At 43.3% G+C, this 288,358-nt stretch overlaps 1 protein-coding gene across 3 annotated transcripts; it reads right to left on the bottom strand.

Moving 5' to 3' along the window:
• Nucleotides 1-76,081: 76,081 nt before the first annotated feature.
• Nucleotides 76,082-197,010, bottom strand: SFSWAP (splicing factor SWAP). 3 transcript variants are annotated; one of them, XM_066603421.1, is made up of 19 exons: nucleotides 196,759-196,896; nucleotides 189,018-189,154; nucleotides 188,434-188,603; nucleotides 187,789-187,929; nucleotides 177,338-177,414; nucleotides 174,438-174,663; nucleotides 170,462-170,598; nucleotides 165,839-165,971; nucleotides 143,247-143,460; nucleotides 138,512-138,643; nucleotides 138,326-138,419; nucleotides 127,112-127,274; nucleotides 125,782-126,024; nucleotides 117,939-118,126; nucleotides 104,617-104,873; nucleotides 99,688-99,822; nucleotides 82,977-83,135; nucleotides 82,209-82,281; nucleotides 76,082-76,527 (listed from the first exon to the last, which is right to left on the bottom strand). In XM_066603421.1, the coding sequence occupies exons 2-19, from the start codon at nucleotides 189,071-189,073 to the stop codon at nucleotides 76,462-76,464; spliced, it is 2,664 nt and encodes an 887-aa protein (XP_066459518.1). In that variant the 5' UTR covers nucleotides 189,074-189,154; nucleotides 196,759-196,896; the 3' UTR covers nucleotides 76,082-76,461. The 3 variants fall into 3 exon arrangements, with proteins under 3 accessions (XP_066459518.1, XP_066459516.1, XP_066459517.1); XM_066603419.1 differs by lacking the exon at nucleotides 189,018-189,154 and having other exon boundaries at nucleotides 196,759-197,010; XM_066603420.1 differs by lacking the exon at nucleotides 196,759-196,896 and having other exon boundaries at nucleotides 189,018-190,196.
• Nucleotides 197,011-288,358: the final 91,348 nt, after the last annotated feature.

Raw genomic sequence — 288,358 nt, 5'->3', positions numbered from 1 at the left:
AGTGGAAAAAACATTTGGACAAATGTATTGCTTCACATGGAGAGGACTTGAAAGGAAACTGAAGTTGTAAAAATGTACAAATAAATAGATTATTTTTATTAAATGAATCCCAGTTTCTTTTAGGCATCCCCTTTCATATAATTGTGGGAAAAGATGCAGTATAACTGGTAATTTTTTTGCTCTAAATCCACGATTTTCTTTACTGAATAGTCCAGTGGGAGGTTTTAATCAGTAATTGGCTGCCTTGTCTATATGACTCTGCATAGAGAGATAGTTGTCAATCACAGAGTGGGATGCCCCATCTATCTGGACTGCTAAGCATAGACGAAAAAGCAAGGATTTACACTAAATTTTTTATCAATCTGCTTTGCCCCTCCTTCTGTCCAACCAACCACAAGAAATACACAAGCTAGGGTAGGCACGAAAGCCAAATAAAGTGTACCGGCTGCTCAATGGTTAACATGTACACAGAATACATTACTGTAGGAAAAGTCCATGCATGAAATACACATGGCACCCCAAAATATTCACAATAAAAAACAAAAAAACATGAAATAAATATTACCAAGATTTAATGAAACACACTTACTAACAATCTAAAAGTCTATCAAGCCCCAATAATTGGGAGCATGTTAATGATCAAAGACCACATACAAAATAAGTATAGGCCACATGTAACCCAGATTACAGAATATCTTTACTAGTAGAGATACAAACAGCAGCCTACACTATAAAGATCAGATACTGAAACCTTCAAGCCTTGCCCTCAGTATCAATGGTGTAAACAGGTCCAATCCCCATGTATTATACAAGTACCAGTATACATACAATGATTAAAAAGGTTAATCAGCATAAAAAAGACTATTTAAAAAAAAAAAAGTGCTAGTGCACAGTTCAATAAACATGATAATAAGTAAGAAGTAAAATAGTTACATCTAGATACCCATGGCCCAACATGTATCACCACCGATATGTATTAGAAAGGTTTTTGCTTACCCACTGCCTAGGTGTCTCCTCCTTTGGAAAGATTATGCATTGGCTTGGGATCTCTTTCAGACTGCTTCAACCGCTCTGTCCACTTGCGGTACACAGGTAAGTAGATGCAGAAAAATGCTGTTTTCACAGAGATATTGTCCACAAGTCTTTATTGAATAAAGTGCTACACAAAACCAGTCAGACGTCTACACAGGACGCGTTTCCACTCCGTGAGGAGTCTTGATCAATTCAAGACTCCTCACGGAGTGGAAACGCGTCCTGTGTAGACGTCTGACTGGTTTTGTGTAGCAATTCATTCAATAAAGACTTATGGACACTATCTCTGTGAAGACAGCATTTTTCTGCATCTACTTACATGTATCACCACTAGAGATGAGCGAACGTACTCGTCCGAGCTTGATACTCGTTCGAGTATTAGCGTGTTCGAGATGCTCGTTACTCGTGACGAGTACCACGCGATGTTCGAGTTACTTTCACTTTCATCTCTGAGACGTTAGCGCGCTTTTCTGGCCAATAGAAAGACAGGGAAGGCATTACAACTTCCCCCTGCGACGTTCAAGCCCTATACCACCCCCCTGCAGTGAGTGGCTGGCGAGATCAGGTGTCACCCGAGTATAAAAATCGGCCCCTCCCACCGGCTCGGCACAGATTTATTCTGACATAGAGGAGGGAAAGTGCTGTTGGTGCCGGAGCTGCTATAGGGAGAGTGTTAGGAGTATTTTAGGCTTCAAGAACCCCAACGGTCCTTCTTAGGGCCACATCTAACCGTGTGCAGTAGTGTGGAGGCTGCTTTTTGCAGTGTTGCACTTATTTTTTTTTTTGTATATTGGCCGTGCAGAGCATTGCGCCCTACAGTAATTATACATACTCCAGGGCCAGTAGTGGTGGTGAGGCAGGGACAGAAGACATATATTTATTGAATATAAGCAGTGGGCCTTTCCAAAAACATTTGGGAAAAAAAATCTATTTGGGCTGCCTGTGACTGTCCTCAGTGTACTGGGTCTGTGCTGGGTGTAGTTGTCCTCCTAATTCATACGCAGCCAGCTAAGTGTTACAGCAGGCTTGCGCAAAATTATTTCCTGGCTCTGTGTTGGCTGTTACATCACCGCTGTATTCCTGTCCACAGTGCAACAGTCTGCAGTTATTTTACATACTCCAGGGCCAGTAGCGGTGAGGCAGGGACAGAAGACCTATATTTATTGAATATAGGCAGTGGGCCTTTCCAAAAACATTTGGGGAAAAAAATCTATTTGGGCTGCCTGTGACTGTCCTCAGTGTACTGGGTCTGTGCTGGGTGTAGTTGTCCTCCTAATTCATACGCAGCCAGTGTTACAGCAGGCTTGCGCAAAATTATTTCCTGGTGTTCCGTAAGCGAAGTCAGCCTCCAACCACAGGCCAATAAGCGGCACATTTAATTACAGCGTTCTGTTTCTGCACTACTGGTAATACACCATGCTGAGGGGTACGGGTAGGCCTAGAGGACGTGGACGCGGCCGAGGACGCGGAGGCCCAAGTCAGGGTGTGGGCACAGGCCGAGCTCCTGATCCAGGTGTATCGCAGCCGACTGCTGCGGGATTAGGAGAGAGGCACGTTTCTGGCGTCCCCACATTCATCTCACAATTAATGGGTCCACGCGGTAGACCTTTATTAGAAAATGAGCAGTGTGAGCAGGTCCTGTCTTGGATGGCAGAAAGTGCATCCAGCAATCTATCGTCCACCCAGAGTTCTGCGCCGTCCACTGCTGCAACTCTGAATCCTCTGGCTGCTGCTCCTCCTTCCTCCCAGCCTTCTCACTCCATTACAATGACACATTCTGAGGAGCAGGCAAACTCCCAGGAACTGTTCCCGGGCCCCTGCCCAGAATGGGCAGCAAGGGTTCCGAATCCTCTCCCACTGGAGGAGTTTGTCGTGACCGATGCCCAACCTTCGGAAAGTTCCCGGGGTCCGGGGGATGAGTCTGGGGACTTCCGGCAACTGTCTCAAGACCTTTCAGTGGGTGAGGAGGACGATGACGATGAGACACAGTGGTCTATCAGTGAGGTAGTAGTAAGGGCAGTAAGTCCGAGGGAGGAGCGCACAGAGGATTCAGAGGAAGAGCAGCAGGACGATGAGGTGACTGACCCCACCTGGTTTGCTACGCCTACTGAGGACAGGTCTTCAGAGGGGGAGGCAAGGGCAGCAGCAAGGCAGGTTACAAGAGGCAGTGCTGTGTCCAGGGGTAGAGGCAGGGCCAGACCGAATAATCCACCAACTGTTTCCCAAAGCGCCCCCTCGCGCCATGCCACCCTGCAGAGGCCGAGGTGCTCAAAGGTCTGGCAGTTTTTCCCTGAGAGTGCAGACGACCGACGAACAATGGTGTGCAACCTTTGTCGCACCAAGATCTGCCGGGGAGCCACCACCACCAGCCTCACCACCACCAGCATGCGCAGACATATGATGGCCAAGCACCCCACAAGGTGGGACGAAGGCCGTTCACCGCCTCCGGTTTGCACCGCTGCCTCTCCCCCTGTGCCCCAACCTGCCACTGAGATCCAACCCCCCTCTCAGGACACAGGCACTACTGTCTCCTGGCCTGCACCCACACCCTCACCTCCGCTGTCCTCGGCCCCATCCACCAATGTCTGTCAGCGCACCGTCTAGCCGTCGCTAGCGCAAGTGTTGTAGCGCAAGCGCAAGTACACCGCCATGCACCCGCACGCTCAAGCGTTAAACGTGCACATAGTCAAATTTATCAGCCTGGAGATGCTGCCGTATAGGGTTGTGGAAACGGAGGCTTTCAAAAGTATGATGGCGGCGGCGGCCCCGCGTTACTCACTTCCCAGTCGCCACTACTTTTCCCGATGTGCCGTCCCAGCCCTGCACGACCACGTCTCCCGCAACATTGTACGCGCCCTCACCAATGCGGTTACTGCCAAGGTCCACTTAACAACAGACACGTGGACAAGCACAGGCGGGCAGGGCCACTATATCTCCCTGACGGCACATTGGGTGAATTTAGTGGAGGCTGTGACAGTCAATGCCTGGGACCGCTCAAGTCCTACCCACCCCCAGAATTGCGGGCCCCAGCTCGATGGTGGTATCTGCGACGGTGTATGCTTCCTCCACTAAACCACCCTCCTCCTCCTCCTCCGCAACCTCTGTCTCGCAATCAAGATGTGTCAGCAGCAGCACGTCGGCAGCAGTCGGTGTCGCGCGGCGTGGCAGCACAGCGGTGGGCAAGCGTCAGCAGGCCGTGCTGAAACTACTCAGCTTAGGAGAGAAGAGGCACACGGCCCACGAACTGCTGCAGGGTCTGACAGAGCAGACCGACTGCTGTCTTGCCCCGCTGAGCCTCCAACCGGGCATGGTCGTGTGTGACAACGGCCGTAACCTGGTGGCGGCTCTGCAGCTCGGCAGCCTCACGCATGTGCCATGCCTGGCCCACGTCTTTAATTTGGTGGTTCAGCGCTTTCTGAAAAGCTACCCACGCTTGTCAGACCTGCTCGGAAAGGTGCGCCGGCTCTGCGCACATTTCCGCAAGTCCCACACGGACGCTGCCACCCTGCGCACCCTGCAACATCGGTTTCATCTGCCAGTGCACCGACTGCTGTGCGACGTGCCCACACGGTGCAACTCTACGCTCCACATGTTGGCCAGGCTCTATGAGCAGCGTAGAGCTATAGTGGAATACCAACTTCAACATGGGCGGCGCAGTGGGTGTCAGCCTCCTCAATTCTTTACAGAAGAGTGGGCCTGGTTGGCAGACATCTGCCAGGTCCTTGGAAACTTTGAGGAGTCTACCCAGATGGTGAGCGGCGATGCTGCAATCATTAGCGTCACCATTCCTCTGCTATGCCTCTTGAGAAGTTCCCTGCAAAGCATAAAGGCAGACGCTTTGCGCTCGGAAACAGAGGCGGGGGAAGACAGTATGTCGCTGGATAGTCAGAGCACCCTCCTGTCTATATCTCAGCGCGTTGAGGAGGAGGAGGAGGAGGAGGAGCATGAGGAGGATGAGGAGGAGGGGGAAGAGACAGCTTGGGCCGCTGCTGAGGGTACACATGCTGCTTGCCTGTCATCCTTTCAGCGTGTATGGCCTGAGGAGGAGGAGGAGGAGGAGGATCCTGAAAGTGATCTTCCTAGTGAGGACAGCCATGTGTTGCGTACAGGTACCCTGGCACACATGGCTGACTTCATGTTAGGATGCCTTTCTCGTGACCCTCGCGTTACACGCATTCTGGCCACTACGGATTACTGGGTGTACACACTGCTCGACCCACGGTATAAGGAGAACCTTTCCACTCTCATACCCGAAGAGGAAAGGGGTTCGAGAGTGATGCTATACCACAGGACCCTGGCGGACAAACTGATGGTAAAATTCCCATCCGACAGCGCTAGTGGCCGAAGGCGCAGTTCCGAGGGCCAGGTAGCAGGGGAGGCGCAGAGATCAGGCAGCATGTACAGCACAGGCAGGGGAACACTCTCTAAGGCCTTTGACAGCTTTCTGGCTCCCCAGCAAGACTGTGTCACCGGTCCGCAGTCAAGGCTGAGTTGGCGGGAGCACTGTAAAAGGATGGTGAGGGAGTACGTAGCCGATCGCACGACCGTCCTCCGTGACGCCTCTGCCCCCTACAACTACTGGGTGTCGAAGCTGGACACGTGGCCTGAACTCGCGCTGTATGCCCTGGAGGTGCTTGCTTGTCTTGCGGCTAGCGTCTTGTCAGAGAGGGTGTTTAGTGCGGCTGGGGGAATCATCACAGATAAGCGTACCCGCCTGTCAACCGACAGTGCCGACAGGCTTACACTCATCAAGATGAACAAAGCCTGGATTTCCCCAGACTTCTCTTCTCCACCAGCAGACAGCAGCGATACCTAAGCAATATGTAGGCTGCACCCGCGGATGGAAGCATCGTTCTCTATCCTCATCAAAAACGGGGATCTTTTTGCTTCATCAATCTGTGTATAATATTCCTCCTCCTCCTCCTGCTCCTCCTCCTGAAACCTCACATAATCACGCCGAACGGGCAATTTTTCTTAGGCCCACAAGGCTCAGTCATATAATTTTTCTAAACAATTTTTATACGTTTCAATGCTCATTAAAGCGTTGAAACTTTCACCTCAACCAATTTTTATTTTAACTGGGCTGCCTCCAGGCCTAGTTACCAATTAAGCCACATTAACCAAAGCGATTAATGGGTTTCACCTGCCCTCTTGGTTGGGCATGGGCAATTTTTTTCAGGTACATTAGTACTGTTAGTACACCAGTTTTTGGGGGCCCTCACCTACAGTGTAATCAAATTAATTTTTAGCCCACCTGCGTTACAGCTGATGTTACATCAGCTGTGTTGGGCACTGCAATGGGATATCTTTATGTACCACCGGTGGGTTCCAGGGAGCCATCCATGCTGTGGGTCCACACGGAATTCCCATTGCGGAGTTGTACCTGCCTGTGACTATTTATAAAAAAACGCGGTCTGACTGGGGCATGCAGACACCTTGACAGAATGAATAGTGTGTGGCACATAGGTTCCCCATTGCTATGCCCATGTGTGCAGCTCCTGATGGCGGTGGCACAGGATTATATTTCTCATTGCTTCTGTACAGCATTGTGGGCTATCGCCCCGCCCCTTTTAAAGAGGGTCGCTGCCTAGCTGTGACAACCCTCTGCAGTGTGTGCCTGCGGTTCCTCCTCATGGCAGACGCACTTATAAATAGACATGAGTGTGGTATGGCATGAGGGCAGCTGAAGGCTGCGCAGGGACAGTTTGGTGTGCGCTGTGGACACTGGGTCGTGCAGGGGGGGGGGTTGGGCAGCATGTAACCCAGGAGAAGTGGTAGCGGAGTGTCATGCAGGCAGTGATTGTGCTTTGTTGGAGGTAGTGTGGTGCTTAGCTAAGGTATGCATTGCTAATGAGGGCTTTTCAGAAGTAAAAGTTGTTGGGGGGGGCCCACTCTTGCCGCTATTGTGGCTTAATAGTGGGACCTGGGAACTTGAGATGCAGCCCAACATGTAGCCCCTCGCCTGCCCTATCCGTTGCTGTGTCGTTCCCATCACTTTCTTGAATTGCCCCGATTTTCACAAATGGAAACCTTAGCGAGCATCGGCGATATACAAAAATGCTCGGGTCGCCCATTGACTTCAATGGGGTTCGTTACTCGAAACGAACCCTCGAGCATCGCGATAATTTCATCCCGAGTAACGAGCACCCGAGCATTTTTGTGCTCGCTCATCTCTAATCACCACCATTGGTAGCTTTCTCAATGCACACTGTGGTTGGAGCTAACTGCTTCCGCTCCATACCCTGTGTGTTGTGACACTGGGCAATCAACCTGAGCAATGAATCAACTACTGATGATCAATAGCATTTGCCTGGAAAAAAAAACCTTCAAATCATAACATGGAGATCAACTCCTTGAAAAAAATAATGCAGATATTTACCAGTAATACATTATTTAACAATTATTTTCTGGCACAGGATTTACACTGGGAAAATCTGTACCTTATAAAGAGTTCTACTATGCAGCTGGTAACTTTTCAAGGAATGCCATTTTCAGGAATAAATCTATAGAAGTTGTGACTGTTCCCTGATATTTACCCACTGTGAATCGCATAACTTAATGAAGAAGATATATATCATACAATTTTTATGCAGTTGCCCTTGCTGTGTGGTTGCACGCATCATGATTTTATCTATCAAAATGATACGTCCAAAACTTTATGCATGGCTTTGACATGCTGAAAAATATACAGACAGGTATTCACTCCCATTTCTGTTAACTATCCATTTATCACTTAGGGATTCACCCGGAATGAAAGTTGCATGCTGTCAGTACTGGTCCGTCTCTATAGAAATCGCCCTAGGCAGCTGTTTAATGATGGCGAATCCATCAGAGCACAGAGAGTTGTTCTTCCAGTTAAGTTGTGGCCAAGGAAAGTGGATGCTAAAACTCTCTATGGATTTGTCCTATCCCATTAAATAGCAAAGAGCAATACCGTAATGCACCATTGTGGCATTAGATGCGCTTTTCATATTTATACAATGTGTTGATGTATTTTGTAGCTCATTGCCACAGGCAGAGAGAACAGCATTACAAGGAGAATATGGCGGTTTTAATAGTCTACTCTTGTCACAGAACTTGCAGCAGGTTTTTTTGATGTATCATCTTAATCGACAAATAGAATGAATGTTACCATTGCTGATCCTCATTGCAAAGTTGTGGGTACAATACCAAGAAACCTTCTCTTTTTTTGTTTACTTCAAGGTCTTTTGTTTTTGTGCATTTCTCTACTTTTTCTCATTTTTTCTTTAGCTGTTTAGTTCTCGAATCTGCATCAATGATATGCTATTCTGAAATTACTTATGCACAAGTAATTTTCAGTAACCCCATCAGCAAGCCAAGTAGGGTCTTGAAATAGATTATATTAGAAGCATGCAGGCCGTGCTCTATCTTTACAAATCTATATCCGCTGACTCACTGTGATATATTTGCACAGATTCTTATTCATATTTATGTACATGTATAAATACACATACATAAAACATATTGGAGCAGCTCACACACTTCGTAGTTAAGAAAACAATGTAACCATGTAGATTCCATGAATCCATGTTTTTAGCCATGATACAATAGTTAAGATGCTATTTCAAATTTGCCCAACAGCACAAAAAATACATCTTAGGAGTTGTTTCCATGTAAACTAGAAATTGTTAAAAATGTTTGATTTAGTTAATGAAGATCACATGGATGAGACATTTACACTAGAATTCGCAATATACTGAAAGAGGAATTCTCATCTCAGCCCTTCATGGGCTCAAAATAATCTGAAAGCCATCTTTTGAGTGATAATCGTTGCGTCTAAATGCACAGACATCATGCAGTTTTTGTGCACGATTCGTTCCTCGCTCAATTTTAGTTTTCTAGAATTCAGCGATGAACTCTTATTAGTGGTGCAGGATGTTATCACAGTCGGCAGTGCTGATGAGATTCTTTTAGCTCATGTCTCGCTGGTAGTTCACAGCGGGGCGCGAGCTGTAAGCGCGGAGAATAATACAGCTGTTTGCTTATCCTGTCTAAGATGGGAATACTTGCATCTATGTGTACGTAGTGAATGGGTGTAACAGAAACAATGTACCAGCCAGATATACTGTTTTCATGACTCACTTCACCCCACTCAGCTGCTTCTATAATCTCAACCACACAGGATGTAGGGGGACCATTCTGGAAATAGGCGTGGGTCTCACATGTCTACAAAATAAAAAAATATATTTTTTAAACTGTGTAAATTTTTAATAAACTTTATTAACATTTATTCCGTTAATTATTTAAAGCCATGAGGGATGTCACAATATGATCTTTGATATACTCAGTATAGCAAAAAATTATTCTATGTATGTCTAAAACTGCAAAGCAATCTATTTAGGCGGCACTGAAGCATCAGCCTATCCTTAACTTCACATGAGCAAGTGCGATATGGGGCTGTGAATCCTGCCCCCATATTGCGCTCCCCACATGTGAAATTCCTGTGGATGTGAGGCGTTTTCATGGCATAATAGCTTCGTCTCACTTTGACGATGCAGGGATTCCCCGGCGCGGCTGTCACAGCCGCTGCAGAGGATCTCAGAGTTTCTCCCATTCCTTTCAATGAGGCAGATTCTGATGTTGCCAGCCCCATTGAAAACAATGGGTGCTGCGATGCAGGAGCACGCAGAAAGATAGAACATACCGCATAGCATGGCATCACGCTGCCATGCAAAAAACACTGCTTATGTGTATGACCCCATTCAAAAGAATGGGGTTCATATTTGTTTGAGATTTGTGCGTCTCAAAATGCATAAATCTCGCAAAATTTTGATGCTCGTGTTAAGCCGGCCTAACAGTCATACAGTTATGGCATGCCTGCAGGCCTTTCCTAGGCCTCTAGTTGCAATGGTTACCTATCGTCATCCCGCAATTGCATTTGTCGGGGGCTGATGGGGACAGAAGGAGCCCCCTCGCTCTATCTAATCACCTAGATACCATGATTGCTATTGACAGTGGCATCTAGATAGTTAAATGAAAGGGATCAGAGTCTTTCTGATCATCACAGAAAGAGCTCGGCTCTCAATCAACAGAAGGATCATGTGGCCACAGGGCACATGACATAAATGTCTGCCATAGAAGCTAATGATGTTTATTTATGTCATGGAGGCTTAATGAGTTAGAAATTGGTGGCATCTTTATATACACCTCCAGTTCTAACATGTTCTGTGCATCATAGTAAATTTGCTACTGCAAGCTTTGCACACCACATAGGCTTCTTCCCTCCTACCACCTTTGTGACCACGGCAGGCAATTCGCTGACCTCTCTTGACTTGTATTTGCACCACTTGCTACTGGTTTGAGTCCATCTATGGCATGGGGCCACTTTAATTTTCCAATCCACCCCTGACTGTGAATATGCTATAAAGGTCTCTTTCTACCCTCTTCAGGATTGCCTTTTGTGCTCCTCAGGGAGAGCAACTATACTATAAACTAAGTGAGGAGACTCAAATGGCCACGCATGCTCCTCTGGGTAATAGGCAAATAAGGGAGATGGAATAAATCCTCCACAGTGCCACCTATTGAAAGGCAGCATTCCTTCAAGCCAAAGTCAGACTTTTTATACAAGCCTTGTTACAATGACCGGGAAATAAAAGCAAAGCCAGATTCCATGTACATACAGCTGTTTCAGGGTTTTTGCCCCTCATCAGTACAGTTGGAGTCTGGCATTGCTAGTGAGAGGCCTGGGATGGCGGTCCTTTGGCTTGAAGAAATGCTGCCTTTCAATAGGCAGACCTCTCACTAGCAAAGCCAGACTCCTACTGACAGTGATGAAGGGCAAAAACCCTGAAACAGCTGTATGTACATGGAGTCTGGCTTTGCTTTTATTTCCCGGTCATTGTAATAAGGCTTGTATAAAAAGTCTGATTTTGGCTTGAAGGAATGCTGCCTTTCAATAGGTGGCACTGTGGAGGATTTATTCCATCTCCCTTATTTGCTTTTGTGCTCCTAGAATGATGTTAATGGGGCGCTCACTTCTAGGTAGAGTAGCAACAGTTCTGAATTTTCTCCATTAATAGATATTTGTGTAACCATGGATTGATGGATATTCAGGCCTTTAGAAATGCTTTTTTAGCCTTTTCTATCTGTATTATGTCTTTTGAAAGCTCTTTGGATTGAGGCATGGTTCACACTTGCCAGTCTTTCTTTAGAAGAACAGGTTTGTCAGTAATCAGCTTTTGTGTGCCTTTATTTAATAGTCAAAACACTTATGAGACCTACACTTTCAATCTTATGGTTGTAATGGAAACACCTTTTGCCAATTAGCTTTTGGAGAACTCATTAACACAGAGGTTCACTTACGTTTTCTTTGTGCACTGTGGCTGTTTACTCAATCTACTCCATAAAGACATGGAAAGTATTTCTGTTTGTGTTATTAATTTAGTCATATTGTGTTTGTCTACAGTTGGGATTTAGCTAACAATCAGACCACATTTTCCAGTATTAGTAATCAATATAGTAATCCAGGTAATTCCAAGTGGTTCACTTACTTCTCTTGCAACTGTATAAATCTGTCATCCCATTTATGGCTTCTAGAGATAACAACTATTTCTGCTGTGATTCTTTTGTGGATAGACTGTTGTTTGATTTAATTATTTTGTCTTAGTGGAGGAATAATGTTTGAATTTGAGCCAAAATGATCAACACTAAAAATAACCAGAATGCCTTCCAATTCAGGTAATGTTACAGCAATGGTAAATTTAGGAATTGACCTGGCTTATACTATTTAACTATGAGAACCCTATGTATGTTATTTTTATAGAGCCATACTGTATGTGCACTATAGAATCACCTTAAAAGGTCTTTTTATCCAATGAATTTACCATTTTCCACATGCTCTAGACTCCCAAACTTCATTGAATGGCTCTGATTGGTTCTCGAGCGCCACGGATCAGCCAATCACAACCACCGCTTCCTGGAGGCGGGAATTTTGAAGCTCCAAACCAGGAAGCCCTGAGGGTTAACTCCAAGCAAGTCTGCCGAAGCTTCAGGGGAGACGCATGGGGAGCTCACAGTGCCTGTTAGGTTATGCATTCTTTTTTTATGCAGCCAGGTCTTCTTTACGCGGGCTGTTGGTTTATAGGCTTATCATTTTATTTTATTTCTTTATCTTATTGTTTTTAACTTCTGCTGAGATTAAAAGGGACAAAGCCCAGAATAGCTGCTAGTACTCTGAGAATAGAGAGAAGAAGCATGATATAAGATAGTTTGGATAGAGCAAATGGTATCAAGGGCAACATTGGGGCAATGTCCCCTCTTAGATACAGATAGAATCTCAGATAGATAAGTAAGAAAATACAAGAGTAGTAGAAAAATCAAACTACTCAGATAAGAGAAATGATGACTTATTGGAGGACAGGGAGGATTGCACTTTCAGCAAAAAAGAGAAAAGAAACTTACCTTGTATTAAGTCATCGCATATCAAAAAGGAGAAATATTTCTTCTGTCTTAGTCACTGTACTGATGAGTCATACGATTACTAGGAGAAGTGTTTCTTTCTCTCTTCTGTCCTTTTCTTCATTCTCCTCTATGATTGCATTGAAGGGATCAGGAGACTACATACTTTTCTAGGTGATCATATTAATGATAACGTCAAGTGTCAGAAACGAAGAGATACAGCATTTCAGTGCATATATAGATCAGAGGTTTATTTGGGTCCCTGAAGTGCTTGCCTCGAGCGAAATGTGTTGGACCAATCAGGACAACTTTTTTACCTCTTAAACCACAGAGGGTGATACCAAGATTCAGCTGAGCTATTGCGTCCTATATAATCCTTCACCTAGACTAGGAAAGGGGGGTTTGTGATTAGAATTGTTCTATAAGTCCTTATCATATTTCACCTCTTTTTATAGTGGCTATTCGTCCTAGGGCTCCTTCCCACGGACGGATTTCCGCCGCGTAATACGCGGCGAAAATCCGTCACGTTGCCCGCAGCTATTAGGCTGTATTGAACCTAATAGCTCAATGCTCACGGAGCGGAATTCCATTGCGGAATTCCGCACTGTGAAATCACCCGTCCTCACCCGCGGCATGCTCTATTTGCGCGGGTGTACGAGCGGACGGCTTCCATTGCAGTCAGTGGAAACCCGTCCGTCACGCTATCTTCCGCTGTAGCACAGCGGAAGATAGCGTGAAACCGCTTCCCCACCCACCGCCAGGCGCGTCATGTGACGCTGTGGGCATGTTATATGACGCGCCTAGCGCATCACATGACGCTGTGGCGCATGCGCGCTGAAGCGTCATGCGGGACGGAAGACGCCAGATCCGCAGATAAGTATTGGGGTCTCTGGGGGGGGGGCGCCGTGACGGGCTCCGCCGCGGAATTCCGCGACAGAGCCCGTCACGGCCGTGTGCAGCCGGCCCTAGATAGGTATGAACTGAAATTCTAACTATATAGAAAATTGATGAGGTGTTTGTTTGTTTGTGACTTTCCCCACACATGTTTTTTATACAGTAAGTAATAATTTAAAGTAAGATTTTAATAGTCTAGTCAGTGAAAAGTTTTTTTTCGTGGTAGGACTTATATTTCAAGCCCCCCCGAAAGTCCTGGCAAAAGAGCGTTACAAAGTCGCTCGACTTTGGAGCACCATGTGCGACTTTCTAGCAACACCATTGAGATATCGCAGCAAGAAACCACAGCAATATTACACAGAGCACAGATGCGATGTCGCTGTCGCCCATGTGAAAGAGGCCTAAGGGAGATGGAACAATACCTCTGCAGCACTACCTATTGGAAGGCAGCATTCCTGCAAGTCAATGTTACACTCTTTATACAAGCCTTGTAACAATGACAGGGAATTGAAAGCCAAGCCTATCTGGTGTGAACACACTGCACTTTTGTACACTTCTATTTTATGATGCAATCCTTTGTCTGTAAGAAGCAGTGTTACTTCCGAGACAAACTAGAAGAAGACTGCCTTTGTGTCAGCGTTATCTCTTTACATGCACGTTTTCTGTAATAATTAATTTGGAACCGACAATGAAATTGGAGGAACCTAATTTGGATTCCACGACAGCACCAAAACTTTATCAACCCCTTCCTGACCACACAATGTAAAAATAAACTGTACGGTCATGGAAAGTGGATAAAACAGGCTCCAGAATCAAACCTGCTCCATACCGTGCAGTATTTAATGGTTTTTAACAGTCGACAGTGCGCACAAGTGGAGATAGCGCTGATCACGACCCTTAGCTATTTAGATGCCACTGTCTATGCTGACCGCAGCGTCTAAGCAGCTAGTCAAGGGGCCTAAGCAGCTGTCAGGGCTTAATAGGCAACATGTTAGTGTATTATATACTGCAATACATAAGTAATGCAGTATATGGTACAAGTGATCACAACTTCAAGTCTCCTATGGGTCACAAAAAAAACATAACAAAAGGTTTGATGCTGCAGTCAGTGCTGACTACAGCATGTAATCAACTAGCTGGGACTCTCCAGTGCCCTATTATTCCATGCAATGCTATCCTGGGCTGCCAATGGTTTTATTATAAAGGATCCCAGGGTTGCCGTGCTCAATGCCTATTAAACTGACTGTAGAAGGGCTTAATAGGCAATATGACAAAGGGTTATATACTGCTGTACATAAGTAATGCAGTATATGGTACAAGTGACCAAGTAATCACAAGTTCAAGTCCCCTTTTAGGACTAAAAAAAAATAAAAAAAAGGTTTGGTAGTATCTTTGAACAGCATATTTAGAGTATTGAACAGTGTTGGTTTGGAGAACCCAGGGCCCACTAGTAAAGTTAATTCTGGAGGCCCATTGTACAGCAACATGCAGATATTATATGATCTCCATTCACCAATTACCAGCCACTGCTTTCTCCATACAATTCAATGGAAAGGTGGCTGTGTTTGGATGCATTTGGTTTGTGCTTAATCTCACCTTTAAGATGCCTCCTTGTGGTCCTGAGGGTCTTCAGCTATCAAAGCATGCTGGGAGTTAGTTTCCTTTGGAGGCAAAAGAGATTACAGGAATGTGAAAATTAATGTAAATTAATTGCTTCATACGAGAGGTGGTGCACATACTTTTTTAAGTAGTAACCTGCTGCCTGGACCTCAAACTGTTTCTGCCTTGGGGACTTTCAGTAACCTACTACCTGGCTTTTGCCTTGGTCTGATGGCCCTCCCAACTCTATGAGCCAATAATATGTGCTAAGGTACTACCAGGCCGCAGGCAATAGCGAGAAGCTGCAATACATTTGGGAATGGGGCCTCCCATGGTGTCCTTTCAGAATGTGCTTTATTCTTTCTTCTCCAGGCATACTGCCGATCCATAGGTGTGAAAAGCTCCAGTTTTGTTTCATTAATCAACAGATTTTCCTAACTTATGTGGCTTATTTACATAGTTTTGAGCATATAGGAGCTGACTTTTCTTGTGCTTTTGGGCCAGCAGATGTGTGATTCTTGAAATTTGGAGAGCTTCAGCATTTAGTATCTGACTTATGGAAACCTCAGTGCTTGCTGCCATCAAATCTTGCTGCTGGTGTTTTGCAGTCACTTGAGAGTTTCTGTACACCTGCATCCTCAGGAATCTGGTGGCAGCTGATTATGATTTCCTCTTTCTGCTACATCCAGTTTGTGTAGCAAGTGTCCTTTTAACTTTGAACTTGTGAACTATGCTTCCAACTGTATCTCTAGGAACATTCAGTGCCTTTGTTATCTTTTTGCATCTTTTTCCTTATTTATGCAAGGCAGTGATCTCTTCTCTTAAGTTTTGGAACCACTCTCCTAACTTAGTCATATTTATAACCTGCATCCAACATCACAGTCAACAGTCCAAATACTTTTTATGTTGTATCTCAAGCACACCTGATGCAACTAATGAAGCCCTTGATTAGTTACATCAGGTGTGCTTGCGATAACCCCGGATTTGCAAATTTGCTCTTTTGTGAGGGATTCTATTTAGGGAGTTGAATAATTCTCAGACTGCAGGAGTCACTTAAAGAGGCAATTTTAAATTAATTGTATTGAACTATTTGCATTGTCCTTATTGTATTTATTTATTTTTGCAAACAGCTGAAAGTTTGTAAATTTTGCAAGGAAATCTGAATAATTTTGATTGTAACTGTACACTTTTCCACTAGTGGCAAAAAAATTGCATAAAGTCATTAAAAAGCCAAAATCGGTGTCTAAATTCAACTCAGCTTTGAATTAGTATGTTATTCATGTATGTGAAAATCATCAGAATAGTCCAGGAAGCATCTGGATTATTTCCTGGCAACACAATACATGTCAAACCTACATAATACTGACACATTTCACACAATTCATTCAACTGTGAGATAAAAATACACGAGCACCACACAAATGTGTCATAAAGCTGCAAATAGATTTTAAACCACTCGATTTTTCATGTTCATTATGGAATTGGAAAGAAAATTCACACTCTTCTGACTTTTTTAGGTCTGTCCCCTGGGTACAATCAGTATTGATTCACTTAAACTTCACCAGCAGCCCAGCATGTTAGTGAAAAGCCATGTTGGAGCCACTGTCCATTTCTCATGAGAGAATTGCATTATTAACAGGTCTTTCACTTATAATTATTATTCTACAAATGGCTCCCAATGTGTGTCAAAATGATTGCAGCAAATTTCTAGCTTTTAATACATTTTTACTTCCAAAATGGTGGACTTAATTTCTTAATATACCTTAATAGAAGTCAGAGTTCTGTTCTTCTGATAAAGAGATCCAAACCCTCTGCTTATTTTCACACAGCCATTGAGTTAAGTGGAATCTGTCAGCTCCTGTGAGCCCCATGTGAGCGTTCATAGAATGAAAGGACTACATAGCGCATGCACACGTAGTCCATCAGGTACACTCAGCAGAAACTTTGACAATATACAGTGTGGGGATGGCAGGGAGGGTGACTATAAGACTCACAAAGCTGAATTCAGCCTGTCAGCTTCAATGAGCCCATTAGTTTACCGCATGGGGCTAACAAGAGCTGACAGACTGCCTTTAAATTATAGAATTTTATTTGCCTGCAGTGACCACTAGGGGCAGTTTATGAGCTTGCTGAATACTGAGCTATCATTACATTCAATGGGAACTGTATACATCTGTAAACAGTAAGCTCTCCAAGAGCACCACTGAGAGACTGATACAATTTTCCAAATGCAAAGCTTTTCAATGGCGCTCAGCTTAGAATGTTGCATGAAAGTTTAAGAACATGATAAATCTCATAGCAAGTCCAAAGTGGTGCAGCCATTCTGTACAGAGCTGCAGTCCTTTTTCTGGAAATCACTATTGGTTCGAGTTCACAAATGCTATCAATGTGATCTTCTAGGAAAAAGTCAACAGATCATTTGGCTGGCGTCCCCCTTTAACCAGGTTGCTCAAGTTATAATAATATTGGACAGAGGGCAAGAAGTGGTAAAAAATAAACTCAGCTATACTCAACTCTCCAATACACTTCTGTCCTCCCCACCATTGTCTGTTTTCTTGACTGCAGCCATGATGTTCTGTAGACACATGTGACAGCTGCAGTGGCCTCAGCGGTATACGGTTCAAGGTCACTAAGGAGAGTGGTGGCTGCAAGGACCATGTATGCATACAGATGAGTCAACACTGCATTGTGTAAACAAAGACTGGCGTGGCGCATAGGATATCAGTGGAGCTGTACCTGCAGGGTTCGGGGCAGTAAGCATAGCTTAGTTTATTAATTTTTGAAATTCCCAGCTGTCTGTCTAATTTTACTATAACCCAGATAACCCCTTTAAGGCTGATTTCTGTAACATGCCCAATCAGGACAAAAAATGCAATTGGTTGATTTTTCTTAAGTCATAGAGTCAGAATTCAAAGGCTGGTAAATATTAGAATTATGTAACCATATCGAAACATTAATTGGTTCCCCAGTAATATCATAAAGAAATACTGCTCCTCAACCCTAACCTAATATATGTCTGCTCTTTAATGAATCTGCTTATATTTACTAGTCACCAACCTAATTTTCATATTACTATAAACTTTCTAAATCTGCATTAATAACTAAAGTATTCAATTTCTCAACTGTCCTACATCAGTGGGGCAGATTTACTAAACCTACCTAATAGTTAGTCAGAGTAAACTAGATTAGTCAGTCTTAAAATGTATCAGATCGATCGGAATGACTCATGCTAAATGATAAATATGGTGTATCTTTAGATACTTTTATTCAGTGTTGGACTAGAATGCCTGGGGACCACCAGTAAAATTCATTCTGGGAGCCCACTGTACAGCTGCATGCAAATATTAGCTGATCCCCATTTACAAATTCCTAGCTGCCACATTCTCTATACACGTCAATGGAAAGAGAAGGTAGGCCTATGGAGGGAGGAAACTGGTAAAACTGCCAGTGCACATAGATGTCATCTCAGCACCAGCCTATGTGTCTATATAAATAAACTACCCAGTTTATTATATGGATGCATAGGTGGCTGAAATGCTGCCTATTCATATGTATCACAGCGAGTGTATTGCGCCATACACCAATCTTGTGCAGGGAGTTGGGGTACTTGGGGTCAGGGGCCCACTTTTGGTTCAGAGATTCATCTGTTCCCCTGTGAGCCAATCCAAGCCCTCCTTTGTTTAACTTTATACCAGCTATTAGTTAACAACAGTTTTTGCACCAACATTTTGGCAATTTTTTCCCCACCATGTTGCATGTAGGCAATGTCACCTTTTCAGTTAAGCCACACCCGTTAATGCAAACCACACTCCTTAGTGCAACTTTCAAAGTGTCTAAAATTGTCTTAAACACATTAAATGTTGTGCAAAGCATGTAAATCAGTTTTTTTGAAAACTGGGGCCTTGTAGTATGGCATTTCAATGATTTGCACTGTTGCCTTGCAGAACTGGGGTCCTGGGTTCAAATTTGACCAAAAGTAACATCTGCACTGGGGTTGTCTTTTCTCTTTATGTTTGTGTAGGTTTCCTCCATGTACTGAAGTTTCCTCCCACAGCTTAAAAGAAAAATATTCTATTAGGCCAATATAGGTTGTGAGCCCCCATGGGGACAGGGCCCAGTGTATGACAACCTCTGTACACTGCTGTGGAATATGTATGCGCTATATAAATGAGTAAAACAAATAGCAAAGCTGCCTCAATGTGACATATTTAAACTGAAAAACAAATCAATCTAAGGCTCAGTTACAAAAGGATTATAGTTCTTGCTAGTGGCTTTATCGTCAAAGTTGTTAGTCAACTTTATGGTTGCACAGTGCTTAGAGGAAAGAATTAGTGAAAATAAAGCAATCTGTTCATCTAACATGGTCAGACATAGTGGTAGTATTTCTTGTAAGCAACGCTGGGAACGGTTCGGCAGGTTAAAATTATGCAGCCCTTTTCTGACATCAATAAATCTATTTTAAAAAATCAGTATTGATATTATTATTCGCCTAATTACCTTAAGCCAACTGGAGGACTGGAAGGTCTTGCTCTGAAGAATAAGGCCAGACTCACATAAGCGTATGCATATTTGCGCATGCATGAGCGCAAGATATGCATTATGATATTCTCTTTGCGCCCGCAAGGCATGTTCATTTGAGCAAACAAAGATACGCCGATTGAAATGGCTAATTAGTCTAATGAGTTTCATATGTGTTTTTTTTCCGGCTGAATTGCACAGCGTATCATGCATCTCCTAGCATATTGTGTGCACACTCCCCATTGACTTCTATTGGGACCTTTGGAAAATAGAGCATGCTGCATTATTTTGTGTAGCTAAAATGCACAGCATAAATATGAACAGCTATTGCATGCAAAAATATTTCTGTGTGAATGTAGCCTAGGAGAAGAATAGACTGTAAATAGAAACCCCTTTAACCCCTTCCCTCCCCATGACGTAAGGGTACGTCATGGGAGCCAGCTACTTCCCGCAAAATGACGTACCCTTACGTCATAGGAATAGCGTGAGATCATTCATGACTAATCTCACGCTATCCCGCAGCGGAAACGGCTGTCAGTCATAGCCGGCCTCCCGCTGCAGCAGCGGGGGTGCTTCGGAGATGCGCCCCCCGCTGTTAACTCCTTCCCTGCCGCGATCTATATAGATTGCGGCATGGGAAAGGTTGCCGGGCTCTCGCGATATAATCGCAAAGAGCCCGGCCTGTTGCAATGGCAACAGGACGCCAGATACTAGCGTCCTGTGTTGCCAATGCCTGGGATCGCTGTATAAACGATAAGGCATGGCAGGACAGAAGTTCTGCCATGCCTTATCACAGCGATCATCAGTGCTGTGCTTTAAAAAAAAAAAGTGAATAAAAATGTACAAAAAAGATAAATGTAAAACAAAAGTTAAAAAAACCTTTTTTTGTGCTTTTTCTCATATTAGCATAAAAAGTAAAAAAAACTTAAAATGGCACATATCTGGTATTGATGCGTCCGTAACGATGTGTACAAAAAGTTAAACATGCTTTTTATTTTGCACAACAAAAAGCGCAAAAAATAATGCTAAAAAACAGAGGCAAAATGCTAATTTTTAGCATTTTGCCTCCCAAAAATGTAATAAAAGTGACCAGAAAAGCCGAATATTCCCCAAAATGGTACCAATAAAAACTACAGCTCGTCTTGCAAAAAATAAGTCCTCACAGAGCTCCGTACATAGAAAAATAAAAAAGTTACAGGACTTTGAATGCAGTGATAAAGAAAAAAAAAAGATTTCCAAAAAAAGGGTTGTTATTGCAGAAAAGTGGAAAAACCTAAAAAAAAATAAGAATTTTGGTATTGTTGTAATCGTACCGGCCCGCAGAAAAAATGTATTGTGTCATTTATGCTGCATGATTAACGCTGTAAAAAAAAAAAATCTATGGCAGAATTGATGCGTTTTCTCTCCCTGTTATCATTAAAAAAATTATTTAAAAAAATTATAAAAGTTTTACAAAATGGTCCATGTGCCAAAAAATGGCATCATCAAAAACTACAGTTCGCCACGCAAAAAACAAGCCCTTATACGGCCGCATCGACACAAAAGTAAAAAAGTTATGGCTTTTGAAAAATGGAGATGAAAAATCGTTGCGTCCTTAAGCCCAAAATAGGCCATGTCCTTAAGGGGTTAAGAAGTTAATTATGTGTATTAAAGGGGCTTTCTAGGCTTGTATTGCCTTATTAGTCAGATGATATATTTGTTTACAAGAAAAGAGGTTTTAAATGTAGTCATTAAAAAAATCCTCCTTCTTGTGGCATCTACAGAACTGACCACTATAGCATATGCATACCCCCCGGCCCCCCAGCAGGTGCAATGTATGGAGACTAGAGATGAGCGAACGTACTCGTTACGAGTACTTACGCACCCGAGTACCGCTATTTTCGAGTACTGCAGTACTCGCGCGTAAAGATTTGGGGGGCGCCGTGGCGGCACGGGGGGTAGCAGTGGGGAGTGGGGGGGAGAGGGAGAGAGAGAGGGCTCCCCCCTGTTCCCCGCTGCTCCCCCCCCGCACCGCCGCGCCTCTCCCCGCCCCCCGGCGCCCCCCGAATCTTTACGCCCGAGTACTGAAGTACTCGAAAATGGCGGTACTCGGGTGCGTAAGTACTCGTTACGAGTACGTTCGCTCATCTCTAATGGAGTCCTATGCATTGTAAAAGACAGGTGTTCATGCAGTATCTGGGTCCTTCTTTGTCCAGATATGACACAGTTGCAGTGGGAAAACCCTTTCTGTGCCATATGCTGGTATTTTCTGCTTGGTGCAAGCTGGGAAGGAGGGGAAATGTAATAATAATAATCTTTATTTATATAGCGTCAACATACTCCGCTGCGCTTATGAGTACCACTACATTCTTCATATGCAGCTATGCTTTGCTCGGTAAATGCTGCAGGGAAAGAGGATAGATTTTTTTTTTAAATACTATACATTTAAAAGCTTTTTTCATTATTAATGAATTAGAAGGCTGGTGGACCCCTTTAAATAGTCTTGCCTCAGCACCTTGTTGCTTATTGGAGTGTGTGGGGCACCAGAGGGTAAGTAGATTAACCCCTTTCCCCTGCAGCCACTTTTGACCTTTCTGACCAGGGGTCATTTTTGAAATCTGACGTGTCACTTTAAGTGGTAATAACTTCAGGATGCTTTTACTTATACAAGTGATGAATGTTTTTGCATGATGCATTGTAATTCATGATAATGGTGAATATTGGTCGATATGTTTTGCGGTTATTGATTTCAAAAATTCTAAATTTACAGAAAAGTTTGAAAAATTTACAATTTTTAAACTTAGATTTTTTTCTGCTTGTACGACAGATCATACCATACAAAATAAATAACATTTATGTGCACTGTATGTTGGTACCATTTTCAAATCATCCCTTTATTTATTTTGGATGTCAGAAAGTGCATAATTATTGCAGCAAATTTTCGTATTTTTCATGAAAATATCTGAAATATATTTTTAATGCAACTAAGCAACAGAGTCTGAGAGGGGCGCATTATTGAAATGCAAGAAGCTGAATGGTCGTATCGATGAATTTCCCACTACCTGCGCCTTTCTCACCAGACTGTTAGGAAATATTTTGCGACCAGTGGATGAGTAAGGACGCGCACATACAAGGCAACTGAGCTCAGGACACTGTTGACAGACCACCAGTGGAGAGGATTGTCTGATTGTCCGACAAGTACGAGGGATTCCAACTGTTTTGTTGTCTACTCTCCAGAAACAGGTGGCACCATCTTTACAGGCTGCTATCTCTTCTTGGAATCATTTCCAAGCACTTGGCTGAAGGACATTTGGTCCCACAGCGCCCATTACGTGTACTCCCCTGACACCCACTGTTGCCTCCATTTGCAGTGGTGTCATGAACAACGAAACTGGACTGCTTTGTATTGGAACCTGGTTCCCTTCAGCCACAAATAAAGGTTTAGGTTGGGCACTGACAATGGCAGTGTTCATGTCTGGGGACCTATGAGTGAGCGCCTCAATCCTGCCTATACTGTGTAGCAGCACACTGCCACCATTACTGGTGTAATGGTTTGGGTGGGCATACGACAGTTGGTGACCCTTAGTAGTGGTACAAGGGACAATGACAGCTCACTGACATGTTCAGGACATCCTGCAGCCACATGTGTTCCTCTCATGGCGGCTTCCAAGAGGCATTTTCCAGCAGGTGAATGCTCGGCCACACACAGCAAGGAAGTCACAGGAATATCTCCACAACATTGTCACATATCAGTGGCTGGCCCGGTCGCCTGATTTGTGGCCTATAAAACATGTATGGGGAACCATCTGGGATGCAAAATTCGACAGTCTATAAGTTTGTACAATATAGAGGCCCAGTTACAGCAAATGTTGACCAATATGTCTCAGGATACCTTACAGACCCTGCATGCCTCCATGCCCACCTGTATCACATCTTGTATCTAAGATAGATGTGACCCAACAGGGTTCTAGAGCCTCCCTTCAAGTGCTCCGTTTTCCTAAATATATGATCCTTTAGTTATATTATAATCACTTAATTCTATCAACGTTACCATCACACATAGAAAGTTTCATTCGATTCCAACAACTCCTAAATGCTTGATTTTTTTTTTTACAATGAGTGGTATTAGACACCCCCACAAATAACACCATTTTAAAAAGTGCACCCCTCAAAGTTTTCAAAACGGCATTTACAAATTCTGCTAGATCTTTAGGTGTTTCATAGGAACTAAAGAAATATGGATGATAGATCTGAAAATTTCATTATTCTTGCAGATCTTAAATTTTATTAACTTTTTTCTGTAACACAACAAAAGTTATCAACAAAAGAAGTTATAAACAAAACTCAATATTTATTTCCTTGAATCTGCAGTTTTTAGAAATATTCCCGTGGTGGCCTTAGGCAACTCTCACATACAGTGTCGGCAAAACGCAGAAATTTACCGTCGTTTTCGGGTGCAGGTCTGCGAGGCCCCGCTGAAAATCAATGAGAGCATTATACCATTATTACTGTGGCACTCAAAATGCTGCAGTAATTGCAGTAAAAAGCGCATGTGTGGGAGTGCCCTTAGTGTGGAACGTGACTCAAACACGGACCTCAGAAATAAAGGAGTACTTTTATTGGGCCAATTTTTCATCAGAGAACCATAATTTTTTTTGTTTTCCCATCTATGATGTTGTGTGGGGTCTTGTTCTTTGCGTGATAAGCTGAAGCTTTCATTGGTACCCATTTTAAGAGTTAAACAACTTTTTTGATCCATTATTTTGCATTTGTAGGAGACGGAGTTATAAAAAAAACCCCTACAATTCTAGCATTGGTTGTCAGATTTTTTTTCTGTAATCGGTCACCATGAGGTATAAGTGATATGCTATCCTTTTTCTGTGGCTTGGTGCAGTTGCAGTGATATTACATTTACATAGCTTTTTTATTTTGCAATTTTCATAGAATTTTTTTCCTGCATAGCAATTATCAGAGACACATAACCTTTTTTATTTTTTCATCTGTGGAGCCACTTGATAGCTGTTTTTTAATAGGATGAGTTGACATTGGTGCCAGTGTACATTGGTACCATTTTGGGGTACATATGACTTTTTGATCATTCTTTATTGTATGTATTGGGAGCTGAAGTATACAAAAAACTGCAAGTTCTTTATTTTTTCCACATGCTATTGACCTTGTGGTATAAATGATATGTTATCATTATTTGGGTCATTACAATTCCAGTTATCCCAAATTTATTTATTAATATATATATATATATATATATATTTATTTTTTTATTTTTTTTTTTACAACTTTGGGACACTAAAAGCATTTTTCATAGAAAACATTTTTTTTGCATTGCCGTGTTCAGAGTCATAACTTTTTTTCATTTTTCCATCTATGGATTGATTTTTGCAGGACAAGTTGATGTATTTATTTGTACCATATCACTTTTTGATCACCTTTTATTGAATTTCTTCTGAGGCAGGATGATGAAAATACCTGAATTTGGCATATTTTTTTTTTTAAATGGTGTTCACTAGAGATGAGCGAGCACCCAAATGCTCGGGTCCTCATTATTCGAGTCGAGCTTTTCTTTTTTTAAATGGTGTTCACTAGAGATGAGCGAGCACCCAAATGCTCGGGTCCTCATTATTCGAGTCGAGCTTTTCGTAAAATTCGAGAGCTCTACTCGAGTAATGAACCCCATTGACTACAATGGGAGACTTGAGCCTTTTATATGTGGGCCGCCGGGTCCCGAGCTTTTTTTTTGGGGGGGGGGGGTTCGTGTGTTCTCTCTCTCTCAAAGAATTTGATATTGACGTGCACGCTGCTTTGCGGTGGGGAAGGAGACAAAACAGGCACGTCACAGCGGGGAGGAGCCAAAAACTGGGGCGGGGTGGAACACGCCGTGATGCTAGTTCGAGTAATGAGCACCATCGAGTATGCTAATACTCGAATGAGCATCAAGCTCGGCAGAGTACATTCGCTCAACTCTAGTGTTCACCAAATGGAAAAATAACATAATAATGATACGGTACCAATTGTTAAGAAAGCGTTGATACCAAATTTGTGGGTTGTTTTTAATTTGCATTTTATTTAAAAATACTGATTTTGGATTAATTTTTTCTGGGGAGGGGTTTACATGTGAAGACATTTTTATTATTTCTTTTTTTTTACCACATTTGTTCGTCCCACAGGGGGATCTGAAGATATAATCTTTTGATCACTTAGATAATACAATGCTCTATTTATGTAGCACAGGGTATTATCTGCATTGTTACGTTCATCACTGACAGTAAAGTCTATTATCGTCAGTGATGACAGTAATTCTCACAGGCCACTGTACATGGCAGACCTGGAGATCAGGATTTAACCTCGGCACCCCATGATCCGTTCAAGGAAGTGCCCATGGAGTGAAGGAAGGAGCCCTTCCCAAACCCTCTAAATGCCTGCATTGACAGTAGCATCTACATGGTTAAATCTCCAGGATTGGAGCCACCATACTGGTGGGTTCAGCAAGACTTTGGCAGTAAGTTACAGCCACGATTCCACTACATTTACTGGGGGTTCAGCTTCATTGCTGGCATGATATGGGAAGTACTGGCCTGCTGCACCATATATGTAGAATCCGTGTTGGAAAGGGGTTACGAAACAGAACGCAATTTGAAGTAAACACTGGGCAGCTGAATTAGCAGTACAGTCTCTTAAACTTGGCATGTGGTTTCAGAATGCTGCAACATAGTTTCAGTGCTCAGCAATGTTGACTCTAGGATTTGGCAATACTGCCTCCGCTTGTTAGCTCTTCCAAGATGAAGTGATAATATACATGCAGGCTGGCATAGCTCTTAGGACACATTTAACAGTAACAGTTTACAATGGTTTGCATTCAAAGTATTTTACTGGTGGATTCCTTCTCTCTCTCAGCAATACAGCAGTTCATGACCAGAACTCTCACAGCTTCAACAGTCCGAGTAACTTGGCACTCTGATCAGGACGTTCAGGGATTCTCTTGCAGCTCACCAAGGCTCCACCTTACCGCTTCCTCAGCAGCCTTCTCGCAATTCAGGCCACATCCAACATTCTTCCAACCCCTTGTGCATTCCACCACCATTTCCAACACACTCCACCTCATGTGTCACACCCTGTCTTTTCTACCAAAAACCCAGACACCGCCCTGTAGGCTTAGAAATGTCATACTGTTCTTCCATGAGATGACATATGCGGTCCAGGTTTGAACCCACTCACACAATGTCCATAAGGGCCATAACAGGGACTGTTACAATACTGAGCTGCATAATACACATTAGCAATGCACACTTAAGAACAGTAATTATGCATTATACATCAATCACTGCAGCATTTTCTCAATAAACATCAGCATTCGATGTCATATATACCAATAAACACTATCAGTTATAGAATTTTTTTCCATCCACATTAAGTTGACTTTTTCAACTCTGTTATAATTGCAAAAAGTTTGTGAAACTGCAGATGTTTAACTGGATTCTGCCTCCTGTGCTGCCTTAGATAGCTTTTTTTTATCAGTCATTTAATTCTGAGGTTACCTGATACCCTGTAGGCTTTAATAGCAGCCAGTGCTGAACAGACATCACAGATCACCTCAACATACAATAAATAGCAAATCAGTAATAGCTAGGCAAAGTGACTTGTTGGCACTCCCTGGCACATGAGGTACATGTCCTGCTGGCCTCTCTACATGTGCCCTTGACAATTAATGACTATGAAAGACTTTAAAGTCTTCATAGCTACTAATTACAATTGAATATGAAGGGCTGGAGACACATATGGTTTGAAAACCACTGATTAGAGACGGCTAGTCTTAGGTATCTTGTCAAAACGTTTAGTGCTTCTCCTTATTAAGAACAGTCTAATAATCGCCAAAACTCACAGGCTCAAAGATTGTGCTGTCTTTTTTTCTTATTTAAAGCGAGTGTGCTCAGGTCTGAAATCTAATTAGATAAATTCTAAGTATTTTTCAGCAGCATGAACACCTGAAGACACATATGCATCCCTTGTCCTGGTGAGAACATCTGTCTTGTGGGTTACTTCGAAGCCTTGTGAGTGTTTTTTTCTAACTCTTAATTGTTTTCCATTTCAGAGTACTAAGTAAAGCTCAAAATGACTAAATTACCAAAGCAAGTCTCATCAGTGGAATGTGTAAAAACACCTGTGATCTTTATATAGTGTGCTGAAAGTGTTTTGTTATAACCACAGTGAAGGAAGTACTTAACAGTAAATCAAATTGTATGTTTTGTCATTGTCTACATTCGCGCCTGCATACAGAATCCAATGAAAAGGAAAATTACGTTTACAACTTTTGCTGTTACCTTAAGAGAATGAGAGATCCCAGCAATATTTGAGTCTTTATGTTGGCTGTTTGTAAGTCACTGATGGTCAGAGATCGAACCTGGGACCTCCTGTATTCCAGTCGGCAGCTCTTCCTGCTGAGCCACCCAGCCATCTGGACAGCTCCTCTGCTTAAGCCTCATAATGATCCTGTGTTTTCTGATCTGTTTCCCTGTCCTGACCCCACCTCTGCTTCTGATGAGGCACGCTATAGAAGGCTGGCCCTGCAACTCCATCAGTGCGGGATGATTGTGCTCCACAGCCTTAGTCAAGCTCCACTACCAGCCTGCTCTTCTACAAACAACTAAGACCTCCTGTTATCTGACCTCTGGCATTCCTCCTGACAGTGCTACCTGCCTCCTCCCTTGTATAGTGAAGTGAGACCTCCAGTTATCGACCTCCGGCATTCCTCCTGACAATGCTACCCACTGCCTCTCTTGTACTGCGACCTGAGACCTGCCATTGCTGACTTCTGGCTCTTCCCTTACTACTCTCTAGATCTGTGGCTACCACACCTGCAGCTCCAACCTAGTGCCTGAAATGCTTACACTGGCAGGTAGCAGAAAGATTGATCATTGGAAGGCCAAATGTTAAGTGGCAGGAGCAAGGCAATCAGGTCAACAGCTCAGGTCACCAACATCAAATCCAACAAGTCACAGGAGCAGCAGACAGAACAGTCACCATTAGGTAAACTGGGTTATAAGGCATCAGAATCAGCAGCGTACATTCATAACTATGCTGACAAGCCAACACAACATGAAAGATTGCATAACTGACAGCTCTATAGCTGCAGTCACCAAGCAAAGGAAAGATCAAGTAGAGGGGTACTATCAAAGACACCAAATGGTGACATCTTTAAATAAGGCATCTCAGCTGTTTAATGAGTGCACAAGCCACAATGCTATGGTGCATGCACAAACCGGTGATCTTCTCAGCTGTGCTCACTGCTCATAAATCAAAGTACAGCGAATTCTGCTTGAACTAAAGAACGCCACTGGAATTCAGACTGTAAATTTCTTACAAAAACTGAGAGGAAACATATTCTACCATCACAGCTGCAAGGATAATCCTTAGGCTGCAACTTTTTATTGTTCCAACAGTAATTTCAAGTATCCAGTTATCTCAAGTGATTTCTTTCCGAATTCGTCTGTACACAACAAGAAAAAGACTTGCTCCCCTGGACAATAGTATATGCAATGTTTGTATTGTTAAGCTTGATTATCACTTGAGATCAGTAATACGATCAGTTATAAATTCAGTACAAATAAGAATGAGGATCTCTTCTTCTGACACCATTGACTTGATAAGAACATGCTTCTACGAACTTTGTCCTTTGCCACTGTGCTACTGACCTCAGTCTTTCTACGACTCAGGATGTTTATCTATATCATATTTTTACTTTCATTTTCAAAAGTCTTTTTGTGAAAGTATTTTAAAACACATGTCAGTAAACAATTTTGTCGCAATGCAAAAAATGTATTTTTTTTATTTTATGCAGCTAGGGCTTATTTTCCGGGTAGGGCTTATATTTCAAGTTCCCCTCTGAAAAATCCTCACACGTGGTGCTATAAATTCGCGGGACTTTGTAGTACTGATGTGATTTCGCTGCGATTTTCTCATGGCGATATAACGTCGCCCGTATGGAAGCGGCCTACAGCACAGGAGCTGTATAAAGAGAAAAAAAGTGAGACTTATTAGAAGCAATTGCATGCAGCGTGAGGGGTTATTGTGTCTGGTCTCCTCTGATTTGAGAGGTATATTCTGATGAGCTTATTTGTTCTTAAAGTCACCCAGTGAAGTTTGTGCAGCGCATGAAAATCTGCACAATACATACTGTATGGATATATCCTTACACACACATCTAGGTATAGGGCCTATTCACGCCTGCATTAGGGCTTTCCGGCATAGTTCCGTCATTCTGTTTCTGAGCAGCAAAACAAAATTAAACGTTTCCATTTTGCCCCATTGTTTTAAAAAAAGTGGATTGCTATCCGTTTGCTTCCATTCCATTAGTTTTCCGTTTTTTTACTGAAACAATTAGAGCAGTCAGCAGCAATCCTTTTTCTTGAACACCCATTAAAAGCAAAGGGGAAATAAAATGAAAACATTTAATTTGTTTTTTTTCTGCTCCAAAAACTAACCAGAGAGATGTATTTGTGCTAGAAAGCCCTATTGTAGGTGTACGCTGGCCCTACATGCACTTCACATACATACACAGTGCTATATACAGGCATACTTTTTTAGTTACATAGTCATATTATACATTTTATATATACACATACATACATATACAGGCACACATATACACATACTTACACTGAGTATTCAGGAGCATTCAGGCTTGAAGACGTGGCAGGTAACCAGCGGGCTCTTGATATGATAGGAGGCTCTGCTGCAAGGAACATCCATAACTGCTTACTCACCTTAGCTGTGACAGCCCACGAAGTCTGAGGGTGGTTTATGCGGCCATGGGCCCCTTGGTGGCCCAAAGAGAGCTGCTGAAACTGCCAATATTGCAGTCTGTCAGTGATCCTATGTGGTGCACTCCTCTTGGGAAGGAGTAGAGAAGAGGAGGCGGAGCAATCTAAAGCATATAACAGCATGCCGCAAAATTCCTGTTCCTCCTCCTTGGCCATTCTGTTGCCTGCCCAGCTTCCTGCTGTGCTTTTCATCAGCGGTACTGCCGGACTGCTCTATTCTGTGGATCAGCAGTGCTTTCTGAACAGCAATGGTGGTGAAGAAGGCAGGGGGCCCTGGGAAATTGCATGGTTCGCCCACCCCTCCAACGCTGGCCCTGCTCACCATTACATGGCTTTTATATTGAACATTTATATACTTTATCCCTAATTCTTATTTTTCCCCAACATTCCAGGCTGCCCGAGGTCTTTGGTTCCTATCAGGAAACTCTAGGGATTCTCTCACAGCCCACATGTTCAGACTGCACTCAACCTCTCACTAGGCCTCTAGGGTTTCTCCCTTGGCTACTGACTTGGTCAGATCTCATGCCTGCTTGCGCACTTCACCACCATGGCAACAGAACAATAACTTGTATGCCACACCAAAAATTGAAAAAGGAGCTTTGATTCATATGGCCATGTAATCACATAAATCAGCAGTTGCCTTTGATCCCTTTTAAATAAAGTTCTTAAGTCAGGACAGAAACATAGTTATTGTTTCTTCTAAACTGCAATAAATATTCCAGTCGAAAATGAGAAATCCGTCTAAACAAAATCCAATTAGGTGCTCTTACAACAGCATCAATAGCCAGGTAGGAAAGAACACAGGAAACACTACCAGGCTGTTTACCTCTAAAAAATGCACATTTTAAAGAGCTGCACACAAAGAGGCTATTGTTTTAAAAATAATTAAACCAATGACTTGTTTTCTCCTTCTGCCAATACATTCCACACTAGACCTGCGGAGAGATTGGCCTATAATGCCGATATAATGAGCTACTGTTTTTATATTTGTAGGAATATTCAATACTCCAATAAAGTTCACGGAATGAATTGTAGACGGCTGTAAGCTGTCATATCGTTAGAAGATGAGCACGGCTATAACCCAAACTAATTCTAGGTATACGGTCAACAATAAAAAGTAGCATCTTAATGAACTAGTAACTGAATGTCTTCTAGAGAATGAAGAGGTTGCAGTATGCTTCTGTAGTTGATCTTAAAATGTAAGAAAGAAGTAATTGCGTTTTTGGATTAATTCCAGAAATATATTTTTAAGACTTGTCAATACTTTTATGGAAATCAAAAAACTGGCAGTTGTTTTGCTGTAAAGATTTTCTGATGCGGATAGTTGATAGTCCTGTGCTGTTCAGGCAGGCAGAGGGGATGAAGTACATCCTGTACATTTATTTAATGGAATACGTACAATCTCAGTTTTTTACTTTTTTCTTTAAAATAAGATTTCAATTTTACATCCAACATTTATGTTTACATTTGTGTGTGCAATGTAACATGACGTCCTACGTTCTTATACTATGTACCTGTAGCTTCTATACTAGGTCTATTCTCCAACATTCTCAGTAGTTTACAAGTGAAATATAGGAGCAGTGTGCTTAGCCTTAGGCTGCATCCACACGGGCGACTTTATCGCTATGCGACGGTGCTACAAATCGCATGCTTTCCTACAGGTTCTTCCACACAAGCGATGTTTTGTAGCCTGCAACATTGGAGACTGGAAAATCATGGCTCGCTCTATACAGCCGCTATTTGCAATTTTTTGTAGCCCATGTTTCACTTACGAGCCTTCCCTTCTTTCGCATCGCATTGCACGAAAACACGTTTTTTGTGCGGTGCGATACAACTTTTAAAGTAGGAAATCCTAATGTAACAGCCATAAACTAAGCCGTAGCTACAGGAAAAAATAATAAAAAAGAATGCAAGCGCTGTTTGGCTTCGCGGCATCTTCTCCCTGGTCCTGGGCACTGGTTTTCATCATCTATTCTGGCTGAGGATTGAAAAATCCCCACCTTCTGGAAGCGCTGCCTCTGATTGGCTGAGTGATGTGACGCTCAGCCAATCAGAGCCAGCACTTGATGAATGGCTGTGATTGGTTCATCAAGTGCTGGCTCTGATTGGCTGAGCGTCACATCACTCAGCCAATCAGAGTCAGCGCTTCCAGGAAGCAGGGATTTTAGAATCCCTGGCCAGAAGAGATGATGAAGACCAGTGACGGAGACCAGGAAGAAGACGCAGCGGAGATGACAGCACTTCTAAGGTGATGTATCGTTTTTTTTAATTCTTTTTTCCTGCAGCTAGGGCTTAGTTTAGGGCTTGGATAGTAGGATTTCCTACTGTACAAGTTGTATCGCACCACACAAAAAACATGTTTTCATGCAATGCAATAGAAAGGAAGTGTCCATAGGGAAACATGGGCTACAAAAAATTGCAATTCGCGGCTGATGCGATATAGCATTTTCTTGTGCCGGTATCGTGTCGCCTGTGTGGATGCGGCCTTAGGCTAATTCTACATGGGCGAGTGCGTTTTTGCCGTGGGAAAATTGTGGCAAAATCGCTTCTTTGTTCACTGTCATTTATGAGCATCAGCGATGCTCTTTTTAGAGAATATCCTTGCATCACTACCATCTGCGATAAAATCACGTTTTTTTTAATTGCAAAAGTCAATGGTACTTTTTAATGTTAAAATCGCATTGAATCGCAATGCATGTTTGTTGTGTTGCAATGCGAAAAAACGTAGGCTCCATAGAGATAAAAAAAAAGGCAAAGATAGAGCATGCTGCAATTTTTTTATCCTCCAACATCGCATGAGTGAAAACATCGCTGCTGGGAATGAAGCCATTGTAAATCATTGGTTTCATAAGCTGCTTTTTCACTGACTAACGCAGCAGGCAAGAATCGCACAATTTTCTTTCCAGTGTAAAAGCACCCAAAGACCGGTGATCTTGCGTACCTTATTTTCCTGTGTTGCGGATGATGTAGGCGGTCACCATTGGTCATGCGCAATAAAAGTTTTTTTCCAATATCTGTATTTTCCTCGCCATCACTAAGCTTAGCGATGACGCGGGAACCCGCAGCCCAATACACAGTGTTAATTGCATATGGCTGCAGGTCGGATGGCCTCCATTGACTTCGATGGAAGCCATCGGCCCGGAGTCCTCAGCAAAATAGAACATGCCGTGATTTTTCCTCCTCTCGTGGAATGTGCAATTTGTATCCACAAGTGAGCGGAAGTACATGCTTTTCAATGCCTGCATTTTGCCGGTGGTCTTTTGCGCGGATGTCGATTGCGGATTCAGCAATTGAAATCTGCCTGTGTGAGCCCGGGCTATGGTAATACGCTGCGTTAAAATCGCATTTTACTAACATATGGGACTGCGTATCCCTGCACATTGTCGAGTTTTTACAAACAAATGCCTGCACATGTACAGCGTATTTTACATACGCTGTCCTGCACTGGCTTCCTTTTTTATGCATGGAACAAACACATTGAATATACACAAATGTGAGTGCTACAATGAAAATCAATGTACTTCCATGGACGCCATTTACCACGTACATTGGGCACTTAATACACAATGCAAATTCATTCGTGTCTGACCTAAGGCTGGGTGCTATGTTCTATAAATTAAAAATCTTGATTTCCTTTTTTAAATTGCTAGATGATTCACGATTTTAATCTCAATTTCCTTTTTTTAAATTATTTTTTGCTATATAATGTGCGCACAAACAAAAGTACGTGCATTTATCTAGTATGTTATATTAATAAGACACTGTTTGGTATGCAGCTTCCTTTATGTTAAAGAATGGGATTCATTAAAGTAATAGTATACACGATTCACAGTGTTATATAGTACAGTTGGATGTGATGGGAAAGCATGTAGCAGAAGGGTAAGGGGATGTTCACACACAGCATCAATGTTGTACATTTTTTGCACTGACATCCACAGCCTTTACAGTACACGGCATGGGGATCACATTTTAATGAATTTCATCCACATGCTGGGAAGACAATCCCTATGGAATCTGCAGCAGACTTGGTGCTGATTTCAGATCTGCATCATGCTAATTCATGCTGCCATTTTCATTGCAGATTTCACCTCCTTAAATAAGGAGTGGCAATATGCATCGAAATTTGTGTGGAAATAGACATATTGGAAATTACATATTGGAAATATACATATTACATATAGATTTTGGAAACAAGAATTCTATACGTTTCTCTAAGGGCTCTTTTTACATGAGCGCGTTCTGTGCGCATTAGCGGCACGTGAAAAGATCGCATCTAAATAGAACCAATGGTTTCCTATAGGAGCGTTCACACAAAGGAATTTTAGACGCGCAAAACGCTTGCACCTGCAAAAGATAGGACATGTGAGTGCTAACACACATGTCCACTCCGAGGTACATGCAAAGATAGGACATGTGCGTGCAAACACGCATGTCTGCTCCAAGGTGCATGCAAAGATAGGACATGTGAGTGCAAACACGCATGTCCGCTCCAAGGTGCGCGCAAAGATAGGACATGTCCTATCTTTGCTGCGTGCTTTCTGTACACACCTATAGGAGCCTTGAAAGCATGCAGCCTAGACATGGGATTGTGTGAACGGGCTTGCTTAAAGTAGCTTGAAGTAGCCCTTTCACGCAATCTTTTATAGCACTATAGCTGCAATCTTTTCTCGTGTGAAAGAGCCCTAAGAGGTCATTGTATTGTGTTCTAAGAAATCATCTAAAAAGTTTTTGACAACATTAACTACTAATTCCACAGATTCCCAGTTCTTATGCTAAAGGAGCCTTGTCACCTCTGAAGATGCATCATCTCGTCTCCAGATGGAGGAGTGCTCCTTTATCTTTTGATGGAATAACTTTTCATCATTTCTTGTAAGGGCCATTTCTAGACTAATATCCCCTCTTAGATTTCTCTTCTCAAAACTAAATACATGTAATTCTTTTATTCTTTCCTCATACCTAAAGCCCCATTTACACACAGATGAGCGCTTAAAATTCGTCAGAAACTTACAGTTTTGAGCAATCATTTTGCATTAGCTGCTAATGGGCTATTCAGCCCATTAGTAGCTAACTAGCTTCATTTGCATGTATTTCCAGAACAGAGGGTGGTCTGTTCTGTAAATACATCGCTACTGTTCTCCAGCGGGACAGCTGCTGAAAGAATGTTATCAGCGCTGCCTGTGGAGAACTCAGAATGCGATCCGTCTCATCAGTCCTGATGGATTTTAAGCTGAACTGAACTCAGTGATAGACGAAAAGTGCATGGTAAGAGCACAAGGGCGCACATTTACACGTAACATTTATTGCTCGAAAGACGGCTTTTGAGCGAATTCTGAGCAATAATCTTTGTGTGTAAAAGGAATGACATCACTGAATGGCTGTGATTGGTTCATCGAGCGCCGGCTGTGATTGACTGCCAGCGCTCAATGAGCCAATCACAGCACTCGCTTTGCGGGAGGCGGGGTATTCAAAGCCTCGTCGCCAGCAGAAGGCATCTGTGAGACGAGGAGGATGCCGCGCCACTGCCGGACACCATCGTGAGGCATCAGGACGCCACGGACCAGGTAAGTAAAAGGCCCCACCCCACGAAAATAAGACACTGTGCCTTTTTTGGGGCAAAAAACAAATATATAAGACAGTGTCTTATTTACGGGGAAATGCAGTATCTGTAGCAACATAATTCCACTGTGGGAGGTGGACCAATGGTTTTTATGGAGACTATAGGCCTGTGCTCTGAACCACAGCATCTCTCCCTCTTCTGACTGCATTCATACAATTTCATGATTCAGTGTCAAAACAGAATCGTGAGAACTCAAGTGGCAAATTAATCAAATCAAACCTTGTGAACTAAAGGACAATCTTTAATTTGAACAGCGGCACAAACACATTGTGCGGAGCTTGTGCATTTCAAACCCAAAAAGGGTTGTAAGTCATAATGAGTAATTAGTGAGACATCTGTTCCTATAAAACCCTAAGCTCCAACATAATGGCATAATTACTGCAAAAATGAAAAACAATAACAAGCTCAGTTTATCTAAGTGACATCAAAAGGCCCAGGCTACATGACAACACAAATTGTCCTTCAGCATGCAATTTTGGTGCACATTACATCATTTTATTGGGTTACACCATCTGTAAACTTGTGCAGCACAAGTTACTCATTTAGCATTCTTCCGAGTAGTTCCCACATCAACCGTAATGTCATATATGGAAACTGCAAAAATATGTAAGAGTTTTCGGCATGTGGTTTCTGGTGTTCAGTAATACAGTCACCACTTTAGTAGCTGAAATATAATATAACAACCATCGTCTGGCCATCCGTGTTACCCACCGTCAGAAGGACAAAGTTCTCTCAACAGCAAACAGTAACATTCAATGCCTGTTCAAAGTTTGAAAAGCTGGTAGCAATTTGTAGCTGAGGGGCCATTTCTTATAGGACTGAAGGAGAGAATAAAATGAGAGGTTCTGTATTCCCTGATGCACAATACAATGGCATCAACAGTGTCCCTAGTCTGTAATAGATAGGAACTCGGCATGTGCCAGAAAGGTCAGTACAAATGGCATTGCCGTGTGGATGGGGCCTTGCTACAGCTACACGCAACCCTTTTTCATGTTTGGTTTTCTGACTGAACAGAAACAAGTACCATTGGGAAAATGCAATCTGCTTTCAGCTTCCAAACTTTCCGTGCTCAGAGATACCCAGATTCTGGCTCAGAGGCAGCCACAAGCATGATAGTCCTCATTCCATGGATGGGCTCTGTCTAGCGGGAAGATTAGTTTCATAAGCAAATGAACATTGTTTAATAATTCAGAGCTGTTTCCCGCATGAGTTTGCACAGGAGAGTTCTGCTTCAGAGAATACACTAATGCAAAGGAAAAAAAATCTAAGATCCTAGCAGGTTTATTTCTGGTGGCTTTAGTACAAAAAAAAATCAACCGACCATATGATTACAGATGGCTGGAGTAGCGCACTCAGGTCACTGAAGAAAGTGCTGTTTACTAGAATAAACATTTTACTTCTGAAACAGCTGCTCGGCCGTAAACTCTTCTGTTCCACGGGGGAGAAAGAAAAATCCACAATTTTGGATTTCTAGAAATGTGTGACAAGACCTGTGGTGGTGTGGACTACACAGAAATCTAGCGAGAAGGGGAAGTTAGAGTTTATTCATATGGGTGTTTGCAAATTCCGACTGTATAAATCAGTTCAATTTTGGAAACAATTTTCTTGTGCACTTGTGATTTTTCTAAGAAATTTGTGTCTTTGGGGCATGTAAAAAAAAAAAGCAACTTGGTTCTTCTTAAAAAGACAAAATGTATACCTTCCATGGTTACCTGCATTAAAATCAGAAAAGCATTCAAATCATGCGAGTGCAATCCAGTTTTTAAACACAGCCATAGACTTGCATGGCAAATTTTCATCCAAAAATCTCCCCATTATAGCATATTGTAGACCTCTTAGGCCTCATGTCCACGGGCAAAAGAAGAATTAAAATCCGCAGCGGATTTTAACTCTTCTCCTGCCCGCGGATCCGCATCCCATAGGGATACATTGACCACCCGCGGGTGGATAAATATCCGCGGATGGTCAATAAAAGTGATTTTTTTAAAAATGGAGCATGAAAAAATCTGGACCATGCTCCATTTTCGTGCGGGTCTCCCGCGGCGACGGCTCCCGCAGGCTTCTATTGAAGCCTGTGGAAGCCGTCAGGATCCGCGGGAGACAAAAATCGGAATTTATTCACCCGCTCCGCTTCTTCCCTTCGCAGCGGCTCCATCTTCTCTCCGTCGCGGCCGGATCTTTTTTCTTCAGGATGGCGCATGCGCGGGGCACGTCACCAAGAAGATCCGGCCGCGACGCAGAGAAGATGACGCTGCGGCGAAGGGAAGATCCGGAGCAGACGAGAGGTAAGTTAATTCTTATTTTAAGCGCTCATGTCCACGGGGCAGGAGGGACCCGCTGCAGATTCTCCATGGAGAATCCGTAGCGGGCCTGATTTTCCCCGTGGCCATGAGGCCTAAAAGTGGAACTTGCCTATAGCAAATACCAGTTTCTGTTACCACAAGTTTGTCCAAGCTGTGAAAGCTACCTTGTGAACCTCTCATAGATCTGAAGCTCGTGTTGAGAGCAGTCACCAAGAACAGTGCCTAAGAACTCTATAGCCATTGCAGTCACCAAGCCCGTTTGCCTTTGAGTGAGATTAAGTTGAGTTGCAGCATTTCCAAGTTATTTCTATGGCTCCTAAATTTTTCCTGAATGTTACCCCATTGCCTACTTCAGTGGTTACTTACAGCTACATCAACATAGTTTTCTGAGTATTCATTGAAAAGGTTACTAAATAATGAGATTCGGAAATGTTTCAGCCGCAGTTCAGAGCATTCTGTAACTTTTTAAAAGCTGAAAGGTGGAAAATTTCTACCGTAGATATTAGAAATAAATCAACCGGTTGCCATAGAGCTGCAATATTCCTTTATATTCATTCAATGTTAAAATGTGACTTTTATCTTATTCAATAAATCGTGAACAGTAGAAGAAAACTAAAGAATATGGTCGCAAATGGGTGGGAATGACTAAATGATTGCATGTTCATTAGCAATGATGTGTGAACAATTATTTTTAGGCACGACAAACGAGACACGAACTAATTCTCGTTCATCATTCAATCGCTGGCCGATTCATTCAAATTTGCACAATCCAACGTTTTTTTGGATGATAATCATTCCATGAAAAAGGGCCCTAAGGCGAATGGTGGCATGGAGAATTCTTTATGAGCTATGATGTAGATGACCAATTGCACTATAGCTGGAAATCCAGTCTTCCATTTCACTTGATTGGCATAGAGACTAGCAGCGGCTATATATTTACTAATATACTGTGCAAATGCACAATATACTGTGCAATATCACTGGAGAAAGAACGCACCTAGAATAGCCATTTAAATTTGGGTGTGTTCTTCTGCCGTGTGCAAATGAATATGGCCTGCATGTGCAAAAAGTACTTTATAATGCACCGATACATGTGCAAATCTACCTCATTCATAGCGGAAATATGTTGCACATGCACGCGTGCGCATACGCTCATGAGATGGAGCCCTGTGTCACACAGACATATTTGTACATGAAAATTTTGCACGTGCAGCGGCCAGGGTCAAACCAAAACATGGTCTGTCCTGGCAGCATGCAAGGGTAAAAGGTCTTGGCAATGCCAGTAGAGTAATGATAGCTTAACTGTTCACGTGACGCCATGCCCCTTTTCCAGTAACAAGTTAACGAAACCAAATAAAGAGGCCACAGTCAAAGTGTAGTTCCAAAACCAGAAGCACATGGTTTTTACTGGATATTTCCAACTTTGATTTTCCAAGTACATTACTGCAACAGTCTCAAGTACAATACTACTGGCATTTTCTTTCACCGCCTTCCGACACACTTGCGTCAGACACTCACTCTTTTCCCGTGATACCGGCGTCATCAGTCTCAGTTATCTGATGGAAGGTTCTGGGGAGAACGCTCTGGACACGTAGAGAGACAAACACAAGCAGTCTTTGCTGGCTTTTTATGCCCTTACCTCTCTGACCTAGTGACATACATGGTGCAAAACACTAACGCCGGACTTGTCCTCCGATTTTCAGTAGCGGAGTCGATACTGTCCCTTAACTTTGTAGTTTAGCAGGGAAGTGTGCAGCATTCTCCGCCGACTCCTACTCCAAGAACTGATGCTCACTCCAAGCGCCTGGAGGGAATCCATCTCAAAGCTACATGAGATGAGTCCAGGCCTAACCCAGACAGCTGCGTCAGAGGCTCAGCCTTCTGCTCACAAGTCCTCCTTTCCTGACTACATCTCTCCTTCTACTCTACCAACTCCGCCCCCAACCGCTCAACCAATCACAACACACAGAGCACCTCGACTAACACAGAAACCAACAACCACATACACAAATGCACAAGACAGATCCATATGGGGTAGACAAGCACAGAACTAGAAGGTCCTTAACTCTGGGCCACTACAAGAGCACTGTCGCTTTAAGAGAGTTTATGACTAGTCGTTATGTGACGTTAAAGTACACAAAACATCCCATGGAGAATAAAAACGTTTTTTTCTGCTGATGTTAAGCAAGGTTATTTTGAGAAAAAAACATGCCGACTTTGCTTCTATCTGTCATCACTGCGCCATCACGTAACCAGCAACACGGGCAAATACTGTATATCATCATAATAACAAAAATAAAAACTACAGAAGCAAAGCCACACATGCCCAGACATGTAGAGAAAAGTTCCAGCTGGCCATAAGGATTACAATAATAGACACCACGGGTGCCACCCAAACACACTAAATAAGACGGCATGATCCAATGTGTAACACGGACAAGAGGAAGTATTTGCTGCAACTGTAATATCATTTTAAATAAGCTTATGATTATCCTGGGAACAAGGAGGCCACAAAAACCGTGTGGATTTAAATCACCATCTACATCAATAACTAGAACTGAGCCGGCTTTAATATTGGCAAATATGTGCGTGCGTGGACTTTGATGTAGATGCAGCCTAAGGTACTGCGCCTGTAACTTTACATCAGCATAGACGATCATCTAAGTTAATTCAAAACTAGAGATTTTTAATATTCTTTTTCATATACAGGACAAGTAAAAAGTCTCCTTACAGTCTGCATGTTTACTCCAATACAAATGTTACAGGATACATCTCAATTTAGGGTGTATTCACACGGGCGAGTGCCACGTTGTTCAGTGGAAATCTGACTGTTTTTCACACAAATGTGCATGCAAGATTCATGTGTTGTCTCTGCAATATGCGTGTAAAACATCTGATTTTCACATGCACTTTTAGCACATATTAAAATTACAAGATAGTCTAAAACTCCATACAGCGCCTACTAATGGTTTACACCAGGGTTTCTCATTTCCAGTCCTCACCGACCCCCAACAGGTCATGTTTTCAGGATTTCCTCAGTATTGCACAGGTGATGTAATTATTGTCGGTGCCTCAGACATTGCCACAGGTGTTCTTACTATAGGATATCCTGAAAACATGACCTGTGGGGGTCCATGAGGACTGGAGTTGAGAAACACTGGTTTACACCTGGTTCTTCATAATCGCTCCCTGCTGCTGATGTAGCCTCTGAAATATAGGCAACATGGAATTAAATTGATTTAAATAATTTTCTATATGACTGGATTTAGATAACACTGTTTTCGATTTAACGCATCTACCAATAATCACTGTTTATACATAGCATTAAAGGGAACCGGTTATATTATAAGTATAGTCTGATCTGCCAGTAACATGTAATAGACTGTAAGGAGAGAAGAGTGATACATAGTTCTGTGGAAAAAGATTCAGTATAACTTGCAATGTATTTATTTAAGCCACTGCTCATCCTGAGCTTAGGAGTCCAGGGGGCGGTTCTACTCAGTGATTGACAGTCACATAGAGAATTCTGTTAATCGTTGAATGAGATCGCTGGCACCCATTGCACTCTTAAGCCAAGAATGAGCAGGTGATTATGTCAATAAATTACAAGTTTTAATGAATCTTTTCCCATAAAACTATATATCAATCCACTCAGGTCCGACTTTTGTAGAACATACTACTGGTAGATTGAACAGCATGTTCAATGTGACAGGTTCACATTAATGATCAGAACCATCAGAGACAATGATTGTGAAAACCACTTTTTTTCCTGATACAATCTTTATCATAGAAGAATTTAGAGGGTAACACCAAATAGAGGAAAATGACAAGGCTTTATTTTGCTGCAATGGATTGAATTTGAATAAATACAGAGCTTGAATCATCCCCCTGATAATAAATTTCCAGAATGTCTGTCTGATTGAGGCAAAATCATTTTATGAAGAAGCTCTGACAAATAATGAGGTTATGCTGCAAAGAAAGTGTAAACTGGGGAAAGCTGACACACCGTGGATAACATGAGAGATAATTTGTATCTGATCATCTCTGTAATCTACTGCCATTAACTGCTTGTAAACCATTATAAAATGATAGATATTTTTCCTAGTCAGCAGACCAACAAATAAAGCCAGATTGTGACACACGAGTCATAAAACCAGCATCATCATTGTCATCTTGCGTCCGTTTATTTACAGAAAATATAATTAGAATTAGATTAGTTAATAACAGATTATGAAAAAGTGACAAATCTGTTGGGCATGTTTCATATGTTGTGTAGGGTTCCTGATAGAGATGAGCGAGCACCCAAATGCTCGGGTCCGCATTATTTGAATCAAGCTTTTCGTAAAATTTGAGAGCTCTACTCGAGTAACGAACCCCATTGACAACAATGGGAGACTCGAGCATTTTTGTATGTGGAACGCAGAGTCCCGAGTTTTTCTTTTTTTCCCCTTGGTTCGTCTCTCTCTCCCCCTCTCCCTCTTCCCCTTTCCCTTCCCCCTGCCAGACCAAAATGGGCAGGGGGAAGGGAAAGGGGGAGGGGCCAAAATGGGCACGTCACAGCGGGGAGTGGCCAAAAGCTGGGGCGGGGTCGAACGTGATTTGATGCTCATTCGAGTAACAAGCACCATCGAGTACGCTAATACTCGAACGAGCATCAAGCTCGCCAGAGTACGTTCGCTCAACTCTAGTTCCTGAGTTACTTAGTATAAAGCATTTCTTTATGTCACATGAGTATAGGCTTACAATATGCTTTTGCTTCAATTACATCCCATGTCTCTAGTACAAAGTACCATAGTAACATTGTTTAAGGCTGAAAATAGCATACCTCCATCCAGTTCTGCCCAACTTTGTATCATTGATCCAGAGGTAGGTAACCCCCCCCCCCCCTCTACACACACACACACACACACACACACACACACACACACACACACACACATCCCCATAAGGTAAAAAACAATTTTCCTCATTTCAGGAAAGAAATTTGTTCACCGACTCCAAATTTGGTGGTAAGAATAAATCCCTGTATCAATAACTCTTCTGAAGTATTCTAGAGACAATAAGGCCTTGCTCACACGGCACAATTTTAGCGCAGAATAGATGCGTGAAAAGATCGTGTCTAATAGAACCAATGGTTTCCTATAGAAATGTTCAGATGAAGGAATTTTAGATGTGCAAAAAAACTTGTACCTAACAAAGATAGGACATGCGTGTTCAATGCACGCAACTAAGGTCCGTGCTGGACCTGACGTATCTTTGGTGCGTGCTGCACAGGAGTTTTAATAGACTCTTATGGGAGCTGGATAACACGCACCACGCAGCTCCAGATCGTGTGAATGGGCAATTTCACTGCTACTTAGGCTCGAGACTTGATAGCTGGAAATCGCCCTTTCAGACAATTTATTGTGCAGTAAGCTGCGTTCTTTTCACGCGCCTATTCTGTACTAATATCAAGTTCACATGTGAACAAGGCCTAAATTGTAATGTTGCACTCAAGGAAGGCATCCAGCAGGGGCTGACTGGCATATTTTAGTTTGGGGGGCAAGTAGACAGCACTGGCCCATAAGTAGTGGTCCACCCTTAGAGCGTGTTCACAGAGTGGAATGTGCAGCAAAATCCACAATTATGCTGTCACTTTTTCACACAGATCCACGTGGCAATGCATCAGAAATTCTGTGTGTGGAATTAGCCCACCTACAAGGTTAAGATGATGAGGGATCCGCAGCTGTGGATCTATTCAGCGATTTTAGGGGCAGAATCCGTGTCAAATTTTGTTGTGTGAACATACCCCAAGTAAGAAAACGCACAGTGCAGCAGGACAAATGCAGCAAAAATGTAGCCACACAAGTTACTGGAAAAATTGCATGGCCATCAGGCGCCATAGGTTGGCGCAGTTTTCCTCTAGGTGGCCAGCCACACACCATGTTCTTCCCTGCTTTACCTCTCCAAATGGGATACCAGCATTGCTGCAGCAGTCCCCAAGTTGTTATACAAACAGTCCCAGGAACATGGCTGCTGATGCTGCACTAGGCCGAGGCATGGTAACTGATAGTCTGAACAGAAGCAGAGAGAAGAAACAGGCTGAAGTCAGGGGTGGCAGCACAAGTGTGTTAATGAGGTCCAAGCCGAAGTTCAGGGCAGGCAACAAGCAATAGCAGAGTCCGAAATACAGAGCCAAGGTCAGGGACCACAGAAGTCGGATTGGTCAATAAACAAGAAAGAGTCACAACCAGGAATACACAAACTGGAGCTTTGTCATAATGGCTAATGAAAACTATTGTTTAGGCATCTACCCCCTAGCAAGTGCAAGAATGGAATTGATGGGGGACAGGTTTAGGAAGCATGCTAGCTCTTTTAGAAGGGGTGGAGGAGCACAAGTGAGGCCTATAGGTAAACACCGGGAATGCAAAGATTAGGTCTGCAGCGTGTTACAGGTGGTGGTGTCCAACCACATCAAGCATTTCTTGAACCTCTTTTTGTCAGCAAAGTCCTGCGGGCAGACACCAGGGGTGCAGAGGTGCGATGTGCACCATGTGTCAGGTGGCAGCGTCTCACTGCAACCCCAGGAGCAGGTGAGTGGGGTGAGCAGCATTGAGGTGCTGGTTCCATAGTATCTGACAGGTAACAACATGGGCTTCTAATATAGAAGCCCTGATGCAGCTTTATGGGATGTTAGGGATGACGTCTCTGTCCGGTCTCCTATAGGCTGCAGTAGTCATGTGAGTAAACAACCCACATGACCACTGCCACCAAAGTAAACAAAAAGACCGGAGTAGCGGCAAGCAGCAGCAGGGAAACAGCGCTGCAGCAAGGGGAAACTACGGCATGTTTTTTTTCTTCATGTTTGTTCTCCCCACTGCCACACTGATTTTAACTTGGAAAACCCTTTTTAGTTTACCGTCTACTAACCCCCCCCCCCCCAGTCCTTTTCCATTTCAGTGTTCCCCAGAGGTTTCCCATGTAGAGTGTAATGATGACATGTATTTCCCCTGCTCGTGTGCATCACTTCACATTTATCAGTGTTAAACCTCATTTGCCACTTTTCTGCCCAAGTCTCCAACTGAGGCCTCCTGCAGACGGGCGGAAATTCCGTGGCAGGATGTCCTGCAGAATTTCCGCCCGTGCCCGCTGCCATAGGATTACATTACTTAATGCAATCCTATGCACACAGCTGTGATTTGTCCGTGGGAAAACACGCACGGAAAACAGATCGCGGCATGTTCTATTTCTGTGTGGGTCTCGCAGAGGCTCGCACAGAAACGTCTCTAGTGACGCACCGGCTCTACGCTACGCATGTGCCAGCTGGCACATAGAAGAGCCGAGGAGACGCCGGGAGCAGGTGAGCCACACTGGTCACTGGGTCGGATCCTGCTGCAAGAATTCTTGCAGTGGGATCTGACCCGGACGTCTGTAGTTGGCCTTATCCAGATCCGTTTACAACCACATTCTGTCTTCTCTTGTGTTAATAACGTTACATAATTTTGTATCATCTGCAAATATCGATATTTTACGGTACAATCCTACAAGGTCGTTATAACAGACCTCTGAAGGTCAATTCATCACTGATAAATCACACCTCCCATTATAACAATGAAGCAGAAATCATTTCAGGCTATAAGATTTCTAATTGAGGGGAAAGAAGGTTTCGGGGCTAAAGACATTTTCAGGACATTTTAAATTCATTCAGCAGAAAAGCGTTTCCACAAGTACCTGTCTTTCAGCTGATTTACCAAGACAGCGAACATATGTTTAGCCATTTAGCAATGCTGGTTCTGTAGCTCTACATTACGCACAACAGAATCACTGAAGAGCTGGTATGTGACGACCACTTCATGTTTGTATCAGGAAGTGCACAGCTGAGAATTTTTCCATGTTCTTCATTATAAGGCTACAATGTATACTGACAAACCTGTCACAACAAACATTGGATTCAGTCAGCCGGACAGGCTATGTGAACCCTCAGAATCTTATCCATGCTGATAAATGTCATAGCGCAGCTTTAATGAGGTGCATGTTAGTTTTACCACATCCCACTAACACCAGAGTAAAGAGTAATAGCATTACCCACAAACCAGAAGTAATGTGCTTTCTCCGCCGTGTACCTAATCAAAGTAACACATTGAATTGCCAACCACCTTGAGTATAGTAACTGTTATTAATATGCTGTTCTTTCACCACGGATGGAAGTGTAAATTAAAAATCGAGAATTCATTGAACACAGATTTTGCGAGCACTCTGTAAGCAATAAGCAATGCCTGCATCTCTTAGTATTATCTCAAGTAAAGCTTTTCTTTGGATGCACTTATATATAAAGAACTGCCCCAGACCAGAGCTGCCAATCCGGTCTGTATCATGTGACTGCCCCTGCTAATTACTGGCTGCAGGGCCAGCTCCAGGTTTATATGGGCCCTTGCACCGTAGAGTCTGAGTATGTCCCTTTGCAGTGTGTCATAACACGTGGCAGTAAATCTACAGCAGCGCATACAGTAGCCATAAAATAGTAGATACCAGCTCTACACAGGTGTTTTGCAAACTATATATGTGAAAACAGCACCATCGCATCCAGTGATCACATTTGACATACTCTCTGACTGGACTCCTTTTGTTTCTTTTTTCTTATGTATCCCGCCCAGACTGCCATGACAATTTCTCCTTGCCACAACTTGTCTGCAGAATTTGGCACACAAACATCTTTGGCTACTCACTTTTCCATCACCCCCTACATTATCTACACCTAACAAAGACCTCTAGGTCAGCCAACTGCAAGAGACAGGGTCTAAAAGGATTATAAAAGATAAGGCAAAAAAAAAATGTAAAAAAAAAACAGTTTAATAAAAACCTTAAAGAATATAAATACAAATTCTGCTCTATCAGTGTAAAAATAAAAATGTATGTTTTTTTTTTACTGTGTTTAGTGTGCAAAAGTAGTAAAATAGAAAAAAAAATTACAAATGTATTATTGCCGTAATTGTGCTGACCCAGATAATAACATTATCAAGATATTTATATCTTATAGTGGATACCATGAAAACAAAATCCAAAAAACAATGGTGGACCGCCCCCCCCCCCCCCAAAAAGTAAAATAACAAAAGTTATACAATGCTTTACATGTACTCCAAAATGATGCTATTGAAGAATACAATGTATCCCTGAGAAAAACAAGCCCTCATACATCTATGTCAATGGCAAAATAAAAAAAAGTAATGGCTCTTGGAATGTGATAACACATAGAAAATCTAATATTATTTTATCTCGAGAGTATTTTGCATCTTAAAGCTCCTTTTTATTAGCAGAGAAATTGAGTGTGTACATGGAAATATACAGCATAGCTCATTAATAGTAACGAAATGTTATGTTTCTGCAAAGGTCACTGTCAATGAAGTATGTGAATGACCAATGCAGTGCAAGCTACAGAGCTCATGGATCTCTCACACTATATGGCAATATGAATAAAGATTTGAAATATGGTATAAAGCTAAGAAAATAAAAATATAAAATCAATTAACCGCTTCAGAACCACCCACTGTAAATAGATGTCCAGAATTTTGTGCCATTTTGTAGAACTGATGCATATTCACATCCATTCTTCTGCTGCTGATTGTGTCCCCCACAGCAATCCCAACACACAAATCCCGATCCTATCAACAACCTGGTGATAATGGTGACATCATCAGGACCTTGTTGGTTTAGGGCCCAATCCTATGATCACCATGGCAATCAATTTTGGAGTGCACAGCAGGGGCGTTGTTACTACTGGAGATCCAGGGCTCCTTCACACTGTCTAGGGCGATATTGTGTCGTGAATCACAGCCAGATATCGCCCTCGGCATCCATGTGAAACTCGTGGATGCGAGGCGTTTTCACATGAAAACAGCTTTGCATCACTGCGGGGCTGAAGGGAATCCCCGCCCCCGCTGTCACAGCTGCGGCAGAGGATCATGGAGTTCACTAACTGGTTTCAATGGGGCCAGCACTGCTGCCGCTGGCCCCATTGAGGACAATGGATGATGTCGCAAAAAGATAGAACATGCGGCAATTTTTTTCCTGCGTAGCATCACAACCTGGTGCCATGCTGGAAAACATTGCTCATGTGTATGATCCCACTTAAAAGAATGGGTTTCATATTTGTGCAAGATTTGTGCTTCTTGCAACGCACAAATCTTGCATGATTTCCTCGTCAGTGGGAAGGAGCCCTTAGTGCAGTTCCACGAGTCTATGGGCAAGTGCTGTTCTCGATAGTACTGGCATCCGAAGGGCAACCCGACAGTTGATAACAATGGTCGAAAAGAGAGTCAGTGACACCATGCCATATCTTTCTCTAGCGCCGAAACTGCACAAAGTAAAAAAAACAAACATTATACTCATCTATCCCACTGAACAGCAAAGTATCTCCTTTCCTCCATGTAGTGTAGCCTGTCTGTTGCAGGAGGTGTGCTGTAGTGACATCATCACACCTCCTGTGAGGAGATGCTGTGCCAATTAGGGGAATAGGCGAGTATAATGTGTAATGTTTTGTTTTTTCTCTACTGCGCACAACGGGGGCTTTGTGATTACCTAAGGCAGCATTGTGACTATATAAGGGGGGACTCAAGGGGGACAATATTATTATATAAGGGGAAATTCAAGGGGGTCATTATTAATTTATAAGGAAGGGGGGATTAAAGGGCATTCTGACCATAAGGGAGCATTGTGAATATGTAAGTGGCATTGTAACTATATAAAGGGGCATTGTGTTTAGATAAGGGGGGGGGGGCAATAGTAATATATAAGGGGGGACTCCAGGTGGGGCATTGTTACTACATGAGACAGCATAATTACTATAACAGAAGGTATTTAAAGGGGTCATTACTACTTTATATGGGGCATTCAAGGAAGACAATATTAATATAGAGTGGTTCTCAAGGGGCTTATTATTGCTGTATAAAGGGACACTCACAACGGAATTATTAACTTAAAGAGGGCACTATTTCTATGAGACACACTGGAGGCAATATTACTTTCAAGAGGGCACTACTGTTGCATTATTACCATGTGAGAATACAAAGGGGATGCCAGTATTTTTTACTGTAACATCACATTGTGTGGAGTACCAAGAAGAGCACTATTACTATTGGGGTACAAAAGGTGACACTTTTACGGTGTGGTGCACTAATAACATCTATAGCACAATATGGGGCCTTATCTAATAATACTCACATTATTCCTTGAGAAAGCGAAGGGAGAAACATGCGTTGGAGGCACCAGATTACAGTTCTGCTATCATACATGCTGCTAGAGTACTTTTTGGCTAATATAATTTAATACTTTCTTTGGCAAGTTGTGTTAAACGTTATAAGCACTCTATTATTATTAGCATGAGAGGTCTTTCTACTAATTACTATCTGTCTCTTGGTAGCCATTTATTTGCCATCTGCACATTTTCAATATATGCTTACCTCTAGTCTGGATTTTATTATGGCTGTATACCTTCCTGGTCATTTTATAATAGTTTGCTAATATTGCCTTGTTATTTTCTAATGATTGGCTGGGCTGTGATTCTTGTTTAGGTGTAATTCTCATACAGAAAAGTTCCCATCCTGAGTGTGTTATGTTAGAATTATGGAGGTCGTGCATGTAATGATATGAGTTAATAAGCTGGCTGTTAAAAAATAAAGAGTTGTATGTATTGACTCTTGCTCTGCTTCCTGATTTGCTGAGATAAAAATCAAGGCTTCCTCTCCCATAGGGTACTAGGAGATGCTCGTTTAAACATTTATATAGTTAACTGAGCATCTGTAGAAGGACCTGATATTCAAGCATTAATTTTTCATCAGCTCTAGAATTTTTATATTTATACTTCTCAAAAAAGTTAAATGTAAGGTTTCCTGTGATTTATATTGGCATATCACATTATTTGCGCTGTCCAAATGGACCCTATGCATTTTTTCTGTTTCTATGTTTCTCTATAGTCTACGGAGGATTCTACAGCTGGGTAACAACCCCTAAGAGAGCTTTAAAGTGGCAATACTAGTCATCCTGCTCTCCCAGAAACAAGTGTAAGAAGTGTCTGAATGAAATTTTAAACAACTTGACAGAAGAGGACAATTCAAGGATTTTTTGGTTAGAGGAAAATACTCTTTAAGGTTCAGTGCACAAAAGATGTACTTTAAAAGACTGTTCCACAACCTGCATGCCCTTCAGCAGTATTTACATCATTATCTAGAAAATATTACAGAATTTCAAGTGCCGTAGATCTCAGATCCATAGAAAAATAAACTGGGAGACCCTGGCACCTGCTCATACAAGGCAGGAAATCTGACAGGCATTGCATCTGATTTATGAATGGAAATCTGTAGGCAAGTTTTCTTTATTATTTTCGGGTAACTTTTTAGAATAAGCTGACTTGTGTTTACATGAGGAATAACACTAGTTCTGGCCATTATATGACTTGCATCCTGCATTTTTGTTTACCAGTTTACTCCCTCTTAAAGGGGTTGTCCCGCGGCTACAAGTGGGTCTATACACTTCTGTATGGCCATATTAATGCACTTTGTAATGTACATTGTGCATTAATTATGAGCCATACAGAAGTTATAAAAAGTTTTTTACTTACCTGCTCCGTTGCTGGCGTCCTCGTTTCCATGGTGCCGACTAATTTTCGCCCTCCGATGGCCAAATTAGCCGCGCTTGCGCAGTCCGGGTCTTCTGCAGTCTTCTATGGAGCCGCTCGTGCAGAATGCAGGCTCCGTGTAGCTCCGCCCCGTCACGTGCCGATTCCAGCCAATCAGGAGGCTGGAATCGGCAATGGACCGCACAGAAGAGCTGCGGTCCACGGAGACAGAGGATCCCGGCGGCCATCTTCAGCGGTAAGTATTGAAGTCACCGGAGCGCGGGGATTAAGGTAAGCGCTCCGGTAAGCTTTTTTTACCTCCCTGCATCGGGGTTGTCTCGCGCCGACCGGGGGGGGGGGGGGGGGGGGTTGAAAAAAAAAAAAAACCCGTTTCGGCGCGGGACAACCCCTTTAAGCTTCCATCTCTAATTCTCAGTGTTCCGAGCTGGTGGGTGGAGGCTAGCTGGTGTGATAGCTCCTGTACGCAGCACAGATATCATCTTTAGCCCACTCCGCATAAGTAACAGCATCATGAAGGATATTAAAGAGCTGTATTGAGCAGTGTAGCTCTGATTTCAAGAGTTATGAAACAGTATATCACTTATTAGCTACAGCAGCATCTCTATGAATCGCTCTGCTTCTGCATCTCTCACTCTTTCCATACATGTCTATGAACAGCATGAGACAGCAGCAAGCAAAAACACACCACCCCACACTTGCTTTTCTCTGTCTTGTTGTTCCTGTTAGAGACGGATTTCACCTGAAAACAGGCAGTGGACAGAAAATTAGAAGAAAAAGAGACTAGCACTTTACAGCCATTTAAAAGCAGATGAATGTAATTTTAGGTAAAGAGATTTCCACTCTTTCTAGTTATCACATAAGCACAATTTTGTAGCAACGTTTTCATTGTTTGCAAAATTTTCAGCAATCATCATTAGTTGTAGATTTCTGCCACCGTTTTTACAGCCAAAAAACAAGTATGCGTTGGATGTCGCCGTCTGAACATACCCTTAAGCTGGTTTCACATGGGCGTTGGCAATTTTGCCACGGTAAAATTGCATTTTTGTTCTCATGCTTTTTTTTTTTTTAGAATAATCTCGCAGTGCATTGCTGCTGCCCACAATAACGCACAATTTTTTTTATCGCAAAAGATAATGGGACTTTCTAATCGTAAAATCACATCGCAACTTTGTTAATAAAATAAAAAGGCTCCAAAGGGAAACATGGGTGATTAAAAAATAAATAAATCGCACATCGCAGAAAGATAGAGCATGCTATGATTTTTTCTTTTGTTCTCTCAACAGCGCATCAGGGAAAACATTGCATTGCATGGGAAGGAAACCATTGAAAATCATTGATTTCATAATCTGCCCTTTTACTGACTCTCGCATCATGCAAAAATTGTGTGATTTTCTCCCCTGTGCGAAACCACCCTTACCTTGGCACTGTTTTTGCTTAGCTGCATATTTTTATGGTGAAATCCATGGCAGATTCTGCTGTCTCAACATACCCTTACTGTAGTTTATACTTAGGTTCGTAATCCAGCACATCGCGAACGTATACACTACCGTTCAAAAGTTTGGGGTCACCCAAACAATTTTGTGTTTTCCATGAAAAGTCACACTTATTCACCACCATGCGTTGTGAAATGAATAGAAAATAGAGTCAAGACATTGACAAGGTTAGAAATAATGATTTGTATTTGAAATAACATTGTTTTTACATCAAACTTTGCTTTCGTCAAAGAATCCTCCTTTTGCAGCAATTACAGCATTGCACACCTTTGACATTCTAGCTGTTAATTGGTTGAGGTAAGCTTGTGAAATTGCACCCCACGCTTCTAGAAGCATCTCCCACAAGTTGGATTGGTTGGATGGGCACTTCTGGCGTACCATACGGTCAAGCTGCTCCCACAACAGCTCAATGGGGTTCAGATCTGGTGACTGCGCTGGCCACTCCATTACCGATAGAATACCAGCTGCCTGCTTCTGCTGTAAATAGTTCTTGCACAATTTGGAGGTGTGTTTAGGGTCATTGTCCTGTTGTAGGATGAAATTGGTTCCAATCAAGCGCTGTCCACTGGGTATGGCATGGCGTTGCAAAATGGAGTGATAGCCTTCCTTATTCAGAATCCCTTTTACCCTGTACAAATCTCCCACCTTACCAGCACCAAAGCAACCCCAGACCATCACATTACCTCCACCATGCTTAACAGATGGCGTCAGGCATTCTTCCAGCATCTTTTCATTTGTTCTGCGTCTCACAAACGTTCTTCTTTGTGATCCAAACACCTCAAACTTGGATTCATCCGTCCACAACACCTTTTTCCAGTCTTCCTCTGTCCAATGTCTGTGTTCTTTTGCCCATCTTAATCTTTTTCTTTTATTGGCCAGTCTCAGATATGGCTTTTTCTTTGCCACTCTGCCCTGAAGCCCAAAATCCCGCAGCCGCCTCTTCACTGTAGATGTTGACACTGGTGTTTTGCGGGTACTATTTAATGAAGATGCCAGTTGGGTACCTGTGAGGCGTCTGTTTCTCAAACTAGAGACTCTAATGTGCTTATCTTCTTGCTTAGTTGTGCAACGCGGCCTCCCACTTCTTTTTCTACTCTGGTTAGAGCCTGTTTGTGCTGTCCTCTGAAGGGAGTAGTACACACCGTTGTAGGAAATCTTCAATTTTTTTAGCAATTTCTCGCATGGAATAGCCTTCATTTCTAAGAACAAGAATAGACTGTCGAGTTTCAGATGAAAGTTCTCTTTTTCTGGCCATTTTGAGCGTTTAATTGACCCCACAAATGTGATGCTCCAGAAACTCAATCTGCTCACAGGAAGGTCAGTTTTGTAGCTTCTGTAACGAGCTAGACTGTTTTCAGATGTGTGAACATGATTGCACAAGGGTTTTCTAATCATCAATTAGCCTTCTGAGCCAATGAGCAAACACATTGTACCATTAGAACACTGGAGTGATAGTTGCTGGAAATGGGCCTCTATTCACCTTTGTAGATATTGCACAAAAAAACAGGCATTTGCAGCTAGAATAGTCATTTACCACATTAGCAATGTATAGAGTGCATTTGTTTAAAGTTAGGACTAGTTTAAAGTTATCTTCATTGAAAAGTACAGTGCTTTTCCTTCAAAAATAAGGACATTTCAATGTGACCCCAAACTTTTGAACGGTAGTGTATGTTTTATGTCCATTCTCCTTTACATGGAGAGAAGATATCATGTGACAACCTCTTATTAGCATCTAGGAAAAAGAATGCATATTAATGGATGTCCTGCCTAGAACAGAATATGCTTAGTTATTCAAGAGCAGCACCCAAAATAATTCTTTTACTTTAGGCTACAAGGTTCATTCACAAAGAATACGTAGATCTGTGTCAGTGGAGCACAGGTGATTATTCTTTTTTTTCATATAGTCAGCTGACCTCAGATTTGGGTTCAAAGAACTTTTTAGATCAGTTTCACATGGCCAACAAAATCTCACAATTTTTTTCAGGATGCGACAATGCTAGAAAGCCCATGCTTTCCAATGGGTTCATTCACATTAGCGATGTTTTGTAGCCAGCTACATTGAGAGAAAAAAAATTGTGGGTTGCTAAACATTATTTGCGAGGTTTTATAACCTGTGTTTCCCTATAGAGCCTTCTTTTCTGTTGCATCGCATGATACGAAAATGCGGTTTTCGTGCGGTGCAATGCAACTTTTATAGTAGGAAATCCTACTGTAAAATCCCCTAAAATAAGCCATAGCTGCACTAAAAAAAATACATCACCCAACAGCCGCTGTCAGGTTTGCCCCATTTCTTCTCATAGGTCCCTGGCACTTGTTTGAAGTATTCTGTCAACGCTTCTGGAATTGGAGGTTCAAAATCCCCGGCTCCAGGGAGTGCTGGCAGTGATTGGTTCTTGAGCGCCGCAGCTCAGCCAATCACAGCTAGCAGTTGACAAACCAATCATAGCCTTTCAATGGGTGTGATTGGTTCATCGAGCACTTGCTCTGATTGGCAGAGTTCCGATGCTTGAGAAGCAATCAGAGGCAGCGTTTCCTAAAAGAGGGGGTTTTTCAAACTCCTGACCAGGAAGCTCTGCCAGAGGACTTCGGAGAAGTGCTGGAGATGCAGAGGAGATGTGCGGCGGAGCTGGACAGTGCCTCTTAGGTGATGCATTTTTTTTCATGCAGATAGGGCTTATTTTCAGGGGGCAGGCTTATATTTCACCCCCCCCCCCCCCAAAAAAAAAAAATCCCGGCAAAAAAATGATACAATATCGTACATTGCACAGCATACCAATGCGATATTGCTGTTACCCATGTGAAAGAGGCTTTAAGGAGAGTTCTCACAATATGGTCAAGTTGCATTCATTGCCACAGTTTTCTAAAATTGTGGCAAAAATGCTGGTGTTGAGCTGTGATTTTAACAAACTACAGGAAAAACCGCACTGTGGACACAAGTTGAGAACCCAGCCTTAGGATATAACAATTGCCTGTTTTGCTTCTGCTATTTTTTTATTTCATGCAGTTTTCTACATGAATATCAGTTGGAAAAATCTCAACATAAACTGCATAGAAAAAGCAGTAAGTGGTATTGCAATATGGCTTACCCTAAAGACATTGGAGACAACTGCTTCAGTAACTCCTTACATCCTATACATTTGTGTCTTGGGTCTCAAGTATTTCCTACATAGTACCCCAAATGAGGATAGGTCATCAATAGTATTTTGCATCGAAAACCCCTTTAACCCCCTTAAGTGACAAGCCTATTTTTTGCCTTAAGAACCAAGCAATTATCATGGTCACATTGCAAGAGCCATAACTCATTAACAAAGTTATTATGCGGGCTTGTTTCTTTTTGATGGGGGTGGGAGGGGTCGGTGGGACAAGTAGTTGTATTTTTTAGGCCACTACACATATACCGTATATACCGGCGTATAAGACGACTTTTGAACCCCGAAAAATCTGCTCTGCAGTCGGGGGTCGTCTTATGCGCCGGTAATACAAAAAAAAAAAAGTGTAAAAAAAAAAAATTTTATTACTCACCTCCCACGGCGTCCTGTCGCGCTCCGGCAGGATGTCGCTCGCTCCGGCAGGCTGTCGCTCGCTCCTCGTCCCCGCCGCAGCATAGCTTTCTGAATGCGGGGCTTGAAATCCCCGCTTCCAGAAAGCTAATACACACGCCGGCAGCCATGACAGCATTGAATGGCTGTGATTGGCTAAAGCACACGTGGCTTCAGCCAATCACACTATTCAATGACATCATTGAATGGCTGTGATTGGCTGAAGGCGCACGTGTTAGCAATCACACCCATTCAATGATGTCATTGAATAGTGTGATTGGCTGAAGCCACGTGTGCTTTAGCCAATCACAGCCATTCAATGATGTCATGGCTGCCGGCGTGTGTATTAGCTTTCTGGAAGCGGGGATTTCAAGCCCCACATTCAGAAAGCTATGCTGCGGCGGGGACGAGGAGCGAGCGACAGCCTGCCGGAGCGAGCGACATCCTGCCGGAGCGCGACAGAACGCCGTGGGAGGTGAGTAATAACATTTTTTTTTTTTCTCCACTGAATACCGGCGTATAAGGTGACAGTTGGGGGGTCGTCTTATACGCCCCGTCGCCTTATACGCCGGTATATACGGTAATGTGTTTTAGAACTTTTAGTACATTTTTGGTGGGGGATGGGGGAGGCCTTGGGAAAGATTAAATCTCCACTAGAAATTTCACTGTTTTTGGATTATGCTTTTATGGCATTCACCATTCAATAAAAATAACATGATCATTTTCTTATCGGCATCAGCACAATACTGGGAAACAAAGTATGTTTTTATTGAGCAAAAGTAGTCAAAATTAAAAACATGATTTTGAAGAACAATTGAATCTGAATCAACATATTCTAACATTCGTATTTTTTCAACAGGCTTGTTTTTTTTTGGAAAGCATTGTAGTTTTTGCTATTGATTGTGGCATGTAATGGGTTAAACTGACAGATTCTAAAGTTTCTCCTTTCTTGGTGGAGCAGGAGCCTGGCTGTCAGTATTCGGTCAAGCGATCACCTTAAAAAAATGTGCAGGCTTAAAGCCCAGCAGTGAGGTCAGTAAAAAGGCATATTGATGTCACAAAAGGGTTAATAGGCTTCTGGCACTGCAACTGTACTATCAATCTGTTAATTAACATAAGATGGGTGGGAAGTGGTTAAGTTTGGAGATGAGCGAGTATACTCGCTAAGGCACTTTACTCGAGCGAGTAGTGCCTTAGCCGAGTATCTCCCTGCTCATCTCTATAGATTCGGGGGCCGGCGCGGGTGACAGGTGAGTTGCGGCGGGGAGTGGGGGGAAGAGAGGATGAGAGAGATCTCCCCTCCGTTCCTCCCCCCTTTCCGCCCCCCGCCGGCCCCCGAATCTTTAGAGGCGAACGGGGAGATACTCAGCTAAGGCGCTACTCGCTCGAGTAACGTGCCTTAGCGAGTATACTTGCTCATCTCTAGTTAAGTTATACATTTATTGTACACCGAAGTGGTATCACAACTTGTCCAGAAAAAATCTAACTCTCATATGGTTCTTGTAAAGACATAATGGCAAAATAGAGAATAAAATGTTCTGGGTCCTAAAGGCCCAATATAAGCATCATCCTTACAAGGTTAAAACTAAATTTGAATTGCTGATAGTGGTGAATTTAAAGTATGAAATGGAAAAACTAACAATAGCTTTATTACATAACATTTTTCTCAGCGCACCCATTGTTCACTATGTCAGATTGAAAGACAAGGTTACTCTGTGAAGAGGTCCGACTAGGTGTGCGTCAGCAGAAGCCTTTAAAAATCAAAAGTGATTTATTTCGATGATTATTATAAGCCTTGCTATGTCGTACTGATACTTTGTTTCTTTACTTGAGAATCACACTGACAAAAAAAGCAACCCATTTAACCCCATTGAGTATCAATGTACAAAGCATTAGGTGGAAATTAATTTTATCTCAGGCTTTTGTAGCTGAAGAGTCCTTAAATAAAGTCATCAATGGTGGAGCAAAAGTGTGTGCAAGCCCCTTCACCTGAGGGGGCCTAAGGACCCCTATGTCACATGGGACACCAGTATTGTAAGTAAGATATAATAGGTGTGTTGTTGAGCTTCAAGTAACACCTCTTAGTATTGAGGGATTCAAAATAAACTATGCACACAATACTTTCGCTCTACAATTTCTTTTTTAGGGCGCATTCAGACGACCGTATATCGGCCGGGTATTCACGCCGGCCGATATACGGCGTCTCACTCTGCAGGGGGAGGAGGCTGAAAGAGCCGGGAGCAGTGCTCTGAGCTGCCGCCCGCTCTCTGCCTCCTTTCCGCCCCTCTGCACTATCTGCAATGAGAGGCGGGACGGGGAGGCGGACTGCCCCCGTCCCGCCTCTCCCCATTGAAAATAGTGCAGAGGGGTGGAGAGGAGGCAGAGAGCGGGCGGGAGCTCAGAGCACTGCTCCCGACTCTTTCAGCCTCCTCCCCCTGTAGAGAGACACCGTATATCGGCCGGCGTGAATACCTGGCCGATATACGGTCGTCTGAATGCACCCTAAGTCTGTTGTTCCCTGAAAAAAATTGTTTATAGCTTATGCCCCATTTAGACAGGACTCAAAGGTGCTGACAGGTTCCCTTTAAATAAGTGTAAACACAAAAAAGTTTATGATTATGGGCTGCAGTAAAAATATTTTTCATGAAACAACCCCTTTAAGCTGAAATACCTGGTAATATACAGTGATACTTTGCACCCATTGACTCTGGTAAAAAATACACATTGCCCCATCTCCTTTATCTATTTAGACTCCATACTGAGTTTTGGTTTCATCTCATAGGCTAGGCAGGATCAGTATTTGCTGAGTTTCTATCAGTGCTTCTCAGGCATTTTCTTCTGGGGTCTCACCAGCCAGAACATGGTGATGCCTGGTCTTCGCCAATTTAAAAAAAACCCAATAAAAACAAAAAAAAACAACTTTGATTTATTTTAAAGACCTGACTGTTTGACTTGAGCCAAGTAGAACATTAATCAAATCTGTCAAAACTGCTTCCGCGGCTGCTCTTTCAGCAAGGAGAACAAACTTCGTTTGAGAAGCTCTGCACTGTATGGCTTGCATTGCTACCTACAGGCATAGGCACATGTTAGTCTTGTCAGAGGAGCCTTGGGTTCACTAGAGGAAATTATTCTGAAGATCCACCTATCTATACCGTACAGGTGTATGTCACATTTTAACCCCTTGGTGACATCCAATGTATGTTCACATCAAATGTGCGTAGGTCGAGCCATACACCATGCCTGCAAAAATAGAGTTTATAACAATAGTAAATAGTGATCAAAAGATAGCAAATTTAAGGACAAAAAAAATTGAAAAATGTTAGTTACAATAAATAAATATTAAAAGTTAAACACCTTTTCCCATAATTGTAATAACAAAAAAATTTAAAAAAAATAAATAAACTGCACTGGTAAAAGTCAATTTGTTAAAATAATGCATTATTTATAATGTACAGTGAATGCCATAAAAATTTTTTAGAAAAAACACAACACCTGAATTTTTTGGTCTGACTATCTGCAAGGAAGAAAAAATTATGAAAATAGATTAAAAAGTCATGTATACCCCAAAATGGTACCATTAGAAACCAGAGGTCGTCACGCAAGAAAAAGAAGTCTTCACCCAGCTTTATCAACTGAAAAATAAAAACCTTATGTTGTTCAGAGATGGTGACAGAAATTTTATTTAAAGCTATTTAATTTAAGCACAGTGAAATAAAAACTATATAAAATCTGGTGTGATCGTACTGACCTATATAAATCAAGTTGTCACTTTTGCTGGGAGTGTGTACACCGTAAGGCCTTGGTCAGGCGAGCATGTTTTTTTGAGCGCAAAAAAAAAAAAATTTGGGTCCATTAGAACCATTGGTTTCCTATGAAGTGTACAGATGTCCGTTTTTTAGATGCCTAAAATACTCGCACCTGCAAAAGATAGGACATGCATGCCTAGAATGCGCACCTCTAAGGTCTGTGCTATGCGTAAAGACAATGTGTGCCGTTACAGAGGTGACAGGGGATAAGGGGACTCCCGGAGGGTTCCGTTAACACCCGCAGGGAGTCCCCTCTTCACTGAATACTGTGACAGCACTGTCACAGTGTTCAGTGATGACGGGACTGCAGCAGGGACGAAAAAATCCCGTCCCAGCTGTCACAGAGGACCGCGATGCTATCCCATTGCTTTCAATGGAGCCGGCACTGCTGCTGCCCCATTGAAAGCAATGGGATGAAGGCAACCACTGCAGAGATGATTTTCAGGGAAAGGCTTGAAATATAAGCCCTACCCTGAAAATCATCCCGATCTGTAGAAAAAAAAATTAAAAATAAAAGTTAACTCACCTAGAGGCGCTGTCCGGCTTTTCTCCCCATCAGTCTTCTTCTGTATTCTGGTGGCCGGGGATTGAAAAATCCCCGCCTCCAGAAAGCACTGCCTCTGATTGGCTGAGCGCTGTGACCAATCAGAGGCAACGCTCAGCTGTCATTCAATGACTGAGTACTATCTCTGATTAAAAGCAATGGGATAGCATTACAGTCCTCTGCTGTCACAGTGTTCAGCGATGAGGGCACTCCCCACAGGGATTAACAAACCCTTGGGGAGTCCCCTCATCTCTGTGGGGACTAGGGGGTTAACAGCCAGATATTTAAAAGGTGCTTCTGGCCAGATGCACCCTTTAAATGCCCTGCTTAAAGCAGCGGAGAATCTATTCCCAGAGCAGGAGTTTCCATTAACTCCTGCTCCCATAGGAGTCAATGGAAACTCCTGCAAAATGCGCACCTATGTCCTATCTTTTTTAGGTGTGCGCTTGTTCTTCAAATTCCGTGCATTTGAATATTTCTATAGGAATCCATTGGTTCTTTTAGAAGCGTGTATTATGCGCGCGCAATACACACGCTTGTCTGAACCGGGCTTTTAAAAGCAGATATAACTTCCAAAAACATGGCAAAATTGTATTTTTTCAATTTCACTCCACTTAGAAAGTTTTTTCAGTACATTATATGGTATGCTATATAGTACTATTAGGCTGGTTTCACACAGGCGATAAAATCACGTGATTTTCACACGATGGAAGAGTAAAAATGCAGAATTATGAAACAAATGCTTTTCAATAGTTTCATTTATGCAAAAATCGCAGCATGTCCTATCTTTCTGCACTTCCCGATTTTTTTTTTAAATCGCCCACGTTTCCCAATGGAGACTCATTTTTATCGTACTGCAACGCCCGAACGTGTGTTTTTCATGCAATGCGTTTTTAACATTAGAACGTCCTATTGACTGTTGTGCTAAAAAATATAAATAAATAAATAAAAAATGCAGCAAAATCGTGCAAGAAATTCGTAAGCAGCAGCGATGTCTTTGCAAGGAAAAGCAGCGCTAACACTCAGAAATCGTGGGAACAAAGACACAATCTTGCTGCAATTTTCTTGCTGCGATAGCGCGATCCCCCATGTAAGACTACCCTCAAAAATGCAACTTGTCCTGCAAGATCCAAGCACCCTGACAGCTAAGGCCTCATGTCCATGGGCGGGTCGGATTCCGCATGCGGAAGCCTGCAGCGGAATCCAACCCTGCCTGTGGCAGAGGACACTGCGGGTGTTCTACTTACCCATCCGGGTCTACAATTCCTTCACTGCGGATGTGTGTAGAAGCAGCATCGGCGCGCCGCTGCACATGCGCAATGGAGTTTTTTGTTTTTTTAAACTCCTGCTTTCCCATGGAATCCATGACATGGGAATCCATGTGGGATCTACACTGAAATGGAGCATGCTGCGATCTTTTTTCCAGACCAGGTGATCTGCAAATCAAATCCGCATGCTTTATTTCACTTGGGGATGCGCATGTATTCCTATAAGCAGCTTGATTTGCGGATCTTCCGTGCAGTTAACCTGCACGGATTCCGCAAGTCACATCCAGCCGTGGACATTGGTTCTTAGTCAATATAAAAACAAAAAAGGTATTATGCTTTTTTAATAACCTAGGGAGGAAAAAGCAAGAATGGTGAAACAAGAAAATAGCCGTGTCCTCAAGGGGTTAATCTAATCAATTTTACTGTAGACAAAAACAGGTCAATATAATCAATGATAAATTTGTGAAATATTGACAAAAATGAAGAATTCCAGCAGCATGTAGATAATATCTATTATCTACATGACAGAGTGCAGTCCACCAGCAGGATCCCTGTCTGAAGCTTATTTCTAGTTCTTGAGACAAGAGAGATACAGATTACATGTGGAGGATTTTGTGTAAATTACTTCTGAATATATAGTCATTTGGAGCCAATATTCCTTCATCGGTTACTGAAAGAAGAAAAATATTGTACTGTGGAGCATAAAAAATGTATCCTTGTGCTTTGATAATGTTCACATTACATTATGGTTTATGGACGATGAAGGCTCAAAATACGTATGTAGTGTTAGTAATGGAGTGCTATACTGTACTAGGCCTTGAAAGTACAGGAATGCAATGTTCTCTTTCTATAGCTTGAAAAAACAAACAAATAGCTAAGCAGTAACAGGGTCTTCTTAGGACAGTCTTTGACAGCATATTGCTAGGATATGCTATTAATGTCTGATCAGCTATTGGAACTATCACTAGAAATGTCCTGTGCTACTTTGTAACCTGCCAGCTCTACTTAGCATTCTATGGATACATTGACTATAAGGGCTGAACAATGAGCCTATAGAGAAAGCAGAACAGAGCAGTCATGTTCTTCTAGCAAAACGAAGTATAACGTTTAGCACGCTGACAGTATTTTTTTTCCTGCTGCGGAAAACCGCGGTAGAATTCTGCATGTGAGCATTGGCAGGCAGAAAGCTATTAGGTTCAACAGAACCTAATAGCTGCAGAATTCAGGCATGGGAAACGCGGTAGAAATTCGTCTGTGGGTATTCACGCTTAGGCCTGGCTCACACAGATTTGGCTGCAGAATCCTGTGGCCGAATCCATGCGTGCCTGCAGAAATAGACATTAAAAGGCAGCTTCTTACCTCTCTGGTTGCAGTGCGGGTCTCCTCCGTCGTGGCCGAATCTTCTTTCTTCAGCACGGTAGATGCGTCCGGGCACGCGGGGCGACGTTCCCAGCGCATGCGCATTGTCTTTCTTCTTTTTTTTTTTTAATTCCATGGTTTCCCACGGCATGTCTGCGTGCTGCGGATGGGACGGCTTCCATTGACTTCAGTGAATGCAGTCCTTGCGGGATCCGAAGGACGATAGAGCATGCTGTTATTTCGACCTGCACGCCGGGGAAAAATAAATAAATAAAAGTCACATCCGCATGCTAAGAAAGCGGCTATGCAGGTGCCCATGCATCCCTATGGGCGGCTTGATTTGCGTATCCCCTGCGCGGGTTCCGCAAATCAAATCTGCCCGTGTGAGCTAGGCCTTAGGTTAATCAGACCTTATTTCCTCCACAATAGGAATATAAATCATATGTGGATGTCAAAGTGTAGCATGCTCACATTCACCATGGAAGCCAAATTATACTTAATGATACTTGCACGAGTACGGAAACATTGTGCTTGTAATCACAAGACCCGGCAACAAACAGTTAGAAGGGTTTAAAAGTTCAACACATCAATGCAAATGTTTGTTTTAATGAGTATTTGCTAATTTTCGGTCTACGGATCTGTGCTCTGGTATTCTTTCTTTAATATAAATGAAGTCTTGGATAGTGAAAGCCATTATGCCAGGTCAGCTTTAATGATGTTTTTTTTAATTGCTGATCGAGTTGGCAGGGAATGTTGTGCCGGTCTGTTAGGTATCTGCTGCCGTTTTTCCCACTGTGCTGACTCTGCACCTTCATGGTCATTAACTAAACACTGGGCTCCTGGAAAGGCTGCTTTAGCTCAGTGTGTTAACAGTAGATTGACAGCAGCCAAACAAACCTGAATGGTTGTAGTCAAATACCTTGCTGTTGTATACAGCCATATGAGCACGATCTATATCCTCTAAACCAGGGACTTGGTTAAAACAGGTTGTCAATTTTGTCTTTTGTTTAATAACAATCATTGTTTATTTTGGGCAATTTCCTATTCTGAAGAAATTATATCAACACTGCCTCTCGCACTAACGTCTAATGGAGGAGTACATTATTTTGTCATGAGCATCAATGTTTGTGTCAGCCAACAAATTTTTACAGAAAATTACAGGCCGATTAGGAATTAATGTTACGTTATAGAAGCGGAGATCATTCATGGATTGTTTTACAGAAGTACTCACCTCTTATATTATTTCAGTCATTGTGATATTTAAACACAATGCTGCCACGTGTGCAAATATTGGCAAAAATGTGTTTAAGATGGATTGTAGATTTCTTTACGGTGATCTGTGGGCATTTCTATTCGTTTCCAAAAGTATAGAAGAAACAGGTCTAGACTTATTGTTATTACAGCACATGTTTTTTTACGGCTGGAAAAAAGAACTCAGGATTCATTTTTCCTTTTCTTCACTTCGCACTTTTCACTGCATGTTGGCATAGCCTGCACCACTATTCTTGGCAACACAAATACCAGAACTTCAACAGAAACAACAGATTATAAGTCAATGGGAACTTTTTGAAGATGTTTTGGCTCCTTTATGAATGGAAGAACAAAAAAGGATGGCTGAATTCACTTACCAAAAATAATAGTAGGACACAGATAGGAAGGCATGATACACAACCTCCCAGTGAAGCAGAAAGCCCAAATGCTAGATGGAAAAAAAAATATATCAAAAAATAGAGAACGCCTCAGGGTTCTTCAAGCAGTCATCAACCAAACAGATCCCATCCTCTAATCAAGGGGAGGGCTGCAGACACAGAGGGGTTTTCTAAAAAGAAAAACTCCCCAGACAAAGAAATGAAAGTTGACCATCAATAAGAGGTTCTGCGCTCCTGCCACTTACTCTGAAGGAGGGGGGTGTGGCTGACAGAAGCCCCCTCCTAGAAGTGTCGACTCCAAAAGACACAATGGTGGTCAAGTCCTTGCCGTTGGTGATTAGCTCATAAAGATCCAATCACTCCTAAGCAGCCATACAATGGATACGGTTTTATCACACAGCCGATGCCATTTAGCACATGAGAACATACTCTTATATGCCTGATTTGTGGTCCCAAGGAGATGGCAAATTGATGTGCAAGATACCGTAGTAATCAGGTATGAGTTGTATGTTAAGTGCTCTGCCCAACTATAAAGGACAGAAAAGCACCCACTTTCTTCTCCATTAGGGAACAGTGGTAACTTTCCTATCTCTAAAAGTCGTGTTATATATGTATAGTTTTATGGAATTTTTTTCCCTTAGTCAGTGGTCCGCGTTTGCTAAAAACAAGTGCTTGCCCAGCCTTCGCGAAATATGCTGTGGTGCCAGAGACGGGAGTACCACCACAAAACGTCACTGGCATGCACTCACACTCTTGCCAGCTCAGCCTCTCCTCCATATATATGGATTTTTACTGAATTACCACTATTCTATCAATTCTGACGCTTAACACTTTGTCAATAAATTAAAATATTCACCAATCTAGTAATGCATCATGCATGTATAAAAGCAACTTTTGAAGAGAAATGTCATTTGTCTTGCATATAGTTTCTTGTACGCATGCTGTACATTTCCTTTGAACTGCTATGCGATTTGACAGACCATTTAACCCCTTGAGTGGCACGCCCGGAAAAGTTCCGTGACGAGCTCCACTGCTCATAGCAACATAGCCCGGAAGATTTCCGGGCTATGTATCACTATGGGAGCTGCAGAGCACAATGCCACAAGCTGTGACAGTGTGCTCTGCCTGCACAGTCCCACAGAGAACAAAGCAAGGGCTTTGAAAAACCAGCAGAAGATATTGCCGACATGTCGGCAATGTCCTGCTTTGTTTACAGGTTGCCATAGAGACCATCGGCTTGTCAGAAGCAAGCCGATGGTCTCTGTGGCAGGGAGAGCTGGTTGTTAGCTGTCAGAGGACAGCTAGGTACCTGCTCTTACAGCAGAGATCAGAGAAAACCTCCGATCTCTGCTGTGTTAACCCTTTACATGCTGCAGTCTATGTGACTGCAGCATGTAAAGGGCTGTCACCATCGGACCCTGGAATGTGATCAGGGGTCCTGATGGGTCCCTGTGGAAGTCCCCTAAAGGGACAAAAAAAAATAAAAAAATTTTAAAAAATTAAAAAAAAAAAAAAAAAGTAAAAAAATTAAAAAAATTAAAAAAACACTTGTCTCCCTTTACTTTGTAAAAAATCAAAAATAAAATCACACATGTGGTATCCATGTGCGTCGTAATGACCCAGAGAAGGAAGTTAATACATTATTTAACCCCTTAATGACATGGCCCCTTTTTTCTTTTTTCCCCATTTCTTTTTTTCCTCCCCCCTGTTTAAAAAATCACAACTTGTCCCGCAAAAAACAAGCCCTTATATGGCCATGTCAATGGAAAAATGAAAAAGTTATGGCTCTTGAGACGCAACTGCAAAACTAGTTGAAATTCAATGATTAGACCATTTTAAAAAACCTGCCCTGGTGGGCACGACAGGGTGGTAGGAAACCCGCCACTCAAGGGGTTAATGGAGTCAAGGGTATTTGATGCCTCCCCACCCCCAATATCATGCCTTGTCCAATACCATGTCTAGCCCACACCTTCTATGAATGTACATCTTACGTGTGAAGCTTGTTGTAAAGTATTGGGGCAGATAATGGTGGTTCTTTATTACATTTCACATATTTGTCACTCAATACATTGGTTATAATAGAGGTTTTTTGGAAGGTAGCAGGAAAATGGTTCAAGCATGATGTTTTCAATCTAGATACTTGAATGTCAATGTTTGTTTTAAAATTTTCAATATGGTCCACAAAACGTACTGTTTTTGATAACCCAAAAGTACATATCCAGACACTGTCCTAATAGGAAACTGCACATGAAGAGAGTTGATGAAGTAAGAACTGTAGTTCTATCTATCTAATGGCCTTGCTGGTACTGTGCATGAATACAGCTTATATTAAGATATTATTCAGTTATCATTTTGGGGATACAGACGGTAAATAAGACTATATTTGGAAATCCTAACAACTCTCAAGGCTAGCTTTTATATACACAACGTGGGATTATGGTACTCTACCCACAACCAAATAATACTGCTATGAGGATGCACCAATTAACATGCCAAATACGTGGCTTGCCACAGTGCTCAGCCAACATGTACACATGCCGCTGTGCCATCTACAAGAGAAGTCCATCCACCCAACAGATAGCAATGGCTGAGCAAGTTGTGCCATCACTCAGCCACAGGTAACACTCAGGTATCGGGACACACCTGTAGACCGTGGTAGCGATACTTCTGATCACTGCTGAGAAGACTGGGAAATTGCTACCATCAGAGTCTCAAAAATGTGACTGTGCCATAGGCAGCGCTGTTCTACAAGGTAAATGCAACCATGGGATCTGGAGACACTATGAGAAATACGAGCCGCATAAAATCCCCACAGACTTTGCAATTGGACCTTAACTCTACACATTTTAATTCCAGTGAAATGGGAACTCGAATATCCATTACTCACATATCTCTTCTGGCCATTACCTTTTTTCCAACCAGGTCAAAAAGTGCAGAACTATATCCTTGTAAACAAAGTACTTCATCTGAGGATTACTATATAACAAGCAAATCAATATCGTGACCATTTTCATTAACAATTTTCTCATTTTTCATCCTAGAGGGAAAAGTGGAAATGGAAAAAACTATGTTGGTAGTAAAAGAAAAAATTGTTAAAAAAAAAAAAAAAAAAGCGGACGAACATGCCTTGCATTTTTCATTTGATGAAAACATTACAAATAAAAATGTTAGCGTGGCTTTGCCTTCAAGGTAATAGACCTATTAGAGTGACTGCGGGTGGACGGTGCTGCAGGGCCGAACGGTATTGCAGTGACAGGCAGATGCTATTGGTCAGGCCTGAAGATAATTTTATGACAGAATGAATAGAATGAAAGTGAAGGATTGAGATCTTTAAACTCAATGCCTTTTTCTGCGTGCAATAAAAGGAAAGGCACATTTTCTTTCTAGCAAGATTTGTTGCCCTATCAAGTGCTATCTGTGTCATTTCTCAGATGAAGTCATTTGTCATACTGGCAAAAAGCACCGACGTGCCCAGTAGACTACTACGCATTCACAAGAGAAATGGCCGCATGCACACAGTGCTAAATTCTTATGGACGGAAAATATTAATATTATATCCCAGCCATTTGACTCCGAGCTTTGAGTGATCAAAATGAAGAAATGGAAGGAAGCCTTTTTTCGGGCAGTTTTTTTCATGTGGTGTTTTTCCTATGGTCTGTTTGGGGTCAAAAAAGCCACAGATTTAACACATTTTTTAGAAATCATTTTTTTCAAGTTATTTTCCCAAAAGTTTCAAACCTGAAGATGCTTGGTCTGAACCCCCCCCTAAAAAAAGTGAAAACTACAATGTGGACGCACAAAAATGTCACTTTAAAAAAGAAAAGAAAAAAAAAATCAAACGCTCATGAAAGAAGAAATATTGCAGTGTATTACGTAACTTCATACAGTGATCAGGCCACAGAAGTGATTTTACGACAAAAAGAAGTTGAGAAAAACCTGATGTTTTGACAGAAAATGCTATGCAGAAAACCATCCTGAGGCCACTTTCACATGGTCAGGGGAAAAAAATAAAATCGCACAAAATGCACGAATATTACCCCATTCTTTTGAATGATGTCATACACATGAGGAATTTTTCTTGCTTTGCAGGGGGAAAAAAAAGCGCTGTATGTCTTATTTTTGGGCATTCTCTGAAAACACATTGCCTGTTTACAACGGGACTGGCCAATGCATCACACGGCGTGCGATGTTTCCCATTGAAAGCTATGGGAAACAATGAGAATGCTACTTCCCTGAAGTGAGGCAAGGCGTTTTTGACACAATTGCCTCGCATCCACGGGGGAGGGGAAAAAAAAAACCGCACGTTCTTGAGCACAATACCGGGCCGAGTTTCACAGCCCCATATCATGCTTGCCGTGTGAAATTAGCCTCAGGGACTGTTCACACGGCAGTATCTGATGCTGATTTTTCCACCTCTAAGGCCATCTTCACACGTGAAGGAAATGCTGCAGAATTTACAGTACAAGCCATGCAGAAGTTTCTAAAATCTCCTACATATTGAGCAACAAATCTGTAGGGATTCTAAATTTGCTGAATGCCTATTTATGCTGAAGATTTCATCTCTTAAAAGACAAAAGAATGAAATCCGCAACAAAACACGTCCAAATTTAATGATTTCACTTCTTCAGGTGAAGGGGTGTCATCTGCTGCGACTCCACAGCTGGCAGAGATTTGCCGCTGCAGAACATTTACAACAAACCCACCGCAGAGCGGCTTTCTATAATGCAGAGCACAATGAGCATGATAGAATCTGCAGTGTAAAGTAGTGCTCACACTAAAGCCGGTGTCACATGGGCATAGGCGCAGTTATCCGCACGAGCACGTGTGGTTTACTGTACTTTTTGCACACACAAATGCATTTGCACTTGCGCAAAAACACGCAAGCATGCTGCCATTCATTGAAATGAGCAATTAAGTCAATTAGTTCAATGTGCTATTTTTGTGCCCAAATGCGCAGGAAAACAGAACATGCGGCGTATTATTTTGTGTGAACGAAAGGTGCATGCGAAATATGCTCATGTGATCAAACCCATTGAAATCAATGGTTTTTATAAACTGTATTGCGTGAGGAAACCCCTGCACAAATACGTTTGTGTGACACAACCCTAAAGGAGCACCCGCGCGCGGCCGGGCCGTCCAGGGCAGCACCCGCGCGCGGCCGGGCCGTCCAGGGCAGCACCCGCGCGCGGCCGGGCCGTCCAGGGCAGCACCCGCGCGCGGCCGGGCCGTCCAGGGCAGCACCCGCGCGCGGCCGGGCCGTCCAGGGCAGCACCCGCGCGCGGCCGGGCCGTCTAGGTCTTATTTTCTACCCAAAAGGAATGTCTATCAGATGAAATTCTGACGGCTTCCTGCACTAAAAAGCTGCACCTTAAATATATAGTTTTCTATGAAATGCCCTAGTTCCGGGAGTATGGACAGACACTTAGATTATGAATACCTGTTATTGATGCCAGTGTTAACATATTAAGAACCCTGTATGCTACTGTGAAAAACTAATTTCAGGCGTGTTAGAGAATCGGCAAGTAATTCATGGTTTTCATTAGGAAACCTTGCATGACACTCGTGCAATGTATTTTCTTGTCCTATTGAAAACAATCGTCGATCGGCATATGCCATTAAGCTGTTGCGGAACACTCCGTCCATTGTGAAAGGACGGAGTGATTTCTAAAGTATTACATACATTTTTCCTCAAGTCTAAAGCAGGAAAAATAAATAGAGACAGTGCAAATGCATTTCATAAACTTGCTCTCATGTAACCTGGCTTTGATTGGCATCTTGACAAAAAGATGTATTGTGAGGGCACGGATTCACCGGTGGGTGTAAATTACTGTACATATTCTGCAATATGTTTTATCTCTGAAGATATCCCAATGCCATGAACGGATGTGCCAGTCTATCTTCAATACCTATGCAATATATGAAAGGGGGAGTTACTCAGTAAGGCTTTATCTTGCCAATAAATATCAATACACGCATTAAAGATTGAGAACAGTAGGAATGTTATTTAGCCCATTTTCTTCTGGCCACAGATTAAAAAAAGAAAAAAAAAAAGTAAAAGAAGAAAACATTTTTCATTGGTGACACTGCAGCAAGATACTGCAGTCTATTTGAGTAACATAATTGAGTACATCATTACAATAAATAGCTGCCCCTGCATCAGAAGATCTGCACCATTGCAATTAGTAATAGAACTTGCCAGGTAATTAATAGAGAAGCGACTGACGCAGAAACTTCTAAATTTGATGTTCCAGAAATCCTGCAGCAGAGATACGTGGGCACTTCTCACCGACAGAATGAGCACTGGTGACGAATTAATCGGATACTCACAAAGCTCTCTATTAGCAGACAGATGAGTATTTGTAAGCAGAGTATACTACAGATCATGATTAAATTAAAGCTTTTTAATCAAATTAGAGTCCTGGTGCGGAACACTTTTTCTGTTGCCAAAACCCAGGAGAGCTTAAAGCCAAGTCCACTTAGGCAGCTTAATTGTTCTCACAGAGACCAGGTGCTTTTATGGAATAAGACTTTTCCCCTTTTGTCCCCATATAAATCCAATGGCTCAAAGAAGCAAAGAAAAAAAAAGGCACACTGCAGAGTGGCTAAATGAGTACAAGCCGCTCATGACTGGCCCAAGACCAAACACTTTGCATTATGATGTGAATCATGCTAGAGCAGCCGGCATGAAAATAACAGCATGCTGGCATATTTAGGAGACAAATTAGAGAGTTTACTGTATAGCCGTCCTCAAGGACTTGATATCAATACATAATTAGCGGATAAATTATCAGCAAGCCGCTGGAACTAAATGACGTGCTTAGTCAAAAAGGAAAGTACAGGAACACATAGGTGGTACAAAAATACAAAAAAAGTAGCAATATTACTACACTAAGGGTATGTTCACATAATATTTTCCGCCACAGGAAATTCCACATCTGGAGTCTTTTTTTAGGGTTAATGAAAATCTTTTTCCACATGCCGATTTGAAATTGGTGTGCAAGGAAAAAAAATTATTACGAAGACACTTCTTCCTACGGAATCCGCAAAGGAAAATCCTGGAACTGGGGTTTTAGTCAAGGTGGAGGGAAATTATGAACAGTTCCACATCAGTCCATTTTGGCACAAAACCTTCAGGCCTCAGGTACAAAGCTGAATTTCACCTTTTAGTACAACAACGAACCAAAGCATACCTCCAAAGCAGCAAAAGAATGGCTTCACCAGAAGATGATCAGTTTTGGAATGGCCCATACCGGAATCCTGTTGAAGATCTGGGGGTCCACCTGAAGAGGGCGCCACACACGGAATACCCTCACAATCTGACAAATTTGGAGCGCTTTTACAAGGAAGAGTGGGCAAAGATTACCAAGTCAAGATGTGCCACCGACCCAAAAAGGCTGAATTCTGTCATAAAGTCAAAGGGTGCATCAACAAATGTACCGTATATACTCGAGTATTAGCCGATCCGAGTATAAGCCGAGACAATAAATTTCATTACAAAAAACTGGGAAAACTTATTGACTCGAGTATAAGCCGAGCTATACTCGAGTATATACTAGGTAAAAAAAAACAAAAAACCTCCATACTCACCTCCCAGCCGGCATCTGTCTGTGTGACAAGCTGCTTGAATTCTCCCTGCGGTCATCCCCCGCCGTCCTCTCTGCTTGGCTCTGTCAGTGCTGTGTAACTAAGAGCTGTGATTGGATCGAGTGTCAGCCAATCACAGTCGGTGCTCGATCATTCACAGCCATTCAAGCTGCTTTAGAATTCTCCCCGCTGTCATCTCCCTGCTCGGCTTTCAAATCCCCTGCCGTCAGTGCTGTGTAAGTAAGCGCTGTAATTGGATTGAGCGCCAGCCAATCACAGCTGGTGCTCAATCCAATCACAGCGCTTACACAGCACTGACGGCAGGGGATTTGAAAGCCGAGCAGGGAGATGACAGCGGGGAGAATTCTAAAGCAGCTTGAATGACTGTGAATGATCGAGCACCGACTGTGATTGGCAGACGCTCGATCCAATCACAGCTCTTACTTACACAGCGCTGACAGCGGGGGGTGACAAAGCCGAGCAAAGAGGACGGTGGGGGATGACAGCTGAGAGAATTCAAGCAGCCTGCTGCACCACCACCGGAGACAGACGCGGGCTGGGAGGTGAATATGGAGGGCTTTTTTTAAAGCCTTCCCTGACTGGAGTATAAGCCGAGGGGGCCTTTTTCAGCACAAAAAAAATTTACTGAAAAACTAGGCTTATACTCGAGTATATACAGTAATTGTTTTAGGGTGTGTATATTTGTGCAATCACATTAAATTGTTATTTGTTTCATTCTAAAATGATTTTAGTTGGTCTTTTAATGAAATTGTACAGACAACTGGTCACATTGAAGGTGGAAATAAATCTGAAGTTCATCTTTGTCGGATTTTTTAACATGACAAAAACCTGGTAATTTAATAGGGGTGTGTAGACTTTGGGGGAATCACAGTGGTATAGAAATCTATATATTGTAAGTCAGAGACCCTTCACAGATATAGATATTAAAACGTAATGACTTATTAAATAAATATAAAAACGTGGGCTCACATATAACACTCAAATATCGAAACGATACAGAAAAGTAACAAATAAAAAAATCGACCCTGGTTAGTGATCGTATAGGGTAGCACGTCTCCTATATAGATCAGGGAGATTGCTACGGTTTCGTTTGTTCACGCACAGGTATACTCAAGACGTCGTGGGTGTATATACACGAGTCTTTGAGGTACCGCTAATAGGGATAGATAATAGAAAATTTTGTGCAATAATTGGGCCCAAGGTCGAGTCCCATAATTCACAAAATATATACCCACGTCCGAAAGATGGGTATTTGGTCTTTTAGGTAATTATGCGGCACGTGAATGATGTATAGGTACCCAATTGTGACACGGTGTTTTGCACATCAATGGTGCTGAACAAAAAGGCTCAACGCGTTTCCCTGTCCTGATACAGGACAGTTCCTCAGGAGCAAAGGTGATTATCACCATAAGCTAATGTACAATAGTTCTAATGTAGACCGATAGTCACCAGGGTTCGGTAATTAATCGAGTCTTTGATTTGGATGGTGGGGCCCAATTTTGGGTAGTACCACCTGCTTAATATTTCACGTAGGTCACAGTTTCCACTTCAATATTTTAATTTCCCGGCGCGGTGTCTGCATTATCACCACTGTCGGGTTTTCAAAATATGTACACCCTAGGGGGAGACTTGGTTGGTGCTGAATTATAGCCTGGTTTGCTCCAACACTTCTGTGGGTAGGTCAAGTCAAACCCCAGATGTGGGATCAAAGGAGCCTCACACCTCCAGGTCAGGACAGGTCACTCAGTGTATCATTGATGTAACTAGATCGATGCTATGTGGTGACCCCCTGGAGTATGCCAATACGTCACTGATGTGGTAATCAGTATGGTATTCCCCACGGTCTAGAGGTTTCAAACGCAGACACGGGTTAGTGTAGCGCCCGTTTGTTTAAACCAAAGGGTAATGCCAATATCAGTTTAATATGGCCCTCTAGTGGCTGCCATATCACGTGATTCTCTGCAATCTATCAAAGTCCGCTGACGCACAGGTTGGTATTATACCAGTCTGTGTATGTAAGGGGATGATACCTCATAGAGCGGCTGGCCGAGGTCATAGGCAATATGCGCCTCAGTCTAGCAGCGGCTACCTCAGACAGGAGGAAAAGATACATCAGTCTGTATTAGGTCGGGGGATAATACCCCATTGGTGGTAAATGCCTGAAAGCAGAGAGGAAAAGGGCCCCTTCAGTGTCTGTCCTGAGTTGGATTAGACCGGGGTGTACAGCAGGGACAGAGAAAGAGAAGTGGTGCCATGACATGTTACAAGATGTTTTTTTCCGGAGCTGTACAATGGTTTGGGAGGAGCCCAAAAGGCAGAAGTAGTTCATTGAACAGGGAGGTGCAGCAATGAACCTGCTATATGCAGTAAGGTTAATTCACAACGTTTTCCTATAAAATTAATACATGTCTAGGGAAAAACCATTCAGATTATACACACTTCTACCTGGCAGGCAGACGTTTGCTGCATGTATATATGCCCCTTTGCCTCTTATAAATGTAGAAGATCTGTCCTGTTACTTCTGGGTGCCTTTTTTCTCCAGGAAAAAAAGAAAAAAAAACAAAAAAAAACAGCAGCAGACAAAATGTATCGCTGCTACTTCTGTCTAGCGAGCAGCAGGGTGATCATTCATGCCTTTACCAACAGGATATTGGTGCCATTTTTCTATCAATACGCCACAATGGTAGTTTTCCAGTCCTCCCCTCCGCTGAATGTTTAGACCCGCAGTAAACTTTGACCGCTAAATCTAAGCCATTAACTGTCTTGATCAGAGCCAATACTAATCGTGGTACCAGATACCTGCTAGAAACACAGCGGACTTGGCTCCCAAGTCCACTTCATACACCCTTAATGCTCCATGATGTACAGTTAAACAATGCAATTTCGGGATTTGTATGGAAGGAGATTGTTGGCCAATCCAACTCCATACAAAGCGAGTGTTGGCTGTCTTTGACAGCAGATGCCTGCTCACAACAGCTGTGATTGGTGCCAACGCGGATCGCAGCTGTGATCATAAAGTCGTATGTACTTCAAAATGGTACCAATTCGAGATGAGCGAGCATACTCGGTAAGGCGATATACTCGAGAGAGCATCGCCTTTTTCGAGTACCGGGAGCCGGCAGCATGGAGCGGCCACGTCCTCAGCTTGCAGGGCCTTAATCCCTGCAGGAAACGTATTTTTTATGTCCTCAGGGAATAAGGCCCAGCAAGTGAGGACGTAAAAAGACTATGGGACGGTCGTTAAGGGGTTAATCAAACCTTGTGGTCATTGGTGCAACTGTGCGTACACATCTAACTGTTCTCCCATATTATCCGAGAATGCGCCTTTATTTTGAGCACCAAAGGTAGCACTTAACTTCTGTGGAGAACATCGTATTGAGCAAGCTGAAACTAAAACATGCGTGGGTTCTCTTTCCACTGATGCTAGCCTCAGTATGACCTGCATGGTTTGTTAATATGCTTGGCTAACCGACGCATTGAAGGTATTTTCACATGTTTATGAGAGATTCATAAATCACAAAAGCTTTAAAGGGTCAGGAAGGCAATCCTTTGTCCAAAGTAGGTATGAGGAGACATAACGCCACCCATGCTCCTCTCTGGGAAAATTATGAAAATGGGAAGATGAAATAATACCTCTAGAGTGCCGCCTATTGGAAGGAGGCATTCATCCTAGTCAATGTCAGACTTTTTAAACAAGCTTTGTAATAATGACTGGGAATTGTGGGCCAAAGCCTGGATCTTCTCCAGAAGGCGAAGAGAACCATGCACAGACCGACTGTTTTGGGGAGATTGCTCCACTGATGAGGGGCAATAACCTTGAAACAGCTGTCCGCGCAGTGTTATCTTTTTCTTCTGGCTTTGGCTCACAATTAAGTTCTCATTACAAGGTTTGTTTAAAAAGTTTGACATTTACTTGCAGGAATAGGTGACACGGGCTACCTATTGTTCCATCTTACCATTTACAAGCTTTAAAATAATGCAAGTTTAGACAACAATAAGAGATAAAACACCGCAGATTTGATTTTGTAGCACTTTAATACACAAACGTCATATATACAAATATACAGAGGGTCGACTGCTGGTCAATATTTTTTAGCTTCCTTCAAAACTACAAGTGTTGCTGATCCACATGACCTGGGAAGCACCGGTGGATGTGTAGTCGATTGGACTGTCAATTATATAAATTGGGGATCTTGGGTCATTTTATCCAATGGCTTGCCAAGTGTTTTGGGTAAAGTAATTCGGCAACATATAAATGGAAAAGGTCAATGAAAAATTGACCATTTTTAAAATCTGATTTCACATGGAAATCATGTGGAATTACTGTATACAAATTGAAAAAGTTGCCTTGGCTTCCCGTCTATGATGTAGGGTCTTGCTTTTATAACCAAGCGTATCATGAAGCACCACTGCGCATGTTTTTTGAGGCTGCCAGCATTGCTCTTACTTTAGCCATTAAGTCCTGAAAAAAGAAAAACATTAAAATATTAGTTGAAATTTATCAGTGAATTACAGAAAGGATATTTCCAAATACGTAGATGGATAAAGTGCATTGCATGAAGCAGTCAGATTCTGAATAAAACCCCGTGTAGCAATTGACAAACAATGTTTTACACTTCCACTTAAACTGCTAATATAATTTAACAGCATAATCAGGGTGTCAAATTACCCAGGCAGCTACTTTACATTGTGTTCCATTTTGGGTTATTGCATTTCTTATATTGTGTCTGCTACATTGTTCTTTATATTTCTGAACGAATGCCAAGAAAAATCAGTGAAAGAGGCAGCTTATGCTTCTTAAGCATATGAACCTTTGTTACAGGAGTATCTGACATCTGAGTAATGTACGTACAAGAGTAACAAAGGGGTATTAAATATGAATTATGACATAATTTGGGAAGGAAAGATTTAATTTTTAGAACTCATCAAAACTAGAGCTGGAATGCATGTATAATAACCAACATTAACAAACTTGTGGCACGGAGTTATAACTTATTTGCCCCTTCAATTACTTACTGTGTTGAAACAATAGCTTTTTAATTAATTGTTTAAGGGCTAGCCACTCTGTCTTTTGTACCATGCATTTCATATACGGACTTCAGACGTATTTCCTGTCTGTAGGTCTTCGAACTTAAGAGTATGATGTTCAGGTCTGGAGACCCACGGTCAGGGCGAGTCGCAGTTTGTATGTGAAACAAATAGTGGAAAAGTCAGTGTGGTTAGCCCCCAACTACGCTTTCCAAAAAACGTTGAACATGTCAAAAGTTTTGTTTGCTGCTGCCCAGATGCTGGGCCTCCCACTGATGGCTACAACAAGCTAGCTGAAGAGCTTGTCTGAGGGCTGTCACTGCGGCCAAACCGCGAGATTTCCGCCGAGAATCCGCCCTGTGAGAACCCAGCCTTACAGTTGGGTGCGTTGAGCCTGCAGTGATGAGAAAAGGGGATCCAGGGGTCCCCGTTGTCGGTACTAGTAGGCTTCTCATTGGTGAGACCCCAACCGATGACTTTAATTTATCCTATGGTTAGGTGATAAAAGTCTTTTCTGGTACCACCTCTTCAGAGGGTTCCTGAGGCAGAGTGAGGGTAGACATACCATACGTGTGTCATGCGCTGCAAGTAACGACTAAACGCTTCAAAGCAGCTAAAACCTCTTACTGTATTAACTTGCATGTTAGGTCATAATTATTGAATGATTGCAATTCGTTTAGGCCATATGAAGAGAATAATAAGGTAGGGATGCTTTATGACAAATCAAGGTAACCCATATAGTGTCCGTCGAGGTGCCCTCTGCTGTCTGTGCTCACCCCTGAGGCAGGGGTCAGATGCAATGGGTATTAACATTGTGTGCAAGTATACTTAGCTCCAGACCAATCTTGGTCTTTCTTCAATCTTTCTATGATACATTTGTGAATTATATGGCTATTTTATATACAGATACCATGTAGAATAACAATGGCAGCCAGTGTGCAGTATAACTTCACAACTCAATGCAGTTTCAGAAAGCTCCATAAATACGTGAAGTAGGAAACGTCAAAACCATACTTGTAATTTACACAAAATCACACTCCGAGGACGGCAATTTCATCCAGAAGCCTCTGAAGCATCTGCTGGAAGCATAGACCAGGAAACAGGCCTTCACCATCACCAATATTCCATGTAGAACACCTCATATGGAAGGGTTAAGAGAACACGTGCTATGGTGCTAGGGATTGGAAGGGTTACCCCACTAGATATATTGATTAAATACATACATCAGCTAGGAATGTCTTTGTGAATACTTGCGAAGCGATTATTCTCCCAACAGACAAAGCCCTTTAATATCTGCCGAACTACAATCTGGGATCATCTACATTAGCGATTGATCACTTTAGTCATAAAGCTAGGATTCCCACATGGCCGCTTTTCTTCAGTGTACTGCATTTCTTTGCATGGCTTGCCAGTATTTAATTACTGCTTGTATTTAACCTATGGCCGGTGCTGACATTACCAATTAGGGTCCGATTTGTTCTGGTGAACCCAACAATGGAAACGCAGCTTAATAGATTCAGATAATTAAATATATTTCACACAGCAATTACCACTCATTACGAACAAGTGAAATGTGAACTTGGAAGATTAACACTTTCTTTGCCGATGTTCTGCTGTGACATGCCTGAATGACTGGATTGGTATTATTTTCTAAACCGCTTATTGTACCTTTTTCTGATCACAGAACGATGTGTACCCCACTAAGGAAGATGACCCGTACGGATAGTGGCACTGTTCTCCATTTATACTTCCATGGCTGAAGGTTCAGTCTTTAGATTTAAGACAAAGCTGTGACTTTGGTATATTTGACAACAGTTTGAAGGTTTTTTTTTTTGTTTTTTTTTACAAGGATTTACTGGAGGTTTTTTTTTTTTACTTTTCAAAAGCCTAAAAACTTTACTTCTCTGTCAACATGACATATAAGGGCTTGTTTATTAAGTGGCAAACTGTAGTTTTTATTGGTATCATATTTGGGTACATATCATGTACTGAAAAACTTAAATTTTTTTTGGAGGGCAGGAAGAAAAATTAAAAAATTCTGTCAGTTTTTTGTACTTAAATTTATAGTGTTAATAAGACATCAATGACACTTATTTTCTGTGGGATGGTACAATTACAATGATACCAAAATTCCATGCCCCCCCCCCCCCCCCCACTTTCGCATTGGAGATTAATTATGCATTTTTTAAGTGACGAATTGCAGTTCTTATTGGCATCATATTGGGGTATATATGGCTATTTTAAATCACTTCTATATATTTATTTTTACAGTTTTGGCCATGCAGGATAAGTAGTATGTTCAATTTCTTGTACAGGTCTTTACAGATATGAGGATACAAAATATTTTTTTTTTTCCATACAGAAGGGAAAGTATGCAAAAAAGGGGATTTTTTTGGTTAAATATCTTAAAAAAATGTTTACAATAGTGATCACAGGCCATGGCAGGCCCAAACACCTTTGTCTGACATCTGGTTGTCATGGTCCTCTGCGATTACATAGCGGAGGCGTGATAATGTCACAGAAGGAGCGTGAACAGTCATAAGTTTATATCCTGTTGCTTTAAGTATCAAGCGCCCAGGACATAAACCTCTTAATGCCACAGTACTGCATCCTCCGGTCTTCCATATGACACTGTTTGCAGGCTGTGTTATCACATATGCAGGCCAACTATAGCCTATTAATGCAGAGTCAGTGTAAAGTCATTTTATAGTCACAGATGAAACTAAAATGGGAGGGAAAGGAGGAGTATTCCTGACAAAGTGGGCCGAGTTAAAAACGCCCCCCACTTTGGAAGACATTCCCCCGGAAATAGGGTGTCCAGCAGTAAAATGGGAATAAATCTATATATTTTTTATTCTCCTTCAATTCTACTGCTCAACTATTTCCATCCACTGGATTAGAATTTTTTATTCTCATTTTGTCACCATTATACATATAATTTGGCTTTTTCTCTTCATTTTACATTTGTTCATATTACTGAGATCTTTTGATTACAAGTATCTCCTGTACCTCCTCCTCGACACCCTATTTCCGGGGTCCCGTCTTCCAAAGTGGGCATATTTTAACTGACCATTTGGCTGCAATACTCCTCCTTTCCCTCCCACTTCAGTTTCATCTGCCACTGTAAAACCATCTAATTTATATGCGTGCACCCTCCATATTGAGCTTCTGAGGACCTCCGCAACACCTTACAGACAGAAATCCTTTTAAAGCTGTACATCGGCCAGTTAGTTTTTGTGTTTATTTGGAATAAATAGTTAGACCTTCAGAAAACCTACTTGGATTCAATATGAACTGCCTTGGATTTTAAGAGGAGTCCCATTTCCATAATGGACTCCTTTACGAAGTGGACTAAACCTTTCATCCATCCACCATGAGTGCGTGTATTTTATTTTCTCTTTTACACGACTGAGGTATCTGTTATGCCCTCAGCTCACTCCCTGTGGTGTTCTCCTTACATTCCTGAAGCACTTTTTAGGATTCGGACTTTGGACACACCACCATACTTAAAGGGGTTGTCTCGCGAAAGCAAGTGGGGTTATACACTTCTGTATGGCCATATTAATGCACTTTGTAATGTACATCGTGCATTAAATATGAGCCATACAGAAGTTATTCACTTACCTGCTCCGTTGCTAGCGTCCCCGTCGCCATGGATCCGTGTAATTCTGATGTCTTCTTGCTTTTTTAGACGCGCTTGCGCTGTGCGGTCTTCTGCCTGGTGAATGGGGCCGCTGGTGCCGGAGAGCTGGTCACCGCGTCATCGTAGCTCCACCCCGTCACGTGTGCCGATTCCAGCCAATCAGGAGGCTGGAATCGGCAATGGAACGCACAGAGCCCATGGTGCACCATGGGAGAAGACCCGCGGTGCACCATGGGAGAAAACCGCAGTGCATCCCTGGGAAAGGACCGGCGGCCATCTTTGGGAGAAGATTTTTTAAAGTCCTCATTTCGTCAGATCGGTGAGTGGCAAGCGGTTTAAAAACCGCTTTAATTTGCCATTTTATGCCGGGTGGGGGGGGGTGGGGGGGTGTGACAGGGGGAATGGGGTAGGGTAAAATTTTGAGGTTTGCCGCGAGACAACCCCTTTAAAGCCCACCTGGACTGGCGGTGTGGATGCCTGCCAACCAACGCGTGTGCCACACAAGGCAAGTCCATTATTCACCATTCTACACTGAATCATTGTTTGGAGCGCTAGCCATACACTTATCCTTGTTCAAACTATAATTTGCCTTCTGTGCTGTAGAACAGCTGTCCTTGATGTGTTCCCTGGAAAAAGCCCTTTGGTTAAAAATCATAAATTCAGACTATTGTTGCATTTCAGGTTAAAACAGTTTTATGCTTTCAACTTACTTTTGAACCATTTCACATTATTTGCTAGACTTGAACTGTGTTAAATTAATGTCAAAGATAACTGGAAACATTGAGGTGTACTAAAACTTTTGACCAGTTGTATCATCTACACCCATGCCAAAATTTTATCTTGATTGTAAGAGCAAGGCGTAGAAATTATTTTATCTTTACACAACAAAACCTATTGTAAAGTAAGGCAAAGTGTAATTAAACTACCCTGATAGCATAATACACTGATCTCACCTTTCATTAAAAGAGTCACGCCAAAGAGTTAGGGCCCTTTTACACGAAACGATAATCATTCAGACTCCCACTGGATGATGGGAATCTGAACGATAATCATTCGATGTAAATGCTGTCAGTTACTAAACGACTAAGTTTGTTTGTTGTGCAGTCTCTGCATGCATAAACTACGATCACCCTGTTTACTGGGTATGGAGGCATGGTCGGAGCCATCTCTGGTATGTTCTGCTTGCATTTAGTGCCCGATTATCGCTAGGACGATTGTCAGGCACTAAAGCTTCATCCTGCATAAATGGACCCGAACCGGTGTGTGCATATTATACAAAGCATATACGTATACACACACACAGACAATACCTTTAATAAAAATACATATACACACACACAAAAAAAAAAAAAAGCCCTCACATTAGTAGGCAAGACAGTATACAGAAAGGTTCTTTGCCTTGCCATAAAATGAGAGTAGTCTCACAATTAATTTATGATATAAGAATTAGAGTCAGGTGTATTCATGATTACCTGAGTTATTTTGGTCTGTACAGAAGAGACAATTTCTGATGCAATATGGCCATCTTTATCCTGGGGCCGCCCCCTACAAGCAAAGACATTATTAGATTATCACACTTTCACTGTTTAGAGAATGCTGCAAAAATATGGAGGCAGCATTCACCTCTAAAATTAAAAACATCACCAGGAAATTAATTTCTTGAGTCCCTGTCTGTTAAGCAGGTAAATATTCTCTATTCCAAGTCATAAATAATTCTGTGACTGCTGTGCAACGACCAATATGCTTCTGAAAAGAAAATCCCTCACTTTCATAGAAACAGACATTACAGAAATCTTACACAAAATAAGAGGTAAATAGATGCAGTGCCTGAGTTAATTGGGTTGTTTGGGACTTTTATTATTGATGACAGAATAGGTCATCAATAGTTGATCTTCAGGGGTCCACCGTTCAAGATCCCCACCAAATCAGTTGAGCGTCTGTCAGTGTGGATAGAGCTTTTAACATTACATCAGCCTGGTTTGGTACTACCAACACAGCTCCAATTGAATTCAAATGGAAGCTGCCCCTGTAGTACCAAACTGGGCTGCCGCAATGATGACAGCCCCATCTGCTTTCAAGTGTTGCCCACACTAACAGTGGGCTGGGCGATCCGCTGGGATCCTAAGCAGTAGACCCCAGCCAATCAATTAATGCGGACCTATCCTGTGGATAGGTCATCAATGGTAAAAGTCCTGGAAACCATCTTTAAGGACTATTCTGGGTAGAACAAAAACAGATACCTGTAACGCTCTTGACTAGATCCCCTGCTCTCCACTGGAGAGATACTTGAGTGTATTGAACTGTGTGCCCATTGTCTGCTAGGGGAGCGGGAACGAGACTTTGGTTTGGACTTAGATTCTGATCTGGAGTGTCTTTTCTTCCCATTTCCATGTGGGCTTCTGCAAGAAAACAAAATGCAAACTATAAATATAATTCTATACAACTAATGGCTCAATGTCGAGTTTCATACAGCTCATTTATATGAATGCCATTTGCAGACTGAATAGGATATCAGCACATATATGCCATCTATGCCCTTCTTGATATAGTACAGCATGTTAGCTGACACCTAGTGTTCACTTCAACATATGAATTACTGGGTTTTGGAAGAAAACAGAATTAATGTCTTAAATCATGCCACTCAGTTGTGAATTGCAGAGTCTCTACCTATGACCTAACTCTTCTCATTTGATACAACATAACTTAGCATCAAAGTAGATATTTTGTCAGAAAATCTATAGTTACATCGACAGAACGATTGACTGTGTCCCTTTTAATATATGACTATCTGGGTCAACAGGATTGATAAGAGGGTGGCTGTACAAAGTCTGTCTGATAGCAAAACCATTGTTTGCAGTGAAAGAAAGTTTACTTTAAGTAAGGGTGGGCAAGTTACTGTAGGTTTTAGTAGAAGCCCAGCAATATGAGGGGCTATAGACAAATTGCTGTAATCAGAGTTTTCCTCCATGAGTTGTTTGCTCAACTGGGTGTGTTTAGGCGATTGTTATTGCATAAACACTTCGCCCAACTGAGCAAACATCTGGCCACACATTCCATTGTTCTCATCCTGGCTCCTCCTGGCTGAGTAACCATTGCATTCATTGAAAATGCAACACTAAAACAAAGCCTTCGCCTAGCCCTAGAAACACTGAATGAACTGCATTCAAACTGAAAGAATTTCCATCGACCAAATGATGGATTTTATGCCAGCCTAAAAACCTTAGCTAACGATGATTGAACGAGTAGTGCACGACTGCCTGCGTTTACATCTAACGATTATCGCTTATTTTGGGCCGTTTAAATGAATTTTGAGCGATAATAGTTCTGTGTAGAAGGGCCTTTACATCATCCAGACCTGATGAAGGTGAATTGCTTAACAAAAAGTTATTGATCAGATTACATTCATGAGCTAAGCAACAATTATTTTTTTTAAAATCACCAGCATATGCAAAATAGTTTGTTGTGCCATTTAAGTGCACTGGGCTGCAATGCAATACCGGTCACGGCCAGAGTGGTCGAGTTAGCAGACAGCGGTAGGCTGGCCTATTTTACTCATCTTATATTGCCACCCTTTTAAATGGCATAATAAGCAGATGCAACGTGTTACCGTTCTATTAAACAGGCTTTAACTTCTTAATTTTTATTATACACAAGTTTGGGTACTGGAGCACTGCCGATCGTAAGAACATAAAACTACTAAAGCACTTGGAGAAGCGGCTCAAACTGTGTGTTTAATAGAGTACTGCTGGATGGTCTAGTCAGTAGCTGTTTAGCACAGAGATGTGGCTCACAAGGGAGATTTCATTTATCGGGTTTTCAAGAGAAATAAGTCATGTCATTTTATGTTAAAGGTTTTATGCAGTGCATGTAGGAAATTATTTATTGAAGCTTTTATATGCCAAAAACAAACAACCTCTAGTTTGTTGGACCATATTAACGGCAGATTACACGCTGTAAAAAGGGGAAGAAATGGAGCGTCTTTTGGGCACATCTGCCCATCAATAATTAAATGTAAACATTTAAGATGGGACTGTGCCTAGAAGCAAGCACAAAAAAGGAAGCCAGCTGTATCTTAAATGTGTTGAATGGAAGAGGAGTGTAGAATTCTCTCTGGCTTAGGATGAGGAGGGTATTTATTTCAGACTGGCTAAAGGAGGAGGGGAAGACAGAGGTTTTCTGCTTTCATTTAACTAAAGCTTATTGATTTTGTATGAAGAAAATGGCTTACTTCAATGGCTTACTTTTTTTCTTTAAATCCCTACCTGTTGTATGTGAATTGAAGCATCACTGGGAACGTCTAATGCAGAAGTATCAAACTCTGGTCCATGTAGTAACATTTGGCCCGTGAGATTGTATTGTACTTCTGGGAGTTGTAGTACTAGTATGCCCCCCTGCAGTGCTCTGCTGGTGTGTTGGCACAACTATCAGTACCCACAAGAGCCCCCTTCTCTGACATTCATTAGTACTTTTCATTCATGCTACCAGTTACACAAGTGCAAACGTATCAAAAATGGCCAAATAAAAGGTGGAAATCGGAAGCTTTCTATAAAAGTGGGAAGCAGAATATCTGTTCACAAATATAAAGGATAGAATTGTTTGTGGAGCCAATGTAGCTGGAACCAAAGACTAAAACATAAGACGACACTATGAAACAAAACACCATGACAAGTACAAGGAACTGGACATAGCGCAAACGCGCCGGAAAGTGGAGGAGATGAACAGAAGTTTGGTTCCACGACAAACTATGTTCACAAAAGCCATATCACAAAGTGAGGCTGCTGTAAAGACTAGTGTTATTGTGGAGGCAGATTGCAAAATCATCCTGCCCCTTTAACAAGGGAGAGTTTCTCAAAAAGTGCATGATCAACGTTTGCTATGTTGTGTGCCCAGATAAAAAGGCAAACATTTTTAATTGTGAGCTATAGCAGAAACACAGTAGCTGACGGTGAGTTTGATCTTGCCACAAATCTACACGAACAGCTGATGGAAAAGTGAAAATATTTAATTGCATTCTCCCTAGCGGTGGATGAGGGCAGCGACACATGTGATACAGTCCAGCTGTCAGTCTTTATTCGTGGAGCGGACTGAAATCTGAGCGTTACGGAGTAACTTTTGGAATTAAAAACCTGGCATGGCACAACCATCGCAAAAGAAATCTTTATAAAGAGGTTTTCAAATATGTAACTCAAATGAGGCTACCTTGGGATAAACTTGTGGGACTGACAAATAGTGCGGGCGTAGCATTCGGTCAAAAAAGTGGATTAGTGGCGAGGAGTCAGGAGAAGATGCGGGAAGAGAACTGTGCAAGTGATCTGTTTATCACGGCCTCGTACATCAGGAATCGTGGGGTAAAGCCCTGAAGATGGGACATGTTATGAGCACCATAACGTGAGTAGTCAACTTTAGGAGAACTAACAGGTTTGAATCACCGCCAGTCCAAGTCTATTCTGGAGGAGTGTTCGGAATATGCGGACGTGCCGTATCACAGAGGCGAGATAGTTTAGCAGAGGAAAAGTACTGAACAGATGTTTGGAGCTGCGGGAGAAAATTTATTAGTTTCTAGAAAGTAAAGTAAAGGGAAAGACAATGCAGAGCTCCCGAGTGAAGAGATTGTCTGAGCTGGCATTTCTCTGACATCACGAGTCATCTTGATATGCTGAACCGGCATCTTCAGGGGCGGGCCGCGTTATCACAGGCATGTACGCTGCAGTCACAGCTTTTAAAACAAAATTGTGCCTGTGGGAGACTCAGATGCTGCAAGAAAACCTGGGCCATTTTCCTTGCTGCCAAATCATAAAAATGCAGTTCTCTGCCTCAGTGTTCCCAAGTGCACAGCTTGCTGAAAAACTCGGCGTACTCAGCGCAGAGTTTAACCGGCAATTTGCCAACTTTGATGCCCACAAATGTAGGTCTCAACTACTTAGTAATCAGTTTACAATGAAGTTCAATCAGCTCCGTTTGGAGGTTAGCTGGTGAGCTTCTTTCCACATCAACTGCAGTGACACGCTGAAGTCAAAAGTGGGCGCTGCAGTTTCCACGTTACATCCCTGACTATGCCCCAGCTGTGTACCCAAGCTGCTCAAATGCTCTGTATGTTCAGCAGCATACAGTGTGAGCAATTGTTCTCCTTGATGAAGACAAACAAAACATCACACAGGAGCCGGCTCATTGATGAACTTGATCCCGAGGATTTCCTCAGCTCATACCCTGACCCCAAACACTGATGAACTAGCATCCAAGAAGAGATGCCATGTATCTGGCTTTGACCAGTGTGCAGAGTAGATCAGAGTGTAGCAAACTGAGCATGAAGGAATGTTTTCTTTATGCACTTTTCCTTGCTACTTCAAGGCATGGACTTGAATGGTTGAATTTTCACTGAAGGAAATAATTGTTAGCCTGTTTCAGATTCAATGTTTAAGCAAAATGTAACATTTCTACGTAGAAAGGTTCATAGTTCTATCTGATCAGGAATAACTTCCTCAAATTGTATAGATTTTTCAATAAATACGAAGGTTGGCCCGCGACTGTCAAAGTTTTTAATTTTGGACCACTATGTATTTGAGTTTGACAGCCCTGATCTAAGTGCTGAGGACCCCTCCTTATAGCCAATTAAAACAGAAGTCTACTTGGGGTAAATCTACTAAATTTTTCTGGTTATTGCAGAACTACTCTTGGCCCGCACTGCTATGAAAAGAACTGTCAAGATATTAATCCTGAGAGAATGGACCATTATGTGCAGATGTTCACCACCAAAACCTAAATTACCACAACCTCAAAAAAGGGGCATAGCACCGCAAATTAATTTTATTTGTAGTCAGCACAGAACCAAATAGAGTAAATATCTACTCAAGAATTAACAACAAAATTGCCCAAAATTGCAACACACACCGGGTCTGTGTGTTTGAGCTAAAAGAAACATAGAAACCTGTTACGCCTGTCAGCTCGTAGTTAATTTTGCCAGCACACCTTGTTCTGTCCAAATGAGCCAGGGTTAACAGCTCCTGTGCCTTCCAGTCAGGTTAATCACCCTGCTGTGTGTTTGAGTAGCGTGCTGGTGATTGACAGGCCTATCTGCCTATCTACCTATCGGCTCTTCCCGCCTCCCTATAAGATACAGCTCATGCTGCCTGGGAGTTGCCGATTAATGTTCAGTCTTCAGTTTGCTAGCCAGTCTGCTGTAAGTCCAGCTACTCTGACCTGCTGGTAATCTGGCCCTGGTACTTTGTGCCATTCCCGCAGTCTGCTAGCTTGTCTGCCTTGTTTGGTATCCTGCTTCTGTCAGCTTGTCCGCTAGACCTCACTGATATCAACCAGGGCTTTACCATCTGCCTCTGTCCTGTTCGTGCTGTCATCTGCCTTTCCTGTCGGTGCTAGTGGGTAGTAGTCTCTTGCATAGGTACGGCGGTCCCTGCCTGTCCTCCCCTAGGAAGCGTAGGGTCAGAGTTGGCGGCCGGGATGTGTTCACCACCAGGGCTATCTCCAGGAAGGGAGAGTGGCGTGGGTGAAGATCAGGGAGCCCCACGCCGTGCGTACCTAGGCACCCCACTAGTACCGTAACAGAAACCTCTCCCAATATGTTTCACCTATGAAGTAGAGTCCTCAGGGGTCTGGGATTACTAGAGGCGCAGCCATCTAAATGACAGTAATAGAAACCTCTCCCAACATGTTTCGCCAATGAAGTAGAGTCCTCGGGGGTCTGGGATTACTAGAGGCGCAGCCATCTAAATGACAGCTGTGACATTTGACTGACTAATGAAAGCAAACAATGCAGGACGGGTCCTTAAGGCAATCGTACAATGTAACTCCCTGATTCACGGCCAATTCTGATGTGTAATGATGTAATCGGCCCAGTGAATGGCAGTTTGGTCTTTCTGCGCACGCTCAGTGCGTCCCTTCTAGGACTTTGGTTTTTTTTTTCAATTCATTTTGAGGTGCATAATTTGTACATATAGAAAAAGCTCACACTACGCATTTTGCTGAATTGCAGCTCTGGGCAACTCAGCCTAAGATTTATAGAGCATGCCCAGTTTTCCGAAGTCTCCACAATAAAAAAAAACAAAAAAAAAAAAACAACTTTCTTGCGGCCTCAGTTCTGTGGAAAGGAATTCTACAATTCTCACCATCTAAGGAGTGCAATGGGTTACTGACTGGATATTAAAGGCATTGAATCCATGGATAAAGTTCTTATGTATTGGAGTCACCAAAAAGGACTAAAAAAAAAACTTAACTTTTATTAAATACTACATATAAAATTCAAAAGGTGGCATGAGATGGTCAGTAATAGACTGGTAATAGTAGTAGTGTAAATAGACAACACACCACCTTTTTTATGGGTCAAAGACATTGATTGTATGGCTGTCTGAGTGGAATAATCAGAGTACTCGGATCATACAGGAGCATTGTCACTAAGACCTAGCATGACAATACGATATAAGAGGTCATACATGATGCATGTGACTAATGTCTTATGACGACTATGTCTACATATTCTGCACAGTGACTCAAGCTTTCATACATTATGTTGACATGTAATGTCTTAAGACGACTCCATTAACAGACTTTGTTCAGTGATCCAGGTTGACATGAGGGAGTTGTTCTCTGTACCAAGAAAGATTGGATAAGAGCAGTGAATTATGCTGATAAACCATCTTATTTGGGTCTGATTAGGGATACAAATCACCATATAAAAACGCAGCTATAGGCTGTATGTCTATAGTTGTCCCATAGAATAAAGTTTGGATCTATCTCAGATATTCAGAGGAATCCACAGTACAAACTGATGGAGAGAACACTTTAGTCGTATATTTAAATTGGTACCTATTTTGGCATCATGCACGACCATTTATAGGTATTTGTGTTTGTCACGCCACCTTTTGAATTTTATATGTAGTATTTAATACAAGTTAAGTTTTCCTTTCACTGCCAAGGTGATGGTCTTAGGTTCTTATGTATTAGTGTAACTGCCTCTCTCCCTCTAACTTAATATCATTTTTAGCTATATGTTGGACCCCACCATAGCAATTTCTGAGGGTATTCCATAGTATACTGCACCTTCCAATCTTAACTGTTACTCAGGCAGAACAATTCAATTTAGCTTAAGTCAGTAGGTTAATTCTGAGGTTTCCCATAGACACCTAGCTCACTCTGAGCGGCTAATGGAGATAAAGCTAATGATGCAGGATAGGTCCTTAAGCCAATCATATAGAGTGCCTCCCTTATACACAGCCAATCCCAATGTAATCAAACTGCTAATGACGACCTGTCCGTCCCTGCATGAGCGAGTTTGGGAGTGACTCACATGCTCCGTCTCTGGTCACAATTGTGACATTATCAATGTTCTTTCATCCCCCAGTGAGAGCTACATGCTCCACCCCTGATCACGGAACAGTGGCTTCATTACGGGTCCTGTACGCACACGGCTGCTACCCAGCTAGTTGTTTGTTAGTATTTCATCGCAACTGAGGCCGCAGGAGAAGGTTTGTAGTTCACTAGTAATCTGCACAAGGATGCAGGACCTTTGAGGACATCAGTCGTGTGATCAAGGGCGGAGCATGCAAGTCATTTACTCTGGATGAGCGTCACAGTGATGTGATCAGGGGCGGATCATGACTGACGTCATCGCAGGTCCTTCATCTTCAGTGCTGTGCGGCTTCTGATCTCTGTTGTGTGGTATGAACAATGTATGTAGCAGTGCTGTCTGTGACGTGCATGTAGCACAGCTGTGTGGCACAATGAGCCACCAGAAACACCAGTACTATAATTTCCTAATAATTACTAGTAGGATGTGATTGTCAGTTTGACATTTCTGGGTATGCTCAGTGTTTTCCATTGTATTTTAGCAAGACATTTAGCAACATTGCTAAAATGCATGAGATTACTGTCCCCAGTAATGTTAGCAAAACATTTTTGGTGGAGTTTCTATGTTACTTTTAACTCAAACACTCAGACCTGGCAATATTATATAGGCAGAGCCATTAGTTTGCTGCAGTGACCTGCTTGATATCTTCTATAGCTACTAGCTATTTAGGAAAGCAGCAGCATTAAATGATATATAATTATGTAGGTGCCTCAGTGCTCCTGGGTTTGTTAGGTAGGGGTTTGTATTAAATTGCTTTGCTATCTAGTATTTTAATTTAGTTCAATAAAAGTTAGATTTTAATGAAGGCATTCAACCAGGGTGTTTCTTGCTCTTTGGGCAATTTTGGTGTTAATTATCGTTAATAAGCCCAGTGTACACCCTGAGGGACTTTTTGTATACTTAATGCCTATTCAAGCTGACAAACAGACTGAAAGGACTAGCTGTTCCACAGACTGCACATTCTGAGCAACCAGTCAACCCCATCTTGCACTGGTGAAGGCAGAATAGTCCCATAAGAGAAACTTTTACTGCCTACAACAGAGAAGTTTATAAACATTTATAGTAAAAAGAAGAAAGGTGAGATTGTGACCTTCATTTTCCAGCCTGTCTTCATAGTAGAGGCATGTCTATAACCATATGGCGGTATTCCATGGAGCTAGTATGGTACTGCAGTGTTCCTTTAACGGGTTTTATTTTATGTGAGCGTTTATCATTGTGCTTATTGTGTCTATATGCAAGGACAAATCTTACAGATCAGATATGAAAGCCTATACCAAACATGCTGCTTCGACATCAAATTCTTCACTTACTCAGACTTGCAGATGCTACTGCTTGCTCAAACTAAAGAGATTTAGGGGTAACCTGAGAGCTTCAGAAACCTGCAACTTGTGCTCTGATACTAGAGAAATAACGAAAGGGAAAAGAAAAAAAAAAAAAAGATTGGGCAAAACAGAGGTAATTAAACAGAGCAAAGCACAACAAATTCTCTGTTCCCTATATATAATCAGAAAGGTCAAGACTGGAAGAGGCAAGGGATCCAGCATGAAGACGACACGGTTCACTCAGGGTCACATCACGCACACACAGACAAGGAACAAGCTTGTACTCTGCTCAGGAAATACCCAGACACAATTACTGCAGCTGTTTCACAAGCAATGAATGAGATCTTACATTTTCCATAAGAGGCCAAATTAGAAAATTTTATGATACAAACTAAATCACTACATACACTTGTTATATACAAATTAGTTTAATATTGCTGCACAACCCTGATGCGTTTTGCCACTGCAGAGTTTTCCTTTAAAGGGATTATATGAAATTAGGACGACAAGTCTGTCTTTTTAGAAGAAAGTACAATACGATACATGTCCATAGGCTTTATCTGGTATTGCAGTGGAATCTAAATAACATGAATGGTTCTAAGAAACAATATGGAATAAAAAAGTGGTGTGGCTTCTTAAAGAAAGTTGTCCTACAACCATTTTAACAAATAATGAAAAAAAAAAAAAAAAGAGGGCTACCCCAAAACAGTGACTGAATAGAATCTAGATGGGCAAAAGGGCCAAGGACAAATATGCTTTGCGTGAACCTCACTGAATTCTCATTTTGGCCAGCCAGGCTCACACAGCTGTAAGTAGCGGCGCATGAGAATGCACTAGGTACGCAATAACGTGTACTTGCGGTGTGTTGCCAATCTCCATACACTATTGCGGTGTGTATTCGCACACAAAACGCGCTGACATAGCACATGCCGCAATTTTATTTTCAGAAGTAATGTGCATGTAAAAAAAACAAAAACGAAAAACAAGAGTGTGGGTGGCCCAATATAAATCAACGGGCTATTGGCATCGCATGTTGCATTCTTGAGGCCGAGGCCTTACTGTAATCAAAAGCACCATGTTCTAGGCCTAACAATTGGCTCCAAAATGATAATTTACGGTCTACTAGAGTTGGCACTAATACAACAGACCTTAAATGACATAATACACAAGTGAACAGAATTGAATCAAGTAGGATGTAGCACACCGAACTGTCGTCATGAGTAATAAAAACCTGTGTGTGCTGCCTCTACCAGGATGTCACATAGGATGGAGGCTCTCCAATTCATTTCCTAACACGATGGATCCATCCTATATTGGTTATGGACGTACAGAAGGAAATGGTTACCTTGTTCCGAGCCGTCCTGTTGAACTCTACAGATCATTATGGCAGTAGACGGCTTGTTGTTTGCTTAGTTCCTGCACAAGCCAGTAAAATAATGAACAGATTTTATAATTTGCTGCAAAATACATATTGTATGAGGGTCATATTCATCTTTTGCTGTCTCAACAGTTGTTCCTGCTACACAACAAATGCAAAATTCTCATTAAACTTCCACACAGAAAGGCTTCTATTCATTTTAAGTACACAAGAGTTATGCAATACTAAATCCTACTAAAACCAAGCATGTACAACAGATAAATCATAGCAAAAATCTATGTGCCGTCTGGAATTTGAAAAGCTACAAATTAAAGACTGGGTATTAACATCTAAATCTAAAGAAGCCCCATGTTCTAAAAAAAAAAATGTGAACAGCGTCATCATTCAACAGGACAAACGTTAAGAGCCGACTTCTGAAATGACCCTTTGAGAATATGAGAATATGCATGAGCTAAATTGCCCTAATTTGTCTCACTTATTACACAGTATGATAGTGAATCATTGCGAGTAACAGATTCTCACAAATGTCTCCTAATTGTTCGCCAAACTCACAAGTGCATTCCAGCATAAATGTATTCTTAGGAGACCATTTGCTGTAGCACTAAAGCTAAGCACATTAAACGAGACGATGAGAGTAATGACACATAGGAGGATTAGAAGACGTCTTGTGGTGGATGTACAGAGCACTGGCGAGAGGTCCCAGGGTGCTGCACATTAGCGCTCTGTACCAGTCAGTCAGTCAGGAACTGCTGGATGTCTGCAAGCTGATGAAGCAGCAACAAGTAGTGAAACGATAAATGTGCTGCAAACTCGGGTCAAATGCTGAAAGTCCTGTATGCCTCCAAAAACTCCGGTTCTAAGGGATATAAACTCCAGGAACACACAATAGCCACTAGTTTAAACATTTACCTCATCTGGCTGCAGGGAGAGTATTTACACTGCATATATCATGTTTCCCCAAAAATATAAATTTTTGCCCCAAAAAAGGAGCTAGGTCTTATTTTTGGGGGATGACTGTTTATGCTTACATAGCAGGCTCAGTCCAGGTCCCTCCTGCTGCTCTCTAGAGCTCCGATACACTGAGCCGTGACATTGATTGGCCAATTCCTAAAGCCTGCCTCCACAACGCGATGGCTGTGATTGGCTGAGCAGCGGTCGAAGAGCCGATCAATGCAGCGCTTGATCAATCACAGCCATCGCATTGGTTTACCAAGCGCTGCTCAGCCGATCAATGCAGCGCTCGGAGCCAATGGTTTCCTGAAGGAGGGATTTATGAATCCCGTAACCAGGAAGTGATCTTCTATGGGCGGCCATGGACAGCAAGAAGTGCGTCGGAGCTCTGGAAAGCAGCGGGAGGGACCTGGACCGAGCCTGCTAGGGAATGTATTCTTTATGTAACGTAGCTAGGGCTTATTTTTGGTGTAGGGCTTATATTTCAAGATTTTGAAAAAATCAGGGTAGGTGTTATTTTCAGGGAAACCGGTAAGGCTATGCTCAGGGCATGTGCCTCAACCACATTGTTATCTGCTTTTCCTAGACTTCTGTTCAGCAAATCCACCAAGCAAAGAGTCAATATGAGTTGGTGGGGTCAGGTTTATACTTCAGTAATGGCCACCAGTCCTGGTGCCGCTTTCAGGATTTAAAAAAGTATAAACCAAGAAACCACTAAACAGAATTTTACTAGTGGCTCAAGTAGCTTGGATATTACTCCTTGTAACCCTAGTCCATTTTTTCCACTTTCATTAGTTGAAGTAAAAGGATGTAGGTTTTTTCCAGATGTCCAATTTCAAGAAAATGATGCAACCCTGACAAATAAGAGATATGACATTACAAAGAACTAGAAACACTCATTGCCCCCCCCCCATCTCTCCCCAGTAAGAGATTACAATATCTGAGCAAAAGGATAGATTTATTGCAGAAAACTGAACACTTGACGGGAGGCTCTAGTACCCTGTTGGGATGCCTCTAGCTTTGATGCAAGACGTCATACGGGTGGGCATGAAGTCATACGGGCTTTGTATGGTATCCTGTCGCATATCGCTCCACATTTGCTGTAACTGAGCCTCTACATCATTCAAACTCGTAAACTGTCAAAACTGGCTTCTGGCAACCAGATAGGCCACGCAAGTGTGGCAATGTTGTGGAGGCATTCTTGTGACCCCCTTGTTGTGTGCGGCTGTTGGAAAATGCTTCTTAGAAGCCATGAGAGGTAACGTGGCTGCAGGATGTCCTGAACATATTGCTGAGCTGTTATTGGCCCTTGTACCACTACAAGGGGTGACCGACTGTTGTATGTGATGGCCCCCCAGACCATCACACCAGCAGGGGGCAGTGTACTGCTCCACAGCAAAGGCAGGATTGAGCCATTCACCCCTAGGTCACTAGACACGAACATGGCCATCGCCAGTGCCTTAACTACACATGGATTTGTTGCTGAAGACAACCTGATTCCACTCTGTAGCAGATCAGTTTCGTTGTTCACGACACCAAAGTAAACAGAGGGTGGAGGTGAAATGAGGGCACAGAGAAACCAAATGTCCTTCAGCTAAGGTCCTGGAAATAGTTTCAAAAGACACAGGGGTCTGTACTGATGGTGTCATCCGTCTCTGCATGGTGTACAACAAAACAGTTGGAGCTGCTCATGCTGAGCCCAGTCGCCTGGTGTGCATGCCCTTAGGCATCCACTGATCCGAACACCTTCTAACATTCTGGAAAGAATGGCCCAGGTGGTGGCAAATCTTTGATACGACCATCCAGCTTCTCACATTCTAAGATTATGTCCCCTCTCAAGCTTTTAACTAGGTGAAGGCTGGAACCACTTTTATGGCCTCTGGTGGCAAGACTGTTCATCTAATCACACCACAACTCTATAATCATTTTCATATCTGCTTGAGATGTAACTGCATGCTGAGTTTTACAGCAGAACAAAACTTCTAGTTCCTTGATTTTTTTTTTTCTTGACAAAGTACCCTACATTCACAAACACTTTAGGCACAGACCATCAAGAACTACAAGTGCAATAACTTTTAATAGCTAGTAACCATGTTCACCACAAAAAGTTTAAGTGATGTAGTCGTTGCATTTAGTTGTAATTAGAGATGAGCGAACCTACTCGGCCATGCCCCTTTTTCACCCGAGCACCGCGATTTTTGAGTACTTCCGTACTCGGGTGAAAAGATTCGGGGGGCGCCGTTGGTGAGTGGGGGTTTGCAGCGGGGGGGGGGGGGGGGGGGGGGGGGGAAGGGGGGGGCGAGGGAGGGAGACAGAGAGAGCTCCCCCCCTGTTCCCCACTGCTACCCCCCGCTCCACCACACCATCCCCCGCTCCCCGAATCATTGCACCCGAGTAGCCAGGTACTCGAAAATAGCGATGCTCGATCGAGTAATTACTTGAAACGAGTACGTTCGCTCATCTCTAGTTGTAATCTAGCAATTCTCAGGAATATATTCCCTTTGCCTACAAGCCATTTTTCAAGTTTTTTTTATCCTAGCCTTTTAAAAGCCATAACATTTTTAAATTTCCTCTTGGAATATCCGATTGAGGACTTGTTTTTTTTGTGGGACAAGTTGTATTTTTTTTAATTGTATCACACTATTGTACCAATAGTGTATTGGATATCGAAAACATTTTAAAATTATGTTAAATGGAAAACCGCAATTGCACCTTTTTCAGAGGTGGTGTTTGCCTTTCGTTCATGGTCTGGCAAAAATGACATGTTCACTTTATTCCATCATTGAGTACTATTATGAGGATACCAGGTTTTCTGTGTTTTACTTTAAAAAAATAAAAAAAAAGTATTCATTTTCTTGCGAGCATAACGGTGCTTGGATGGGTTATAAATAGATGGAAGATCTGCTCAACCCCTTAAAGGTTATGTACACCTTTGGGCCAATTTACTTAAATACATGGATTTTGGCTGAAAGTCATTTTAGTAATAGGGTTTGATTAAAAATACTGCACCATTTAGCTTTTGCAGCTTCTGCATATCACTATATATTGCAAGATACAGAATGCATCTCCCCTTCAAGTCCATTTATGTCCTGCACATACAATGTGAACAAACGGCTGACGGTCAGTATTTGGCATCAGTATTTGAAAGTGAAAATTAGGAACCAGAACCTACAGAGAAAAGTTGTAGTGGAACGTTTGGTACCTGTTCTGTATTCTGAACTTCTGCTTTTGTCTTACAAATACTGATGTACAAATACTAGTGTAGCCTCTTGTGGCACAAAATGTTAAGGCAGCAGTATGCAGACCTAAACTCTCGCTCATAACCTGAAGGTTGCAATTTCAATCCCCGCATGGTTCAGGTAGCCAGCTCAAAGTTGACTCAGCCTTCCATCTTTCTAAAGTCGGTAAAATGAGTACCAAGATTGGTGTGGGGGGAATAAATAAATTACCTGAAAGCGCAGCGGAATAAGATTTATTTAGCATTTTTATTTTGATGCAAAATACTGAACAGACTAGCACTTGAATGGAGCCTAAGGCACACTGTGTGTCCAGCACCACTCAGCCGAGGTTTAAGGTGTCAGTCTATTAACCCTCTCCAATCCACTGTCTGGCGTCTAAGGACGTTATGATTTAAGGCTGTACAGCTTTGATGTTGGAAGACGTCCGTCGGGGTTCTCTTACTGTATATTGCCAGCCTCTCTGCTGTTAGAGCCTATACAACGTGTCATCTCATGCAGTACTGGCTTTAGCCAGCATGTAGCACCATTGAATAACAGCAGAAAGAGTAAGCCCCTAGGAAAACCAGAATACAAATTGGATTGGAAAGGGTTAAAAAAAAAAAAAGGGTAGTGTCAATGTGCAAGTTCTGCATGCCCACCTCATTTACTTCTATTTACTGATATTTGTACAGCAAAAATAGATTTCTTTAGCAAACACTGCACCATGCTATGTGATGTTAAAGACATTCACGTAAATATTTAAAATTAAGATATGCAGTAAAGCTCCTTTAATCTAGCATCTGATAATCCAGCAATTGTTTCCAATAGCATAAGCTTAAATTCCAAAAATCAACTCTTAAAGCCAAACCATTATAAACTTTATATCCTTTCATCAATCCAGAATTATACAATTTGGCACAATCCAGGTTTTGTAAATGTTAAACTAAAAAGGAGCTTTACTGTATTAGTACTAAGCAACGTATTCCATGTCCTCAATACATCTGGTAATTAGAATAATTTTGTAATGGATGGAAAGTCTTAAGGTAAGCCTGAGGATGCTTGATTCCCTAAAACGTATCAGAAGGCCATGTCTACCTGTGCATTTCCATAACTCACATTTGGATGCATTGCCTTCAGCAGTACAGAGTTAAAATACACAAAAAGTACTAGAAAACTGGATAATACTCAATTGCCAAAGGTAAAAGAAACATACATTGTGCAAACACACAAAGCTCTTTTGCAGACACAGTACGAGACTGAATTTGCTGACTCGGAAGCTGTGTAAAGTACTACAATGCACAGCAAGATCGCCAGGTCTGGAGACAGTATTCATTATCACATCTGTAACTGGGGCGCTCAGATAATGACAAAAGCATAACTAAGTAACTCAAAAAAAGGGTTGCAGCTTTCCTGACTGCCGCAGTATACAAAACATTCCAGTCATGTTAAATGAAAACAAAATACACTGAAAAGCATTTATTGTTGTCCAGCCAATACATTGTCAGAAAAAGCATTTGATAAAATACCAATGAGCGGAAAAATATCATTACAGCTCATCCCTGAGACGACCGTGACAAAGACTGCACTCACTGTTGGGAAGGCATCCCATCGTTTCTGACAAAGAGGACTTAAGCTTTTCCAAAAATGGATGAAAGTTAAAGAAACAAAATAATGATTTTTACTGTAAGACACCATGTCATAAGAAAACCTGTCACTTTTTATTTTTCTTAATTATAGCAACTCAATATTCGCTTTTCCCTTTTTTCTTTATGGAGGATTTCAACTTGCAGCATAAAGTTGTCATATTTTAGACATTCAACATGTAATTCTGGGTTCGGATGTAAGAATAAAGTCTAGAGAATATGTGGATATTTTACAGTGTAGGGGTACCATGACGGAAACCAAGCATAATAGAATGATGCAGTGAAAACAGACGCTAGATTAAGGTTACCTTCACAGTAAGGGCAGTTTTAGATACAAAGATCCTTCAAAAATGTTGTTCAAACGGGCGAAAGTGAAGGATAATCGTTCAGCCTAAACGTAAGCCAACGACTGAATGACAAATGAGAATCGGCACCGTTCATTTTAATGCTAAATTTTATTATAAACATAATTGTTGGCTCGTTTGCTAATCGCTCCGTCCCTTTATTCCCTTCTACAGGGACTAAACGATTCGCATTTGAACTCGCCAGCATTGCACTTGCCTGTCTCGCAGGCTGCACCAGTTAGCGGGGGCGTCACTCACTTGTTCAAACAAGGACTAGCTCATCTAAAAAGATCCCAAGTTAAAAAGTGCAGTGAGCAGAGGAGGGATGAGCAGGGACTGCTCGAATCCCTCAGGTTATAGGGTCATGCATAGCACTGTAGGTTGTTAGGCCACCCAGAAGTGAGGGCAAACAAATCCTGCATTAACAAAAGCAGTACAGAACGTAAGACCTACGGAGCAGAGGATAGGAACAAGTCTACATTTTTTTAGATTTGCAACAAAACTTATACCATTATCTGGATTACCTGTTGAAAAAGAAAACAAAAAACACTCTAAATTCTGAGACCATGCCCACTCTGAAAACAAAGCCCACCTTTTTTAAATTGCCGAGTCCCCAAAAAAAGACAGTTTTTAATGTAAAAAGTACTTGGGACTTTTTCGGCATAGCATTATGTCATTGGTGGCTGGCAATAGAATCACATCTGCCTGTTGTATAGCTTTGACCATCAGTTTCATACCGTGACCGAGAGCGCTTCCTGCTGTTTCCAGGGTTGTGCCCTATACGATAAGAACATGGGACACCTCTTTCTCGGTCTTCCTCCCTTCTTCTTTCTGTCGACTGTTGTGGCTTTCTGGGAGATCTTGAACGAGATCTAAAATAAATATGAACAGGACTGTGAATTCAACAGTGTATAGTAAAAATGAAGTCCTAACAAAGCACTGTAGAAATGAACGGTAGTAAACCGGAGATCATCTTGCCTTCAGAGTTTGTCAGGCTGCAGTCTTTTCTGCATGATCCTGAAACAGTCTTGTAGAAATCCTACAGAGAACACATGCGTCAATCTGCTGTTGATCTGTTCCATTGCTACCCGGTGGCCAGGTGAGGCCAAGAAAGAAAGGGGTGGAGCTTAATCTTTTTGTCCTACTGCTGACAAAGCAGAGGGAGGCAGATTACGGGCCCGCTAGTAGTCTTAGGGTGCTTTTACAGGCGACGATCTGTGGGGCAACAGATACCCGACACCTCGCCCCAGCGATAATCATTCCTATGCTTTTACACTGGAAGGAGCATCACTGACTGAATGGAGGTGCAGCGGGGATCATTCCAGCCTGCTCTGCCTGCATTCACAGTAAGCAGGCAGTCGTTCAGTGTAAATGCATGCAGAAACTGAACGATGAACAAAAGACAACGAAAGAGCACAAGAAAGTTAAAGGAAAAGGTTGCAGAAAGCTCTATTGTCTTCATGCATCTAAATGTAAAGCAATTCTCATTTCAGTGTTAAAGGTGTGCACCTTTGCATGGAGCAACCAGAATTCAGATAGTCGTTCAGAAAAGCTGATGAAGCGTACGACCGACTGTCGTTCATTTGTTCTTACACAGAGCAATGATTGTTCATTAGGGGTTTGCTGAGATAGCTTTTATAGAGGGGATCTCCACGCAAATTGGTTTGTAAGTCGTTTAAATACGAATGGCGGTGATTTTACACTAGACTACTTTTGATCAACCTGTGACTTGTTTTGGTAAGCTGAAATGAAACTAGTGACTTATCGCTCGTCACCCTGTTGGTAGCCATGTTTACACTGTATGATTGTAGTCTGAATTCGCTGTTTGGTGTGATTATTCAGCCAATAGTCGTGCTGTGTAAAGGTATGTTAATATTTCTACAGATCAACCTCCAAAATACACATCACACTACCCAAGAGATTAAGTGGTGTGGATGTACTTCTCTCTATCACTGGTTGGGCAACATACCATCAAGTGGCGAAATTATTCTAAAAGCAATTATGAAAGTCTACTCTAACATCAGAGCAATTCTACATAAAAGCCAAGTGCAATTCTACCTAAAGCAAGGTTTATTCAATTACACCATAAAGGCTGCGTAGGAGTATAAGTAATAATATATTATGTAATCAAGCAAGGCTATATTTAAAAAAAAAAACAAAAAAAAAAACATTTAACAGACAAAAGCAACAGTGAATGGAAACAAAAAGGTAAAAACCATGACAGCTGAATGTAATACAGGATATCCACGCTACTCTGAGAATCTTAGAACGAAGGACCGAATTGTCTGCACTCCTCACCGGCAATTTTCAAAATACATAAAACAAAAATATAAAGACAACAATGTACAGAGATATTTAAAAATTACTAATTAACGGGTTTCTTGCTTGAAATGAAAACCTCATGCCGTTATTTTTACATACTGTTGTCATATATTCAAAAGTTAAAAGGGTATTGAGGTATTCTCTTTCCAGGAAATACCGTATTTTTCGTTCTTTAAGACGCACCGGATGATAAGACGCACCCCCGTTTTAGAGGAGGAAAATAGGGGAAAGATATTTTGAACTCACCCAGGGACAGCTCAGGGAATAGTGCCGGGCGACGGAGCAGAGTCTCCGCTTGTGTGCGGCAGGAGGAAGGGAAGAAGCAGTTTGGTGCAGGAAAGGAAGCAGCAGCAGTTCCAGCCAGCGCTCACCACCAATCAACGGTACGTGTGGGCAGCAATGGTAGAGAGACAAAACTGCTAAAGTGATCAACATTTGTTGAGTTTAACGCGATCCTGCAAAAAAATGGCTATCCCGACAAAGTTTGGCACATTTGTGCTATAGGACGCAGTGACATTCCCTCCCTCCACCCCCGCTTTAGAGAGGAAGTGATTCTTATAGAGCGAAAAACACGGTACTCTTTGTAAGAGGAACATTAAACCCTTAACGACGCTGTCCTTTTTTGGTCCCCCATTTTCCTATTTCTCCCCACCTTCAAAAAATCATGACTCTTATTTATCCATCAATGTAGAGGTTTGAGAGCTTGATTTTGGGGGATGACTTGTATTTTTAAATGTCATTTATTATAGAATTTTTTTAAAAGCTTGTTTGAACGCTGTAATTTGAGTGAAATGGGGGAGGGAGGGAGGAAATTTGCCAACTTGGGGAAAGTGTGTGTGTGTGTGTGTGTCTTGTTTCTACGGTGTATTCTATGGTCTTCACAGTTATGATTCTAAAATATAACTTAATAAATAGATTAAAAATTATAGCTATAACATGATACATTTAATTATTAATAAGCCGGTATGCACTAATATGCATCTGTACAATAAGGGAGGGGGGGGGGGCTATTATTAATGAAGTGACAACGGCTTTAGGAACATAACCTAAGTAACAGATACCAGGATGGCATGGCTAGCAGAGAAACTTTGGATGTTCCTACTGGTGAGGAAAGGTAGCTAAGCTTCCCTGCATTATTTTGAAGGCCATTTGTTTGATACGGGTATACTCTACGCCATGTTTCTATAGCATTATGGCTACCCTACCGTTCGCTCTAATTATAGCACGTTACATTGAAACTGGTTCAAGATAGGTTCCTGATGAGACGATTAAAAACGGCGGAAACACGTCGAACCAAGAACCATGAAACTATCCAAGTTATCGCTTACCCGTTTAGTTATAGTGTTAGACACAAATCACCCTTCACAACAAACTAGGCGTGTTTGTCACAGACCAGTTTATTCTCTAAAAGTAACCTAAGCACCCATCATTTTGGGGTGCCGCAGCAATTTACAAGCTGGGTTACTTGTTACTGGGGTGACTACTGTCCACACTAGCTATACACATACTTGAGTGTTTGTCTGTCTGTCCACTCTATCTATCTATCTATCTATCTATCTATCTATCTATCTATCTATCTATCTATCTATCTATCTATCTATCTATCTATCTATCTATCTATCTATCTATCTATCTATCTATCTATCTATCTATCTATCTATCTATCTATCTATCTATCTATCTATCTATCTATCTATCTATCTATCTATCTATCTATCTATCTATCTATCTATCTATCTATCTATCTATCTATCTATCTATCTATCTATCTATCTATCTATCTATCTATCTATCTATCTATCTATCTATCTATCTATCTATCTATCTATCTATCTATCTATCTATCTATCTATCTATCTATCTATCTATCTATCTATCTATCTATCTATCTATCTATCTATCTATCTATCTATCTATCTATCTATCTATCTATCTATCTATCTATCTATCTATCTATCTATCTATCTATCTATCTATCTATCTATCTATCTATCTATCTACACACATACTTGAGTGTTTGTCTGTCTTTTGGCCTCAACATATTTTTAATCTATTTATTAAAAGTTATATTTTAGAATCATATCTGTGAAGGCCACTTTAAATATTTCCGATTCTCCTGCTGCGGTGATTTGTTTTCTATGGTCCGTACGATTACTAGGATACCAAATTTAATAGTTTTTGCTGCGCTACTTTTAAAAAATAAAATCCCTTTAGGAAAAAAAATATATTTTTTTTCCGCCATCTTCTGGCAGCCATAACTTCATCTTTTCGTCAATATAGTCGTGCGAGAACTCGATTTTTGCGGGACATCCCGTAGTTTCTAATGGTAAACTTTTGGAATACATATTACTTTTTGATCGCTTTTTATTACATTTCTTTCTTGGAGAGGGGTGAGCATAAAAGCGCAATTCAGACATTGTATTTATATTTTTTTCTGATTACATGATTGGTGCAATCACAGCCATTCATTGAGCATTGGCTGTGATTGGCTAACCATCAACCAATCACAGCCAGCGCTTTCAGAAGGTGGGGATTTTTGAATCCCTGGCCAGAAGAGAAGATGATCAGTGTCGGGACTTGGGGAGAAGATGCGGCGGGCTGACAGCACGTCTAAGGTGATGTATGCGTATTTTTTTCTGCAGTTAGGGCTTAGATTATAGCATTTGCTGCTGTCAAAGTTGCATCGCATGAAAACCGCGTTTTTGTGCAATGCGACAAAGAGGAAAGCTCCATAGGGAAACATGGGCTACAAAACCTTGCGAATCGCAGGCATATCGCCGGACCTGCAAGGTTTTTGTGTCGGGTTGCTGCATGCTACAAAACATCACGTGTGAAGGAACCCATAGGAAAGCATAGGCTTCACATACATGCGATTTGTAGCAATGCTACATTATCGCACGACTTTGTTGCCCGTGTGAAGGACTCATTAGGAGGAATTAATACAGGAATAGCAAAATGCAGAATTCAAAAAAAATGATGCTCCAGAATGGTTATTTCATGGATACATGTACTTCCTACCACACTATATTGTGCCCCATCACTGCAATATCGTGCACACATCTACATAATATTCATGTATAGAAATAGCATCTGTCAGATGCATGGTCATCTACTCTACTGTAAAGTAAAGGCAAGGGTACAGACCTATAGCCAAAGTTTAAGTGTAAAGGTGCATTTTTCAAAAAGCAAGGCAAATACCAAAGGGACTTGTAAGTCTTTATACAGTCTTGAAGCACAAGGTAGTGCTATGTGAAGAGATAGTGGTAAAGGAAATTATTACAATTATGACAATCTTAACAGAAAGTAACCACCCATAGATTAATATACAAAAAACATAAGATTACCTGGAACGCCTAACTGTTCTGTAAGCTGTGGGAAGAGAATGCTTCACTTTTGAATAAGACTGGGATTTGGATTCATAATGAATTCTTGGAGACCGAGATCTTGATCTTGACCTGGACCGTTTCTTCCTTTTCTTCTTCTTTTTCTCTTTTTCTTCACGAGGGAACTCACGAATTGGAGACCTTGCAGTGACCGGGTACTCTGTTGTTGGTACAATGATGTCCTCTGGGAGAAAATCACAATTCATGGTGTCCGTGACCTGAAGCAGACGACAATTATTTGTTATATAATGTCACACACTAAGAAAATTAAAGGAGTTGGCAGCCTTCGGTCTAATCATTACAAATGTGTGGGAGACATTAAGATAGGTACTTTACTTACACTAAATAGAAGTTCTGTGCCGTTCATTCATTTTACAAAGCCACGTGAACCGTCCATCAGCAATTTCCACTAAAACGCACCGCACTTCCACAAACTCTGATGAAAAGCTTGGTATTAAGATGGCCGAGAGCTATCACCTGCATTTGTGTAGCATAGCGTGTTGCAATGGAAGTTGCTGATGGACAGGTTGCATCATGGGCTCTCCATCTGTCGCAATTTCCGAGATGGAATTTGCATGTCTCCAGATAAAGGCTTTGCTAATTCGGGGGGCATGGCTTCACAGAACGAGTTAGGCTTCTTTCGCTCCAATATTGTAATTTCCATTGCTCTGCTCTGTAAAAGAAGCCAAACAATGGAAATATCCGGCATATGACGCCCACTGACTTTAATTTGGTCCCTTGGGATTTTATCATGCTGCCTGGCATTTTAGCAGACATTTAAACTGCAAATTAGTCTTAAACATTACTGCATAAAAGCAACAATTATTAATTCACTGACCCACTGGGTTTTACAATTCAGGCTGTGTTTTCACCAGTGCTAATGGAGTTCTTGAGGGTTATTGTTGTGCTTTATGGTACTTTTGACAGTACAAATTGCGCACTTTGCAGCAAAAATTACCACAGCTTAATAGTTATTCATCAATAGTTGAATTCAATGGGAGCTGGGCTGTAATACTTACCTGGGTCACTGTACTTTGGTGAGCGCTTTCTGCATCCTCCACTGACCATAGTGGCAGCAGTAGCAGGAATTAACTGATTGGCGGGGAACCCACACAGTACTTCATTTATTGATGACGTCAGTCATCAATAGAAAAAAGTTAAAGCCACAGAATAACCCAATTAAAGCTAAAATGATTTATTTCACTAAGGGGTTAAAATGGACTTGGAGTGACTGTCCAATGTATTTAGCGCAGAACTCAAACTCAATCTACAGTTAAAAAAGTGAAATTTCTAAAAGGGTGTTAAATCTATATCCAGCACACTTGTTAGCCAATAGGCACCCAAGTGATCAATCAAAAGAGCGATTACAGGCAATTGTTGTCCTGTTTAAACACAGAGCCCAACAAGGCAAGTGAGTGAGAATAGATCACTTGCCAGAGTCACTTTTGTTTTTAACTCACCTAAATACCAAGCAATCGTCAGCCCTTGTAAACAGGAGCAATAACCACTCACTGAACGAGGCAGAGCACACCAGAGAGCTCCTCCAGCTGTCAACCTCCATCAATCTATGAATAATGGCATGTTTACTGGAAATGGAGGCGGGTGGCTGGAAGAGATCTCCGACGCGCTCCAACTCCATTCAGTAAGCGGTTATTGTTGGGGCAGCCGTCAGCCATCTAAGCACCAGTCGTCACGTATCAAAAGTACCCTTACGCTAAGCTATATATTACAAGTAACTGGCATTTAATGCTTATTTCATAAAACTGGATTTTGTTTCTCAGCCCGATATCACACTTGCCTGTGTAAATACAGCCTTTGCACTAGAAGAAAGTCTATGAGTAAATAATCACCCTTGTTCGCTTCCTGCTCTCCGCTACTAGAGATGGGCATCACTCAATAACAGGCAATGCATGGCATATTCGAAAGAAGAACCCTAGTGGCCAGTACGTAAAAGGGATTTCTAGGCACAAAAACGTTATTTTAGGTAAACACCACAAATTGCACTATTCGTTATCAAATTTGCTATAGGTGCTTTTACATCTTGTCCCAGCAATAATCGCTCCTGTACTTATGCAGGAACGATCATTGCTAGTAAATGGAGGCGGAGCGGGTCGGGGATCAGTCCAACCTGTCTGCCTCCATTCACAGTAAGCAGGCAGTTCATAAGTGAATGACTGCCTGTTTACACAGGCCAATTCATTGTTTGTTCAGTTTCTTTATGCAGAAAACCAAACGACGATTGAGAAGTGAATGACTTCTTGTTCGGCATTCAGTTGGTGTATGCATTTGCACCGAAAGATAATCGTTCAGATTCTTGCCGGATCGCGGGAATCCGAATGATCATCAGTCTGTGTAAAAGCCCCTTAGCACATAAGAGCAAGCTGTTTGAAAATTCAGAGAACATTTAAGTAAAAAATTCTTCACATAAATGCGAATCTACTTCTGACATGAGCTTGATGACTAAAGCATCAGCCAACATAGCCAATTTGAAGTAAAAAGCGTGATTGGAAAGCAAAACTCCAGATCAACCATAATCTTTTCCAATCTAACAAAAATGTTCGGAATTAAATGTATGAGCAAAAAGCAGGCTGAGCAGGACAACAGGCAACTCCCTAAGGTCATAATAGAAGAATTTCAAATGTATCTACTTATATTGTAAACACACACTTTTTTGGAATATAAACTATGTAAGCCCAAGTACTCTCATTGTAAAAAAAATATACAATAAACACCTTAAAGTTGTCAGAATAGAATGACGTAGTATAAGTGACTAAAGTTGATATACAAGATCAAACTCTTAACTGGGCAAAATCTCTTTAATTGCATCGTAGAGATGTCTAGTGGTCAACAAGCTCTACACAAGCGGATCAAGAGGTCACTACAGATAAGGAGCCTCAGAGCCTTTAACAGGCCAAGAGTAGAGCCACTTTTAGACCGGCAGAGGAGCAGGCAGAAACTTTAGAAATGTTCTCCTTTAAAAAAGGCTGCAGAATTACCCAAATTCATACAAGTTTTTTCTTTTACAGTGTGCGGAGGACACTTTTTGAAATCGGTTTCGTACAGAAATACATTGTGGATTTTCTGCACTGTAATACAAGTTAGAGAATACAAAGCACATATGCCACGTGTGAACATACAACCATACAGCTCCAGAGAAAGAAAACATGCCAACTACCCTCTACAAAGCTGCACAAGAGAAAATACATTAAAATGCCACTATTCAGAGCAATTTAACACGTCTCCAACAGGAAGACAGATCTATAAATTCATAGCAGCAATTTAAAAACAATATACAGTATGTGAATATATCTGCCTGCGTAAACGTTCGTATCTCAAAGTCAAAACACTTAAAACAGAGTTTTAAGTTGCTTTTCCCGTAAGAATTGGCTCGCTTTCTACCTCATCCATCAGCTCTTTTTCAAGCAGCATACACAAAATCAATAGTAGGCAGAGTATGTTTAAGAGGGCTGTTGCAGGCGTTTCTAATTGCTTTTGTATCAATGATTCTGATGAGGCAGCCGAGGACACGAAAACTCTTTATGAACTTACATACTTGCCAAAACCAAGCTAATTATTGTAAACCTGTTATAGTCTACATTAAAAGCCAACATGAACAGGCTTTTGCTCTGGCGGAGTGCAATTTCAAGATTTATGTCTTGTTTTATTGTTGCAGTATATAAAAATGAAAAAAATAAATAAATATGCATTTCAAAACTTTTGGAAATGTTATTCATTGAAAACTTGTTTGGGAACGAAATCAAATAAACTAAAATAGCTTTCTAGGATTCATAAAACGGACATAAACCCTCTAATGTGCACCATGCAGAAAAGGGAGGTGAAGTGGGGAGGAAAAAAAATAGTTCAAATGTAACAAAGTTCGCGAACTTCTTATTCTTGCCAACTTGGAATGCACTATGTTTGCAGTCGTAAGTTTACAGTTTGTTGTGTTACATACGTTTGCAGGCACAACAAATGAAAGTAAACAGGCACAGCTCCTTGTGAGAAAAAACAATTCTCTCAATGGAAAGCCCTTTCTGAATTAGTGTTGAAGTATTATGAGAGTTCTTCGGATAACTTCCAGCAAGTCTACAATAATTTCTAAGAAAGTAAAAATAATGAGCGCCCCCTACAAGTAGGATTCTTTGTATATTAAAAAAGCAGCATTACTTTTTTGTACTTTTTTTCCCAAATTAGGTCTTCCAAGCTCACAAACTGAGAAAGAAAATATGGTACAATTGTGCAAAGAGCTTTTCCTTGCCAGGAGCTAATTGATGAGCAAATTGCACAACACAAACAGCATGAAGCTTCCTCTCAGCTGAATAGACTACAGTCACAAAGTATTCTGCTGTTCTTGTATTCACGAAGCTAAAGTAATTAGGAAGAAAAGATCAAGAACATTGTGGAGAAATTCTGGAGATGACAGAAAAATGAAGGAAAGGAAATTAACAATGAGTCTGCAGTAACAATTAAATACATTTAAACAAATAGAACACAGAAGGAGAGACGGCACCTCACAAAATCTACACCTTGATTTCAGTCCTACTAAAAAGGGACGTATTTTTAGCCTTCTGGCAGCACAGACTTTCCATGATCCCATACTACAGAGCTGCAGGTGCTCCATCCGCTCCTCGCTGTAAGGCGAATACGTCAAAGGGAGAATATCTCCATTATACACCACAACATGAAGTGCTTTTTGAATTCCGGAAGAATCTGAGAGAAGATACTGCAGGCGTACAGAGGTACAATAGGATTCCACAACAATTCATGGGTGCCATATTACGTATAAACTCAATAGCTATAAATACAGCTATGATCAAAAGCCCAAACGCTGGTGATCACACACTATGTATCGTGACAGCTGCATGCCTGCGTTTCACACGCACGTGGTCATGTGCAGTGTGACTTTCTTTTCTTCAATTTCCCACTGTATAATAAGCGAGGTTTTGTATGAAATCGCCACCCATATGTAATGTATTGCATCTGTACAGCGTCTGCATATATTGCCTGTACAAATGAACAGGGCTCACGTTGTGTGGTGCACCAAGAAATAGCACATGCTGCGATCTATTTCTTGTTCGTATATACATGCAATACTGACATTGACTTTAATTCATTCCCTTCATTACGTAAACCGCCCATGGTCATGAGCCCTTAGTAGGTTAGCAATAAGGGACAGATGTTTTGCAATGACTACAGAGTACATTTGTAGTCTGTTACCATGGAAACCATTTGATTGTTTTTAAATGCGATATTAAAACAAACCTATCTGCAGGGAAATGTTCAAATCTGTAGCAGTAAGCTAGAAAGGTGTAGGTGCTGAATGGAAAAATATTTTGTCTTGTGAGAAAAGACCATATAAGTCATTCAATTCACTTTTAATTTCTGCTAATTCTGGGCTTAGGAGCAATCTTGCAAAACGATTGATAGCTTTCCCTATATAAGGTGCTTACATGACCATAAGCGCAAAAGACAGAAAAAGAAAATCGCAGAGTTTTAACTGTGTATGGAACTATGTAGTGTCGCGTATGCCTACGCATGTAAAGCAACAATATGAATACGGAGCAGCAACCAGGGAGATTCTTTATGCAGCAAACTTTATTGTGCCCAGAGCATGATAGACAACGTTTCAACTACGTTCAACAGTGGTCTTTGTCACTATGATCAGGACCGGATCAGGAGCGTGCATATTTTATCCTGTGCAAGATTCCTCCCTTCTACGATTGAAGCTACGGTGTGTGCTGATGTCAATATCCATATTGGAACTGCCTACGCATGTAAAGCATATTTCATGCATGCTGTCCTGCACGCACTTTTTTCTCTCTAAATTTCCTTCTCCTGTCTTAGCGTAAAAAACATTGCGTATCTGCACGATATGCAGTACAGTAGAACATGCTGGATTTTTAAGCACGCAACATACACAACTATACGCACGTTTGAGTGGAACAATGAAAAGCAATGTAATTTCATTGATGCCATTTACCGCCCATTATGCGCATGTAATACAAATATGTTTATGTGAGCCTGGCCTAAGCGTGCGGAGAGATAGCGGTCAATCACCGTGCAGTAGTTTGCTTAAAGGGGTTGTCCCGCGCCGAAACGGGTTCCCCCCCCCCGTTCGGCGCGAGACAACCCCGATGCAGGGACTTAAAAAAAAAACACCGCACAGCGCTTACCCGAAACCCCGCGCTCCGGTGACTTCTTACTTACCGGTTGAAGATGGCCGCCGGGATCTTCTCCCTCGGTGGACCGCAGGGCTTCTGTGCGGTCCATTGCCGATTCCAGCCTCCTGATTGGCTGGAATCGGCACGTGACGGGGCGGAGCTACACGGAGCCGGCATCCTGCACGAGCGGCCCCATTGAGAAACGAAGAAGACCCGGACTGCGCAAGCGCGTCTAATTTGGCCATTAGACGCCGAAAATTAGGCGGGCTCCATGGAAACGAGGACGCTAGCAACGGAGCAGGTAAGTGAAAAACTTCTTATAACTTCTGTATGGCTCATAATTAATGCACAATGTACATTACAAAGTGCATTAATATGGCCATACAGAAGTGTATAGACCCACTTGCTGCCGCGGGACAACCCCTTTAAAGCAGAAAACAAACTACTAGTTCTACTGTGCAGTAGATTATGACAAATGCCCCTCTATATGTGAAGACTCCAGACGCCGCTGCTGTCATATGTTCAGCCAGTAAGGCTAAGACAATTTCATTTTGCAATTAGACTACATCATTATTCCCCTCAGATGGCTGCTTCTAGGGGTGTTTGGGCTTCCTCTTTGATTGGTGCTAATGAAATCATGAACATTATTAGCAGAGATTAATTAAATGGAATGAGCATGCACTATGATTTCCATAAATGTGCATGCTTTTAATCCATTTACTGCCTAAGCTTGCCATTGCATAATAAGCCATGATAGCCATATTAGTCAGAAAGGTCTCTGCTGTGTACACAGTGAAACAGTACAAAGGATTAATATCAAACAGTGGTGACAGTTCTAGAACTCTGACTGGAGCATAGAAATACATCTGGGGATTAGGCAAAACACAAATACATCTGATCAGCCCTTCAATGTAAATGACAACTAGTAGAGCATTTCCTCCTAAAATAGAGCAAAACTGCAAGTACAAATTTAGTTCTTCTGTCAGATTGTTAGAAAGTCTATCAAAGAGAATGCCACTTCTGTCATACTGACCTCACTGACGGCAGCATCCAATAGTGACAGACATGCTGCTTTCAGCCAGTCACTTATGCCGAATATGAAGGATTTTGGTTAAATATACATCTAATTTGCTGCAGTACCCTGCAAGCCACTCATGCTTAGGAGTCTGATGTATTCAAGAGCTATGAGCGAAACCTGCCGATGATTGACAGCTTTCTCCCTATTACTCTACATAGAGAGAAAGCTGGCAATCAATGGCTAATGGGTGGAGAGAATCTACAGCTCACAAAAACATGAGACTCCAACTAAGCTTGTAGCGCACTGCAATTACATGGAAGTTAGCAAAAAAAAAAAAGCTAAATTTCACAACTAAAATTGCTGTAAACTGCATGCCTGTCACTACTGGATGCTGCCGTCTTTCCTCATTGTAACACAATAGAGACTTTCGGGCTGCTCTCACATACGCGTTCAGAAAGCGCTGCACAAAACCACAGCGTTTTACTGGGATTTCGTGCTGCGTTTTTGAATGCATATTACAGTGTTTGACTTTTTTTTTTTTAACACACCCCATCACTGTGAAGGATGAGGAGATGCGGTAAAACGCGCAAAAGTAAAGCAGACAACGGTCGAAAATTGCGGCGCTAGAAACGACATGTTCAAACGCAGGTTTATAATGCCCCATTGAAATCAATGTTGACAAAATTGTAAGATATTCACTTGATTAAAAAGTTGGAGAACAGATTGAAGTGACACAGCCACTAATTTTACAACATAAATGGGGTCATTTTCTGTTCAGGACAACCTCAAAGAGCGATAATTTTAACTACGGTTTCTCACACCATTTTCAAACACACAGTGTGCTAAGGCTAACTTCACACGGGTGAGTGCGATATGGACCTGTGAATCCTGCTCCCATATCACATTCCCCATACATATGAATTCCTTGAGGATGCGAGTTTTTATGTAAAAATGGCCTCGCATTACTTTGCTGTCAGTCGCAGCAGGAGGGTCGCCGACTTTCTCCCCTTGTTTTCAATGGGAGACCTTGCATCGTTTTTCTTGCCCGTGTAAAGTCAACCTAAGGCTGGCTGCACGCGGCCGTGACTGTCTCCGGCGCGGAATTCCATGGCGGAGCCTGTCACGGCGCCCCCCACCCCCCAGAGAACCCAATACTTACCTCCGCGAGCATGCGCCACAGTGTCATGTGACGCGCCGGCTGCGTCATATGACACGCCCACAGCGTCACATGACACGGCTGGCGGGGAAACGGTATCACGCTATCTTCCGCTGTGCTACAGTGGAAGATAGCGTGACGGACGGGCTTCCATTGACTGCAATGGAAGCCGTCCGCGCGTACACCCGTGGCAAATGGAGCATGCCGTGGGTGAGGACGGGTGATTTCACGGTGCGGAATTCTGCGATGGAATACCACACCGTGAGCATTGAGCCATTAGGTTCAATAGAACCTAATAGCTGCGGGCAACGCGGCGGAAATCCGTCCGTGGGAAGGAGCCCTAAGGAATGCTTTAAATTTAACTTCACTGAAGACCACCACAGCATACAATTCAAGCATGCAAATTTAACCAAAACTGTGTTAAATATGCAGTGTCGTTTCATCAAACTATGCCCAAACAAATAGTACAAGCAAACACAAACTTTGTATAACATACTATAAGAGAAAATTGCCCCTTTCTTAACGTATGAGCCACTTCTGCTGCATCCACCTCAAGCACAGAATAGTCACTCTGAAATGCTGCCAATACATCTCCATACAGATCAGCACAGATGGATCAGGTTATATACAGACCATATAGTCAAAGGATAAAAGACGACGAAGCAGCTGCAGACTTGGGCAAAAATACAAAGACATAGCATCCAGTGTTTTATTTCAGCCCAGTGCTGGAGATACAGCTACACTGCTCAGTACTGCTGTATAATGTTCTTCATGTTGCTGCTCCTCAGGGTGTGCTTAAGAGAGCTAGAAATACGGGATCTTCTCTTCTCTGTGTGTGCTAAATTTCAAAGACATCATAGCAGATAGGTGTAGACTGGTAGGTGTAGACTACCAGCTCAGAAAACTGACAATAAGGCCAGATTACTAGGATGGTGAGATTTTGTATCCGTAAACTGCGTGGTCAGGCCAAGACATATCCATACTACGGGCACATGAACGCACTGTTAATCTGCTCATGTGAAACTGGCCGTAGAGAAAGCGCCTGCAGAGGGGAAAACTGGTGAGAAAGGTACACACGCGAGAGCATATGTGAAGTCACCTTAAATAACAGCTATACTTTAAGCTGAAAGAAAAGGAAACCAAAATCAAATTGTGATTTGTTTATTTCCTCACAAATTAAGTTTATGGATCCTAGAAATGCCTCAAGGGTGTAGATAATTGTATTTGAACAGTATTACACAGTATAGATGCAAAAATTATACAGTTCTACTATAGATACACCTAATGTCGTTTAGGCTAGATCCAGGATTATTTGCATAGGTTCCCTTTATGGTTATAACTGATTGCATGCATACCCATATCACCTGCAACTGATAGCTAAAAGGTACAATAGATCTTTTGAGTGGTTCAGACCAGTTGGACTAGCCTTCACTCCCCATGCACATCAATGATTCTTTGGTTCCCATGACACTGCAGGTTTAGAGGTTGTCCTTCCTTGGACCACTTCTGGTGGTACTAACCACTGTATACCGGGAACAACCCACAAGAACTGCTTTAGTCTAGTCATTCTAATTTGGCCCTGCTTAAAGTTGCTTAGATCCTTGTCAGTCATCCCTGCTTCCAACACATCAACTACAAAAACTTACTATTCACTTGCGAATATATACCACCCACTGTCACCGTATCGAGATAATCAAGTTATCAACTTCATCTGTCAGTGTTTTTACTGTTATTACTGATATCTATATATACACCCCTTTACATATATCTTGGGTTTGTAACAGCATGGGTTTGTAACAAACAAGTCATGCCAGACAAATCCAATTTCCTTCTATGACAGGATGTGAGGAATTGGGCTAAGGAGCAGCACATGTGAAAAAGACTTGGGTATACTAATAGACCATAGACTGAACATGAGTCAACAATGTGATGCAGCAGCCAAAAAGCAAACACAATTCTGGGATGTGTAAAGAGACGCATGGAGTCTAGATCACGTGAGGTAATTACCCTCCTCTATTCCAGATGAGGTCAGAGTACTGTGTCCAGTTCTGGGCACCCCACTTTAAAAAAGACAGACAAACTGGAGCACGTTCAGAGAAGAGTTACCAAGATGGTGAGAGTTCAGCAAATCACATCCTATGAGGAACGGTTAAAGGATCTGGGAATGTTTAGCTTGCAAAAAAGAAGGCTCTCTACAAACATCTGAAGGGCTGTTACGGTGCAGAGGGATCAGCCTTATTCACATTTGCACATGGAAAGACCAGAATCAATGGGATAAAACTGAAAGGGAGGAGACACAAATTAGATATTAGAAAAAAAAAAAAGACTTTCTGACAGTGAGAGTGATCAATGAGTGGAACAGGTTGCCACGGGAGGTGGCGAGTTAACCTTCAATGGAAGTATTCACACAAAGGCTGGACAAGTATCTGTCTGTGATGATTTAGTGAATGCTACACTGAGCAGGGGGTTGGACCCGATGACCCTGGAGGTCCCTTCTAACTCTACCATTCTATGATTTCTATGATCAATTTATTTTAGTGTAGCGAAATTCTCTATGAAAATTGAACATTGCTATGTAGCCTACAGTAACAAATCCGTAACAGCATCCACACAAATGAATCGGCAAGTGCAACAAGCCTACTTCGTGCCCCCATACTAAAACACATTTACCTCCTCCATGGCCCTGTAAGGAGGTCTACTTCTTGAAAAAAAGAATGTATCATAATAAAATGACAACCCATATAAAAATTAAATATTCTACTTTCACACACTGGGGGCACATTGTTTTCTGAAGCTCATGTCAGTTTTGCTGTTGAGACTGGGAGAGGATGAGCAGAGTCATTCTCATTAGAGGCAGGGTATCTAGTGACAGCTCTACTTTACTGCTAAAAATCCAGATAAGGTAAGGTAGCAACAATATAGAAAAACACAGGTTAAGCTAAGTCTCCATTAGGTTTTCAATATATCCTTATTGTGCACTGTAGGAAAACTTACAAGGAACACTAAGCCTTTCCCTAGGGCTATATTTGCCATATGGCAGCCAGAAGAAGGCCTTTCCGGTATTCGTGTATCTTGACACCACCAGGATTTTCTGGTGGAGTCAAGTTTGACGGGGGAGGGGGGGGGGGGGGGGGGAGATACGCCCCCTGTCTGTGATTAGGTGGACAGGTCCTGGTAGCCCAGTAGCACACAGCACAAAGTGTTTTAAATGGAAGCTTGGGCGGTGGCTATATTGGCCGATCTGCCAGTGCAACACCACCACTCCTCGCCGCCAATGCCGCACAACGAGCCACCCACCTTTGTGTTTAACCGTAGAGCGGGGTCGGCAGCAGGGAGGGCAGACTGGACTAAGGCGATGGCGGACGACAAGCGCGGCAACCAGTAAACACATGAAACGGGATAAATTTGTGCCGGCAGCATGGGGGGGTGGGGGGATGGACAGCTAGGTACTTGCTGTCAGATTGCTGGAGCTCAGCGGCAGCTGCTGGAAGAACAAAAAGAAAGGTAGAAGGACCTTTAGCTCTTGACCCAATCAGAAGCTAGGGGTGTTACTCATCCAAGCCCTGTCAAACTCCTAGCTTCCAGTGGCATCAAGATACACCAATACCGTTTTTTCCTTTTGGGCTCCTGCACACTTGCGTTTTTCTTGCACTTTTTTTCACGCTATTGTCAATGGGGCTTTCTAATGTTAAAGACACATTGCACAAATATTGCAATTTACCAAGTTGCGATGTATTTTTAACTTTAGAAAGTCCCATTGACAAACACGTGAAAAACAACACCCAAGAAAAACGCAAGTGTGCAGGAGCCCTGAAGACAGTATTTTCTCTGACATTTTTGACACTTCATTGCAGCTGCCATAGAGTCTTCCTCCAATGACTTAGACCTCAGAAAGAAAAAAAAAGAAAAATGGTTGCCAAATATAGAAAAATAAAACACCAGCTTACACATACTTAGAGGTCACGAACAACTTTTGTTTGTATTTTTGGATATAAAGATTTGCCCAACTGGTTTTCATTAAAAAATTGTAACCGTTTCCTTGCTATGCTTGTAGTAGCTTCTAATATACTGTAAGCTGGAGGACCAAGATCCTTCTAATATCGGTCAGTCAGGCAGACTGCCGGTCCGTTCAGCACTGAATGTAATGACTGAGGATGCTGAAGATGATGTGAAAGATAGTTTATGCTACAGCCGGGTGAAGGAGGAAATGATTACTTTATTGCCCAAAAAGAGGTTGGTCAGCCTGCACACATCGCAAAGTTAGCTGCCTGTGGCTGGAAGGAAAGGCTGACAGTGATGTCTGATCATACAGCATGCAGCGCAGAGTGACAGGGGAAGCTCTCTATAGTCAATCTGTAGGGTCCAGACATCGCACTGTCAGCCTTCCCTTCCTGGCCACACACAGCTGACAGTGTGAGGTCTGCAGGCTTTATTCCATGGGCAATAAAGTAACCATTCATTTCTACCTTCACCGGGTGGTAGGTAACATGAACTGCCATCTTATTCGGGGTTCCTACTAAATAAACCGCATCTGACATCTCCTCCAGCCTTTGTAGTCAGTGTTGAACAGACTGCCATGCTGCCTGACAGATTTTAGAAGAAGCTTGGTCCTCAAACTTACGGCATGTTAGAAAATACTGTAAGCGCAGCAAGAAAACGGTTTAATTTTGTTTTCATTAAAAATCTTCGAGAAAGGTTTTAGATCCATTCAAAAACTACACTGACTTATAGAAAATATACCCAAAAGAAGGCATCCACAGACTTTACATCTAATTATTGAAGTCTTATGTACTGCCATTTCAATGAGCCATCTCTTGCAGCATTTGTGAAGTTAGGCAGAAAGGATCACAGATGTATCAGCTCCAGGACAATGACAGGAATCCATTACTAGGTCACTGAATCTTAGACATGTGTCAGAATAAATCTTACAAAATACAAAATGACCAACCTCTGAATTAAAGGAACTCTCCTCCATCCTTCCCATCTCCATTTCCAGTGGATTCTTCAGAGTCTGCAGAAAAAGAGCAGCCTTCCTCTTGCGTTCTGCTTGCAGTTGTTTCTCTTTTGATTCCTTGGCTGCCTGTGCCAGCTTCTCCCGAGCAGCTGCTGCCAGTCTATCCTCTAGCTTTTGCTTTGCTGAAAGAACACACACATCTTAGAATAGCATTTTGTTCCAGCTCTATAGAAAGTGTAACAACTATTCTTTTACTTCACAACTTCAAGCTAATTTCTTTAATGTTCTTATTATACCACTGATGTACAGTCACAAGAAAAAGTAATTGAACCCTTTGATGTCTGCACTGATTACTTCAGGTGTTTTAATTCTTATTTATAGCTATAGCGACATCTGGCTTGATTTTCCAGTCGGTCTTTAAGAATGCTTTTATAGTGTATCCCAGCTTCATGCATCTCTAGAACACATCTTATGAAAGTGGTTTGCATAGAGGTATGTTTCATACTAACTTTCTTGAGAAGAACAGATTTGTCAGTAAACACACTGTCTTTATTTAATGGGTAAAACACTGTTGAAACACTTTCTAACTTAGGCCTCCTGTCCACAGGCGTTGCGGTATCCCGCTGCGGAGATCCATCAGGGGATGCCGCCGCCCAGGAGCAGGCAGACGGATCTCCGCTGTCAGCCTATCTAACAGATAGGCTGACCGCAGAGAATCATGGTAAATTTGCAGCATGCTGCGAATTGCCACCTGTGAGCAGACAGGGATGGGAAGTGCTCTCCATAGCAACGCTATGGAGAGCTTTCACTGCATTCCCCGCGGTTGGATTATTGCCATGGGGGACGCAATTCAAGCCAGCTCGTGGACAGGCAGCCCTACTGTATTAAATCAAAACACTTTTTGCAAGAACAGCAGTATGTTTTTTTTTTGTTTTTTTTTTAGCGATCAGACCTTATTTTATTAGTAAATTAATGCAGGATTCTAAGTTATTCCAAAGGGTTCACTTACTTTCTAAATTTACTGGTGTTCTGTGTATATAGCCTCTATGCAGATTTGTGTGTCTCAGTGGATACAAACTGCAAATAAACCCTGTGTGGTCTGATACTATAGTCATAAGTCAGGTGTGGTCTGATGCTATATTCAGGTACTTGCCAACATTAACAATGCATTTAAGTGAATACCAAATGTGTCCAGACACCTCAAAGAGCTGTTGGTAAAGTGCCTCAGCTGAATGCTACTTCTACTATGCCCCCCACCACCTAATACACACTTAACTGAGTGGGCACACTGTCTGCTGGGAGAAGGAATAGGCTGTGGACAAGCTGCTATGGTGGCAACTTCTCTCCAATCCAACAGGCCCTAGAATTCTTTTCCACCATATCAGGAGAGAGTCAGGAAACCGGGGTGCACATTAGGCAAAGACAACGGACATAGCCGACCATTGAATGTGTATGGCTTAATTAAGACAACAAAGAACAGTGACAGAAGCTCTTTACTGACAAGGACTATCTCCAGGATAACCACTTTCAAAAGGTGGTAATTGGGGCTACCAGATGAGAACCTCAAGATGCTCTCCTGGCAAATAGCCGATTTTGTTGGGGGATATTGTGGCCAGCAATCTGGTGCAATTTTCTAGTAAATTTCCAAAAAAAACTTAAAAAATAAAAAAATAATCAGATACACGGATATTGCTTCTAAATATTGACAGTTTTTATACATTAGAGAAGCTTGAACCAGATTGGTCCCTTTTAGGATCACAGACTCAGACATGCACACAAGGAAACCATTTTTCTGTGGCACAGAGATTGGGATCTGAGGAATATAATAAATAATAATCTTTATTTGTATAGCGCCAACTTATTCCGCAGCGTGTGTGTGTGTGTGTGTGTGTGTGTGTGTGTGTGTGTGTGTGTGTGTGTGTGTGTGTGTATGTATATATATATATCTACCACATACATATATGGTACCGTATTACAATGCGAGTTATGTGAGGGTATATTTGCTGCAGTTAGTAGGACACATGGGCTCATTTGCCTTTATTAAACATTTTAATTATATATATGTACATATATGCATATAATTTATTGCAAAGACATGGGAGGCATAAATATTAAACTAATCAAACTAAAAGCCAGACAGTTTACATCCAAGCTACGTGAGAGAAATGTAACAATGCATATATTTGGCTGCGGATTTGAGAGAACGCCACATCTGCATACAAATAAGCCTTCCAAAAACATCTGGGACAACAAGTCCTGACATGCTACATGGTAATTTAAGTTTGAGATTCAAGTGTCACCACTTCTCAATCAGGATGCACAATCTGATTGGGCTTGTAAAGACAAGGAAGGAAAAATGTAATACTGTACGCTAGCATGCAATTCGGGAAAAGATCATTAGAGGTTTTCTCTATAGAAATTCATACAATCTTCCTGACATGTTAGAATATTAGGAAAAACACTTGAAATTGGAATAAATGATTCTCTTTCCTTGAGAGATGCTGAAATGACCAGGAATTAAGAGACTAGTGCTGCTCTTTGCGATCGGGCCGGCCATCAAGTCAGCCCGATGTTTTCCATAATTGGATCGGGTCATCCTGGCCTGATTTTTTAGCACAGAATAAATAAAATTACCAAAAAAAATTAAAATAAAAAAAGCCAGTGAATGTGTGCTAATGAATGTGGCTCAGTCGTTAGTACTAGTGCTGGGGTCCTTGGCTAAAATCCCATTAAGGGTAACACTTTAGTGACCAAGCCTGTTTGCGCCCTAATGACTATGCCAAATTTTGGAAATCTGACATGTGTCATTTTAACATGGAATAACTCCGTAAAGGTTTTGCATATCCAAATGATTCGGACATTGTTTGTTCGCCACATATTGTACTTCATATAGGCGGTAAAAATAGACCGATAGAATTTGTATATATTTATTATTAGCTGCAAAATTGGGAAAACTGAAAAAAATCGTTGTTTTCACATTTTCAACTGCATCTCAAATATGTGCAAACATAATATAGAAATTTTTGATAAGAGCTATATATTTCCATCTGCTTACTTTATTCTGGGCGCACATTGGAAAAACGGTGTTTTTTTTTTAACCATTTAGGAGACGTACAAATTTAACATTAATTATTAACATTTTGAGGAACACTTTATTTTCCAGCATGACGCCAAGATTGCAACGGCTCATAGGTGTCAGAATTATAGATACCCCCACAAATAACCCCATTTTAAAAAGTACACCCCTTAATGTATTCAATGAGGGGTGTCAGGAGTATTTTGACCCCACAGTTTTTTTTCAGGAATTAATTCAATTTAGAGGAGAAAAAGTAAAATTTCATATTTTTGCACACGGGCTGAAATTCAGTGGCAAGATTGCGCACATAATTTCCACCCGTTGCACTTTGCCATAGGATTGCACTGCTTTATACAATCCTATGCTGACAGCCGTGATTTGACCGCGTGATAACTTGCGCGGTAAACAAATTGCGGCGTGTCGTATTTCTGTGCGAGCCTTGCAGAGGCCCGCATAGAAAAGTCACCACTGACGCGCCGACACATGACAGAGTAGAGAGAAGACCCCGGAAGAGGTGAGCCGTGGGGTCACCGCAGGGGCACGGGCCGTATCCCGCTGCAAAAATTCTCGCAGCGGGATCCATCCTGTCCGTCTGCATTCACCCTTAGGAGGAGAAAAAATAAAATGTCATATTTTTGCAAATATGTCATTTTAAAGACAGGATTTTTTTCCAATAATTTACATGAAAATGAGGATTTGCACACAAAAATGCATACCCCAAATTGTCCTGTGTTCAGAAACATACCCAGTGTAGCCCTAATATGTCTGTATGCACAACAGAGACAAAACCGAAAGGAGCAGCTGGTGGTCTTCAGAACAAAAATTTAGCTTGAAGGCGTTTTAGGCCCCATTGCCCACTTGTCGGGGGACATCGCTCATGGTTTGGATCCGTGACGGGAGGTGAAACTAGCTTTTTTTAAAACTTGTACATGATCGCCGTTATCCATTGGATAACGGTGATCACGTGACCAATAACCACGTACTGCGGCCCCCGTGAAATCTCCAGGCTACATTTAGTAGCCAGGTTCGGGGAGATTTTAAATTAACCTGGCAATCTACGGCTTTTACACACGGCTATGATCCATGAGGAGAGATTAAACAAATTTTTTATTTACACACTTTTTTTCTTCAACTTTTACATGATCGCTGTTATCCATTGAGATAGCAGCGATCATGTGACCGCGAACCGCATACAGCTGCTCCCGGTAACAGCTCCCTGCTCTATGCTACTTATACTAGCCGAGAGCAGGGAGTTTTTAAATTTCCCTTGCCTCCCGGCCCTCTGGGCGTGATCTAATGTCGTTTGGCACGCATGCACAGACACCGGCGTCAGCTCCTGCAGGACCAGAACACTGGGGGGACATCGGAGGACGGGGGAGGAGGTGGCGAGTATCCTCAGCTCCCCTTATGGATCGGATCCGTAAGGGGAGCCGAAACTAACTTTTATTTACTTTGTATTGACCTTAATGCAATCAGCAGTATCTGGTGGATACTAGCGATCGCATGACCAGGATGTTGGCTAGATCCGGTAACAGACAGCATTGAGGGTTTTAATCCCCAGAGAAAGCATGTTTTTACATCCTTGGGTTGATTAAAGCCCAGCAGGCCAGAACGTAAAAACAGTATGGGGTGGTCACTAAGGGGTTAACCTCTCCATAAACTTTGAAAAACTCCATCCAGATGTTGCCCTTGGACAGATTTAAACATAAAACTCTAGCACTGCAAGGCAGCAGTGCTAACTGAGCCGCCATGCTTGGTCTTCCTTCTCTAAAGGAGAAGAGAGAAATACAAAGAACATACAGCGACTATGCAGATGATGTCTTTAGACAGATTTGAACGTAGGAACCCAACACTGCAAGCCAACAGTGCTAATGACTAAGCCATCATACTAGTTCTATCTTCTCCCTCCTCTTCCAGTGAAGGAGAAGAAGAAAAGGGAGGAGGAGTAGGAGGGGAGAAATAACCAGAATAAAATCCTTTTTGCCTGCTGAAGCAGCAGGAGGAAGATGATGGTGGCTCAGTAGCTAGCACAGTTCCCTCGTAGCACTGGGGTTCTAGGTATACAGCTCATATCTACATCTGCACAGAATGTTTATGATCGCTTTTCCTCTCCATCCTCTTTCAAGAAAGAAGTGTGGTGGCTCAGTTTGTACTGCTGAAGTTATACGTTCAAATCTGTACAAGAGCAATATCTGCATGGGGTTTTATGTTCCCTTTGGGTTTATTTTTGTTGTTGCTCTACTCCTCTGCAACAGAAGAGACGAGTGTGGTGGCACCGCTATCTTGCAGTGATGGATATTTAAGTCCAAACGTGTCCAAGGGCAACATCTGGATGGAGTTTTTTCAAAGTCCATGCAGCAGTTATCCTTGATTAGATTTGAACCTAAGACCCCAACCCTGAAAGGTAACAGTGTTTTTAACTGAGCCACATAAAAGAGCATGCATGCTTTAATGAAGCCGACTTTTACTCCTACTGATTTTAATGGGAGTCGGACTCAGCTGTCCTGATTCACGATTTTTTGAAAAATCAGCTCAGGCATTCTGACCCAGTTTTTTCAATAACTGCTCAACGTGGGTTTTAAATGAGTATGGGCTACTAAACACCACTGTGCTAATAGTAACCAGAGTCCAGGTTATTTTTCACTATGATGTGGGGGTTTGGGGAAAGGAGCCCGATAAGTGGAGAAAGACATTTTTTACAATGTTTCTTATAATCACTTTTACCATTTATTTATGGTAATTAAGTAGAGATACAATTTAAAGAGTATATGACCACGGCATCTTACCGCGGTTTCACGTGGCTTTTTCAAACTCATCTTACGGCGTTTAATTAATGCACTCCAACATGGAGAAGGGTGATGAGGCGTGTTAAAAGGCGCTAAAAAAATAGAGCAGACCGCGCTTGAAATTTACGGCGTTAGATTGGCAAGGACCCATTGAAATTAATGGCGGAGTTGTACTTCGGTTAGCACTGCTTTTGGGACGCAGCGCTATTTGCGGTAAAAAGTGGCGAGTGTGAGAGCGGCCCAATAGAGCAAAATGAAACCTCCCCTGATGTGTTTATATTTATGTCTAAAAAGAATTCCTAATCGCCTGTACAATAAATGCCAGGCTTAGTAAGCTCTCTCCACTGTTCTACATCAGTAGTTCTATGCCTGTGGAATATAAATGTCTATCCATTAGAACTTATTTGTTGCAATGGGCTCTATATATAGAGCTGAAGGAGGGCATTGGGAGGTTATGAACTACTGACATTTGTGTAGTATGCGGTGACCAGCGTCAAGTATTACTTCTGGGTATATTGTGCATGCCGAACTGGAATGTTGTGTGCATTCCCAGCAACATCGGTTCTATAACCTAGACTCACCATCCTGATGATGCGGTCACTGCATTAAGGACCGCGGAAACGCGTAGATGGTGTTAGCCAGCCTAAGATAGCCTTATTGTTGTGCTTGACATGCCACAGATGTCCACATCATTGTATATTGGGCTATCTATGCTTAAATGGTGATAGTGAATGCAGCAGTTACTGACAAAGAGGGTTCATTATATATCTTATTGAACCCTCTTCAGTTTAGCTGCTCGTAGCTGCTGGTGATTATAAAATCTCACAAACAGCGGCATTCATCTCTAGTGAAGCAGTGATCAGCTGTTTTTATTAGCTGCACTCAGCAGTGTTCAGTCCATGTGACAGGGTCTTATGAGTGAATGACCCTGGTCTAAGACTCTCCGCTGTGTCTGTCCCTAATGGGAATGTGGTAAAATAAAAGGAACGTTTGGTGCTGTAATATGTCCTTGCACCATTTAACTCCTAGTTACAGACCACTCAGCGCTGCAGTCTATTTGCCAGCTTTTATATAAACTAGATAAACACGCTAAATGACGTCAGTCAAGCGAGTCACTATATAGATGAAATTAGTGACCGTGTTTACTATAGCTGGTTATCGCATCAGGGTATAATCCACCATAATAGGGGATATACCACATAGTATATACCTGATTGATGCTATATTTCCTGGGCATTAATATATGCCTCAATACTCTGCCAGACGGGGGTTACATTTATTATTCTGGCCTTTACCCATTTATCGGCTCCAACGTATAAATACAAAAAATATAACCTACATTGTGCTTTGTTAGCCCTTGTGGCCATTTATACACGTGGAGCTGTACACAACCATAATATATATCTCGACCCATGCACCAACAATATAGATTGGGTCATTGTGGTTGTGGCGTTAGAACTTAGCGCATCATCTGGTATATACTTATATGGACTTACTACTGTTAGAATATCTACTTGTCCAGTAGGAGTGTAACTGGAATAAGAGTCCACGCCTTTTATACATTTTTATTTTTATCTTTACCTAATAAAAGTTATATTTTAGTGATTCCCTCGGTAATAGGCTTGTTGACACACAGGGTTTTCCTTTCTGTCACGGTGACAAAAACTGCAGTTTGGGCAGAATGAACCAAGTAACAGGTTTTATTTAAATTCATCACCGCTTTCTTGCAATGAACCTGTGTAATATAGAGGGTTTCAAGAACAGGATGTTCATATGTCTTAACAAGGTAGGAGACAAACATTTTAACAATATATAAAAAGTAGAGTGGCTAAAACGTAGCATACAGTAGTTATCGCCCCTAGAGATGTGCAATACAAGTTTATAAAGCTTTATGCGTTGTAAGAACAACATTGTATGACAAAACACAACATCTGCCTTTCTCCCCCAAAAAATGAAAAAATAAGGGTATATATACCTTGCTTAGCTTCTAGTTCCTCTGGAGTCAACTGTGGCCTCTTCTCCTCCACTGCAGTGTTCCCAACATTAACTAATTGGCTACTGTTAGAACAGCTACTGGCCTTGCTTTGCTGCCCATTTTTGCTTTCTCCACACTCTTCCTCCTCCTCACTGTCATCATCTAATTTTACTCTGTTTTTTTCAAGGGGTAAAAGGTCGGTTTCCTTCACCTTTATTGCAAAGCTTATTGGAGCAAAGGAAACTAAAAAGGCAAGGAAAAAAAATAAACACAGTTTAAATGAGATATCACTAACAAAAACACATTTCACAACATACAGAAAGGAAAAGTAACAGAATATAATAAAAAACAAAAAAAGGATCTCTGTTTATATCCAATCTCACCATTGGTAGAAGTTTACAGATAGAAGTACAACTACTACAAGATCAAGGCTCCATACTGCAAATAAAATAGTCACAAAAGCAAGAAGAATTTTGGCACCTAAATGTTCACACTTAGCAGCTAAAAGCGATTTTTGTCATCACTATAGCACATAACACAACACAACATTATGGTTGCCATCATCATGTGTCATTTATTGATCTCAACATATAACAGTATGCAGAGATTTCCTGTGCTCCCTCTAGTGATGGCAACAGGTAGAGCACAGCACATTTTCTGTAAAATGCATCAGTCAGTCAATTAGCCCAGTGGACTGATTGACCTTCATACTCTAAATGTTGTGGTTTGGTGCAAATGTTTACGCCGCATGTAATAATGTTGAGTCTTAATTTGATGACGAAAAAATTATTGGGCTCCTAGAGGTTTAGACTTTCACTTTGAACCTTGCAGACTTTTTTTGGGGGGGAGGGATGTCGAAGAAGGTTAATTGTATGATTTCAGGAAGAAAGCGTGCAGGGCTAGGAAAGCGTGCAGGGCTAGGAAAGCGTGCAGGGCTAGGAAAGCGTGCAGGGCTAGGAAAGCGTGCAGGGCTAGGAAAGCGTGCAGGGCTAGGAAAGCGTGCAGGGCTAGGAAAGCGTGCAGGGCTAGGAAAGCGTGCAGGGCTAGGAAAGCGTGCAGGGCTAGGAAAGCGTGCAGGGCTAGGAAAGCGTGCAGGGCTAGGAAAGCGTGCAGGGCTAGGAAAGCGTGCAGGGCTAGGAAAGCGTGCAGGGCTAGGAAAGCGTGCAGGGCTAGGAAAGCGTGCAGGGCTAGGAAAGCGTGCAGGGCTAGGAAAGCGTGCAGGCTACTAGAAGGGAAATAAAAGAACACTTTATATGACAAAGTATCACCTATTCACAGATGTAAAAAGGAGAAGGCAAGAGCTATTGAATATACAAAACAGCTTGTGTACCTTTCATGAGCTTTCCGTCATTGGCAGGCTTAGTGCTGGCACCATCAGTTTTGTCATCACTAGCACCCATACCATCACAATCATTTCCAGCAGTATTACTTGGTGTCACGCTGTCATCTGACAATTGTGCAGATAGACTGTTGTCTTCTAATGTTGTAGAAGTCTGTTTAATGATAAGAACAAGTTTCAGATTAATCTAAGCAGAAAGTTATTTGCATATTTATCTATATTCTAGAGGAGAAAAACAATGAAAGCCAATTGTATTACATCTGAATCACCAAGGAAGCGAGGCACTTGAAATAAACAAAAATAGCAACTAAACAAAAAATTGAAATACTAACTCTACACAATGTTTGGGAGGGCTTGGGGATGAAGGCACTTGCACCAGAAGACACGCTTGTGGAAACATACGCAAGTCTTGGGCCTTTTTTTCACTGCTTCTCCTTTGAAAGAGGGTTAGGCTTAAAGGGGTTGTCCCGTGAAAGCAAGTGGGGTTATACACTTCTGTATGGCCATATTAATGCACTTTGTATAACTTCTGTAGGCTCATATTTAATGCACGATGTATATTACAAAGCGCATTAATATGGCCATACAGAAGTGCTGAACCCCACTTGATTTCACGGGACAACCCCTTTAAGGGAAGTGGCAGTGCCACCACAGCCCACCATGTATACTCTAACACAAGTGGCGTATATTACAGCACAAATCTAAACAACCTCATAACAGGCACCGATTTTACTAAGAGGCTACCTCTTAATCTTTCACATTTTACTCCAGCGGCATCACAGCAAGAGTGGTGTATGAAATGCCATAGGAAATGTGCCCCATTAAGATTTTATTTGCATTTTCTTTAATATGACCGCATAGTTGAATGGGGCTTGCCAAAAAAAGAAAAAGTAATAAATACACAGTTAAGGAGCTCTATTAATTTTAATATGTGTGACGGATATATAACACACACACACACAAATATATATATTATACATACACAAATAATTTTGGTGCATGTAAAAAAATAAAAAATAAATTGATTTCCTATTAAACTGGCTCTTAAGTGAGATAAGGAAATTAAAAGTTATGAGCCCCACTGGGGACGGTGACCGATGCCAATCTTTGTATAGTACTTGGTTTTGTATAAGCAAGTGGAATTGTCACACATATAGCTTTTTGGTCCAGAGGAGGAAGGCCAGAGATGGTGGGAGTTTATTGTACAAATAGGATAGATTTTAGTTATGTGCGATTTCAAAAGACTTCTGATGTCCATATAGGATAAGAACTTCTTACAAATGTTTCCAAAAAGCTAAGAATGCGGTAGCAGAGAATGGACAGTAACAGATTTAAGGAGGCAAGAACAATTACGTTCTAATTAAAGCTTTTATTCCGTACAGAAAGGAAAAGGACAGGGTATAAAACAGAACTTTAAATGCTTTTCAAAATACTTTATTGCGCAGGCTTAATAACTTCAGACTAGCCATAGCGTAAAATAAAGCTTCCCCTTGACCAGTTTCAGACAAAGGACTCAGCAGTATAACCCAACATCTGAGAACAGAACAAATGCCCACGTTCAAAAGCTGCTGTACTGGAAAAGGAGTTTGTCCTGTGAGAAATGTCTGATGTTTTTCAGCAAGCGGAATAAAAGGGACAGCTAGTCAGGTGTGCCATCACTCTGCGAAATACTAAATATCTGCACCTTTATCCTTCTGTAGCAATTATTCCAGGATGCATAATTTATACTACATAACGTATTACTGATGACCCGTGTTTTTGTAGCAAAGCGTCGCTCAAGTCTTTCAGGAAGTCTTAGGATCCTCTAGGCAATGCATTAGAAATGCACGGATTCTTATTTTTATCATCACCCATGAGACAACAAACTTACGATTCACCTTGTTACGGGTTACTAGCAGTAGGGATAATCATGGTCAGAGATACTTTAAATACGTGTTACAGATTAGACAGAAATACTTTGTAAAATTAAAGTTAGCTCAGGAACTTTTCCACAAGTGCATTATGTCGATATACATGCCTGCTTGGTCAGTTTATTGCAGACAAAGCTCTACTTGTCATGACACTAGGTAAGTAATACCTCGAGGAACGAGGGGAGAAAATAGCAAATATCCAATAAGAGTTCAGAAATCCAGCAGCGATTGCCTAACGTCACAATTGGCTACACAATATGCCAAGCATACGGTATTATACCTTTGTGTCAGTGAAACTAGAAGTGGCTTTGTTCCTTCCCGTCAGCCCTATTAGCTCTGCACCTCACAATAAAGCCTTTGCATTAAAACAATTTAGTCTCTCTTCCATGCCTCTGTCAACTCTTCCTGGCAATCACTGAGATATAACCTTCTTCCCATTCCATATCTGCAGAACAGTAAAAAGTCCCTGCTAGTTCTACAGAAGTAAAATTTTGCATATTAACGTTTTTACTATTGAGAATAAGCTCAAAATGTGAGGTACAGCAGACCTGGACAAATCCCACTCAGATTTAGGCCGAAGGCACGCGGCGAGTCCGGATTACGCCTGCAGAAGCAGGTACGTGAGGAATTTGGCTTTGCTGTGTGCAGGGGGCCCGAGTTCATTGGAAGCTGTCCATGCGGGAGTCGCAATAAAATGAAGCATGCTGCAATTTTTCATCCGTGAGCAGAAACTGCAATTGGTTTCTGCTCGGGAGCATGAAGAATCATTGTTCCATAGCAGGCTATGGAGGGTTATTGCTTTAGAATCCGGAGGCAAACGCCCGTTTGGGATTCTGCAGCGAAAATCCACCCGTGGACATAAGGCATTCGATGTAACAGCAAGTTAACGGTCTGGTCTTGGGGGCCAAATCACTGATTATATTAGGGAATGGTCACACCAACTTAAAGGGGTTGTCCCGCGCCGAAACGGGTTTTTTTTTTTTTTTTAAACCCCCCCCGTTCGGCGCGAGACAACCCCGCTGCAGGGGTTAAAAAAACAACCCGCACAGCGCTTACCTGAATCCCGGCGGTCCGGCGTCTTCATACGCACCTGCTGAAGATGGCCGCCGGGATCCTCTGTCTCCATGGACCGCAGGGCTTCTGTGCGGTCCATTGCCGATTCCAGCCTCCTGATTGGCTGGAATCGGCACGTGACGGGGCGGAGCTACACGGAGCCCCATTCAGAAAAGAAGAAGACCCGGACTGCGCAAGCGCGGCTAATTTGGCCATCGGAGGGCGAAAATTAGTCGGCACCATGGAGACGAGGACGCCAGCAACGGAGCAGGTAAGTATAAAAAACTTTTTATAACTTCTGTATGGCTCATAATTAATGCACAATGTACATTACAAAGTGCATTATTATGGCCATGCAGAAGTGTATAGACCCACTTGCTGCCTCGGGACAACCCCTTTAAGAGGCTACCTGGAAATGTGCAAACTAAAGCCCAAATGACAATAAGTGTTAAGGCCTATTTAGATACGATTATCACTCAAATGATGTCTTTTGAACGATAATCGTTGTGTGCCTTTAAGCGCAAGGTGATCACTCAAACGTTATGTGATCACTTTGCGCTCCGAGCGGGGTATATAGAAGACAAGCGGGGCTGCTTGTCTTTTGCATCCAGCTGCTCGGTGTGCCCAGGCGTTATACAGCTGAACACTCCGAGCGGGGGATGCAGAACACAGCTGGACCGCTGTAATCTTCATACCCCGACTGTTCATGGAGCACTAAGCTGTATACAGCTGTGCGCTCCATGCAGAGTATGAAGAACACAGCTGGACCGCTCTGTTCTTCATACCCAGCCTGTGTTCAGGGAGCGGGATACAGCTGAAACAATAGTATCAGCTGTATCCCGCTGTGAATTCCTGATAACTGATTGCTGATCTTTCAGCATGCTAAAAGAAAACGATCAGTGGCTGCTTAACGAAAACTGTACGATGTCAGCGCAGTTACACACAACAATTATCGCTCAAAAGACGGCTTTTGAGCGATAATCGTTGCGTCTTAATGGGCCTTAACACAAGAGCTTGGCTTTTCTATGCCTACGTATAGACCAGGCTCATTCCAAAGCTTTTACTGCTCCTCTGCAATAATAATGTACAGTTCACCCGTATTTCCAGAGACCATTTGTTATTGCAGTCTGTGTAGCTTTAGGAAGACTCATACAAATCTGGCTCATTACAATAGCAGAATTTCTGATGCAATACTTTACAAAATTACAGGGGATTTCCATGTTTAAAGAAAATAAAGAGGAAGGGTGGGGGAGAAGTTAAAATGAAGAAACTGAATACTCCTATCGCCAGGGCTCCCCATCCAGCACTAGAGCCAGATGCCACACTGAACCTGTGAGTGGCGGCAGGTAGTCACATGCTGCACACTTTTTAGGTTTGTTCCGAGGCACAAAATTGCTGGAATCATCAGTGTCTGAAAGATTAGTTTATTTTTTTCTTATCCTTGCAGTCACCACTAGAGGAGCTCACTGTATACTGATTTTTACAGTCTTCTCTGAAATTAGTGAATATGAATACATATGCAGCAAGCTTCTTCTAAAAGGCAGCTGCCTGCAACCTTTGGCAAGACGCTTGCCTCTTCTGCTGGGGTTTGGGAGATCTCCCCTATTACAGGAGGTGCCCAGATATTGGAAAGATTAGGTAATTATTAGTTACAGCCCTGTTACACGGGCTAATGATTCGGGTTAATATCTGAACTATGATCGTTCAAGGTAAATGCATGCAGCAAGCGAACGACGAACAATAATTCAGTAGCGTCACATAAAAAGTGGGCAACGATTGGCCCGTCTACGAACGACTGTTTACTGTGACCGGACCAATCTCCAGCCCGCCGCTCCTCCATCCGCTGAGCGATGATGCTCTTGTGTAAAAGCACAGGAGTATCACTGGAACGACTGCTGGGCACACTTGCGCTCGACAATCGTCTCGTGTAAAAGGACCCTTACATTTGCAGCATCAGTCAGAAGAAGAGAATCTAGCAAGAACCCGCAGCTCGCTCTAGCAACGCGTTAACGTTTTACAACTAATAACGCAGTTTAATACTTCAAAGTGTATACAAGAGCAATGCAGTCCAGATCTCAGACAAGGCTTTTTGATGTTTTCTGAGCGTATCATGAAATCGGATGGCTGTCTAAACAACTCGATTGGGTGCATATTACGGAAATAAATTATTCATCACAGGACAAAGAAAGATCAAGTCCAAGACAATTTAACTAGTCGGCTCTGCATCCAATTACACCTCTCCTCATTACAGGATTTCTGTACAAACTAATCATGCCAACACAGCCACATAATAAAGACTTTACAAGACAGTTGACTACAAGATTTAAAGAGTAAACAAAGTACATCTGACATTTTTAAGGAATTGCATAAATTTTCCAACAGATTCTGAAAGCCCGGGCCAGAAATGTTTACTCTGAACGGAGGGGTGGTAAGGTAGCAAAGCTGTGCCTGCAAACACGCCAAACAATGCAAAAATAAGCCTGGTTACAAATCATCTACTCATATTGCCATTTATAACAGATTTTTGGCCCAGTAACAGCTTTGACGGCCACACCACTAACACATACACAAATGTGGATCCTCAGGAGGCCTCCATATACATGCAAGGGCTACCCAGTGCCAAGGAAATCAGCGAGTTCACATGACTTGTGTAATATGTACGGAGGGCTTTACTTCAAATACGATGCTGGTGAGAGATGGTACCACGAGCGAAAGGACTGCTACAACAAACTGGCAATTACATGACCCACATCAACCAATCAGGGTACTTTAGTGACAGTCATGGCATATAGATATTTAGTCAACAGCATTTACCTTTCAATATATAACATTCTGGAAGGAAGGGACCACAGTTAAAGCTCATCATACATGTTACACTAGGCACTCATACATGTTACACTGTGGCCGGGAAAATTAGTATTTTCACATTACTTGGATAACAAACAAATGTTATTACCAGTTATTGAGCAACAACTTTAATTGTCACATTGCCGACTACAGGTGCATTTACACACACAGATGATCGCTAAAAATTCATCAGAAACTGACAGTCTTGAGCGATCATTTTGCATAGGTACTAAAGGGCTAAAGCGGTAATGAATGAAGCTAGTAGGTTCATTTGCATGCATTTAAAGATCAGGGCGTATTCCCAGGGCGTAAAAACAGTTGGCTGTTTTTGACGCCGGCCAGGAAAGATATTTCAAGAACTATCTTCGCGGCAGGAATACAGCAGCAGATCCCATAGACTCCTATGGGAACTGCCGGAGAAGGGAGGTGGGAGGGAGTTTAGAAGCGTATCTGCTGTGTATGGTAACAAAAAGACTGCCGTTGGCCAGTGGAACTCAGACACTAACCCAAAAAGTATTGCATAGCCTTAACCTTTTTTCTTTGGTCTTCGATATCTCCAGAGGTTTGCATTGTTGCGGGTCAAGGTAGAGAAGACCTCCACCCCCTTCCTTCTCTCTGCCCCTTGCTTGCTGTTTAAAATGGGAGGGGCGGGAGCTAGTGCGCTAAGCTCCCGCCCCCTCCCCTTGCAGAGAGCCAGCGAGGGGGGCAGGCAGTTTAGCAGAACCGTTTCCCCCTGCCCAACGGTATCCCAGGCCGTCTGAACGTCCGCATGGATAGGAGATGCAGCCGTGACTTGGTCACGACTGCCTCTTGTTCATGCGATATTGCTTGATAAGGACTGTGGCAAGCAGTTGAAACGTTGCGGCAGAAAAATGCAAAGAATGGATTGAATAAAGAAGAACTATGCTTTTTATGGAGACGTGCTGTGGATAATTTAACCCCTCGTGCTGCTGATAATTTAACCCCTTGTGCTCCTTACATGATTTTGATATGACCGAAAATCGCTGCGCCTGTGTGAAAGAGCCCTTAGGTTGTTGCACGGATGGCGGGCCACAAAATGATTTGGCAGGCGGGCCTTGTGTTTGACAATTTAAAAAGTCCATAGGGAACCTGTCATCACTTTCAGGCGTAATAAACCGCCTACAGCGACAGAGTACTAACATATATCTGTTTCAAAAACGTAATTTCTTGTCTTCCGAACAAAGCATCCATGCAGAAATAGGCGTTTTTTTAAACTTTCGGTGCCATTTGCAAATAACGCAGACTGGACGGTCTCTGTTGGCCGGAGTTTCTCACATAAACTCACCACTTTCTACTGGTGTGACACGGACGACAAAGTAGACGTCATCCAAAGAGCTATTCAAATTTCCTGCATGCTCTGGGAGTTTGAGAGCGAGCACATGCTCAGATCTGCTTTCCCATTTGTGGTCAGATTGGGCGTGCTCACCTGTGCATGTACCTGCCCTTGAACTCCTGGTGCATGCACAAGATTTAGATGGCACGGTGGAGAACGTCTACTACATCATCCACGTCGCAACAGCAGAAATGTGCGGGTTTATGCAAGAAACTCCAGCCAACAGAGACGGTCCAGCCTGCCCATCAGACAGATCTGTATTCATTTGCATACGGTGGGGGAAGTTTAAAAACACTATTTATGCAGGTATGCCATCTTTAGGAGACAAAGTTTTGGAAACCTCTATCTGTATTCTCTTGCTGTGTATTCACTTTAAAATGGAAAAGGATTTATGTCATTATTGATCAGTAACTAAATTACAACATGTAATGCTAACAAGACATTTCCCACTACAAGGCTACATGGTGACACACATCGCACAATTAAATCTCAGAAAAGTCACACAACCAAACAAAAAGTGTGTGACTTCACTGCGATTGTTTCAGAACTTCAATTTGTCTGTTAAAACAGCTAAAATGCAGTCTAATCACAAGCAAATCCCAAATCGAGCGGCATTGTGACATACATTTACATCTATGGTGGAAAAGTCTGGTGCAACCTGTGATCAAAACCCAACAGTTTGGGATTTGCAGTGAAAACCTGGCCCCATCATGACATAAAGCGCTAATTTTTAACCCATTCGTGAAATACCTAATTTTTGTTTGAAGAGCCAGTAAATCATTTACCACTTAGAGTACTAACGGCCTTTATTTTTTACATTTTCTCATCAGTGTAGCTGTAAGAGACCTTGTATTTTGCGGGAGTTCAGGTTTTTATAAGAACTAATTTCTGGTACATCTATTAAATAACATACATTTTTTTTTGTTAGCGATAATGGAAAAGCAGCTATTTCACCATTGATTTTTGAGGATTTATAAAAGGTTTTATTGCGTGTGACTACTGTTACACAATATATAAGCTTTTTTTTTTCCCTTTACAAAAAGCCAATTTTTTGTCATGACATTCCAAGGCTATAGCATTTTCATTTTTCAGTCAACAGATCTGTTTGAGGGATTGCCTTTTTTTGTGTGACAGCAAAGTTTTTATTGGTATTATTTTGAGGTTAATACATAACATTTAAAAACTTTTTTTTATTCCCGTTTGGGAAAAGCAAAATGAACAGAAAGCAGTTATTTTGTTAGTTTTTTTTACTGGCATGTGCATGGTTAAAAGGCGTAGAGGAGTGATTGGGTGAGCAAGTCTTTTATGGGTATAAAAAAAAATAGACCTCATATATGACAATGAGAGTGCAAATATGCTCCCTGATTGATGGGGGGCAATAACATTAAGAAAATGTTTTGTCAACCTTCCCCTGGGATAGGAGGACAGACAAAAGAATTGCAAATCTTGTCTACCACCTGCTTGTGTCCCTTTCCCCTTGCTCTCTGCTTTGTATACCGCCTGAAAAGTCACAGGTCTAAATGCAACATTTCTAACCCTCCATAGGTACCATATGCCATTTTAAAGCCAAGAATTTTAGCGTTAAAAAGACAGCAAAAGCATGTTGGTCACGCCGATTGAAGCAGAATGAGCTCTGTCCGTCCAAACGGTAATGCTTTTTTTCTGCAGAACAAACAGAGCTCATCCTTAACTGCAAAAATCATGCACCCACGGAGTTAAACTACATACCTTACTAGAACTAGCTATAAAGAATACTTAAAAAAAAAAAAAAGCCGCTCAAAACAAATGAGGAACTGTAACATAAAAAATCCAGGCCCCTGCCCTCGATCAGCTGATTTTAAGACTCCATATTGCAGACCCCAACCTACCAGATCTTGATGACCTATCCTCTTTAAAGCAACTTTCCAGTCCTGGATCAACAAAGATGGTTGCACCGCTTCTCTGACTATCTGATGCAAACTGTGCATCATTAGTCTAAAGACACTACACGTTGCTTTGATAGGCCAGTGCGGCCCCCGTGAGATGCATTATTGATGCATAATAGTACGCAGTTTAAAGGAAGTAGTCAGAGAAATGAAAATTAAAGCCAGGAGAACACCTTTTGACATTTATCAAAAATAGATTCTTAAAAAAACACTACGAGGTCAAGCTGAAATGTAATTTATAATGTTCCTTATATAAGTAAATTCTAAAATAGCACAAACTGGTCAACACAGGGGAGATATAATTAAAAGGATCTCCAGGACTTACAGTTGACAGCCTACCCGTAGGAGAGGCAACCTATGACTAATAAGACTCAAGTCAACCAGCACAATGAATGGGTTAACCGCCATGTAGCCGAACTGATGTGACTTTGACCCCTCTTCTTTGTGTTGGTTCCCTAAATGATCACGAAATAGGTCATGAATAGCTGATCCTCTGGGGTCAGTCGCTTGGGACCCCGACCAATCAGCTGACAGCACCACAAATACACAGATCGGAACGGAAGCATCAGAAATCACAGCTACGACCACTGTGTAGTGGCCAGCACTTGTAACTGCAGGCACAGCTCACAATTTCAATGATGGACTCCAGACAATCAACGATTATCTATTCTGAGGATAGGTCATCAATAGTATTCTCCCTGGAAAACCACTTAATGGCTGCCTGTCCACGGCCGTGACAGAATATCGCTAACAATATTCCGCCGCAGGGATGGAGTAGGGAAGCACTGACAGTAGATAGGCTCATTGCAGAGAATTGCGGCAAATTGCACAATGCCACGATTTTAATCCCACGAGCCGAGAACTGCTAGGATTCTCCGCTTGTGGACATCAGGCTGAGCTTTACACAGTTAGCCTATGGAAAGCGTTCTCTGCGTTACCCATGGCCGCATTATTGGCACGGATAACGCAGTGACATATCGCCTGTGGACAGGCAGCCTAAGCCATTTTGTTAGTATCCTACTTGTTTACACTTTGAAGCGATTGTAGCAAGATTTCAAGTTATCCACTATCGATATACCTCATTACTTTATCTTTTTGGTAAAGTAATTACATGGTCAGTTAGGAAATAAATATATTTTTTTTAAAAGGAGGAGAGGAAAACTACATTCCCTAATATTTAGCTAGATTGACATGGATGTGTTGAATGTCTTATCCGAGACACATACATCAGTACAAAATAACAATGTATGCAATGTACTCTGAAAATAGTGTAAGGATTGGGAAAGGTCTCTACAGATAGCCAATTTAAATAAATATCAATTCTTGAAATTAAAGTAAATGATCTGTTGCATAAAAGCACTTCAAACATAGCCAAAGTATAAGTGAAAGATGCTGATTTCACATAACCTCGATGACGGTAATTTTCATTTATCAAATTGCATTGGAGGAGGATTGCTAATTCCAAAATTCAGAAATGAAAAATCAGGCTGCCTTCCATATGAAGTACAAGTCTACTAAAGGGGCTTCATAAAATAGGAGATGGTTGTTACATAATGGACTACTTTTGAATCAATGCTTCCTAGGGTGGCTTCACACAGGCGTCAAAATTAAGCGACATTTGTGCACTGCGAGACGCACAAATATGAACCCCATTCTTCTAAATGGGGTCATACGCATGAGCGATGTTTTCCTGAATGGCACCGGGATGCTATGCAGGAAACAAATCGCTGCATGCTCAAGCTTTCTGTGTGCTCTCGCATCGCAGTTCCCATTCGTTTCAATGGGGCTGGCGATGGCATTTCCGGCCAATTAAAAGCAATGGAGGAAACTTTGCAATCCTCTGCCGTGGTGGTGTCAGCCACTCAGAGGGTCTCTGCATCCCCGAAGTGATGCGAGGCTATTTTGCCATGGAAATGCTTGACATCCATGGGGTTTTCACCTGGGTGGCAAGCTCAATATGGGGGTGGGATTCACGGCCCCACATCACGCTCGTCCGTGTGAAGTTAGCTTTAACACATGTAGCTTTTCTTCTGTTTTTTTTTTTTAGACTAGCTACATTTGTAGCAAATATATTAGTCAATAACATCAGACGCATTTCAAGTTCAACTGTCCATACCTGTGACATGAGTGTTCCTTCTTTTTGCATGAAAAAGTGCTTCTTAAATTCATAGTAAGGATTATACTGATGCCAAGGCTGGAGAAAATCAAACCTGTAAGACAACAGAGAAAGGTTCAGCAAAACTCCACACTGTTCTGGCAAAGTACCTATGAGAAGATCTAAGAACTATGAGATAGTACTAACCTTGAGTCATTCTTTGCTTGTACGCTGGTTTCAAATTTAAGTCCATTCCGAGCCACGTACTGTGCTAGTTTATCGATGACCGGCTGAATGTCAGGTGGTGGAGGAATAATGGCAACCACTGGGGCCAATGTGCTAAAATGAAACAATTCAAATGGGCTCTTAAAACTCAACTTTGGATGTAGGACAATCTGGCCAATCAGACACATTACCAATATCGTCATTGCCAGACAGGCCCACTTCACTGCATGCCAGTTATATGACCTTATTTCTTAGAGACAAGTGAAGCAGCTGTCCACAGCAAACAATCAGACATTAAAGGAGATGCCCAAGACTTTAAAACTGGTGGCTCATTCTTAGGATAGACCATCAATATTAGATCAATAGGGAAACATATCTCAGATCTCAGCAGTTTAAGGAGGGCGTTACACTCTGACGTTCATTGCATCCCCTTCACAGCTCTGACTTAGTAGCTCTGCCTGGTATTACAGCTCAGTCAGATTCAAATATTGTAATACTAGGCACAATAAAATATGGAGCTGTGCCTGGTAAACAATGAAGATGATGCAGTGATCGCTGGAGTCCCGCGTCACTTCCCTTAGTGGGGGATGGGCCATCAATTTTAAGCTACCATCTAACCAGTTTAATGTCTGGAATACTGTAATAGATTAGATCATTAAAATTCAAACATGGAGGATGGAGCAATACCTCTGCAGCGCCACCTAGTGGAAGGCAACATTCCAGCACGTCAATGTCAGACCTTTTAGACAAGCCTTGTAACAATGACTGGAAATTGTAAACCAAGCCAAAATAGCCATACACAGACAATTGTTTCGGCGGGGTTTTTGCCTCTCAGTGTACAGTGGGCTTTTGGATTGGCTAGTCAAAGGCCTGTAGACGTGGGACAGCTGTGTATGGTATTCTGGCTTGGTTTACAATTCCCAGTCATAGTTATAAGGCTTGTCTAAAAGGTCTGACATTGACTCGCATGAATGCTGCTTTCAAATAGGTGGCGCTGCAGAGGTATCGTTCCATCTTCCCCATATTAGCATGGATGGCCTTATAAGTCACCTCACTCACCATCTAGTTGCTCTCCTTAAAGGGGTTGTCCGGCCAGAAACATTGCATGTCATTACTTCTGTTTGCCCATTTCCATGCACTTTGTAATATACATTGTGCATGGAAAATGAAGCAAACAGAAGTTTTGGACTTACCTGAAGGGGTGCCCCCCCCCCCCCCCCCCCCGTGTTGCTCCTCCGTTGTCCCTGGTTACAACAAGAATCTTCTCTTCTTCTTGTCGGGCCGCAGCAGCTCTTGTCGGCGCGGAAACGAGCCTCTTCTCATCCGCGCATGCGGTTCTTCTCTCTGCAGCCGGGACCGATATACGATCTCCTTGTGTGCAGGAGGGGGGGGGGGGGGGGGGGGGGGGGATGAAAGAGTGAGGAGCAGGAACCGAGCTCCCGCCCCCTCTCTGCCTCCTCTGCACTATTTGCAATGGGGAGAGGTGGAAAGGGGGTGGGGCTAATTATCGCCACTTAGCCCCGCCCCCGGCCCGCCTCTCCCCATTGCAAATAGTGCAGAGGGGCGGTGAGGAAGCAGAGAGGGGGCGGGAGCTCCATACCTGCTCCTCGCTCTTCCATCCTCCTCCCCCTGCACACAAGGAGATCGTATATCGGTCCCGGCTGCAGAGAGAACAACTGCGCATGCGCGGATGAGAAGAGGCTCGTTCCCGCACCGACAAGAAGAAGAGAAAATTCTTATCGTAACCAGGGACGACGGAGGAGCCACACGGGGAGGGGGGGGGCACCCCTTCAGGTAAGTCCAAAACTTCTATTTGCTTCATTTTCCATGCACAATGTATATTACAAAGTGCATGGAAATGGGCAAACAGAAGTAATGACATGCAATGTTTCTGGCCGGACAACCCCTTTAAGGCGAAACGATACCCTTCCTGACCAAGAGTTGAACTGTCATGACAAGGAGTTACAGCATATAATCATGCAGTATATATTTTTTCTTTTAAAGTTCCAGCTATGTTAAAGTATTGAATATTTACTATTGTATTCAGTATCTCACATGTTTTACTTACTAGATTCACTTAAATAGAAATATTGATCGAAGCAGAATACAATAGAAGAAAAAGCAGACCGTACTTTAATCAATGTCTGCATTCACTCAGGAAACTTATAAAGTTGTTAGAATATTGTGAAGAGTACACAATGGTGGGGAAGTTACGGTTCTATGTATGTGCTACTGAATAAAACTTCTGAGTGTCAGCACGCTATCTGTACCAGGCAGGTCAGCAGAAAAAGTAGAATTAAATTATAATAACCTACTTGATGTACTGCTGAAAAGGAAAATCTTATTTTAGGGGAAAAATGGGAAACTTAATTAAATGACCCTGAGTAGACAGTAAACTTCCAAACCTTCACATAAAAAAACCCGACACACTGAACATTAAAAACACAAAAATCCTTGAAATATAAAAAATAGGAAGAAAACCAGGGATAGAAAAAAATAATTCTCATTACTTGGCGTCATGGCAGCTCATTTATTGATCTCTGTCTTAATATCCTTACGCACTATATGGAGGGCCGCACTAATGGGATATTACTTCCTTTAAGTATTTGCAGATTTATCACTTACATATCTAGGGACATATGTCATGAAAAGACCAGCACAAAACAAGATTAACACAATGCTAAAAGGTTTCTACAGCAGACATGGCATAACTTTATTCTATGGGTCAACACAATTACTGCGACACTCGATTATATTAACATTTTTGCTGTACTACTTAAAAAAAAATAAAATAAATAAATATTAAAACAAAAACTCTTTGGAAAAAAAATAAAGCTATGGCTCCAAGAAGGTGGCAGCAGAAAATTTATTTTATTTTGCTGTCTATTTGGTTGTGCGAGACGTCCGGTAGTTTCATATGTACTCCAAAATGGTACTGATAGGCTTTTTGATTGCTTTTTACTACATTTTTCTTGGACACCGGGCGACAAAGAAAAAAAAAAAGGCACAATTTTGGCACGGTTTATTTTTCTGACATTCAGTGTGTGGGGTAAATAATATATTGCTTTGATAAATCAGACTTTTATGGGCGCAATTAAACCAAATGTGTTTGGGTTTATTCATTTAGATATTATTATAAGTATGGCAAATTTTTTTTTTAATAAAATCTTTTTAAACTGTTTACATTTGTCTTTTTAGTCCCCATAGGGGACTTATGATGATTTGATCGCTCCTGCAACATATTGTAATTCTACTGCGATCTGACAGGCATAGCTTGAATAGCAATCTGTAATGGCAGCCCTGGGGGCTTTCAGAAGGCTCCTGGCTGCCATGCCAACTGAAAGGCACCCCAGGATCTCAATTGCACGGGCGCATTCAGGACCTCCAAAAAGGTTGATCAGGGCATTTATGAAGGGTTAACAGCTCCCATCAGTGATGGTGATTATCAGAACGGTTGCGGGCGGGTGTCGGCTCTATGAAACAGCCAGCACCCGCATTGTACAGAGCAGGATCGGCCCCTGATCGTCCTCCATACAAACCCTGAACCTCCATGATGTAAAGTACATACTGTAAAGTTAGGGGGTTAATATTAAAAAGGATGCCAGAGTTCAATTTTTAACTTAGCTTTTTTTTCTATTAATTAGCGTTCCAAGTGCCACAACATAACAAATAGCCTATACTCAACCTATCCTGGCTCCCCATGTGTACCGCACTAGGTCTCCCTGTCATGATGTACTTACAGACTGCAGCAGCCAGTTTGCGGGACATCACAGGCCACTGCAGCCAATCACAGACCTCAGTGCGCAATTGCTGAGGTCTGTGATAGGCTGCAGTCAGCCTGCACACGGGACATCACAGGCTTCTGGATCCAGTCAAGACGAATACTGAGAGGTAGTTCAGGATAGCCTATACTTGCAAGGAGAATATAGGCAATTATGTTTTGGCACAGGGAACGTTACTTAATAAAAAAACAACTCAGATAGCCCTTTAAAGCAGGATTTTTTTGTAGTATTCCTCAGCTTTCTATAAAATCACAAATACAAGTTAGCCCTATGTGTGCAGGACTTCACAGGTAATTTCTCAAGAGCTTGATGGTGGCCGGCATGGTCATCAGTCTATCCTTTGGATCCCAAATCACAACATGCAACCCTAAATATAGGTGATTGTAATGTGGACAGCCGATAATGCTGTGCTATAGACAAGCATGAGCATGGATTCGCAAAGTAGCTTATTGACCACTTCATTGCTACTGGACAAAAAACTTCCACGTTAGCCTAGAGAAAGATAAAGAAATGTACAAAAATCCAACAAACAAAAACTAGTCAGAATTGAACAGAAATGCGGTATATATTTTAGGCTCTGTTGTATTGCAGTTTTGTTTTACGGTAAATGCGCTACCGGACACATCGCACAACAGATATCAGCATCCGACAGACCTGACTTATTATAAGATCCGTCAGGTTCCGTTTCAGTCGTTTTGATAAGACCAACATTGCATGCAGCACTATTCCTCATGCCAAGTCAGACAGGTCGGCCCGTACAGTAGATGTGTTCACATTTGATTTTGAGCAAAGCTTTAGACATAGGCAGTGTTCTGCTTTTAACACACACAATTCTAGGTCTAGAGAAATGAAAACAGCTACAAGACACATCTAGGTTACTAGAAATGTGCCAATTGTAAAAGTGCAGAGAAGAGCACAAACTAACATGTTATTACCTGGGTGCAGATACTTCCTGGGGCAGTCTGTTGCTTTCACCATTGTTTAGAGATAGAGAGATGCTGGACTGTGAAGTTGTGGCAATTTGTGCTCCATCTCCCGCTGGCAAGGAGTTGTAGCAGGCATTAGAATCTATTTCTGGTGGTGGAGGTGCCAGGCAGTAAGTCCCATCTGGCAACATGTAATAATTGTAATATGTAGAAATCAGAGAATCTATTAATCAAAAAAAAAGGAAAGATGGCGGTCAGTTAACTGAGGACCAAAAAAAAAATAAAAAATTATTATATTTATATATATATATATATATATATATATATATATATATATATATATATATATATATATATATATATATATATATATATATAATATCTTTTCCACAAACTGCATTGATCATACAATGACAGACAACCCCTATGGTGGCACTCTGCTTGCCACTTTATGTTGCACCATAATGTAAAGGTAACACTAACCTTTTTGTAATACAGGATCTGATTAGCTTAGTTAGGTGCGTTTAGACAAAACGATGATCATTAAATAGAAAAACAAAACAAACAACGTTCAAACAAGCAAAATTGAACAATCATGTGTCTAAAATACAACCCAACGACTGAATGAAGAACGAGAGTTGTTCACTTTGTCGTTCATTTAATGCAGACATAAAAACCATTGTTGCCTCGTTTACTTATTATCATTCGGTTTAAGCCGCAATAGTTCAGTCCCTCTCATTCACTTAGAGAAAGAATGTGAAGGACTGATTATCATTTGAACGAGTCAACAATGCATCGGCCTATCTAAACAGACTGAATGAGAGTGAACGAGCTAGCAGGAATGTGACTTGCTAGTTCAAATAGTAATTGGGTTGTCTAAAATTACCCTCAGCCCACATTCACAGGGGTGAGCACAATATCGGGCCGAGAAACTTGGCCATTAAGGCGCTCTGCAATGTGTGTTATACACGCGGATGTATTTTTCATTCAAAAACATCTTGCATTACTTCTGGGAAATTGCGATCCTCCAGTGTGTGCTTCATGCGCATTATAGGATATCAGTGGGAAACATCACTTGGCATGTGGGTGCCATGCAATGCCTTTAAAACAATGGTGGAGGCGGTCCAAAGGAATGTGAAAAGATAACATACTACAATTCTTAACCTTGCAGCATCGCTGTTTGTCAGGGGAGAATTTGGTCATGTGTAATGGAGTTTATATTCACAGGAGTCTTGTGCATCTTGTAACACAACTTGTACGAGATGCTGGCTTGTGTGAACGTAGCCGTAGTCCCTCTCACCCAGGATCTCTAGTTTAGGGAGCATTCGATGCTTCGTACCTTCACTGTCAATGTACTTTGCATTGGCAGGCTCAAACACCCCACGTGTGGCTTCCCCCAAAAGGAATTTTGTTGCCATGTTTTTTGCAGTCCTCTGAGGGCAGCATAAGGTCGTGTCTGTCGTGGATCTGTAGGAATCTGGCGGCGGCAGCAGCCACACACACAACTAGTCCTGCATATTTAGCCACGCCCACCCGCCAATGATTGGCAGCTCTCTCTAGGCACAGTAATAGGCAGGCAATCATTGGCTGGAGGGCGGGGTGGGTGTAGACAGCCTGTAGTTCATGAGTATACAGGACTACTATAAATTACACTACATTATTAGACTACATTGTGCTGCTCTCGGAGGAGTGCAGAAATATGGTGACCATCTCTTTAAGGCCGGGCTCACACAAACTGGTCTGATTCTGCGAGCAGATTTCTGCAGCGGAAGTACTGCGATACATCGCAGAACGTAACTGTGAATGATTGTAGATGCGATTGTTTTTCCGCGCAGATGTACGCACATGCACAGCGTATCATCCGATCAACTGGCATCCCTGTGCATTTTCCCCATCATGCTGCAAGCGTTTAACAGCCTGTAACATGGATCCTCCATGTGGACGGCAATTGCGGATTCCACAATAAAAAAAATCCATTCTTGTGAGACCCCCCCCCCTCAAGTGAACCTTTCAGGTCCCTTACCACAGACAGCAGACTATAGTGACAGACACATTGATTTCAGCGGTCACTTACACCAATCTTTTCAGCCATTTTGGAAATCTTACTTTTGAAATTGCACAGTGCACTGTAGAGTGGACTCTGGTGTTGCTCATTAATTTTCATTTATTCACTCCCCACACTGATTGACAGGTCTCTCCATATCCACAGTAACATAGACACCTGTCAATCAGAGCCTAGAGAGAGGAAGTGAATTCATAAAATATTGGTAAGATGCACTGTACCCCTCACCCCTCCTGCAAAGTGCTGTAAACTATCAAAAGTAAGATTTCCAAAAAAGGCTGAGCAGATTGATATAAGTGACAGATTGCTGAAATCAGCATGTGTGTCACTAGACCAGGCTGCCTGCAGATAGGGACCCAATAAGGTTCCCTTTAAATAGATTACTTCAAGTAGGCAAACAGGCAATCACAGTTGAATACATTTAATTCAGGACACAGATTTAGTTCAGATAAGTACAGAGACATGGGCATACATGGCATTCTCAATATATCTACTTACAGAAGGAGGATTACTCATTTTGTGATACAAGTTGTTAACAATGTGAACACTGTTCAGAGATGCCCAGCAGCTGAAAAGGTTCATACATGTTGAAAAGGTTACCTTTTCAACATAACATGTGTCAGCTCCTTTAGCCCATGCTGGGAAATCCCACTGCATTGGTTGATCCAGTCTTGTAAGGACATTCTGAGTAGGTAACCACAATAAAAGCAGGCGCCTTCAGCAGCTAGAAAGCAGAATGTATTCCATCCACTGATCACGGCTACTACAATCACCCAAGTAATTCTCAGGAAGATTACAAGAGGAGACTGATGATCACATTACACACAATTTCCAGTAATGAGCCTCTCTGATCATTGTATCCCCATCCAATCCTATCTGTACAGTTTGGGGCGAATATTACATTCTACTTTCCTTACAAAAAAAAAAAACAGCTTTGTTTCATCCGACAGATTTCTAATGACCTGCCTAGGTGCGATTTCTAACTTTTACCATAGCCTGGCTTCTAGAAGGTCACTTGTTGGCGCACTCACACGTGCCGTGTCTTTGTGTATTACACATGCTGGATTTGTGCACGTGATATGCTGTAATAAACTTTACATTACTTTCAACAGTGCCTCACCCACAGCGTGTGAAATGCACACGCAAAAAAAAGACAGCAGCACGCACCATCTTGGCACATATTACACGTGTAGTGCATACTGTTGTGTGCTCCCCGCACGGGAGATACGCATCCGGTATACACGTGTGCGAGAGCCCTTCAACAATACACTGAAGTAAAGAGAAATCTGATACGAGTGGACGTCTTGGGGTTCACATCAGCGCTGAAGTTATGTTTTTCTGCTCCCTTGATGGAACAGGAAAAAATACAAAACACAAACCCGCTGGCTGAATAGAACCATCATATGAGGATACTGAACGGGCCACAATGACTATAATGCAGTCCACTCCGCTTCCAGCCAGCGGGTATTTTATAGGATGAAATAGCGCTGCATGAAGCGCCGTTCCCCCCTGTATATTACCAGAATCTAGTGATAGAGGTTCTGAATGGAGGCTCCGATGCTGATGTGAACAGGCCATTAAATGATTGAAGTTGTAGTGGAAAGTTTACAAGGGGAGATAGATTTGATCAGCCTGGGTTCCAGTTTACTTTAGGATTAAAGGGGTTGTCTCGCGGCAGCAAGTGGGGTTATACACTTCTGTAATATGTCTTGGAAGCATCGGCGTTTTGGCTCCGCCCCCTTGTACGCATCATCGCGTAGCTCCGCCCCATGACGTGTGCCGGTTCCAGCCTCCTGATTGGCTGGAATCGGCACATGACGGGGGCGGAGCTACGCGATGACGCGAAAAGGGGGCGGAGCCAAAACGCCGATGCTTCCAAGACCAGCCGAAGGGAGAAGATCCATCTGCGCAAGCGCGTCTAAAAAAGCAAGAAGACACCGAAGTTAGACGGAACCATGGCAACGGGGACGCTAGCAACGGAGCAGGTAAGTGAATAACTTCTGTATGGCTCATATTTAATGCACGATGTATATTACAAAGTGCATTAATATGGCCATACAGAAGTGTATACCCCCACTTGCTTTCGCGAGACAACCCCTTTAAGGCAACCCTCCAGTTTTGGGACAAGATTCTGCCCCAGAAATGGAGGAATGAAGGGGGTTATATTCCCTGCAGTTTGATGCAGGTTATCGGATTCCAGTGATCCCGTTTTCGGCTGTTCAACATGGCCAATGCAATCTTCAGACTACCTAATCCCCACTGTCCACTGGTATAAAGTCAGGCATTAAATTTTGTAGGTTGATTGCTACCTTTTAGGGATGGTTATAAGTACTGAATGGAAATCTAGAAGAAAAAAAAAATATATATATAGCCGAAGTAGGAAGAAATGTACCGACTGCCTCCACAGCCCCGCTTACACCTCGTAATAGCCTATGAGGATTCTCAGACAGCCAATTTTTCACATAAACAGATGGTCAGTGAGAAGTGGAAATGGAAGAAGAAAAAAAAAAGCTCAAAGTCAAACCTGCATTGTATGGGGCCTGCATCGCCCACAGTACACAGATATGTTTTTTGTGTCCATTTTATAAGGGCGTGACATCCACACGGTTGTGCGAATACAGGCTAAAGGCCCATTTACACGTAAAAATTATTGCTCAAAATTCGTTCCAATGAACAAATTTGAGCGATGATCGTTCAGTGTGAATGCGGGGGGGGGGAAAAAAAACAAACACTCACTCGTCGTTAGCAGTTGTTTAAGTGGACTTTTCAGTCAGCTTAACCCCTTAGTGACCACCCTATAGTGTTTGTTGCAGGACGTGTATGGAGGGAGGTAGCGCCGCTATCTACCTCCATACAGCGCGGACGTCAGCTGTTTATTACAGCTGACACCCGCGGGCAATAGCCGCGCTCGGCCGATCGCAGCTATTAACCCGCATTTAAATTCCCCCGAACGCTGTTTGGGGGTCCCGCACGGCCCTCCCGCGGTGAAATCGGGGGATCCGTGCAGGTGTCATGGCAGCCGGGGGCCTAATGAATGGCCCCAGGGCTGCCTTAGCAGACTGCCCATCAAGCTATCCACACAGGGTGGCTTCATAGACTGCCTGTAAAAAAAGCAGTATGACGTAATGCTATAGTAAAGTTAAAAAAAAATCAATAAAGTTTTTTAAAAATTGTAAAAAAAAAAAAAAAAAAAAAAAAAAAAAAAAGTTATAAGTTTAAAGGGGTTGTCCCGAGGCAGCAAGTGGGTCTATACACTTCTGTATGGCCATATTAATGCACTTTGTAATATACATTGTGCATTAATTATGAGCCATACAGAAGTTATAAAAAGTTTTATACTTACCTGCTCCGTTGCTGGCGTCCTCGTCTCCATGGTGCCGACTAATTTTCGCCCTCCGATGGCCAAATTAGCCGCGCTTGCGCAGTCCGGGTCTTCTTCTTTTCTGAATGGGGCTCCGTGTAGCTCCGCCCCGTCACGTGCCGATTCCAGCCAATCAGGAGGCTGGAATCGGCAATGGACCGCACAGAAGCCCTGCGGTCCATGGAGACAGAGGATCCCGGCGGCCATCTTCAGCAGGTGAGTATGAAGACGCCGGACCGCCGGGATTCAGGTAAGCGCAGGTAAGCGCTGTGCGGGTGGTTTTTTTAACCCCTGCATCGGACAATCCCTTTAAATCACCCCCCTTTTGCCATATCAATTACTAAAAAATCTAAATCATAAAATAAAAATATGTATTTGGTATCGCCGCATCCGTAAAAGTCCGAACTATCAAAGTAGTGCATTATTTTTCCTGCACGGTGAACGTCGTCCGAAAAAAAAAAATAAAGAATGCCAGAAATACACTTTTTTAGTTACCCTGTCTTCCAGAAAAAATGCAATAAAAAGCGATCAAAAAGTTGTATGTATTCCAAATTGATACTATCGGAAACTACAGGACATCCCGCAAAAATTGAGCACTTGCACAACTACGTTGACAGAAAAATAAAAAAGTTATTGCGCGCACAAAGTGACCGCAGAAAATACCTGAAAAAAAAATTAAATATCTTAAAAAAAAAAAAAAAATACAAGTACTACAGCAAAAAAAAAAAAAAAAACTATATAAGTTTGGTATCGTAGTAATCGTACTGACCCACAGAATAAAAATATCAGGTCGTTCTTGTTGCAATTTGTGCGCCGTACAAACAGGACGCACCGAAAGATGGTGGAATGTCGTTTTTTTTTTTCCATTTCTCTCCGCTAAGAATTTTTAAATAGTTTTTCAGTACATTATATGGTACAATAAATAGTGCCATTGAAAAATACAACTCGTCCCGCAAAAAACAAGCCCTCATACAGCCACGTCGATGGATAAATAAAGGAGCTACGATTTTTTAAAAGGGAGTAGGAAAAAACAAAAATGGAAAAAAAGCAAAAAAGCCTGGTCACTAAGGGGTTAAAAAAAACTCATTGGCTTGTTTCATTTAAATGGCAATTGTGGAGTCTTGAATTGACCTACTTGAGGGGAAGGGTGACTATTTATGGTGCATAAACAGTGACTATTTGTTTACTTATGCCTGAGGAAGACAATGGGTTTTCTTCACACTAAAAAGCTGCCTGCAAGAAATTGCTCATGAACACACGCCCACCTGAGCAAACAACAAACAGTGTTCACTTAGCTAATAAGGGAAACAGAGGATTATCTGCACATTTAAATGCTATGCATTTCTATGCAAAAAAATTTAAAAAAAAATTGTTCATTTATTCAGGCGTTCCTTCATTCAAATGATAATTGTGTGTAAATGGGGCTTTACTGGGACAGCTAAATCATTTACAACCAACATCATCAACAGGAGCAGGTGGTTACTTATGGAGTTTTCCAGGCAAAAATACTTCTTATGACCTATCCTCAGTGTGGGTCATCAACAGTTCATCAGTCGGGGACCGCGCCAGGATACACAGGGGTTGGAGTGGGGGTGAAGCTGTATCTCCCAATGTGGTGGCTGGCGCTTGCAATTACAAGCACACCTACCATTGAAATCAATGATCCCCCAGCCTGCAATTACAAGCCATCATTGAATTGCTGTGATTGGTTAACCCAGCGCAGACTTTCATTGGCTGACGCTGCACTGGATTAACCAATGAGAGCATTAGCTTGCTGGAGGCGGGGCATTTAAGCCCCACATTCAGAAAGCAATGCTCTGTCAGCATGGAGGAGGACGCGACAGCCTACAGCAGCGCTGCAGGCCACCGCGAGGACCGAAACCGGCGATAGGTGAGTATTAGACCCCCACACCCACCACCACCCCCCCAAGCCACAGCTGTTTGACTTGCAAGCAGGCTCCTAACCGGAGTTTTTGATCTTAAATAGGAGCAAAAATTCAGGAGAGAGCCTGTTCGCAAGTCAAAAAACACGCAAGCTGAGGCACTCGCATCCCGAGGTACCACTGTAAATACATTTGTAACAAAGGAGGTTTGGTGAAGCTTGACAAGACACTAGAAAATGATCAAGATTAACCTACTAACTGCCTTGAAAAAGTAACATTTATAATCCCATGACATATTGAGGTGTAGTATAGAATAGTAAGTCAGAATCTTGTTATGCAGATCATTCATTTGGTATACCGAATATCATAGCACATTATCCCTCGTAATTAGTAATCCATTGCAGCACATTAACTACAGTGTCCCAGTTAGACAAGACAGCACCAGGGAGAAGCGTATGCAAAGACTAAACAGTTTCCATGGATGCTGGCAGCTCAGTGCTGTGCAGCGTTGGCACAGAACTAAAATATCAACAGAAAGCCATTTGCCATGTGAAAAGCAGTCAGCATCTACAAAAGGCCGAGGGAAGAAAACAAGGACTGTGCAAACAGCAGCAAGTATCACTGTTGTACCACACTAACCCCATCACTGCACCTTGTTGTAGGCCAGCTATAGAAACACACAGTAAGCACACCATGGTGCCCTCACAGCCAGCAAAAATATCTGGGGCATGCAAGGGCACCTATTAACATCAATGGCATCCACTGTTTACAATGGATGCCTGCAGGTCTTTAGAACACAGATCTATGCTTCATCTATCAGAGAGGCTCTCACTGGAGACCATCCTCCATTAGGACATATAAGAAGCATTTTAAAAGTAGGCTCATTACACAGTACTCAAATCGAGCAGCTGCTAACATACAGGCATGTCCTCAAGTAGCAGCAATGCTTAAGATGCCCATTCACGGGGCGGAGCCTGACCGGCGATGTGAGCGGCCGCATCTTGGAGTAGCTCCGGTAAAAACCAGCAAACAGATCCTGCTAACTGGTCCAAAAGCCGGCGAAAAGCCGAAAAACACAGAGCGGAGGCACGGCGGAGAGCATCGGCGGACAGAAAAACACCCGGAGAGGAAATGGTGCGCGGTAAAGAGAGAGGGAAAGGAGAAGAAGCCGGCGGCCGGCAAAAACAAGATGGCGCCAGCGGGAGAGAGCCACGAACGCCAATACCGCGCCCCAGCACAAGCAGTGCAGACACGGCACGCAAGCTGGCGAGGTATGCTAGGGAGGAAGGGGGGCAGAAAAGAGGCATCCACAAGCCCTAAGCAGCAGAGGGGAGACATAGAGGAGCAGGGGAGCCCACAAGAAAGCACACAAATGGCGGGAGCAGGAGGGGAGGAAGAAGCCACATACACAGGGAATACAGACAGTGAAAAGTAAAGAATGGACAGACAAGGCAAGCACAGAAGCAAACCCTAATAAGCACAGCCAAAATAAAGATATGCACAGCAGCTCACACACTGTGCAAAATGCTGACAACTACAGACAAGAAGCCATAAGGAATGCAGGCAGCTCCAACCGCAAAAAAGATGGCGCAGTTAACACCAATGCGGCTGACCACCATGTGCGAGAAAGTATAGACAACTTAAGTAATCCAGATAATGGGGCACAGAACGCAAATTATGCAAGCACACCAGATAACGGTACATGGGATGCTTCCCACAATACAGATGATTCTGCCATAAAAGACCAAAGACAAGTGGATGCGAGAAATGGCAGAGAACCCACGCTGAAAGAAATCTTCGGCGAAATCACCAAATGCAACGCATCGCTGAGCAACCTTAACATGCAAATGGGTGCGATGCAAAGTAATGTAAACCTGCTACGGCAAGATGTGCGAAAAATATCAGAACGTCTAACAGAAACCGAACAACGAATAAGTGATGTAGAAGAAATAATACAGCCAATGCAACGAGACGTGGAAAAAAACCTGCAGGATATACAATATCTACAGAACAAAGTAGACGACCTAGAAAATAGGTCAAGAAGGAACAACGTGCGGATTGTGGGCCTCCCAGAAAAAGCAGAAGGAAGAAACCCGGCAGAATTTTTTGAAACGTGGCTGCCCGAGCTGTTCGGAAGAAACACCCTAACTGCGATGTTTGCAATTGAAAGAGCCCACCGTGTACCTACACGACCCCTCCCTCCGGGGGCTCCCGCTAGGCCGATACTCATCAAAATACTGCACTACAGAGACCGAGACATCATACTCCAAAAGGCCCGAGAAAAGGGTGAAATTCAATATAATGGCGCGAAAGTCTCCTTTTTCCCAGACTTCTCTACGGAGACACAAAAGAAACGCGCAACATTTATAGAAATAAAAAGACGATTGCGAAACCTGCAAGTGCCCTGTGGAATGCTGTACCCAGCCAAGTTAAGAGTGGCGGCGCTGGGTACGACACAATTCTTTGAAAGCCCAAAAGAAGCCAGCGACTGGATAGATCAAAGTGAAGAACAAATTCGGAGGGGAAGATGGCCGCGTAAGTTACCATGAAGAGGCAACGCCGAAAGAAACGCTTATTTGAAGGGAACCCGAAACTATTGAAAGGAGCTCCTGGGACGACAGGATGCATCGTGAAGGAGAATGGAGGACTGGTACCCCGATCCGATGGGAAGACAACGGATCAGTGAGTTATATGTTGGGGGTGTTTGTTGTTTGGTCTCTCTCTCGTACAGTTGGGAAATGTTAAACAAGTTACAGGTAGAAGGGATAATGTTGTACGGTAGAAAAATGGTTCAGGGAGGGATAAGGGGAAGAAATGTTAATGTAATTGTACAAATGAAAAGTGTATTGCAAGTAATGAAAATGTGTACAGTAAAGGGGGATAAATGTATGTATTGGTGGATGCGGGGGCTAGACCAAAACTTCGCTGGAGAGACTCATTGCTGAGAACTGTCAGTAGTACATACACATATACATGGAGTGACGTGGGCGAGACACAAATACAGAGATATGGACCCTCCCAGTGTGACTCACTCACAAAAACAAAAAGGGGCTGTAACGCTCAGAAAACAGTAACTCTGAGGAGGGTAAAAAATAAGGAAAATGTGTAGTAAGGTCAGGATTGTCCCGTGGAACGTGAGAGGTATGAGCGACCAGACAAAACGATCAGCAATATTACAAGTCATCAAGGAGCAAGGTCCGGCTATTATATGTTTGCAGGAGACACATCTATCAAAAGAAAACACGGACACGCTTAAAGTAGGGGGGATGGGACAGAGTTTCCACTCCACACACATGAGGTACTCCAGAGGGGTCAGCATAGTGGTACACAGAAACATACCATTTAAATGCCTAACACGAAAAATCGATCCTTTCTATGCCTACACTGTAGAATCTACAACTATACATGCATTATAGCTTCAGTATATATCCCGCCACCATATAACAGCACGATAATGCGGCAAGTAATAGGATTCCTAGCAGATAAACCGGACATCCCAGTCCTTATAATAGGTGACTTTAATTCGGTCATTAACCCTACACAGGACAGACTACGGGCAGGAAATGTAAAAGAGGAAAGGGACCTGACACCACTAGGTAAATTAATAAATAAAATATCATTGATAGATATATGGAGAACACGGTACCCCACACATAATCAATACTCCTGCTACTCAACTACACATCAATGTTTATCTAGAATAGACCTAGCAGTGGGGAATATTCAGATATACAGGGATATAGCCTCAATAGAATACCTACCAAGAGTTATATGTGACCATTCCATGCTACATTTGGACCTACAGCACAGTAACACTGATAGCCACCCCCAAAAGAGATGGAACTTGAACCCGCATTGGCTGAATATACTAAACAAGGAAAACGTGAAAACAACACTAGAGGAATACTTTGTTCTAAATAAAGATACTACAAGTATGACAGTCTGCTGGGAGGCCATGAAGGCATATATGAGGGGGGTATATATACAACAAATCACCCAGGCAAAGAAGGGACATAGAGAAAGAGGGCAAAAATTACGGGAAAAATTAAAAGAAACGGAAGAAAATTACATAAAAGAGAAAAATATAACAACACTCAATCTATGGAAAAAAGCCCAAGAGGCCCTTAACAAATACTCACTAGACACAGCAGCCACCAAAAATGGGTTCCGGAAGCAGGCATACTACGAAGAGGGAGAAAAAATGGGACATATGCTGGCAGTAATAGCCCGAGCACAAACTAGCCCCACATATATCATTAAACTAAAAGACACACAGGGTGAGATTGTTAGAGATGCAACATCCATAAGAGAGACCGCGCGGGAATTCTACTCCTCCCTGTACTCCTCGAGACTGGATAAAACGATAGAACAAATTGAGGAATACTTGGCGGATATAACAACACATAGATTGACGGAGGAACAGAGAGAGTTCCTAGATGCAACAATAGACTTGGAGGAGATGCAAGAGGCGGTAAAAGACATGCAAAACAACAAGGCCCCAGGGGAGGACGGTTTCCCAATAGAATTCTATAAACAATATGCAGATATTCTATTACCACAACTTCTAGAGACAATGGCGGAGGCGGAACAGGAAGGGGAATTACCACAGACAATGCGAAAAGCAAAAATAATAATTCTGTTAAAACCAGAAAAGGACCCCCCTGTTGATGGACTCGTGTAGGCCAATATCGTTATTAAGCGCAGACGTTAAAATTATAGCTAAAATCCTAGCCAATCGGTTATCAAGAGTGGCATCCACCCTGGTGCACCCGGACCAGAGCGGGTTTATACCAGCAAGGTCAACGACAACAAATATTCGTAGGGTATTCCTAAATCTACAAATACCCGCAGACAACACCGGAGGTAGAATCATATGCTCGTTAGATGCAGCCAAGGCGCTTGATAGCGTCGAGTGGCAATACCTGTGGAAGGTATTAGAAAAAATGGGATGCGGCCCAATATTTGTGAGACAGGTAAAACTCCTATATGCTAGAGTGGAGGCGGACGTGTCCATCAACGTGGGATCCTCAGAGACATTCCCACTACATAGAGGAACGAGGCAGGGGTGCCCATTATCGCCACTCCTGTTTGCGCTAGCAATAGAGCCCCTAGAGTGTAAAATCCGATCACACCAGGGAATAGTGGGATTCCGTAGAGGAAACATGGAGGAGAAAATCGCCTTATATGCGGATGACATGCTATTATTCTTAGGGGATGGGGAAAAATTTTTGAAAACCACGATGCAAGTCATAAAAGAATTCGGAGCATTCTCGGGACTCACCATCAAATCCGAAATACTACCAATAGACACCCCAGAAATGCAAATCGCTAATAGAGAAATAACCCTGAAATGCACCCAAACAATTAAATATCTGGGAGTTAAAATCAAGAAAAAGGTTAGTGAGTACAGGAAAATAAACCTAGAACCACTTATGGAAAAATGGAAACAAAAACTCCACGTATGGCGCAAACTACCCATGACAATTATAGGAAGAGTGAATCTTATAAAAATGATATGGATGCCACAATTGTTATATCTAATACACAATTCCCCACACTGGATAACACAAAAATTCTTCCACAAGGCCAAGAGACTGTTTAGAGAGCTCATATGGGGAGGGAAGGCACCCAAGATAAAAACTAGAACTACTATACAACCCAAAGGAAAAAGGCGGACTAGCCTTGCCCAACCCGTTCTCATACTTCATGGCCTCCCAGCTGCAACACCTCAGGGGATGGGAGACAGAGGAGACAAGACGCCAGTTTCAGAATCCTTAAAAATCTTTTCACCGGGTCACATCTGTTCGAAACTCTGGAACGCGGAGCGTTTAAAAAAAACAGTCAAAACGCCCCCACGCTACTACTGACACAAAGTGTGATGGAAGACCAGAAATATGCTCGATATAAAAAGCTGCACACAGTATACCGCCATATGGAATAAGCCATACCTCCCAGAAATCAATAAACTACAAGGTTTCCAAGGGTGGAAAGACAGGGGAGTTAGGAGAATGGTCCAGATAGTGGAGGGGGGGGGGGGGGGGGGGGAAGAGCTGAAAACCCTTGAGCAGCTAAGACAGAACTATGACATCCCCAACAGCGACTTTTACAAATATCTACAGCTGAGACACGCTATACAAGCGGAAAAGAACTCGACAGAAATAACAGTGACAACGAACATAGTAGCGGACATAATAGGGAATGCCACCACCACAGCGGGGAAGATATCTGTACTATACTCCCACATACAGGACACGGTTAACGCACGCAACCCCATACCAACAAAAGCAAAATGGGAGGCAGACATAGGGCCCATTGAGGAGTCGCACTGGGAGGAAATCCTACAAATGACACCTAAACCATCTCTGAGCGAGTCACACAGAGTCTCGCAAATATTCCTAATACACAGAGTGTACCGCACCCCGGCCTTCTTGTACAATCTAGGAATAAGAACCTCTCCGATATGTGCAAGGTGCAAAACCCACACGGCGGACCTAATCCACATGCTATGGAGATGTCCGAAATTGCATAGATATTGGGCGGAAATAAGAAATGCAATAAACGCGGCATTTGGCATACGTATGGACTTTACACCATATGTGTGCATTCTGGGATACACACAAGATCTACCGCTAGATGACCATGAAAAACTGGCGGTAGCCAGACTATTGTACATAGGTAGAAAAACAATAGCTCAGCGATGGTTAGATGAAGAACCACCCACGCTGGGAGAATTCAAAAACAAGGTCAATCAAATCTTACCGTGGGAAAGGAGCATATACACCAAACGTAAGACCAGCCAAAAATATCAGGACATATGGCTGAGATGGATACATGCCCAGAGCCAAACAAATGATGGTGGACCAGGCATATAGGGAGTGGGATGGTGAGCCGTGTGGGGTGACACCTGTAAATTGGGGACTTGATGCGTAGAAATAAAAAGTCATAAAGAAACACGTACTTGAAGATGCTCATTCACATACAATAGCAGATCCAGGGGTTGTACACATTTTGAGTTTGTTGTTTTGTTCAAGAAAGCTTTATTAACCCTTTCCAATCCACTGATGTCTAAAGACATTATGATTTAAGGCTGTACAGCTCTGATGTTGGAAGACATCCGTCTGGGTTCTCTTATTGTACAATGCGAGCTTATCCAACGTGTCACCTCATGCAGTACTGGCTTTAGCCAGCAGATAGCTCCGTTTTAAAACGGCAGAAAAAAAAAAAAAAAAGTGTAAAACCAGGATACAAATTGGATTGGAAAGGGTTAAACAAAACAAAGTAGAGAACACTATATACGAAGTATCCGTATAACAGTGTGTTGGCCCTATAGTGTAACAAGTAGTACGGTAATGCCACATATGAACAAGTTTATGGCTGTATTACTCTGTATGAGCTGTAGAGAAGGGTTACCCCACACATGGATAAGAGCATGAGAGAAAAGCCAGACAAAGAAAAAAAAAAAAACACAGACGACAGTGAGGGCATGTTCACATGGCAGAATTCACCATGGAAAAATGCCATGTGATTTCCACCTCTAAAATACACATTTATTTTTTACATGGATTTTCACATGGATCTGCATGTGGAATTTGCCTAGTCAATGGGCAAAATCCACATGAGGAATTTTCGATCAAGAAGTGTCTTGATGCGAAAAAACACGGAAAATAGATTCATTGCATCAAAATTTCGCACTTGGATTTTGGCCATTGACATGGCAAATTCTACACGCAGATTAGCACAAATCAGATTTTGACATAGATTTTAGAGGCAGAATTCAGGTGGAATTTTCCATGGTGAACTCCGCTGTGTGGACATACCTCAACAACTGGGTGAGCAGACTAGAGAGGCTGAATTAAAATAGTATAAAGAGACTACGAGATCCAAGAGCTCTGCAGATTCCAACAACTAGTTAGTAGTAGTAGTAGCAGCAGGGAACCACAGTATAGTTTGCAATGATGGCACTAAGACATGTGCAAGAAAAAGGAACAATCTAGCTATGCAGAAGCAGGGTCTACAGAGGGTCCTGCTGCAGGTTCAACGAGCGCAAAAAACACTCTCAGGAGGGAGTAGAATCACACCCGGGGGTCATCAGCTTATGTGGTACATGGGGACTGGATCCAGGGAAGCTTACACAGCATTACATTTATCAGGCACCCCTCGATTAAGGTAGAGAAGCTTTATAAGGCTGCTTGTAGACGAGCCGATTCTCGTTTGAACAAGCAAACAAGCGAGTGACGTCACCAGCTCAAAAACAAAAAACACAGCATGTCCTATCTTTGGGCGTTCCCTGGGAATGCCTTGTCCATTGTTTTCAATGGGGCCGGAAAACACATCACATTGAAAACAATGGAAAATACTTGTTGATCCTCAGACGCAGCTGAAAGTATAGTTTTGGATCATTGTCTTGTTGTAATATGAGCCCCTGACCAACTAGGCGTACACCAGAGAGTATTGCATGGAATATCAAAATGCTGTGGTAGCCCTTCTCGTTCAGTGTGTCAGTCGCCAACTCTGGAGCCAACAAAAGAGCCCAAGCATCGAGCTTCCTCCTCCATATTTGACAGTTGATGTCACATACTCTAGGAACCATCCTTTCACCTACTTAAACAGCGTACAAATACCTGCGTGATGTACCAAAGATGTCAAATTCTGATTCACCAGTCCATAGGACCTTCTTCCACGGGAGGCGCTGCTTGGCCCAGGCAAGTCTTTCTTTTTATATTTTGCCATCTTAGCAGTGGTTTCCTTACTGATACTGTACCTGCCAAAACCTGCAGACCTGAAGTGTACTCTTCACAGATGAAATGGAAACTCATTTATATTTTGCCCCATTAAACTGTGCTTGAAGATTTTGTGCTGTGAGGTGCCGATCACACAAATGGTTGACTCTCAAAAACTTGACATCTGATTTAGTCATGGCCTTTAGTCTGCCAGACCTCTTCCTGTTCGTTTTCAAGAGCCTTTTGAGGGTATAGGAAACTGTACTGGCTGCCACCTTGGCTTTCTTGGCAATTTCTGTAGGACAAGGCTACACTTCTAATGGTCCTCTTAGACAAGACGAGCTGTCGGGCAAACAATGCCCGACCATCGTCCCAGTGATGGCTGTTCCTATGCTGTTACACAGGAGCAAGCATCATTGTCATCAATCACAGCGCTGCCAGAATGGAGGCGTCCCCACAGACAGCACCCAGCCCTAATGAACACAAAACTGCTGCTGCACTACAGCTTGTCAGCCAAGTCTTTCTCTCAGCGTTTAGTGGTCTTGTTCCTTGCCTCCTGCTCTAGAAAACCCATAATTAGGCTGGGAACCATGATTCTCCTGCTTCCCATTCAGTTCAATGGAGCTGAGCTGCAATAGCAAACACATCCTTGTTTATCTAACCCTGGACAACCACTTGAAATAAATTTATCAATTCCAGGCAAATCCAGAATCGTGGTGATATGAAAGGGCGAAATTGATAAAATTAATTTGATCACCTAGCCCAAGAAGTTGTGGTCTTTTTACTAGCATGACTTTGGGTGTGCCATTCCCATGACTGATCAGGGTTCACACAGGCTTATTAATTTTTTTCTCATGACAAAAATCTTTATTTTCAATAACACTCGCGGAAATCAAAATACATGCACAAAGGTTTAGGCCTGTTTTACACGGGCAACAGGGATATCGCTGCTACACAATTGCTGCAATATCGCTATGTACACACAATTTTGTAGCGGCGGAGATTTTTTTCTCTTGGTAAAATGTAGCATCGCGTTGATGCTACTTGCAAATTTTTTATGCATTTTTTTTTTCTAGCAAAATAGTTACTTGGACTTTCTAATGTTAAGGAAGGGAGAAAAAAAAAATGATGATTTTGTAGCAAGTGTGGATGCAGCCTTATCTTTTATTTTATTATTGTTTTATATACAAAAGTAATGACACAACCTGCTATGTCAAGCTATTTCCAGTTAAATAATTTTATTTAATAAAAAATCCAAGCATGAGAGGTCGGCTGAGAACAAAATTCACTGAACTTTGAAATCAAAAATGCAAAAAATATTTCATAGACTGAGTATTAAGATTCTTTTGTGTTGTTAGCCTAATCATTACAGACTCTATACCACCAGAACAGAATGAAATTAAGAGAGTTTGCCAAATGTTATGTTTTTTTTTTTTTTTAAACAGACTTTACTCTCAGATAGAAAAGAACTTGGAATATTTTGACAAACCTGCGTCTTTGATTCTGTCGATCACCCAACCATCCTCCCATCTTTAGCGTACGAACCGCAGTCAATTAACTTAAAGTACGAGTAAAAGTAATTTCTCAGTGGAAAAAAAAAGCACAGATTCGACTCTAAGGGTGCTTTCAGACGACCGTATATATCGGCTGGGTTTGCACGCCCAGCCGATATACGGCGTGTCTCTCTGCAGTGGGGGAGGCTGGAAGAGTCGGGAGCATTGCTCTGAGCTCCCGTCCCCTCTCCACTATTTGCAATGAGAGGAGGTAGGAATGGGCGGGGCTAAGATCCGGGAATTAGCTCCACCCCATCCCACCTCTCCTCATTGAAAATAGTGCAGGGGGGTGGAGAGGAGGCAGAGAGGGGGTGGGAGCTCAGAGCACTGCTCCCAGCTCTTCCAGCCTCCTCCCCCTGCGGAGAGAGACGTCGTATATCGGGTGGGCATGAAAACCCAGCCGATATACGGTCGTCTGAATGCACCCTTATCAAGACTCAAAAAAAATTCCATGACAAAAAGCTAAAATCCATGTTAAATCAGAAAATTCCATGACATTTCCAGGTATTTCACGACTTCCCATGATGTGTATGAACCCTGCTGATGGAGGTCCCCAATAATCATATGGTGGATATTTTTTTCTTCTTTTTGGGCGGTGGCGGGATAAAGTAACACCTCCCTTAAATCTGTCCATGTATCTTTGATGGACGAGCTGCTCAGCCAAATGCTATCTGACAGCTACTCCTCTCAGCTGTGCATGCAACAGCAAAAAGTAAATTAGTCGTTGCAAACACCTCATTAAAACACAAGATTGTGCATGTTGAGATCCAACATCCAACACACAGGATCTTTGTTTCCCCAACTGCTATCAGCTATGAAGATTAGATGGTTGACAGGCCTACTAAAATCAGTAGGTTTGGATGAAGTATGTAGGCACCTTTATAAGAAGCAAAAAGAAGGTCAAACAGTGTTTTGTAGGCAATTTAAACATTAGATTCCCCAAAGTGCATGCCCCATATTATATGCAACAGTCCATTACAAGTGTGCATGGAGCATTACAAGAGCTTTCAATAATCATTCTTATTACTCCGGCGCCGGCTCTGACTGTATCCGTTATTACCATTTCATTTAAAGCCGGAGCTTAGAACCATCTCGGTACAGCTGTAAATGCCAGCGACTATTTACATGATATTCATTTGGATAAAGGGCATTGTCTAAACGAGAAAAAAAAAGCTATTCCAATGATGCAGATGTATAGTTTAAGTGTGTGGCTGTGTAAAAATACAGTAAATCTGAACTATTCATTACAAGCAGACATCTGTATGACTCCTTCCAGTGCCGTAGCATAATAAAAATCAAAGTAAAAGCAGCCTGCATGTGACAGAAACACAAATAAGATGTCTGGAAAATGGCCATTTATTTTTTCGCTTGGTGAAAAACTATTAGGAGAAGGACGACGACTGCAAGTGTGACATTACTGGCCAAATAAAAGATTAGGAGAGGGTGCTGCTCATAACAAAGCCTAAAAGCCATCACAACAAGCAGGGGGAGATTACAAAGGCGTCTTTACCATTAGATCTATTGTTGAGCAGCACAAACCACACAGGCAACCACTTGAAATGTTGCGACATTCAGACACTGCGAGTCACTTCCAGTCATAATGAGCGCTTTCTCTATGCCCACCTGAAAGACTACAGCATTACCACCCATGTAGTACAAGGATATACCGATGCAAACCTGCAGCGGCTGGAGGACATTAGAAATAAACTCACAAAGCTGACAGTGTATTGCCAGGGACACATATCACTATCCACAACGAAGGCTGCATTTACACAGCAGAGAGAGAGAAAGATCGCGCTCCTAAGCCTGCGATTTCTATGTGAGTGGGATGTGTTTTTGGAGAAGAAAATCACATCAGGGTACATGCAATTTTCAAACACGTGAAAATCATGTTTAAATAAGAAAAAAAATGTAATTGCACTAGTGTGAAGTGTGGAGTCTGATCAGAGAGGTGCAGACTAGTAGCCTGCTAGAGGCTATTCTGCCGGACTCTGGTAGCGTTTGTCCTTGCACGAAGACGCAGGTACTGGAATTGAGGCTGAGCTGATCTCCAGCTCTCCTCATGTAACAGCCCGTGTCCTGATATCAGCTCCATGCTCTGATGACAGACGCAGCAAACCTTCTTGTAACCGTATGGATGTGCCATCCTTGTGGAGCAGAGCTAGACGTGCAATCTGATTGGACTGCAGGTACTGTCAAGCAGTAGTGACAAGGGCAGTAGGAAAATGCAAAACTTCAGAAGAAACAGTCAGGCAGGATAGTGAGAGTGTAAGGCCCAATATCCACGAGCAGATTTGATTTGCAGTACCCGCGTGGGAGAGACACAAATCAAGCGGCCCACAGGGTTGCATTAGCGTCCGCAGGACAGTAAAAAACATGTGGATGTGATTTTTTAAGGGTGTGCAGATCACACATGCTGGAAGAAATTGCAGTATGCAAATCCATTTTCCTGCGGATCCCGCGGGGACAGCTTCCATTGAAGTCGATGGAAACCGTCCGATGTGCGGCCTGCCCACAACTGTCACTGTGGACATGCTACAGATCAGCGGGAAAGCAAGAGATTTAAAAACAAAAAAGAAAGTACTGCGCATGCGAGTTTGCTGGCGCTGCTCCTGCTTCATCTGATGACTATATCTGGCTGCATGCAGAGTGCAACAGGCCAGACGATCAACTTATGAATAAGGATCCCAAGAGGCAGACCCCCATCCGTCAACTCCTGATGACCTATCCAGTTAAAGGGGTTGTCCCGCGGCAGCAAGTGGGGGTATACACTTCTGTATGGCCATAATAATGCACTTTGTAATGTAAAAAAAAAAAACCTGTTTCGGCGCGGGACAACCCCTTTAAGTCATCAGCCAAAAATAGAGCAGAATACCCCTTTAAGCAGTGTAGTGGTCTGTACAGTGAAACGTCTTAAACTGTGATTTGAGAGCCCTCTGAATCAATCACATTTGCCAAATTAGTTAAGGGAAAACAGAAGAAAAAAAGCGACCTTATAGTAATGAGGCCTTTTGGCCACTGAATGCTAGTAATGCTGAAAGTTTACCATAGAATTAACTTCTGAAAGCCACTTAACACTTTGCAGAATGGCCTATGCAACAACATAAAATAAAAGCAGAACTCCACATAGTAACATTACAGTCAAATGGAACAAACAAAATACATTGGATGCAAAGAAAATAGAGCATTTCAAAAGCATCATCTAAAATCCAAATCCACTTTTTGAAGCTACAGAAAAGAGACAGCGTCTGAAGTGCATAAGATCCTGAAGGTGCTGACAAAATAAATGTGACGGGGCCCCATGTATCTTCTCACCTCATGCATTAAATACCTGGATGGAAGCAGTATTAACCTGACAATTGATACCTACTTATAGGGCGTGAGAGTCATTGTGGTGAGATTTTAGGGTTTACATGCTAAGGGACTCAAAAAAACAGATGGCAGCTGAGGACTGTAACAATGAGCATTTTTCACAATGGATTGTAGCATTTAGTTTCATAATACACTCCTAAGCAAAAATAAAAATAATGCAAAATGAAACTAACAGCCTAATTTTATGGACAAGCCCAGTTTCACTGTAAATTCATCAGGCATCCAGCCAGATTAGACGATGCAGCCCCCAACATCACCATTTGGATTTGTTTGCGCTGCTCCACTTGTGAAATACAATTTTACAACATTTACCTTAAAAAGAGCAAAACCCCCAAAAAGTTTGAGATTAAAATAGTATATAAAAAAAAAAAAGGGGTAATGACTTGCTCCAGCTCTTGCCATTGCAGTGCTAGAGCCTCTATGCCCGCCACTAGAAACACGAAGGAAGCAGCGGGAGGTCATATGCCGTACATTGCACAGTGACTGCTCAGCCAATTACAGACTTCAGTGGCCACAGAAGATTCACCATTCAAGCCTTTGAATGATAGGATTCAGCAGCTTCTACTGGGTTCTGAGTGGCAGACTTCAGTGCTGGACAGGAAGCCGCTGGAGTAGGCAAGTATTTTCGGCTCGGCGTGAAAACCGAGCCGATATACATTCGTGTGAATCCAGCCCAGAAGTGTAATTCTGCTTTCCAAAAAGCTTTTGACATGCCATAGGGACATGTCAAAAGTTTTGATCGCTGGTGGTCCAAGAGACCTCCACTGATTGCTAGAATGAAGCAGCTTAAGTGCTCATCCAAGTGTTGTCACTCTTCTATTGAGCCTATCCAGGTAGAGAGCGCTCAGATAAGCATTTCAGCTGATTTGGCTTCAGGGATCATAGGCGGTCCCAGTACCCAGACTTTTAATTACTAGAATGTACCAAGATTGAATGAAGTATCTCCTTTTATCACATTTCCACATAATAAAGACTTATGGTATATTACACTGGGAGCTTTATCCTCATGTTACCGCTTACTAGCTGACAGACTGTTGGGGAACTTTGCTAAGTTCAGCATTTACTGCGCTGGGCTAAGTATAATTACCCGTAGTGCACGGTGCGCTTAATACATGAAATGCGCAGGCCTCTTCATGTATTCAGCACATTCCCCGCAGGTCCATGCACCTTGCAAGAAATATACACCTGGTCCCGACCAAGCACACATCCCTGGCATAACTTAACCAGTTTCAGGCGTTAATTACACATAAATCGTCGGTCCAGGGTGGGCACGCCCACTCCTGACAAGCTAGACCCCCAGTGACAGCACAGACTGAAGAAGAGTCGCAAATTTTTGCGGAAATCTTCATTGGCCCCAAATTTTGTGCATTTTTTAAATCAAAAATTGGCGTAAAAAGTTAGTAAATGTGCCTCTATATATTTCATCTGAATCATTTTCTTATCTTATGTATTACCCACTGTCACATTTAATGAAGAAAGTCTTTACTACCCTAACAAGCCCATGAATCTTTAGTTTAGAGAACACTGCAAACAAACTAAAAACGCACCCATGGTATGAACCAGATAAATGACAAGAGAAAAATGCCCCTAAACAGCGGCTTGCAAGAAAAAGTCTCTAAGGACTGGAAATAGACAAAATATCTCACTTACTGTCTGCTGTGCTTTCTGTCTCAGCAGTGGGAGCAGGTGCAACGTTCACAGTCAGCTGAGAGGCCATCTTCTCATTCTGTGCCTTTCTGACAAGTACTGCGAGTGGGTGGTCAGGATCGATCACCTTTAAAGGCTGCAAAATATAGAAATGGAAAGAAATGTACAATAAATAAAAAACTAAACATGTATTGCTGCAATATACAAGTACAGTTTAAGAAAATGAAAACAAATGAAGTAAAATGCCACAGATGCCGACATTTGTCCAGGGGGTTAATGCATACACCACAAGGGTGCAGAGAGTCTTATATAGGCCATGCAGTGCTTCCTGAAAAAACAAAAGCCATGCAAATTAGTGATTGAATAATCCTCCACAGTGCCACTTTTAAAATGGCATCTACCAGATGAGTCAATATCTAATCTTTTAAGTGTCCCACAATAGGTTAAATCGCACTCATCTGGGTACAGTAGCATTCTGGATGTTTAGGAGAGACACCATCAACATGAGTCTGGGGTGTAATGTTTCTCCTTATGACAGCATCACAGATGAGAGCACCAAACTATACACCATGCAATGCTCGCTGATCCTTAATCATATTGCAAGGCTTAAAGGTCCAACATTGAATCATAGAGTAGATATCATTCCAATACTTGACACTGCTACTATTGAATTTTGGATAACAAGGGGTGGAAGACCTAAAAAGTCTTAAACATCAAGAATGGATTTCAGAAAGGCAAATAATTAGCTCAAAAGAGGGTAGGAAGGATCCAATGGCTGGATGTTCTTAAAGACAGAAATGTCCAAGAAGGTTGGGAAATATTGTGAAATGAGATTCTCAAAGCACAATCGTTTGCAATCCCTAAAACGAAAAAACGGGAAGCATTTAAAGAGAAGGATGGATGAACACAGAACTTAAAATAAATGCTAAAAAGGAAGAAAAATAATGTTTATCAAATGGAAAGTGGGGAGCATATCTGGGGAAGAACATAATGCAGTCTGCAGAAAATGTAGGGCAAGTGTCAGAAAAGCTAATAATGAATTAAAGGGGTTGTCTCGCGGCAGCAAGTGGGGTTATACACTTCTGTATGGCCATATTAATGTACATCGTGCATTAAATATGAGCCATACAGAAGTTATTCACTTACCTGCTCCGTTGCTAGCGTCCCCGTCTCCATGGCTCCGTCTAATTTCGCTTTCTTCTGGCGTTTTTAGACGCGCTTGCGCTGTGTGGTCTTCTGCCTGGTGAATGGGGCCGCTCGTGCCGGAGAGCTGGTCATCGTAGCTCCGCCCCGTCACGTGTGCCGATTCCAGCCAATCAGGAGGCTGGAATCGGCAATGGACCTCACAGAGCCCACAGTGCACCATGGGAGAAGACCCGCGGTGCATCGTGGGCGAAGATCCCGGCGGCCATCTTGGTGAAGGAAGAAGTAGGAAGAAAAAAGAAGTCGCAGAGCGGGGATTCGGGTAAGTAATATATATATATTTTTTTAACACATCCCTTGGGTTTGTCCTGCGCCGAACGGGGGGGCTATGGGAGAAAAAAAAAAAAAACGTTTCGGCGCGAGACAACCCCTTTAAGGCTTGCAAGAGGGGCCAAAAGCAATGAGAAGGTATTTTGGGGTTTTGTCAAAAGCATAAAAAAAAAGTCAAACATGCTACAGGATATTTATAGGATGAAAATGGTGAATTGGTTAAAAATGATGTCGAAAAGGCCAAATTTGTAAGTGTGTTATCTCGTATCCATTTCCCCACAGAAATTAAATATAAATATCTCTGATCTTCCCTGTACTATTGGGGGAATAAAAGAATGCAGGCCACCTAAAAGCAGAGAGATAGTGAGGGAACACTTAGCTAACTTAAATGAATTTAATTCTCAATATCCAGATGAATTACATCCTAGGGTACTAAAGGAAGCAGCGGAGGTAATTGCTGAACCACTCGCCATAATCTTTGAAAATTCATAGAAAAACAGGAAGTCCCAGAGGATTTGAGAAGGACAAATGTTGTCCCTAAAATTAAAAAAGGGAAGAAGGTGGACCCAGGAAACTACAGGTCTGTGAGCCTGACTTCCATACTGGGAAAAATCTTTGAACAAATTATTAAACAGCATGTGTGCAAGTACTTGGATGAGAATGGAGTAATTAACCAGAGCCAACATGGGTTCTATTACTTCTATGACAGAATTATAAACTGGGTTGATCAGGAAAATGCAGTTGATAATTTTATATATTGACTTTAGTAAAGCATCTCCTACCATAATTATTGAAAAAAATGACTAAATATGGGATCGGCAAGGCAACTGTTAGGTGGATTCACAACTGGCTGAATGATCATACATGGCTGCACATACAAGTGGAAGAATGTATCAAGTGGGGTATGACTAGGCTCCATCCTAGGCCCAGTGGTGTTCAACATTTTTTATAAACGATTTAGAGGAGGGAACTAAAGGGAAACTGATCAAGTTTGCCGACAACACAAAGCTAGGGAGGGATGGTTAACACTAGAAAATTCAAAAGGTTCTAGACCAGCTTGAACAGTGGACGGCGACTAATAGAATGGTATTCAACAAGGAGAAATGCAGACTTCTACATCTGGGCAAGAAAAAAATCATAAAAAAAAAATAAATCAAACAGAAAGGGAGGAATTGAGCTAAGCAGCACATGTGAAAGATTTGTTTATCACAAAATGAACATTAGGCAACAGTGTGATGCAGTAGCAAAAACCGCAAACACGATTTTGAGATGTATTAGGAGAAGCATAGAGTCTTTATCATGTGAGGTAATTATCCCCTCTAAAGAGTTCAGGCTCCTCCAGACCAGTTAAACGCTCCTAATCAACTTGTTACCTGCATTAAAGACAGCTGTCTTAAATGGTCACCTGTATAAAAAAAAAAAAAAAAAAAAGACTCCTGTCCACAGACTCAATCAGTCAGACTCTAAACTCTACAACATGGGCAAGACCAAAGAGCTTTCTAAGGATGTCAGGGACAAGATCATAGACCTGCACAAGGCTGGAATGGGCTACAAAACCATAAGCAAGATGCTGGGAGAGAAGGAGACAACTGTTGGTGCAATAGTAAAAAAATGGAAGACAAAAGGACTGTCAATCAGCATTGATCTGGGGCTCCATGCAAAATCTCACCTCATGGGGCATCCTTGATCATGAGGAAGGTGAGAGATCAGCCTAAAACTAAAACTACACGGGGAGAACTTGTTAATGATCTCAAGGCAGCTGGGACCATAGTCACCAAGAAAACCATTGGCAACACATTATTTTATTGGATTAAAATCCTGCAGAGCCTGCAAGGTCCCCCTGCTCAAGAAGGCACATGTGCAGCCCGTCTGAAGTTTGCAACACCTGGAGTGATTGGGAGAAGGTGCTGTGGTCAGATGAGACAAAAATTGAGCTCTTTGGCATTAACTCAATTCGCCGTGTTTGGAGGAAAAGAAATGCTGCCTATGATCCAAAGAACACCGTTCCCACTGTCAAGCTTGGAGGTGGAAACATTATGTTTTGGGGAAGTTTCCCTGCTAAGGGCACAGGACTACTTCACCGCATCAATGGGAGAACGAATGGAGCTATGTACCGTAAAATCCTGAGTGACAACCTCCTTCCCTCCACCAGGATATTAAAAATGGGCAAGGAGTGGCTCAAAAAGAAGCACATTAAGGTCATGGAGTGGCCTAGCCAGTCTCAAGACCCTAATCCCATAGAAAACTTATGGAGGGAACTGAAGATCAGAGTTGCCAAGTGACAGCCTCGAAATCTTAATGATTTTGAGATGATCTGCAAAAAGGAGTGGACCAAAATTCCTTCTGCCATGTGCGCAAACCTCATTATCAACTACAAAAACATCTGACTGCTTTGCTTGGCAACAAAAGTTTTGCCACCAAGTATTAAGTCTTGTTTGCCAGAGGGATCAAATACTTATTTCTCTGTGCAAAATGCAAATCTATATAATTTAGACAATGTGATTTTCTGTTTTTTGGGGGGGGGAAATTCTATCTCTCACTGTTAAAGACATGAACAGTCTATAATTTTTAGGGTAGGTTAATTTTGACAGTGGGCAAACTTACAGAATCAGCAAGGGATCAAATACTTATTTCCTTCACTGTATACATACATATTGTTACATATACACACACAAAGGTGTATAGCCTCTTTAGGCTAAAATGGGGTTGTGTGCAGTCCATGAATTAACACTGGCCAGCGCACGGCCCAAAACCCGCCAGTATTCCTAAGGCCTTATTCACATTGGCGAGTAGAATTTTGGTCAGTGAAAAACTGACAGATTTTACAAAAGTGCAAATTAAATCTGTTTTTGTTGCTTTTTTAATGTGCGAGTGTCAGTGTGTAACCATTTCTCACATGTCAAAAGAAAAAAAAGCCAAATTGATAGAATCTAAAATCAATTGAAGTCAATGACTGCATTAAAAAAAAAAAAAAAAAAAAAGTGTACACGTATACCATGGAGTACATTTTTTTTTTCACGTACCCATTGATTTAAATGGGAAATTATAGTGCGTGAAAATGCAATAAAATAAATAGTTTTTTTCCCCCAACATTAAATTGACATGTAAGGGTCTGTTCACGAATAGAAGTTCAGTCCTAGAATATTATAGTACCTTTGTAATCTCTTCCAGTCTACTACAACGCTTCGAAGCGAAAAGACTTGGATGTAGGTAATCACTGTCTTCATCATCATCATCATCTTCCTCTTCATCATCATCTTCATCATTTTTATTTGCATTGGCCACAGATTCTAGAATTTAATAAAATTGCTATTACACACAACAAAGTAAACTGTCTATAAACAATCATACAATATATTGGAGCGGAAAAAAAATCTGCAAAAGCTTTGTTGTAAAATTAAAGGGTCTCTTTTACATCTAGCTTTACAAACGCCATCTGTCTTTCGAAAAAAAGATACATGTAAAGGAATGGCGCAACACAAATCATCAATATTGTGGCAAGCATAACTTTATGACAGTTTAGAGTAGAACAAAAAAATTTTTTTAGCTTGCCTTTCACTGCCAAATATACCCAGAATAATAGCCATCATACCATCAGGCTGGTGGCAGACAAGCGTATTCCAGCCGCACTTATGCATCCGTAAGACGCCGGCCAGACAGCAGGTAATCTGACCCCAAACTACTAGCACAGATTCCTTCAATGCTCAGAGTTCAGGTCAGGAAACCTACAGTCAAATCAGAACACCCATCTGTATTAAGGACATATAAACGCAGCTGGAATAAGCTTGTTTGTCACTGGCTTAAAGATGGAGGTGGGGTGAGGGTAGCAAGAAATGAGTAGCTGCACAACCCATGACCCATGTCTAAGGCCTCATGTCCACAGGCAAAAGAAGAATTAAAATCCACAGCGGATTTTAACTTCTCCCACGCGCGGATCCGCACCCCATAGGGATGCATTGACCACCCGCGGGTAGATAAATACCCGCGGATGGTCAATAAAAGGGATTTTAAAAAAAAATGGAGCATGAAAAAATCTGGACCATGCTCCATTTTCGTTCGGGGCTCCCGCGGGCTTCTATTGAAGCCTATGGAAGCCGTCCAGATCCGTGGAAGACCTAAAATAAGAATTAACTCACCCGCAGCGGACCGGAAAGGTCTTCTCTTCCTCACGGCCGGATCTTTCTTGCTTCGGCTTGGCGGATGTGCCCGGCGCATGCGCGCGGCACGTCGGCGACGTGCCGCCGGCGTGACGAGTTCATCCGCCGGCCGAAAAAGAAGATCCGGCCGTGAGGAAGAGAAGACCTTCCCGGCCCGCTGCGGGTGAGTTAATTCTTTTAAATTCCGATTTTAAGCGTTCATGTCCGCGGGGCAGGAGGGACCCGCTGCAGATTCTCCATGGAGAATCCGTAGCGGGCCTGATTTTCCCCGTGGACATGAGGCCTACCTAATCAGGCCATTTGTTGACTCAAATGTTTACCAGCATCTGGAACAGAGATTTTGGTTTCATCATTTCTAGCGATTTTGCAAAGATATGCAATGTCCGACATAGGCATAAGCAACATGCACAAATTCTTATTCTAACAATGTGCTGTCCAAGGCTCTAAATGGTTCAGACTCTGTGGCACAAAACCTACAAAAGACTACGCTTTGATGCAAAGTTGCAAATATGCAAAGACAAAGGAGAAGCACTACTCCAACGGAGAGAAAAATGTGGGTTTATTCTCCCATGTTCACAAGGCAATGTGGTGAAGAGACATCTGTCACCTTTAACGTAGCATAGGGAAATAATCCTAGTGTAAGATGTGCCAACTAGAGAAGAACTAAACAAGGTTTTGGACTACTTTCATGCAGAAGGTTTCTAGGACATCCAAGAGCCAAACAAAGTGTAAAAGGTAGAAATGCGCCACAAGGTTTTTCAGAAGATTGCACTCCACTGGGGTTCCACGAGTACCCGATCCGCGTGTTTAGCCGGAGAGCTGCAGGACATTAATAAGGGTTCCCTGGTACAGGGAAGCCCTCACAAAGAAATGTATAATACACTATGTTAGAAAAATATATGTCACCGCGCTGCAAGGTACTTAGTATTATATGAAGAACGCTTTTCCTTTAGCAGTAGGCTTAAAGGGAAGCGGTAGCATAGGAAAGACACTTACTGGGGAGGAGGGGGGTGTGTGGGAACAGAAACCCCCTCCTTGAAGTGTAGACTCCAATCACAGAAGATGGTACACGCCGGTGTACTAGATAAATCCAAGGTTCTTTATTGGTGATAAGGCAACGCGTTTCGGTGTCACAATGACACCTTTCTCAAGCCATAAGATACATAAAACATGAAACATGTACTCACATTTATAGTCAAAACGAAAATGAAAGCGTTCATGTCATCTGCGGGCGGCGCCATTTTGTGGGCGGGGTTTGCTGCAAAGATGCATGACGTGGCGAGGAGGGAGGGGGGGGGGGGGAGGAAAAAAGTGGTGAATGACTGTAATATGAGTGTCGGTGGTATAAGGGTGCCAAGAAGCTTATGGAAGCGATTCACTCAGTAGTGAGTGAAAAACGAGCGGTAGATCAAAGTGAAATAGGGGTTTGATGCTGGGGAACGGCATAGGGGGCGTGTTTGGAGGTACGTTGCGGTCACGTGGGAGTGACGCTCCGCGTCATAGTACGGGAGGGGCTAGCGTGTGACGTAATCACGCAGCGGTGGCGTGCCGCGTCATCCAGTGTGTTTAAGTGGATGTTTGTAGGTCGGGGCCGTCACGTGGGACAGAATGGAGCGTAATAGTCCTAGCCAGCGTGGGCACGTACAGATAGCGTGCCGTGCTAAGGCGATTATAGGAGTAACAAGGGGATGGGGGCGTGGGGCTGCAGTGGGGGCGTGTTAATATGTCCAGCATAGTAACAGCATTGCTGGGGGGGATCAAATGACCGGTTGATAGACTCAGTTTAGTTTAAAACGGCCATAGCATAGAGCTATTGCAGCAGGGATAAAAAATTAGCATGCTGGGTGACAATTTTTTTAAATTAATTAATTAATTAATTTTCTTTAATAATCCTTGCCATTCAACCAGTAACCAGTTATACTATAATTATACATTATCTAATGTCATCACACCAATTCATATTCATATTGCTAATCCATTGTCACCCAGCATGCTAATTTTTTATCCCTGCTGCAATAGCTCTATGCTATGGCCGTTTTAAACTAAACTGAGTCTATCAACCGGTCATTTGATCCCCCCCAGCAATGCTGTTACTATGCTGGACATATTAACACGCCCCCACTGCAGCCCCACGGCCCCATCCCCTTGTTACTCCTATAATCGCCTTAGCACGGCACGCTATCTGTACGTGCCCACGCTGGCTAGGACTATTACGCTCCATTCTGTCCCACGTGACGGCCCCGACCTACAAACATCCACTTAAACACACTGGATGACGCGGCACGCCACCGCTGCGTGATTACGTCACACGCTAGCCCCTCCCGTACTATGACGCGGAGCGCCACTCCCACGTGACCGCAACGTACCTCCAAACACGCCCCCTATGCCGTTCCCCAGCATCAAACCCCTATTTCACTTTGATCTACCGCTCGTTTTTCACTCACTACTGAGTGAATCGCTTCCATAAGCTTCTTGGCACCCTTATACCACCGACACTCATATTACAGTCATTCACCACTTTTTTCCTCCCCCCCCCCCCTCCCTCCTCGCCACGTCATGCATCTTTGCAGCAAACCCCGCCCACAAAATGGCGCCGCCCGCAGATGACATGAACGCTTTCATTTTCGTTTTGACTATAAATGTGAGTACATGTTTCATGTTTTATGTATCTTATGGCTTGAGAAAGGTGTCATTGTGACACCGAAACGCGTTGCCTTATCACCAATAAAGAACCTTGGATTTATCTAGTACACCGGCGTGTACCATCTTCTGTGATTGGAGTCTACACTTCAAGGAGGGGGTTTCTGTTCCCACACACCCCCCTCCTCCCCAGTAAGTGTCTTTCTTATGCTACCGCTTCCCTTTAAGCCTACTGCTAAAGGAAAAGCGTTCTTCATATAATACTAAGAGCCAAACAAGATGTTAAAACATGAATATATGAGAGAAGATGAACAAAATGAAAAAGTTCATACTTTTCTGTTCTTCGTTCTGTTTTTCTGTGTGCGCGATATAGCGTCCCTCTTTCATGGCTTTCTGAATGTGCTTGTAATAAGGATTGAGGTAGTGATCAAAACGTAAAAAGTCAAACTGAGAATTCCGGGCTTGCTTGGCTTTTAACATGATCTCAAACTGAGCACCTTGCTTGCAGACAAAATTCGCTGTGCGTTCTATAATAGCATGCATTTTTGCAGTGGGTGGCTGGTTGAAAAGGTAAAAAAAAAAAAGGTAGTTATTTCTTAGATTATTCAAATCACATTCAACTAAATTATTTTACAAATTCCTTGTAATGTACACCTTAGGTTGGGTTTCCCCACCGCGGTAATCATGTGCCTGGAAACGTCGCATACCCTTGGCAGCCAGTCGCTGCATGATCTTGATGGCCATCTGGCTAACAGACCACAGCGGGCGATTAGTTTGGCAAGTAAATTTACTTATGGTCTGGGACTAAAAGATGAAAACTAACAACTTCTGTTAAGCTTTCAGTTTCTACTGGATTGAAAGACTGGCTTTTTTAAATTTAGGTAGAATAGCAATAAACTTTGCAACTATGGAAACCAGATAAAAAGAAAGATGGCAAAAAGGAAGCCTTGTAGAATAGTCACACAGAACGTAACAGGATTGCTAGTGAAAATGACTTTTTCTATTAGTGATGGACCAGAAAAATATATAGAATGTTAGTGTGAACAGAGCCATAAGTATATGCACATCTACGGTTTTTGCTGCCATAGTATTTATCTGAATAATAGACACCATTATTCAGATTCTTTTTTTTTATATTTAAATAAAATCAATGGATTTTTGGCTATAAAACATTCTTCGAATTGTTTTTTGTTAAAAATTTTCATGTTTCCTCGCTGTGCTTGCAGTATGTTCTAACATACAGTAAGGGGGAGAGAACTTATAGAAGGAGTAAAACTTAAAGGGGTTGTCTCTCAATAGCAAGTGGGGTTCAGCACTTCTGTATGGCCATATTAATGCACTTTGTAATATACATTGTGCATTAAATATGAGCCATACCTAAGTTATTCACTTACCTGCTCCGTTGCTAGCGTCCCCGTCGCCATGGATCCATCTAATTCTGATGTCTTCTTGCTTTTTTAGACGCGCTTGCGCTGTGCGGTCTTCTGCCTGGTGAATGGGGCCGCTCGTGCCGGAGAGCTGGTCCTCGTAGCTCCGCCCCGTCACGTGTGCCGATTCCAGCCAAACAGGAGGCTGGAGTCGGCAATGGACCGCACAGAGCCCACGGTGCACCATGGGAGAAGACCCGCGGTGCATCGTGGGTGAAGATCCCGGCGGCCATCTTGGTGAAGGAAGAAAAAGGAAGAAGGAAGACGTTGCAGAGCGGGGATTTGGTAAGTAATAAAAAAAATTTTTTTTTAACACATCCTTTGGGGTTGTCCTGCGCCGAACAGTGGGGCCTATGGAAAAAAAAAAAACCTGTTTCGGCATGAGACAACCCCTTTGTTTTTCTTACAACAAACTGCTAAACAATAGTTCATATTACTACCGTGGGGAAGAAGATCATCCTTAGATGGAAGGCCAACGGTGCGATGCCTCGCTCATACAATGACTGACAGAGGAAACTATCCGTACTATGAAGCTACTCTGTATACTATATGATTAAGGCATTGCACTGTCATACTTCCCTCCCAGCAGAGTCAGCTGACCGTGCAAAGTAACTGCAGGCACTGAACAATTTCTCCCCCAGCAATAATCATTTATCTCCTTCTCCCATGACTGTAACAAAGTTTTAGGATCACTTTGCCACCCTGCAATAAACTACTTTTGCATCTCCTCCAGCTCCCTTCCTGTCATTCCGTGCCGAAGAACAGTCGGCCCAGTGTAACTGCTTCGAGCTGGAAGTCCAAGATTGTTCTAATACCCAATATGTTAGAACCTACTGTAAGAACAGTGAGGAAACAGTTGAAAATTTAAGGAAACCAAATTAAAGAAAACGTTTTATATCCAAAAATACACCGATTTATAAAGAAATGTCCAAAATAACAACAACAACAAAAAAAAGGGTATACAGCCTTTAACCCCTTAAGGACAGGGCTATTCCCCCCCCCTCCCTTTTTGGTTTTGCCTTCCCCCTTAAAAATCCTAACTCTTATTTATCTATCGATGTAGCTGTATGAGGGCTTGTTATTTTGCGGTACAAGTTGTATTTTTCAATGGTACTATTTAAATGTACTATATAATGTACTGAAAAACATTTAAAAAAATTCTAAGTGGCGTAAAATGGAAAAAAACAAAACAATTGTGCCATCTTTGGGTGTGTCTTGTTTCTAAGACGCACAAACTGCAGCAAAAATGACAGGTTAACTTTATTCTATGGGTTAGTATACCAAATTTTTGTAATTTTTTTGTTTTTGCTGTGCTACTTTTATTTTTTTTCAAACATACTTAATTTTTCAAAAAAATTATTTTCTGCCGCCATCTTCTGACAGCCATAATTTTTTCATTTTGCCGTTGAGATAGTTGTGCGAGGGCCACGGGGATGGCTTAATAGGCATTCTGCCATGACAGCCCTAGGGCCTTTCAGAAGGCGCACAGCTGCCATGACACCTGTACGGCAACCCGTGATCATCGCAGTCGGGGCCATACAGGACCCCCTGAAAATTAGTCGGGGTATTTAAAGCGTTAACAGTTCCACTGAGGCTCACAGCTTACAGGGAGCTGTTGCAGGCGGGTGTCGGCTGCATGTAACAGCCGACGCCCAGGTTATTTTGAGGGAGATCGCCCCGCAATCCTCTTCTGTACACACCCCGAAGCTGCAGGACGTAACTATACGTCCTGTAGCATTAAGGTGTTAAAGAAGGGGCCCATCACCCACACATACACATACACAGCACTGTAACTTTAGGCTTACCAGTTCAACATGTGGTGGAACATTTAATCCTTCTGGTGCAATGAAAGGTTCTTCATTATCTTCAACATCACTTGAATCTTAGAAATGAGAAAAAAGTTATAGCCAAAATACAATTTCATAGATGTGTAGCTCTACACACATATACAACATTATTAATTACATTAGTGGGTTACCCCGCAGTAATATTTAAAAGAGCCAAAATTATAAGCAAAATTTGTAATGAAACACCTTAAAAAATATCCAGTGAAGAGTTATGACCTTACTTACAGAGTATGGCACCACCAGTGTTCAGTGTGTATAGTATTGTGCTCGTCCACCTCATGCAGCGTATTGGGGGTCACACATGCCCTTTCACTCCTCCCACAGATAGGCCGCTATATAGTGAAGTACAGTAACTTTTTGCCCTGCTTGTCAGGGAATAACAATGTTCTACAGTTAAATTCAGCGCACAAGTTGGGTGGGTTAGCTAACACTAGAGGAGAGAGAGGGGGTTCAAAGAGATCTAAAAAAGCTTGAATGGTTTCCTAAGGATAGGTCATCAATAGCATTCTCCCTGGAAAACCCCTTTAGGCCAAGGGTCTGCAAATGGTTCTGAGAGACACAAGGGCCTGTAATGATGGTACCACTTGTCTCTGGATGGCAGACAAGAAAACAGTTGGAGCTGGCCGCGCTTATTAAACAAATCTCTCTACTGGTGGTCTGTCGAAGGCATCCTGAGCCTGGTCAGCTTGTGTGCATGCCATCATTCATCCACTGGTTCCAACACTTCCTAATAGTCTTGTCAGAACGACCCAAGTGGCAGGCAATTTGTTGATGCGACCATCAAGCGCAACCTTTCATACTCTGTTAAATCTCTTCGATTGCATCATAGAGACATGTCTAGTGGTCAACAAGCTCTACCCCCAAGGGGAAAAAAAGAGGTCCACTACACACAAGTAGCCTCTGAGAGCATTTTAATAGGCCATGGGTGGAACCACTTTTAGCGCATCATTTGGCAAGACTGTTCATCTAACCATGCCACAACTCTAATCATTTGCACATCTGCCTGAGACATATGTGCATGTTAAGTTTTGCATCAAAATGACAACTCCTTCTAGGTGCTTGATTTGTTGGCAAAGTGTATATTGCAGTCACTTCTATACAGTGTAGTCTCCGCTTCAATACATATTAGACATCCCCTTGATATTTGGATTTCTTCGTGCGGTGCTATCAATCTCCTGATACATCAGGCACAACATCACATAAAACCATGTCTGCCTATTGGGATGACAATATGATTATCATTATCCTCCTTATTCCCCTAAATAAGCTGGAGACCATAAGCATGCAGTCATGGAGGATGAACAGCCATCTTCATTATAACTGTGACAGGAGCCATCTAATCATCAGTAACTGAAGAGTTTCTGCTCCCTTCCATGAAGAGCCTGAATGGTACAGTCAATGCAGTTTCATCATACAGGAAGCCTTGTGACTGAAACTGTGAACCCTAAATGGAGGTGTGCTTTAGTATATTTAATAAAGCAAAACCACATATGAAATCAATGTGACTGAAAGATTGTCTGTGTGTTAATGAGCCTTTGAAGATTCAAAGAGTGACACTTCTAGCAATCATTTTGCATAAAGTACTAATGGGCACTAATGCCCACTAGCACTTTATCAGCATCATTTGCATCTCAATGAGCCTCCAGCAGCTGTTTGAAAATCCTAGCATGTGGTCTGGACTCTGTCTTTGCGACGACTGCCTGCTGAATACATTGTAACCAGCTCCTCCCATGGAGAACACAGCTTACGGTCCCTGCTATCTCTCTCTGGCATAACAATGTATTTTCTGCTCACCTAAAAATCATCATTCAGCTGACGAGTGAAAGATGGAAGCATTTACACGCAACGATTATTGCTCAAAAGCCATCGAATTTTGAGCGATAATCATAGCATGTAACTGGGGCTTAACAGAGGGCACCCAGTGTAATAAAATGACAAGGATGAGTACACTATATGCAGAGTAACACTAATAAAACAAAAGGAATACAAAAAGGGTGATAATCCCTTTATTGCTATGAATAGACCAGTGCTAATCTACTGTAAACTGAGAACAGTACCAAATCCTAGAGGTACTCCACACAACTGCCTACGTGCATAGAGGCGTTTGTATTCCCACTCGCCTAGATGATATATGGAGCACTAGAGACTGTTATTAGCATATACGGCGGCGAAGACTGCTGTGTGTGTCATCTAAGGCAAAATTTGTTTTGTTCTAAACAATAACTAATTGGCCAGTGAAAGTGACTGCAGTACAAAAACATGACATTTACAATTAGATGTGATAAGAAAGCATTCCTCTACAGTAGGCAGCAGAGATCGCACGAGAAAGCCAATATTAAGAATTTTTACAGGTTTTTAAAAAAGGCACATTGTTTACACTCCTGCGTAAATGTCAAAATCAAATTGGAAAACTATTTATTGACATGAATAATGTGGTTTGAAAAGGCAGAATAAACTGCTGCTGATTCAACCATATGAAAAATTGGCAATCCCTTCATTTATTTTCCCCTCTCTGCCTTATTACTTAGACTCAGTTCATCAAAAATGCTTACATTTGGCCAATTTGCAGAAAACAAATCTCTGCAAGAAAAAAAAAAAATATTCGTACGAGTCCGGAAGAAAATGTATTTACCCAGGGTCAATACAACAATTGTTCTCAACGAATACTAATCAGGCGAGAAGAGAAGAATCGTTGAGTCCATTTATAAAGGTATTATACAGCAAAGACGCATCAATTATTCCGATGGCAAGATAGAAAACGCTCAGATTTCTTAAGATCATCATAATGCTCAGTCTGACTGGAAATCAATTTGCCCACCTTCAGAAAGCATCGTGCAGTTTTCATCTAAAGTTATTCTATAGAAAGAGCCGAGTCACTTCATAAAATGTATTGTACTACTTTTACTTTCCTGAGGTACAGCCTGCATCATACGCTACAGCAGCACAAACATAGCAAGCTTCAAAGGTCACATTTGTAAAAAAAAAAAAAAAAAAAAAAAAAAAAGTTTGCTCTAGAGATTTTCTTTTTATTGAAGTCTTTAGACCAGAAGACACAATACAGTGACCCAACTCGACTAAGCTGCTAGCAGTGTGCAGGACAAGCTTGTTGGCAGCTCCCAATGTAGTCGTAAATGTAGTGCAAGTTGTAATTTAAGATCAGTACAAGTAATGTTATTTATGCCGATCACAACATAAATGTAAATCTTCTAAAGCTGTATAGCTCAAACTTATGTACCAAGGTACACATTCAGGCCTGTTTCACACCTCAATGAATAGCTGTGATTGGTTCACTCTGGCTCTGATGGGCTGAGCTGCAGCCCTCAGACAGTCAGAGGCAGCGCTTCTTGGAGGCGGGGGACTTTCCAATCCCTGACAAGAAGAGATGCTGAAGACAATTGCCGGGACCTCGGAGAAGGCACGTCAGAGGCGACAGTGCTTCTTAGGTGATGTAGGTTTTCTTTTTCCTGCAGCTAGGGCTTATTTTAGGGCTCTTGCAGTAGGATTTCATACTATAAAAGTTGCATCGCACCGCACGAAAACACGATGCAACAGAGAGGAAGGCTTCATAGGGAAACATGGAGCTACAAAACACTGCAAGTCACGGACATAATCGCAAAGTCAATGGAAGCTATCCGATCACCGGCCTGCCCGCAATTAAATTGTGGACCGACCACGGATTCCACGGGACAGCAGGAGGTTACCCCCACCCCCCCTTAAAAAAAAAAACAAAAAAAAAACAACCTCTGTGGCGCATGTGCGGCGGCGTGCAGGCCAGCACATCAGCAGAGAGGAAAATAGAAGATCCGCACAGGCATGCAGAAGACACGGCTGGCTAAGCAGTGTCCTTGGCCACGGGCAGGGTCAGATTCCGGTGCGGGCTACGCCATGCGCAATCCAATTCGCCTGTGGACATTGGGCCTTTCTTAGCCGTGAAGTTTCATCTGCACCTTCCAAGTTGCAATATCCTGCACCAAACTAGGAATTTAAAGTAGCAACAGCAATATTTCTGATTGTTTGCTATGGGCAACAAAGATAGTTTGCATTTTAGACCGTTTTATAAATCTCACATAGTGCCTTATAGGGAACCTGTCAACAACTATAAGCACCATAAATTAAGTGATTACAGTGATACAAAGATGTAATCAAGCCTGCTGTGTTGGTGGAAACCTGTCATCTGTAAAGCCTGATGCCTGCTGTTTTAAAGAATCAAGTATTTTCACACACAAGAGCCGACACTTAGTATCACTACGTTCATAAGTACTGGTTGGACTGCCGGGTGTCTGGAGCTCCGTCTGTTTTTACACTGATGAACTTGGTATTTCCACTGAGGAAGTGAGCGTTTGTTTTATGTCTAGGTTTATAGTTTAGGTAATGTTCAGTCCAGGGAGCTTTTCATTCTCGCCCAGTCCTCCATTCCTGCAGTGTCTCTAGGTGAAGTGCACGCCAGCAGTTCAACTCTTTCTTTATAGATGAATGGGGGATGCACACTCAGAAAGAGTCAAGTTCCTGTGCGCCGACTTTGCTGGGGGGGCCACTACTGGGAGGGTAAAACACACAGCTCCCTGCAATCCATATCACGTAAACTAGAAGTACTCTAACAGTTTATGGTGCTTATAATTGCTGACAGGTACCCTTTAAAAGGGATTGGTTAATTTAGATGAAATCAATATAAAACATTTCTGATGCGACTGACATTAATAAAGCTGTATGTATCTTCAGTATGATCAAGTCACAGCCCCCGATGGTCCTGTCTCCTTTGTACATAAGAGGGCTTCTTTTCAAAAGAGAATGTGACTAGAATTGTCACTCAGCCTCCTCCACAGCAATACACTGTGCAGCAGAAACTAGCAAGGGGTTATAGCCAGCACATTCCTGGACTTGTGCACATGAGATTTTTATCTATGCGGGCCATTTAGGGCACAAAAGCGTATGGCAATAATCCACATACACTACCTAGTGGCTGTCTGTCCATGGGTGATGATCCGCGGGCGATAAATTGCCCACGGATCACGCTCTGCAAAGCTTTCCATAGCGTTGCTATGGAAATCGCAGTGTCGGCGTCCATGAGCAGAGAATCACAGCGATTCTCTGCTCGCGGGATTTAAATCGCGGCATGCCGCGATTCTCCGCGGTGAGTCCATCTATTAGATAGGCTCGCCGCTGAGACCTGTCAACTCCCCCTTCTCCCCTGCGGCAGAATATCGCTAGTGATATTCTGCCTCGGCCGTGGACAGGGGGCTTAACTCATAGGATGCCGAACTCAAGGAAAACATCACAAACACTTATCCCCAACATCACTGTTGAAGAGCTGCAGGCAATATCAGCTAGCATATTGCAGTGTACGCAGAGGTGAATAGAAGTGCATGGGGACCACTTCCAGCATCTGTTTGTAGCATATGGGTAAATCAAAGCTTTGGGGGCGAAAAAACAAAAAACAAAACAAAGCTACTTTCTTGTTCTACCTGTCGCAGTTTTGTCAGAGGCAGGCTACTTTTCCATGGCCCACCCTGTCTGTGTATATAGGATATTATTCACACACAGGTATACAGCTAATACAGGATCCACCATTCCCAATAGGTGTTGATCATAGTTTTATCTACTCTCCCTCCCTGCACAGGTCACAGAACATGTCTAGAACAGTCTCCCATAGAAAATCAATGAGACTCCTACTGTCCATTGTGTGGATAGGCCAAGATTTCTGCTGTCTCTCTAAATGCAGCTGCAATGCCTCTCTCTACAGCAAAGGCAAGATTGCTACCCCCATAGTCCTGTACATACAACAGAATTTAAAATAATCTACCAGAAAACTAAAAACAGTGAATCATTCAATGTATCTCATCTGTTTTTATTAGAAATACAAAATTATTAGGCGATACATTCCCTATATGGAGACAAATGCGCATTCCAATTCCCAAGCATGAAGCTAAACACCATGTTACACCTACACAATTACACATGAACAGATTTCATTTTATCCAGCACAATTATTATAAGAAAGGAATATACTCGCATACAAATGAAAGCTCTGCTGAAAACAGGCGACCACGTTATGTAAAACTTTAAAGATAATTAAACTTTCCAATTTTCAGTCTGAATACCCATCATGAAAACCATTTGCTAAACAGACGAAGCACAAAGTGAGCATCTGTCCATTTCTTTATATTTTATGGTAAAATAGAAATTTCGGACAGCACCACAGTGAAGATACCTTGTTTAGGCTAAATTTCTGCCCACAATTAGTACTCAAAAGCTCATTTGTGAGAGGAATGTTGCATAGACAGAGGATTTTGACTGGAATGCTGCCTGGATCCCCATTTTGGATTTAAAGGAACTGTTCAAAGGAATAAACTTACTCCCCCCATCTAAGATAGGGGATAAGTATCTGATCGGTGGGGGTTCCATCACATGGTCCCTAGTTCCCCAGAATGAATAGACCGGTGGTCGTGGATGGACACTATGGGTCCAGTCATTTAACAGGACTGCTGAAGATGTCCATGCACTTGTACTCTGCCATCTCTGACAGTGCCAATGAAATCAATGGACTTTTACACACATGCCTTGTAAGGCAAACTTTTCTTTTTCCTTTGCTGCCGATTTCTACACATAGCTGCTTACAATTAATAGAGTAGCCACTGCTCCATAGACTTCCTCCCTGCTGTGGATGTGTTAGCAAGAATGAATGGGGGCTTGGGTCCCCTATAGTAATGACTAACGGATAATAATAATAAACTTTATTTGTATAGCGCCAACATATTCCGCAGCGCTTACATAGACAGGGGGAATACAGAAGGACAAAAGACACAAAAATTACAGAATGACAGTTACATGTAGTAATCAGTTGATGGAAAACAATAGGGGTGAGGGTCCTGCTCCAACGAGCTTACAGACTACAAGTAATGGGGTGATACAGAAGGTAAAGGGCTGGAGATGTGCACAGTATGGCGAGGTGGAGAGTCAGACATTTGCCTGTGTGACGGCAGAAACAGTGTGACTGCAGGAGCGGTTTATGATGGCTAGCAGGGATTGCAGTCAGTAGGTCAGGGAACATGTTATCAGGCGGAGTACAGAGGGGTTTGTTTAGAGAATGCGGTATGCCTCCCTGAAGAGGTGCATTTTTAGAGCACGCCTGAACTTCTGCAAGTCCTGGATTTCTCGGGTAGCCTTTGGTAGTGCGTTCCAGAGGACTGGTGCTGCTCTGGAGAAGTCTTGAAGGCAGGAATGAGAAGTTCAAATTAAAGGGGCGCTCAGTCTGGTTTCGTTAGCAGAGCGGAGAGCCCGGGCTGGTTGATGGATTGAGATGAGGCAGGCGATATAGGGGGGCGCTGCACTGTGGAGGGCTTTGTGGATGAAGGTGGCGAGCTTAAATTGAATTCTGTATTTAACGGGCAGCCAGTGCAGTGACTGGCACAGGGCAGAGGCGTCCGAGTAGCGGCTGAACAGGAAGATGAGCCTGGCTGCCGCATTCAGGATGGATTGGAGAGGGTAGAGTCTGGTGCAGGGGAGGCCGATCAGCAACAAGTTGAAATAATTGAGCCGAGAGTGGATGAGGGCAACAGTAAGTGTTTTTAGAGTGTCCATAGTGAGAAAAGAGCGGATTATTATGTTCTTGAGGTGCAGCTGACATGTTCGGGCAAGAGATTGGATGTAGGGGGTAAATGATAGATCAGAGTCGAATATGACCCCAAGGCAGCGGGCATGTTGTCTAGGATTTATGGTGGGGCCACACACTGAGATGGAGATGTCAGGATGAGGTCGGTTAGTGGAGGGTGGAAATACCAGCAAGTCCGTTTTAGAGAGGTTTAGTTTTAGGTAGAGAGAGGACATAGTGTTAGAGACAGCGGACAGACAGTTGGTGATGTTTTGGAGTAAAGGTGCAGAGATGTCACGGGATGAGGTGTATAGCTGGGTGTCGTCAGCATAGAGGTGGTATTGGAGGCCAAATCTCCTGATGGTTTGTCCATTAGGGGCTGTGTAGATAGAGAAAAGGAGGGGCCGCAGACGGAGCCCTGGGGGACCTCAACAGCAAGGGGAAGATGAGGGAAGGTAGAGCCAGCAAAGGAGACGCTGAAAGAGCGGTCAGATAGGTAGGAGGAGAACCAGGAAAGAGGAATGTCCTTTAGGCCGATGGAGCGAAGCATACTGAGGAGGAGTTTGTGGTCAACAGTGTCAAATGCTGCGGAAAGGTCAGGAGGATCATTAGGGAGTAATCGCCCCTCGATTTGGCTGTCAGTAGGTCATTGGATACCCTTGTAAGGGCAGTTTGTCGAGTGTTGAGGTCGGAAGCCAGATTGTAGGGGGTCTAGGAGAGAGTGCTCTGATAGATAGCTTACAAGGTGGGAGTAAACCAGGCGTTCTAGTAGTTTGGAGATGAAGGGGAGATTAGAGATGGGTCGGTAGTTGGTAGCATCAGTCACCTCCAGAGTCGGCTTCCTTAGCAGTGGGGATATGATGGCATGTTTGAAAGAAGAGGGAAAGATGCCAGAGGTCAAAGAGAGGTTGAATATAGTGGTGAGATGGGAGATGACCACTGGGAAGAGGGATCGGAGGAGGTGTGAGGGGGGGGTTCCTAGCGCAGGTGGTGGGGCGAGCAGAGAAGAGCAATTTGGAGACTTTTTCTTCTGTCGCTGGTCTGAGTACAGACAGTGAGCAGGAGCTAGATGCAGTGCTGACAAGACTAGGATCAGGGCTAGTCTGGGATTGGGAAGTTATTTCCTGACGGAAGTCTTCAGTTTTCTTTTTGAAGTAAGCAGCCAACTCTTCAGCACTGAGATCTGTCACAGTGGGCTGCGGTTTAGGGCTGAAAAGGGAGTGAAAAGTATCAAAGAGCTGTTTAGGGTTATGCGATAGTGAGGAGACTAGAGAGGTGAAGTAGACTTGTTTGGCTAAACCAGTCTTCGCCCGAGGTTAATTTGGTACAGGTTTACCTGTTCACACGAAAAATTTTATGAAGTCAAGGCTACTTTAGAGTAACCAAGGAATAAAATATGTATACACAGAGGAGCGTTACATTCTGCATAGGGACATCAGTACATGTAGCCTAAGGGAGAATCTGTCACCCCTCCCATTCTCCTCACTTAGGACCTAAAGAATGCTTGCAACAAATTTCACACTAGAATGCCACTGGGAAGTTACATTACATAGGGGTGCACTTACTTTTGCAATTAGCATTGAATAATCGAGTTGTGACCTTGTTACTTTTTTATTTAGGATGTAAAGAATGCTTGTGCCAAGTTTCATGCTTGTATGACACCAGGAAGTTACATTACATAGGGGTGCCAATACTTTTGCACTTAGCATTGAATAATCAAGTTGTGACTCCTTTACTGTACCTATGTAGGACCTAAAGAATACGGCTGTCAAATTTCATGTTTGTACGACACCGGGGGGGGGAGGGGGAGAGGGAGGGGGAGAGGGAGAGGGAGAGGGAGATATATATATATATATTCAGGGGTTAGACAGCAGCAATCTAATAATTATCTATCCTGTAGCTAGGCAAAGAGTTCCGTTAATTGGAAAACCCCTTTAACAAATAGACCTAGGAAGTTTGAAAATGGTGTTTCGTAGTTTTTAACACAGGAAATGCTTTTAAAATGCAGTATCTACACTCAGGCCAGTGAGTGATGCAGTGGTTATGTGTTTAGATGGCACATGATCAGCTGCTTAGAAATAAAAGGAAACTGGCAAGGGGGAGGGATGTTAAGCTAGCGAGAATAGGTTAGTTTATTTTACAGGTTTACATGCTTTTATTAAAAAAAAAAAATGTACTCAAATACTACCTAATTCAACAAATTGGCCTACTGAATTCAAATTGTAACCAATGTTTCAAGGCAACGTGCAGTTATGCGATAGCCAGCGAGATAACTAGCAGAAGTGCAAACCACTATTTAGCTAAAATGACATTTATTGTGCTGGAAAACCCCTCTAAGAAGTGCTGGCTACTAGGGGATTTCCTTGCTTCTAATTTGCTGTCTGCTGCCAAATGATGGACTCAAAAAAGTTAAGGAGGGTGAAAACTTATGCTGCCCATCCAAGTCTATAGACGAGAGGGAAGGAGCTTCAGAAGCGGATTTCTATAAGGCAGACTTACACAAATCACAGTGAGTGATTTACTATACTGCTCAGTACTGCTGGATAATGTAACTCCATGATGCAATTATGTAAGCACGTGTGAGTGCTACAAAGATATAACGAGCGGAATCTGCCATTTTCTCTCATGTGCAGTATATAAAAGGTCAACAATAGCTAGAATCCTACCACTAGCTTAGTGAGAACAGAAAAAAGATATACGACCTACAGGAGGGGTAAAAGGCTACATGTCATAATTAGAAATAGCGCTGTTACTCATGTACAAACATGGCAGCTCATTCAGAAAAGTTATCTGAGAAGGGTACTGTTAATAACACAAATACCTTTGTCATCTTTATCTTTTTGCGGCTCCTCTTCTTCTGTGGGTTGAGAAGGGTCGTAATAGTCACTTCTGTATTGGAAACCCACAGTGTTATACATTCCATCTTCCGCCAAGGCTTCACTTAGCCGCTTATATTCTTCCTCTTGAAGGAAAATACCAGCATATTAAAAATACAAATATAGCAAAAACACAATGAAGACATGCTTGAGCATACTGCGTGAAAGCCATTATCCCACCAAATTTTGGCCAATAGGCATAAATAAATAAATCCACATTAACAAATAGGGGGGGGAAAAAAAGGTTAACTACGTTTCCTGACAAGAGTATTTGGTAGGATACATGCATGACAAAGCTCAGGTTTCTCAAGATTTGTCTGCGACTTGTTGCTTTTTATAATAATTAAGAAAAGAGTATATTCCAATGCACAGAAAAGCTGGGAAAAGGCAGTCTCTACAAATAAAACTATCCTGTGGTCCACATTCAGAGAGCTGTTTTTCGATTCCAATGGGTACTGTTAAATAGATAATATCAGAAAGAGTGAGTATAAAATAATCAAGATGCCAGTCAAATTTATAACGGTTTAATTTAACTCAAAAGAAAGAGATGGAGTTACTTTAAAGGCAAAAGTTAGTAAATGTTGATGTACCTTGCCGTGCTTCCTCTTCAAGCAAGTCCGTATGCAACGCTAAATACCTCTCTTCATCACACAAAGCCTCTATTCGAGCCTCCTCCTCGGATAAATTATAGTTTCTGTTCCACGAGTTGTGCTCTGCGTCATAGTCAGAAAGGTCATGCAGATGACCACGTCCATCGTACCTGCAACATGAAGGAAATGATCAGGACAATGTGCCTCAAACTTTAATACTTCATTATAACAACTTACCTGTCTAACCTACTGTCATAAAACAGACCCACTACAGGAGGTGTAGCCATCATTCTGAAGATATGGCTTCCCTAACTTAGATCTTTAGAGTATGGACATTCAGCTGTACATTGTGTAGATTGCTCTATCAATGTAAAACTAAAGATGTCTAACTTGTTGAGGTCTGGCTTCCTTAAAAATAGACCAGAGTACCAAAATGCCAGCTGGCGATCTATCAAAAGCTCTTACCGTATTTTTTTTTTTCAACCACTTACATAATTAAATGCATACTTTTTACTTAAGCTTTTTTAGGGGGGGGATCTGGAAACTTCTAATTTACATTCACACGAACCCGAACACATAAATACCTATCCGTAAGAACCAAACGCTGGAAATTTTCTCGCTTCTTTCTGCTAGTCCGCATCTCTCAGCAGAAATCTTCGCCGCAGAAACGTGGATCCATTGCTGGTAAAATCATGGCTAGGCTCGACCCTTAGCCAAATGGCTGAGGAAATAAGTTCTTGTTATGTAGTAGAGAGACACACACATACATGGCAACAGAACATACATATGTAGTTTAAGGAGGCTTTACAAAATATACAAGCCAAAAAGGAATTTTCCAAAATGACAGTATAGCTGCCAATCTAACACCACAGCTGAAAGTGTGTGGGAGGAGCCAAAATACAGACCCAAGACTCATCATACGTCCCAGGAAGAACAAAGTTTATAAGCAATGATCAGCTCTCCCGAGGAAGGCAAAACCAAGTAAGAAAATAGTCCACAAAAAGCCTCCTTAACTTACAACATGATTAACTCAATTGAAGGCTTGCTTTAGTGTTGTCACTAAAACATGCCATAAACCTATTAAGTAGGCATTGCTACTTAATAGTGTTTATACCATGTAAAGAATGTATTTAAAGTGTACCTTTCATTTAAGTTAACCTTTACAATCCAGTGGATGTAACCTAGCTTGGCATGCCTGCCATACCATCCATTCTCATGCATAACCATTCTTATGCACATTAGTCACGGCTAACCATTGTATATGAAAAAGCAAAGATGCATCAAGTATACGTAAAATGCTCAGTTTCTTCCCCGTCTCCATGTCCAGCACGTATTCCTAGAGTATTCTGTGACAGACATGTGTTAAAGTGTACCGCACTTTCAGAGGATTTAAGAATAAGCGGTTGTGTGTGTATATGGGGAATAACGTCATTCTATACATCCTGCATTGCCCACCAGTGTTCATTTCTGCAGGTTTTATCTTTAATTTGGCCTGCCGCATCTGTATGAGTCTTTCACTCCAGCCTCCCCTATCCATAGACTTATTGACAGCATGAGTTATCCCACGACCCCATTTCCTGTTATCCCCCTTTACTAGAGACAGGCATCACTTGACAACAGGCAATGGACAGCAAATATAAGGAAGGGAGACCCTTAGGCCTCATGTCCACGGGGAAAATCAGGCCCGCTACGGATTCTCCATGGAGAATCTGCAGCGGGTCCCTCCTGCCCCGCGGACATGGGCGCTTAAAATAGGAAGTTAAAAGAATTAACTCACCCGCAGCGGACCGGGAAGGTCTTCTCTTCCTCACGGCCGGATCTTCTTTTTTGGCCGGTGGATGAACTTGGCACGTCGCTGGCTCGTCGTCGGCGTGCCGCGCGCATGCGCCGGGCACATCCGCCGAGCCGAAGCAAGAAAGATCCGGCCGTGAGGAAGAGAAGACCTTCCCGGTCCGCTGCAGGTGAGTTAATTCTTTTAAATTCCTATTTTAGGTCTCCCGCGGATCCGGACGGCTTCCATAGGCTTCAATAGAAGCCCGTGGGAGCCGTCCCCACGGGAGACCCGCACGAAAATGGAGCATGATCCAGATTTTTTCATGCTCCATTTTTTTTAAAATCACTTTTATTGACCATCTGCAGGTATTTATCTACCCGCGGGTGATCAATGCATCCTTATGGGGTGCGGATCCGCGTGCGGGTGATCCGCTGCGGATTTTAATTCTTCTTTTGCCCGTGGACATGAGGCCTTAGAGTCTAGGACTTTAGAGGAATTTTTCAACACAATGTTATTTAGGCAAATCCAGTTATTGGCACATTGACCATCATATTAATACAAATTGTCACAGAGTGTGATGACTATTTAAAGAGGACCCGTCACGTCTCCTAACAGTCAATAATGGAATATTCCGTGAAAGAACTCTGGAGCATATTTTCTGAGAACTCTACATTGTGCTGTTCCTGTAAGCCCTCATGGAATACATGGACCAGTTGTGGGCATGCCCGTACACAGTTCAATCTGAGCCAATAGTGCCAGACTACGTAGGGACACATTCCAATTGGATACACCAAAATGTCAGTTAAAATGCTAGGAGGAATAACAGAGGGCCAGCACAACATAGCTTTAATTAAAAAATGCTGCGGAATTGTTATTTCATGTGAAATACACCAATCTAAAAACGGACACGTCAGGAGAGCATACTTTAACCCTTTCCAATCCACTGTCTGACCTCTGAAGACATTATGATTTAAGGCTGTACAGCTCCGATGTTGGAAGACATCCGTCAGGGTTCTCTTACTGTATATTGCCAGCCACTCTGCAGCCTATCCAACGTGTCACCTCATGCAGTACTGGTTTTAGCCAGCATGTAGCGCTGTTCTATAACAGCAGAAAGAGTAAGCCCCCTAGGAAAACCAGAATACAAATTGGATTGGAAAGGGTTAAGGCGATTCTCACACAGGCGTGTTTTTTGGGGGGTTTTTACAGGCGTTTGAAACACCTACTAAAAACGCTGTACTGAGCCTCCATCGATTTCAATGGGGCTGTTTAGACGAGCATTTTAGCATGGCATTTCTAACACCACACTTTTTGAATGCGGTATGTTCTATTTTAGTGCATTTCAGCATTTAATACAAACCATCACCTGCTGCAATGATGAGGTGCATTAAAAACGCTATTGACGTGTTGCAGTACACTCTAAAACGCCTGTTTGAAACTGGCCTAACCTGAAAATATGCCAGTGTCCAATGCCCACGGACGGAAATTCTGTGCGAATTTCCACCGTTGCACGCTGCCATACGATTGTATTTGTTTATGCAATCCTATGCTGACAGCCGCGATTTGACCGTGTAAAATTTGCGCGGTATTAAAATCGCAGCATGTCTTATTTCTGTGTGGGCTTTACAGCGGCTCGCACAGAAACGTTACCGCTGACACGCCGGCTCTGTGCCAGCCAGCATGCCGCAGAACGGAGAGAGAAGACGCTGGACAGGTAAGCGGAAAGTCAATGCCGGGGCAGGGTCACATCCCATTGCGTGAATCTCGCAGTCGGAATCTGACCCGGCCGTCGGCATGAAATTTAGCTGCATGCCAACTGCAAGCAGACCTTTCGTAGACATTGAAGAAGCTCTTTTTATCGTTTCTAAAACCAGCAATCCAGTTATCGCCTTTTCATTAAATCTGCACATACAATCTCCAAGGAATTATACAACAGGCTTGCCAAGCAACTAAATAGCGGTTAAGGTGAGCAGAAACAGAAGGCACACTGTAAGTACATTGGCATAATAGAGGTGTCCTTTAACAAACAATCCTAAACCCTTTTCCCTGAAAATCAAGTTAGAAAGTGTACTTTTGTGCGAACACAGCAGCAATGTCTCTCCTTTGTAAAGACAAAGCGTAAAGAGATTTTCAAGGAAAAAGATTTCATTCTTGTACCCCTCCAGCCCATTAATGAGAAAAACAGGTGCCGTTCCCAGGAGAAAATGGGACACTCCATCGGCGAACAACTCTCCTACACAGTACTGAAAATAAAAGCAGTGTCAGTGCAACATTGATCTCGATACAGCGAGGAGTCCTGCACTGAAAAGGTTAAAGACCACCTTTACAGATGCAAACACTTCAAGTTTAAGGGTGCGTTCACACAGCGCAGGTTTTAAACAGATTTTGGTGTAAATATACAGAATATTTCACCCTTTTCAATTGAATTCAAACTGAAGCGGTGAAATCTGCAGCATATCTGCACCAAAATTCATAGCAAATCCACAAGGCGTGTACGCACCCCAGGCGCATGTTCACAAATGGCGGAAATGCTGCGCATTTCTCTTGTGGAATTTCTGCAGCATTTACAGTACAAGCCACGAACATCGCGTCCACAGGGGCCAGGAAGGATTCTATCGGGAATCTGCAGCCGCTGAGGATTTTAGCTTCACAGAAACTCAGTTCATGCTGCGGATTTCATCAGCGAATTTCAACTTTTGCAATCCAATGGGTGAAACCCATGGCAAAGCCACACAATGATGTCGGATTTGTTGGCTGTGGACTAGCTGCGTATTCTCTGCCGCCCCGTGTTAGCGTATCCCATGGCTTTAAGTGTTAGACCATGCCAAGTTATACTACCCTAGCATGGTCTCAATGACAAACAGGTACTTGCTTTCGCTAACTGAGGCTTTCTACACACAGGGGAGCACGATTTCACACGGCACCAATCCATATCAAAGCTGTGTCAGAAATCCGCATATTGTCACTGATCTGCATGTGGATTTCCACCACAAATTCCACAGCATTTCAGCAAAAGAAACAGAGTCAAAATCAGCAGCATCTAGTTAACACAGCACCGCTCGGCAGGTGGTAAGCCAAGGGCATCACCTGACCAGAAGCTGTGCTCAGTAAAGCTGCCAGGTGAAGGGGTGCACTGACAGCACAAATAGTTGCCAGGTGAGGGGAGCGCCATGACCGCTGAAATCAGCTGCAGATACGCAGCTGATTTGGAGTTAAAATTCAGACTGATGGTGCGGATTTTGACCGTTTCTTTTGCAGAAATGCTGTGGATTTGCCATGGAGATCCGCAGCATTTCAAGTACATAAAACACACCCTTAGGCTTCTTTTCCACAAGCGTATATCGGATGGCCATTTTAATACCCAGCCGATATACGCTATGTTGGGAGAGATAAAATTGGTGAACAAGCACACAAATCAAACGTTTGTGCGCCCATTCAGACAGCATGGGTCCCAGCGCATATGCGCCGAGACTACCATGCCGTCGGCCCTTTTCCCTCCCTATCACAGGCTCACCTCTCTTCTCCTTCCCGCTCGTTCTTTGCAATGGGAGGGGGCAGAGCTAAGCATGAACAGCGCCGGCTAGCTCTGATTGGCTGAGACAGTCAACGAAGGGCTGTGATTGGGCATTGAGCCAGTGCCGACAACCAATCACAGCACTCTATTGCTGGAGGCGGGGTTCTCAAACCTGGCCTACGGCAATAGACTTGGGAGTGCAGGGAAAGCCCGGATCAGCGGCAGAGACCAACAGCCCCGACCCGGACCGCAGCGGCTAGGTGAGTATTGCTTTCTTTTTTTCTTTTCAGCATCCTTGGCTGCGTTTTCAGCCGAGCTGAAAACGCAGCCAAAACGCTGGCATAAAGTATGCCAGCGCTGCTGAAACAGGGCGGAATCTGCAGTAAACGCAGCGTTTCTACAAACGCCCTGTGTGAGGGAGGCCTAACAGCAAAATGCAGCAAATCCGCGGCAATTCCGCCCAGTTTGAACTTAGCCTTAGGCCTCCTGCACACTGCAGAGCCGCATTTTGCATGCCAATTTCCACCTCCGAAGACCTGCGATTCATTGTTGAAATGAATTTAAAATGCTTGCAGAAATGATCGCGGATTCAAGAGTTTTTCCGTGTCGATTCACAGTGGATCATCCGCGTGAAAAAAAAAACAAAAAACGCAAGCCCAATGGTGCCTTTCCCCACCTCCCTGCCTGGTCTCCAAGAAACCGAAGTATCCGCCTACAAATCTGCAATACATCTGAAAGCTTCCATAGAGATCAATGGAGCCCGTCTGCACAAACTCTGCACCAAAACAGAGCATGCTGCGATTGATTTTCTGCTTGCGGAACCCACAATTCAAATCCGCATTTGTGCACGGAGGTGCAGAAGCTCATGCTTTCCTATGGGGGACTTTACCTGCGGATCGTCCACATGGATGCCTATTGCGGATTCCGCAATTCAAATCTATCTGTGTGCAGGGGACCTTAAGCTTTTTTCCATGATTAGCGCAGCATTTCAAACACCTCGCTAATTGTGGTACAACACCTCTATTGATTTCAATAGGGCTTCACAGACCTACGCTCGAAACGCTTGGAGAGGCTGCGATTTTCAAGTAGTGTCTGCTCTATTTTCGCTTCATTTTAGCGCACCCCATCACAAACATGGGGTGTGTTAAAAAGCATTGACAAGTGCTGTACACTGCATTTCAAAACACCTCAGGAAATCACAGTAAAATGACGCGATTTTGAACAAAATCAGAACGTTATTCCCCATCCTGTGGGGGCACAACCCCAAGTTGCTCTGCTAAGGTCAAACTTTTATTATGCATTTCTTACAAAATTGTGTGACTGAGAAGTGCTGTGCGTCTGTCACTAAATATTTGGGGGGTATTTATAATAGGATTTACTTATTTTTAGCAATTCCAAGTTTTATTTGCAGTAGTCAAAAGTAGGGAAATAGTCCTGACAGCGAATATTCTCTGCAATCATGTGACACATCCAGTCGGCTGCCATAATTCAGGGAGGTATCTATACTACAGTAATACTGAGCGCGGCTTCTAAGGACACAGTCATCTGCGAGCACACCTAGAAGGCAGTTAGCCATTTCATAGCAAGACTCCTGCTATATCAAACGTCGCTGTTCACCCCGGTCACTAGCAGAAAGGCCTGCAGCCCCCTCAGGCACACACCGACACTCCGGGGGGCACAACCAGGCTGTATGAGGACAGGAGAGCCTCTGTACCATTAGTGTGAGGGCTCATTCACACGGGCGTAGGAGTACGCTGCAAGTCTCGCAGCCTTGTACTCATTACAGACCCTACGCGCTGCTGGCAGAGATTGCGTACAGGCAGCGATAGGCACTGCACATGCTCAGGACTATGGCGTCACGGACATGCGCAGTGTGACTCCCCCCCAAATCCCCCGCTCTGCGCACAGCGGGGCTCTGGGAATAGGAATGCATAATACGCGGTGACAATCCGCGTGTGAATGAGCCCTAATACTCATGGCTGCAGTACTCTTACCACAGCCCAGTAAGCAGTTTTCCTCTCAGATCGGCCGTATACACAAGCTTCTCAGAGCTAGAGAACGGCCGAGACTACAAGATGACTGAGGTCACAGCGCTGGGACAAGGAGTCCGAATCTTAGGCCGCTCTCACACATCAACACAGCAAAGTGCCGGGATTACGAACGCCGCGCTTTGCTGCAGTTTTACTTTCAGCCACAGCGAGCTGCGGCTGACAGCGTGTTTTAGCGCGTCCCATCATAGTGCTGAGGTGCGCTAAACGGACAAGTATAGAACAGACTGCTTGAAAATCGCAGTACTGGAAATCACTGACCAGCGCCGCAATCAAGCGCATGTCTGCGAGGCCCCATTGATTTCAATGGCAGTGTTATATCGCAGTTACCATGGCGTTAGCGGTAAGAAGCACTTGTGTGAGAGCGGCCCAAGGTAACGCTCCTGCTCCCTCTTACTGGGCTGCAGCCAGGTTTTACAGTAGCTGCACGTTTCACAAACTTTTGCCATGTTAGAAAAACATATCAAAAGTTTGGATCCGTGGGGTCCTGCTGCTGAGCCCCCCGCTGATGGCTAGAAGGGGGCTGCAGCGTTCAGCTGAGCTCGGTGCCCCTGTGGGCGACTTACCCGCTTCTTCTGCCAGCTGAAGACGGCTGCATAGAGGTCAGCCTCCACTGCCACTCCTGTAGACCTCTATGTGGTCGTCTTCAGCTGACGGGAGAAGCTGAGAAGTGGCGAAATCAGGCGCAGGGGCCCCGAGCGCGGGCGAGTGCTGCACCCCTCAGTCTAGCCATCAGCGGGGCTCAGCAGGACCCCAAGGGTCAACCTTCTGATGTCTAACATGTTCATGCAGTGAGGGCGTTCATTGCCCACAGAGGAGGGGCTGGTGGTCACCAGGTGTAGGGCAGAGGTACGGGCTCTCCTGCCCTCAGAGCCCCACTATGGCGCACAGTCACACAGGCCCGGCTAGCAGCGGGAGAGTCACAGCAGCCACTAAAACCATGAATGACATGAGGTTATGTAGACCATTGCCATAAGCGTCCAACCGACCTATCGATGAGAAGGTGCGCGTCTCCCATCCACGGGATGAGGTGCTTCCCCTGCTCGTGGTACAAGGCCTTTTCATCGTCCCGGAACACCTTGCAGGCATAGCCGAACACCAGCAGCTCCGCCGCCACCTTCCCGCTGCTTTTCTTCCGTGCTGTACCGGAGAACATCCCGCCGCCGTCAGTGGATACGGCCTACGGAGCAGACTCAGGCCTCCGTCACTGCAGAGCACAAGATGGAGACACGCGCACTTCCGCTTCTACCTCTCCGCAGATTCGACAGACGCCGAACGGGCTCCGCCTCGGCCCAAGTAAACCAAAATATAAATTGTATGTATATTCATGCGTTACGTCTCTGCCGGTGTAAATAAACCTGTCTGCTCAGCGTCGTTTAGTTAAAATTGTTATTACAGCGAAAGTGCTTCGCTGGAAATAAAGTTGGTTTGGCTGTTCTGGGTGCGCGCGCCGGTGGGCGGGAACGGCTTGTTCCTGAGGTGAGGTGGTGGTGGATGGAAGGCGGCTGCGCCATCTCCTCACAGCCGGTGAAGGTGCATGTAGTCAGGCAGGGGCCACTGCTGGCGGCTTGTAGGAATTCAGTTTTCTCAGTTTTACCGCAGATTTCCTATTTTTTATTCAATAGAGAAAACTGCAGCTGTTTAGCCCTCAGGAGATGGGCTGTTTTTTATTTTACCGTTGCCACGGCTACACGAGGCCTGGTTTCTGTGTGGCAAACTAGTTCTATTGGTACCATATTTGGTTACACCTAATGTGTCGTAAAACCTTTTACTAAGGGCGTTTTCTGGGTAAAGAGCGATGACCGATCAACTGTTTGTGCGCCCGCTGACCGCGCCACAATTACACAGAGGTCAGAGCGGAGCTCGATGAAAGCCACACCCGCAGTTACCAGCATCGGCCACTACACGGAGACTGCTGCTGTGATCCCTGTGTAATTGCGGCGCTGTCGGTGGGTGGACGGAGCTAATGGTGAGGTTCCCAAGTGCGGACCCCCTGTCGATATTGCTCACCTATCCAGAAGATAGGTCAACAAACGTATTTTACCTGGAAACCGTTTACATTTTTTTAGAGCAGGGAGAGAAAATGTCAGTTCTGCAATTAGTTTTTTTTCCCTCCTTACCAGCGTCGGGGTGCCTTCACTCTGGCGATTGCGATATCACAGCGTTTTTTTTCACGCAGATGCCAATAGGACTTTCTAATGTTAAAAATGTATCGCAAAAAAGTAGCAAAGCACAAACTTGCCATTTTTGTGCGACGCGTTTTTAACCATTAGAAAGGCTTATTGACATTCGCATGAAAAAACTGCAGCGATGTCGCGATTGCAAGTGTGAAGGCACCCTGAATTATACAGCGTAAATGACCTGATACGTTTTTATCTGCAGGCTGGTACAATTATGACAATACTAAAATAATTTTTTTTCAAGTTTTTTTTCACTTTTGCGCAATAAAAACCCTTAATTTTGGAATTTGTTTTTTCTAAATCATTGCATTCACATCCCCATAACTTTTTTTTATCTTTCTACAGAGTGACAAGTTTCATTGGTATAATTTCTGGGTACATACAGTTTTTTTGATCACTTTTATTGCGTTTTGTGGGAGGCAAAATGAACACAATAAGCATTTTGCCTTCTGTTTTTCAGTTTCCCCCCCCCCCCCCCCCCCCCCCCAGGGTGTCTTCACATTGGCGATAAAACCGCGCGATGCAAGAGTGAGTGAAAGCACAGAATGAATAAAAATCCATGCTTTTCAATGATTTCCTTCACATTTGCAGTGTTTTCACTCGAGATGTTGCAAAAAAAAATTTTGACATGCCCTAACGTTCTGCATTTTGCCTTTTTTTAAATCTCATTTGTTTCCCTATGGAGCCTCCTTTTTATTGCATCGCAAAGCATGAACTTGCGATTTTTGCGCAATGCTTTTTTTACATTAGAAAGTCCTATTGACTGTTATTTAAAAAAAAAAAAAATTGCGTGAGAAAATTGCAAGTGGCAGTAATGTTTTTGTGAGAATAAGCAGCGCTGACGTTCAAACATAGCTGGAAAAAGTTGCAATTCTCACAGTGATATCGCCACTGTGAAGGAGACCTTACAGTTTTTACCGTGTAGGATAAATAGTGTGTTCAATTTAGGCCTGCTCACGGGTAACAAAGTCGCGTAATTTTCACTCGTTGCGACAATGCTACAAATCGCATGCATGTGAAGCCCATGCTTTCCTATGGGTTCCTTCACATTTGCGAGGTTTTGTAGCATGCGACATTGCGAGTTAAAAACCATGCAGGTTTCGCGATATGCACATGACCTGTGAGGTTTTGTAGCCCATGTTTCGCTATAAAGCCGTCCTCTATGTTGCATCTCATGAAAACGCAATTTTTGTGCGATGCAACGTTGACAGAAGGAAATCCTACTCTCAAATCCCTAAACTAAGCCCTAGCTGCAGGAAAACAAAAAAGCATCACCTAAGAGGCGCTGTCATCTCTGGCGTGAGTCTCTCCTGAAGCTCCCCGACACTTGCTTGAAGTCTTCTGCAACCCTTCCTGGATTGGAGGATCAAAATCCCCGCCTCCCGGAAGGGCTGACTGTGATTGGCTGAGCCACGAAGCTTGTCAACCAATCAGAGGCAGTGCTCGTTGAACCAATCACAGCCAATTGGCTAATCGATCGCTGGCAATGATTGGTTGAGTCAGGACGCTTGGGAACCAATCACAGCCAGCCCTTCCTGGAGGCTGGGATTTTGATCCTTCAATCCAGGAAGGGCTGGCAGAAGACTGAAGACAAGTACGGAGGTGAAGAGAAGACTCACAACACCACAGCAGATGGGAGAGGAAGTAGACAGAAACGAAGGATAGCTATAAAGTTAGACCTAAACCCGATGTAGGTTTCAGTCTCAAATCTAATCTAATCCTAAGAATAATAGAAAGATCAGGAAAAAGCATAATATATTAACACAAAGTTCACATATGGAAGGAAATGATAACCACCACGATCTTTGTTATTGATGATTTATTTGTATATGTATATACAAGTATGTGGAAACGTACATATATATTATCTTCTCTATTTCTATTTTTTTTTCTTCCTCCCCTTTCTCTCCCTTTTCTTTTTCACTATTATTCTACCTTCTTTTCTTATTCAATTATTATACCTTATACAATATGTTGATACCAGCCGAATGAACACAAACAGAAACCTTTGAGATACACCAAGGACTTTTCGACTGGAAAATGTTATGTTATATATTATACTATGCTGTTTAAACATATGAAAAATTTCAATTAAAAAAGTTTATAAAAAAAAAAAAGAGAAGACTCACACCAAAGATGACAGCGCCTCTGAGGTGACCCTGCGGGGATTAAAACTTTGCAAGCTGTGTACGTGACATCTCCATGATGCCAGCTCCCGGAGGTAGACGACAACCTGGAGCTGTCATCCCGGGCCGCGGGACCCCCTTGAATGCCGGCGATCATATGAAACTCCAGGAAATAAAAGTTAAAGATTCAGCTGCCTGATGGATCGGATCCATCAGGGCAGCTGAAAGTACTCGTCCCCGTCCTCCGCGATGTCCCGCAGCGTTCTGGCCTCCTGGTCCTGCTGGCGCCTTCTGCGCACGCGTGCCAGACTTCCCTCCATTACAGGCCTAGCCATGTGTCTAGTAAGCAGATTGGGACTACAACTGGTATGTTTTTGAACACAGGACAGGGGTATCCTTTTCAGGGTGCAAGTCTGCATTCACATGTGATGTACAAAAAACTTTTTAAAATTATGCAATTGCCAAAAAAAAAGAAAATCTGAATTTGTTCCTTCTTTTTTGCTTAGGTTCATTCAAAAACTATAAGGTCATAATACCCAGTACAGCCCTAGATGAATTCGTTAAGGGGGCTAGTTTTCAAAATGTGGTCATTTGTAGGGGTTCTCAGTTTGGCAGCTCAAGGGCTCTACAAGTGTTCAATGGGGCCTGAAGCACCTTCAAGCAAACTTTCTCTTCCGAAAGCTTTAGTTTTGCAGCCTGTTGTGCATACAGACGTAAGATTAGGGCCACAATGGGTATGTTTGTAAACACAGTACAAACAGAGGTATCAATCCTCAGTTTCATGTGCACTCCAGAAAAAAAAACTTTAAAATGACATATTTGAAAATATATGAAACTTTCTCCTCTAAATTGCATTAACTCCTGAAAAAAACCTGTAGGGTCAAAATACTCATGACACCCTTCTGGATTTCTTAAGGGGTGTATATTTTAAAATGGGGTCATTTGTGGGGGTATGTATCATTATGACACCTATGAGCCTTTGTAATCTTGGCATGGTGTAGGTAAACAAAATATTCCTCAACATTTTAATAAATAATGTTAAATTCATACGCCTCCTAAACGGTTAAAAAAAGTAATTTTTCAAATGTGCTTCCAGAATAAAGTAAACAGATAGAAATATATATCTCATCAAAACTTTGTACAGTATTTTTGCACATATTTGAAATATTGCTGTTGAAATTATGAAAAAAATGACAATTTTTTTTTTAAATGTTCCAAATTCTGGCGCTTCTAAGGGCTCCAACACACTTGCGTTTTTTTAATGCTGCATTTCTTTTAACGCGATTGTCAATGGGACTTTCTAATGTTTAAAGCGCATCACAAGTTTGTGCTTTGCAATTTTTGTGCGATGCGTTTTTAACATTAGAAAGTCCTATTGACAATCGCGTTAAAAAAACATAAGTGTGTGGGAGCCCTAAGAAATATACACAAATTCTATCGGGTCTATTTTTACCACTTCAATAAAGCACAATATGTGGCGCAAAAACAATGTCAGAATTTCTTGGGTATGCAAAACTTTTATGGAGTTAATTCTAATGTTACATTGAAACATGTTAGATTTCCAAACTTTACCCTGGTCATTAAGGCACAAACAGGCTTGGTCAGTAAGGAGTTAAGAAAATATAAAGCCATTTAATAAAATAGACGATAATCAGTTTTTTGTACAAATATGTATACCTCTATATAACACATAGGCAAATATATTTATATATAACTAATATGAATTGATATGAATCTAAACAGACTAATGACTGTATGTATGTATGTATATATATATATATATATGTATGTATATTTTAACCAATTGATGATTCTAGAGGTAGTTAATTCAAGACTAAGGCCCAATGTCCATGGGCAAATTTGGATCTGCAATTCAAGCCGCCCATGGGGAGACATGGGCGCCCGCAGCCTAATTACAGCATGCGTATTTGTTTTGCAGACTTTCTGGTCCGGAAAACAAATCGCAGCATGCTCCATTTTGCTGCTGTTCCCGCACAGACAGCTTCCATTAAATTCAATAGAAGTCGTCTGAGCCGCGGGCGGTCTGCATTTGACATTTTGGATTCTGCGGGAAAGCAGGAGTTTGAAAAACAAACTACTGTGCATGTGCAGCGGCGCACTGACACACATCTGCAAGAAGACCCGCACAGGTAAGCAGGGCCCTCAGCCGTGGGCAGGGTGTGACCTGGGATTAAGTCCTACATATATATTTAGGTCACAATTTATGCTGGGTTTTAATAACCAATGATAACAAATGAATTGTAATAAGCTATACATATTTATAAGTAAGGTGTGTTGATAGCCTTGTTTTTAATGTCTTTGTCTAAAAACCTATACATATTGCTGTCTGTTTAAAATAAATGAGAAATTGTCAGATTATATTAATTCTGTGTGACCACTCAATCATTCTGCAGCTCGAACCTAACCCTTTTGAATTTGGAACACAAAAAAATACTTCTAGCGCTCCATTGTGTTAATAAAACTTGGTGCTGAAACCAGAACAAGGCAGAATAACTTTTTTTTATCCACTGGTGTTAAGAAAATTGTAGATCAATGTATCAGTTAATTATTCTATATTGCATTGTAGAGCATGATACTGGTATGAGTAGTGAAAGGGTTAAATATAACCCTTCTTTAGGCCTCCATGTCTTCTCAGGAAAGATGATAGTCTACTAGACCCCCCATGTATGCATATCTATAGACAGGAAGCTATACACTACAGGGGGTAGGTCTGTAAAGTATTACATGCATTCCTTTCTCCTGAATTCATAGTGGTCTCATTGTATGTAATAGATACACCCTAGAAGGTGTAACTTATGTTAATCAATTTTTATCTTAACCTATCATATATTCTATCCATTTTTGGAGGTATAATCTTTACTGTGATGTCATTTAGGATATATATACTTTGTCCACCTCAGAATAAAGTAGAAATTATTTGATACCACATAAGTTGGTTTGATTTGAATTTCTCCTGGGCTCAGATTACTACACGGAATCTGATAGTCTTCTTCTTGAAAAACAAATTCTCTCCACATTTTTGGTCCTTCGAGCCGGAATCACTCACTGCAGAGGGAGAGGAAAGCCTGGCTGTGAAAAGGTGGGTCTGAAGTACTCTCCGATCATTAAAAGACCTCCGTCTTGCTTAGACGTAATTAGAGGCCAGTCGGGCATCCTGTCTGAAACAGTGACGTTTTTCCGAACTAGCCGGAGAATTTAGAAGCCTCCCAGATAACGTGTAGTAAGTATAACAATGGTTAAACTTCTCTTCTCTCTTCTTCTGTATACTTTAGTGTTAGTAGAATTTACAATGTGTATTGTAAATGAGAAGTATAGACGAATGGGTTGCCAAAGGGGCAATAGCAGTAGTCTATGTGAGACCATAGCCATTGTGAGAAGGCTACAGGAAAGAATTAACTCCGTGCGACACGTAAAAAGTGGTTAGATGACGTCATGGGTCACAGGGGTGTCCAGGAACTTTACTTCTTATCTTTCTATTACTTTCTCTTTGATATTGTGTTATAGAGTAATTAAGAATATGAAGAGGGCGGCCGCCTACTAACATAATGTACTATTTGTATTGCTGTCTTATATTGCATGAAGCGAATGTGTGAGTGATTGAGATGAGTGGAATAAATAAATAAATTAAAAGTCCTAGTTGTAAAGAATTATGTGATAAAATACGGACAAAATCAACTAAAGATCAGCAGAAATACGGATTATCCGCTGCTGAAGCCTCGTTAAAAGAAGCCCAAACCCGCCATACTCAGATAAAAAATAGACCCAATGCAGCAAAGACTGAAATGATGCCTCTAGTAGATAAAGAAGATGATCATTTAGTCTGCCCTGTACAAACTGTGCCACCTATCCCTGTAGCTGCATATGGGGGTTTGGATAGTGTCCAACCACCCCCATACGGGCAAAATTCCACACCTAATGCTCCTTTGTTGCCAAGTCATCATATAGATTCCTTGTTAGATGATAGTAATTTCAAGACTCCTGTGACCCAGGGCCCCCGCAGGAGTGAGAGACAAATGATTCAACGAGTAGCGCAACAGAGTAAGGATGTCTTTCCTATGATTGATGTCCCGAACCCCCGGGGTGGGCTAGATGATGGCCAGGGGGTCAACATCCTGCTACCATGGAAGTATACAGACCATGGACAGAGAAGGATGTTGTAAAAGCCACAGAGCATATTAAGCATCCAAAAATAGACCCCCGACAGTTTGATGAACAATTTAGAGGGTTAATGAGAAGTTATAAATTGAATGGGGAAGAAATAGAGAGAGCAGCTAGAAGAATTCTATGGCCAGATTGGAGTTCTGTAGAAGGCAATTGGAATGGGAGGGGAGGAGATGGTAGACCCCTTCCACATGATAATCAGGATTTAACAGAGAGAACAAACAATTTAATTCAAAGATGTAGGAACAGGTGGGCTAGAAGGACAAATTGGGTGGAAATAAATAGATGTACTCAGAGAGATGATGAGGATGTAGATCAGTATTATCACAGACTGAAGGAAGTATTTAACATCTATAGTGGACTAGAGGCACCAGAGGGAAATCAGGAAGAGAGAGATGATCCGAATGCTGCATATAATCAGCAGTTTAAGAATGCGTTTGTAAGTGGAGTGAAGAAAGAAATAGGAGGTTATATACTGAGGTACATGGTTACCCTTAGAACAGGATCATTGCAGGATGTTTTGGAGTATGCAAAACATGCGGAGAAAAGTGTTACAAAGAAAAGGGTGAGAAAGTGAGGTTTTTTATACAGGGAGAGGAATGTGATATGATGGTTCAAGAAAGTCAAGAGAGGTCATTGGACAGTGAGAGGATGTGAAAGTAGAGACAGAGGAAGAAGCAGAGGTGGGATGCAGCTCGGGGATTTAAATGTGTGTTTGAATAATGGAAGTCTAGTGATTTTGCCTGAGAGTGCCCTGAGAAACAATGTTCTCAGCGACCTTGGGGAAAAATGACTAGGAGGGGTCGATGTACAACACTTGGAGGATCTCATGGCAATTTCCACTGCCTGGGATAGATCTCCAGGTGAATGGGCGGATGATTACTTTCCTGGTGGGCTCAGGAGCGACCAGGACATTAATACATCCCAATATGTAGCCAATGTTAAATGTAGTAATAGTGATATCCTGGTAAGAGGGGTTAATGGCCGGACCCACAGGGAATCCCTCTCTGAACCAGTTATAACAGACCTAGAGACAAATAAGCCTGTGAATGTCAGATTATGTAGTCTTGAATATGTCCAGTAAATGTGTTGTGATGAGATATTATGATAGAATTAGGTATACCTTCACCAGAGTACCTCGGGGCTGCTGTGAACCTCCAACAATTTTCTCCCAGGCTATGTCAGCACACTTAGCGCAGTTCCAGCCTCTTAGAGGTAGTCAGCTACTACTGTATGTTGGTAGCTAACAGCAGACAGTGGAGAGAATTGTGGGGGGACACAGTCGTACTCTTGAGGTTTATTTATGAGCAAGGCCATAAAGTAAACAGGTAGAAACTCCAATACGGTCAGCAAACGGTTAAATATTTGGGGTATAACCTGTCAGATGAAGGTAGGCAAGCAATTCTGGAGGTCCCAAAACTATGAGCAAATGATGTCCTCTTTGGGAATGACAATGTTACGTGTGCTGCTGGGATTTGTTGTTCTATTGTGTTTCCAGCAGCACAGCACTCACAGGGTTAATGATTGAGCTGGCTGGGTGTGGTACTGTCTGCTAGCCGATCCCCTGGTCAGTCTATATGGCCCCTCAGGCAAGCAGTCATGAATGCTTGTCTGGTGAGGTTTGCAGTGTGATCAGGTTCATGTCCGTTTGTACGTTTATATTCTGTCAGTTTTGTGTTAGCTTGCTGTGTGTCCTGCTATCTGTGTCCTGTCCTGTTGCAGCGTGCGGTGTGAACGCTGTCTGGTTCTGCTAGACTCCTGGTTAGTGTAGGGACTAGCAGTATAACCAGGAGCTGTGAAGTGGCCTGCTAGCTTTCAACATCTTGTACAACATGTCAACTAATACCTGGTATTTATATTCAGCTTCCAATCTGTTACTAGTGGTTGTATGTTGTATGCAGTGTATTCTGGGTCTGTCATGTGGCATGTGAATGCATCCTGTTCTGGTGTGTGGCTCCTAGGATCAGCTAGGGCCCAGATCCGAAGACCGCTGGGCTGCCCTTATTAGGGCAATGTCCCCGCTTAGGTAGGGCCACTGTCATCCTCCCTTGTAGCACAGGGTCAGTTGCCTGAAACCGGTGTGAGTCCCGTGTGACCCTGGTGATACCCGTGTGCATCCCCTTTGGTCATGATCATGTGGGTTCCGTGCTTTGCCTGCCCACACGATCGTAACAGACAAACTTCTACAGCTCCTGGATCTCAAATTCTGCATCTCTGACAGCGCTTCTTACCAGAATCATCTATGATGACCCTCTGGCTGCAGCCGACAGGATCCAGTGAGATGGGCCTCTGAGGAAGCCTTTGTCAGGTTAAAACAGACTCTGGTGGGCACACCAGTCTGGGGGGGCTGCTGAACTACAGCAATCCCTTTGTGCTAACTGTTGACTCAGGAGAAGGATATATCACCTCTGTGTTAACTCAGGAACACGGTGGGAAGCAGACTAGATCCAGTGGCCGAGCGCTCCCAGCCTGTGTACAAGTGGTAGTCAGACCTTCTGCCACTATAGTGCTGTCCCCCCACACTGAGTACCGCACGCAGTTAGTTATACTCATATCTTAGTCCTTCTAGACCTCCCCCTGCAGGACACTACTGCTCACAGCCACACCTGACAACCTAGGGATGTACTACGCTCCATCCATTTACCTTACTGCCTATTTCTTCAGACGGTCCCCCATACAACTGTCTAGGAGAGATGGCACATGAGGTGTTACTCAGACCAGATCTGCAGGAGGTATCTCTTGTAGATGCTGAATACACTCTTTGTAGATGGGCTGTACATCTCTGTTAAAAAAAAAAAAAAAAAAGCTATCTTACCTAAATTGTTCTTCAGATGTGCAGCAGTTGTGAGCCATGGCCTGTGTCATGTCTCAACAGGGGGGATGGTAGCATTCATATGGACAGTGTTCACAGCCTAGGGGTTTACAAACTACTCTAAAAAAAATTTTTGTCTTGTATTATTTGTGCTAAACAATGCAGAAGGAAGTATAAGACCAGGAGGGGGCGCCGTCCGACACATGGGGGATGCTGGGAGAGCTCTGAGTGTAACTTCTATAGAAGGAATGACGAGCGCCATACTGGTAGATCTGCTCCCTGACCTACTGACTGCAATCCCTGCTAGCCATCATAAACCGCTCCTGCAGTCACACAGTTTCTGCCGTCACACGGCTAAATGTCTGACCATTTGTCTATGTGTATAGCATCCCTCACTCTTCACTTCGCCATACCGTGCACATCTTCACCCCGCCATACTGTGCACATCTCCAGCCCTTTACCTCCTGTATCACCCCATTATCTGTAGTATGTAAGCTCGTTGGAGCAGGACCCTCACCCCTATTGTTCGCATCGCCTGATTACTATGTAACCGTGGTTCTGTAATGTTTGTACTTTTGTCTTTCTGTATCCCCCGTCTATGTAAGCGCTGCGGGATATGTTGGCGCTATACACAAAGATTATTATAGATGTGTGTCAGATGAGGGACTTGTTGGCATTGCACACAAAGGGGTAAGGCGTGGCTAGATGCTTGCCTGGCTTGATAGTACTCCTAGTCAGGCCACGTCCCTGGTGGCCATCTTAGTGCTAGTCATGGCCTGCGGCCATTTTAGTACCTGCTGTAATACCTTCGGCCGCTGCCCAGACGCCATCTTGGCTCCTTACATCCCATAGCTGTACCTTCTACCTGGCATCCCAATGCTTGCACTTGTAGTACACAACACCAGTGATTAGTGCCTTCTCTGAACTGCATAGGAATAGTCAGAAGCCTCCATCACTGTCCTCTGTGTGTTGATGATATGTTGTCTATCTTATTAAGTGTGTGCTATAAGATGGGGTCAGCTCACAAATGGTTAAATCGTCTGTTACATGAGAATGCTTCTTTCACCCTCACCCCCACCTTTCAGCTTTAGAGTTCAGTGAGAAAAAGGGAGGGGGGGAGTGTGACTGACTCTAGCCATGCTCTGCTTGCTTGATATGAATAGACCTGTAATGAAGATGATCAGGAATGAAGTTTAGTATAAACCTGTGTGAATAGGGAACGTCCATTCTTGCTGTTATTTGTGTACATGTCCGTTCTGTGATTGGTTTGCAGTGATTTTGATTGTTAAATGGTGTTCTCAATGTGATAATGTCATGTAAGATATAATAATAATGAAGTTGTTGATAATGTGAGAGCTGAGTGTCCCTATTACGGGAAGGATAGCACAAGGATGCTGCAGTTATCTGTAGTAGTCCAGCCACAGCTAAAGCTTTGTTTATCTTACTCCATCACCTCTCCCTGATAAGAGAAATTCCTGAGGGGGGGTTGTTAACGTTGGAGGACCAAGCGACCGCAGATGATTGGAGTAGTAGTAGTTGTGTAAATCTTAATGTTATGCAGTAAATATTGTGTATAGAGAATGTTAATAATTATATGAGATAGAAAGACTTGACCCCACGATAGATAAAAGTTAATGACAAGTCCTCACGCTGTGATGAACGTAAAATGTGTGATTAAGCTTCTTCACTGTACCTACCCCCCACAGATAAGTGATCCATGTTATACATTGAGTTTGCTGTTTCCACCTGTGAGCGGGGACCAAATACCTGCTGTTGCCTCTGATCCTGGGGTTATACTTGCTTCGCGCTACCTGGTAATGGGACCGAGGCAGACTACGGGAGACTGCCTGAGGGATGCTGTGCGGAGAGAACTGTAAGGGCACGCTGTCTCTGGGATATGGCCTGAGCTACAGAGAGCACGCACAGACGTGTGATGGTTGTGTGGTGACCGGGCCTAGAACAGGTGCCAGGTACAGCCCCTAACGGGATTGTGCTTGGTACAACTGATAATGCCTATATATCTCATGACCTCCGAGGGCAACAGCAAGGGCCGTGTCTGGAGAACTAGGAACACCTCTCCCAAAGGTTCCTCTGACCCATCGGGGTCCCAAGGGGGGTACCGGACGAGTATGGGACGAGAAATCGGATGGCTGCAGGGGATTTGAGTCTCTTCTTGCATGGTGGGTAACAGTGAATAAAGATGTAGATTGGATTAATTACACATACTATAACCAACAGAGATTTGTTAATTATACAAGAGATGCAATCAAGGGCCTGGAGGAACAACTAGGACCTACCTCACTCATTGCATGGCAAAATAGAATGGCTCTTGTTATGTTACTGGCAGAGTTTGTAAAATGATTGGAGGATATTGTTGTACTTTCATTCCTAATAACACAGCACCTGATGGTAGTGTTACTCGAGCACTGGAAGGGTTAAATGCATAATAAAATGAACTAGCTGATAACTCTGGCATAGACGATCCATTCACAGACTGGTTGGATAACTTGTTCGGACACTGGTCACAAGTCATATACTCCACATTAGTCTCTATGTCAGTATTTGCCTCCATTCTAGTACTCTGCGGTTGCTGCTGTATCCGAGGACTGTTACAAAACCTTATTGACACTTCCATCACCAAAACTATGTTCCAAAATATACAAGATGACAAAGAACAAGATCACTTACTGGGTCAGGTGACCACCTCTGTCTGACAAGTGATGGGTAAAAGTTCTATGAAGGAAGCGCCATTTTACTTTGATGATTTTGAAGTGTGACATTTTGATTCCAGTGCGTTCTGATTGTACCGGAGGATCGCTCTAATAACTGGGTGACATTTCAATAAGTAAGATTTTATGTCATGATGGACAATCATTTATATATGAAGAAAGGAGCATCAATCTCATAATAAATCAAGTCCAAGCTTCTCTTGGGGACGGGTCTAATTGTGGGTACAATTAGTGGAAGAACTTAATAAAGATATATTTGTATCAATGAAATATTTTTATATGAAATAATAACATACTTAGTCTTGAAGTGTGAACCCAGGCGTCCTGGTAATAAAGCTTCGGGCCGTAGCCAGGGGGTCTGTGGTAGAGTCATTATATATGTGTATTACTGTTATACTGTGTTGATGTATTGATCTAAAGTGGGGAATGTTAAGAAAATTGTAGATCAATGTATCAGTTAATTATTCTATATTGCATTGTAGAGCATGATACTGGTATGAGTAGTGAAAGGGTTAAATATAACCCTTCTTTAGGCCTCCATGTCTTCTCAGGAAAGATGATAGTCTACTAGACCCCCCATGTATGCATATCTATAGACAGGAAGCTATACACTACAGGGGGTAGGTCTGTAAAGTATTACATGCATTCCTTTCTCCTGAATTCATAGTGGTCTCATTGTATGTAATAGATACACCCTAGAAGGTGTAACTTATGTTAATCATTTTTTATCTTAACCTATCATATATTCTATCCATTTTTGGAGGTATAATCTTTACTGTGATGTCATTTAGGATATATATACTTTGTCCACCTCAGAATAAAGTAGAAATTATTTGATACCACATAAGTTGGTTTGATTTGAATTTCTCCTGGGCTCAGATTACTACACGGAATCTGATAGTCTTCTTCTTGAAAAACAAATTCTCTCCACAACTGGACACTTAAACTGTAGTCCGGCATTGGGATTGACAGATAAATTGGATCCACGGGTAAGAAGCTTATTCTTACACTTATATCTGTCCCTCCCTATGCAGTGATGGAAGGCAGCTGGGCATCAAAGTACACTGCTGTCATGTTTTTGCCTTGTTCAAAAAACAAAGGTATACTCTTGCTGTTATTTGTGTAAATGTAAGTTCTGTGATTGTCAAATTGTGGAGTAGAGTTACATTTGTGTTCACAGCGTGATAGTGTCACGAATAGAGACGAGCGAGTATACTCGCTAAAGGCAATTGCTCGAGCGAGCATTGCCTTTAGCGAGTACCTGCCCGCTCGAGACTGAAGGTTCGGGTGCCGGCGCGGGGGAGCGGTGAGTAGCGGCTGTCAGCAGGAGGGAGCAGGGGGGAGAGAGGGAGAGAGAGATCTCCCCTCCATTCCTCCCCGCAGCTCCCTGCCCGCCGCCGGCACCCGAACCTTCAGTCTCGAGCGGGCAGGTACTCGCTAAAGGCAATGCTCGCTCGAGCAATTGCCTTTAGCGAGTATACTCGCTCATCCCTAGTCACGAAGGTAAATAAGTGATTGTTGTTTGAAAGGCTCATTCCCGACCTGACTCCCTATTATAGGAAGCTGTGAAAATGCTTGCATAATAGTATTGGCCATCCTGTTTGTTGTTTCATTGCTTGATTAATTTTAAAAAACTATAATTGACCAGCAGAAGGAGTACCAGATAGCCTGTCTCCTGTATTACTATGAGAGAATCATAGTAAGGTTTTCGTATAGTAGGCCAGCAACACTATATTATTTCTTTCTGATTAAGTCCAAAAGGACTGGGATCTCTGGGGAGAAGTCCTTGGTGATCTATATTCTGGGGAGATGTCCTCTATGGTCTACAAGTGAACAAGTTTTGCTTGTTCACAGGTGTAGGTATCAGACAGGGGTGAATTAGGGACAATTCACCATGACAGGGAGATCCGAGTGGTACCCCCAAGACTTATAAGCAGCTGGTTGAAGAGAGAGAGAAGGTAAAGGAGCAGTGAATGTATGTAGGAATATGTTAAAAAAGCAGGCATGAATCCAGAATATTTGGATGTTGAGAGATCAAGTGGATAGGTTTGGAAGAAGTGACGCATGATGAATATAAGGAATATGTATTTGAAATTGGGTATGTGTTGTGTTCTGAGGATCGTCAACGCCATTGGATGAACGATAGTGGACAAACACATCAAACTTCGGTGAGTTTTAAAAGTTGTCTGTGCAATGTAAATTGAAAATGTGATTTTTGCTGCACAAGAGAATTAGAATGTAATATTTGTTGGTTTTGATCAGAATAAAATGTGGATCTGCTAGTTTTGTGAATCTTTGTGTGTGTGAGTGTGAAGGGCCGGTGTATGTGTTCTATATGATATGTGTACTGTCAGAGCACACAATTTGAATTGTGAAGGAGATGCTCAAACAGAGAGCCAGACTACAAGGAATGGAGCTAGATGATGTAAAGGAAAGGGAGGGAAGAAGAATACGTAATGGTTTTGCCCCTCCTCAATACAAGACCAGTCTAGCAGAAAAAGTGTGAGTGTATGTATATGTGTGTATACACACACATACACACTAGCTGATAAATCCGGCTTCACCCAAGTTAATTTGGTACAGGTGTTTACGTGTTGTTTGCATAGAAATTTTTATGAAGTCATGATTGCTTTAGGCGAACTGAGGAATAAAATCTATATACACATAGAGGAGCATTAGATTCTCCTCAGACTGCATGTGCCGATGCTCTGCAGAATGTGCCATCCCCCCTACTCTCCTCACTTTTTCCGCTTAAAGGTAACGCCCCTTTTTATTCAAATTTATCCCCAGACTGAAAGTTGCAGTCCCTTCCTAGGCTTAAAGGCATGTTCCATCCCTGCAGTCCATGGCTACTTCCTTATGTACTTTACAGCCTTTCAGTATATGCACATAGAGGTCAGTTAGATTCTCCTCAGTATATACACATAGAGGTGAGGTAGACTCTACTCAGTATGTATATATGTATAGAGGCGAGGTAGATTCTGCTCAGTTTATACACATAGAGGAGAGGTAGATGCTCCTCAGTGTACAAATAATTTCCCTAGGATTTATAGTTTGAGAAAATAATTGTCTCATGTATCTGCGATTTTCACATAGTTTTTCATGCTTAGAACTGAATATTGAAGTTGCAACCCTTTGTCCTATTTAGAACCTAAAGAATGGTTGTGACAGATTTCAAGTTTGTGTGGTACAGATGTGTGTTATTAGTTACATTACATAGAAGGTCACTTACTTTTGCACTTAGAATTGAATAATCAAGTTGTGACGCCTTTTCCTATTTAGGACTTAAACAAAGGTCATGCCAAATTTCAAGTTTGTACGACACTGGGAAGATAGAGAATTAGATTAGGTACATAACGTAGGGGGTTACTTACTTTTGCACTTTGCATTGAATAATCAAGTTGAGACCTCTTCACTTTTTCTATTTAGGACCTAAAAAATGGTTGTGCCAAATTTTACGTTTGTGCAGTACAGATGTGTTATTAGTTATACTAGTAATTATTGGGAAATTATCGTACCAGTGTTTCTGGTGGTGCAATGCACTACACAGCTCTTCTATATGCAAGTCTCACACACACACACACACACATACATTTTTCATACAACAGGGATCAAAAGCAGCACAGCAGAATCCTGCACACACTGATCACCCCCTGGTCATGTAACCCAGGACTCCTCCCACACAGGTGACTGATCACATGATGGTGACATTGTCACAGGTCCTGTAAGCAAACGGCTGCTGTAGGTGTTCGTTAGTATTCCATCCCCTAAAAACTCCTGCGGCCTCAGTTGCTATGGAATACTAACGAACACCTAGCCAGACAGCAGCCATGTGTTTACAAGACCTTTGATGATGTCACTGTCATGTGATTGGGGCAGAGCATATAACTCACGAACAGACAGGTGGTTGTTAGTAGTTTGATATATAAAAGCTGATATACCCAGCTTCACCCAATGTAAAATGGTGCAGGTGTTTACCTGTTATTTACACGGAAAATTTGGTAAAGTCATTATTACTTCGGAGGAGTCAAGGAATAAAATATGCTCACTATTTTGCATGGTTCTTCACATTACCCATGGTGAATATATTCTATTCCTTGGTTCCTCTGAAGTAGCCACGACTTCATAAAATTTTCTGTGCGAACAACGGGTATACATCTATACCAAATTAACTCAGGTGAAGCCAGGTATGTCAGCTAGTATACACATACACAGATTCTCCTCAGTATATACACAGAGAGTTGTGAGGTAGATTCTCCTCAGTATATAAACAGAGAGGTGAGATACTTGTTCGCCTTCACTTTAAAAGAAAGCATTATATATGGCGGGTCCTCCCCAGGGTGCAACACATTGAATCCCGCTACATTGCTTCCACTGGATTCAAAGCTTATTCACAGAAACGGGAAAGTCTATAGTTTCACTAGTTATGCCCTTCACAGATATAGACTAAAATAATAATTCTTTATTAAGATCCTTTAAAAACATATACGGGCTATTTTTTACACACAAACATAAACATTATGTTTGTGTGTAAAAAATAGCCCGTATATGTTTTTAAAGGATCTTAATAAAGAATTATTATTTTAGTCTATATCTGGGAAGCACTGGATTCAAAGGGAGAAAATGGACACAGTAACCACTGAGCAGCCTGAAAATACTCTGCATTTTAAATCCCTAGAGCCCACAGAACAAGATGTCCTATGTCAGCATGATTACTTTGCCCTTATGACGCAGGAAACTGTTGGATTTGAGCATGTTAGCAATTAACCAATTGCTAACCCAGATTTTGAGTTTTTTGTAGATTGTTCCAGAAATCATGGAGATGGACAAGCAGAACAGGTTATGCAGTGGTAACCAACGGTAAGGTAATTGTAGGGGAAAAAAAACACTCATTGGGACATCTGCTCAGGAGGCTGGAGATGATAGCGCTTGCTGAAGTGTGTAGACTGGCTGAAGGTAAGACTTTTAATGTCTGTACGAACTCGTGGAACGCTTTTGGAATCTCAATCGATTTTGCAACCTTGTGGCGCATTAGAAATTTTGTTAAATCCTCGGGTAAACCAATCCAAAAAGCAGAAGCAGTGTCTTTGTTGTACAAGGCTTTAGCTTTTCTGAAACGGCTACTTATCATCAAGGTGCAGGCTTACACCAAGGAAGTAACCTCTGAGACTCTAGGGAAGCGGAGAGTAGGTTCAGCAGCCAAAGCAGCCCGACTCCCCTTGACTGAGATAATGGCTGTTAACTTGGTTGCACCCGAAACAGGTGTGGCTATCTCTTTGTTGCTTAAATTGCAGGAACAGGCCTCAAAGGGAGAGGCCTGAACAACTCCTCCTTTCCCCCCATCACCAAGGGAAGGAAGGTGAGTGAAGGACGAGGGAGCAGAAACTGATCTTAATTTAAGAAAATATAAAACTTTAATAAAATAGATAATCAGTTCTTTGTACAGATACTGTATGTATACCTCTATGTAAAGCATAGGCAAATATATTTATATGTAACACATCCTTTATATTGCAATCTGGCTTGCTACATGCTACCAGATCAAATGGCGATTGAGCTTTTCCTGTAGTATATATCATGTATCTGGCTTCTTTTTCTGTGAATTATGTTTTTGAGCATTTTTTTCTCACCTCTGATTTTATGTAGTTAATTGAGAGATAGCGTAGGTTCTGGCATACACAAGGTGGCCTTCCCGTAGAGCGCCAGCTTACATGTTTTGGGCCTAAAATACTAACACCCGCATTTATCAGTGTGTGTTTTCTCTTCATGCGGTTTGCTATAGATGCTGGAAGAGCCCAGGATGGCATACCAGTGTGGCACACTTATTAATGCAGGGCAATCCACGCTGAGTCACTGTGGGTTGTATGCCCATCTATGGTGGTCATCTTGGTGTCAGTTCATATTGTACAGACTGGGTTTGTTAGCAGTCACCCCTCCCCTATCCTGGGCTGAGTTGAGTGGCTGCTAAATCAGTCTCACATGAACATTCACGTTACTTAACTGGCACTTGCCTAGCTGCCACATCATCTTTCTCATGCTCAATTTTTGGCTCATTCCTGTACTGCTGTTGGTCCTTCAGTTGCCTCTCTTTAGGTCCTTGTGTAGAGTCTGCCTCTACTGACTCTGTTTTGCCATTCTCTGTAACTTCTTTCCCGTTGTTTTCACCTGCAGCTTCTAAAGGCTTTTTTTTCCAGTCTTTGCTTCTTTAGTGGCTTTCTCAGCTTCAGCAACCTCACCTTCTGTCTTCTCTTTGGTCTCTTGTACTTCAGAGGATTATTCATCCTCCATTTGTTGCTCAGCCCTCACCTCAATGTCTTTTCTAGTGTCTACGCAGGCAATTTCTCCACTTTTCCAGTTTTTACAAACTATTCACCTGTAGTGCCCAGATCACCTAAGCAATGATTCGGCATGCTTTACTGCTTGTATCTCATTTTTTAGATTCTCCAACAGGGTCTTCATTCCTTCTACCAGTTGTTAGAACACACTGGAGCTTTTCTTGTACCAGAATTCTCTTTTCAGCATCCGTCTTGGTCCTAACCCAGTCTTGTATTTCCGTGCGCACCAGCTTGTTAAGCCAGTTCTTCTGCATATTTAGCTGACATAGTTTTCATAGGAAGCCATTGATCACACATCTTCTGTTTCTTCTCCCAGTTGGACACCATCTGATATTGGTGGCCAAGCTCCACACTAATATCTTCTAATTCTTGCTGAAGACTCGTTTTAAACTTCCCAAGTCTATCATAAGTAGCTGCTATTACTTCATACCGTTGATTTGTAGTTTCTAATTCTCTTCAAATGTTCACCTTCTGCTCTTCAACAGAATCTAAGCATGCAGTATTCTTCTCGATTTTTTTCATATCTGACACCTGAGCCTGAAGTATGAAATCGACTTTGACAGGTTTATCTTTGTTTCTGCATCTTCCTCTAACTGCTTGAGTAATATATTTCTCTCATCTTCCATTCTCTTTAGGTGTGCACTAAGGCCACGTCTCTTCTTGCACCAGCTTTTATGACTCTTCACTCTGAGCTTCCAATTCCACCTGCAGTCTGTTCACCTTCTCATACAGCTCGGCCTGTACTTTGTCACCTTTAGTGACTTTTACTTGTAGTTCTTGAAGCTGTGCCTTTACTGTGTTTGTCTTGTATTCAGAATTGCACTTCTCTTCCAATAGTACCTTCACCTCGTGGGTCAGCCCAATACACTCACTTTCCAAAGCCTGTTTGGCCTTTTCCAAGGTTGTTTTCTCCTTTTCAGTTTGCTCTAGCTGTTCAGTCAGCTTCTGAATCTTGGTTTCATATATTTCAGCTTTCTCATCCAAGATGTTCTTCAAATGGGTCACCTCTTGCTCATGGAATGCTTCCTTGAAGTCCAGTATATCTTTCAAGACCTTTGTTTGCTTCTTCGCTTAGCTGCAAGCAGCTTTCTCTGTTTCCAGGTTTTCTTTGAGTTTACTTATCTGAGACTCCAGTTCACCATTTTTCTTAGCTAACTGCATTTTTAACTGTAAGTTGATTACCTGCATCTGTAGACTCTCCTGACTTGCAATGCATCATCTCTAACTCTTGGGCTCATATTTGCATTTTCTTTAAGTCCTGTTCTCATTGGACAGCTAGCGCTTCCAGACATAATCTGCTATCTGCTCTTCGCAGACTTTTGAAAGATATCCCTCATATTTATTTTTTTCACTTCTCAGTTCTTCCAAGTCTTGTTCACACTGAGCGGTTTGCTCCTCTGGCAACAACCTGTGGTCATCATCAGTTTTAGCTAATCTTCTGAGGTGCTCATTAGAGATGAGCGAGCACTCTCATTTAAAGGGGTTGTCTCGCGAAATCAAGTGGGGTTATACACTTCTGTATGGCCATATTAATGCACTTTGTAATATACATCGTGCATTAAATATGAGCCATACAGAAGTTATTCACTTACCTGCTCCGTTGCTAGCGTCCTTGTCGCCATGGTTCCGTCTAATTTCGGGGTCTTCTTGCTTTTTTAGACGCGCTTGCGCAGATGGGTTTTCTCCCTTCGGCTCTGCTCGGCAGCATCGGCGTTTTGGCTCCGCCCACTTGTACGCGTCATCGCGTAGCTCCGCCCCATGCCGTGTGCCGGTTCCAGCCTCCTGATTGGCTAAAATCTGCACGTGACGGGGGCGGAGCTACGCGATGATGCGTACAAGGGGCGGAGCCAAAACGCTGATGCTGCCGAGCAGAGCCGAAGGGAGAAGACCGCACAGCGCAAGCGCGTCTAAAAAAGCAAGAAGACCCCGAAATTAGACGGAACCATGGCGACAAGGACGCTAGCAACGGAGCAGGTAAGTGAATAACTTCTGTATGGCTCATATTTAATGCACGATGTATATTACAAAGTGCATTAATATGGCCATACAGAAGTGTATAACCCCACTTGATTTCGCGAGACAACCCCTTTAAGGCTGCTACTCGATCGAGTAGCAGTCTTATCGAGTAACTGTACTCGCCCGAGCAGCATGTGGGGGGGAGCGGGAGGGAGCAGGGGGAGAGTGAGAGAGATCTCTCCCACCCGCATGCTGCTCGGGCAAGTTCGCGGTTACTCAATAAGACCGCTACTCGCGCGAGTAGCAGCCTTAAATGAGCGTGCTCGCTGATCTCTAGTGCTCATTCTTCTTTGAGACAGTCGCACTTTCTGTTTTCAACTGAGTAGTTTCTTTCAGAGCATCCTCTCTTTTCCTCTGGAGTCTCTCTGTCTCCTCTCCTACCAATAGTCTTTGCCTCTTGGCCTCTTCTCCAGGTAATACAAGTTGGCAATTTACTTTTCAAACTGCGCGTCATATTGTCTATTCACAGCTTGACAGGCTTCCCAAAGAAAATTTGTGCAAGCTTGCATCTGTACAAGTTTCTCCTTCTTTGAGGAACTGCTCACTTTCTTTTTCATTTTGGACCACAGGGTCTACACTGACTACATCTTCTGTCTTACTAGAAATTAGTCTTTCTCTTCTTTCAATTTTACTATATGTATGGACTAGAGATGAGCGAACACCAAAATGTTCGGGTGCTCGTTATTCGGAACGAACTTCCCGCGATGCTCGAGGGTTCGTTTCGAACAACGAACCCCATTGAAGTCAATGGGCGACCAGAGCATTTTTGTATTTCGCCGATGCTCGCTAAGGTTTTCATGTGTGAAAATCTGGGCAATTCAACAAAGTGATGGGAACGACACAGCAACGGATAGGGCAGGCGAGGGGCTACATGTTGGGCTGCATCTCAAGTTCACAGGTCCCACTATTAAGCCACAATACCGGCAAGAGTGGGCCCCCCCCCCCTCCCAACAACTTTTACTTCTGAAAAGCCCTCATTAGCATGGCATACCTTTGCTAAGCACCACACTACCTCCAACAAAGCACAATCACTGCCTGCATGACACTCCACTGACACTTCTCCTGGGTTACATGCTGCCCAACCGCCCCCCCTCCCCCCCACAGCGCACACCAAAGTGTCCCTGGGCAGCCTTCAGCTGCCCTCATGCCACACCACGCTCATGTCTATTTAGAATTGCGTCTGCCATGACGAGGGACCGCAGGCACACACTGCAGAGGTTGGCACGGCTAGGCAGCGACCCTCTTTAAAAGGGGCGGGGCGATAGCCCACAATGCTGTACAGAAGCAATGAGAAATAGAATCCTGTGCCACCGCCATCAGGAGCTGCACACGTGGGCATAGCAATGGGGAACCTATGTGCCACACACTATTCATTCTGTCAAGGTGTCTGCATGCCCCAGTCAGACCGGGCTTTTTAATTCATAGACACAGGCAGGTACAACTCCCTATTGTGAAGTCCCTGTCGACCCACAGCATGGGTGGCTCCCTGGAACCCACCGGCGGTACACAGAAATATCCCATTGCATTGCCCAACACAGCTGAGGTAGTAATGTCGTGCTTAATGCAGGTGGGCTTCGGCCCACACTGCATGCCCCAGTCTGACTGGGGTTCTTTATAAGTGTACAGATGTAGTAAAAACTCCGTGTGCACCTACAGCATGGGTGGGTGTAAGGGAAGCCACCGGCGGTACATAGAAATATCCCATTGCATTGCCCAACACAGCTGAGGTAGTAATGTTGTGCTTAACCCTTTCCAATCCAATTTGTATATGGTTTTCCTAGGGGGCTTACTCTTTTTCTGCCGTTATACAACGGCGCTATATGCTGGCTAAAGCCAGTACTGCATGAGCTGACACGTAGGATAGGCTCCGACAGCAGAGAGGCTGGCAATATACAGTAAGAGAACCCCGACGGACGTCTACCAACAACGGAGCTGTACAGCCTTAAACCCTAATGTCTTCACAGGTCACACAGTGGACTGGAAAGGGTTAATGCAGGTGGGTTTCGGCCCACACTGCATGCCACAGTCAGACTGGGTTTCTTTATAAGTGGAAACAGATGCATTTATAATTCCCTGTGGACCCACAGCATGGGTGGGTGCCAGGAAGCCACCGGCGGTACATAGAAATATCCCATTGCATTGCCCAACACAGCTGAGGTAGTAATGTCGTGCGTAATACAGGTGGGCTTCGGCCCACACTGCATGCCCCAGTCAGACTGGGGTTCTTTAGAAGTGTACAGATGTATTAAAAACTCCGTGTGCACCTACAGCATGGGTGGCTCCCTGGAACCCACCGGCGGTACATAAAAATATCCCATTGCATTGCCCAACACAGCTGAGGTAGTAATGTCGTGCTTAATGCAGGTGGGCTTCGGCCCACACTGCATGCCCCAGTCAGACTGGGGTTCTTTACAAGTGGACACATGTAGGTTAAACTCCCTGTGGACCCACTGCCTGGGTGGGTGCCAGGAAGCCACCGGCGGTACATAGAAATATCCCATTGCATTGCCCAACACAGCTGAGGTAGTAATGTCGTGCGTAATACAGGTGGGCTTCGGCCCACACTGCATGCCCCAGTCAGACTGGGGTTCTTTAGAAGTGGACACATGCAGTTACAACTCCCTGTGGACCCACAGCATGGGTGGCTCCCTGGAACCCACCGGCGGTACATAAAAATATCCCATTGCATTGCCCAACACAGCTGAGGTAACGTCAGCTGTAATGCAGGTGGGCTAAAAATTAATTTGATTACACTGTAGGCGAGGGCCCACAAAAATTGCTGTATCAACAGTACTAATGTACATCCCAAAAATTGGCCATGGCCAGCCAAGAGGGCAGGTGAAACCCATTAATCGCTTTGGTTAATGTGGCTTAAGTGGTAACTAGGCCTGGAGGCAGCCCAGTGTAACGAAAAATTGGTTCTAGTTAAAGTTCCAATGCTTTTAAGCGCATTGAAACTTATAAAAATTGTTCAGAAAAATTATTTGAGTGAGCCTTGTGGCCCTAAGAAAAATTGCCCGTTCAGCGTGATTACGTGAGGTTTCAGGAGGAGGAGCAGGAGGAGGAGGAGGAGGAATATTAGACACAGATTGATGAAGCAGAAATGTCCCCGTTTTGGATGGTGAGAGAGAACGTAGCTTCCATCCGCGGGTGCAGCCTACGTATTGCTTACGTATCGCTGCTGTCCGCTGGTGGAGAACAGAAGTCTGGGGAAATCCAGCCTTTGTTCATCTTGATGAGTGTTAGCCTGTCGGCACTGTCGGTTGACAAGCGGCTACGCTTATCTGTGATGATTCCCCCAGCCGCACTAAACACCCTCTCCGACAAGACGCTAGCCGCAGGACAAGCAAGCACCTCCAGGGCATACAGCGCTAGTTCAGGCCACGTGTCCAGCTTCGACACCCAGTAGTTGTAGGGGGCAGAGGCGTCACCAAGGATGGTCGTGCGATCCGCTACGTACTCCCTCACCATCCTTTTACAGTGCTCCCGCCGACTCAGCCTTGACTGGGAAGCGGTGACACAGTCTTGGTGGGGAGCCATAAAGCTGGCCAGGCCCTTAAAGACTGTTGCACTGCCTGGGATGTACATGCTGCTCGATCTACGCACATCCCCTGCTACCTTGCCCTCGGTACTGCGCCTTCTGCCACTAGCGCTGTCGGCTGGGAATTTTGCCATCAGCTTGTCCGCAAGGGTCCTGTGGTATAGCAACACTCTCGAACCCCTTTCCTCTTCGGGAATCAGAGTGGGCAGGTTCTCCTTATACCGTGGATCGAGCAGTGTGTACACCCAGTAATCCGTCGTGGCCAGAATGCGTGCAACGCGAGGGTCACGAGAAAGGCATCCTAACATGAAGTCAGCCATGTGTGCCAGGGTACCTGTACGCAACACATGGCTGTCTTCACTAGGAAGATCACTTTCAGGATCCTCCTCCTCCTCAGGCCATACACGCTGAAAGGATGACAGGCAATCAGCCGGTGTACCGTCAGCAGCGGCCCAAGCTGTCTCTTCCCCATCCTCCTCATGCTCCTCCTCCTCCTCCTGTACGCGCTGAGAAATAGACAGGAGGGTGTCCTGACTATCCAGCGGCATACTGTCTTCCCCCGCCCCCGTTTCCGAGCGCAAAGCAGCTGCCTTTATGGTTTGCAGGGAATTTCTCAAGATGCATAGCAGAGGAATGGTGACGCTAATGATTGTAGCATCGCCGCTCACCACCTGGGTAGACTCCTCAAAATTACCAAGGACATGGCAGATGTCTGCCAACCAGGCCCACTCTTCTGAAAGGAATTGAGGAGGCTGACTACCACTGCGCCGCCCATGTTGGAGTTGGTATTCGACTATAGCTCTACGCTGTTCATAGAGCCTGGCCAATATGTGGAGCGTAGAGTTCCACCGTGTGGGCACGTCGCACAGCAGTCGGTGCACTGGCAGCTTAAAGTGATGTTGCAGGGTGCGCAGGGTGGCAGCGTCCGTGCGGGACTTGCGAAAATGTGCACAGAGCCGGCGCGCCTTTACGAGCAGGTCTGACAAGCGTGGGTAGCTTTTCAGAAAGCGCTGAACCACCAAATTAAAGACGTGGGCCAGGCATGGCACGTGCGTGATGCTGCCGAGCTGCATAGCCGCCACCAGGTTACGCCCGTTGTCACACACGACCATGCCCGGTTGGAGGCTCAGCGGCGCAAGCCAGCGGTCGGTCTGCTGTGTCAGACCCTGCAGCAGTTCGTGGGCCGTGTGCCTCTTATCGCCTAAGCTGAGTAGTTTCAGCACGGCCTGCTGACGCTTGCCCACCGCTGTGCTGCCACACCGCGCGACACCGACTGCTGGCGACATGCTGCTGCTAACACATCTTGATTGCGAGACAGAGGAGGGGGAGGAGGGTGCTTTAGTGGAGGAAGCATACACCTCCGCAGATACCACCACCGAGCTGGGGCCCGCAATTCTGGGGGTGGGTAGGACGTGAGCGGTCCCAGGCTCTGACTCTGTCCCAGCCTCCAATAAATTCACCCAATGTGCCGTCAGGGAGATGTAGTGGCCCTGCCCGCCTGTGCTTGTCCACGTGTCCGTAGTTAAGTGGACCGTGGCAGTAACCGCGTTGGTGAGGGCGCGTACAATGTTGCGGGAGACGTGGTCGTGCAGGGCTGGGACGGCACATCGGGAAAAGTAGTGGCGACTGGGAACTGAGTAGCGCGGGGCCGCCGCCTCCATGATACTTTTGAAGGACTCCGTTTCCACAACCCTATACGGCAGCATCTCAAGGCTGATGAATTTTGCTATGCGGACGGTTAACGTTTGAGCGTGCGGGTGCGTGGCGGCGTACTTGCGCTTGCGCTCCAACAGTTGCGCAAGCGACGGCTGGACGGTGCGCTGAACTACACTGCTGGATGGGTTCGAGGACAGCGGAGGTGAGGGTGTGGGTGCAGGCCAGGAGACGGTAGTGCCTGTGTCCTGAGAGGGGGGTTGCATCTCAGTGGCAGGTTGGGGCACAGGGGGAGAGGCAGGGGTGCAAACCGGAGGCGCTGAACGGCCTTCGTCCCACCTTGCGGGGTGCTTGGCCATCATATGTCTGCGCATGGTGGTGGTGGTGAGGCTGTTGGTGTTGGCTCCCCGGCTGAGCTTTGCGCGACAAAGGTTGCACACCACTGTTCGTCGGTCGTCAGGCGTCTCTGTGAAAAACTGCCAGACCTTAGAGCACCTCGGCCTCTGCAGGGTGGCATGGCGCGAGGGGGCGCTTTGGGAAACACTTGGTGGATTATTCGGTCTGGCCCTGCCTCTACCCCTGGCCACCGCACTGCCTCTTGCAACCTGCCCTGCTGATGCCCTTGACTCCCCCTCTGAAGACCTGTCCTCCTGAGTAAGCGTTGCACACCAGGTGGGGTCAGTCACCTCATCGTCCTGCTGCTCTTCCTCCGAATCCTCTGTGCGCTGCTCCCTCGGACTTACTGCCCTTACTACTACCTCACTGCAAGACAACTGTGTCTGATCGTCATCGTCCTCCTCACCCACAGAAAGTTGTTGAGACAGTTGGCGGAAGTCCCCAGCCTCTTCCCCCGGACCCCGGGAACTTTCGAATGGTTGGGCATCAGTGACGATAAACTCCTCTGGTGGGAGAGGAACCGCTGCTGCCCAATCTGGGCAGGGGCCCGAGAACAGTTCCTGGGAGTGTTCCCGCTCCTGAGCAGGTGTTATTGTAGTGGAGTGAGGAGGCTGGGAGGAAGGAGGAGCAGCAGACAGAGGATTCGGATTGGCAGCAGTGGACGGCGCAGAACTGCGGGTAGACGATAGGTTGCTCGAAGCACTTTCTGCCATCCAGGACAAGACCTGCTCACACTGCTCATTTTCTAATAACCGTCTCCGGCGTGGACCCATTAATTGGGCGATGAATGTGGGGACACCAGAAACGTGCCTCTCTCCTAATCGCGCAGCAGTCGGCTGCGACACACCTGGATCAGGAGCTTGGCCTGTGCCCACACCCTGACTTGGCCCTCCGCGTCCTCGGCCGCGTCCACGTCCTCTAGGCCTACCCCTACCCCTCAGCATGCTGTATTACCAGTGATTTGATTTCACAGGCAGCTAATAAATTGGCGCAAGACTGCAGGCCAAATATAATTTTTTCCCTTTTTTGAAAACGAAAGGCCCCACTGCCTCTAGTGAATGAATAATCTAAGTTTAATAACTGTGCTGTTTTCCTGCTAATGTGTCACAGAACGTGAGGGTAGCAGAGTTATTAACTGTGGCAGAGCAGGTATTTTTTTTCCCAATTAAGGAAAGCAAATGGCGAAGCCAGGAGTAAAACGTAGCTGGGTGCGTCTGATTTTTACAGGTTGCACACGCAGCCGACACGTGTCCACCGGCGTTAGGACGGACAGAGGCAGGACAAATAGAATTATTTTCCGTTTTTTTGCACCAAAAGGCAGCACTGCGTATATTCTATGAACATGAGAAGTTTAATAACTGTGCTGTTTTCCTGCTAATGTGTCACAGAACGTGAGGGTAGCAGAGTTATTAACTGTGGCAGAGCAGGTATTTTTTTTCCCAATTAAGGAAAGCAAATGGCGAAGCCAGGAGTAAAACGTAGCTGGGTGCGTATGATTTTTACAGGTTGCACACGCAGCCGACACGTGTCCACCGGCGTTAGGACGGACAGAGGCAGGACAAATAGAATTATTTTCCGTTTTTTTGCACCAAAAGGCAGCACTGCGTATATTCTATGAACATGAGAAGTTTAATAACTGTGCTGTTTTCCTGCTAATGTGTCACAGAACGTGAGGGTAGCAGAGTTATTAACTGTGGCAGAGCAGGTATTTTTTTTCCCAATTAAGGAAAGCAAATGGCGAAGCCAGGAGTAAAACGTAGCTGGGTGCGTATGATTTTTACAGGTTGCACACGCAGCCGACACGTGTCCACCGGCGTTAGGACGGACAGAGGCAGGAGAAATAGAATTATTTTCACTTGTTTTACAAGCAAAAGGCAGCACTGCGTATATTCTATGAATAATAACTGTGTTGTGGCCCTGCCTATACAATTCTTTCCCTGCAGTATCAATGGAGGGTGGAATGCTCTGCAGAGGCGATTTTGAGAAGCAAAAAAAAATGCAGCACAGCTAACAGCAGCCTGGACAGTACTGCACACGGATAAATATGGCCCTAGAAAGGACCGTTGAGGTTCTTGAAGGCTACACTCACTCCTAACACTCTCCCTGCCTATGCAGCACTTCTGTCCCTAATGCCAGGTGCAACGCTCTGCAGAGCCGATTTTGAGAGAAAAAAAATGGCACTGCTAGCAGCAGCCAACACACAGCTATCAGTGGCCCTAATAAGGACCTTTGGGGGGTCTTGAAGCCTACACTAACTACCAATTCTTTCCCTACAGCAGCTCCGGTACAAACAGCACTGTCCCTCAGCTAACTCACCAGGCATCTGAGCCGAACCGCGGGAGGGGCCGACTTTTATGTTCGGGTGACACCTGATCTTCCCAGCCACTCACAGCAGGGGGGTGGTATAGGGCTTGAACCTCACAGGGGGAAGTTGTAATGCCTTCCCTGTCTTTCAATTGGCCAAAAAAAGCGCGCTAACGTCTCAGGGAAGGAAGTGAAAGTAACCAGAACACCGCATGGTGTTCGTTACGAATAACGAACATCCCGAACACCCTAATATTCGCACGAATATCAAGCTCGGAAGAACACGTTCGCTCATCTCTAGTATGGACATTTCTTTGCTACTAGTAACTACCACAAAAAACTACAGCTGCAAGTTCTCTAGTTTACTTTCATTTTCAGTACTACATACATTCTTTTCACTATTTCTCCTCTTTACTGGAGGCACATTTGAGCTAACTCCCACATCAGCAGTGGCGGAACTCCCTGATATACCCTGTTCAGATTCTGCCTTCACCTGTGTAGCTTTAGACATTTCATAGAACCAATCATTCCACAATCCTCACAATAGGCTTCTGTGTCAATAGCAAAGTCTTTGAGCAACATTTTTAGCAATACAGTTTTCAGATATGTTTTCATTAAAGGGGTTGTCCCGCGCCGAAACGGGTTTTTTTTTTTTCAACCCCCCCCCCCGTTCGGCGCGAGACAACCCCGATGCAGGGACGTACAGAAAGCTCACCGGAGCGCTTACCTTAATCCCCGCGCTCCGGTGACTTCTATACTTACCTGTGAAGATGGCCGCCGGGATCCTCTGCCTCCGTGGACCGCAGCTCTTCTGTGCGGTCCACTGCCGATTCCAGCCTCCTGATTGGCTGGAATCGTCACGTGACGGGGCGGAGCTACACGGAGCCCCATTCAGAAAAGAAGAAGACCCGGACTGCGCAAGCGCGGCTAATTTGGCCATCGGAGGGCGAAAATTAGTCGGCACCATGGAGACGAGGACGCCAGCAACGGAGCAGGTAAGTATAAAACTTTTTATAACTTCTGTATGGCTCATAATTAATGCACAATGTACATTACAAAGTGCATTAATATGGCCATACAGAAGTGTATAGACCCACTTGCTGCCTCGGGACAACCCCTTTAAACGTCAATGCACACTGTGCAGTTTTCACTGTGCCATCCTGCAAGGAAAACCTCATACAACATTTTAATTTCATTTGTGTCCGTGCACTCTCCCAACACATCTCTTCTAGATGCCAGTGCACACTGCAGTTTCCATCACATCAACCTGCAAAACATTTGCAATATCAGTCCTTTTAAGTACATACTGTACCTTTTCAGGAGTTCCTAGAACAATTTCCCCATTCCTTCGGTGCAACCTGTGGCACTGAAGCTTCTCTGGATGAACTGAAGAAATCCTTTGAGCGCAGTTCACTTTCTCAGTTACTGCAACTCCATCCATACTACAGTTGGGTTTAACTGGCCACTTTTAAAAATAATTACAAAAATAAGTAAAAAAATTACAGAATGAAAATAAAATATATACATAAAAAAGAAAGACTAACTGCCGACGCCAATCAAAACTGTCACCGTATGCACCCTGTTATCCAAAACTATACATATTCTGTATCAAAATGTCCAAAACAAAATGAACCTATTTTCATACTGTATTTTAGCGCAAATATACTGTTCTGGCAGGATTTGGTTTTCATTCACGGAGATCTGGTTTATGTGAGTTCTGTTTTAGATTTTCCTCTCAGCTTGCTCTAGCACTGATGGAGGTGTTCTACCTGTTGCACCTGCCTAGAAATTAGGGAGGGATTTTATTCCTGCTTTGGCTATATGGACCTGTGCTGATTATTCTCAGTCTACATCTTATGGTTGTTGGAATCAGAGCTGGATCTTTGTCTCCTGTTCTTTCCTGCTCATCTCAAGCGAAGTACTGTGGTTACTGGTGGTAGTTGTATTCATACTTCATAGTTTACTTGTGTCCCATGTAGGGACAGTGAGTGACACAGGAATGTGTGTCAGGTGCATTCTTATTAGGACAGGACATCTGCTCATATTCAGAGTCATATAGGGAAAGTTGTCCTCTTCATCTATTATTCTACACGTGACCTATGTTGGTTTATATTCTTTGTTCCACTGTGTGAACATAGCCCAGGAACTGTTCGGGGGACTTGCTTCATTACGTCCTGGTCAGACTTGACATATACTAATTAAGAAGAATAAATGTAAAAAAAAGTATCTTTTGTTTTGCTTTTTACCCCCAATAAAACAAAAAAGTCAGTGACAAAAAAATTTAAAAATAGCCTTATATGTCACAGAAAAAAACGCAGTAAATAGGGCAGTAAAACCACCACATAAAATCCAGTAAAATCCTTAGAAAGTGTAGGGTCCTTTAGAACCAAAGCAGCCTGGTCCTTATGGGGTTAATAACCAATGATAAATGAATTGTAATAAGCTATACATATTTATGAGAAAAGTTTATTAATAGCCTTGTTTTCAATGTCTTTGTCTAAAAACCTATAAATATCGCTATCTGTTCAAAATAAATGAGAAATTGTCAGATTACACAAGTTCTATGTGACTGGTCAATAGAGATGAGCGAGCACCAAAATGCTCGGGTGCTCGTTACTTGGGACGAAATTTTCGCTATGCTCGAGGGTTCGTTTCGAGTAACGAACCCCATTGAAGTCAATGGGCGACCCGAGCATTTTTGTATATCGCCGATGCTCGCTAAGGTTTCCATTTGTGAAAATCTGGGCAATTCAAGAAAGTGATGGGAACGACACAGCAACGGATAGGGCAGGCGAGGGGCTACATGTTGGGCTGCATCTCAAGTTCCCAGGTCCCACTATTAAGCCACAATAGCGGCAAGAGTGCCCCCCCCTCCCAACAATTTTTACTTCTGAAAAGCCCTCATTAGCAATGCATACCTTAGCTAAGCACCACACTACCTCCAACAAAGCACAATCACTGCCTGCATGACACTCCGCTGCCACTTCTCCTGGGTTACATGCTGCACAACCCCCCGCACAACCCAGTGTCCACAGCGCACACCAAAGTGTCCCTGCGCAGCCTTCAGCTGCCCTCATGCCACACCACCCTCATGTCTATTTATAAGTGCGTCTGCCATGAGGAGGAACCGCAGGCACACACTGCAGAGGGTTGGCATGGCTAGGCAGCGACCCTCTTTTAAAGGGGTGGGGCGATAGCCCACAATGCTGTACAGAAACAATGAGAAATATAATCCTGTGCCACCGCCATCAGGAGCTGCACACGTGGACATAGCAATGGGGAACCTATGTGCCACACACTATTCATTCTGTCAAGGTGTCTGCATGCCCCAGTCAGACCGCGTTTTTTTTATAAATAGTCACAGGCAGTTACAACTCCGCAATGGGAATTCCGTGTGCACCCACAGCATGGGTGGCTCCCTGAAACCCACCGGCTGTACATAAATGTATCCCATTGCAGTGCCCTGGACAGCAGAGCTAACGTCAGAATAAATGCAGGTGGGCTTCGGCCCACACTGCATGCCCCAACCTGACCGGGGTTTTTAATTCATAGACACAGGCAGGTACAACTCCCTATTTTGAAGTCCCTGTGGACCGACAGCATGGGTGGGTGCCAGGAAGCCATCGGCGGTACATAAATATATCCCATAGCATTGCCCATCACAGCTGAGGTAATGTCATGTTTAATGCAGGTGGGCTTCGGCCCACACTGCATGCCCCAGTCAGACTGGGGTTCTTTAGAAGTGGACACATGCAGTTACAACTCCGTGTGAACCGACAGCATGGGTGGGTGCCAGGAAGCCACCGGTGGTACATAAATATATCCCATTGCATTGCCCATCACAGCTGAGGTAATGTCATGTTTAATGCAGGTGGGCTTCGGCCCACACTGCATGCCCCTGTCAGACTGGGGTTCTTTAGAAGTGGACACATGCAGCTACAACTCCGTGTGGACCGACAGCATGGGTGGCTCCCTGGAACCCACCGACGGTACATAAATATATCCCATTGCAGTGCCCAGCACAGCTGAGGTAATGTCATGTTTAATGCAGGTGGGCTTCGGACCACACTGCATGCCCCAGTCAGACTGGGGTTCTTTAGAAGTGGACACATGCAGTTACAACTCCGTGTGAACCGACAGCATGGGTGGGTGCCAGGAAGCCACCGGCGGTACGTAAATATATCCCATTGCATTGCCCATCACAGCTGAGGTAATGTCATGTTTAATGCAGGTGGGCTTCGGCCCACACTGCATGCCCCAGTCAGACTGGGGTTCTTTAGAAGTGGACACATGCAGTTACAACTCCGTGTGGACCGACAGCATGGGTGGCTCCCTGGAACCCACCGACGGTACATAAATATATCCCATTGCAGTGCCCTGGACAGCAAAGCTAACGTCAGGTTTAATGCAGGTGGGCAAAAAATTAATTGGATTACACTGTAGGCGAGGGCCCCAAAAAATTGGTGTACCAACAGTACTAATGTACCTCAGAAAAATTGCCCATGCCCAACCAAGAGGGCAGGTGAAACCCATTAATCGCTTTGGTAAATGTGGCTTAATTTGTAACTAGGCCTGGAGGCAGCCCAGTTAAAATAAAAATTGGTTCAGGTGCAAGTTTCAACGCTTTAATGAGCATTGAAACGTTTAAAAATTGTTTACAAAAATTATATGACTGAGCCTTGTGGGCCTAAGAAAAATTGCCCGTTCGGCGCGATTACGTCAGGTTTCAGGAGGAGGAGGATGAATATTATACACAGATTGATGAAGCTAAAAGGTCCACATTTTTGATGGCGTGAGAGAACAATGCTTCCATCCGCGGGTGCAGCCTACGTATTGTTTAGGTATCGCTGCTGTCCGCTGGTGGAGAAGAGAAGTCTGGGGAAATCCAGGCTTTGTTCATCTTGATGAGTGTAAGCCTGTCGGCACTGTCGGTTGACACGCCGGTACGCTTATGTGTGATGATTCCCCCAGCCGCACTAAACACCCTCTCTGACAAGACGCTAGCCGCAGGACAAGCAAGCACCTCCAGGGCATACAGCGCGAGTTCAGGCCACGTGTCCAGCTTCGACACCCAGTAGTTGTAGGGGGCAGGGGCGTCACGGAGGACGGTCGTGCCATCGGCTACGTACTCCCTCACCATCCTTTTACAGTGCTCCCGCCGACTCAGCCTTGACTGGGGACCGGTGACACAGTCTTGCTGGGGAGCCAGAAAGCTGTCAAAGGCCTTAGAGAGTGTTCCCCTGCCTGTGCTGTACATGCTGCCTGATCTCCGCGCCTCCCCTGCTACCTGGCCCTCGGAACTGCGCCTTCGGCCACTAGCGCTGTCCGTTGGGAATTTTACCATCAGTTTGTCCGCCAGGGTCCTGTGGTATAGCATCACTCTCGAACCCCTTTCCTCTTCAGGTATGAGAGTGGAAAGGTTCTCCTTGTACCGTGGGTCGAGCAGTGTGTACACCCAGTAATCCGTAGTGGCCAGAATGCGTGTAACGCGAGGGTCACGAGAAAGGCATCCTAACATGAAGTCAGCCATGTGTGCCAGGGTACCTGTACGCAACACATGGCTGTCCTCACTAGGAAGATCACTTTCAGGATCCTCCTCCTCCTCAGGCCATACATGCTGAAAGGATGACAGGCAAGCAGCATAGGTACCCTCAGCAGTGGGCCAAGCTGTCTCCTCATCCTCCTCCCCCTCCTCCTCCTCCTCCTCCTCAACGCGCTGAGATATAGACAGGAGGGTGCTCTGACTATCCAGCGACATACTGTCTTCCCCCGCCTCTGTTTCCGAGCGCAAAGCGTCTGCCTTTATGCTTTGCAGGGAACTTCTCAAGAGGCATAGCAGAGGAATGGTGACGCTAATGATTGCAGCATCGCCGCTCACCATCTGGGTAGACTCAAAGTTTCCAAGGACCTGGCAGATGGCTGCCAACCAGGCCCACTCTTCTGTAAAGAATTGAGGAGGCTGACTCCCACTGTGCCGCCCATGTTGGAGTTGGTATTCCAATATAGCTCTACGCTGCTCATAGAGCCTGGCCAACATGTGGAGCGTAGAGTTCCACCGTGTGGGCACGTCGCACAGCAGTCGGTGCACTGGCAGATGAAACCGATGTTGCAGGGTGGCAGCGTCCGTGTGGGACGCAGAGTCGGCGCACCTTTCCGAGCAGGTCTGACAAGTGTGGGTAGCTTTTCAGAAAGCGCTGAACCACCAAATTAAAGACGTGGGCCAGGCATGGCACGTGCGTGAGGCTGCCGAGCTGCAGAGCCGCCACCAGGTTACGGCCGTTGTCACACACGACCATGCCCGGTTGGAGGCTCAGCGGCGCAAGCCAGCGGTCGGTCTGCTCTGTCAGACCCTGCAGCAGTTTGTGGGCCGTGTGCCTCTTCTCTCCTAAGCTGAGTAGTTTCAGCACGGCCTACTGACGCTTGCCCACCGCTGTGCTGCCGTGCCGCGCGACACTGACTGCTGGTGACGTGCTGCTGCTGACACATCTTGATTGCGAGACAGAGGTTGCGTAGGAGGGGGAGGAGGAGGGTGGTTTAGTGGAGGAAGCATACACCGCCGCAGATACCACCACCGAGCTGGGGCCCGCAATTCTGGGGGTGGGTAGGACGTGAGCGGTCCCAGGCTCTGACTCTGTCCTAGCCTCCACTAAATTCACCCAATGTGCCGTCAGGGAGATATAGTGGCCCTGCCCGCCTGTGCTTGTCCACGTGTCTGTTGTTAAGTGGACCTTGGCAGTAACCGCGTTGCGGTTGAGACGTGGTCGTGCAGGGCTGGGACGGCACATCAGGAAAAGTAGTGGCGACTGGGAACTGAATAGCGCGGGGCCGCGGCCGCCATCATAACTTTGAAAGCCTTTGTTTCCACAACCCTATACGGCAGCATCTCCAGGCTGATAAATTTGGCTATGTGCACGTTTAACGCTTGAGCGTGCGGGTGCGTGGCGGCATACTTGCGCTTGCGCTCCAACACTTGCGCTAGTGACGGCTGGACGGTGCGCTGAGAGACATTGGTGGATGGGGCCGAGGACAGCGGAGGTGAGGGTGTGGGTGCAGGCCAGGAGACGGTAGTGCCTGTGTCCTGAGAGGGGGGTTGGATCTCAGTGGCAGGTTGGGGCACAGGGGGAGAGGCAGCGGTGCAAACCGGAGGCGGTGAACGGCCTTCGTCCCACCTTGCGGGGTGCTTGGCCATCATATGTCTGCGCATGCTGGTGGTGGTGAGGCTGGTGGTGGTGGCTCCCCAGCTGATCTTGGCGCGACAAAGGTTGCACACCACTGTTCGTCGGTCGTCTGCACTCTCAGTGAAAAACTGCCAGACCTTTGAGCACCTCGGCCTCTGCAGGGTGGCATGGCGCGAGGGGGCGCTTTTTGGAAACAGTTGGTGGATTATTCGGTCTGGCCCTGCCTCTACCCCTGGCCACCGCACTGCCTCTTCCAACCTGCCCTGCTGCTGCCCTTGCCTCCCCCTCTGAAGACCTGTCCTCAGTAGGCGTAGCAAACCAGGTGGGGTCAGTCACCTCATCGTCCTGCTGCTCTTCCTCCGAATCCTCTGTGCGCTCCTCCCTCGGACTTACTCCAATTACTACTACCTGAGTGATAGACAACTGTGTCTCATCGTCATCGTCCTCCTCACCCACTGAAAGCTCTTGAGACAGTTGCCGGAAGTCCTCAGCCTCATCCCCCGGACCCCGGGAACTTTCCAAAGGTTGGGCATCGGTCACGACAAACTCCTACGGTGGGAGAGGAACCATTGCTGGCCATTCTGGGCAGGGGCCCAGGAACAGTTCCTGGGAGTCTGCCTGCTCCTCAGAATGTGTCATTGTAATGGAGTGAGGAGGCTGGGAGAAAGGAGGAGCAGCAGCCAGAGAATTCAGAGTTACAGCAGTGGACGGCGCAGAATTCTGGGTGGTCGATAGATTGCTGGATGCACTTTCTGCCATCCACGACAGGACCTGCTCACACTGCTCATTTTCTAATAAAGGTCTACCGCGTGGACCCATTAATTGTGAGATGAATGTGGGGACGCCAGAAACGTGCCTCTCTCCTAATCCCGCAGCAGTCGGCTGCGATACACCTGGATCAGGAGCTCGGCCTGTGCCCACACCCTGACTTGGGCCTCCGCGTCCTCGCCCGCGTCCACGTCCTCTAGGCCTACCCCTACCCCTCAGCATGCTGTATTACCAGTAGTGCAGAAACAGAACGCTGTAATTAAATGTGCCGCTTATTGGCCTGTGGTTGGAGGCTGACTTCCCTTACGGAACGCACAGCAGAGCCAGGAAACAATTTTGCGCACGCCTGTAGTGAGACGTAGGTGCGTATGACTGAGCTAGTGGAATTCACAGCGCAGAAGCAGTCAAGTGGCCAAAGGCCAGTAGTAGGCCTTAAGTATTTTGCTTATATTTTTTTAAAATGCTGAGCTGATACAGCAGACAGATACTGTAGGCAGCGTATAATATTATGTATACTGTTTCCCCTCTGGCGGGATGACGGCGGTGATGTAACGGAGACAGCAGAGCCAGGAAACAATTTTGTGCAAGCCTGCTGTAACGCTTAGCTGCGTTTTAATTAGGACTACTACCCCCAGCAGATAGATACTGTAGGCAGCGTATAATATTATGTATACTGTTTCCCTCTGGCGGGATGACGGCGGTGATGTAACAGACAGCAGAACCAGGAAAAATTTTGCGCAAGCCTGCTGTAACGCTTAGCTGCGTATTAATTAGGACTACTACCCCCAGCAGACAGATACTGTAGGCAGCGTATAATATTATGTATACTGTTTCCCTCTGGCGGGATGACGGCGGTGATGTAACGGAGACAGCAGAGCCAGGAAACAATTTTGCGCAAGCCTGCTGAAACGCTTAGCTGCGTATTAATTAGGACTACTACCCCCAGCAGACAGATACTGTAGGCAGCGTATAATATTATGTATACTGTTTCCCTCTGGCGGGATGACGGCGGTGATGTAACGGAGACTGCAGAGCCAGGAAACAATTTTGCGCAAGCCTGCTGTAACGCTTAGCTGCGTATTAATTAGGACTACTACCCCCAGCAGACAGATACTGTAGGCAGCGTATAATATTATGTATACTGTTTCCCTCTGGCGGGATGACGGCGGTGATGTAACGGAGACAGCAGAGCCAGGAAACAATTTTGCGAAAGCCTGCTGAAACGCTTAGCTGCGTATTAATTAGGACTACTACCCCCAGCAGACAGATACTGTAGGCAGCGTATCATATTATGTATACTGTTTCCCTCTGGCGGGATGACGGCGGTGATGTAACGGAGACAGCAAAGCCAGGAAACAATTTTGCGCAAGGCTCCTGTAACGCTTAGCTGCGTATTAATTAGGACTACTACCCCCAGCAGACAGATACTGTGGGCAGCGTATAATATTATGTATACTGTTTCCCTCTGCCGGGATGACGGCGGTGATGTAACGGAGACAGCAGAGCCAGGGAACAATTTTGCGCAAGCCTGCTGTAACGCTTAGCTGCGTATTAATTAGGACTACTACCCCCAGCAGACACGCAGTAAACTGAAGATGGTCACAGGCAGCCCAAATATAGCCTGTATATCTCTTTTTCTGCCTCACCAGTAGTGGCCCTATACTCTGTACAATGACTGCAGACTGAGGACGCAATGCTCTGCACGCCCGATATACAAATAAAAAAAATTGTGCACTGCTAAAAGCAGCCTCAACAGTACTGCACACGGTCAGATGTGGCCCTAAGAAGGACCGTTGGGGTTCTTGAAGCCTAAAATCACTCCTAACGCTCTCCCTATAGCAGCTCCGGCATCAGCAGCACTTTCCCTGATCTCTGTCAGAATGCATCTGTGGCGAGCCGCGGGAGGGGCCGATTTATATACTCGTGTGACACCTGATCTCGCCAGCCACTCACTGCAGGGGGGTGGTATAGGGCTTGAACGTCGCAGGGGGGAGTTGTAATGCCTTCCCTGTCTTTCTATTGGCCAGAAAAGCGTGCTAACGTCTCAGAGATGAAAGTGAAAGTAACTCGAACATCGCGTGGTACTCGCCTCTAGTAACGAGCATCTCGAACACGCTAATACTCGAACGAGTATCAAGCTCGGACGAGTACTTACGCTCATCTCTACTGGTCAGTCAATCTGTAAGCAGCTTGAACTTAACCCTTTTGAATTCAGAACCCAAGAATATACCTGTAGCACTCCATCAGTGGTGTATTGAAATTAGGGAGCTATAATGTACATTGCTATTAAAGGGGTTGTACCGTAATAGATTTTTATCACTAATCCTTAGGAGAGGTGGTAAAAGTCTTATTGGTGGAGGTCTCACCAAGGATATCCCCATCGATCATGAGAAGGGAGGTCCTGTGTTCCCCATTCCCATCACTGTGGGCTCTCTGTACCCAGCTGCAGTGATGTAAAATTGAATGGCGCAGCAGTCTCTTGACTGACGGAAATAACAGTACATACATGAAAGAGACCATAGAGTATAATTATGCTTGTTGGTATTGTGGCTTTTTTACTGCAATTTGCAAAAAATTGCAGCAGCGATTATGGAAAAACTGCATCCTTTTTTTTTTTTTTTGTATCTGCAATTTTGTCCCAACTTACATGTGTAAATGTACCTTTAAGTGTGTTTCACATGAACATAATACAGTTGCATTTTTGTGCATGTATCTGGACCCAAATGAGTCTAATAACCTCAACCTACAGCATTATAGATGCACCTGCGCACAATTTGAGATATTTACTATACAGGCTTCTGGGCGGATCATGAAAACCATTGTCTGGGATCTATGTATACATATTGTCATTAGGAGTGGCCAGAAAACATCTGTGGGTCCCCATAGGTGAGGCTTTGGGGCTGGGATGGGTCCCTCTCTTTGGGGAATAGTTTTATTTTTAGCTTTTACCAAGAGGATATCTAACCATTGGGTTGAACACCCACTTGCATTTTTTGCGCATTTTTTTCACGCGATATCGCTTTGTTTTTTTTAACACAATTGTCAATGGGACTTTCTAATGTTAAAAACGCATTGCAATTTGGTGCTTTGCAATTTTTGTGCGATGCGTTTTTAACATTAGAAAGTCCCATTGACAATCGCGTGAAAAAAACGCAGCGATATCACGTGAAAAAACGCGCAAGAAAAACGCAAGTGTGCAGTAACCCCTTCAGGCCATATTCAAATAGCCGATTTACTCACGCAAGTTCTGTTTGTGTCCAAGATGGACAGAACTCGCACAGAAAATTAACCCATTCATTTGAATGAGTATCTTCACATGAGTGATTTTTCTCTTGGACTGATGGTCCAAAATTGAAGAATCATTGAATGTTCCATTTTTGTTTGAGCCTCGCATTAGAACAAGACATGTAATGTGCGATATTGCACAGCACACAGCTGGGATATCCGCATGCTGTGCGATGCAAGTTGTGCCCAATAATCTTGGGCAACTCGCTTTTGGCCATGTGAATACAGCCTAAAGGTAACCTGCCAGGTTCTTTTATGGTTCCCTTTCTGGGGGTAGCACAATAAAGTGACAGACACACTGCCACTTATACCAAGCCGTTTTTGAAACTTTACACTTGAAGTGTTTAAATAATGTGTTTTTAGACAGATTTTTTGTCTATCTGTATCAATACTGGTATTTTGTAACTGCGTCATTCTGACCAATACCATATTTATGAAAATATTGTATGTTAAAACTACTATGAGTGACTTTGGACTTCTGGAGTTTCCAGAAATTGCTAATGAGCACCTGCTCGATACTTTGTTGGATTCACGTAATCTACTTTCAATTAAAAATAGTTCATTGGCAAAAATCCCAGGCATAGAATACACCTGACTAAGGCCTCATGTCCACGGGGAAAATCAGGCCCGCTACAGATTCTCCATGGAGAATCCGTAGCGGGTCCCTTCTGCCCCGCGGACATGAGCGCTGAAAATAAGAATAAATTTACCTCTTGCCCGCTCCAGATCCTTCCTTCGCCGCGGCGTCATCTTCTCTGCGTCGTGGCCGGATCTTCTTACTTCGGCCAGGCGGATGCGCAGGATGACGTCGGTGACGTGCCCCGCGCATGCGCCGGTCCGAAGAAAAAAGATACGGCCGCGACGGAGAGAAGATGGAGCCGCGGCGAAGGGAAGAACCGGAGCGGGTGAGTAAATTCCTATTTTGGTCTCCCGGGGATCCGGACGGCTTCCATAGGCTTCAATAGAAGCATGGTCCAGATTTTTTCATGCTCCATTTTTTTTTTAAATCACTTTTATTGACCATCCACGGGTATTTATCTACCCGCGGGTCGTCAATGCATCCCTATGGGATGCGGATCTGCGGGCGGGAGAAGAGTTAAAATCTGCTGCGGATTTTAATTCTTCTTTTGCCCATGGACATGAGGCCTTAGGCCTCATGTCCACGGGGAAAATCAGGCCCGCTCCGGATTCTCCATGGAGAATCCGTAGCGGGTCCCTCCTGCCCCGCGGACATGAGCGCTTAAAATAAGAATAAACTTACCTCTCACACGCTCCGGATCTTCCCTTCTCTGCGTCGTGGCCGGATCTTCTTTCTTCGGCCCGGCGGATGCGCATGATGACGTCGGTGACGTGCCCTGCGCATGCGCCGGCCCGAAGAAAAAAGATCCGGCCGCGACGGAGAGAAGATGGAGCCTCGGCGAAGGGAAGAACCGGAGCGGGTGAGTAAATTCCTATTTTAGCTCTCCCGCACGCAAATGGAGCATGGTCCAGATTTTTTCATGCTCCATTTTTAAAAAAATCACTTTTATTGACCATCCGCGGGTATTTATCTACCCGCGGGTGGTCAATGCATCCCTATGGGGTGCGGATCCGCGTGCAGGAGAAGAGTTAAAATCCGCTGTGGATTTTAATTCTTCTTTTGCCCGTGGACATGAGGCCTTACTCTCAGAATGCATAACATTTATTTGTGATAAGCAAGTTTGCTAATGATATAATTGCATAAAGCCTCGAAAAGACAAATGTATATATCTGATGTTTCGACAGATTTATGTGAAAGATGACCTAGGTCCACTGTGATTGTTTATCTTTTGCAAATTCCTTTCTCTGATATTTCTAATTTAGTACTTATTGTTTATTCTTGACTAGAGATAAGCGAGCATACTCGCTAAGGGCAATTGCTCGAGCAAGCATTGCCCTTAGCGAGTACCTGCCCACTCAGGAGAAAAGGTTCGAGTGCCGGCGCGGGGGAGCGGTGAGTTGCTGCAGTCAGCGGGGGGGGGGGGGGGGGGGGGGGAGAGATCTCCCCTCCGTTCTCCCCCGCAGCTCCCTGCCCGCCGCCGGCACCTGAACCTTTTCTATCGAGCGGGCAGGTACTCGCTAAGGGCAATGCTCGCTCAAGCAATTGCCCTTAGCGAGTATGATCGCTCATCACTATTCTTGACCATTTGACTACATGCTAATAAAGAACTAACAGATGTGAATGATGTGTTTTAGGATATTCCAACTCAGTAGTAAACTCATAAGAAAGACTATAAATAATGCTCTTTGTCACAATAAAATCTGGAGTGCTTTTGATCACACTCTGTGATTATTAACATCTCCCTATACAGCTCTAGGTTGTATGGAAAATGATCCTGAAGAGATGACCAATCTTTGTGGGTAATAATTCATCTACTTTGGCAAAAGTTCACAGTGCTATTTAGAATGCAGCTGCTGATTAATATTTATTTATTCACTGCTCTCCCCAACATCTTCCTATGGATGATTGATAGGTCCTTCAGTGTTAGGCCTCTGGTACACTCTTTGGGTCCATGTCCTGTCCGGGCAGTACACTGACCTATTATAACCAATGGGGTTATGTACACTGTTGTGTCCTATTCTTGTCTGTTTCACGGATTAGAATAAGGACATGCAAATGCATATCATACAACACACGGACAGGTGTGTGTGTGGTGTACGAAGCGAGTTAAGCCCGAGCCTCTCGGATAAAAATCGAACAAATGGAAAGAGTAAGCTCCACCTTACTGTGCATAACTAGAGAGCTGTTGATCAGCGCCATAGAACACAGCTTCATTTGTTCTATCCTAGCATGTGTCACATTATGTGGAAATAACTTTTTAATGCTTTTATTTGTCTAACTCAGCATTTCCTAAATTGTTTATTGCGATACATTGGGGCAGTTTTACTAATCTTGTCTAAAAATTAGACAACATAAACTTAGAGCAGGCAGTCTAAAAATGTGTTAAATGTATCACAGTGTCATATGCTGTATGCTAAATTTGCAACATCTTCAAGCATTTTTTTTTACCCAACCATATTGTCATATTTAAGCCACACCATTTCCAGCAAAGCCATGTTCCTTTCCTGCTATGCAACACCCATTGTTGAGCAATTCACAAGAAATGTCTAAAACATATAATGTGGTACAACACACACATATATATATATATATATATATATATATATATATATATATATATATATATAAACACACACACATGTTTTTTTCGTGCCAGAACTATAGTAAATCACTCTCACTTTTTTTGTTGGTAATGACACATTTATAGAAAGTTTTGAAAAAAATAGCAATTTTCACTTGAATTTCTCTACTTGTAAGGCTGGATTCACTCGCACACATGCATTTGCACATAACATTTTTCTCTGATTTCAGTGGGTTCAATTACAAACACGTATTCATTAAAAAATGTGGCCATTTCAATAGCTGTGAGCATTGGTGCATTTTTCTTGTGTGTGCAAAAAGTACAGTAAAAAATGCACAACTTTAATCCTGCAAAACTGTGCATAAATACACATACGTTCATGTGAATCCAACCTGAGACAAATAGCTAATAATTAACATTTGCCTTTCTGCTTTACAGTGGCAATGTTTTTTAAACATCTTTTATTTATTCAGACTTTTGGGGTTATAAATTTAGTAGCAATTTTTAAGAAAATTTCCAAACGATAATTGAACAAACAGTGCATGACTGCCAGCGTTTACACGCAACAATTATCGCTCAAAATTTGTTCATACGTCCGAAAATTAGCGATATTTGTTACAAGTAAACGCTGGCAGTCATGCACTGTTTGTTCAATTATCATTAGCCAAGGTTTTTAGGCTGGCATAAAATTTCAGGCATTGATTCAGTTCTGCAATGGCTTTGAGAGGCTGGTATATTAGAAACCCCCATAAATCACCTCATATTAAAAACTGCACCCCTCAGTGTTCAAAACAGCATTTAAAAAGTTTGATAAGTCTTTAAAGCAAAGTGGAGGTTAACCCCTTAGTGACGAAGCCTGTTTGCACCTTAGTGATGGAGCCAAATTTTGGAAATCTGACGTGTCACTTAACATATCATAACTCCGTGAAGGCTTTACATATCCAAGTGATTCTGACATTGTTTTTTCGCCACATGTTGTACTTCATTTAGGTGGTAAAAATAGACACTTAGAATTTGTGTATATTTATTAAAAACCCCCAAAATGGGAAAATTTTCAAAAAATTTTCATTTTTTCACGTTTTCAACTGTAATATCTCAAATATGTGCAAACATACTGTATAAATTTTTGCTCCGATATATATTTCCATCTGTTCACTTTATTCTGAATGCACGTTTGAAAAACTTTCGTTTTTTTTTTAACCATTTAGAAGCCTTACAAATTTAACATTACTTTTCAACATTTTGAGGAACGCTTTATTTTCCGGCACCAAGCCAAGATTGTAAAGGCTCATAGGTGTCAGAATTATAGATAACCCCACAAATGACCCCATTTTAAAAACTACACCCCTTAGTGTATTCACTGAGGGGGGTCAGGAGTATTTTGACCCCACAGTTTCTTTTCAGGAATTAATGCAATTTAGAGTAAAAAAAATAAAATTTCATATTTTTGCAAATACGTAATTTTTAACACAGAATTTTTTTCTATAGTGCACATGAAAACGAGGATTTACACCTCAAAATGCATACCCCCGTTTGTCCCGTGTTCAGAAACATGCCCATTGTGGCCCTAATCTTCTGTCCGTATGTACAACGGGGCCAAAACCGAAAGGAGCAGCCGGTGGCTTTCAGATCAGACATTTTGCTTGAAGGCGTTTTAGGCCCCATTGCTCACTTGTAGACCCCTCGAGCGGCCAAAACGACAGAGGATCCCCACAAATGACCTCATTTTGGAAACTAGACCTCTTAGCGCATTAATCTAGGGGTGTACTGCATATTTTGACCCAACAGTTTTTGAATGAAGCAAAGCAAGGCAGAAGGAAAAAATTACGATTTTTGTTTTTTTTATCAATTATGTGATTTTAAAAACAGGTTTTTTTGGACAGCAGACATATAAATGGAGGCTTTCACCCAAAAATGGATACCCCCGTTTGTCCCGTGTTTAGAAACATACTCATTGTGGCCCTAATCTTCTGTCCGTATGCACAACGGAGCCCAAACTGGAAGGAGCAGTGGGTGGTTTTCAGAATAGACATTTTGCTTGAAGGCATTTTAGGCCCCATTGCACACTTATAGAACCCGTGAGCGACCAAAACCACAGAGGACCCCCACAAATGACCCCATTTTAAAAACTGTACCCCTTAACGCATTAATCTAGGGGTGTACTGCGTATTTTGACCCCACAGTTTTTAAATGAATCAAAGCAAAGCAGAAGGAAAAAAATATGATTTTTGTTTTTTTGGCAATCATGTAATTTTAAAAATAGTTTTTTTGTACAGCACACATAGGAATGGAGACGTTCACCCCAAAATGTATACCCCCATTTGTCCCGTGTTCAGAAAGATATGCATTGTGGCCCTAATCTTCTGTGTGGATGAATTCATGAATGGGTGTGATTGAGATCTGCCTCCGATTGGCTCAGCGCTGCACTGCAGGCCAGCCGCGCTGAACTCCATCTGCCGGGACAAGGTGAGTATATATATATTTTTTTTTTTACACATTCTGGATGAATTGCAGGGAAGGGCTTATATATTTAAGCCCTTCCCGACAATTCATCCCGCGATCGCCCGGAGCGCATTGCTTTTAATGGAGCCGGCTGTATTGCCGGCTCCATTGAATTCAATGCGCTGGACAGCTCCGGCCCGTTTCTAATGAAACGCGGCTAGGAGCAGATTTTTCGGGCGATTTTTGGGCCCCGGTCACGCGATTTGCGGATGCGCATCCGTCATGCGATCCGCAAATCGCGCGAAAAAACGCCTGTGTGACTAAGGCCTAACACAAACACAGGACATACAAATGAAGATGCACCTTTCATTCCTCAAGGCATTCATCTAGGGTTGTAGTGAGCATTTTGACACTACAAGGGTTTTCATAGAATTTATCGGCATTAGGTTGTAAAAATTAAAAGAAATTATTCAATAATATATAGGCTTAGCTCAAAATATTTCAATTTCAAAAGGTATATAGCAGAAAACATGTCACAATTTTTTATGTGATGTCTCCCAAGTACGACAATACCCCATATTGCTACTAATATTATAAATGTGAAAGTAACTGTCTTTCTGTCTGTTTGTTACCTTTTCACAGCTAAACCGCTGAAGCGATTTTGATGAAATTTGGCAGAGAGTTAGCTTGCATCTTAAGGAAGGGCATACTTTCACAGCGGCAGTGTGAGTCCAAGAATTGTATATATCAAGAAGCTTACTTGGTTGGACCTTAAAGAATCCTAAAATATAACTTTTATTCTAATTAATTAAAAAGGTATAGAAGGACAAACATATACATGTATTTACAAATAGAGAAAGGATTGTTAAAAATAATCCGTTTAGAGCCACTAAAGCACTAAGATAACGACTGATTTGGTTAAGTTCCAACGGTGGGCGCTCAACCAACTAGTTCAATCAGTCCAGAACGCAACAGATATCTTGGTTGTTTACAGTGATTACAGGGCAGGTGTCTACCCGATAGCTGGGTGACTACTACAAAGAGACCTGGACTGTAAGTTTATCCCTACGCGTTTCCCCCATTAAAGGGTTCCTCAGGGGCAAGAAAAATTGGATGGTTCCAGTCGTAATGAACTGGATAGTGGCTTAGAAGATTAATATATAGAGAGATTAGCTTTAGTTAGACCAGATAGTGGCTAAAAAAGTTGCATATCTGAGTAAGAGGATAATAGCAATCCAAAAGATAAGTCCAGATGAACTGGACAATGGTTAAAGATATATATATATATATATATATCAGTTGGTAGATCCTAAAACAGACCGCAATTTCGTGCAGCTAAACGCTGAAAGGAGTAGAGGATAGGCAATCAATCCCCCTCGTTGCTAAGGACTAGTATGATAGAATAAGAAGTCCTAATCTCAGTCATGCCGTTATATTCTAATGCATGTGATCCAAACTGAACCCTCCACTAAGATATCTGGAGTATGATGCCAGCTGGTCACTGAAATAAAGCTCAGCCAGAAACTAGATATAACCCAAACTGGATAATAACTTCTAGTACAGCTAAATAGCTAACGGCGCAAGCTAGATCCAAAATGAAAACAAAATAAATGAAAAAAACGGCGGCATGTCAGCCCTGGTGGTGGACTGAGGGCATAGACTACATTTTACCTAGGAAATTTATAGAGTTCTCTAGGGGGCGTAACAAGGCATTTATTTGGTGATCTGCAGGTGCACCTCTGCTCCACCGCCATGGCGAGGGGGAGGGGTAGGGGGTGCACATCATAAGCTATGCCTACACAAATAGGCAGATGCGTGAGGGCCGACGTTGTTGACTCACGTATGGGATTAAGAGCAGCAGAGAGGAATGGGTTGCACATCATAACTAGGCCTTCCCAAACGGGCAGACATGTGAGGGCAGACATCCTTGCCGCACGTATGCGATTATTAAGCTAACAGGGATATCCAGCATTGTCTGAGATTAAAACTTGAACAAAAGACAGATTAACATGGACTGAGACTTTATTTTACCTCACCAGTATAACAAATAGCAACCAATCACAGCACTGCTTTTATTTATCTCAGCTATGTAAAGGCCCTTTTACACGCAACAATTATCGCTCAAAATTTGTTCCAACGTCCGAAAATTAGCGATAATTGTTACAAGTAAACGCTGGCAGTCATGCACTGTTTGTTCAATTATCGTTAGCCAAGGTTTTTAGGCTGGCATAAAATCCACCATATGGTCACTGGAAATTCTTTGAGTTTGAATGCAGTTCCTTCAGTGTTTCCAGTAGCTATGGGGTGGCTTTGTTTTGCATATTCAATGAGGGCAATGTTTACTCAAGGAGAACCATGTAATGTGCTGGCCAGATATTCGCTCAGCTGGATGAAGTGTTTATGCAATAACTAAACACATGACCAGCTGAGCAAACAACTCATGGAGGAAAATGCAGGAGATTAAAACCATTAACTGAATGTATTTTATGCAAAAATGTCAGCAGTTCGTTCAGTCCCGCAATTTAAGCAATTGTCTTTGCGTGTAAAAGGGCCTTAAGAAATGAAAGCTGAGCTCTAGCAACCAATCACAGCACAGCTTTCATTTTACCTCAGCAGTGCAAGAAATGAAATCTGGGCTGTTTGACACAGACAGATTTTGCCTTACTACTTGAATGAAAAACATTAACCCTTTCCAGTCCAATGTCGGGCCTGCCCCGACATCATAATTTCCCTCCACAGCTCCGATGTCGGGGCAGGCCCGACACTGCAGTGCAGGAGTGGATCTGCACCCGATCGTCAGACACATCGGGTGCAGATGCACTCCTGCACTGAACCTCTTCGAGGACCCCCGAGGAGAAGGCAGAAAGGGTTTTTAACCCTTTCTGCCTTCTCCTTTACACATTACATAGCGCTCAATTAGCGCTATGCAATGCATAGATTCCGGCCGGCGATCATGTGACCGCCGGTGTTACCTGACCCGAGCCGGGAGCCTGCACTGTGGGAGGACCTGCTTACCTGACCGGCGTCTTGCGCATTCTCCTTCTGTCTCCCGACCCGGCGATCATGTGACAAAATAAAATAAAATAAAATAAAAAAAATATACATACTCACCTGCTCACACCCACTGCAGGCCGGCCGCGCTGAACTCCGTCTGCCGGGACAAGGTGAGTATATATATATTTTTTTTATTTTAACACTTTTCTGGATGAATTGCAGGGAAGGGCTTATATATTTAAGCCCTTCCCGACAATTCATCCCGCGCACGCCGGTAGCCCATTGCTTTCAATGGAGCCGCTGTATTGCCGGCTCCATTGAATTCAATGGGCAAACCTCGTTCTTCTCTGCCACAGCTGTTACAGCTGTGGCAGAGAAGAATGATTTGTCTTCTATATGTTCTCAATGGGGTCGGCGCTGCTGCCGCCGGCCCCATTGAGCGCATATAGAGAAGAGAACAGGAATCGCAGATCGCAGATAGGTGCGATCTGCGATTTCTGTTCTATAATTTATCGGACGAGCGCATAAAAAGCGCTCATGTGTCCGATACCATTGCAAAGCAATCGTTTTAAAAAATCGCCGGACGCATGCGCAAATCGCGCAAATAAACGCCCGTCTGACAAAGGCCGTAATGCGTAATCTTGATGCGCCAACACTGTGCAGTGGCACATGATTACAAATTACACGCCTGGGGTGAAATATTGTAAGGGCCATTATTATGACTGGAATAGCTAGAGGAGAAAGTGTTTTTAATTCCATGGATTCTGATAATACAGACGGATTTGCCTTTTCAATTCAAAAGGCTGCAATTCCCTTTAAAAACAGCATTTGCAATGACGATCAGTAAGGCTCAAAGGCAAACACTTAAAGGAGATGTCCCGCGCCGAAACGGGGTTTTTTTTTTTTTAACCCCCCCCCCCCGTTCGGCGCGAGACAACCCCGATGCAGGGGTTAAAAAACCCACCCGCACAGCGCTTACCTGAATCCCGGCGGTCCGGCGTCTTCATACTCACCTGCTGAAGATGGCCGCCGGGATCCTCTGTCTTCATGGACCGCAGGGCTTCTGTGCGGTCCATTGCCGATTCCAGCCTCCTGATTGGCTGGAATCGGCACGTGACGGGGCGGAGCTACACGGAGCTACACGGAGCCCCATAGAGAAGAGGAGAAGACCCGGACTGCGCAAGCGCGGCTAATTTGGCCATCGGAGGGCGAAAATTAGTCGGCACCATGGAGACGAGGACGCCAGCAACGGAGCAGGTAAGTATAAAACTTTTTATAACTTCTGTATGGCTCATAATTAATGCACAATGTACATTACAAAGTGCATTATTATGGCCATGCAGAAGTGTATAGACCCACTTGCTGCCTCGGGACAACCCCTTTAAGGTAGCTGGTGTTAATTTAGAAAAAACACATTTTTATGATGGGCAACTGTATGTGGCGTGCTCACATGTATACAGCCTACAAAACCTTTATAACCTAGCAAAAGACGACAAGACCAAAAATGTAGTGTGCAGAACTGTGCTGACAGCAGATCGCAGTTACATTCCTTTCACTATTTTAACTTTTTACATTTCAATATACCGCAAAACACAGATTAGAAGAAAAAAATACAAATTCTATGCAGAAGAAATGCAAGTGACAAGCCAGTATGGTTATAAACTGATGTTTGGACACTCAAAAGAGCGCTCAGAAGAGATGGAGCACCATTTCACATTGAGAAAATAGATTTTGCTGGTATGTTTTTTTTGCATTTGCAGAGCTCCTAAAGTACCAGTACAGTGGAAGCACCACAAGAGTAACATATTTTAAACTACATTCCTCATAGAATTTATCTTAAAGTGCAGTGAGCATATTCACCCCACAGGCATTTTCCTGAAATGAATGCACTTCAGATGATGCAAAGTGAAAATGGTAGTCTGATCCAACTTTATTAAATTTCAATAGCTGTTACAACACTAAGGCCTCCTTCCCACGAGCGTGACGGGGTCCGCCGCGTAAAATTACGCAGTGAAGCCCGTCACGGCGCCCCCCAGAGCCCCTATACTTACCTGCGGGAGATAGCGTGAAATCGCTTCCCCGCCCACCACCGCCGCGTCACCGCCGCGTCACCGCCCACCACCGCCGCGTCACCGGCCGTGTCACGTGCACGGCCGGCCGTGTCACGTGACGCGGCCGGCCGCGTCATTTGGCGTCATATGACGCGCGGCGGTGGGCGGGAAAGCGTTTTTTCACGCTATCTCCCGCTGGTTACAGCGGGAGATAGCGTGAACGGACGGCTTCCATTGACTGCAATGGAAGCCGTCAGTGCGTACAGCCCGTCCTCACCCGCAGAAAATAGAGCATGCTGCGGGTGAGGACGGGAGAAATCGCGGTGCATAATTCCGCGCTGGAATTACGCATCGTGAGCATTGTGCTATTAGGTTCAATAGAACCTAATAGCTGCGGGCAACGCAGCGGATTTTTGCCGCGAATTACGCGGCGGAAATCCGTTCGTGGGAAGGAGGCCTTACTGGACACAAGACAGCAGAACTGAACTTTACGTATAGTTGGTATAGCACGTATAATTTGGTATAGCACAATCTATAGCAGCCCATATTATTATATATTAAATTATTTATCAACCATGGAAAATGACATAAAAATCCAGAATAGTAGTTTTCTGATCATCTTCCTTCCTCTAAATAGGAATCAAACTAATTTTAAACATCCCATACATCTGAAAACGGTACCAATAAAATCCATTTGTTCCTCAAAAAAGAGGCCTGATACGGCTCTGTCAACTGAAAAAGAAAAATGCTCTGGTCCTGAAATGTGTTGCCACACAAAAAATATTTTGTAAAAAAAAAAAAGTTTATATTGCGCAAAAGCCGTAAAACATAATAAAACCTTTATAAATTTTGATGCTGTCATAATCATAATGACTCACAGAATAAAGGTAACATAATATTTATACCACACTGTGAATGTGAAGAAAATAAATAACAAAAAACAGTAGTGAAATAGCCCAGCGAAAAAAAACAATTTAGGTTTTTCAATACATTATATGTATCCAAAATTAGTTCCTGTGAAAACTATAACTCATTCTGCAAAATAAAAGGCATCACACGGCTAAATGGGCGAAAAAATAAAAAAGTTATGACCTCTGAAGCAAAAAAGGGAATATGATTTAATGGCTATTAGGTCTAAAGTTAGTTATGTCACTAAGGAGATAAAAATACATTTTATGCAACGAAGTTCCGCTTGAAATATATTTACATGAGACATAAATTCCAAATCTACAATTAAACAAAGTGACATTTCCGGGAGGGCTTTTTCAATTTTATCATGACTGATGGGAGGTTAGTTTGTCCATCCTGCAGTGTGTGTGATATCTGATAATGATATGATAACTGTACTCAGTCTTAGTATTTTGGGAACATTAACTTACAGTATGGTAGTGCAGAAGGGGAAATATAAAAAAATGTAAAAACAATCACAGAAAATGGCTGTTACTTACTGACTGAGGAGTGCATATAGATGCATCCTCCTCTCACCATGCAGGTAGCTGACTACCAAATGGGGGAGTGAATTACACCTGGGCAGAACACCGATTAGACAGCCACTCACACTGCCTCTTGATATAGAGGGGGTGGCTGCTTGGCGTAGTGGATACAGGGTGCCAGACCATTCTGATATATGTAGTTCACCATGCAGACCAGCAACCTATTAATGACGCCATGATAATTCGTCGGGTTGCCCTGCATTTCCAACAGTGAACCACATTAGTACTGCCACCCTGGGCTCCCCCTGGAGTCTTAATGCCACACTGCATGTGAATGATAGATAATAAATGCAAGGCATTGGTTGGATGTTGGCCAAGATACATGAGCCCACTAACCACTTCACGGTTCCTTGCATTGTAGTGGGTCCCTACACTAATATAAATGCATCACAGAAGGGGAAATATAAAAAAAATTAAAAACAATCACAGAAAATGGCCATTACTTACTGAGTAAGGAGTGCATGTAGATGCATCCTCTCACCATGCTACACTGGTGATAATGGAAAGTTCAATACAATTTGTATTGTTCCAGTTGTGTGCTGTCTTAAATGTTATATGTTAATACCTCTGTACAACAGCTAAATAAAAACACTACAAATATAATTAAATTACTACCATACTGTAAAAACAATCACAGAAAACGGCTATTACTTACTGAGTAAGGAGCGCATATAGATGCACCCTCTCATCATGCAGGTAGCTGACTACCAAATGGGGGAGCGAATTACACCTGTGCAGGACACCGATGAGACAGCTACCTGCATGGTGAGAGGATGCATTTATATGCACTCCTAACTCAGTATTTATATTAGCTGTCTCATTGGTGTCCTACACAGGTGTAATTCGCTCCCCCATTTGGTAGTCAGCTACCTGCATGATGAGAGGATGCATCTATATGCGCTCCTTACTCAGTAAGTAATGGCCGTTTTCTGTGATTGTTTTTACAGTATGGTAGTAATTTAATTATATTTGTAGTGTTTTTATTTAGCTGTTGTACAGAGGTATTAACATATAACATTTAAGACAGCACACAACTGGAACAATACAAATTGTATTGAACTTTCCATTATCACCAGTGTAAACAACCGTGATATTCCAAACCAAAATGTCCTTTTTAAAGCTGAACAAGTGGTCAGTGGTGACTATAGAGAAGCTATATTAATTTATAAAGAAGAAAACAACAAATAGACTTGTAGAGTATTGCTCTGGATTCAGAGAGGATATATATATAGCAAATACTGGAGTCCACCGGTCTGATGGATTTATAATTACCATCCATTAACAGATAATCGGAGGAGATAAAATCCCATCCTCCAAATGATGATGGATTGAATGATGGAAATCTAATAGCCCATACATGTTTTTTTTTTTAAAATTACATTTAAGTAGTTTGCGTGTTCTGTTCTTGTAGAATAAACATGTTTCTCATTTTAGCAGTATCCAACTAAACCCATAGTACACAGAGAATGTAAAGAAGTAAACAGGATGTTGGGCAGAATATGCTCATCAGATCCCATTAAAATTAATTATTTGTGAATTAACAAATGATTTTAAACGAAAACATAACCGCTTATTTTTGTTTTAAGGTTTGTTTTTTTGGATTCGTGATTAACATTGAGACATATTAATTGATGCATTTGAGCCAGTGCTCTGGCTCAATTTAACCCCTTAGTGACCAGCCCATAGTGTTTTATGTGCTAGCAAAGTGGGCTATAATCCCTGAGGACGTAGAAACATGCTTTCTGCAGGGATTAAAACCGCATGGGCTATGGACGTAACAGCTCCATGCTGTTGGTGCCTGCAGATAGCCGACAGCCTGTAGCTGTCATCCCGGGCTGCATGGAGCATGCGCAGAAGGCCGGGAGCCCTAGCAAATTTTAAATCTCCTGGCTCTCGGCTCCTGAAGGTAGCCGGGAACCAGGAGATGTCAACGGGGCCGTGATTGCCGCTATCCAATGGATAGTGACGACCACAAAAAAGTTTTAAAAAGTTAAAAGTTCAAGTTTCTCCTCCCCTCATGGATTGGATCCATGGGGGAGGTAAAAATACTCACCCTGGTTCCTCTGCGATGTCCCGGTCTTCCGGGACCTCAAGTCCCCTTCTGCACATGCGTGCCTGATGTTATGCATCGGGCACATGCACAGAGGGGCTCGTGCCCCAGGAAATTCAAAATCCCCCTGCTCCTGGCTACCATGTGTAGCCAGGAGCAGAGAGATGTCACTAGGGATGTGATCACTGTTTTCCAGTGGATAACAGTGATCATTTAAAGTTAAAAAAAGTAAAAAAAAGTTTAAAAAGCTTCTGTTTCATCTCCTCTCATGGATCATATCCGTGTGGGAGGATAAAATTACGTACCTAAGGCCCCCAGATTTATCCGTGGCCTTTACCCAGCTTCTGCATGTGCTGCCATCGCCAAAATGGAAGATGCATGCGCAAAAGCCGTGGATTGCCAGAGTAATTTAAATTCTCCCTGCACCTGGCTACAAAATTTGTTGAAAGCCTGGTGATTTAACGGGGGCCGCGGTGAGCAGTTCCTGATCATGTGTTCGTTGTTATCCAATAGATAATGGTGATCTTGTAAAAGTTTAAAAAAATTGAAGTTTCATCTCCCCTCACCGATGCGATTGGTGAGAGGAGATTAAACTTTTTACCGGAGGCCTCCGTATTTGAACCCCGATGTGATCTTCCTCTGTGAACCTTCCCGGATTTTGCAAATGTGACCACTGGCAAAATGACGGACATATGCGCAGGAGTCGGGAGCCCAGGAAATTTAAAATCTCCTTGCTCCCGGTGACCAATGGTCACCAAGAGCCCTGATCTGTGACCTCGTTGAGCGGTCCCCGCTTACGTGATAAAAAGGTAGTGATCTATCTTAGGCCAGTCTCACATGACCGGATAGGAATTATGCCTACGGCCGGGCTCACAACTGGGATACGCTGAGGGCCTCCGCAAGCGGATTCCACGGACAGCCCTGTAAGCTCGGCGTTATTCAAATCGCTACCTGTAATACATAATTTACAGGAAGTCCCCGGGAGCGCTCACCTTCCTGCAGTTCCAGGAGCAGCTTGTTGAACGCCTTCTGTGTGAGACCTCCGCACCTCAGCAAGCTTACGAAGCCTCACAAACACCACTTTTTACATGCCATCCCTGCCACTGAGGTGAACAAATACCCCCCCAAAAAGCATGAGAGGAGGAGGGATACCCAATTTTATTGCCTTATGTGCCCATTCCAACAAGCCTCCATAATTACCCCTGTCTTCGGAAATACCACACAGTTTACAATATGAATTTTATCTAACATTTTGAGAATGCCAGAAAGGGCATCGTGGGGGGATTATTTTTAGGGAGTCAATTTTTTTTCTGCACAAGTGTGCAATGCGGCCTGGAATTTATTCAGTTGTGCTCTGAAATCCAATGGCTGTTCCCTCCATTCCAGGCCTAACCATGTGTCCTGTAAGTAGATTAGGGCCACAATGGGTGGGTTTTTGAACATAGGACAAATGGGTATCCATTTTGCGGTTAAAGTCTTCATTCATATGTGTGCTGTACAAAAAAATGGTTTTAAAATGACACAATTGCCCCCCAAAAAATGAAAATCATAATTTTTCTTTTTGCTTTGCTTAGATTCATTCAAAAAGTGTGGGATCAAAATAAGTAGTACACCTCTAGATGAATTTGTTAAGGGGACTAGTTTTCAAAATGAGGTCATTTGTGGGGATTCTCCATCGTTTTGGCCACTCGAAGGCTTTACAAGGGGGCAATGGGGCCTAAAACACCTTCAAGCAAAATTTCTGTTCTGAAAGCCACTGGCTGCTCCTTTCATTTTGGGCCCCGTTGTACATACATACATAAGATTAAGGGCCACAATGGGTATGTTTCTGAACACAGGACAAACAGAGGTATTGATTTTGGGGTGTAAATTCTCATTTTCATCTGCACTGTAGAAAAAAACCTGACTTTAAAATGACATATTTGCAAAAATATGAAATTTTACAAAAAATTGTGAGGTCAAAATACTCATGACACCCCTCAGTAAATATATTAAGGGGTGTAGTTTTTGAAATGGTGTCATTTGTTGGGGTATCTATCACCCATAAGCCTTTGTAATCTTGGCTTGGTGCAGCTAATGGGAAGGTAGAGGGGGAGGGGGGGGGGTGTTGGGGACATGTATTCAGAATGTTACAGGAGCCAGAAGACCTGGTGACATCATGAGTACTGTTGAGTGAACTTTTGAACAGTTAGTTCGGCAAGTTTACCAAATTTGCAGCCAAACGTTTGATTCAATCCGAATAAATTTAAACTGAACTGGAACTTTACCAGTACCCCAAAAACTGGTGTATATTACTATCTAAGAGCCATAAAACTCCTCCTCCTTCCTCTTTCTAATAAATATGGCTCAGTGGTTAGCACTGTTGCCTTACAGCTCTGTGGTCCTAGGTGCTAATCTGACCAAGGATAATATATGTGTGGAGTTTGTATGTTCGGTTTGTGTTTCTCCTTTTGCTTAATAAATACATGCGCTATATAAGGGCTCCTGCACACTTGCATTTTTCTTGCGTGTTTTTTTCACGCAATATCGTTACGTTTTTTTCACGCAATCGTCAATGGGACTTTCTAATGTTGAAAACGCATCGCACTAAAATTGCAAAGCACCAACTTGCGATGCATTAGAAAGTCCCATTGACAATCGCGTGAAAAAAACGCAGCGATATCGCGTGAAAAAACCACGCAAGAAAAACGCAAGTGTGCAGTAGCCTAAAGGTGATTATTTCTCTATCTTGGCACTTATTACACATGCATGTACACCAAGATAATGTATGGGGATTTGTTGGCACGCAGTAGTACATAATGCATACTCTGCACGGGAGATATGCTCGTGGAAAACACTTGTGTGAGAGAGCCCTCATTGCAGTAGAGTTAGATTCCTATAGAAAACAAGTTAACTATATTTCTTCCCATGCTCTAAGCTTTGAACAATCAGTTTAGGATGATATATTGTGTGCTACATGAGGATTGATTTGCTTTGATTAACCCATACTGTGATTTTCCTAAATTTTATCAACATGTATGCTCATAAATGCTCATTAGGCCAGGCTCATATGAATGTATTTCCATTGCATATTACGTGCGCAATCTATGAGTGCATAATTCATGGTAAATAGCGTACATTAGTTTTCATTGTTCCACTCACACTTAAGTAAATTCTGTGTTACACACATAAAACAGAATGCAGCATGTTCTATTTTACGGCATATTAAGCGCATAAGAGCCCTATTGTTCTCTATGGGTGTGTTCAATACGCAGGGTATATGCAATTGCTTTGCATATATGTGACTTTTTTTATACATGTTGCTAGGAGACATGGGAACAAAGTTAAAAAAAGAAGAAACCAGGAAGCCAGTGCAGGAAAACGCGTGTAAAATACGCTGTACATACACAGGAGTACGTGAGCAAAAACCTGACAATAGGCAGGGATATGCAATTCTCAACACCGGTAACATGTTGTAATTTGTACGCAGCGTATTATGTTATGGTCGTGTGAGCCTGGCCTTAGTGGCCAACATTGAATGGCTGTGATTTGCTGACGCTGCGTGAGTTAGCCAATCACAGCCATTCAATGATGTCATTGAATGGCTGTGATTGGTTGATGCCGCGTGAGTTAGCCAATCACAGCATTAGCTTTCTGGAGGTGGAGATTTCAAGCCCCGCATCCAGAAAGCAATGCTCTGTCGGGGACGAGGAGGGAGCGACAGCCTGCAGCAGCGCCGCAGAACGCCGGGGGAGGTGAGTACTGCTTTCTTTTTTCTACACTGTATTCCCGGCGTATAAGGCGACAGTTGGGGGGTCGTCTTATATGCACAGTCACCTTAAACGCCGGAATATACGGTACTATAAAATTTTAATGTTACCTAAAAACTTAGATTACACTGTGCAGCACAAATTTTGTAACTGATAAGCAGATAGGCGGCCCATAGTAACTTTAATGTGCTGAATTCAATTTCTGCCACATAAGGTTTTCCAAATATGGGGAATAATGTAATCCAATTGTTGTTGCATTGTATTTTTTGGAAATATGCCTATATAATTAATTCAGTCGGCTCGCCATTAACCTTGCTTAATAAAAAGAATAACAGAAGTGATTGTGCAACTATTCCACAATCACTGTTGCACACCGTGAACTGACTGAACACTATAAGAGTAGGTTTATGTAACATATAGGGTATGTTTCCAAGTGAGTGTAAACACTGCGGATCATCCACCAGTAAGCTGTAATTAATGAACTGTGTTTTTACAGACTAAGGGTGGGTTCACCGAGCACAAAAACACTCTTGTATTTACAATAATACAATGAACGACAGGTGAGAGCTGCCTGTGATTGGCTGAGCAGCTCAGCCAATCACATTCAGCTCTTTCAGCAGGCGGGGATTTTAAATCCCCAGCTGCTGATAGATCAGCACCACAGTTCAGGGTTCAGCAGGAGAAGACGCGGCTGTGCCCCAGCAGCTGAAGGGAGGTGAGTATCTATTTTTTTGTTTTTTTTTAATCACTTTTACTTCATTTTCAAGGAAGGACTTATACTCAAAGCCCTTCCCTGAAATTAATTGCCAGCAGCAGAATCCTCTACCGCAGCTGACGTGTGACAGTTGCGGTAGAGAAAGAATTCCTCTGCGGGGGACACAGCAGCGACAGACAGGTAATTAATTTTTTTTTTACACTACTTTTAATTGGCTTTTCAGGGAAGGGCTTATGAACCCCTTCCCTGAAAAGCCATTGACAGCTGCTGGGGCTCAGCGTTGACTTCTACCGCTGTCCCCGGCTCTGTAGCGCTGCTGAGCTATCAGCAGCCGGGGATTTAAAATCCCCGCCTGCTGGTAGCTCTGATTGTAATTGGCTGAAGCACTTCAGCTAATCACAATTAGAGCTATTAGCAGGCAGGGATTTTAAATCCCCGTCTGCTGATAGCTGAGAGCTACAGAGACGGGGACAGCGGCAGAAGTCAACGCTGAGCCCCTGGCAGGTAAGTATTTTTTTTTCTTTTTACTATTTTAAAAGGCTCTTCAGGGAAGGGCTTATGAAACCCTTTCCTGCAAAGCCACTGACAGCTGCCGGGGCTCAGCGGGGACGTCTGCCACTGTCCCCAGCTCTGTAGCGCTGCTGAGCTATCAGCAGCTGGGGATTTAAAAATCCCCGCCTGCTGGTAGCTCTGATTGTGATTGGCTGAAGCACTTCAGCCAACCACAATCAGAGCTACCAGCAGGCGGGGATTTTAAATCCCCAGCTGCTGATAGCTCAAAACTACAGAGCCGGGGACAGCGCCAGAAGTCACAGCTGAGTCCCGGCAGCTGAAGGGAGGTGAGTATTGTTTTTTTTTTTGCACTATTTTAAATGGCTTTTCAGGGAAGGGCTTTTGAAGCCCTTCCCTGAAAAGCCATAGACGGGATGCTGGCAGCAGGATTCTCTACCGCAGCTGTCATGTGTGACAGCTGCGGTGGAGAATTGAAGAATTCCCTTTGCTGCATCTGCCACAGATGTGGCAGATGTAGCAGCAGGGAATTCTTTTAACTAGCGGGGTGAAGGAAAGTGTTCTTCATGCCCGCGGGGGTCACAGCAGTGGCAGAGGGGTAAGTTGTTTTTTTTTTGTTTGTTTTGCACTAAAATTAGAGATGAGCGAGCGTACTCGGATAAGCGGTACTCGCTCGAGTAATTGGCTTTATCCGAGTACCGCTGTGCTCGGGGCTAAAGATTCGGGTGCCGCTGCGGCTGACAGGTGAGTCGCAGCAGGGAGCAGGGGAGAGCGGGCGGGAGAGAAGGAGAGAAAGATCTTACCTCCGTTCCTCCCCGCTCTCCCCTGCAGCTCCCCGCTCCGTGCCGGCACCCGAATCTTTAGCCCCGAGCACAGCGGTACTCGGATAAAGCCAATTACTCGAGCGAGTAGTACTTATCCGAGTACGCTCGCTCATCTCTAACTAAAATGTTTCTTTTTCAGGGAAGGGCTTATATGTAAAGCCCTTCCCTGAAAAAGAATGCAGGGGGCCGGCAGAGCATTGTTTTCAATGGAGCCGCCGGCAGCAGCCACGGCTCCATTGACAACAAGCATGCAGCTGTGTTCACGCGTTTTTGCTCGTACATACGTCCGCACCTAAGTACGCACCAAAACACGCTCATGTGAACCCACCTTAAATAAAATAATCAAAATCATAAAACAAAAATACACGCTTGCTATCACTGCGTCCATAAAAGTCAGATCTATCAAAGTAACACATTATTTACCCCGCTTAGTGATTGTTGTCCGAAAAAAAATTAAGAACGCCAGAAATGTGCTTTTTTGGTCATTCTGTCTCCAAGAAAAAATGCATTGAAAATTCATATGTATTCCAAAATGGTACTAACGCAAGCTACAGGACATCATGCAAGATATAAGCCCTTGCGCAACTATGTGGACGGAAAACTAAAAAAAGTTATTGCACGCAGAAGATGACGGCATAAAATAATTTAATAAAAATTCAATGTCAATAAAAATAGTACAGCAAAAAAAAACTTCATAAATTCGGTATAGTAGTATTCGTACTGACCCATAGAATAAAGTTATCATGTCATTTTTGTTGCAGTTTGTGGGCCATATGAAAGAAGACGCACTGAAATATGGAAGAATTTTATTTTATTGTTTCATTTTACTCCACTTCGAACTTTTGAAACGTTTTTCAGTACATTATATGGTACATTAAATAGCACCATTGAAAAATACAACTTGTCCCTCAAAAAACAAGCCCTCACAGAGCTACGTCGATGGATAAATAACGGAGTTAGGATTTTTTAAAACGAAAAAAAAGGCTTGGTCAAAAGAGGTTAAATAACTTGAAAATGAGACCTGCTGCTATTATTCAGTTTTACTCGTGTAATCAGCATGTTTTAATTTTACAGAAACATTACTTTTGTTTATGAAATTTTTGCACAGTGTTATTTATATAGATTGAGATTGGTTAACCCCTTGGTGACCAGCTCATTTTCTTGGTTAACCCCTTGGTGACCAGCTCATTTTCTTGGTTAACCCCTTGGTGACCAGCTCATTTTCTTGGTTAACCCCTTGGTGACCAGCTCATTTTGTGCCTTAAAGGGGTTGTCTCGCGAAATCAAGTGGGGTTCAGCACTTCTGTATGGCCATATTAATGCACTTTGTAATATACATCGTGCATTAAATATGAGCCATACAGAAGTTATTCACTTACCTGCTCCGTTGCTAGCGTCCTCGTCTCCATGGTTCCATCTAAATTCGCTGGCAGCTTGCTTTTTTAGACGCGCTTGCGCAGTCCGTTCTTCTCCTTTCAGCACGAGCCGCTTCAGTGTGCTCCCCGCTACAGCTCTTCTGCGCATGCGCAGATGAGCTGTCACTGCTTGGGAGCGCGCTGGAGCGGCCATTCTGTACCATCCTCTGTTAGAGGAAGGTGCAGAGCCGCCCAGCTGTCCGGAGAAGCCGCCCAGCTGTCCTGCCGTCCTGGTGTCCTGGTAAGTGATGGGCCGGGGGGGCTGCCGCTGCGCCGGGGGGGGCTGTCGTCGCTGTGCCGGGGGGGGCTGTCGCTGCGCCAGGGGGGGGGGCTGCAGCTGCGATGGGGAGGCTGTCGCTGCGATGGGGGGGCTGTCACTAGGCCGGGGGAACTAGCGCTGGGCCGGGGGGGGGGCTGTCGCTAGGCCGGGGGAACTGTCGCTAGGCCGGGGGGGCTGTCGCTAGGCCGGGGGGGGCTGTCGCTAGGCCGGGGGAACTAGCGCTGGGCCGGGGGGGCTGTCGCTAGGCCGGGGGAACTGTCGCTAGGCCGGGGGGGGGGGCTGTCGCTAGGCCGGGGGAACTAGCGCTGGGCCGGGGGGGGCTGTCGCTAGGCCGGGGGAACTGTCGCTAGGCCGGGGGGGGCTGTCGCTAGGCCGGGGGGGGCTGTCGCTAGGCCCGGGGAACTAGCGCTGGGCCGGGGGGGGGCTGTCGCTGGGCCGGGGGGGCTGCCGCTGTGATGGGGGGGGGGCTGCGCCGGTTACCTTCTGCCTGGCGGTGGGTGACTGGTCGGCCGTGTTCACTCCAGGGGTCCGGTCGGCGGCTGCGGGGCGTCTGGTTGCCATGGAGACACAGCTGGTAGCGTCTCGGGAGCGCGCACGTCGGGCTGCAGCGAGCAAAGGGAAAAGAGCCGGCGGCCATCTTGGGAAAATTTTTATAAGTTGCTGAAACGCTGGAACGGTAAGTAGAAACCAGCTAGAAAAGTCATTTACAGGGGTAATTAGTAATGTTTGCTTAATTAGGGGGACTGGGCAAAAAAAAAATTCACTGCTTCCTCGAGACATCTCCTTTAAGGTCAAGCAATTTTTGTTGATGCATTGCAAGAGCCATAACTCTTTGTCATAGCTGTATGAGGGCTTCCTTTTTTTGGAATGAGTTGTATATTTAATAGCACCACTCAGGGGTACATACAATGTGTTTTTTGGAGGGAAGGTAGAGAAAAATGTCCAGAAATTCTGCAATTGTTTTGGGGTTTTCTTTTTATGGTTCATTATTTGATGAGATAACACTAACTTTCTCATCTGGATCAGCACAATTACTGCAATATCAAGTTTACTATTTTACTACAATAAAGAAAAACAAATCTGCATCATCACACTTTAAGGGCTTATTCACAGGAGCGTGTAGGTTTTCACGGCCAGCTGATATTCGCTACTATCTAAGCTGTCTTCCCCTTTCCCTCCCCCTCACTGGCTCTGTGCCGCTCTCCTCCTCTCCGGCTGTTTACAATGGGAGGGGGCGGGATGGGGGCAGAGCTAAGCTCCCAGCCCACCCCGACCCTTGTCCGCAGCTAGCAATGGGAGGGGGTGAGACAAAGGCAGAGCTTAGCTTCGCCCCCATCCTACCCTCTCCCATTGCAAACAGCCAGACGGGAGGAGAGAGGCAGAGAGCTGGTAAGGGGGAGGGAAGGGAGAAGACAGCTCAGATGGTAGCGCATATCGGCCGGCCATGAAAACGGCGGCCGATATATGTTCGTGTGAATAGGCCCTAAAGCCTATAACATTTTTATTTTTCTGTCAACGGCGCTATGTGAAGTCCTGCTTTTTGTGGGCAGAGTTGTAGTTTTTAGGCCGCTGTCAGACGAGTGTTTTTTTCGTGCATGAATAGGTGCATGAAAAAAGCAGCTCTATTAGAACTAATGCTTTCCAATGAAAAAAATCACACTTACAAAAGATAGGCCAACGTTTTAAAAAGCAGAGCATCGCATGAAAACTCGTTTTTTGTGAGATGGGATGCAGCTTTGACAGTAGGAAAACCTACTGTCAAAGCCCTTAAATAAACCCTAGCTGCAGGAAAAAATTTAAAAAAAATAATACATCACCTAGAAGTGCTGTTCGGCTTTGGGGCATCTTCTCAGGTTCCGGCACTGGACTTTTTTATTTATTTTGGCTGGGGATTGAAAAATCTGATTGAATGGCTGTGATTGGTAACTGCACTCAGCCAATCAGAGGCAGCGCTTTCAGGAGGTGGGAATTTTTCAATCCCCGTCCAGAAGAAATGAAGACTAGAGGAGAAGATGTGCCAGAGTCAGTCAGCGCTTCTAGGTGATGTATTATTTATTTTTTTCTGCAGCTAGGGTTTAAATTTAAAGCCACCTCCTTGAAAATCCTCACCGCAGGGAGTCCTCTCATCACTGAATACTGTGACAGTGCTGTCACAGCATTCAGTGATGAGAGGACTCCCCTCAATAATGAAGGAATCCTCTGCCACAGCTGTTACAGATCACACCCCTCTGCCACTGCTGTGACAGCTGTGGCAGGGGATTCCTTTATCCCCGCGTGGGTTCCCTCATCACTGAACACTGTGACAGGAATCACAGAAGTGGCAGAGGAGCGCAATCCTCTCCCTATGTTTTCAATGGGGCCGGTTACTTAGTCTGACAGTTTTTAACCCATCCCTACATTGTGATGAAGTGCGTTAAAAAGCGCAAAAACACATAAAACACAAAATAGAGTAGACAGTGCTCAAAAATAGCGACGTTGGAAAACACCGTGATCGAGAGCAGGTCTGTGTGGCCCCATTGAAATCAATGGGAGCGTTATACCGTGATTATGTTATACCGCGATTAAGCGCAGTAAAAAGCGTATGTGTGAGAGTGGTCTTAATATGAAAAAGAGAGAAAAAGATAATGATAGATATTAATTTCCCCTTCCTATCTGAAATAATATCCATTTTACACAGCTTAAATCCCAGACTGGAAGTTTTCTCTCTAAGTATAATTACCACGCCTGAAGCCTTGATAAAAGAGAAAGAAATCTTTTATAACTTTTATGTTACAGTACTCATCTGTTTATTTACTGCTGTAGGCCATATGTATTGCTCTTGTTATGCCTTAGGGTATGGCAAGTAATATTTCAGCTCATGTGTGTACTTTCTGACTTATATTACCTATCATAATTTATGTTATATGATTTCAAGTTATTTTCAATTATTCAATATTATTGAATAAAAATGTTGAATTAACACACAAATTACAGATGTTTGCCAGCAGCTCTAAATTGTGTCTTGTGAACTGCATCTAAAGTTTTCATGTCTCTTTCCCCTTACAGTAGTTAAAAAAGTATGTAGGGGCCGTTTTGCACGGACAGATCAACGATCAACTGAATGAACCAAATGATGATACTATTTAAATGATTATACAGATAGTCCCCGACTTGCGAACATTCGACTTACGAATTTCGCTAGATACGAACTATCTGTCCTGCACAGTATGATGTAATGCTATGGCATTACATCATTCTGTGCAGGGACCGGACAGGCTTCTATGAAGCCTGATAGAAGCCTGTCCGGTCACATCGCGGTTGCTGGGCAGCCGGGGGCCTTCTGAAAGGCCCTAGGGCTGTCTATGCAGAGCGCCTAGCAAGCCGTGCGCTTGATAGGCGCTCTGCATAGGCAGCCCTGCGGCCTTTCAGGAGGTCCCCGGCTGCCTAGCAACCGCACAGCGTCCTGCGATCTCATCATGGGACGCTGTACGGGCCCCCTGAACGTCGGGTGCAGGCTGTTTCTTACAGCGGGCACCCGGCGGCAGCAGTTCAGACGAGCCGCGCCGCTCGTCAGAACTGTTAACACTTTAAATACCGCTGTCAGAGCGGTATTTAAAGTGTTAACAGTTCTGACGAGCGGCGCGGCTCGTCTGAACTGCTGCCGCCGGGTGCCCGCTGTAAGAACAGCCGGCACCCGACGTTGTATGGAGCGGGATCCACCCGCGATCCCCTCCATACAACCATTTGTTCGACTTGCGAACAAAACGGACTTGCGAATGGGCTCCTGGAACGGAACCTGTTCGCAAGTCGGGGACTAACTGTATGCACTAATAAATAGATGTCATTTGAATGCAAATGAGTTGGTCATTGTTCACTAGTTACAAGGATTAACCCTTTCCAATCCAATTTGTATCCTGGTTTTCCTAGGGGGCTTACTCTTTTTTGTTGCCGTTATACAACTGCGTTATATGCTGGCTAAAGCCAGTACTGCATGAGATGACACGTTGGATAGCCTCCGACAGCAGATATACAGCAAGAGAACCCCGACAGATGTCTTCCAACAATGGAGCTGTAAAGTCTTAAATCATAATGTCTTCAGAGGTCAGACAGTGGATTGGAAAGGGTTAAGCATTCAGTGTTGAAGGGCTCTAAGATTTCATAGACTGATTCTAATATCTAAGTAAGGCTGCCTGTCCATGGGCGTAGCAATATCCCGCGGCAAATCTCCACTGCAGGAGCCGCCGCCCGGGAACAGGTGAGAACTGACAACTCTCCGCGCTGAGCCTATCTGACAGATAGGCTCACTGCGATTTAGATCCCAAGAGTGGAGAATCGCTATGATTCTCCGCTCGTGGGCGCTGGCCCTGCACTTTCCATAGCGAGTCATTGCCCGTGGACAGGAGCCCTAATAGATTAACATATCACAAGCCATCCTTGCTTGAAAATTCCTGAGAATGCAAATTCTTTGTAGAATGGCTTTCAATTTGAGGCCTCTTTCACATGGGCAACAGCGATATCGCCACGAGAAAATTGCAGCAGCATCATATCTGTGTTCCCATGCGGCGATGATGCGATTTTGTGTCACTACAAAGTCGTGCGACATTCAATGAAATGGCTGTGATTGGTTCATTGAGTGCCTGCTCCGATTGACTGAGCCACGGCGCTCAAGAATCAATCACAGCAAGCATCAGGGAGTGCTAACAGAAAACTTCAAACAAGTGCCAGGGACCTGCGAGGAGAAGTGCAGCTGACCTGACAGCGGCTATTGCATGATTTTTTTTTTTTAATGCAGATAGGGCTTCCTACTGTAAAAGTTGCATCACACCACACAAAAACCACGTTTTCATGCGATGCAACAGAAAGGAAGGCTCCATAGGGAAACATTGGCTACAGAACCTCGCAAATCGCAGCAATATTTAGCAACTCACAATTTTTTTTCTCGCAGTGTAGCAGCCTACAAAACATTGCTAACGTGAAGCGACCCATTGGAAAGCATGGGCTTCACATACATGGGATTTGCAGCACTGTTGCATTGCGAGAGAATCACATGATTTGGCGCCCATGTGAAATCAGCCTAAGGGCTTATTTACATGAGCATATATCGGCCGGCGTTTCACGACCGGCTGATATACGCTTCTATCTGAGCAGTCCCCCCCTTCCCTCCCCCTCACCGGCTCTCTGTCTCTCTGCTCCCCTCCGAGTGGTTTGCAATGGAAGTGGGTGGGACAGGGTCAGAGCTAATCTCCCGCTCCCTCCCCGCCCCTTGTCCACAGCCAGCAATGGGAGTGGGTGAAACAGAACTGAGCTTAGATCCGCCCCATCCCACCCACTCCTATTGCAAATGCCGAAGTGGAGGAGAGAGACGGTGAGGGGGAGGGAAAGGGGGGACTGCTCAGATGGAAGCGTATATCGGCCAGCCGTGAAAATGCCGGCTGATATACGCTCATATAAATAAGCCCTAAATGGAACGTGTTATTAGAAAATTACTTATTGCTTAACCCCTCAAGGACCAGGCTGTTTTGTACCTAAAGGACCAGACACTTGTTAGGGATTTTACCCATATGGTAATTTTACTGTCCTAGTTTTTTTTTTTTCAGCTGTCAAAACTATTTTTGCTGCAGTTTTTTTAATATCTATTTTCACTGACTTTTTTCCCCATTTTTTAGTTTTGTTTGAGGTAAAAAATGATTTAAAAAAAATTCTAGTTAACGCAAAACTAAAGTACGGGAATGGATTCCTCATTTTGTTTTGGATGTTTTGATATATAATTTGTATTGTCTCAGTTTTCAGGGCTCATATGGTGACTGTTTTAGCTAGCGTCAGTTATTTTCTTTTTTATGTTTTTTTAAATTTTAATTTGCCTTTTTTTTAAAATTTATTTTTGTAACTATGTCCCACATGACATCATTTAAGACCCCCGGGGGTCATTCACATGGTCTTTTTTTAAAAATTCATTCTTTTCCACTGTAGCTTGGGCTAACCATGGGAGCCCCTGTTACAAGGGAAAATATTTTCCTATAGTGATATCAGTCACTAACAGAGCTGATCACGGTCTGCTAGGACCCTGCAGCTCTGCTGTGACAGAGGGCATCTGACGGTCAAGTGATCATTGGGTCCCATAGCAGAGCAAACACTTCTGCCTTTACCTTTTAGTATGTAGCATTTATTGAGTGCTAGAAAGGAGAAGGAAGAAGTAGTTAAAAACTGCTACTCCCTTCTCCTCTGGGTCCTCAGCTGTGTCTTGATTGCAGCAGCTGAGGCTTTAATCCCGCACCATACTTCTTTTATCGGCTGGGAATAAAGGCCAGGATCAAGCCCTGTATATTTACTGCACTTGGTCCTTCAGGGGTTAAGCCAACTTTTCATGTTCCATATACTTTAAATTTGAATAATTCTGAGACTGCAGTAATCAGTGAAAGTGGTATTTTGTGTTGAATAAGTAGAAACCACTTTAGTTGTGTTGAGCTATTTAAATTGTGCTTGTTTGATTGTTTGTTTTTTGTAAACAACTAAAAGTTTGCATATTTGGCAAACAAATTTTGCAATGGTGATTGAATAATTTTGATAGCAACTGCAATGGTTCTTTTGCACGGAATGGGCAGTTGGGCAAACAATGCCCAATAGCTTGTCCCAGGGATGTTTACTCCTGTGCTGCTGCACACAGCGCTGCTGGCATGGACGCAGAGCAAGCCAGGGGTGTTCTCCCTCCCCACCCACTTCGTTTGACAGTAAGTAGACAGTTGTTCAAAAGTGAATGACTGCTGCTTACACTGAGCAACGTTCAGTTTCTGCATGCAGAAACTTGAATGACTGAACTATTCTCGTTCAGTCTCTGCATTTACATGGGACAATTATCGTTAAGATTGCCATGGGAGCCTGAAAGATTCTGCATGTTAATTGTCCCGTGTAAAAGGGCCGTTAGATTTCTTGCTTAAATAGAACACATTTATGTCATGCAATATAATTTAACCCCCTAACAGTTTAGGACGAGCTCTGTTCCTTCTGAGGGAAAAAGACAATTTAGGAAGAACTCAGCTTGTTCAATGGCTTCAATTGTTCAATGGCTGAAGCTCTGGTTGTATCAGGGCTACCAATATGCTTTTGGTTTCATCTTAAGGGCTTTTAGCCACTAGGGGGTTATTTTCACTGCGATTTCGCAGCGTTTTTTTCCCAAATGTCAATGGGACTTTCTAATGTTAAAATTGCATCACACAAAAATCACAAGTTTGCGTTGCTGCGATTTTTGTGCGATGCGACTTTAACATTAGAAAGTCCCATTGATATTTGGAAAAAATGCAATGAAATCGCAGCGAAAAAACCCCGCAAGTGGGTAAAAGCCCTAAAGCAGCTAAGATTTACTAAGATTACAATAAAGCCAAAAGCATGTCTGTAGCTCTAAATTAACTGGAGCTACAGCCATTTGAAGTGTAGTTGGGAATACTGACTTTATAGCTATCATTTTAGTGTGTGCAGTGCAGACAGCAGGGGAACCAGCTGCAGCAGAAAAGATCTGTGATTCTCCTGTCTCTCACTGTCCCAGGGAAGGTGTGACATTATTTTTGTACACGTTAATCTCCTTCTGTCAATCAGAAAGCATATTTGCTCTCTGATTGTCAGATATGGGGTTTTCCACATAGAAAAGTGAAATAATGATAATCACTCCTCTACACATTTATCCTTGCAGATGCTGTAGTCATTGCTGACTGTGTCATCTAAAGATTTTTACAGAATAAAAGTAAAACTTCCTCTTTCACAAAGCTTTAAATATTAAAAGAAATTAAAAAGAACAAAAAAAACTACACATAATTGGTATCGCCAAATCCATAACAACCTGTATTATAAAATAGTACCTTATTTGTCCAGCACAGTAAATTCTATAAAAGAAAACTATAAAAAAAATGCCAAAATCATCATTTTCTGATCATCTCACTCCCCCAAAACAGCACTGAAAAAGAAAACGTCAAATATACCTAAAATTGTCTCAGAAAAAAACAAGCCCTCATAAAGCACTGTCGACTTATATTGTGCAAAAGTGGTAAGACATAATAAAACCTCCATAAATATAGTATTGTAATAATCATAATGACTCGTAAAATAAACGTGATAATTATACCCAATTGTGCATGCCATAGAAATAAAATGTAAAAGACTGGCAAAATTGTTTATTTCCTTTCTCGATGCATATCATATTGACGGGGGGGAAAATAACCACTGGAACACAAAAGGGGATACGAATTACTGGGTCTTGAGGCTAAAATTAGTTATGTCACTTAGGGGTTAAAAATGTACTTAAGGCAATTGAGTTCTGTGTCAAATATATTCACACGAAATCAGAATAATAAAATAAAAAGTGACATTTTTGGGAGGGTTTTTCCAATTTTAATGTGACTGTTAGGAGGATAAATATCTTGGCCTTACATTGCCCATTGGAAAGGGCATTGGGTAAAGCTGCCTATTTAATTGCTACCTTCCTTATTAAATATTTAACCAGCTTAACAGTAAGTGCCTCTTTTAGTGCCCCTCACACAGTGAAATTGCTCCCTTTATGCACCCACTCAGCAATAGTGTCCCTCTACTGTATGCCCCCTGTCAGTAATAATGCTCCCTTTATAGCCCCACACAGTAATAATTCACTTTTTCCCCTGTTAAATTAAAAAAGAAAACAGACCACACTAACCTCACATTTTGCTTCCCACGCTATTACAGTTTGTGCTGCTCTTGTACCCCTTCACTTCAGGTAGCACTATCACATGCCATCTAAGCATGTGACTGCTGTGGCCAATTCCAAGCCTCAGCCAAAACAATGTTGGGGCAGTCATTGGCTGTAATGGTCATGTGTTTAGACTATATGTGATCAACTGCTAGGAGCCGCGTGGTCCAGAATGGTAGTGGGAGCAAAACGTGAGGTGAATATAGTTTGTTTTTATATTTTGCATTCCAATCCTTTATAAAAAAATAAGTAAACTAAGGGGGTCCCAGGCTGGTCCCGGCAGCCCAGGTTCCCCTGAAGATGCCGGTCCACATTTACACCCGTGGTGCAGTGATCTGTGCAGTTGCACAGTCACCAAGTCTCATACCTTAGACAGCCTGAGGGCCACCTTGGGGGCCCTGCTCAATTGTCCAGTGTGCTGGTCCTGACGGCATAGAGCTATTTTGTTTATGTGCACTATTTTCTTGTCTGCTTTAATGTAAAATGACTGGACATTTAGGCCATGTTCACATGGGGCAGATTTGCTGTGGCTTTTTCACACAGGAAATTTGCAGCATGTATAGTAGCAGCAATGTGGAAGAAATTTTCAAAATGTCATCCACACACAAGAATCCAGTCTAAATCAGTGCAAAAATTGACCTGCAGTGAGTATTTTAAAGCCCCTGCGTGTCAATTTTAGCGGTGGATTTGGTGCAGATAACCTGTGAATTTCCACCATGTACTTCAATGGAGAGACTGAAATCTGCACCAAAAACCGCAGCAAATCTACAGCAGTAGCTGTAGATTTGGAGAGCAGATTTCTGTAGCAGATTTTTTTGCATGGAAAATACCCAGATAATCCACAGCAAGGTATGTCACAAATCCGCAGCAATAGGTGCAGATTTTAAAGCTGATTTTTAATTATAGAAGTGCTGCAGATTTTCTGCACGGAAATTCTGCAGAAAATCCATAGGAAATTTCAGGTTCCACAGAGATAGGATATTGCCTATGTGTCATAGAATTATCACGGCATATTCTTAATGATTCCCTTTTGGAAATCAGTATTTACCATGTTTGACTTGCAGGTGACTTCATGTCACGATAGAGACATAGCCTTAAATGATCATTGCACACTTGTATTAACCCTTTCCAATCCACTGTCTGACCTCTGAAGACATTATGATTTAAGGCTGTACAGTTCAGATGTTTGAAGACGTCCGTCGGGGTTCTCTTACTGTATAATGCCAGCCTTTCTGCTGACGGAGCCTATTGAAAGTGTCACCTCATGCAGTTCTAGCTTTAGCCAGCATGTAGCGCTGTTCTATAACAGCAGAAAAAGAGTAAGCCCCCTAGGAAAACCAGGATACAAATTGGATTGGAAAGGGTTAATATGATAGCCAATGTGACAACTAGCAAAAGTTCAAATCACTTTGTTTAAATAAAAGGATGTTTTTGTGCTGAAAAATCATTTTCAAGTGCTGAAGAATTCTAATCCCTTCTAATATGCTGTTCATTGCCTGTTGTCAAGCGAAGTTTCTCTCTAGTAATAGAGATATCAAGATAGATTACAGGAAATGTGTGTGAGGGGGTGATGACTCATGCTGCTCATAGGGGAGGAGAGAGGAGAAAGTTGCTTCAGAGGGAGACAGAAGCAGAAAGATCCCCACAGATATGCTGCTACAGTTAATGGTGAGTGATCTACACTGCTCAGTACTGCTGTACACTGTCCTCAATGATGCTGTTTTCTATGTGTGTGCTACACATAGTTAGGGGTCAGAATCTACTGTTTCCACTATTTGCAGCGTATGTGCCATTATTGCAGATACTTTTCATCCACCAGCTCAGAGAAGACTGAAAATTATGGATATAGCCTGCAGAGGCAAAGACTGGTAAAAAATGTAGGCTACAAGTTATATAATGGCCAGAAATTGTGTTATTTCTTATGTATACATACAACAGCTTATTCTGAAAAGTTACCTGAAAGTGTGCGTAACCTTTAAGAAATAGTCTAGCTGAAAACTATTGATAGCCTATCTTTAGGATAGGCCATCAATTGTAAATTAAGTGGGAGTCTGCCATTCGGGACTCCCAGCTATCAGCTGACTTTTGGGCCAGTATGATACTAACCATAGCTGATTTCTGCTGGAAACAGAAAGCTTCAATCCCACTGCCATAACCCACTTGTTGTTACAGCAAAGTTCCAATTCATTTTCATTTTTGGTTTTCGCTAGTGTCCTCCTGCTTATCATTATATGCAATTTCTATTACATTACAAAAGGTGAGCATTAACTTTCCTACAGGATTATATATTTTGCATTTCTAAAGTCTGGGTAGCCTGTCAATAATTTATGTGCTATTAGGATGTATAACAAGGGATTGTCTAAACCTTTAGAACATCACTGGTGGTACTGGATGACAATATTGTAACTCTGGTTGAGATTAAGATCAAAGAAAATGTATCACTTGTCTACTTAACCACGGCATGAAAATCTCTTTTATTAAGAGGCTTGATTCACAATGGAATTCTTTGTTAATTTTAACACAGGTTGTGTTTTAAAACTGGAAAAGCTGCATGAAAGACATTTTCATTGCCCAGAATTGACACAGGCAGAGCTTTCATTATTTGGATAAGTGACAGAACAGGCACATGAAAAGCAATGCCATCAGCATGCATCATTAGAATGAAAACCTTTTACAAGTGACAAAATTTCAACCCTGCCAAGGTCATCACATATTTTTTGTAAAAGCCGTAGCCGATTAAATGGTTTGTAAAAAAATATTAAAGAGACTGTCACCATGTTTTTGCAGCCCTTACTGAGAGCACCGTAAGGTAGTGACTGTCCCACTGATTACAGTGATATGTCTGCTGTGTGCATCTTTGCAATAGCTTTGGAGAAACGTGCATTTTATTACTAGAACCCAGACACAGAACTAATTGTGCATATTGATGAGCTGCAGACTAGCCACACCCACCCGACATCTAGCCAATAATTGTCAGCGCTCTCTATACACAGTAATAGGTAGACAGCAGTCAATCGGTAGCTGGAGGGGAGGGTGAGTGTATCCCAAGAAAAAGAGAAGACAGCAGCACTCTCAGTACCCAGCTACAACCAATGGGGGAACTTACCATCTGAGCTAAACAATGCACGCTCTCAGCAGGATGTGGACCCTTCATCAAGAATAGAACCAGGCCAATCCTCTTAAGTGTTAGAGCAGCATACGGGGTGCAGATGAATAGACTTCTCAGAGAGTAATTATCTTAGTTAAAATGTACTTCTTTATTTACCTCCATAAAAGTCAGACATTTCAACTTGACAAAGACCGTGGACAACGGTCGAGACGTCGCCTGTCTTTTATGGAGGTAAATAAAGAACGTTTTAGCTAAGAGGATTACTCTCTGAAAAGGCTGTTCATCTGCACCCCGCATGCTACTCTAATAGAGTTGAGCGAACGTTCTCTGCCGAGCTTGATGCTCGTTCGAGTATTAGCGTACTCAATGGTGCTCATTAGTCGAACGAGAATCACACCGTATTCGACCCCACCCCAGTTTTTGGCTCCTCCCCACTGTGACGTGCCTGTTTTGGCCCCGCCGCGACGCAGCGCGCACGTCAATGGCAAATTTCTTGGCTGGCAGGAAGGGGGAGAGAGAGAGAATACGAACCAAGGAAAAAAAAAGAAAGCTCGGGACCTGGCGTCCCACATACAAAAATGCTCGATTCTCCCATTGTAGTCAATGGAATTCATTACTCGAGTAGAGCTCTCGAATTTTACGAAAAGCTCGACTCGAATAACATGGACTCGAGCATTTGGGTGAGTGTAGTTAGCCTGCAGCCCATGAATATCCAGGACTACTTCAGTAAAGCCCCATTTACCCCGGACGAACTGTCGGGCAAATGATGCTGACCGCGTGTCCCAGCAAAACTCACTGCTGTGCTGTTACACAGGAGCAAGTATCGCTGGATCGCTCAGAGCATGGTCAGCAGGGAGACAAGGCAGCTAGAGAGCGCTCTCTCCTGCCTCCATTCACTGCAAGCAGACAGTCGTTCAGAACTGAATGACTGATGTTTACACTGAACGACTAGTTGTTCAGGTTACTGCATGCAGAAACTGAATGACTGAACAACTATTGCTCAGTTGTTCAGTCTCTGTATGCATTTACACGGGACGACTATCGTTCAAACACCTGCGGGAGCTCAGGGCTTTGAACAACTCTGAATGATAATCGTCCCTTGTAATACGGCCTTAAAGGGGTTGTCCCGCGCCGAAACGTTTTTTTTTTTTTTTCAACAGCCCCCCCGTTCGGCGCGAGACAACCCCGATGCAGGGGTTAAAAAAGAAAACCGGACAGTGCTTACCTGAATCCCCGCGCTCCGGTGACTTCTTACTTACCTGGTGAAGATGGCCACCGGGATCTTCTCCCTCGGTGGACCGCAGGGCTTCTGTGCGGTCCATTGCCGATTCCAGCCTCCTGATTGGCTGGAATCGGCACGTGACGGGGCAGAGCTACCAGGAGCCGCTCTCCGGCACGAGCGGCCCCATTCAGAAGAGAAGAAGACCGGACTGTGCAAGCGCGTCTAATCGGGCGATTAGACGCTGAAAATTAGACGGCACCATGGAGACGGGGACGCCAGCAACGGAACAGGTAAGTGAATAACTTCTGATAACTTCTGTATGGCTCATAATTAATGCACAATGTACATTACAAAGTGCATTAATATGGCCATACAGAAGTGTATAGACCCACTTGCTTTCGCGGGACAACCCCTTTAAGTCCTCTATACATTTGCTACCACTGATAAAATGCAAGCTTTTCTAAAACTACTGCACAGATCCACACAGCAGACATATTGTTATCAGTTTGATTGTCACTACCCTGTGCTGCCTGCAGAGAGGGGTGCAAAAATATAGTGACAGAGTCACTTTAAGTAATATAAAGCACATGTTTAAGGCCGGTTTCAGTCGAATGGATTTTAATTGCGGAATCTGCAATCGGCATCTGCAGGGACGATATGTGGTAATACTCACCCATTGGGAGGCATGAACTTCCACAGCTTCACTCAGATGTGCGGATGTAGGTCGCAATTTCTGTGCACGGAATAAAAATCGAAGCATATTCTATTTATTCGGACAGGCTCCATTGATCTCTATGGATGTGTTTGAATCACAGTACATCCGCAAGTACATTGCTGATGGGTGCTGATTTGTAGGCGGATAGTTTGCAAGTTGCTAGGACACCAGATAACAAAATGAATGAATGAAAGAAAGCAGGAATGTGGGGGAAGACAGTGCAGGACAGGGTTTTTGAGAGCTACACACACTATTGTCCATTACATTAACACATAGCTTGTTAAAGCCTTTTTACACGCAACGATAGTCTTTCAAATGACTGATAGATTGACAGATTTAGCGATCTATTTGCATGAAGTGTTAATTGCCATTAACACTTTATCATCTTCGTTTGCATGTAAAAGGACCTGTTTGCAGAGCCCAGCATGTGTTTAAACACATGCCCAGCTGTGCAAACAGCTGCTGGTGCATTCAATTGTTCTGCTAGTAAGGTGCAGGATCTGTGAGCTGTGGGCAGAGCTACAAAACTGGCCTGTAGAAAAGCTATATACATGCTGAAAGTTGTAGGTAAGGGTGTGTTGTGTTTATTGTGGAAGTGCTACATGTAAAGACAGCAGCAAATCGGGGGATGCACTGGACGAAGACGAGGGTGCAGAGCAGCATATAAAAGATACAGGATGCTGTTACTTATCTGTACCTCCTAGATTTCAGCATTTTCAGAATTTCCATTTTGTGCCCTGAAAACTCCTTTAATGCTATTGCTGCCAGGGGTTTTTGGACATTTTCCACCTTTAGTAATCAGAGCATTTACTCACATTTTTGACATATACAGACAAATCCTAAGTTACAAAAATCTATCTACAATAAAGCCTGGGTGTTACGTGTGCTGCTGGGATTTGTTGTACTATGTACTCCTAGCAGCACAATCAGGTGGTTGAGGGTTAATTGAGCTGGCTGGGTGTGGTACTTCCTGCTAGCCAATCTCCTGGATCTGTGCTCACATATAAACCCAGCTCCTGGTCAGTCTCTGGCTGGACCCTAGGGTGAGCACTCATGTTACTTCTGTATCCTGTAACTCGTTATCAGTCATGTTCAGCTTGTTCCCACTCTGATCTGTGTTTGCAAGTAGATCTATTGTCTCTCTGCTTCCCCAAGATTGTTTGGACACCTGTAGTCCTAGTCTGCAGTACATGCAGCCCCCTTTTTCTTCCCCCTGTACAGGTGCAGCCTCCAAAGGTCTTATGTCTTATTCTGGGTGTCAGTTGGTGTAACTGGACACTGTTCCCTATGTCAGCTTGTGTAGTTGACTGTCTGTTCTGGGTGTCAGTTGGTGTAACTGGACACTGTTCCCTATGTCAGCTTGCGTAGTTGACTGTCCATTCCCCCTGGTATGAGGACACATAGACTTGCTGTGAGTTTCATCTGTGTGCATGTGATCTCTGAGTGGAGTCTGTCTGGCTGTGCGCCCTGTACTCTGTCCTGTTCCTGATGCAGCTGGCTGTGTGTCCAATGCTCTGTTCTGTCCTGTTGCAAGCTTTGCTGAGTAATCTCTGTCTTGCTCGTTCATGTCCGTTTGTACGTTTAAATTCTGTCAGTTTGCTGCGTGACCTGCTATCTGTGTCCTGTCCTGTTGCAGCTTTCTGTGTGAACTCTGTCTGATTCTGCTGGACTCCTGGTTAGTGTAGGGACTAGCGGTATAACCAGGAGCAGTGAAGTGGCCCGCTAGCTTCCATGTTTTGTACAAAATGTCAACCAATACCTGGTATTTATATTCAGCTTATCATCTGTTCTAGTGGTTGCATTGTGGCTGCTGTATGCCGTGTATTCTGTAGTTCTGTCTCTGTCATGTAGCATGTGTATGTCTCCTGTTCTGGTGTGTGCTTCCTAGGATTAGCTAGGGCCCAGATCCGAAGACCGCTGGGCTGCCCTTATTGGGGCAATGTTCCCCGCTTAGGAAGGGCCATGCCATCCTCCCGTGTAGAACAGGGTCAGTTGCCTGAAACCTGTGTGAATCCCGTGTGACCCTGGTGCTACCCATGTGCGTCCATCCCATCCATTCTCTGTCCCATTTTTGGGTGCGATCGTGTGGACTCCCATGCTTTGGTTGCCCATGTGATCGTAACACTGGGATGCCAGCTCTATTTGTAATATAGCCTGAACTATACATTTAGGGCTCTTTCACACAGGCTTGGTTTTAGTGCAGTATAGGCGCACAAAAAAAATTGTGGCTAAACTGCACTAAAAATCACGTTAACGGGCAATTTTTCATGCTCAGACGACCCGAGCTTCATGCATGTGAAAATCGCGCATTCACTGGAGCAGCGTGTTGCTTAAAAAACCGCAGCTGCTACAGGAGGAAAGAGAGATGTAGCTCTGCAGGGCTTCGGGATTTCCCCATAGCAGGGAAAGAGAGCAGACTAGAGGCGATCTCCTAGGGATATTCCCATAGTGCAGAGGGAGGAGCAGGCCTAGAGAGAGAGAGAGAGGGTGGGGCTAGAGGGCTCTTCCCAGGGATTCCTCCATTCCAAAAGGAGAGGGGTGGGGCCAGAGGCAGATCCCTCTAGCCCCACCCTCACTCTCCGGGAAGCCCTCTAATCCTGTCCCCTTCTGTCTCCCTGCTATAGGTAAATCCTTTGGGGAACCCGTTGCTGGGGAGAGAGGTGGAGGAAGTTCCCTGTTGCCCCCCACTGCCGGGGAATTGCCCAGCAGCGGCGCTGGAGGAATTCCCTACTGCTTATAGCGGGACATTTAAAACTTGCTGCCTAGAAGCACATTTTAAATGTCCCACTGTAAACTCCCCAGGGCTTCCCCTAATCCTCACGGGGACTAACAGGAGTTTACAGCAGGACATTTAAAATGTGCTTTTTGGTTTCGCGGCGCGGCTGCTGTTTAGAATTCCCTTGGTTGCCAGAAATACCCCTAATGACTTCTAATCTTCTTTTCCAAGCGTCGGACACAGCTAAACTCCTACTCCCATAAGAGTCTATGGAAACTCCTGTGCATCACGCACCAAAAATAGGTCAGGCCCTATCTTTTCACACAGCACAGACCTTAACTGCGGGCATTGCAGTCACGCATGTCTGATCTTTTTAAGGTGTGAGTTTTTTGCAAGTCTAAAATTTCTCCATCTGAATGTTTCTATAGGAAACCATTGGTTCTAGTAGATGCAATTTATTCAGGTGCCTATTCTGCATGAAAACGACACACGTGTGAAAGAGCCCTGAAAATAAGGAGGTATCTCATATTTTCTACTGCAGTGCCACTCTGAAAAGATGTATAAGATAAATCCTTGGCAGGACAGTGATTGGATCATCAGAGATAACACCCTCTTAAAACTCTGTTATTTCAGGGTTCTGCTCCCAGTATTGCTGGCACATATCTGGTTTTGTCATGAAAAGCTGACGCCAGTAAGACATTGCAAGGGAAATGTAGTATTACGTGGCAGCCTTTTAAATTAATGGCTGTTTATATAATATAAGGTAAGGTGACCAGCAGCCTGATTTAGGCGGGAAAGTCCCGTTTTGGAACCCTGTGACCCACTTTCCCCAGGGTCCCAAGTGGGACAGCCATTCCTCCCACTTTCCGGATGTCTGTATTGCTTTTGGATCACTTCCCTGCTGCTGACGGCAGTGTGTGCATCTGGTATCTTCCTCCCCTCCTACCCTGACCACTCTCCTTGGTTCCGCGAGAGGAGAGGGGAGGAGGCACTGCTGCAGGCACACGCACTACTGCCCACAGCAGTGCTGAGAAGATGAGGAGGAGGTAAGTATATCGTCTCAGGGGAGCTACTGTGGGGATCACTATTAATGTTGGTGCTGATATAGGGGACACTATTAGTAATAGTGTCCCCTATATTAGCCCCAGTAGTAATAGTATTACTACTGAGGCCATTGTGGGGGTCACTATTACTAGTGGGCACTGGCGTAATTATAGGGGATGCAGTTTCACCAGGGCCCAGGACTCTTAGGGGGCCCTCAAGACCTCTCTTCTCCATATAGAGAGCCCAGCACTATGAATAAAGCATGATAGTTGGGGGCCCTGTTACAGGTTTTGTATTAGGGCCCAGAAGCTTCAAGTTATGCCACTGCTACTGGGGCCACTGTGGGGACCCTGTTACTACTGAGACCATTGTGGGGGTCACTATTACTACTGGGACTTATATAGGGTATACTATTACTACTGAGGCCCCTCTGCACATGACATCATACCTCAAGCTAACTTATTGTATGTTTACATGTTGCAAAAATGCTGTGGAATGTCCACAGCGGGAATTTCCGCGGCAAATTCTGCAACATTTCCGACTCCAAAAACTATTTTAACAGGAAATCTGCTGTGTACCCGAGGGTCATTTCATACTATGTGGTGCTCCCCCTCACCACCTCTCTAGGCTTCTCATTGACAGCGCTTCCAGTTCCCAGCACTGCTGGTCAGATGATGCTGGTCAGGTGAGACCACTACAGGCCGCTGGGAATTAAATCAACTGCCAGTACGTGGCTGATTTCCAGTGAAATGTCACACCAATAGTGCAGATTTTGACTGGGTTATTTTTGGATGCGGAATTGCTGTGGAATTTGCTCTCAGTCTTTATTTAAACGACCTTGTACTTTTTATAACAACACAGCTAAAATCATACGTTGTGATAAGCCCCGCTCCCTGGCCACACCCCTCTGTCCCGCTTTGACCCTGGAAAAATCTGGTCACCTTATATAAGGATGACTCAAGTCTGCCAGTATGGGAGTCACCCTCATGTGGAGAAGTCAATCTTATACGTGGGGGCACCCCTTGTATGATTTTGTCCATGTGCCCTAATAGGGTATATAGACAGGGGTTTTCTTCCTGAGACAACCTCTTTAATATAGCATAAAGTAAATATCATCAATCTCAGTAATTCCCAGTCTTATTGCCAATGAGGAGCCACTATAAAATGCTTCATTCCCCGGTAATCCTCTACCTTCATTCCTGCCTCAAAGAAACTTGATATAAAGCAGTATTACATTTAGAGATTTGTTGATTGCTTTGCCCATACCATCTATCTATGAGCAGGCCGCATTTGCAAGCTTGGTGTGCAATCAGTGTTGTAAAAATGTCATCTCTTGCTGCTGCAGCTGCTGTTTTCTGGGCAAGCATTGACTAGATTTCAGGGAACCATAATTGGGAAGCACTGATTAGGTTAACTTTAGAATGTCTTTATGTACTAAATTCTGTAAGTTCTATGATGTTTTTTACAATATGAACAATAAAAATCTGAGATTTGTTCAATATTCCAAATACTGGCAAAGGCCACTTACACACAGCTGTATTCTGGTCAATGTTTAGCCTCAACATTTATAAGCCAAACCCAGGACTGGGGTCAATAAATAGAAAAGCTGCAAATCTTTCTATGAGGCTACTTTTAAAAAGCTTATTTTAACTTTGTAATGGAGCTAATGTAAATCTATGTATCTATTCACATAGCCGTATTTTTCACAGGCATTTTTCAAAAACACAGCATGACCTATTTTTTCTGTTTTTGCCTCAGAATTGGTATTAGGCCTCCTTCACACGGGCGACAAAGTCGCACGATATTGTCATGTTGCACTGCTATTAATTGCATGTATGTGAAGCCCACGCTTTCCTATGGGTTAATTTACACATGTGATGTTTTGTAGCATGCGACATCCTGAAACAAAAACCTTGCATGTCCCACAATATGCATGCGACTCATGAGGTTTTGTAGCCCATGTTTCCTATGGAGCCTTCCTCTCTGTTGCATCACACGAAAATGCGATTTTCGTGCAGTGCGATGCAACTTTGACATTAGAAAATTCTACTCTCAAACCCATAACCAAAGCCCTAACTGCAGGAAAAAATAAAAAACACAGTATACATCACCTTAGAAGCACTGTCAGCCACGGCCACTTCTTCTCCCCGGAGCGCTGTCCGGGGCTCCGCTGCAACTTCTTCCTGGTCCACAGCACTGGTCTCCTTCATCTCTTTTGGATGGATATTGAAAAATCCCTGTCTCCTGAAAGCGCTGCCTCTAATTGGCTGACTCTCAGCCAATCACAGCCAGCACTCAATGAACCAATCACAGTCATTCATCACACACTGGCTCTAATTGGTTAAGCATCAGCCAATCACAGCCAACGCTTACAGGACGTGGGGTTTTTCAATCCCCGGCCAGAAGAGATGAAGAAGACCAGTGCTGTGAACCAGGAAGAAGTTGCAGCGGAGCCCCGTACAGTGCTCCTAGGTGAAGTATACTTAAAAAAAAATTCTGCAGTTAGGGCTTATTTTCAGGTTTTTAAAGAAGAAACATGTCTTGTGGTCTAGTGACCATATTTTCTTTCTTTAAATTCTGCCCTTTTCTTTGTGTTGGTACAGGATGTAGTTTTGCTCTAGGCACTAATGAACTTATAAACAAGTTCTAGAAACTTTTGGAAAGTGTGAGGTGACTCTTTGTCACCAATAAGGTTTGCTCCAGGCAAAACGACTCTCAGAAAAAGTGGGGTCTTGGGCCCCTTTTCCACATGCGTTTGTTCATCGCATTGGACGCAGGTTCTGAACGCTTGCATCTAATGCGATGGCTGTGGGCAATGCTTTCTAAATGAAAGCATTTCCTCATGCAGATGGAGGGCTGCGCTAAACGCACGGAGGTAGCGTCCAGAAAAGGAGGGACGACATGTCGTGCATTCAGCGTCTAACGCGAGCGCATTGCCCATGGAAAAGATAGGAGACCCATCTAACGCAATTACAATTGCGTTCCGGGCACTGCGTTCACGTTACCAGGCCCTGCATTGTTTACAAGTTGCCATGGAGACCATGCAGGGCACGCAGCCCCACAAACACACACACACACACACACAGAGATCATGTTCACAACCCGTCAGGTCCAGCGTCCATCTTCTTGTTTCAGTGTGTTTACCTTCAATCATCTTTCTCCACTCCTGGTCAAGCTAGTGAAATTATGTCTGCTCACAAGAGTATTTTGAAGGGAGAGCATGTGAGCAAATTAATATTTCTTGGCTCATTAGATAACAAATATTGGGGCCAATGATAAAAAACTGCTTTTCATATACCTAATTTTAATTATATGTTTCATCTGTAATTTTTTATTTTCATTTGTAACTTTAATATATTTTCATGTTATTAATAGTTATAAGTTAATAATAAATTCAACAGTTTAAAGTTTTAAAAGAAAACTATAATTTTTTTTGTTGATTGTGTTGCTTTATTAACCCTAGACCTGTTTTATTTTTATACAGCATTTTAAAAAGTCATATATCGATAGTTTTCCATAGATATTTTACAATAATCGATAGTTTGTTCAGCGATAGATATTTTTGTGTCAATGTCCCAACCTTAGCTTAACGCTGTCGCGTTGCTCCAATGCTACAAATCACATGTAAGTGAAGCCCATGCTTTCCTACGGTTTACTTCACACATGCGATGTTTTGTAGCATGCGACAACCCGACACAAAAACTTTGCAGGTCTCGCGACATGCATGCAACTCGTGAGGTTTTTGTAGTCCATGTTTCCCTATGGAGCCTACCTCTTTGTTGCGTTTCATTGTACAAAAGCGCGGTTTTTGTGTAGTGTGATGCAATTTTGACAGTAGGAAATCCTACTGTTAAAGCCATAGCCTAAGCCCTAGCTGCAGGAAAAAAAATACACATACTTCGCTTAAGAAGCACTGTCAGCTCGGCTGCGTCTTCTTCCCGGTCCCCAGAACAGCAAAAATAGTAGCCGCATCAGATGGTGAATTTAAAACAAATCATCCTTTATTGCACCATAATGTAAAAAACAAGCAACGTTTCGACTGTAGGAAGTCTTTCTCAAGGATGAGAAAGACTTCCTACAGTCGAAACGTCGATTTTCTTGCGGTGATGCCGTGTCATCTGCGTGAACGAGGCCTAAAGCCAGCCTGCAATTTCATGTCAAAATTTGCAGCTAGACCTACGGATTTTTGTGTGGAATTCTGCAGCTGTGGATTTGGCTGCGTCCTGCAATTTAATTCAGTCCCGTGTGGAAGATCTCTTATACTTTTCTGCGTATGCATTCTTGATTTGGCTAACAAATAATTATGCAAAATACTAAATAAAATATAATCATGTGAAAAGGATCACACAGGTCAGATATGGATTAAGCCTTTGAAATCATTAGACATTTGCTATAATAATGATGTTTAAGTTATTTTTTTGTCAAACACTAATGCCGCTTTCACATGGCCAAGAAAATCGCACTAGATTTGAGGGTTGCAAGACACACAAATCTCTCACGAATATCAACCGCATTCTTTTAAATGGGGTCTACATAAAAGCGATTTTTGTTTCCCACGGTGCGGTACGGTAAAAAATAATGGCATGTATGCCTCATATCACCTCACCCATTGTTTTGAATGGGGCTGGCACAGCATCGAGTGCAATGTGAGGTTTACCCATTGAAAACAATGGGATACACTCCGCGTTCCTTTTAGCCGCGGGGGAGGATAGCTATTTGCTCAAAGTGATGTGAAACATTTCAGGCACAAAAACGCCTTGTATCCACAGACTCAATATCACACTCATCCGCGTGAAATTAGCCTAAGGTCTCATTCACATGACCATATATATGCACGTATTTATCTGCGTAAATAAATCACCCAAAAATCACGACCACCCGAAGCATTGGATTCCAATTAATGATTTTGGGTGCTGGGAAAAATATCACATACGCAACCATTTTCAGTCGCTGATTTTATACACGGCGTCAAGATAGATCTTGCCTAGAGCTGAGCGAGCACGCTCGGTTAAGGCAGTTACTCGAGCGAGCATCTCTCCTCTCCAGTAGCAGGGGGAGAGAGAGAGAGAAAGATCCCTCTCCCTTGCTCCCTCCCCCCCCCGCCACCGCCCCCCGAATTTGCTCAGACCAGTAAGCAGTTACTCGAGAAGAGCGATGCTCGCTTGAGTAACTACCTTAACCGAGCGTGCTTGCTCATCTCTAATCTTGCCCTATCTTTTACTGAGATACGCAAGAAGCTCCAATAGACTTCAATGGAAGCTGGGAAAAAAAGGGGGGGGGGAGTTACCCGGCGTTCAACGCCTGATTTAACCATTATTTATTCATTCCGAGTATTTGACAGCGATCAATGATCTTCTTCATTTTTTTTGCCGATACGCTGTGAATGGCAGAGAATACATGGCTAAATTTCGGGACTCAATCATGGTAATTCTTCATTCATGCGATAATACAGTGCATATGGGCGAACATAAAAACGCATACGGTTGGGTGAAGGAGGCCTAAGTGACATGAATCTGCCCTTCAAATATAGTATTCCCATTTACCTAATGACTACTAATTATATGTGATTGAAAATATTTTAGTTCATGATAGACAGCAAAGGGGCACATTAGGTGACAATATTGATCTAGAATGGACTCTGGGGATTATAAATTGGGGTATTGGTGGTCTATTCTTGATTTTACGCAATATGACATTATTTGTCAGTAAATAGACACCTTTATCTAATTTGAAAGATGATATCCAAACTTTAGTTCTAGACTTTTGCCAAATATATTAAATAAACCCTCAGCAAACAACCACTAATAACAGCCATTTCATTCTATATACTAGTATGCCTAAACTAACTGTGTGTACCATTCGGAATATAAAAGAACTGTTAACATAGATCTTAGATCCCCTCAGAGTTTTAGTTGACAGATTTATTAAGCTCTACTCAGTGAATATGTAGCGCAATAAGTCTATTTTTGACATCAACAAAGGCATTGCGGTCATTGCAATGGGTGTGAGCCAATGGAAGCAGTGCAGCTTTAAATACTTGACTTTGATGCTGAAGTACCTTATCCAGTCACTGGTGATGGTATTAGTCCTGTTAATTGCCTTTCCTTTTTTATCTAGTCAGTCTTGTCTTTGCAATTTTAATATGTATCCTGTAGGTTCAGAGAACAAAGGCTAATGTGCCATGCCAGTTTAATGCATGTAACCCTCATAAACTGTCAACATAAAATAAGTACAACATCAATAAAATGGCATTACAACTTTACGCTATGCTAATGCTCCAACCATGCAAATGACTTTCCCGTCGTTTCTTGTCAAGGTTTTGTTGCCGCCTTCCGGCACTGAATAGTTAAAGACCCCAAAGCGCTCAGCTCAAGTGCTATTTGCATTTTATTTTTAAAATGCTGTATACAGAAATATTAATTGCTTGTCAACACAGCTGGGAAGGTTTTGAAACATGAAAAGCGTGTCACTAATGCACAAACTAATTAATGGAGATCTCAATGTCCCCTAGTGTTAACTACTCAAGAACAAGTTTATTGTTTTGCTGTTAGGTTTAAAATGATTTTTCAGAACATTCACAAAACACTCCTGCTTTCTTTTCGGGCCTCTTATCACAACTGTGTTCTATAAAAGAGCCAAAATTACAATAGCCGAGTTGACAAAACAGTTCTGTTAAGAAAATTTTAATTGTGATATTTGACACATTACGTAATTTAAAGTGAAGTTAAACCATGGAGCCACTTAAAGAAATGCACTAGCATATTATGTGTGAGCAATTATTTTAAGCAATTTGGTTAGAAGTGGTAATACAGCTGGGAATCCATCATTACCCCATAAAAACTATGAATGGAAAAACCATAGATACTGCTGCAGCCCTTTTACTCCTTCTATACACAGAAGATAGCCAGTCTGAACGATCAGGGTTCTACTACATGGGACAGCACATGGACACTCCGGCTATGTGCTGTCCGATACCCGTGGGCAGTGGACATTGCAAATGTGATTCTGGTCTGTGGTATGAACCAGAATAGAACATGTTGCAATTTTTTTTTTATACAGACCATCAGTCTGGATGAAAAAACACCAGTTTAATGGGCAATAATGGGTCCGTGCGCTGTCCGTGAAATACATTGAGAGTACAGATTGCAAATAGTGACGAGGGGCGGAGTGGGGGCAGGAGCTCAGTGCACTAGCTCCCAGGCCCGGCCCACAGCCTCCCCTTGCTGAGAGGGACAGCGTGTATCGGCCGAGCGTGAAAACCCGACCGATATTTACCTGTCTGAATAAGCCTTCAGGCTGGCTTTACACAGGTGTATTTGTGCACGTGAGAGTTGTGCATGTAATACACAGAAAACAGAAAGTATTTCAATGGTTTTGTTCACATGTGTTTTTCCTGCATATTTCGGTTGCACAAAAAAAACGAAGCATGCTCTATTTTTCTGCGCATTTGCGCACCAAAAGTCCCCACTGAAGTCCATGGGGATCTGCAAATGTACGCACAACATGCTAAAAGATTCGTGAAAGACTGCATAATTATGCAGGAATAAGAACACATCTTTAACTCATTAGACTAACTACCGCTAGGAGCATCGATGCATATTTTTCTAATAAAGGACAGTAAAATAGGCCGATGTGCGCGCAAAAAAGCAACGTTCATTTTGCAAAAAAGCTGCACTCTATAGTACCAGTAGAGTAGCTACAGGAAATCTGGATATCCAGTAGCAGAATTACTTTTAAAGCTTTTAAATTAAGTGATTGCATTAACATATATTAACCCTTTCATGCTGCAGGACGTACAGTTATGTCCTGTATGTACGGGGTTTGTATGGAGTAGGATCTTCATACACGGTAGATGCCAGCTGTCTTTGACAACTGACAAATGCCCGCAACAGCTGCGATCAGCATGAATGCAGATCGCAGCTGCTAACTTTTTAAATGCCACCACCAATTTTGGCTGCGGCATTTAAATACCCCTATCAGTATTGGGGGGTCCTGAATGTCTACCATTCCCCACAATGAAATTGTAAGGGGGTGTTCAGTTGTCATGGCAGCTTAGAGCCTTCTGAATGTGGTCAAAATGCGGTATAATGCAATATTATGGTATTACCTTATACTGTATCAGCAGTCAAGGCGATCACAAGTTCAAGTTACCTATGGGGACTTTAGCACCTTCCCGCTATAGGACGTACAGTTACATCCTGCGGGGTCAGGGTATGTATGAAGAGAGATTGCGCGGATATCTCTCATCCTACATCGCGGGTGCAGGCTGTTTATTACAGCCGTCACTGCTCCGATTGGCCACGTAGCTGAATGGGGCTATTAACCCTCTAAATGCCGCTGTCAATTCTGACAGTGGCATGTAAATCCCCCAAACAATTTTCAGGGGTCCTGTAAAGCCTTCCCTCGATGAGATCGCAGGGAGCCATGTGGGTGAAAGTCTTTGCAGTGGCTGTCTTTGCAGTATACCTATCAAGCCATCCAAGCCATGGGGTCGCTTGATAGACTGCTTGTCAGATCACAGTATGATGTAATGCTATGGCATTACATCATACTGCAGAAGCAATCAAAGCATCGCAAGTTGTGGTCCCCTAGGGGGACTGAGAAAAACAACTAAAAATAAGAATAATAAAGTTTTACTAATTGTTGAAAAAAAAGTAAGTTTAAAAAAAAAACCTTTGGCCATTACAATAAACAAATCTAAATAATAAAACAAAAATACATATTTGGTATCGCTGCATCCGTAAAAGTCCAATCTATCTAAGTAATTCATTATTTACACTGCACAATGAATGTCATCAGAAAAAAAGAAAAAGAACGCCAGAGATGCGCTTTTTTGGTCACCCTGTCTTTAAGAAAAATTGCAATAAAAAGTGATCAAAAGGTCATATGAGTGGTAAAATGGTAACATCGCAAACTACAGGACCTCCCGCAAAAAATGCGCCCTTACACAACTATGTCGACAGAAAAATAGAAAAGCTATTGTGTGCAGAAATGGCAGCAGAAAATAATAAAAAAAAATAAAATGTCTTTGAAAAAAAATACAAGTAGTACAGCAAAAAAAAAAACCTGAGTTTGGTATTGTAGTAATTGTACTGACCCATAGAATAAAGTTATTGTGTCATTTTTGTTTGTGCGCCATAGAAACAAGACGCATCGAAAGATGCGGAAGTTCTTTTTTTTTATTTTACTCCACTTTGAATTTTTTTAAAGTTTTTCAGTACATTATATGGTACATTAAATAGTAGCATTGAAAAGTACAACTCATCCTGAAAAAAAAACCCCTTAGGCCTCCTTCCCACGAACGGATTTCCGCCGCGTAATTCGCGGCGAAAATCCGCTGCGTTGCCCGCAGCTATTAGGTTCTATTGAACCTAATAGCACAATGCTCACGATGCGTAATTCCACCGCGGAATTACGCACCGCGATTTCTCCCGTCCTCACCCGCAGCATGCTCTATTTTCTGCGGGTGAGGACGGGCTGTACGCACTGACGGCTTCCATTGCAGTCAATGGAAGCCGTCCGTTCACGCTATCTCCCGCTGTAACCAGCGGGAGATAGCGTGAAAAAACGCTTTCCCGCCCACCGCCGCGCGTCATATGACCCCATATGACGCGGCCGGCCGCGTCACGTGACACGGCCGGCCGCGTCACGTGACACGCTCGGTGACGCGGTGGGCGGTGACGCGGCGGCGGTGGGCGGGGAAGCGATTTCACGCTATCTCCCGCAGGTAAGTATAGGGGCTCTGGGGGGGCGCCGTGACGGGCTTCACAGCGTAATATTACGCGGCGGAGCCCGTCACGCTCGTGGGAAGGAGGCCTTATACAGCGACGTCGATGGATAAATAAAGAAGTTACGATTTTTTAAAAGGGGGGAGGAAAAAACGAACATGGAAAAAAGGACTGCGTCATTAAAAGGTTTAGAAAAATGTAAACATTAGTAAAACATTTTTTTATTAACAATTAGAAAAATTGAGAGCTTATAAAAGTAAAAAAAACAACTTTCCCATACTTATAATACAAAAATCAATTTAAAAAAACATTCGGTATCACTGTGCATGTAAAAGTGTGATGTATCAGAGTGACACTTTATTTAGTTCACATGGTGAACTTTGTCATAGAAAAAATACACAATACCAGAATTGTTTGCTTTTTTTGCTCATCCAGTCTTCAAGGAAAAAAAAGAATAAAAGTAATCAAAATTTATATGAACTACAAAATAGTACCTGCAGAAACTGCAGGATGTCTAAGGCCAGTTGTCCACGGGCGTTGCAAAGTCCCGCGGCAGATGTCCACCGCGGGAGCCACCGCCTGGGAGCAGGAGCCGCCGCCAAATCTCCTCCGGTCAGCCCTATCTAATAGATAGTCTGACCGCGGAGAATCGGGGCAATTCGCAGCATGCTGCAAATTGCCCACCGCGAGCGGAGAATCGCAATGATTCTCCGCTCGTGGACATGGGCCGGCGCTTTCCATAGCAATGCTATGGAAAGCGTCGGCCGGCATGATTCGCCGGTGGTTTACCACCAGCGAATACACGTCCGTGGACAGGGGGCCTTACACATGAGCCCTCACACAACTATATTGCCAGAAAAATAAAAAAAGTTTGTGCTGCCAGAAGATGGCGGCAGAAAATAATTTAATTTTTTTCCACAGATTTTTTTTGTTTTGAAAAGTGGAACAACACAAAAAACAATACAAATTTGCTATCATTGTAATCGTACTGACCCCTAGAAGTTATCATGTTGTTTTTGTTGCAGTATGTACTTCATAAAAACAAGAGATTTCCTCCCAATATGGTGGAATTGTTGTTGTTTTTTTTTTATTTCCACTTAAAAAATGTTGAAACATTTTTCAGTACATTATATGGTATATTAAATAGTACCATATAAAATACAATTCACCCCACAATAAACAAGCCCTCAGACAGCTACGTTGATGCATAAATAAAAGTTATGTTTTTTGAAAGTGGGGAGAATGTGAACGCACAATGCATGCTTCTAAAAGAACCAATGGGTTCCTATAGGAGCGTTCATATGTGTGGAATTTGAAGCACAAAACAGCGTGCACCTAAAAAATATAGGACATAGGTGCGCGTTTTGCTGGAGTTTCCATTGACTCCTTTGGGAGCAGGAGTTAAAGGGGTTGTCCCGCGCCGAAACGGGTTTTTATTTTTTTTTAACCCCCCCCCCCCCGTTCGGCGCGAGACAACCCCGATGCAGGGGTTAAAAAAACAAACCGGAGAGTGCTTACCTGAATCCCGGCAGTCCGGCGTCTTCATACTCACCTGCTGAAGATGGCCGCCGGGGTCTGCTCCCTCCGTGGACCGCAGCTTTTCTGTGCGGTCCATTGCCGATTCCAGCCTCCTGATTGGCTGGAATCGGCACGTGACGGGGCGGAGCTACACGGAGCCGGCATTCTGCACGAGCGGCCCCATTGAAGACAGCAGAAGACCCGGACTGCGCAAGCGCGGCTAATTTGGCCATCGGAGGCCGAAAATTAGTCGGCACCATGGAGACGAGGATGCCAGCAACGGAGCAGGTAAGTATAAAACTTTTTATAACTTCTGTATGGCTCATAATTAATGCACAATGTACATTACAAAGTGCATTATTATGGCCATACAGAAGTGTATAGACCCACTTGCTGCCGCGGGACAACCCCTTTAATGTAAACTTCTGCGCATTGGAATAGCTTCCCCGTTCTTACAGCAGGGCATTTAAGAAAGCAATGGGATAGCTTCGGGGTCCTCTGCCACAGCTTTGGCAGGGGATTCTTTCGTCCCCGCTGCAGTCCCCTCATCATTAAACACTGTGACAGTGCTGTCACAGTCATCAGTGATGAGGGGACCCTCGTGGAGCACCTGCTCCAGTAAACGAGCAAAGTTTAATGCGCAAACCTTGCCCGTTCAC

This window comes from Eleutherodactylus coqui, chromosome 5 (genome assembly GCF_035609145.1).
Source record: "Eleutherodactylus coqui strain aEleCoq1 chromosome 5, aEleCoq1.hap1, whole genome shotgun sequence".
Classification (NCBI taxonomy): domain Eukaryota; kingdom Metazoa; phylum Chordata; class Amphibia; order Anura; family Eleutherodactylidae; genus Eleutherodactylus; species Eleutherodactylus coqui.
The sequence above is the reverse complement of the archived record's forward strand: the minus strand, read 5'-3'. Positions and strand labels throughout refer to the sequence as shown.

What these genes read in the sequence shown, in the direction of transcription:
- SFSWAP (XM_066603419.1), bottom strand. Translation starts at nt 196,925, where the DNA reads ATGTTCTCCGGTACAGCACGGAAGAAAAGCAGCGGGAAGGTGGCGGCG. An exon ending in TGAAGAGGAAGCACGGCAAG is followed by an intron (nt 187,930 to 188,433) that starts GTACATCAACAT and finishes TTTTCCTTCAAG; the next exon opens with AGGAAGAATATAAGCGGCTA. An exon ending in CAAGCAAAGAATGACTCAAG is followed by an intron (nt 138,420 to 138,511) that starts GTTAGTACTATC and finishes GTTGTCTTACAG; the next exon opens with GTTTGATTTTCTCCAGCCTT.